The sequence below is a fragment of the Harpia harpyja genome, chromosome 7 (genome assembly GCF_026419915.1).
Source record: "Harpia harpyja isolate bHarHar1 chromosome 7, bHarHar1 primary haplotype, whole genome shotgun sequence".
In the NCBI taxonomy this organism is placed as follows: Eukaryota; Metazoa; Chordata; class Aves; order Accipitriformes; family Accipitridae; genus Harpia; species Harpia harpyja.
The window spans coordinates 27,242,584-27,489,308 of record NC_068946.1 but is presented as its reverse complement, the minus strand read 5'-3'; the positions used below and the strand labels follow the sequence as shown (position 1 = coordinate 27,489,308).

General features: G+C 43.4%; 6 protein-coding genes and 1 long non-coding RNA gene across 26 annotated transcripts; 2 read left to right on the top strand and 5 right to left on the bottom strand.

The window, feature by feature from the left end:
• Positions 1–4,661: 4,661 nt before the first annotated feature.
• On the bottom strand, positions 4,662–7,812 carry METTL21A (methyltransferase 21A, HSPA lysine). Of its 3 annotated transcripts, none has more exons than XM_052791181.1 (3): positions 7,429–7,772; positions 6,154–6,265; positions 4,662–5,120 (listed from the first exon to the last, which is right to left on the bottom strand). In XM_052791181.1, exons 1-3 carry the CDS (start codon positions 7,573–7,575, stop codon positions 4,744–4,746), a joined length of 636 nt encoding a protein of 211 aa, XP_052647141.1. In that variant the 5' UTR covers positions 7,576–7,772; the 3' UTR covers positions 4,662–4,743. The 3 variants fall into 3 exon arrangements, with proteins under 3 accessions (XP_052647141.1, XP_052647140.1, XP_052647142.1); XM_052791180.1 differs by having other exon boundaries at positions 4,662–5,141; positions 7,429–7,713; XM_052791182.1 differs by having other exon boundaries at positions 4,839–5,222; positions 6,162–6,265; positions 7,429–7,812.
• Positions 7,813–20,055: 12,243 nt separating this feature from the next.
• Positions 20,056–55,659, top strand: CCNYL1 (cyclin Y like 1). Its single transcript, XM_052793182.1, has 10 exons — positions 20,056–20,534; positions 34,109–34,183; positions 36,434–36,468; positions 38,957–39,057; positions 40,551–40,586; positions 41,302–41,353; positions 43,992–44,111; positions 46,172–46,338; positions 50,839–51,001; positions 53,880–55,659. The coding sequence occupies exons 1-10, from the start codon at positions 20,303–20,305 to the stop codon at positions 53,994–53,996; spliced, it is 1,098 nt and encodes a 365-aa protein (XP_052649142.1). The 5' UTR covers positions 20,056–20,302; the 3' UTR covers positions 53,997–55,659.
• On the bottom strand, positions 44,466–173,983 carry PLEKHM3 (pleckstrin homology domain containing M3). Of its 14 annotated transcripts, XR_008236065.1 has the most exons (11): positions 173,351–173,560; positions 172,778–172,931; positions 162,193–163,052; positions 149,270–150,205; positions 134,658–134,803; positions 128,871–129,064; positions 117,033–117,096; positions 99,303–99,460; positions 66,568–66,743; positions 47,743–47,983; positions 44,466–44,956 (listed from the first exon to the last, which is right to left on the bottom strand). XR_008236065.1 is itself a non-coding variant. In XM_052793178.1 (10 exons), exons 3-9 carry the CDS (start codon positions 162,794–162,796, stop codon positions 66,602–66,604), a joined length of 2,244 nt encoding a protein of 747 aa, XP_052649138.1. In that variant the 5' UTR covers positions 162,797–163,052; positions 172,778–172,931; positions 173,351–173,560; the 3' UTR covers positions 47,736–47,983; positions 66,568–66,601. The 14 variants fall into 14 exon arrangements, 11 of the variants coding, with proteins under 11 accessions (XP_052649138.1, XP_052649136.1, XP_052649132.1 ...); XM_052793178.1 differs by lacking the exon at positions 44,466–44,956 and having other exon boundaries at positions 47,736–47,983; XM_052793176.1 differs by lacking the exons at positions 44,466–44,956; positions 47,743–47,983 and adding an exon at positions 55,661–55,744.
• On the bottom strand, positions 59,451–63,782 carry FZD5 (frizzled class receptor 5). Its single transcript, XM_052793181.1, has one exon. The coding sequence runs from the start codon at positions 63,701–63,703 to the stop codon at positions 61,973–61,975; it is 1,731 nt and encodes a 576-aa protein (XP_052649141.1). The 5' UTR covers positions 63,704–63,782; the 3' UTR covers positions 59,451–61,972.
• Positions 173,984–174,389: 406 nt separating the features above from the next.
• LOC128144396 (uncharacterized) lies at positions 174,390–182,075 on the bottom strand. Its single transcript, XR_008236068.1, has 4 exons — positions 181,924–182,075; positions 179,490–179,616; positions 178,413–178,667; positions 174,390–174,887 (listed from the first exon to the last, which is right to left on the bottom strand). It is a non-coding gene; the product is annotated as an uncharacterized LOC128144396 (long non-coding RNA).
• A 12,044-nt stretch (positions 182,076–194,119) lies between these two features.
• Positions 194,120–235,767, bottom strand: CARF (calcium responsive transcription factor). Of its 4 annotated transcripts, XM_052791247.1 has the most exons (19): positions 235,669–235,767; positions 230,070–230,191; positions 228,260–228,481; positions 227,037–227,157; positions 224,636–224,765; positions 222,924–223,008; positions 219,044–219,233; positions 216,561–216,681; positions 215,484–215,627; positions 214,808–215,041; positions 214,247–214,409; positions 211,494–211,569; positions 206,924–207,054; positions 205,535–205,901; positions 202,502–203,196; positions 198,153–198,196; positions 196,613–196,776; positions 196,138–196,191; positions 194,120–195,040 (listed from the first exon to the last, which is right to left on the bottom strand). In XM_052791247.1, exons 2-15 carry the CDS (start codon positions 230,178–230,180, stop codon positions 203,078–203,080), a joined length of 2,214 nt encoding a protein of 737 aa, XP_052647207.1. In that variant the 5' UTR covers positions 230,181–230,191; positions 235,669–235,767; the 3' UTR covers positions 194,120–195,040; positions 196,138–196,191; positions 196,613–196,776; positions 198,153–198,196; positions 202,502–203,077. The 4 variants fall into 4 exon arrangements, with proteins under 4 accessions (XP_052647207.1, XP_052647205.1, XP_052647208.1 ...); XM_052791245.1 differs by lacking the exon at positions 235,669–235,767 and having other exon boundaries at positions 228,260–228,532; XM_052791248.1 differs by lacking the exons at positions 228,260–228,481; positions 230,070–230,191; positions 235,669–235,767 and adding an exon at positions 228,087–228,104.
• Positions 235,768–235,971: 204 nt separating this feature from the next.
• WDR12 (WD repeat domain 12) lies at positions 235,972–245,918 on the top strand. Of its 2 annotated transcripts, none has more exons than XM_052791251.1 (13): positions 235,972–236,099; positions 236,190–236,284; positions 237,586–237,677; positions 238,342–238,448; positions 239,337–239,452; positions 239,836–239,990; positions 240,764–240,809; positions 241,619–241,704; positions 241,903–242,043; positions 242,149–242,254; positions 243,080–243,212; positions 244,055–244,127; positions 245,455–245,918. In XM_052791251.1, the coding sequence occupies exons 1-13, from the start codon at positions 236,059–236,061 to the stop codon at positions 245,530–245,532; spliced, it is 1,269 nt and encodes a 422-aa protein (XP_052647211.1). In that variant the 5' UTR covers positions 235,972–236,058; the 3' UTR covers positions 245,533–245,918. The 2 variants fall into 2 exon arrangements, with proteins under 2 accessions (XP_052647211.1, XP_052647210.1); XM_052791250.1 differs by having other exon boundaries at positions 237,583–237,677.
• Positions 245,919–246,725: the final 807 nt, after the last annotated feature.

Below are 246,725 nucleotides of genomic sequence, written 5' to 3'. Positions count from 1 at the left end.
CGAGGGTTCTCCCTTTGTAATGTAAGCTGGAAAGAGTAAGTTCACCTCATCTGCATTTCTGATTCTTTACCCAAACCATGTCAGCACAGAACAGGGTATTTGAGCTTGGCTCCCACATACTTGTGGAAGTTAAAAGACTAAATGAAAATCCATTATTGGGGGAAAATAAATTCTTATTTACGTCTCCCTAAAAATCGAGAAACATCCCTGTTGTGTTTTGTTTTGGTTTTTTTTTACTTAATTTTTTGTGCTTTATCTGTGTTTTAAAAAAAATTGTACTGGGTTATAATGCATTTTATTAACACTATGTACATATTAGCTGCTTTGTGTTTCAGAATGGTAGTAATTGCTTTGTATATTAAAGTGATTCTTGTGAATTTGTGAATTATTGTCATAAAGAAGTGCTTTTTCTTACTGTAACCTTTGTGGTATAAACTGTCAACTCCCTTTTTACACAAACATTTATGTGCAGTCACATAAACATGCTTTAAAAAACTCTACAAAGTCTCTTTTTTGAGCAGGATGTTCCATTTACACTAATTTAGTGGCAAATGGTAGCTAGATAGGAATATGGGAAAAGGCATATTTTAAGCAGACTATTCTGTCCTCTCATGATCTGTGGCCTGCTATAAGTATTCATGAGATAATTTTCCCCAAAGGGAAGGCTTTTTTAATCTTAATTAAATTGAATTAGATGAGTGAGAGGTTCAAGTCCTGAAAAACAAAGTTTCTCTTCCAGTTCTGATATTATTAAACCTGCTTTCCAGTATCCATTCTGGTGGCAATTAGTTCCATTGTTTAATAATGTGTGAAAGACTTTTCCCTTTCACAGCTTAAATATGCTGTCTTTCTCACTTTTAAGCATTCCTGTAAACCATGTACTACTGATGTTAATAACAGAGCAGAACAGAAGGCAGCAAACACTGCAAGGATTGCAACCCCATTACGTAATCTGCAAGGCTGGATCCAAACACTGGGATGAAAGCCAGAATAACAAATTCAGCACTGAGGTAAACACACCTCCAGTGAAATCAAGGGGAAGCAGTAAGGTCAGCTCATTATCGCTGGGATTTTGTGGTTTTCACAACTGAGCGTTTTCATAATGCCATTCACGTACTTGCTCAGGAAAATCTACAACTCAGTAATGAAGGAGAATCCCAAACAGGGGTTAGCCCCTGAGGTAAAAACGCAGCTTGGCTTGAATTTCCCAGTGAAAAGAATCAGGTAACACAGATCCCTGTGCAGTCAGTAGGTCAGCTGGTGAACCTGATTCTTCTGACACTGCTGCACCTTGAAGCTCTTTGTCCATAAGATAGAGAGCTGATTTCATACTCTGTGTCTTACTATTAATCAAACATGACTTCAGTTGCAACGACATTTTAGAAGTTTGTTCCCTTGCAGAATGGCATGTTTCTGGGGTGGTTTCACAATCTCACAGCATGTTCACGTCTTACCTGGTCACTTCCCTGTGACTTGGATCCTCTCCCTAAGGTGAGTATTTTGTTTCTCAAGAGACTATTTATGCATTACCCCACTACTCAGGGACCCGTGCCCAAACACATCCTCCCTACAGATGAGTTCACATCATCTGTTACAAAACAGGACCAACGCAGTGGAAACCACCCGAAGGAGAATCACGCTGACTTCTCTAGTGCCGGCATGAACAGGGTGACAGAAGGTGCTTGGGCAGGGTGTTAGTGTAATTGCCAACCAGCCGCTGAAGCGTTACCATGCATCATCTCATACCAGAGCAGAAGCTCACCTGGGACCAGTCAGTCAGGACACTGGAGTTTGCAGGTGTCATCACAGAGGGCTGCTCTCTGTGTGCTCACTCACTGGGCAGTTACGTCCCTGCTACTTCTGCGCTGCACATCCAGTGTGGCTCAGTCCTGACAATCTCCCTGAAGCCAAGTGTGATGGGAATATAAAAAAGCTGCGAAGCCCACCCTGGGACAACGGAAGGCACTGCTCACTGCCTGGGTGCGGGTGGGCGTTAGCACAGGCCAGAGGGAATGGGCTGTAGGTTTCAGCTGAGTTACATTCTCGTGGTTGGTGCCTGCCCCTAAACACTGTAGCTTAAAAAGCAACCAGAACTAACGTGCCTGAGGTTGTGGCCTAACTGCAGCATTCCTGGGTCTGGTCTCCTGACTCTAAAGGAGCGCGCGCACCCCAGTAGCAGTCAGAGGAGAAGGTGTCCCCTTGAGGGGGTGCCACTTGCTGAGCTGGGGAGGGGCCACCAAGAGCTCAGCTCTGCAGGTCAGGGGCAAGGCACTCACCTGAGCAGCCAGTGTCATCTCACGCTTTTCTCCACAAGTACTTACTTACGGGCAGTAGCATGGCTTCAGCCTTCAAACATACTCCCTCGGGTTTGCGTACAGCTGTTGTGTGCAACAGCAACAGAGCAAAAGAAGCCAGGCCTGGTCTCTTCCGGCACGTGCCTGCTCTGGCACGAAGGCTATGGGCTGTAACAGGAGCAATGGGAAAACAGACACTGAAAGCTGCTAAACAATTAGAAAGAGATGCAGTTAAACTGATTTGTTGTAAAAGTATAAAACTTTTACTATGGTCAAAGCAAGGCCTGGAGCAAAGCCTCCTTCTTAAAAGTGTGTAGGTTGCTGCACTAGGCTTTATTCTGTCCTACACTTCATTGCATGCTTTTTAAGCGTGGTCCTACTATAGCAACAGCGCAAGCTGCTAAGGCTCCCAGTATTGCAAGCTGCAGCCTCTTGTGAGGGCCGAGCACAGCCAGGTAGCAGGCTTTTCCCACGGACCAAGTCACATGCACTCACAAGCCCAAGCACCAGTGTGCTGCTTTCTGCCAGCTCCAGCCCGGAGGGAGCCTAATACACAGTGAGCACAGACGAGCTTGGAGACAAGGAAAGACCAGTGGGGAGGACGAGGAGTGGTCAGAACTTACAGCCAAGCTCCAAAAACTGGAGCCAGAGAGAGTGGGGAGAGCTCGTAATTTTTTTCAACCATTGCTCACCCAGTTGATAGGACAGAAGCAGCCATGTCTAGCACATTAAAGCTCATATCATGTTCTGGTTTTAATTAAAGGTGCTGTCTTCCTTCCCTCGAAGGGACTTCAACTCTAGTTCCAGATGGCAAATCCCCAGCCAGCTGCGTAAGTGCTGTTTTAGTGACACCATGTGGCTTCTGAGAATACTGTTGTAAACAAGTGTTTCAGAGCAGCAACTCTCAAGCCCAGTCCAGCGCCAAGCAAGGAACTTAGCTGAAAACATGCGAGAGATGCACCAGAGATGAAGCACGAGACCTTCGGGCCTCATTCATGACAGCTGTAATGATAAATGTGTCCTTTCCACATTACAGTCTGCACATCACTTCTGGACCACAGTCCCTCTGCATCTTTTCCAGTTAGGATGTTTGATGGAAGCAGAAGTGATGAAGAACTCCTAACATCCATGGCCCTGCCGGTGTTTGCTGTTGCCAGTGCCAAAGACATGCACACACGTAAAGCCTGAACCTGACCTGGGGCTTTGTAAGTTAAGTTTAAAGAAAAAACAAGTTCCACATCCACCAAAACAAATGTCCTATCGCAATGCCTGCATTTAGAAGTGTAGCCATCTTCTGTTAGCCCATTGTTTTCACCAGTTTCAGTCTTCCACCACTAGAAAGAGAAGGAAGTCTGCTGCTGCTGGTGCGAGACGGATTCCAGGCTGCAGCATTTTTCACACAGGATCTTGTGGAATAAACACACAGAGGTGTTTTTACAAGCTCAAGGCATGAAATCAGTTACTTAGAACAGCATCTAACTACCACTGTGCAGAGAAAGCATGCCGAAATCTAGACACTGCCCCAAGGTCCAAGTAATACAAGAATAAGTACTCGCCTAGCTACAAAGCCTTTACAGCAGCACCCTCCTCTCCTAAATAACAGCTCTCGGAGACAGAGTAAGCCACAAAAAAGGCAGAAAGTACATTATTTAACGGTAGTTTGAGAGTCAAGGACTGGCACAGGTGCATGTGTATCTGCTCCAAGGAGCCTTGATCTGTACGAGGGGAAGTTATCTTGTTAGGGACAACCCAAGAACCATGACTGCTTCAGTACTGCAGGCATAGCCTCCATGCTTGCAAGTTAGGTAAAAACACCACTGATAGTTCTAAGTTGACTTACTCTGCCATACTAGTTCCCAACACAGGCACCGCCCTTGTTCTTTGTTTCCCCATGGCTCTTCAATTCAGCAGTGACAGCAATAGAACAACTTTATAGCAGCTGCTTTTGTTGGTTTTGCCCTTCAAGTGGCTTTTTACCACAACTTTTAAGATGCAGAAGGCCTGAAGAGTTAAAGCATTTAGCGCTGGAGTCTTAGCTTATATTTCATCCACTTTTACTTTTCTGGAGTTAAAGTGATAACGGGGGGGGGGGGGGAAACACTCTAAGTTTCCCACAGCAATTAATTGTGATTTGATTTTAAACAACAGATCTTTTGATGACATTTTTGATGCCTGGAGATTTCTGCATCTTAAATCAGTTTCAAAAATTATGTTTGATAAAAAGTCAGTGGAAGACCTTCTACAACTCTACTGAGAAATGAAGCAGAGGTTCAATATGCAGAACAGAAGTACAATCCTTGCTGCATAAGACCAAGTGATCAGACAAGACCATCAGAACAAGAAGCCAGTGAAATAACACAACTGCAATTATACGCTTAGGAACAAGTGTATTGAGTAGAAACAAGGTGAGGATTGAACAGCATCAGTAATTTACTAACAAAGCACAGAGTCAAAAGTCATCCTTGCGACTACCTCTCTGTGCTTTGTAGATATGAACATCCTTACTGGAATCATAGTGGACCTCATATACAGAGAAATGGCCCCTCAGCATCTTCAAGAATTTGTGATCCCGTTCATAGCGGATACGACAGGAAAGAAGAATCACAGTTTGCTCTGAGCACAGGTGCTCCAGTGTCTGAAGCAGTTCTGCAAAAGTTTCTTCCAGATACACGATGTCTGCACCCAGGATGAAGTCAAATGCTCCTGGAGGGAAGTTACCCAGGTCTTTTCCCCACGTCAGTTCCTTCACCACAGCTCTCGGACGTAGTTCAGAAGGTAAGTTAGCCTGTACATTTGACTCCAGGAACTCCAGTGCTGCCGCCCTGTCTGTGATGGTAACACGAGCACCTAAGTGATACAGGAGTATATGTCTCAGACATATAATCAATGTCCATAAATATAGCATTTGGAATACAATGCTCTAAGAGCCTCCTTATTTCCTGTTAAACTTTTAACAATTCCCCTGAGCTGCCTGATTAAAAACAAACAAAAGAACAAAACAAGCAAAAAGCCCACTATCTACATACAGCCTACCCTTCATCAGTCACTTAAGAATATAAAGTGTACTCCATATGAAGATTAAGTTGGGTAGGGAACAAAAAGTGTTTTCTGGAGCTTCTTCTTAGTGCGTGAAAGTAGAGAAGTTACTTTCTGCCTTTCCATAGGTGACAGAGTAAGTTACAGGGATTGTTACAATTCTGTATTTGCTCAGTATGAGAGAGGCAGCTAGAGAGCCTCTTTCACAGGTCAGACAAAAGTTATGCCTGTGTGATGTTGCACGGCATGATTGCATTTTGTCAAACTGCTTTGTTTTTATTATTTCAATAGGCACCTTCCACAGCCACTGGAGCTTTGAATTACAAAGTTAACCTGGGACAGTTAGTGCAAATTTAACATAGTACTCAGTCCCTGCCTCAGCCACAGACAGATCACAGGCAAATCACTTCATTTCTCCAGACCCTGCTTTCCCTGTCTGTAGGATAGACTAACCAGGCTTACGCAAGCTCAGAGAGTGGTTTCTGTCGGTAGCTTTTATGAGGACAAGTGGAAAACTAAGCACAGCACTTGCTCCCTGGGGGAGAATAGCTACAGAACTTGATGCTGCTGAGCTGAGTGCCATGGTAACAGGCGTCAGCCTTAACAGGGTCCCACCATAAAAGTAAACTGCAGTGGCACCATCGCTACAATAAATAACGCAGCAGGCTCTGAAGTCTAACAAGAAAGGAAGATGACTCAGACAGGAAACATCACAGTTCATGTATGTAGCTTTGGTGTTAACTTCTACCAGGCATGTAGATGTTAAAGTGCCAGTTTTACTACAGTTGTAAATTGCTTTAAACAAACAAAAAAAAGCCCTTACCTAATAACGTGGCCACTATTCCCAGCAATCCAGTTCCAGCTCCCAGCTCGATCACAGACCGATCCCTGAGATCAATGCCTCCCGTCTCCAGATAAGCACACAAGACAACAGCCTAAACCAAGAGACAAGGGCAATTAAGCACAGGGCTCACTTCAGTCATACCAAACACTGGATTTCTGATTTACACTGAGAGAGAAGGTTATGGGAAGGATCAGGCACTTCAGGTCTGTCGTAAGACTTTGTTCAGCTCTTCTCCACCTCTTGTGTGCACGTGTGGTCTTTTTATGAGTTTTACGTAAGACTCTTATAGGCAAAAGCAAAAAAGAACCACGGAGACTACAACTCAGACGTAGCAACACTGCTTCATGAATCCCCCAAACATAACAGGAGGCAGAAAGAGTTGCATTTGGAAAGGAAAAGCTGGGGCGTGTCAAACACCGGTGAAGGAACACAGTATTGCAGAAGTGCAAGATAAGGTTTCACAGTATCTTGCGTGGTACTTCAGAAGGTTTCTGCCCAACACTGGCATGCCATTAGGAAGGACATAGGGAGAGTAAAGTAATAACACTTCTATCTGTTTGTATCTAATGTGTGTTACATTTTACAGAAATCTCGACAAGGAGCGCTCTCCATAGCAAGTTCTGTCAAAGATGATGTCAGGGAAGACTAACAGCCCTGTGCACCAATTCATTTCAGGAGTTTGCTAACATTGCTACGCTTGTTCTTTAAAGCTAGAGGTGAAAGTGCAATCTGTGTGTGGATAGAGACCCGACCGACGGGAGGCCCTTGGATTCCCACAGCGGTGCTGCGACCGACTGCCCTGCAGCCTCGGGCCCGCCACAAACCCCTCTGTTTCAGACGGTTCTTATCCCCAAGATAAGTCTATCAGCAGTCCTGCTCGACGCTACAAGCAGCAGGGTCTGTACTGTGCGCCGAAGGCCGTTAAGCAAACATCACCGGCCACTGTTAAGAAATGGGTGAGAGTTCTGTCAGTTACCCAGACTACCTCCTGTATTTGGCACTGGCTGTGCAGGGTTTAAGGTGACCCGTTTCCCCTGCAGCCCTCCAGGATCTCTTATGAGAAAAAAAAAAAAAAGGTAAAGCAGAGTTTAACGTTTTCTTTTTGTAAAAAAAACCCAAACAACCCTTACAGGAAAAAAGCCTTCCCTTAACTCAATGTTAAACAATTTTCTAAGGTGGTTCTGAAAGCTGGGGCAAGCGCTACCGGCAGCCGCCACCAAGCACAGAAATACTTCGTTTGGTGCGAACACCTACCGCATCCCAGACCACCGCCGCCACCCCCAGCCGCCGCCAGTCCTGCCTGAGGCGGATGGTGTGGCTGGCGAAGCGGTAAGTGGCCGACGGGCTGTGCAGCTGCCGCGCTCCCCAGCCAGCTCCCTCCTCGTAGGGCACCAAGGCCATCCCGCCGCCGGCCGAGCGCCTTCCCGCCTCGCCGATCCCGCGGCCTCCGCGCCCGCCGGGCAGGAGCCAGCCCCGCCGGCCGGGCCCTCCCCGAGCGCCTCGCTCCCCCGCCGGCCCGCCCTGGCCGCCGCCGGGGCCGGGGCCGGGGCTGCTCCGCCCCGCGCCGCCGCCCGAGGCCTGGCCGAAGGCGGGGGAAGGCCCGGCCTGGCAGCCGCGGGGGAAGGCCCGGCCCCTCGCCGCGGGGGAAGGCCCGGCCCCTCGCCGCCCGGCCCGGCCGCTACTCACGCGTCGCAGCCCCTGGGGGCCGCCGCGGAGCGCCCGGCCCGGCCCCCAGCGCCGCGGCCCCCAGCGCCGCGGCCGGGGGCGGGGGCGGCCTCCCCGCTGGGGAGCGGCGGGGGGCCGGCGGCGCTCAGCGGCCTCCCCCGGCGAGCCGGCGAGGGCGATCAAATGAGGGGTGAAGAGGGCTGGGGCTGCGGCTGGGGCTGGGGGGTCTCCCGAGCGCTCCTGCCGCTCAGCCACGGCGGGAGAGCGGAGCGGGGCGGGGCGGGGGGGGGGGGGCGGCCAGGCAAGGCAGAACGCAAGCCATGGCTGTCCGCACGGCGATGCCGGCGGCCCAGGGCTGGTGCCGGCCACCGCGGGCTCGGCAGCGTGGTGTGTGGCACTGGGAAGCTGCTGGCTGGGTAAGGGCTGTGCCTGCGCCCGTCCCTGGGAGGTCCTCGGGGCACCCCGGAGGGGAGAAGCGTCACGCTGCTTCCCGCGGGAGGCTGGGGACGGGAACGGGGACGGGGACGGGGGGACCTTCTCGCATTTTCAGACCTACGTGCCACGCAAAAAGTTACGAGGTGCAAAACGCTCTGTGGGACATTGTCTGCTGTCCCCGCAGCCTCTCTGTGCTTCCGGCTCATGGCTTTTGTTGCGGGGGGGTTTGGAAGGCAGTGCAAAGGGAAGGCGTTTGTGCAACCCACCGGCCTCGTCCTCCACTGCTGCCGCAGTGAACACTGCCTCTGCAAATGCTCATCACCAGCCTGGAAGAGATCCCTCAATAACTGGGTAACCACCGCAGAAACACAACACTTCTTGAGCACCTCGGTCAGAGCATTGACCAAGGCAGTAAAGCCAAAGTTGCTCTCAGCTGGTGGTGTGGCGGTACCGCTCCTGCAGCATTGTTTGTGCATGGGCTTCTCTTTACCTTTGGCTCCATTTAATCTCTCATTTGGCAAAATAACACAGTGCTCCTCTCCTTTGTGTGTCTCCATCTCCAGTTACTTGAACTTGCTCCAAAGACTGCTAAAGGCCACGGGAGGGCCGGGGAAGCATCCTGGCAGCGCTTGCGCTCTGGCTGCCTGGAGGCGCTGCTGCAGGTGCTCCACAAAAAGGCGCAAGACCTCCAGCCATGCTCCTCAGCCCCAGAGACGGGCCAGGCCTTGCGTGCGAAGGGCCACACGTGGGGGAGCAGGGCAGGGGAGCAGCATGCCTTCCCTGCACCCATCTCCAGTGGCTGCATGGCTTGGCAGCTCCCGGAGTCACCACCAACGGGGCAAGGCTGGCCCTGAAAGTTGGGGAGTGTAACCAGCTCCAGAAAACATCCCCACTCTTTCCCACAGGGAGCAGCAAATCTGGCTGGTGGACGAAAGCAAATGTGGTTACATCTAAAACCTGTTGATTTCAACAGAGTGGCTCGAGATTCATGAACGCCTTTGTGGAGGAGCGTTACAGGCTGCACAGGGGTAGCAGGAACTAAAGCTTGGTTTTAGGGTTCTGCTGCTGTAGGGGAATGGAAACCAGAATTTCACTTGCCCCAAACCAGTTCATACTTGTCTTACAGCAACTCAGAGTTCTCCTCATAAACATGCCAGAGCGGGTGCGATGATTCAGCTTACTGTGGTTTTATGTCCTAAAGTGCTGATCTCTTGCCACTGCTCCTGCTTTTGAGAGTTTGAAACTGCTTGTGCTATTATCTCGAATATTTTTTCGATTATTTATATAGGCGGTGTGGGAAAAGCAATGGGAGTGATTACACTTGAAATGAGAACTCTGCTTGGATGAGTTTTTGAATCACTTAACGCTGTGCCTAAACTACACCATCAGGCAAATAGAGGGAAACTCCCAAATGGCACAAAGCTTTTGCCTCCACTTCCCGCACCACATGCCAGCCCTGGGATCGCCAACCAAGATGCGGCAGGGCTCCAGTGCTCCCAACTGCTGCCTTTCCCCCCACCCAGATCAATTTTCTTCCCCTGCAGTATTTCATGAGACCAAGGGTCTGGCTGAATAGCAACTAGAGTGAAAAAAGGCTGTATGTGAAACTTTGCACATTTGTTCCCAAAGATGATAATGCAGCGAGTGCTTTTATTCCAAGAATGTGTTTTTATAAGTCAGATATCCCTGAATATCTTTGGAGCCCAGCAGGTTCTCTACCAATCCTGCCTTACTTCCCAGAAGTATTTCCCCTTCTTCCCTGCTAATGTTACTTCGGCACTGACTTCCATGAGCCTTAGACAGGAGATCAGAAATTAATTTCCAGATCGTAACTGGATATTGAAGCTATTAGAGGGGAAGCAAGTCCCCTAGAAGTTCAGTAAGGGCCCTGATTCCCCATACTCATTCTAAGCCTATATTTACCTGCTTTCCCCTTTCCATATCCATTTTCTAAGAAGATACAGTACCTGGGTATTATAATGGCAGAGAAAGAGACTTAGTTTCTTCCACCCTTCCTGACAGTAAAAGGATAAGGAAAATGCAACAACAAAGAACTATGGCTGAAACAGTTGCCCAGAACTGAAATGCTTTTTCTCCCAGCAGGGCTAGACCTTAGCGCAACAATAAAGTTGCAAGAACATAGCCTGGTTCAGCTTTTAAACACTGCAGAAGGCTATAAGGACACCTAAGCTGCAGATAAACTTGCAAGGTAGGAAGCAGCTGATTTTAAGGTAAGCAAGAATGAGTTAAAAGTATAAAGAAACACCGATTCAAGTCCATTCTTATTTCATTCAACTACTTGATAGAGCAGGCATAATGTGTCCATTTATACATAAATCCTGCTACCTCAGATGCAGGTAAGCTCCTTGGGGTAATTAAGAAAAAGTGTTTAAGAGCAATGGTCCTTGTAATACTTAGAAGATCAAAGAATCAAGTAGATGAGACAGAAATGAGTACAAATTATTTTGAAGCTGTACTAATATACCTCCCTTTCTGAAATCTTCTCTTTCCTGCTTAATATTTAAAATCCTGTCTTAGAAATGAATGTGACAATTCTTGTGATAGTTCTTCAGACACTGCATGTACCACATAGCTGCGCATGGATTTTGGAGCCATCCATGATGTGGGGAAAATACTGCATCCCTCATGCAGTCTCTGGTTACCAAGGCAAAGGCAGGTATAAATAGAAACAATCTGATTTTTTTTTTTAAGCCCTATCTAGAAACCTGTGTTGTTGATAACCCTCTGACAGCAACGCCTTATTCCAAATGGTTCTGTTCTACATTTGTGTAGAAACTTCTGGTCGTACATGTTTAATCCTTTCTTCTCTAAATAAATAGCAGCTACTTCTGGTTGTCATTCCACTGAAATATGAAAACTGTCTTTGAAGTAAAGTTTGGACAAATATCTATTTTGCTAAGAGCTTTCATCAACCAAACGAACACAAAGTGTGGAGAAAAACCTGGAAAAGAAAGCCATCTTTCTCCCTAAGTATCACCATAAGTGGCCATTCAAATGACTAGCAGTGAAATTATTTAACAATTTTTACATTTTATCTTCGCGAGTAGCTTCCTGGTTCTCCACGCCAGTGAGATAGATGGGGTGGTGAATCTTTTGCTGTTAAATACAAAGGGAATAAACCAGAGATTCATTTGGCTGATGACAGCTTGCAGTTGCAGAATTAAGACAGCCTCAGCTTGAACTGATCTGGATCATCTTTGAAACCAATGGGGTGAATGAAAAATAAAAACGTAAGTTTCTGCAGAAACTGACAGGTTATCAGTAGACCTTATAACTTGCTGCTTCAGCAGGATCCTTGCAAAAAATGTTAAGTATTGAAGTAAATCTATGGTCTGATCTAGGGTGTAATTTCCTTTACACACAGAGTTACATTAAACAATGGAAGTAATGATTAACAATATGAAGATGTATAATTTCATAAGTGCTTGAGCTGAAAGGCAGGAAGTTTCTGGAGCCTCTGAAGAGGGAATAGTTCCCATCAGTAACATTACATTCACGCCTTCAACCTTGCATCTTGATAAACTGTCATACGTAACCGCCACATTTATTAAAATGTCTTTTTACAGAAAGATCACTTGGCTTTTAGGGGAATTATTTGACTGATCTCTCAAAGGCCTTGCAGGTCTGAAAGCTGACATTATTCTGAAGTTTTAATTAAGGAACAAAAAGCAAAATGAGTAAGCTCTTCTTTGCAAGCAACCACTGCAGTTCCAGCTGCACTTCATTTGCTGGAAACCTCCTCCACTTGTCACTGCACTTTCAGATGTTCCCAGACCTACAGCCTTACCCACGTCCCCAGCTGCTGGACTTCCAGCCCGTGAGATGCCACGTGTTGGGTCTCATGGTGGGAGAGTCCCTAAGCCACCCGAGCGCGACTGACAGGTGAGCAGGCATCGGTGCACACCGGGAAGGGCTGCTCCGGCAGTGCTCCTGTGAGCCCGGTGCTGTGATTTCCCTCCTCTGCCAGCGGCTTCTGTACTCGTTGCAGCCGGTTGATGGTTGTAGGTTAGGGTAACGTGTGTCTGGCACGTGGCATACTGGGGCAGGGAAAAATGCTGCAAAAACCTCCCTTTTATGGGACCTGAGTATGGATCTAGAGGCTTAACGCTAGGTTGCCAATTTCTGGTGTGCTCTATAGGTGCAGTGTTATATAATTGGAGAGGAAATTGCAGTGCAAGCAATGCACTTTATTAATTTAAAACTAGTTAACAACAACTAATTTAAAACAATTTAAAAACAACTATATGGACAGGCAGACAACAGCTACAGCATTCATATAGATGCTAGGGCATCTGCCTCAGTGCAAAGGTTACCTTTTAAAACCAAGCAGAATCCAAGTTTACGAAAAATGTGGGGGTTTTAGTGTTATTTGTAATGGCATTGGCAGTGTTTCTCTTCTCCACTCCTTATAAGACAACGGAGAAGAAGCAAGTCTAAACAGTTTCAGGTACCTTAAAGCTAATAGGAAGTGCTCCTCAGAGCCTCCCTCCAGGCTTTGGTGGCCCAGGGTTGGAATTAAACCTTTAGAAGTTTGCCCTAAACAAACTTACTGCAGGGCTTACGCATGCAGTTTGACTCTTCTGAATTAAGTGGCACATCCATGTTAATGCTTGTGTTAAAATACTGAAAAGCATTTTTCTTTTCCTCAAGGAAATTTGTATCCATGACCTGCAGTAACAGCTATTTCTAACACTTGATACATCAAAACAGTAGTTCTGCCAGCCCTGTGCCCAAGAGCACTCAAAGTACAGCTTTGCAGGCCTCCATCTTGCTTGGCTTCAGCACATCTCGAATTCTCTTCTCAGGCACTAAGTCTCCATTACCTCTACCTTAGCCTTTGATAACTGTGAAGCTAGTTTTATTCTACCTTAAGGCAAAATGAAGGTAGGATCAGAAAAGAGAAGCTAAGGTAAAGAAACGTTAACTCCCATATGTTTGTGCTGTTGGTATCCCTGCAGTGATCCGGATGCTCGCATGCTAGCCAGGAAGCTTCTGCATTGCCTGTAATGACATCTTAGATTGCTGCAGAGGCAAAACGACGGATTTAATCAATGACACCAGCACTGCAGTCTGTCCTTACGCTATGAAACACAGGCTCCCAGCCCTGGTTTGCATGTATTCACTGCTAGCCAAGGGTAGTACAGAAGATTTTAAAGTGTGAAAATTTAGGGCTATTAAAAATCCACCTTGTGCGTTCTGAACAACCTCACTGGTTGCTTTTACCCCAAAAACCATTGGAATTTTGTATTTCCCTAACTACTGTTTTGCTTCAGGCTTTTTCCCTTAAATGGCCATAGTCTTATATTACTTGTCAGCTTCAAAAGAAAAACCTGCATGCAATATTTTTGTCCTGTCAGCTGGTAGTGGATTTCAAAACAGGATGCTTATTTTTCCCCCTATTATGTGCAACAGTGAGACATAGAAGTCTGAGCTTTTGTTTTCAGTTGGTTATACAGGTTCAACCTGGTGATTCATTCTTCCTGCAGCTATGTTTCCAGGAAAAGACAAAGTCCTGGCACTTCTCCAAGTTATCCATAGACTGCTTGAGAGTAGGATCAGTAAGCACTCTTTCTCCCACAGCTGGGACACTTTCTAAGAAGGGAGAAATTGAACAAAACACATCCCAGAGCTGGTGTTATCACCCTGCAGACAAACAAGGAGGCACATGGCCTTGGAAAGGCATGTGCAGTACTAAGTCAAAGTGAAGGTATCAGCAGAATTTACAGGATTTAAGATTCTTGGCCCTGTGAAGCACAACCGAGTATTTGCAAGGAGCCATTCTCCATTTCTGGGACTGATGGTGACTGTGAAGCTGGATGGTTTACGGAAAATCCTACAATTTTAGGACACTCTCAGCTTCTTGTTGCAGTTGCTGTGGGCAAGAAGAAAATACCCTTGGGTTTGGGAATTTTTCAAGAGTCGTCATTCAGATAGGAGCTGGTAACTATGGTTTCAGATGTCTCCTCTCAGGGATACTGCTGCTCACAGATGAAGGGAAGCCTGGTTTAGCATCATGAAGCAAGGGACTAGATGGTTGTGTGGTTATGAACGCAAGTGCTAAGCTTTCAGAGAGGGAGTTAAATAAAAAAGTGCACAAATCTACCTACAAGTAACCATCGCAGGAAATGTAAAGACTTGTCTGAGAAGTGGAGTTCCTTTGAACACAAGCAGACAGCGGCTCACATGTATGGGGCAAACAGGCCAAGTAAAGAGACAGAATTACCTTCCCCTGTGAGCCCACAAGCCAAAACACAGCTGGTAGCACTAATATTAGTCCTGTCAAGCCTGGCAGTCTTCATTTATTATGCACCCTGCAAATAATTATACATACAGTTAAGCTTATAGTTCAGAAGCTGCATTCAGTAGTTGGCAGGGTACATTCCTCACTGGTATAGATCCTTTGACCTCATTAGACTCGCATGAGGAGTGAACCTGGTCCTTTGTATTTTCAGAATAAATCATAGGTCTTTTTCATCTCTGCATCTCAGGAATATAGGTTGCTCCTCCTTCAGCTGTCATCACAATCTGACTTAGGGTCTGTTTCAGGATCCCACCTGGCCTTCCTTGAAGGCTGTGTGGAGTTCTTCTGGTGGTTACAGCAACTTCCCCAGAGGGCTTGAATTAGGATTAGTTTCCCACATTTTGGAAAGTTGCTTTCCCTTTTGTGAAAATTAAAGCAAACACACTCTCTCCCCACCACGCATTATTAAAAGTTAAACATGAGCCATCACTTGGAGGAGGAACGAATGCCTGTATAACAAACCTGCTCTCTTTAGGGAATAGTGACATTAAGTGTCAAATTTATAAACTCCCATCCGCACTGGCATTAACACCCACTGGAATCCATTCGGCAGTCAGTACCCTTGAGCTTAGTACTTTGCAGGTTACATTTAGGTCACATTTTCTTTATGAACACAAATGCAAAAGAATTACTTTTTATCTTCATAAAAGCAAGATTCAGGTTGGAAAAAAAAAAAAGTAAGCCTACAATGTCAGAACAAGTCAAAAGCTGCCCTGCTCCTCTCTGTTCCCTGGGAGAAAGGTGCAGTATGCTTTTGAGGAACAGACCTAGGGACCCAACTGAAGTTACTCCTACCCTTGGTTTCCAGAGGGGTGCATCTCGCCCCCGGCAGCTGTAGGGCCTGTGTCCCTGCCCCGACCGCATCCGTCCATGCTCTGGGCACTGCAAATCCCCGGTCTGCCTGCTGCGGCTCAGCTGGGCGGCACCTTGCAAGAAAACCTGCTGTAACCCACTCGCCGGGAAACGTTTGTCTTCACATTAAGGCATGGCTGCCTTGGTGTGGAATAGGTGCCAGGTGGAAGAGGGGATGCTCTCCCCGAGCCAAGCCAGGCACGGCGCGTGTTCGCTGGCTGCAGCGCAGGGGCAGCTCCCGCTGCATCGCCCTGCTCTGTGCTCAGAGCCTGGCCAGCCCTCTGGGGGGGAAGTTTTTATGTCTTGACTTTCAGGACAGTGCTGAGAGCTGGTCCTTCTTCCCCACAGTGAGCAACTGAAACCCGTTAGATATGCAACTGAAAAAAGAAAAGAGAGAGAATTTAAGAACCCAGAACGCCTCCATTTGAGGATCACACCTGCCTAAAATCCAGGACTTTGTTCTGTACCCTCCTTGCCTGAGTTACCCTGGTTGAATGCAGCACCGAGGCAGCGTTAGAATGAAACTAAACGTAATCCCCAAGAGGTTAATTGAGCATGAATGCTCAGCGCTAATCCAAACTACAAATACTGCATGCATTTAAAGCTGAGAGATAAACTGTTTTCTTGTCCCATAAGAAAACCATTTTAAGAAGTGTTTGCCCGGTGCAGAGGATGACACAAGTTCTTTCTGATTTGTTTGAATTTTGTCTGCAAACATGCAAGTTTGAGCCCCATTCAGAATAGGCCATAGCTCGTGATCAGGCTTCTTCCCAAGTGTCTGCCTCTGGCTCGAAGCGAGCAAGCAAATACACCCAGGAATCCCATTTCCATCAATTTGCAAGTCTGTCTTTCATGGCGGTTTTCACGCAGTAGACCTTGAAGCTGGAGTGTCCTTCCCAAGCGAGGTTGCAGAAATGGCACGCTGCTATTGGTGGGATGGGCGCTTGCCAGCGTTACCCACACTCTGCAATAGGACTTAATAATCTCTATGGGCCAGCCCTGTAATCAGGAGAGCTCAATAAAACTGACCCACCCTCCTTGCACCGTCATCTACACTGGGAATTGCCCTACCCCAGCCACAGCCGTGGAGAACCAGGCCAGCCCTGAAACCAGGAGGGGAGTGAACACTGCAACTAATGGGAAACGCTTCAAGCAGGGTGGAAAACGGTTCAGTCCAATGGATTATGTAAAAGCACAGTATTTGGTGTCTGTGAGCGAGGGGGGGTCGCTGCCCACTGGGTGCCCCGCTCAGAGAGAAGGGGCAGTAACTGCAGGTCCCGCAGCACAGACCTCTCTTCTTGGAGCAGGAGGAAAAAGGGTTGAATCTCAACGGTCTGTAGTAAGCTATTTTCAGCTTATGCATTCATTATTGCCAAGATCCGTCATCCAAAATGCCTACTTATCATGCAAAATGTGGAACTAGGTATGTGCTGCCCATTGTACATCGAAGTAATTGATTTTTTTTTTATAATGGAAACTGTCTCATGATTCACTGGGGTAAATCAAGCAAAACAGCAGAAAAGATGAGACGGAAAATAGGAAGAGAAACAGGACCAGTAATAAATCATGATAGATGGTATTCAGTATATTGATATAGCAGTCAGTCAATAGAGTGCTAAGCTGCATAAATAAAAGATAATGTGTTTCATCTCTGTAGGGCGTTGCTCAGGCTATACCTATTAAAAGGATTGCCTGGTTCTGCAGAAAATACACACAGCAACAGGTTTTGTCATATTACCCTGATAAATCAGATCTGTATTAGGATTTTAAGAGTTACTTTGCCAAAATGGAAGGGGAAACGAATATTCCTCATTACTGCAGCTACATGGAAACATGCACAGATATGGAAAAATACTCTCTACTGGTGTACTGAGCTATGTGGAAGCGGAAGCTTAAATTCTCCTGGAATGACAGGGAGGTGGGACAGTTTGCTGTTTCTATGATTTCCAGGGATTAAAGTCAGCTTCCTCTTGCTTAAGACCTACCTGAATAAGGCTATACAGAGAAACAGACTACTGATTTCTTTCCCCCCTCTGCATGTTTGTATAAATTCTGATACTCTACACCAGCGCTAGTGGGGGGGAAGAGCAGCCCTCGTCTCTTCCCCTCTGGAGCATTACACGCTGAGAACGAGTACGAGACCCACGGGAAACTTCAGCCTCTGAGAGGCAGAGGAACCAAAACCTTCACACCCAAATAGCAGTGAGACACATCACATAGTCCAGCCACTCCAAGTTCCCAGCATATTTCATTTATCGGGACAAGTACGTGGCGTTTTGGCTGTTGCCCTCGATGGCTGGGTCTCAGCGCTCAGACACGTGGTGAGCCACTCTTGCTCACTTCTTTTTCACCCTTGAACAAGGATTTTCTACTGCCCAAAACCGCAGCTTTGGCAAAGGGCTCCCTGAGGCTGCTCCGAAGCCCAGACTTAGCAGAGGTCCCAGCTTGCTGCTGGGATCCCACGAGGCACTTGCTGCAGTTGTACCTCCCTCCACCGAAGCCGGGCAGCCCCATCGCACGCGCTGGCGCAGCTGCAAGGAACAGGATGGGCACGGTTTAAGAAATGGACACTCGGTGTCATGGCTGTCTGGCTGAGATGTGCAGATTTGCCCATGAGTCCTCCCACCGCTCCGGATGGAGCGGGCTCGCCTCCGTTGGCGTTGAGCCGCTGGACTTCCCAGCAGGAGTGCAGCTTGCTCAGCCGCTGCCACTTTTTAAAATAGAGTCAGCCAGCAAACAAGTATGGGTATTGCTTTTCTGGTGTGAGAGGGTAAATTACACCAGTTTTAGTATTAAATAGTGCAGATGCAAGCCAGCTCTTATTCTTGGTTGAGAATTAATTACTTCACTAAACCACACCAACCCTCCAGCTTTCTTCTCTTCCCCCACCATCCTCACCAAAAATCAGTGGATGCAGTGCCAGAGGGAAGAAAACACCAACTTCTGAATGGCTGTTTTGCGTGAAGCTCCTTCCCCCCCCCCGCTCCCCGACTCAGGCGAACCTCCTGTCCCACCCGATGGTTAACTCCCGGTCCTTCCTGGATGTGGGAGTAGGACCCACTGTCCTACAGCTTTCCAAGCTGAGTACAGAGGCTGCGGAGGGACGTTGGGCTGAAGCCGTTCAAAAAGCGCTGAAAGCAAATCTTCTCTGAGGCCCTCATGTAATCCACAGCGAGGTCAGGTTTCTCTGGAGTAACAAGGCTTTACAAACCGTCAGTAGCGTGTAGAGAGGCTTAGCTAACACAGCTTAGAGAACTTGCCGGCAAGTGAAAAAGTATGGTTCATCAGTCTGAGGGACTAATCCTCATGTAAGACTATAAATCATTTAGTTCCTCCCTTTATTGTGCCTGGAATTAAGTTGCACAGAGTCCAGAAATGCAGCATCTATGACTTCCTCTGTTCAAAGAAACTAGGCACAGTTTTGTCTGAATACTCTGCGTACGCGATCACACGGGAGAGCCAACGTTAGGATTTGTCCCACAGAACGGGGTGAAACCCTGAGCCTGCCTACCTCTGGAATAACTGCCAGCATGATAGCAGCATTTTGTAATACTTTATGTGTTCTTAAGTCTTCTGCGGAGCCATTCTTCTTATCAGGGGGCCAGAGTTAAATTTTTGTAGTGACGGTGAGGTGACCCATTGCAGAACAACGTGTGTTCGTGCTTATCAGGGCCTCTGACTGCTGTGGGTATCTTGCCCTCTAAGCCATCTTCCCCGCGGTGTATTTGAGCGTTCCAGTCCTCTGAGAAGCTCTCAGGTAGCGGAGACTCACCCAGCAAAAACGCAGCTGCTGGAGACTTACAGAACAGCGAAACGAAAGTCCGCGGGAATCCCAGCGGCCACGTGTAAGCGTTGCTTATGCTCGACTGCTTGAGGGACTTCACCGTAAAGTCATCGGAGCCGCCCGCAGGGCGCCCAGGCGGCCGCCGCAAGCCCCCCCAGCCCGGCCGGGCACCCGGCAACACGAGCCGCCCGCTTAGCAGGCACGGGGACAGGCGGGCAAAACACCCCAGACCCCCCCAGAAGCCCTGTTTCAAAGGTTTCACTTTGATTATGGGGGGAAAGAGCCGGCGAGACTCGGAAACAACCTTTTAAACTTACAAGTGCAGCACCCGAGGCTGCCTGCATCCCTTACCGAGCCTCTCTGGACCGCTGTACGCGGCCACCGCGGAGGCGGCACACAGGCGGGATGTTATTAATATTACTATTTATTAATACAGTTATGTGTTATTTGATTACGCTATAGTATTGCTTTTAACGATTTCATTATTACTTTCATACTGCTGCTGCCGCCGCGGCAGCACGTGCGCAGCCGGGCAGCGCCAGCCAGGCGCGGGGGGGGCGTGGCCAAGGGCGTGGCCCAGCCAGGGGGCGGGCCGCGGAGCGGGGCCGCGGGGCCGCGGCCGGCGCTGCGTGTGCGTGTGCGCGTGGGGAAGGAAGAAGGCAGGCGAGGAAGGGCGCGGCGGGGGCCGCGTGACGGGCCCCGCGCCCATTGGCGGAGCGGCGTCACGCGGCGCCCCGGCGGGAGGCGATTGGGTGGGAGCGAGGCGGGGCCGGGCCTCCCTCCCACCCCCACCCCGGTCTCCCCCCGCCCCTCCCCCGGCGCGGGGGAAGGTGGCCACTCGCGCGAGGTCCGTTGCTCGCCGCGCGCAGGAGGCGGCGGGGGGGCTCGCGCGGCCGTTGGGGCGGGAGGGGGCCGCGCCCGGCCGGAGGCGACGGCGACGGTGATGGTGATGCGGCGCTGAGGCCCGCCCCTCCCTCCGTCCCTCCCTCAGCCCGGCGTATCGGCTCCCCCTCCCCCGCCCCAGCCCGGGAGCCGCGTAGCCGGGGCCCGGCGGGGGAGCTCCGAGCTCCATGGGCAACACCGTCACCTGCTGCGTATCCCCGGACGCCAGCCCCAAGCTTAGCCGGGCCCGCGGCGGCGGGGCAGCGCCGGGGCCCGACCGCTGGGCGGACGCGTACCAGGCGGCGGCGGCGGCGGGCGGCGGCGGCTCGGGATCGGCGGAGGCCGAGTCGGGGGACTCGGATCCCGGCGGCGGCGGCGGCCCCCACCTCCAGCACATCAGCGACCGGGAGTTCCCGGATGGTGAGCGGGGGGCGAGCGGCGGGGTCCGGCGGGCGGGCGGGCGGCGGGGAGCGCCGGGCACCGCGTCTCCGCCCCACCGGCGGCTGTCCCCCTGGTGCCCCCGCCCCGCTCCGCCGCGGGTGGGTGCCCCGGGGGGGGGGGGGGCTGGCAGCCTGCGGCGCGGCGCTTCCCCGCCCGCGGCTCGTCCCCTTTGTCCCGGCGGCGGGAGAGAGCGTGCGGTCCGGCGAGCCCCTCGGGGCGGGGGGGCCCGGCCTGCCGCCACCCGGGCCGGCGCCGCGCCCCAAGCAAAGTTCCCCGCGGCTGTCACCGCTCTGACAGCTCCGGGCTTCCCTGCGGGCACGGCGCCCGGCTGCCGCCGGACGGGGGAAACGGGCCGCGGGTCCGGGACCTCTTGCCGAAGTACAAGCCGCGGGGCCGGCGCGGCCGCTTAACAGGTAAACCCGGCCGAGGGCGGAGGAGCGGCCGGCTCCCCTCCGGCCCGCGGAGTGCCCGGCCGGGGTCCCTGGCAGCCCCGCAGGCCGCTCCCGACCCGCTGCAGGGGGGGGGGGGGGTCGGGGAACCCGAAAGAATCGTGGCAGAGCCCCCGGGAGCTCCCATTTGAGGTGGAAGTGTGGCCGCTCGTTTCTCCTGAACTGCGGAGTCGTGACTCAGTCGTAACGTTCAGGCGGTTCGCAAAAGCTGCTGCGCTTCTAGTCTCTGTTGAACAGGAGGAAGGAAGAGGGTGTGTGGGGAACGAGGGAATTAAGAATTACAAAGATTGTGTGCCTACGATGACATCATTGTGGCTGGACGTGGGTAATTTATAATCTAGCGATGCAGGGTGCTCGCTTATAGCTGTGGACTTAACACTGAGGTTCCCTGTCATGTAGCTCTCGCTGTTCCCGATTTGCTTTCCTTGAGCTCATGGGAAAGTACGTGTTTGCTGTTCAGGTTCCTTCCAGTTACACCTGGAGCACTGGTGTCACACAGACTTGCTCTGCTATGCATCTCCTTCCTTTTCAGACATGCCTAGGAAGAGCTTGCAGGTTTGTGCTGCAGTGAGAGTTACCGAGACAACATGTAACAGGTTAGGGGTGCTCGTGTCTGTCTGCATGTTCACGTGATTACCGTAAGCGTACAGCACAGTGTAATAGCTTATGATATTCAAAACTTAGTTTAATTAACAAGCATCTTGCTATTCCTTTTCATAATTATAACCACACCCATATGAAATACATTCGGTTGAAAAAAAGATAGCCTGTCTGACATCTTTAATGTACGATGCATACAATAACAATTATCACTGGCCCTCCATACTCGTCTTGAACTTGAGAAAAAAAATTTGGCCATCAGGGAGAAGCTGGCTGCACAAGAGTGTGAGGAAGCCTTCAGAAATGGAATTATTAAACTTGCATGGTTCTGCACAGCACCATATGGTGCAGCTGTTACAGAAACGAGATGGAACAGTCAGCCCCTTGGATCTCCTTTGAGGCAGCTGTGCAATACAGCAGTAGGAGAAATTATATTTGCTATCTAGGAGAAATAAAACTTTACCTTCTCACAAAAATATTACAGAAATCTCTCAGCTCTCCCATATTTGTTAAGGGAGGAGGACCTAAACTCTCTAAAGATTCTAATAACCCAAGCAAAAATGCCTAAGCTCAATAAATTTGCTCCGGAATAAGGGTTGTATTTGTTTGAATCATTAGTATGTGATCATGTCAGCAGTGCTAAGTAACTAGGCTTAATTGTGAATTCATCCAGATGTCAGAACAGGCCTTGAAGTAGAGAAGTATTTAATTTTTTGAATTTGCAGACATGAATAAAAGTATATAGTCCAAGAATAAGATAGTAGCTGTCTTTCGCAAATTTTACTTTTGTGGCTATGGAAACTTTAGTTTTGAAGCAGGAGGTAATCCTAAAATTAGAACTGCAGAAGTAGTATATGTTTTAGATGATTTTAAAGATCACTTTTACAGTGCTATGTGGTTTGCTATTGCATGGCCTCAGAAGTAGATCTGTTACAAATTATAGATGCTATTTGTCTACAGTTTTCTGATTGATATAATTGTGCAGGGCTGCAAAAAGTATCAGAGTTTGATAACTTTATGAAAATACAGTTCTGGATGGTCAGTATTGGAAGTAAAACTTCTTGTGTTCATTTTTGAACATTACAAAGCACTACCTGAGTAGGATTGAAGCAGTTAACTTCAAAACGTAAAGCATTATTTGTCAAGTCTGAAATCAAGTGTCATGAAACAGGCATTATAATGAAATTTTAAGTGATACTGCTATCTGTTTAAGACCTTCTATGAAAATAATAAATCTGTAAATGCAGCACTTGCATATACCAGATAGCTATGCTTATCCCTCTTAACTCTCGGTTATAAAAGCTGCCAGCATACCCAAACCATGCAAGCAGCCTACATGTTTCTGTGCTGTTGTCTACTACAGAGCATTAGTTTGTTGGTACAGTGGTAAGTAGTCCAGCAGTTTCATTTGAGGGATAAATATTACTTCTATAATTTATTAATGTATAATATCATAGGTTAGCTAAGATGCCAGTTTTGTCAATAACGGAAGGCTGGGAACCTACTGACTGGCCTTTTCTTGAATGCTTTGGCAGGGGGAAGAGGGACAAAGCTGCAGGGGAAAAAAGTCAAGATCATCTTGGCTATTTTTGTTCCATGCTGCTCAGTTCTAGGAGTTTCTAAGAACACAGCTAAATATATCGGAAAGCTAGCATCCAAATGTGATGGAGATGCTTCATTCCTTAAATTTCTATCTTGAAGTTGTTTCTTGTTGTTAAGTCTGTCTTAGCACTTTTGCACTTGTTTTGCTAAAGTTTAATGTATTGGTTGTATCAGGAATGCAGAAGTTACCAACTGAGCTTTGGAGTTTTTGTTTTGTATTGTTTTCCCTTGCTTTTTCATAGCAAGTGGAATGTGGTCCTTGCAGGTCTATGCTCTTAAATGAGAATTATTCTGTAGCTTCTCCAGCACACTACTTAACAGGCACTGCTTTCCAGTCAGCACTGCTTAGATTGTCTGTATCAGATCAGAATGAAACAAGAAAAATCTCACTTTCTTAAAATGGGGAGGTTATGAAGTGGTATTTATGTAAGACAAAAAAGGAGTGGTAAGTGGGATGGATTTAAAACCCTGTGAAACTGAAAGTGTAGTGTTTCCACAAAAGTTAATTCAAATGGGAAGGGATTGTCAGATCCACTGCTAAGAGAATTTAAAGGATGACTTTGTATTTTATGGTTCTCAAGATCCTGAGCCATAATCTGTTCAGTGCATGCTTTTTCAGAATGAGAAATAAGCCTGCAGTTGTGGATTGATATGCTAAGCCAAGTTGTATTAAGTAAATGGGAATAAATGTAACTTTGAAAATTATAGTTTCTTCCAGATAGGTTTATGCCTACTGTTAAATATCAAAAGCTAAAATGAACCTGAAGCTGCTAGTTGACTCTTCAGCTGAGCATTAAGTGTTCCTTCTTTCAGCGTGCAACAGTCCGAAGCAGTTTGAATTGATCAAAAAGGCTTTCCTATCTAGTTTCAGAAATGGCATCTCTTTGATCTTAACGTGCCATTTGGGCTGTGCTGGTTACTGTTTTTTGGGGGAGGGGGGTTGTTTGTTTGCTTTCCCAAATGAGTGTCTGCTAATCTTTATTTTCGGCTTCTTTTTTCCTGTGATTTTTTTTTTCTGGTTATTTGGGGGAGCACTTCTTATGGCTGACACTTTATTGCCAGATCCCTAAGTTTAAACATAGATCTAATTTTTCATAAATTCTTTGATCCTTGGATAAAACTAGAACAAGGCCTCAATTGTCAGACTTTTCTCACTTGTACCACCACTGCTGTTTACTGAGTTCAGCAGTTTTGAGCAGAGGTTTGACTGATTCACATGAACCAAGGGGAAGATTGTTGACCTACTGAACTGGTGGGACAAAATGACCTGGTACATTCACCTGGAGAACTGGTGGGTGGGTAGGTGGTGAAGAATGACAAGGGAAAAGACAATCAGGGATGAGAGGGAACAGCAAATGGGATCAGGAGAGGTGCTGAGTGGGATGTGGTCATCACACAGAGGTTAGATGGGAAAACAAATGGAAGGGGACTTTGAAGAGGGGAGTTAATAGAGAATGAAGTAAGTGAGATTTACCTGAACAGGCTCAGACTAGTGCCTAGATTCAAATACCTGTGAGCCTACTTTTCTTTTTTCAACAGCCCTCTGGCCCTCTAGAGGCTGTGCCATGCTGAAAGGGGCAAGCTTCAAGTTGCCTGCATGCCGCAGTTATTAAACGGTGTTGAAGATGAACAGATACTTGAATATATTGATTGTCTGTGATCTGATTTCACCAACAGCTTGTCTATAAACCTCCTTGCAGAAGGTCTAAATACTGTTCATTTGTTCCTCTCTTATATAATGTGAGCTTACTTCAAGCATGGGGGGGGGGGGGGGGGGGTTCCTGTTTGTTTTTTTTTTTTAAATGGTGGTTAAAATGTTAGTAAGTTAAATTAAAAAAAAAAAAAAAAAGAACACTGATGGCAAGGAGTCAGCTTTTTGATGCCAGCAGTTTTCAGCACAGGAGAGGCTTGACAATCTCGTGTTGGTTTTTTGTGCCTCTCTATTTGAAGTTCTGTAGCTGCATAGGCTGACAAATACTGTTGTCTAGTTAGACAAATATGAAGTTGGGGGTGAAAACCAACGGATGCTCTGGTCTCTTTTCCGGTGTTGTGTCTCCTTTTTTCCTTGTATTCACCAAGCTTTTCACCTCACTTACACTCACTCTTCTTTCCCGAGAACTTGCAATATCTCTTTCCTGTAACTGACTAGGAATTAATTACAAAGGTATTTATAGCAGTTACAAATAGTACGTGATCTTGACAAATGTGAAAAAATTGACTCTCTGTAAGCCTGAAACACCTTGCATGTTGTTGGCTTAAGATGCCTAATGTCATGGCCTTTATGAAATGATCTGTAAAGTGCCTGTAGTGGAAATGACTGAATCGTTAAGTTGTTCAGAGACAACGATGAAATTGATCTACAAATTTGGGAATTGGAAATAGCAGAAATCATCGCCATAGTACAGTATCTATATTTCTGTTCTTATGCTTGGGTACTGCTGACAGCTCAGGAATCCTCTATCCTTTTCTCTCTTCACTAAATCTTGTAGACTTCTGCAGTGAGCAAGTTTGTGTAAGCCTTAGGTTTTTTAAGAATAGTTGATATGGAACATATATACATGAAGCTCATATGGAGGGAAGCTGATTTGTTTGTTTTGGTGAGTGTGTTTCTTCAGGCTTCCAGTATAACAGCTATTACAACTGAGAGATTTTCATAAAGTAGGAAATATTGGAAGGAAATATATGGCTAACCTGAGGGGTTTGATGAAACTTATGGAACTAAGGAAACTGAATTAATTTTCATCTTGAGCCTTTTTTTCTTTTTTTTTTTTTTTTTTTTACTTTTCCCATGTAACTTATCTCTAGGATCCTTTCCTCTTCTGGCTTTCTTTAGGAGAGTTGCTCATTTCCCTCCTACCTGTCAAGGTAGATGTTGTAGAGCAACAGAAGTTTTGTGGCTAGAAGTATCTGTTCTCTCAAGTGTGATCAGTGTGGTGAGGTCGTACTGAAAAGCTGACTAACAGGGGAATGAACTCTTGCACGAGCCAACAAAACACAAAAGCCTACTCCTCCCAAATTTGCATTACACATTAAATTAAGGTTTCTCGCAATGTTTCTTCCACATATAGGAAGAAGGAAGAAGTGACTGTGGGAGGCAGGAAGAAGATACTACCAGACATTAAGAACCCAGACTTTAGATCTGTAGATCCTTGCCAACAAGCTCATCTTGAGATTTCTAAATCTCTTTTTTCTTCATTACAGCTAAAGATTGAATGTGCACTTTTATTTCACTCACTAGAAAAATAATGTTTTCAGAAGAAAACTCTGAATGTTTCAACTTGAACGGACAAACGAGGATGCAGCCGGCTTAAAAAGCTTGGTGCTATTTATTTAAATGTGTAGTAAAGCCACATGAATAAAACTGAAGATCATACTTGCAGGTGATGCAATTATCAGGGTTACCTCAACAGTTTTCACAAAAATCCCACTGTCAACCAGGTAGCGTTCTGCAGCATTTGATGAGCTGTGTGTGTATAGCACAGCTTTGCTTCTGTTTGGAGGTCTGAAAGGGTCTTGAGTCATTGCAGTAATCAAACATAGTTGTTGGGTTTTTTTCCAGTGTGAAAAGTAACGCTGGCTTGTCATCAAACATTTCAATCAGACTTGGATAATAAACTGTTGAATGCCAGTTTCTTTCAAAGACAAAAAAAAGCTTTTCTGTAAAACTGTTGGATGTGTTTTGGTATGCAGATAGTTATTTCTCTTTTATAGAACAAACTGCAGGTAAGCTGAGAATCCACAAAGCCGCTGTAGAGTGACTGTGTTTGAGCCTGGGCCTAAAATGGCACAAAACTTGATGACACTGTTAATTTTTGTAAAAGCCCAAACTTCATCTGAAGTTTGTGTTAACGTGAGCAGTTGGAAGAGGAGAAGGAACATATGCCAGTCCATCAGGTGGCATGTGATACCTAGCACACAGTACAGTGCATCTTATTTTGGTTACCTGCAGACACTAGATGAGACTGGAATTTCTGGTACTTGCCTGTTTTTCTTTCTGAACCATGTCTTGTGATAATTAAGGCAGAGACATATGAGGAGTTGTTATGGGGAAGGCTTTCCTTACACTTGCAGTTATCAGCATGGATCTAGGATTGTAAAATTTGGTTGATCTTTAAATTTTTTTTTTGGCTTATCAGTTAAAAAATTAGAGCTGTGAAGTTCTACTTCAGCTTCTCATCGTAGTGAATTGTGTTATGTGCGAAGGTCTATGTGGGGAATAAAAAGTGGACAGAATGGAAGCAATTCTTTCTCCTCATCTTTTTAAATGGTCCTATGTTAAATGCAGTACAGAAACACATCTTTAACAAAACATTAGTTACTTTTAAGATCTAGCTTGTGAACTACTGTTTTCGTTCTAGTTCTGAGATAAAATCCTAGGGATATCTAGTTTTCCTTCCTTTTAACTGGTCCTGCCTTCAGTGTGGAATTTGGGGCACTCCTGACATCCTGCTGCTCTGCCTAGCTAAACCATGTAGAAGTGATTATAACCCTGGCAGGTATATCATGAAACACATGGAAACCTACAGGACTTTGTTCAGTCCCAGAAAGGCTTGGTACTGTGTACCGTGGTACAGATCTCTCTACCATGTTTCCCCAACAGGGGCTGTGAACCGAGTGCAATAGGATCATGTTGGGATTTTCTGTGGTATGGATCCAACTACACTTTAAGAAATGCAAGAACACTAATAGTGTATTGATTTTTTTTTTTTTTTTTAAACCACAGAAATGAATAGATAACTTAAACCCTGGCTATAGCCCACAGTATTTAATAGATGGTCTACACTTTTGCTTTCTAAATTCTTCTGATTTTAGTAGCAAATTTGAAATGCTTACTGTGTCAGTTTCTTGTTGAACCAGCCCAGCTCAGGAGTGTGGTGTAAAAGAGCAAATAATTCCTTCTTGATTAAGAGAGCTTGTTATACATTGAAGTAATTTCTTCAGCCTTCTAAAACATCACAATGCGCTTGGATGTGGGCTGAGTATTGGTAATGATACTGCTGTTCTCATAGTAGTGTCATAAAGAACAACTGACATTTTAAATAGCTTTAGAACATCCTTCTGTGTGTATTGTGTAAAGTCACAATCTTTAAAAATAATCATTTAACAATGAGGGTGGTCAAACACTGGCACAGGTCGCGTGGAGAGGTTGTGAAGTCCCTGTCTGTGGAGATATTCAAAACCTGACTGACACAGTCCTGGACAGACTGCTCTTGCTGACCCTGCTTGAGCAGGGAGTTGGATTTAGGTGATCTTAAGAGGTCTCTTCCAACCTCAATGATTCTGTCTTTCTGTGAACAAACGCCAACTGTGTGGGTTGGTTTTAGTTGTTTTCCTTTTTAAATAAAGAGTTGATTCCCTCTGGGGAGTTAGGAGTGTTTTTAAGGGACCTATGCATATGCAAGTGTTGGTTAAGATTGTTTTCACCAAGATTCTCCCTCAGAATAGAGTTCCTTTCTGAGAACTGGTTGTGTTTGAAAGCACTTCTGAAACACAGATCCAGTCCTTTATGTATTCAAATTTGCTTGTATTAGTTATGAAAACAGAGCAAGTTTTGTATCTTTTGAGTCCATCCCATTATGGAAGAGAGATGTATTCTATTGAAGATGAATAATCAGGAGATCAAAGTGCTTTCATTCTGTGCAAATCTGGGGAAGAAGGCACCCATGGAGCGTTTAAAGGATAGACTAACCTGTGTGTAACTGACGACATAACAGGAGAAGGCAAATGGAAAACAACCTGTGCACGCTGCATTCTATGGTGTGTTCCGTGTGGCTGGTGAGGAGTTAACAAAGCAGGTTGAATTTAGAAACCAGAATTTTAATTTTTAGGAAAGTTTTTGGAAATAGAAATAGAATAACATAATTTAAAGGACAAATAATTTTATATGAAGTTATTGTTAGGAATAACAGACTTGCTGAAATGTATTAGCAAATTTGTTAGTCTAATTTGTTTTAATTTTTAAATGTTTATTGAGAGTGCTAAGGAACTCGCATCTTTCACACTGTAAGGTAATGAAATATAAGGGAAGCTCAAACATTAATCAAAGCTAGTAACCCACTGAGCAAGGGAAGAAACTCAATTTACAGCAAAGAGATGATTTTATGATTTAATGCTTTAAATATGTGCTGTATCAAAATGTTACTCTGTCTAGTAAAGCAGAGGATGGGGCTGTTAAAGGAAATGCAATATTTTAGTGTTCTAACACTGTGAAATCATCAAAAGGCTGCTACTTAACAGTGACTGTCGGCTTTATTCATGAGATAATACATGTAGCACGATGCAGTGTGCAAAATGTGTTCTTAATAGGTAGAAATCACCCATGGAGGTGTATAAAACAGTAGGTAAGTAGCTAGCATTATAAATTCCTAAAACCCACACACTTTCTTATATGGCATAGGTGAGTAAAAGTAAAGTCTTCATGCGGATTTTGTGTTGAGGAAAGGACATAAGATCTTGAGCTAGGGGCAGAGGTTTGCTTTTAAAAGTAATATGATCTGCCCTGTGGGGGACTGTATGCTCTTATCAGCGCATGGAGCGCACAGCAGCAGGAGAGGAAGCTGAGATTGTCTGAAGGGCAAGCAAGCTGCAAGGGATTCTTTAAAATGAGAATGGTGAGAGAGGGAAGCAAGTTCAGGCTTCTCTGTGCTCCAATTGGAAACAAGGTTGATCTGACAAGCTTGGTAGTACCACATGAGTAAATGGCACTGAGATGCAGAGAAATAAGGGGGAAGGCTATTTTTAATTCGCAGTTCTCAGAGAGAGGTGGAGGGCCGTTGTAGTGTGGCTACATTGCTGTGCTGCTCCCACAGACTTAATTTCTAGTGGGAATCTTCCCTTCTTACCTCTTTATCGCTGGGTGTGAGGGTCCGATAGAAAATGTGTTTTGACTTCTGTTGAATTGAGAGCCTCTAGAACAAAAATGTTTTGGAGTTGTTTTCTTGCTTTTTATATCATCCTGTTGCTTCTCTCATTTCTGTCATTCCTGTTTCTGCATGTTTTAATTCCCATTATTTCTGTTCCTCCCGTGGTGTACCATGCTTCTTTTTCTGTTAACTTCCTGTGAAGCTTGAGCTTTCTGTCATACATCTTCTGATATAGCTCCTAATTAAGATTTACCCTTATTTTCAGGGCTAGATATCTTGGTTTTGGACTCATAAGTGCTACACACTTGAGTATGAGTCAAATTGTTTGCAGACAGGTTAATTTCTTCCTCTGGCTTTTCTTTTGCCATGTTTTCCATTACATTTTACCTCTTCTCATATCTTTATCTGCCTCTTGCCTTATGCTTCCTTCATAAGCTGTATTGCTGTTGCTTTTTGGTATTTCATGAGCAACACTGACAGTTTAGGAAGAGCAAATCATATGACTAATTGTTTGGAATAAAGCATGGTCCAAGGAGAACAGCACAGGACAGTTAAAATTCTCTGGCTGCTTGGGAGGGGAAAGCTACAGGGAGGCAGTCTGCTACATGCATCTTTGCAGTTTCTTGCAAGAGAAAAGCAGATGTACTGTTTCTGCTAATGCCACATTATTCTGGGATAAGAAGCCTAGCTACAGTTGGTCTCTATCACTTCTTGTGGGGTTTTGTACCAGGGGCTGCACAATGTGTCTTGGACTTCACTAGTACTGTAGCTCTGGTTGTATAATCTGTGTTGTGGATTTAATGTGCTGTGGGTGGTGATACACCTGACTTTGTCCAGCAGAAAGCATCTTTTGTCTGGCAGAGCCACTGTGGAACTGGAGTCAGTGAAGTCTATTTTCCTTTCACTGCTGTTTATCTCCTCAAATGTGTGGGTGTGCTTGGGTTCAGGGGGGCAAGTTTGTCTTGTGTGGCCATGTCAATATTGTGTCCCTTGGTACATCCTGCAGTGCTGCATATCTTAGACCCTTCTTGTCTGGGATTAAAGTTGGTTATACTTGCATGTGTTTAATTCTTGTAGTGCTTTTAGCCCTAGACCTGATTTCTAACATCTAAGAAGCATGGATATAGGGACTAGCAGAGCACAAGAGGGAGGAACAATATAAGAAGCGAGCTTTAACAAGTCATGTAGTTTCAAAGTAAATCAAAACCTCAGGGAAGTCAAGATGTTAGTGTATTTTTTTTTATGGCGTGAGGGAGGATGAACTTTATCCAGTACTCTCTCATCCCTGGGAAAAAAAAGCACCTGTCCTGTTTAACATTTATCAGTGACTCGGAGGCGGCAGTGGAGTGTGCCCAAATCACAGATGACACCCAGCTGGGCAACAGTCAATATGCTGGAGGCTGCTTGTTCAGATGGACCTAGATAGGCTGGAGGATTGGGCCAACAGGAACCCTGTGAAATTCAACAAGGAGAAACACAAAGCCCTGTGTTAGGAGTTACTGAATTCAGTAGCCCTTTTCCCTCTGTTTTCCTCTGCTTGTTCCTCCCCAATCTTCCTTGCTGCCTTCCCCTAAATGTCATGCAAATCTTGTACAGTCCTACACGCTCTTCCCTACCATTCCATAGTGAGTCCCTTAGCCCTGTAGGCATTAGTCCCCCTCGGTGGGAAAGGTGATGTGGGCTCTGTGGACCCTCATTGGAGGTTTTCAAGACTCAACTGGGTAAAGCCTTGAGTAGCCTAGTTCTGCCTCATAGCTGACCCTGTTTTCAGCAACAAGTTGAACTGGAGACCTCCTGAGGTCCTTTCTAACCCGACTTACCCAGTTATTCTAAAAGTTGCTGCTGAACTGTAAATAAATAAATTTTGAGTTGTTTGCTCTGTTTGCATCATAACTTGCTAATAATAATCTGTATTTTAAACCTGCATATTGCAGTCTTGTTCTGCCTGTTGATGATTTTTAAGTTATTTGGTAGACTAGCAAAATACTTCCATTTCTGAATCACTCCTTTCTCAAATCTAAAAAGTTGTTTGATATTTGCCATTATTAGTGAATTCCTTGGTCTGTGTCAAAGTTTGTTGTTTTGTGGTTGGTTTTTTTTTTAATAGACTGCTAGCATTAGAAACTAGAGTTGGTCTCTGTACTGTCTCTTAAAATTAATTTTGCTAAATCAGTGTTGGAAACTTGTCAACATTGTGGACAAATTTTAAACAATAGTTACACTATTTTGTTGAGATGTTACAAACAGTAGTTAAAATGTGCCAGTATGGCATACTATTGTGTGCTGGAATTTTTTTCAGAGAATCAAATGTGTATTAGTGGTACTTTGGGTATGAGCTGTAAGGCAAATTCCATTGTAGGGCTTCTAAACCAGGACTTCTTACATTTTAACCATATGATTAAATTCAGGTATCTGTTCACTGTGTGTGCCATGAATGAGCACAGTAAGGTGAAAATAGAAATACTGGTTTTGTAAGTTAGCTTCTAAAACTGCTCGAGATGGTCTGCTTTCATAGCTGACTCTGGCCTTTTTTGAGGGGCGGGGGGGAAATTCCTGACTGAACAATCGTTGTGTTCCTAAATAGACGTTGGCCACCTTACTTACACAGTAGAGATTCAAAATTACAGTGGTCTGCATCCTGGACCAGTGTCAGAGCAATACTGTTGGACTAAGATCAGTGATGTTGTAAGCCAAGTACTTGGAAAACATCCAGGTCTGGATACCAGTGTTGTGTACCAGTGGGAATCTGGAATGAGAAGTCTTGGGGACACACGTACTTTTGCAATTACATTCACTTGCTGACGCATGAGGGCTGTGGCTGTGCTGTGGGTTAGGTGCAGTAGCACAAAACATTCAGATTGTTAAGAATTCCAGCACCAAGACAGTTTGTGCATACTCTGGCTACTATTTAACCAGAGTTCTGATGTCTGAGGGCATAAAAAGCTCTTAAGTTTTTTTTTTTTTTCTTTTTTCTTCATTAAAAGTTGATGTTGATTCTTAGATGACTTTGTTTTTTAAGGGTGTGGTAACTGCATTGGTGTACTACCTCGAAACACTAACGTGCAAGTTTGCTAGCTCGCATGCTTTTATGGTTAGCATGGCATAAGTAGCACACAGGAAGATCAGAATGACAAATGTAAATGGGTGCGAATTTGCTCTTTCCAGGATGTACAGGATCGCAGTACTAGATTATTCTGTTTGTATGTTCGAGTCAGTGTGTCTGTAGCATGACTTCCTTGCAACAGCTGTTTCTTCTGTCAAAGCTAATGCAGCTCAAAATTTCATCATGATGTTTACAGTTTCGTCAACAAACTTTTTGGTGATTACTCCCATCTTAATCTAAGTAATAATCTTAACATATCCTCATCTAATGTCATCATTAGTTCATCGTGGCAAAGGATTAAAGCAATCATTTTGTTCTTCAGTAATTATATATTAGCTGTACAGGGTTTTACTTAAAATTCCAAAAGAACAGAATAGCGTAAAATCCATGTTTTGGTATTTATCAGCACTGTAAAAGTTACTTACTGGGTTCTTTTGTAAGACCACAGAAATTGTTTCCTGCCCTATTGGGTACTTAAACCATAGAGTGAAAGAGAGAAAGACCAGCAGTGTCTTTTTTTTTTTTTTTTTTTTTTTTTTAATTATGCTCTCAAAGTTGTAGCTTTTTGCCCTCTATGGAGCACAGGCTCCACATCCAGCTACCCTAACATGCAGGGGCGCATACTGACTTTTGAAGATGTATGTTGTTTTCCGAGATCTCCCTTTCCAGATTTTGTTTTGATGAAAACCATAAGCTACTTCAGAGCTTCATGGCAGTAGGAGTAAGTCCACAGGCTTTTTCTCAGAGGGGAAAATGTCAGATTTTTATTTATCTTGGCAAAAGTAAGGTTTTGCTTTAGAGAGGCAGCCCATTCTATGTATTTCTGATCTTGTCTCCATCACTGTGCTTGAGCATTTTAAGACTGGGTGGGAATTGTTGCAGTAATCATCACCTTCTGTTAAAGGTCTCTCCTTTTTTTTGTCATTTCTGTTTCAGATTTAGCCTTGGAATCTAATCCATCTGATCATCCCAGAGCAAGCACAATTTTCCTAAGCAAGTCTCAAACAGATGGTAAGCTAAGTTTTTGCCAATTTAAAAAAAGGCGGGAGAAAAACTGGAAAAATAACTGCCTATTTTAATTATACAGCTTGAGAACATTTAAATTACTTTAATTCTTTCAAAGCACAGGGATTAATAATTTGCGTATTTACACAGAAATCTGTTCATAGGCTCTTTTACTTAACACTTAAAATCACTTGTTCTTCTAAACATCAGGAGATTTCAGAGTCTGGATCCTAGTAGTCTGAAGGAGCAATGCTTTCTTTGCTAGCGTAATTCAAGCTTCAAGCAGTGGTGGTTTTTTTTATGACCAAGGACTGTTTTAAAAATTGCTTTAAATTAGAAAATAATAATAAAGAACTAAAGGACAGTTTTCTGTAAGGAATAATAAGACTAAGCCATCAGTCTATATCAGTTGCTTTTGAATATGTTGTATTAAACCGTTTGAATAGTTTCAGTAGTATAATTATTCTTGAATCCTGGTTTTAATTACATGGATTTATCTGCAGATCCCTTGTTCGCTTAATAAAGTCAGTTTTGAACAATTACTATAGCTTGTGCATTCCAAAATGCTGTTAAAAAGTGGAGGCGTTTCAATATTGCACAAATAAAAAAGAATTTTGAGAATAGTAAATTTTGAAGTTGCAACTAAAAAGGAGTTTAAGATATTCTTTTAAAAATTATTCTGTTCCTTTTATAGTTGGTTCTTGTTTGAAGAACTGTTTTTTCTAAGACTGTGTTGCACTTGAGATTGGATGTGTTGATGGAAAGCTGCAGTGTGTCTTCTACCTTGGCATAGCTTTGCCACAGAAAAGTAGGATTATTTTGACAGGTCTGTCAATTGCAGTCCTGCTATTCAGAGTCTTATGGCAAGCAGTAAAATTGTCAGTTTCATCAACTTTGCAATGCTCAGATAATCTGTGAGTAGTGGAAACAAGCACTAGCATGATTCTCCAGAAGAGATGATACCAAGGAAATGTAGCCCTCTTTCCTCAAGGCCTCTAAGGTCAGTCTTCAAACAGACAGAGGATCTGACCTGCATATTTCAAACACCTCTTAGAGAAGCGCTGCTTGAGTTGCAATTAGCAAGTTGACATAGTTCTTGAATATTGTAGTGCAGCTTCATTCACTGTGCAGCCTTTCAGCCTTGCTGCAAATAACATTCAAACTAAATGAACATCCTCATTGGGGATAGTATTGCTTTTAAACATGATGCGGTATTCTTCAAATGTAAGGTATTGAAATGTATACAGTTGTGTTCATGTAGAAAAATGGTCAGCTAGTGAGGTAATAAGTATTAAGCTATTCTCTGAAGTTTGTATTAGTTGGATGAATTGATTTTTATTATTTTTATGGACAATCAGGCAGAAGCATTTATTTTCTAGTTAACCTTCCATAGAACTAGTAGAATTAATATCTGTAAGTTCTCTCTCACTGAGATGTTACCAGGATTCTAAGTTTTGATTTATGCAAAAAGACAAAAAACAATTTCGATACTTTCTTCCAGTTGTTAATTTTTCTAAATATGTAAGAGAATGTGTCCTGTGAACAAGTGGTCTGAGGTCAAAACTTAGGAGAAGTCGCCTGCCCAGACTGGTCACATTTGTATAGCTTTTGGCATGTACGCAACTCTCAGCTCTCCTTTAACAGCACTGTTTTACTGCTACTGTTATAGCTGGAAGTTAAACCTTACAATCTTTTTTGAAAGGCTGACACAGTTTAAAATGATAAAATAACATGGTTGCAGTTGTATGATAAACAGGCATGGCTTGTGCCAGCATCTTCTGTATTGTGAAATACCTTTTTACCTTCTGCTGTCTAATAGTAGAAGAGAGAACAAGTGTATAATGCTGGGCTCCTCACTTCCTCCTTGTGTGTCTTTCAGGTTCAGTGTGTGATGTTTTTACTTCTGGTTACTAAGTGGTTGCTGTTGGATGTTGGACATTGTCTATTTGAACTATCTGAAGTCATGCAGTTTTTCATGATGCACAGCATCTTTTCAAAGCTGAGCCATTTTTCTGTTAGTGCAATGGGTAGAAGTAGTTCCTAAATGTACATGTGGATAGTTGGAAGTAACTAGTTTACTAGCTTGATAAAACTCAGTATTTTTTCCTCAAACTACTTTTCCAGACACCTGAAGTCAAATTTGAAACTTCTAATACTCATGTACTTCAGAAGACTAGGTTAATAGAATTTACTGAACGTAAATTGGGATTGTATTTTAGAAACCTTTCAGTTCACATTTTTTCTCCCTCTTTCTAGTGCGAGAGAAGAGGAAGAGTAACCACATCAATCATGTAAGTAAAACAAATTCTTAGTGTGCTATACAGATACTATTAGCGTATTGGGACAAAGACAAATTCAAGAAACAACTGTAGTAGTTCTAGGTATATAGTCCTACATGTGTTCCAAATCCTCCTTAGCAAGATAAAACTGATTTATCTTTGCCTGTCTTTAAAAAATAAACCAACAGGCACAGTATCACAGAGCATAGAATGGCTGATGTCAAAAGAATAAGAGTGGATTTTTGTGTTGTATCAGTCTTGAGCATTTCAGAACAGTATAGGAGAAAATATAAGTCAAACTGCCTACATTGTTTTTTTTAAACAGAAATAAAACTGGATTAATTTCTCAGCTGAGACGATGTGTTAAATGACTTGCTGTTGGAGCATCACTACAGGACTTACTGTAAGAAATGTATCCAGCATGAAAAGAGAATGATGAACAAACATTACCATCAGCATGATAAATAAATAATAATCCACTAGTTTTAAAAACTGAAAACATGCTCTAAGCTTTTTCTGCAAATATGAGTTGGTTTTGACACTTCACTTAGCAAAAAAAATATACAAAAAAGATGCAATGTCATTAATAAGTGGATAAAAAATTGACTAGTAAAGCTAAGAATGGAAGTTACTAACACAAAGCTTAAAAAATACCGTCTAGCAAAAGGGTCTACTGATAAGTTACTGGTAAGATAATATTTAAAGTCTGCTGTATTTAGTATGATTATGGGGGGTGGTTCTTTTTTTCTTGTCTTTTTTTTCTTTCTCAATTACAAAGTTCCAGCTTTAGTACGCCAGCAGTAAGGTGAAGTGTGATTGGATTGTTTTTGCTGGCAAACTTCAGCTGGAGTGGGAGATATTCCCAGGCAGCCATTGAGTTGTGGAGGGTGCCAACATTTTCATATGGAAGACTTTCAAGTTTTTAGACAAGGCATTTAAAAAGATTCTGGCAAAAACTAATGAATCTTGGGTTGCTTGATTAGAATTCGTCTCTCAATTACAACGTCCTAGCTCTAGTGCAAGGCATTCTCTAAAAATGCTCAGGGAAGCCTGACTTAGTGTTATATAGGAAGATTTCTTACAGTATAAAATCTACAGGATTAGGATAGATGATGAAACATATTGCTAGCTTTAAATAGTAAAAGTAAGGGTAATAGTAATACTTTATTTCCAGATTGCAGACGCTAAACAAGACATGAGCGAAGTGAGCAATGTCAGGAAGAGATTTCTTTTTTGTGAAATACAAGACAAAACCCCAAATGCAAAACTGTCTTTACAGGGAGCAGTACTGGATAACCAGAAAATGTAAAGGTATAGAATATAAAAGAAGGAAGAAGATGATTATGGAGTCACAGGGAAATGTAATAAAGTACATCATACAGAGGGAAGACTGAGACCCAAACTGGCAAGAATGGAATGGAGGAGAACTGAGAAAATTGGAGGACTTGCTGCTTTAGCTGCAGCTGTTTCTGCTGAAAACTACTTATCTAAAAACATCATGTTGTATATTACAAGGGATGATTTATAAACCTATCTATCTTACACAAAGGGTATCCTCAGGAACTTGATGGCTATAGGTTAGCTTACATAGGAGGAACAATCATAGAATCATAGAATCATTTCGGTTGGAAAAGACCTTCAAGATCATCGAGTCCTGTCCACTCGCTTTTTGAATATCTCCAGGGATGGTGACTCAACCACTTCCCTGGGCAGCCCATTCCAATGTTTGACAACCCTCTCAGTAAAAAAATTTTTCCTAATATCTAACCTAAATCTCCCTTGCCTCAACTTGAGGCCATTTCCTCTTGTCCTATCTCCAGGCACCTGACAGAAGAGACCAACACCCACCTCACTACAACCCCCTTTCAGGTAGTTGTAGAGAGCAATAAGGTCTCCCCTCAGCCTCCTCTTTTCTAGACTGAACAACCCCAGATCCCTCAGCCGCTCCTCATAAGACTTGTGCTCAAGGCCCCTCACCAACTTGGTTGCCCTTCTCTGGACACGCTCAAGCAGCTCAATGTCTTTCCTGTAGTGAGGGGTCCAAAACTGAACACAGTACTCAAGGTGCGGCCTCACCAGCGCCGAGTACAGGGGAACAATCACCTCCCTGTTCCTGCTGGCCACACTGTTCCTGATACAGGCTAGGATGCGATTGGCCTTCTTGGCCACCTGGGCACACTGCTGGCTCATATTCAGCCGGCTGTCAGCCAGCACCCCCGGGTCTTTCTCTGCCGGCCAGCTTTCCAGCCACTCTTCCCCAAGCCTGTAGCGCTGCATGGGGTTGCCGTGACCGAAGTGCAGGACCCGGCACTTGGCCTTGTTGAACCTCATACAACTGGCCTCAGCCCATCAATCCAGCCTGTCCAGATCATCTACAAAGACCTCCTCTGCAGTAACTACCTGAGGTGTAAAGCCAGTATTCAGTGTGGTAAACCAAAGTTTACAGAATCCCTCTTCTTGAATGTATTTCTGTTGTTTTTTTTTTTTTTCTCCCACTAAGGTGTCTCCTGGGCAGCTTACGAAAAAATACAGCTCATGCTCAACAATATTTATAGATGACAGCACCGTCAGTCAACCTAACCTTAGAAGCACAATAAAGTGGTAAGAACCATTTGTCATCGACAAAGGGCTAAGTAGTTTATTTGGGATTTTGTGGTGGTCTTGTCTGTTCTAAAGCTGGTCACACACTTGAATGAGAGGAGCACAGTGCTGCTTATTCAGGTTGGTCATGGAAGGGGTGTAGAGGTCTGGTTAATTAGGACTGCTGAAGTGACCTTTTTTTTTTTTAGTTACAGAGCTAATGTACTGTTGTATTTGAAAGTAGTTATCATTGTGCACTTGAGAATCTGAGGCAGTGCAGAAGTGTGTCAGCGTTTTGGGTTTAAAAGTGTGTGTTGGGGTGGTGAGCTCAAAGGCTTCACATTGAAAACCAAATCCAGAAACTCTCGATCTGGGAAAACTTGAAATGGATTTTGTATAGAGTTGCAGGGAGTTTGCAGGACTGTGTTTGCTACTTGCCGGTGGTATTAGTCTGCCCTCTAGTTGTGGATAACAGTACGTTGCTGGCATTGGGTTTAGTTCTAGCCTTTCTACTTTTTCTTCTTATATTTGTTATTTTAGGTAGGTGAGTTTGATAATTATTTAGCCTTCTTGGTTCTCCAGTGGAAATGGCTGTTTGACCTGTTGTTCTGGGTACCACAGAGACAGTTCTTTGCACATAGGTGATACCAGCTGAGAATTGAGAAGAGAGTTTTACTGTGCTTGAAGGGAAAGGATGGCAAAGTAGCTTCAGGCCCAGAAGGCTTTACTCTTTTAACAGTTTAGTAGAGTTTGAAAATGTCTAAGTTGATCTGTCTCTTTAAAATTTGGTTTCAAACAAAGGTATCTAGCATGTCACTCTTTTTCTAAAGAAGAAAGAACCTAAAAGATGGTGCTTGTGCCATTTTGAAGTGCTATACAGCTGGCAACAGATCAGAACTTGCCCGTGATGGATTCCTGGCATGGCAGTGTTCCTGTTGTTACTGCCAGCAAAGTATCTGAAATTTGGCCATAGTAGATGAGTGTCAATATGAAATCTGTTGCCTTACTTGACTCAGCAGAGACTGAGATCTGTTCTTGTCACTTTCTTGGATTATGCTTGGATTATCATCTTTATTATTCTCTTTTTTTTAGGCAGGTCCTAAATTAGACAGCCAGAGAGACAGAGTTAAAACATCAGTAGAATCTCTACAACAGTATATGTAACATCAAGTAGAACTTTTATTATATTTTAGTTGCGAATAGTCCACATTTTCAATAAATGTCACCTAATCAGTCAATAAAAGTGTGTGTTTAAAATGTGGCATAACGTTTATTTCATGGCACAAATATCTGTACAATGAATGTAAAAGTAGTTTGGCTAGCAAATTTGATTTGGCCAGTTTCTGTTCAGGCAGGTAAACATCAGAAATGAGACGCAGAGTACTCAAGAATGTGAGAGGAAGCCAACACGTAATGGATTCTGAACATTTTGCCCTGAAAAACAGCTTTTGCAGTGGAATAGTGTGCGCAGAATATGCTTTGTTAAGTATTTTTTTTTTCTTTCTCTTTTTTAGTGTAACATTAGCAATATTCTACCATATAAAGAACAGGTGAGTGAACTTTTCTTTTTTTTGCTGAAATGTAACAACTTTCTTTTTGAGCCAGCGATATGGTCTTGGTCACTTCAGTAACAAGTAGTATAACTTAAAGGAGTTGAAAAATCTGGCATTTTATGCTGTATCTGCTTTCTCTTTGTACACCCTCTTGAGCTGATACAGAAGGGTCAGTAATACACCCATCCAATGACACATGCTTCATCGAGAATGAAGCATAAAAAGGCAAAACGGAGGGAGTGAGGAAAATACACTTAACTCGCCACAAATCAGCCTTTGGACTTTGTTTAGCTTTTCCTGAATACAGAGGTACAGTTTAGTTTTGATGGGTGAAGGAACACCCTGTTCCATGTACAAATAACCCTTGCCATTATAGCTAGTTACAGCGTATGCTTCAAAATTACAGCTGCCTTTTTGAAATAGATGCTATTAATGAGACAGTTTCACATTTTAAGGGAGAACTGTACTAAGCATAATACGAGAACACTGATAGCAATTCATTGTTTACCTTCTTAACTACTCATCATTATACATAGTCAACATCTTATCATTAAATGCTTTGCAAAAATACAATATAACTTCTTACCATGTTCTAGCAAAAGCTGAACTACAAAATATGTCCCTTTACCCTCTTTAATGAATAATACTTTTTAGTGGAGCATAGCATTACCAATTAACTCTTGTTGCTAAAACAGATATTTTTACTTTGTAGAGATTCTGACAGATCATTGGATATTTTTGATGAAAAATCTCATCCTCTCACAGTAAGTGTAACTTTTTGATCCTCTGAATGTGTATCAATTTACTTTTTTTTTTTTTTAACATCTTGATTTGTGTAAGTCATAAAAATCTCTTAGCACCAGGTCACAAGCAAATTGATCTTAAATTGTATGTTTATATATAAAATACAGTGCAAACATTGTCCTCTGGACTTCTGGTATCAGCTAGATAATGAACAGAACCCAGCGCTTTTAAATGTTGCAAAGTTTGTTTACTTTCCTATGCTTTGAATATGAAGAGAAAGCAAGCATGTGCTGATTCTTGCATGTCCAAACTTTCTTGTCTGACTCCTTTCTTCCCCTCTTTAATGCTACTTTAATTAAAAGTCTTTCCTATTTGTTTAAGAAGACATGGGTAGTAGATATGTGCCTAACCTTTTAAATGACTGCAAACAGAAGAACATAATACATGAAGCATCACACAAAGTAGGAGACGTTGAGTTTGGTCTTTAAAAAATGTGAAAGGCAAAACTTTAAAGCAAATACGCTTAATGCAGCTTGCAGTAACAGCTAGGAGCATTCAGCATGTGATTTTAATGTGACTAGTCCTGGTACACCTTTTTAGACAATCTTTAAGATGCAAAACCTCATAGTACAGGCAAGCTCAGGAGTGGAGCGTGTGCTTTTTATGTCCAGTTTGAGCACTACTAGCTTAATGACTGTCCTACAGAATGACTTCCTTTGTTTTTCATTTGAAATTAGCTTAGCAAAGCTCTAGCGGCTTTAAAAATTCAGTTTGCTCTGCGACTTACCTGAGTGAATGCAGCTTAATCTATCTCACGGATTTGGCTTGTTAATAAACAGTTTATAATATACAATTAAATATTTTGTTAGAGTTTCATCCCTAAACATGACCCGTTGTGCAAGGAATTGTACACTTGAATAAAGACAACTCTTTACTCAACAAAAATAATGAACTTCAGGAGAAGAGCTATATAAAAGATTTCTTGTATGGACTGTGGCACTTCAAGAGAAAAGTCTGGTCCAAAACTGTTTTAACTGCCTGAATCTGTTGTTTCACGTTGAAAATTATTTAAGATGAACAGCACTTCATCAGACAATTTCTTTTCTTTATTTAGCAACCTGACATCTTCTGATCCTTTCATATAGCCTACCTCCTATTTAATGAGTATGAATAGAGGAAAATCATTGTGTCCTTTAGGGAACACTTAAAGGTCTCTTCTATGTTACTGCAGTATACAGGCAGAAATATAGTAATGGCTGTATGTTACATTTCTGAGGGGAAAGATGCAAATGGCTTGTTAGTTTCTATAGCAATGGGGTTTTGGCTGGGTACCTACAGTTCCTTTAAAAAGGTTTATTAGCTGGAAGAAGTCTCTGAACACCTTGTCCTCTAAAGATTCAGTGACAAGGAGTCCAAATCCAGGCTCTGTTGACCCTAATAGGAGAAGTAACAAACTTCAAGTTACCAGCATCACAGGGCTTAGTCAAAAATGCCAGTCTGAGTCCTTTCCTCCTCAGTTCTTCCAGTCAGCAAAAACGTACTTCCAGATGTGCTTTTGTACTGCTCATAGCACAGGAATCATGCAAGGAGGATCCTGCTCGTGTTATTCCTAATGTTGCATGCCCACCTTGAAGGGGTAACCTCCATTGGTTAGTGGTGTATTAGAAGGCTGTGTGGAGTGTACAAAGTTAACTTACCTCTTCATTTTACTTGACACTGTTACCTGGCTATTTTAAACTACAAAACCACAAGAAAATGCTTGCTTCTTTGCTTACCTTATGACCTGTTTAATGTCAAGCAGCTATGCTGTTCTCATCTGGTATCTTTACCATACTATAGGTCTAACTTGTACTGTAGCTGAAAGCAATTCAGTATCAGTCTTGCAGAACCAGTGTGTAGAGGTGGAGCTCTTGAAGTTTAATTCCTCCAGGAAGAGTCCTGCATATCAGAATGTCTGGGGGGACAGTGTCAGAATTCTCTTTCATTTTAGAATTGCTTTTACAGACTGTTTATTTCTAAATTTTTCTTCTCCCCTGTATTTAGAAACAGTTTAGCATCATGTCAAAGTTAAACATAGCTGTTCATTAGCTTTGTTGTCTTTCTGTAATCTCTCAAGAACGAGTCCTGTGAAGACAGCGTAAGTTACCTTCCAGTTCTACCTGTGACAGAATTATTGACATATGTTCTTCGACTCTTCCTCAGCTGGAAAGGGAATCTTGTGAAGTCTCTTAATTTTGCCTTTTGAAGAGCCAGTGCTTCCCTGGTGTGTATATATCTGTGATTTTCTTGCAGGGAGAACCTTTTTTTTTTTTTTTTTTTTTTTTTAATAAAAATCTCTTTTAGTCTGTAAAATGTTCCATGGACAATAGTTAGCACCTGTAATAATGATGGTAGTTCATGCTCTTTCCCGTTAGCCTTACAGATCAAAAAAGTGTTCAAAACAAAGATACCAGCCAAAGCTATTGTGTTTTGTTTGGAATAGTCGTAAAATTGCAAGGCTGCTTGCTTCTTTCAGTATATAATTTTTGTTCTGTCTCTGTAACAGGGAAGGGTTGTATACACTTCTACTTGGTGAGAAGAAACAACCATGTGTGGCTGTTCTTTAAAGTCAGTATTAAGTAAGACAGATTTTCAGTAATTCAGAGAACTTTCTTTCAGCGGGAAGAAGTTCCAGATGACTACTACAAGCATGACCCTGATCACAAGCACATCTACCGTTTTGTTCGGACACTTTTCAGTGCTGCACAGCTGACAGCTGAATGTGCAATAGTGACACTGGTAAGAGGTGCCTGATAACTGAAACTTAAGCTTTTGGAAGACTTTTTGTTCCTCCCCTCAATAAGTGAACTGGGCTGAACTGACATTTAAATAGTTACAGTGTCTCATGAAACCTTGTTAATAATGAAGACACTGTACAAGTGAGTTCATTAGAGAAGATTTCTAAGTAGTCACAGAAGTGGTTAACTAAAAAGGAACTTACCTTTTCTATATATGAATATGTAATGCTTAATTACTTGTCCAATCAAACATTGTTTGTTTTGTAATACATAACTTGCTGAAGAAACTTGAGAAAGGCAGAACAGTGGGACACTGTAAATGGTGGTGTATAGTAAGATCAGACAGACTTCATCTTTTATTTCAGTTATGTGGAGGGGAAATAGGGTGTTGAGAGTTCATATTGACCAGAACAGTGCAAGTAACACTGCTTAAGAGGTCGAGGATCAATACTGTAGGAACTCCAAGAGATGAACTTTCTCATTATTATGTCCTTCAATCATTGCCACCCTTCTATAAAACTTTTTTTTTTTAATTAAACCAAAGAGGCTACAACTTTTTTCGCCAGGTGACATGGAGGTACTTGGAACTTAAGAACAATAGTAAGAGAATAATCTCATTACAGTTTGTTGTTTGATTTCAGAAAGCAAGATGGATATAAAAAATTGATGATGATACTGATTATTTATACACACGCACGTATATGCATGCATGCATATACATATATGTTTCTGAAGGGAAAGAAAAAACCACAACATATATAATTGCTGCATTAGACAATCTCTTAAACTCTGTTTTGTTGCATCCTAGACTTCAGTCTTCATTGTGGCTTCTTTCTGAAAAAGAGTCTGAAAGGAGAAGAGAACTGTCACCAAAAGACAATGCGGCAATTAAGCAAACTCAGCTTGAAGGACTTTCTTTAATAAGGAAATAAGTAATTAAAAAGGCCATATAGTTAGAGCTATTGAAACTCTGAAAGTAGTTTGAGGTTTTTGCTTTTCCAAAGACATGCAAGCAATTTTGACAGAACAAGATGATAGCTAACCCCAGGCAATCTAGCTAGCTGATTTATAGTTTTTAAAGTCGACGTTACCACTAGGTGGCTCTGTTACTATAGGAACACCTTTAGTCCACTTGACAGCTACAAGCAGAAGATGGGAAGAAAGTGTGGGGAGACCCTAGTAATGAAGATTGATCCTGCCCTTAGACCTGTACAACAGCTTCCTGCACCCACTAGTTTATCTGAGGTTTCATTAGGACCTTGGACTTAGTTTAGGGAAAAGAACATTAAAACCAATCTATATTCAAATTTGAAAGTGCAAATTACGTAGTACGTGGATCATTATAGGAGTGTGAAATAGCAAAAAACTTTTAAGGAAGGGACCAATTCAACATCTGTGGGCTGATTTGAGATTACATGGGAGGAATGAGTAAAAGACGAAGACCAAGATCTGTGGACTTGGGTATCTTTCACTATCTAAGCAGTTGGTGATGTAGATAAAAGCAGAGGATGGTGTTGTTGTAGGTGAAGGATTGAAGTCTGTTCTTTACAGGGTGAGGTAGAAATAGCACAATAACACCTTTCATTGTGGAAAGGTAGCAATTAATGCATCTTCGTCCAAAGACTGGAGATCACAGTGCAGGTTTTAGCACTTCCTGTTAAGCTACAAGTGCTGAACCTTAACTGTGATGAAAGGCTAGTGTGATGTAGAGTGATTTACTATCCCAGGTAGGCCCTAATGAGAACCTGTCAGTCACTGTGTGACTCGGTGATGGAAAGAGGTCTAACAGTGTCCCCCTGAAACAGCAGTGCTCATTGCTCAAAACTGATTCTTCAGTATCTTTATTGTATACCTTGGTGGTCCATTCTTGTGTTATAATAAAAAATGGAACCTGTAAGTCCTGAAAGTTTGGATTCTAAAGTATAAGTGGTAATCACTTATTTTGACACACTTAACGATAATGGGATAAAATAATCATATTGGACTGGCATGCTTGCTACTCAGAACTCATCTCCAGGTCTTAATTACACACATAAAACTTTTTTTTCTTCCTTTTTATAGGTTTATTTGGAAAGGCTTTTAACCTATGCAGAGATTGACATATGCCCTAGTAACTGGAAGAGGATAGTCCTAGGAGCTATTCTGCTGGCTTCTAAAGTCTGGGATGATCAGGCTGTGTGGAATGTGGATTATTGCCAAATATTGAAGGACATTACTGTTGAGGACATGTAAGTTGCAAGGTTTGGCTAATCTGCAGTGGTGTTTTTTGGGGGTTGAGGGTTTTTTTTGGAATGGCAATTCTTGTGATCATACTGAAAAAATGCATGTCTGGTGCTATGGTATATGTACATGATGTATATCTGGTGTCTGGCCTCATTCCCTTTTTTTAACCTAGGAATCTTTGGATAACCCTAATTTGAGACAAATCTGTATTAATATTTCTAATGACTTGGGTGAGTAACTTCAAAGTTAGTTTTCTTCACCTTCTTTCCCCCAGTGATGAACCATGGGACTGGCTGCTTGTTTCCACTAAGTTTTTGCATTGGTGTAACTCTAAAGTGCCCAATTTATAGTCTTATCAAAAGTCTTTTGGGGAAGGAAAAAAAAAAGTGAACTAAATTTGTTCCTTCTGTTTTAGAATTTGAAAAATTGCAGCGTAAGCCATAACTTGTGACTTATGTGTCTGCTCTTGTATCCAGCTAAGGCCTAAGTATCTCAAGGTCTGAATTCCTAGCCATTGCTGCTGGCAGACAGGTGTCATTTGTGTTGGTATCTGTGGTTGCATGTGTTACACCCAGCTACTGCTACAGCTCATCCTCTTTGGGTGAGTTCTTAGACTTGCCTACAGTGCTGGGAACAAAATCCTCAATCTTACTACTGCTTGTTTATGTAAGGCTGTTCCTTGTATATATTCTTGTCTCAGATGTAGATTTCAGTTTTTCAGAAATTTTGAATCTGCTGTCTTTTCTTGGTGCACTCAGCTTTAAGCCCTACAATTTCTGCAGTTTCAGAGGATGTTCATCCTTGTGGCTCCAAGCTCATACTATGGGCTGGAGGCATGTTTATGTGGAATGGATTTGGCCCATTAGATTTTCTGTTAAATTTCTTCTCACAAAGTTCTATCTGAGAGCTTTGAGACGTCAGCTTTGTTTTAATTCTATTTGCCAGCTTGTTCCGCTATTTCCCTTATTATCACAGTGGTAGAAATGCTAGAAGGCTAACTTAATATCAGGCTTTCTGGCCTTAATAAACTTTATGACATGTTTATGTGTGTTTCGGTTTTATCACACTGCTTTGCTGTAATTCAGCATGTGTCGAGGCCTGTGTAGTAACAGTCAGTTCTAGTACAGGAGCAGACTGAGGTGGTAGAGGTTTGCACACAGCACTGGGAGGCTATCTGTGTGAGAGAGTCTGTTTTTGCCCCAAGCTCTCTTCCCTAGATTCAGCCTAAAGCTGATGTTTAAAATACAGTAATTATTTATCTGGGACTCTTTAGGAGGAGGAATATCCAATTTTCTTCCTTTTAGGTAGGGGGCAGCATTTCTAAAAATGGGTGAGTTACCTGCACCAAAACAGTTTTTGTTATTCAAGTTATTTCATATTCAAAACATAGTACCTTGTTTTATACATACCCCTTGCCTGGGAGTTCTTTGTCTCCAAATGCAGGGCTGTGCCAGCCCTGCTTTCAGGAAAGCCTAATTAGTGATTTTATACAATGTGCATCTTCACTCAACCTGGCTGAGTGCTCATCTGTCTGAGGAACATACTTGAAGCATTGCTGCAAATAACTCTGAGATGGCTGAAGTGGGGTCAGCGGTGCTAGGAGTGCTGGAGCACATACATCTTGCTCTTTTGATGTCTCTTCTTCTGGCCCTGTTTGGGACAAATCAAATTGATAGCACTGAAAATATCTGTAACGAGCAGGATGTTTATTCTCTATTGCTGATGTTGGGTCTCCTGAAATTGTCAGTACTTACATTTTCAAAGCAGTGATGGTGGTAAGGAAAATAGACTGAATTTAGGCTTATTTTTTCCTCCAGTTTGAAGATGGGATTTTTGTAATCCCATCTCATTTGAAATGACTTAGACCTTTGAATTTAGGTATGGGCAGAAACTGTACAACCCCTTTCTGACAGTGGCCCAGGGGTGTCCGTCCCAGGCCCCGCACTGCTGCAGCCTGGCAGACTTCACTGCTCCTGGGTTGGATAACATCATCATAATTGGGACCTTGGAAAACTGCTTAAAATACTCAGCAAAATTAAGTTTTAAGCTTATAAGTCTACTTTCAATTAATGGTTGGTACTATAGTTAATTGTCAGCTTCAGTAGTTCCAGTATTTTTTTAAACTAGTCACTTGATGGTGAGTGTTAGGTATTCTGAATACAAGCGTTACTGAGAGAAAACAATTGGCAACGGATTTCAGGCATGGTCGCATTCTAACGTTGGAGACGGCTGGTGATGCTGCCAAAAAATCCACCCAAAACCCCAGCAGCTCCCAAGCTAAAGATTGCTTGGCAGGACTCTGCCAGGTATTGCTCCCTGGGTGGGCCATTCCTGTGCAGTAAAGGCCTGTCTACAAGGACTGGTGGCAAGTTTTGTTTGTGAACTTTTCGTGAATTTTCCTCTTGGCTCTACATATCTAGAACGATCTCACTAACCTGATGGATACTCTTGTTGAGCCACTGCAAGCCAAGCATGGGAGTTATACCACTCTGGAACTGGCAAAAGGGTTTATACCTGGTTTAGTTCACCCAGCTTGCAAATCTGTGTGTGTGTGCACGTGTGCGTATGTGTACAAGCCAGGCACCTCTCCTGAAGGCAGCGTAGGTGCACCTCATCCCCACCAAACACACTCTCCTTACTGCTTAAAGACACTTGTTTGGCAGCCCCACCTCACAACTCTGTTAGCAGTGTAAGCTGCGCGGCTCTCACAGAAACTGCTAGTGGGTCAAAGTTTGTTAAAGGATATGTGATCCAGGCCTCGCAACTGGCAGATGAGTTCATCTGCCTTAGCCTTTTCCTGCTCAACATAGGTAAAGTGTTCATCTTATTTTTTCTATCACAACCCCTTTCTTATTTGACCAAAGCAAAGGTGGTTTTTTTTACTGAAAAGGGTTTTACTTTTGGGGTTTGGGGGGTGGGGTTTTTTTGTTGTTGTTTTACTTATTTCTAATGGGGGAAAAAAATCAAAGGAAATTAAATTGATATTTGGAAGTCATCCTTTGTCAAAACTTGCTTGCTTTGATGAGAGTGAATCCATAATCACTGAAAAACTAACTGTGCAGCTGCTACTCTTGCTAATATTGCTTGTAAGGGGACACATGCTGTTCATTCTTTTGGCTACATATATTTGTAAATAAGGCACAGAAAACACATGGGCATTATCCTTTCCCAGGTTTTAAACCACTGTTAAGAGACTTGTTAATCCAATGAAGAATTGTATTTTTACACAATTAAAATGTATTAGTGTAGTGAGTACAAAAGGGGCAGTGAAGAACATTTATTCACAGGGCAAATCAAGCTCTGATCAGCTGATCATCAAAACATTATCTGATTTACATTTCTATAGGCTTATGACCATATGAACAGGAAATTAATTTTGGCACTAGGTTGAATGATACTCAAGTCCACTATGCTAGAAACAAGCACAAAGCTGCTATTCATATTGAGACCCGCCATCCAATACAGGACACAATCTGAATGATTCCTTGATTTATTTCCCCCCCTCTGATAGGTAAAATATCCATTTTGAAAGCTCCCAGAAAGCCAGAACAGCCTTGGCACTGAATTTGTGCAACTTATCTTCTGGTGTATTCACAGTTGGCCTATGCAGCTGCTAAATTCTGTTGAGACAGGTCTGCTACCAGTAGGAACAATCCTTGAGTTAGTGTTGAAACAAATTGCTTGGTTTGGGTACCACCAGTTTCTTTTAGGTTAATTTGTAAAACATTGTTTTTCTTCTGTAGAACACCTCTGATTTAGCTGACCAGGGTACAGTAGCTGAAGCAGCCTTTTTCATGTCATGGCACTCTCCCCACTTCCCTCCAAATATTTTGCCCAGTGAAAATAGACGAGTGAGTAAAAACTGGACAGTGCCCTTTGACATAGTACTTTGTTACCCTGCCTAATGCTATTGAGGAGAAAATTCCTTCTCCCACCTAATGCTGCTTATTTATTTATTTATTGAAGATGAATCCATGTTGCTTCAAGAGGCTTTTTTCTGTGAGATAATAGCAGCAGCTCTTCATAGATCCATTTGTTGCCGTGGTGATCTGCCTACTCCTTTTGTTAGTCCGCCTCTACTTCAATAAACCCCCTTCCTGTTATCAGCCTGGTGAAAATGTCTGCAAGTTCTTCAGAGCTAATAAACAGCATACATCATTCCTTTCATCTGATCACTATAGTGTGGGGCCGTGCGAGAGTGAGAATGGCGCATGAATTGTACAGCTGCACTAATGGAACTCCAAAGAATGAACCTCCCCGGTCAGCCAAGCGAGTGCACGACAGGGCACTACCTTTCTCTCTGAGCCGGAGGTGCCAGGGCTCAAAAGCTGCACCTTGTTTTAAGCACTAGTGAATGACCTGTCTCTCAAAAGCAATAATGCAGAGCTCTCGATGACTATTTCAAAGTTGCTGGTTTTAAAAACAAGCTTGAGGTCTCTTCATTGTTTTCAGCCAGCTAAACCAATCTTTTTTTTCCTTTGTCTTCTGTCCCTTATACCTCCTAGGAATGAGATGGAAAGACACTTCTTGGAGCTACTGCAGTTTAATATCAATGTTCCTGCCAGTGTTTACGCCAAATACTACTTCGATCTTCGCTCCCTAGCAGATGACAATAACCTGAGCTTTCTGCTGGAGCCTCTCAGTAAAGAGCGAGCACAGAAACTGGAGGTAATGGTCTGAGATTGGCTGAGCAGGGCACTCTGTATGTGTAGTAAGAGCATCTGTTGCTAATCATGTTAAGTGGTGGTTAGAAAAACTAAAAAGCTTTTAGATTAGTGTATTACAGGCTAATTTAACCCCTTTATAACTACAGTTAGCACTTCTAAAACCATGCCTAGGCTAAGCTAGTATTCTGAGACAAGGAAGGGACAGAGATTACGGAAGTCTAGCAGATCACAAAATAAAATGGATGTTATTTTGGGAACCGTAGCTCAGCTAGGCTACTTAAGAGTGAAAGGATTAGTGTCATATGTAATGGATTGTCTGTCCTTCCCTGGTAGCAGTCTGTATTCCAAGCACCTAGAGACAGTCACACTCAGACCTTTCTAAATACTACCAGCTGAAGGTTTCCCACTGCATCCCACTGCACAGCTGCTTTTAGATTTAGAGGCAGCACTCTTACTGCTCTCATGGTTTAATAAACCATTTGTCTGGGGACAGCTGCAGAAATAATAATATGTTTCGTTTCACAGCTTTTAGAACCTCACCTTTTCAAAGAAATGTTGCTCTAAGATAAACTTTTGGAATAGCTGCTTATTAGGAGTCCTTCAGAATGTCCAGAGGAGTGTAAATACAGATTACTGGCCCCTTCTGCCCAATGGGAAAGGCTGTCCTTCTGTGAGTCCCTGCAGCCTTCTTTAGTAGGAAGGCTCATTTTAAAAAAACTCAACTTTTGCAGAGTCAGTCTTCCTAGTTGCTGGAGATATGCAAGACATTTTGAAAATATCTAAATTACCTGGGTTCCCAGGCAAAATTTCTCGTTGGATCAATGCAACCTTTCATCTGTCCAGGTTTAATTGATGACTCTGCATGTTGTTTTGTTGACCCTTCAACAAAGGCATTACTGCAGGCCCTGCATACACTGATACCACAGTCCCTTTCAAAGAGGGGTGTGCTACGGTATTCTTGGCTTATATTGTTCTATTGTCCACCCCCAATAATTCTGCCAAGTGCCAGGTCTAATTATTTCGTCCCAGAAGTGGCTGAACTTTGGCAATAAGTGTGATCCCTCCTGGTCCTTTGGAATGATAGGTATGATATGCCTATGAATTCCCCTATTTAAAGTTAAATAATGCAACTCTTCTGCTTTGTCTCACCCTTGTTAATTGCACTTTAAGCTAACACTGTCACTAATTGTAAATGTGGTTGTAGGGCAGTTCATATTCCACAGGAAATTGTTTACTGAACTGCTCAGTGCCCAGGTATGAGTGGATGATTTACAGATTGTGAGCCTGTTTTGTTTCTTCTTTGCTAGCATTTGGGGGCTTGGTATTTAAAACAAGAGTAATTTTCAGTACAGTATGTGATTTGCCATAATGCACTTACTTACAAATGCATGTATATAGGACCTTTTGGGTTTTAATTCTAAAATGTGGTAAATATTCAAACCATTTGCTAAAATTTTTAATTCTACCTTTCGGTTAGAAGCACATGAGCAGTTGATAGGAGCCTGTATGAAGCAGTGAATTAGTATTCCAGGGCTTGAAAACTGATTTACACCATATGGGTGACTGGGGCTAAATATGTCAACACAGGTTGCTTTATGATTGATGTGCTAGCATTAAAACAGGATGGAGAGTCTGTCGGTCTTGCACCAGGAGCTCATGCAGCCAATATCTCAAAGAATGCCACTCTTGAGCCAAATGCATGCCTCCAGAAGGTCAGCAGAAATAAATGTAAATAATTATTTTAAAATCCACTTAGAAGTTTATTCATGCTCAGAGTGTTTTTCACCTTTTGAACTTCCAGAACACTGGGCTGTGCTGAATGGGTGCTCCATTAAAGGAAAGGTGTAGGCTTGTAGCTGGTTGCAGGACTCTGAAAGTTCACCTGGTGATAGGTGGTAAATTATTAATTGAAGTAAATGTTCAGGACTGAAATTCAGTTCAGCCTTTTATTACAGGTATCCTTATTTATTTGCATTGATAATGCCTGAAGGCTCCAATCAGAAAGAGGCCTTGCAGGGGAGGACACACAGTGTTTCCTGGACAATCGTGTGTTATTAGGATTTAAATAATGAGGCTTGTTACTAGAATAGCTGCATCAGAATAAAAGCTGCTTGACTAGCTAGATAAGCAGAGCAGAGGCAAGCCAATAAATGGGTGAAAAACCAGTTAAATACTAAGTTGTCCACATGTGCTGATACTCAATAGCTGTATTAAGTGCCATGGCTATTGCCATGCCATCGAGCAGTGGGCTGCCCTCCCTCCCCTCCCTCTGCAGGAACCTGATCATGTGCGTGATCCCAGGAAGAGCACGTTGGGGGCAAGGGTGTAGAGATGGTAAAGGCAAAATGGAGGTCCTAGTAGAACTTCATTTCCTAGGCTCACTTGCACTGAGTGGCCAAGGGCAAGGTGCCCGAGGGAGTGCAGAAACCTTTTCAGTTTGAACCTTTTCTCTCATAGAAATGGCTGTGTGTGGTTTTATACCATTAAAATAAGATTTTTGTGCTGCTGCATGCAGCAGACCTAGCTACTAGGTGCAATTTTGAACATTACTTCCACGAACTCTTAAGTCTGAAATGGATCCAAGTTTTTCATTAGATAGCGAGATTGGTAAAAGAATGAAAATACTTGTATATGGAAACCACTTACCTTCCTTATGTCTGCCTTTCTGACAGAGGGTTCTTGTTAGCACAGGGACAGACCCCTTTAGTATCTTCCCTCCAAAGTAGTTCTTACCTACTTTCATTCTAGGAAAAAAAAGCTGGTAGCATCACTGCTACAGAGTGCCTGCTTTGTTGGTACTACACTTGTAAAAGCTTCCATGAAATGTTCAGACTTTTCTAATGTGTACTTTCCATTTTGTATCTGAACATGGTATCCAGGCTATCTCCCGGCTGTGTGAAGACAAATACAAAGACTTGTCAAAAGCTGCTATGAGACGATCTTTCAGTGCTGATAACTTAGTTGGTATCCGCCGTTCTAATGCCATCCTCTCCTGAGGAGAGAGAAAGGTGCAGCACCATGAACCAGCGTCCATATGAATTGGAGGAATACCACCACTCCATGCACACAAGCCAGCGGTGATGGTGTCTTCCAGCAAGAGAAGGAGAGGAGGGTAAACTAGCCAAGGGAGCCCAGAGCTTGAGGAGCATACTTGGTGCAAAAGACAAGACCTTTGTCAAATCAACTCTTTCCTCCTTCTGATGTATCCAGAGGTGCAAAACCAAACTTCTCTCCTTCTCTCCCCCACAGATGTTTGCTTACTATGTAGGCCTATAGCTGTGAACTCTTGAGGTTTTTAATAATAAGTAGTTCTAAATTTTAGAATTTAAACACTAACCACATGACTATAGTTACAACGTTCTTCCCTTCTCTCCCCTGTCATCCAGAGTCTCGCTGCATTTGTATTTCAGGTCAATGCAGTGTTAACAAAAACAAAACAAAACATGGGACTCTCTTAAAGTATAAAAGCCACTCTGGAGCTGAAGACAGTAGCATAGACACATGTTGACAGCTTTTCCCTGGTTTGGCTACTAAAAGCTGCTATTGTTGGTGATCTGTTCATAACCAAGAAGCTGCCCAGCAGGAAGGAATTCCAACTCTGCACCCACAACTTCACTCCAGTAGAGATTGTCAAAAGACTTTGAATGTTTTGACTGGGGCAGAGATATGGTTTTATGTATTGTTAAAATGTATAGGGTCCATGCTGCATTTCTTGTGAATTATGGTGCTTCTCTCATTTTTCTAATACTTGTATCGCTCTGGAAGAGACGCAATCTGTATATTTTTCTGAGGCAATGAATGAGAAAGTTGGTCTGGAAACATCATCACCATCCCAAACAGTGTAGCAATCCAGTGGTGAATGGCATGTGTGCAGCACTGCTTCTCTGAGTTCTACTGCAGATCTCTTGTGCTATATACAGTGGAGTTCCTAAAGCTGATATTGTGCATCCATCTGGCTCTCCTTGGGTTTTTGTTGCCTGGGAGGGATTTACATTCATAATGAGACAGTGATGAGTTTGAGAATCCTGGACTACCTAACAAGGTAGATTTGAAAAATATTGTGTTCAATTGAGAATTATCAAAAAGCTTTCTATAAACCCCCCTTTCCTCCCTGCCCCCCCCCCCCCCCCCGCAAAGTGAATTTTATCTTGTGCAACTGCTTTAGAGGCTTGGGTTTTGTTCTTTCTGAGATTTTGGAACAGAGCTTACTTTCAGGCTCTGAAACTGAACTCTAAACAGGATAAGTATTATTAGACTCTTCCTGTTACAAGTCTTTGTAGTATCTTCCCTTCTTGGATCCAAATAGATTCTAGGCGGTTTGTCCTAGGAGCAGATCTCCCTCCGAATGGCACAGGTTTTGTGCACCTCCTCTTCCAGCCAAGGCCCAGACACTTACACTGAATAGCAAGTCCATATACCTTTGAGAGTGTGGGGCTGTCTGAGTGTAATCATCAGTTTGGCTGCACTCAACTGTTAAAATGATGTGTATAGCCTTTTGCGGTATGCAAATATGCCAGCCCCTGGCTCCCAAATCCTTGGAACTTGGCACTTCAGGTATTGATCACAGTTCAATTTTGAAAATAACGCTACATCTTCAGGTGGTTTTCCTTTCTCATGTTTGTATTAAAAGAAAAGCTAATAAACTCTATTTTAATTAAAGTGAAAGGTGAATTGTGTGTTCTGTACAGCTGTCTGATTTCATTCCCCCTCATGAGTATTTGGAGCTGTGCAGCTTCTCTCAAGTCTGAAAAAAGAAATAAGAAAACCCAGTGGTGTGTGTTAAGGCCCCTCCATTCCCCGTACCAGCCCCTTGCCTTCATTTTATCACAGCGACTTGTGAATGTCTGGGGAGCCGGCAGCAGAGGTCATTTGGCAACTGTGAGCTGCTTGGTCGGCAGCGTGGGGCAGGGCCCTGGCAGCCTGCTACAGCTGAAGGCGTGGTAGAGGAGTCTTGTGTAGCTGCCTGGCTATTCCCACATGTCGTTTGGATTTAGAATTTGACTCAGGCTGCTCAAATAACGACTCACTGACAGTTTCTTTGCACTTAAATGGCCTTTAAGTAGGGCCAGTCTCTCTCTGGAGGCGATTTGCTGGTTTTTAAGTCCTCCCTTGAGAAGTACTAAATTGGAAGCTACAAGTGACCAACTCCTGGATTGACTTGTGACCTAATTGCTAACAAGCTTTTTTTTTTTTTTTTTTTCCTTAGCACCGCCAGGTGCCTTCAACTTTGTGGGATCTGTCTGGATGCACTTTTCTGCGGGCTGGTGCACAGCTTCTGCAAATGCAGCCATTCAGCTGTGAGGTGCTCAGCAGAAACTTGGGGAATTTACCTTTTTTGCCGAATGAGATGGAGGCTTTTCCTGCTGATCTGGATGGCAGGTGAATGACAACTCGAGCTGACAGCTGCTTCTGCAATATATCCTGCAGGAGACTGCTGCTCCGAACTTAATTTTGCCTCGCACCTTAACTGGCTTTAGTTTTACTGTAGCATAGCCCAGAGCACATTGTCAATAGGATTTTGATCTGTTCAGCAGATACTGAACAGAACTCAGCTTCTTAAGAGAGGAAAAACAGCAATTCCGTTTAACTTTCTGGTTAAAATGGTCCTGGTAAAAGAGTTAGATTCTGGAAAACACAACTAGTGGATTTCTTAGGTAAACAATAAAAAGTAAACCATACAGCTGCCTTTTGAAGGGATAAGCAATGATAGCGTTTCAGAAGGAATTGCATTTAGGTGGTTCTGCTGGAAGAGGAACTGGGGGGGGGGGAATACCCTGCAACTTTGCCACGTGTTGGCAGCACATTTCTCAAAAAGGCAAAAGAACTACAAACATAGTTAGAATACAGGAATTGGAGAGATTGTTACCCACCTCTGCTCCCAGGGAAGAGCAACCAGCTACAGGATCAATGATGTACCTTGTTTCTCTTAACCCAACAGCTGAATAATATTTAATCTATGTTGAGGTGACCTCTGCCTGCATTCAGTTCCAGGGCAGCAATCCCCAGCTGGCAGTAAATACTGTTTGCAGAGACAATAGCTATGTTGTGGCCCAGCAAGAATAATGTGAGCACCAGCAAGAATAACACAAGCATTGTGTGTTAGCGGTCAGCAGGGGCAGCAAGTCATGGACGTGTTTGTGGGCTACGTGATGCCCTTGGGCTTCAGCAGCCCTTTCCCTTTGTGTACGGGACTGTGTATTTTGTTTCTAAGGGAATTTTATGAGAGCTACTTCATTGTGGGTTTGGCAGTTAAGAGGACAGGCACTTCAGCGACGGAATAAATGTCAAGACCATCGCTTCTGGATAAGAGCATAGGCGTCAAGCATAACCTGAGCAAGTAGAAGAGGACAGAAGAGCAATTGAGGCAAGAGCTTACACAGCGGGTTGGCAGGCATGCGTGGGGCAGGGTGAGCTGGTGTGTTCAGAGCTCAGCATGGAGCAGGCTGCTGCCCCCGTCCTGCACGGGTATTTCCCACAGCACAATAGTGCAGTAGCATTACGTAGGCCTGATTTTCCGTAATGTTATCTGGGAAAACTATACTTGCACCAAATAAGTTATTTGACAATATACAGTGAATTACAGGGTGCTGCCAAAGTGACTATAGTGCCCTTACACCACCACCGCCCTGCTACACACACACCTCCGCCCCCAGTTGACCAGCTAGAGAAAGAGCATTTAACTGGCTGAACATGGGCTTGTTTGTCACAGGATTAGAAGTTTCAGGCTGCCTTTGCAGACAAGGCATGTTTTAGGTGAAACAACCACTTTGGCTTCTGCTCTGTGATATTTGAGAAGCCACATGGTCCCCATGCTGTCCGACACGGTCATTCTCCATGCCACCCAGCCTGAAATTGTGCTGTATTTGCACTGTTGAACTCCAGGGAAGCCAGTGACTGCCTCGAGGATGGCCTAAGTTGACCAGATGGGACACGGAGAGCATAGGAGCAACACACCAGCACAAGCATTAGGCTGGGCTGTGCACGACCACACGTGTGCTCACAGAAAGAGTCCTGCAGGTGATCCGCAAACAGCTGCCTGCAGTAATGGCCCTTCCCTTGCTCCAAAACGGCGGCTCGAGGTAGGCAGCGGATGGCAGCTCTGCCAAACTCCTATTTACTGAGGACACGGTGGCTTCCTGGGGGGTGAGGATGACAACAAGGCTGCCAGCAAGGTGCTGGAGTTACTTCTGGAGGCAGGCGGTCAGTGTCTGCAGCTCCTCAGTAAGAACCTCGTGCTGAGATGGCGCATGTCCCCTCCACAGCCCAAAACAGTTGCCCTGCACGTGATAGGATCAGCCCCTGACAGTGTGTTTTGCCTGTACTTGAGCATGGGGAGGGCAGATCAGCCGGCACTGAGGAATCAGGTGAGTCAGTCTGTGCGGCTGTCAGGTTTATCGTTGGGTACTGGAATGCTGCTTCCAGGTAAGAGATCCTATCTAGTGGGACCTAGTGTGTGCCTACACACCTAACTAGATAGCAGAGTCCTGCACCATTAGTCACCACGAAGCCAGCCTTAACCCCTTGCTGTCCTTCCTACAGTGCTCCTCCCAACACGAGAGAGCGCACAGCAGATGGCAACACGGACGCTCAGATCCGGCGTGCAGCATCCCCCTTGGCTAAGAGCTGTCATCTGCTTGGCCTGAAAAGTATCAAAGGGCACCTACTCAGGGCCTGATCTCAGCACAGGGCGAGGGACTGATACTGTGCAAACTGCAGAACACCAATAAAAGTTGATAGTTAACCCTCTTCTACCAGCGAGGTGTGACTTTGGCCTGTCAAGGAAACACGCTAGCAAGCGAGGTCATGGGCACCAGCCAGCAGCAACGGCAGCCCCTGAGGATTAAACCCAGTTCAGTGCAGAGCCAGGCTGGGACACGCAGCACCGTGGTGGGCCGTGGCATGCCAGCGGTGAGGGCCCGGGTACGTGACACCCCCCATGCCGAGGGCAGCGCCCTGTGGGGTTCGTGCACACAGACCATGCTATTTCTGCACCACACAAGTGTAGTTGCCTCACCAGTCCCCCACGATCCCTCGTGATAAGAGCCCCGAACAGCCCACCAGCACGTGCCTCCCTGTCCCCCCCCCCCAGTTAAGTTTTTATGGTAATTAATATTCTAGCAGAAGCAAAGAAAACACCACACACTTTTTTGTCCTCATAAATAACTAATCTCAATACTTCTCTTTGAATAAAATTTGTTCAGCTTTTCACAAAATATAGTACAGTTATTTAAACAACGTTGAAGAGCATCAGTAACGGAAGAGGCAAAAAACCAACATGTAAATTGGCTACAGCATACAGGGCACACGGCAACGGCTCCTTTCCCCCTCCTGCCACTTGTTGCTGAGAAGCCTGGCTCAAACACAAGTTGATTGTATTAACCTACCGTTAGATCAAAGCTGAAAATGCTCTTGCATTTTTCAATAGGCAACAGTTCGTAGCTAATCTTGGATTTCTTTTTTTCTTTTTTCTTTAAAAAAAAAGCTTTACACAGTCAGTTGCACTTTGGAAAAAACAAAAACAACAAAACACCACCTTTGACATGGTTTTGTTCATTGTATTGCATGATGTGTGTTTAGCTGTATCTACAAAAGGCACTATAGAAAGAGAGGAGTCCAGCAAGGCATGGATTGGAGCAGGCTGGAATCATTTAATGCCCTGGATTACAACACGAGACTACCCACAGTGTCTCTGCGCCTGACCTGCCTCGCTGGTGAGAACACACCTGTCCCAAACCCATATCAAAGGTCACTACAGCTTCTGTATGTATGAACCAGGCTATAATACAACTATTTACAGTTTGTAACACAACATGGTACAATTCTGTCCGCGGTGAAGTACTGCAGCATGCTGGAGGGAGCGAGCCCTCTGTCACGAGAGTGCTGATATGAGCGGCTGAGCAGTCCCTGCCGAGCCCTCCATCCCTGCACCGCTGGCCCCTCTGGCCAGAATGCCCCAGAGACACTCATGCAGTACCTTGGCAGTACCTTTATCAGTAGATGTGCCACTCAAGCATCCCCTCACTTCTCAGGCTTTGGGTTTAAAATGAGGTGGAAACCTTCTTGACTGAAGTGGTCCAAGGGCGTTCAGAACAACCTCGGATCCTTGCAGTCCCACAGGAGCAAAGCCAGCAGTTGTTCTCCGGCGCTCAAGCAGCCAGGTCACGGTGCCACGCTTGAAGGAGGGCAAAAAGGACTCGAGTAGTGGCTGGGCAGTTACATACATGATCACCACTTAGGGTAGCGGGGAAAAAAAACAAAATCGGGTGCTTTCACAAGCAGGCTGAAGCCAGAGGCAGCCATCTCTCGCCAGCTGTGCCCCATCCCGTGCCGCAGCCAAAGCCCCTCACCCTCGCTGCATTCAGTGAAGTTGACAACCAGGCCCCCCCCACCATCACTCTACTTATCGAAACCCAGCTGTCACCACCACTTAATGCCAGGCACCAGTTCTGTCAGTGCTCTGCTGCTGTCTGACCTAGGGAAGTGAAAAACGCTTAGGAAGCTGGAGGAAAGAGAGTACAAATGCTCTACTGAGCTTTCCTAAATTAACTGCTCACTCTCGAACCCGGCACTGTCTCCAACAGAGGCACAGCTTTGAAAAAAGCAGCAGGAAGTGTTGAAGATGGCTGGCTAGAAAACCCAGCTGCTCCCCAGGAGAGACAGACTGCCGCCTGGCTTGGAAACCTCCCCGCCATGCACACACTACCTGCTGCAGAATCACAACCACCCTTTTAGGGTTGGTTGTGCCACGCTCAGCTGCTGCACCGCGTGCCACAGCTGGCAGGCAGGGCGCTGGGGCTGCCTACCTCACCCCAGGTAACCTGCACGGCACCAGGCAGACACGAGAAACTCACCCCGCTGCAGAGGCGAGAGGCACGGAGCAGCATCGACCCCTTCCCAGAGCACATGGCAGCTCAGGAGGAGGCTGCTCTCAGTGCCAGGGCCAGCGGTGCCCTGGGCTCCTTGCGAACCCCGTGCTGGGATAGCAGCCTCGTCACCCGTGCAGCCTCTTGGCTCTCCAGGGCGAGTTGCTCCATGGAGTGGAGCTGGATGCCCACCGCAGAGCAGCAGGTCGAACCCAGGAGTCAGTGCTGCAGAGCTGAGCCCCACCGGCACCAGTCCCTGCCCAGCCCTGAGCCCCCTGCCCAGGGAGAGCCTGCAGGCGCTTGCCCCAGGGAGAAGGGACCTCTGGGACCGCCTGGTCCCCACCTGCGCTGCAGACAGTTGGGACCCTCTCCCTGCCCGCCTCAAGGGCTGGGTGGCAGTTCCTCCCTGCAGCCCCTTCCTCCTGCACCGCCACCGCCTGCAAAGCCCCCAGCCCGTGCAGCTCCCTCCCTCCCGCCCAGTGTGCCGCTGCCCGAGCGGGGCCAGCGGCAACATCGCACCGGGGCCCCCAGCCCCCTCCTCCGCAACACGGAGCTGTGCCCGGGGACCTGGGTGCAGCACAACAGGGAGGCAGTCCCCCCTGCCAGCTCTCCCCGGCCCCCTCGCATCCCCCCGGGTTCTGGTGAGCGGCTCGGTGCTGGTGCCAGCGCATCACCCGGGGTTGGGGGCCACCACCTGCCCTGCCTGCTGCAGCTCTCCCCTTCACCCCAGCACCAGCGAGACCTGCCCAGAGGCTCACTGTGAGACACAAATCAGTGCTCGAGGGCCACCTGCCACCTGACCGGCCCGCAGGCAGCAGCACCCCAGGACCCCAAACAGGGCGTGGGACCCCAAATGGGGCATACATGACGGTGCCAGGCTCCAGGCCTCCCTGTCCCTCTGCCCCCATGTCGCTGGCAACACCTCCCCCTGCCCTGCCTGGGGCCGTGGCTGCTCCGTGCCCTGCGGGCGCACTCGCTCGGTCCCGGGCAGCACTGCCACGGTGGGGCTGAGGATGCCGGGGTGGCCCAGCTGCCACCCCCTCTTCTGTGGCCCAGGGTCTTTGCAACCCTCTCTTCCCTGTGGCTGGGGTCACTGAGGCTCTCTCCGGTCACACGTGGGACAGCGGGACCTGCTTGTGGTAGGAGGCCATGCTGGGCAGCACCGTCCTGCCTGCCAGCGCCGGGCTGGCCTCACCGTACACGGAGGCACCCGCGGGCTTCCTGGCCTGGCAGCAGCGGGCCGTGAAGCGCCTCCAGGACTCAAGTGTCTTTCCGGACCAGATCCAGACGCCGGACGTGATGCCCACCACAAGGCACATGAAGTACTTAAGCATGAAGACAGCGTAGTCGGGCTTGGGGCGGTGGGGGTCCCCCGGGCAGGAGCAGTTCTGCGCCCGCTCCCATGCCTCCCGGTTGTGCTGCTCATAGATGTAGCAGGCGATGACGATGGTGGCAGGTACAGTGTAGAGCACGGTGAAGATGCCGATGCGGATCATCAGCTTCTCCAGCTTGTCAGTCTTGGTGCCGCCCTGCTTGATCACGCTGCGGATGCGAAAGAGAGAGACGAAGCCGGCCAGCAGGAAGAGGCTGCCGGTGAAAAGATAAACCACCAGCGGTGCCAGCACAAAGCCCCGCAGGTTCTCCAGGCTCTGGTTGCCCACGTAGCAAACCCCGGCCACCGGGTCACCGTCCACGGAGCTGAGTGCCAGTACAGCGATAGATTTGGCACTGGGGATGAGCCAGGCAGCCAGGTGGAAGTACTGCGCGTAGCTAGCGATGGCCTCGTTGCCCCACTTCATGCCGGCTGCCAGGAACCAGGTGAGGGACAGGATGACCCACCAGATGGAGCTGGCCATGCCAAAGAAGTAGAGGAGAAGGAAAACCACTGTGCAGAGGGCTGGGCCCGTGGTCTCATAGTGGATGTGGTGGTGCTCCGGGTTGCAAGCCACGTTGGCGTGCCCTGCCACCAGCCGCACGATGTAGCCCACGGAGACGAAGAGGTAGCAAGCAGAGAGGAAGATGATGGGTCGCTCAGGGTACTTGAAGCGCTCCATGTCGATGAGGAAGGTGGCCACGGTGGTGGAGGTGGAAAGGAAGCAGAGGATGGACCAGAGGCCGATCCAGAAGGTGGCAAAGGTCTTCTCATCCTGGGTGAAGTAGGGCTGGTAGCAGGGGATGGCGCAGTTGGGTACCTGCCCAGTCCTGATACGGTTGTACAGTGGATGGGACTCCTTGGAGATGGGGATCAGGGGTGCTTTGCACTTGCAAGTCCGGCCGCAGTCCATCCCCGAGGGGCGCTGCCCATCGAGCGGCGTCAGGTTTTTGGCCGCGTCCTTGGCCGGGTGCGTGGGCTTCCCAAAGAAAGGCGGCACGGTGGTGGCTTCCGTGCGGTTGTATCCCATGCAGAGCACCTCGGTGTCCCCCAGCACTGGCAGGCTGTCGCAGCTCATCCTCTCGGGCCAGGCGAAGCCGTACTGCTGCATGATGGGCGAGCAGCCGGCCTTGGCCCGCTCGCAGACGGAGCGGCAGGGGGGCAGCGGCTTGGTGTAGTCGGGCAGGCAGATGGGGGTGTACATGCTGCAGAGGAAGAAGCGCAGGTCCGGGGAGCACTGGATCTCCACCAGCGGCCAGAACTGGTGCACCTCCAGCCCGGCCTCGTCCTGCGTGTCGTGGTTGAACTGGTTGGGCATGTAGGTGAGGTTGTAGCCGATGCCCTTGCACATCGGCACCGTGATCTCCTGGCACACCAGCGCCTTGGAGGCGGCGCGCCCCGCCGCCGGCAGCCCCAGCAGCAGCGGCAGCCCCAGCACCAGCGGCACCGGCAGCCCCCGGCCGCCCATCGCCGCCGCGCGTCCTACCGCCGCCGCATGCCCCGGCCACCTGCCGCCGCCGCCGCCGCCGCCGCCGCCGCGCCGGGAGCGGGGCCCCGCCGGGACCGCCAGTGCCGCCGCCGCCGCCGCCGCCACCTGCGCTCTGGGGCGGGCGGGCGCCCCCGCGCCGCGCCGCGCCCGCGCCCCGCCCCCCCACCCCTAGCCCCGCCCCGGGAACGCCCACGCCCCCCGGCGCCCCGCCCACGCCGGGGCTCCCCAGGGCCGCCCCCGCCCGGGGCGCCGAGTCCCGCGGCGGCGAAGCGAGGCGCCCCGCCGGGAGACCGCGCTGCCCCCGGCGCCCCGCCGCGCCGAGCCCCGGCCCCCCCCGCCTGGCCCCGGCTGTTGGACGCGTCCTGGCGGACCCCCGCCCGCCGGCGCTCGGAGACCCGCGGCGGCCCCGGCCCGGCCGGCGGCAGCCGGCGAAGTGAGAAGGTGACGGTGCTGCCCAACCACCGACTGCTCCGCATCCGCCCCCGGCTCCTGGTCTGCTCCAGGGATCCCGACTCCTTCCCCTCTTGCCCGCCGCGCCCCTCCCGGGACCCGGGAGCCGCCGCCCGCCCCAGCGCCGCGCCGGCCCGGCCCGCCTTCCCCTCGTCGGCGTGAAGAGCAAAGCGGGACGGGGGCAGCGGCTGGAGGAGGAGGAGGAGGAGGCAGGCGGCGGCTGCCGCGCTGCTGCCGCTTCGCCCCCTCCTCTTCGGGCCCTTCAGCCCCTCTCCGCGGGAAGGGGCCGGGGCCTCACCCCGCCGTAAGGGGATGGGGGCAAAGGGGTGAAACCTCGGGGGGAAGGCGCGCAGGGGTCCTGCCCCGCGTTTGCCTTGCTCCGGCAATCGTACGTCAGCCCGGGTACAAGGGTCACGGCAGCATCTCCCGCTGCCTCCTCCCGCCGCGGCCCGCTTCCCGGCTGCCTGGCAGGGCAGCGCTCCCGCCTCCCGGAAAGCTGAGCCTCCGCGGGGAAGGGAAACCGGACCTGCCCGCGCCCGCCCGGCTGGCAGGGTGCAGGCAGCTGCGCTAACCACATTCCCGGCCTGGGCTGCCGGCCGGCTCCCCGCTCCACCTCGGAGCCGCAGGAGATGTTTCACGAGCCCCCACCTTCCTCCCGAGCGGGCAGCAGGCGTTGGAGCGTGGCGCGAAAGAACGAAGCCGGCGCTTTCGAGAGACCCCGGCCGGGGCAGAGATCCCTTCCCAGCGCTCTGGGAAACGCAGGCTCCTGCTGGAGCTACCGCGGCGATCGCGCTCAGCGGCCTAACGTAAGGAACTTGAATCCGTGCACTAGCAAACACCTAAATTATCAGCCCGGCTTCCAGCGGCTTCCACGGCTCCTGAAGCCCACAGCACATCCAGAGCACACAGGGGAACAGACCTGCTTCAGAAGCCAGATTTGGGGGTCACAGGCTGCACCCGCCACGGCAGCGCCCTTATTCTGGCCAAGGAGGAAGGCTGCTCCCAAGCCATTGCACAGGAGCTCCTCACTCCTCCTCAGCGGATGTGGATGGAAGGGCAATTTGGACCAAAGTACTCACATCCAGCACTGGATCTGCTAGTCGAGATGTACCCACAGCACATCACAAACAGGGACAGCTCACATTCAGGCCTGGTGCTGGGGAACGCCAGCACCCAAAATCTCACGCACCCAAAATGCCTCTGACTGCATCCAGAGCCCAGAAAGCAAAGACTCGAAGCATGACTTAGCTCCTGCCTTCCTCCCAGGAAGGAATAAAATCTGGCTTGCCTATCGCTCTGTGGCCAGTGGCTCTTGTGGCTCTGGGCGGAGTGCTGACTCCTGCTACCACACACCAAAGTCGCCAGGGATTTTAAGGCCAGAGACCTCATTACCACGTCCGAAATCCTCTGTGTCTACCAGTCCACCCAGCCTAGGCATGTGTATCATTTGGCACTGACAACCTTGATGTTTAGCAACTTTTTTAAAGAAAAGGAAAAAAAAAGCTCAAGTCTCTATACCTCTCTGCTTTATGCTCTAAGTTCTGCCTGTAATAAAGCTATACGGAAGAGAATTGCAAGTCACATGTTCCTTTGGAACACAGTGGCATATCCCTGTAGCAGGAGTCATAACTTTTAATTCTCCCCAACAATGAGTTTCTGTGAACTAGCAGCCCAGCAGAAAGCAATCACAGACAGTTTCATTATGGCTTTCAGTTGATTATCCAAATTATAGCTGTGAGCAGAGAGCAGCCTTTTTATTATCATCATCGCTGTACAATTAGAAAATGCTGATGAAGCTCCACAAGAGCAGAAATTCTCTTTTTTGCTGGTATTTTTCATTTTTATAAGCGTTCCCTTGGGCAGGATCTTGGTTTGATTCGACACACAATGGGTAACAGGTACATAGGTGGGAAGGGAGAAGATAAGAAGGGGAAAATGGGGCAGCTCTTCATTTCAGTTAATCTATCAACTCTTGTATCCTGGTTCAGGTTTCACCACTCCTCCAGATGTATCTAATTCTTAGAGCCTGGCTGTAAATAATGCTGTATTTGCTACACTGGGGACATATAAAATCCAATTAAGAGCCAGGTAGACATCTGTTGACTTGCTCTGTGCTTCTGTTTCCTTCTTGTTTTTTTATGAATACGTAGCAGAGCAACCAGAACAGGATTAAATACGGTGTAAGTTGATAGGCTTGTTATTCATCTCTACAGTACAGTATGAGAGTACAGTGCTTTATGTGCATCCAGCACTATTAGTGACAGGAGCCGTGCCTGCACAAAACCTACTGTGCCAAACCCTGGAGACAAAAGAGAAAGCATTTCCCACCCCTAAGAACTTGCTGCTGTTGTTGTTGTTAAAAAACTCTAAAAATTATTAGGAAATCGCTTTACCTGTGTGCAGAGGTGCTCATGAAGCTCCACCATGCTAGACAGGTCTGCTTGGGAGTCCAGCTAGTCCCTGCTTGTGGCTCCAGCCCAGAGAATATGGGCATGGGCTGACAATACATGTGTCCTCAAGGACATACCTTCCACCCGTTGAGGCATTTTCAGCTGGGATGCAGCGGTTCCTGGAAGAAGCAGAAAGTAAAAAGGTGGTAAATATTTCTGTATTTGGTTCTTTCAGTGCTGTATTGTCAGCCTATGCTATTTACCTGGACAAACTGCCTTTGTGAAGGATACTGTGACTTTTCAAAGACTTTAGAAAAGGACTAAGTGAGCTTCCTTTGTAAAGACTAGCTATTGCCCTTGTCCTTGTTAGAGAACAGACTTTTGCAAAGAGCTTTTCAGGCCAGGCTCTGGGCAGGGACAAAGCCAGGGAGCACTGATCTCGCTCTTGGCTTTGCCTGTACTAAAGCAGGGCAGGAACCTCCTGCCCCTCTTGTTGTAGGACCAGCACGCTGTCCCTGGCCCTCGACCCTTCTTGCTCGGAGCAGTAAATCCCGGTTTTGTCTGCACTGCTGACAAGTCTCCGGCTCCCAGGATGGGAGTGGTGGGGGCCCAGCGCAGGTGACTATGGGCTCCTGGTGCTGGTGGGCAGCCTGCCAGTCATCCCAGCTGGAGGCTGTGTTAGCTCAGGCGCTGCTCGAATTAGCCGTGACCCCTGATAACGAACTGCTTGAGCGAGAGGGTGCTGGAGACCACAGGGTGGTTTGCAGCAGCACGAGACTGGCAAGGCTGTGCCTTACTGCCTGCTGCGGGTGCAGGGACAGACAGCTGTCACGTTTGGCATCACAGTGCAGCCCCCAGCCAGCTCCAGCACAGCAGACCCATCGTGCACAAAAGGAGATCGATGTTTCCCCTACGCACAGGACACGGTTGCAGGCTGCACCAAAAGACAGACATGCTTCTGCTTCCACCCGTGGCAAGCGTTCACGTTCCCACCTGAGAGTCGCAAGGCTGCGGGCTGCCAGCACTGCAAACCCCAGCACCAAGACGGACCTTGCATAACTGGACCTGGAAGGGGGCTTCCAAATAAGAGACCAAGGTCCTTGCTGCCCCACAGGCAGGAGGGACCTGGCAGGAAGGGAGCCCTTTGCGAGCAGGCAGAGCAGAATGAGAATCACTGCCAGCATTTGCAGAGGGATACTGGCACCCATATCCTACCAAAGTGCAACAGCAGCAGGGGCAAACATTTTCTCATATGCCCGAATGATTTAAAAGCTGTGGGCTGGGGACGGGAATTCAGATTTAAATCACTTGAATGCTTTTCACCATGGATGCCTTGTTGAAATTCCCTTGAAAACTGTAACCTACATCAGTACGGGGTTTTTTTATATATACCTGTACAATTACACACCTTAACATACTGCAGGAAAACAAAGCCATGCCCAACTGTAGTCACATTCAAAAAGCTACAAGGAACTAGACAACTTCTGAGTGAATTAATGCAAAACTGGATTTCTAACAGTAACACAGACTTTAGGAACATCTGACACAAGTGCTGCAGTTTGTAAAATGCTACCAGAAGTTCAGATAAGTAAGACTAAAGTAAAATCAGGAAGAGTGGCTGCATTTGAAACTCATCTTGCCGGACTCATCAGTTATTACTTAACGATACTTGTACATATAAGTGCACATAAAATGTACATAATTAGTTTCCATTGGTCTCCTCAGGGACTGGGACCCCTTTCTGAGAGGCACAGTTGGAACACCGAAGGGGTGTTCCTGTCCCAAGGTGACCACCACAGCATGCAGAAGGCAGAGGCAGCATCAGGACCATGGCCCAAAGGCACAGGAGGGTCGGCAGGGATGAGGAAGGGTCCCTGCCATGCCATGGCCTGGCCAGCAGCACAACAGCCATGGCTGATCTTCAGGTCTCCTTGCTGTGATTCACGCAATGCCAAGATAAGGAGGAGGCAGTGAACTTCACATTTGATTTTTTGGGGGGGGGGCATATTGCAGGCCTGAAACTCTTCAGATACGTTGTTTTTGAAACACATCACGTTGTGCTTTTTTCTTTTTTTTTTTTACATGGGCCCTTGAAAAGAAAACAGTCCCCATAGTGAAGTTGACATGATAAATTAGTATGGCCCTGGCAAAGCCCTCACTCTTCATTGGGCAAATACTTATTTATGGACTTTCAAATTGTGGCTTATGTAACAACAGGGTGAGTGACTTTCAAAAAACCTACCCCATGTATTGACCTGATAGAGCCTAATGGGTCCTTCAGAGCAATTAGGATTTATTGTGTTAGTGTCTATTGTGTATAGAGGCCATTTTAAAAACATGTGTTATTTACCCAGAAGGCAGTAATGACTGTTTAAATACACAGTTAGATTGTTTCTGAAATGCTTGCTGCTCTATACATTGTAAAGAAGTTACTCCAAGTATTTTTCAGAGTTAAATACTTTGCTCCATTGGGATTTCCAAGCAGGGTGATTGTACTGCACATACATTTGTATGCTTATGGCTGTAAGTGAATTGAGGTCTCAGGAAAGCTGCCAAACGAGCAACCTCGAAGCATGAAATCTGAGATTTTTTTCTTGACCAAGGGGCCAGTGCTCACCACTCTAGTGGTCTGAGCAGCTCAGGCCATTTCCCAGCTGAGAGAGCAGGGCATTTCCCATGGACCACCTGAGTTTTGCCCTGCCTGATCTGAATGTCCAGCAAGGTGTTAAGGTGACCTTAACAGCCATGAAGCTGTGGTTTCCACCATGGCACATCTAACCCTCTATGTGCATGTGAGGTGGGATCATCACCACTTCCCTGTAACCTACTGGGGGCCGGCATGCAAAAATACAACTGTTGGCTTCTGAACACTGCTGCAGATTTGAGAAGCCTAACCCTTGCCCAGGCTCCTCAGCAGGTGTGAAGGAGCACGGCTTCACTGCCCGGCGAAGATCAGCGCTGGCTTACACCCGCTTTGACTCCAACCACATGAGTAAAACAAACCCCCAACTCATACATGGGAGGTACCAAATGCCTCTATGAAATAATAATGACTAATTACTGCTTGCTTTATCTCCAGACCAATGCTGTTTTGATCAACGCCATCTCTAAATAGGTATTTCCTTTTTCTGCCCTCTCCTTTGCTGTCAGAGACCTTCAGGGTGAAACTGCCCAAAGCAGTTCAGCTTTGGCACAATGCTTTCCCTTCCCTGCCTCAGGTCACAACCTTTGGAAACTTGTTTCTATTTGCTTGTTTTACAATGAAATGAAAGTAACATCTGTTACAGTTGCAGTACTTTATTTCCAGGGTCAAAAGTATTAAGCAGTTTTCTAATCCAGCAAAGAGAGAGAAAGGTTAGAGGAACCTCTGGCTGAAAATGTTGTAGCAAAACTTCAGCGTTAGGATGCAAGTTTGTAATGGCCAACGTGCAAAATCCGCTGGGGAAAACACTCAAGCAGCCTGGACTGAAGCTGGCTGAAACTTGCAATTTCTGTTTTGTGGAAAATTCCAACATTAAAAAACAATGTAAAACACACCAGCTTGTGCCAAAAAGGGCAAGCTGCCCGTACTTCTGAGAAATCCTGCAGCATCAGGAAAAGCTAGGAGGTTTCCTGTTGCAACGTGGAGAAGTCCTAGAAGCCCCCTGCCAGAAGAGGCCTTGGGAGCCGAGGACGGGGGAGGTGCTGGAGCGGGGGACATGGAAATCCTGGGGTGCCAGGAGCTTACTGGGAAACTGGGCAGAAATCAGCCAGGAATCAGCCTGGTGAGCACTTGTCCGTTAGGTCTTGCCTGGCTTTCAGAGAATGTTGGTCAGTCAAAATAGAAATGTTTCCAAGAAACTTTCTGTCTATGCTGAACTGGCACTTTACAAAGAAACTGCTATCGGTATGAACATCTGCGGTTACGGGTGGTCTCTCCTGGCCTTAAAATTCTATGAATCGGTGGAAAACACATGATAACAACTGTCGCTGTTAAGAGTGACTTCAGTCTGTGTTCAGAATAGTTCAAGTTCAGTCTGGCCTTTCCTGAACATACTAAGTTTCATACAATCAAAATAGGTTTCAAACACATAAGCCGCTTTGACTGCATTCCTTCACTAACCTCCAAGGCGCTGTGATCAAGATTTTCCAGATGCAGTGATTCTGGACCCTCTTGAGGCAACCTTAAGGGATCTTCAGAAATTGTTACAGACCTGCCCTCTGGAAATTGGACTCCTTTACGACATGCCACGTTGTCAACTCAAGATCAGCGGCAATCAAAAGTCACACGACATTTGAAAGCTTTATCCTGTGTGTGTACTCACTCATCTATAGTACCCTAGAAGGAGAAAGTTCATACACAATACACACGTGCTGTGTTTTCAGGTTTTCATGAACCAGTAAGTATCAAGGCCAGAGACCTTCTGAAACAGTGTCCTCTCCCTGACCTTTTAGGCATTCTTGCTAAGACCAGGCACTTCAGATTCTCTGTATCTGCTTTTGACATCCTTGAAGTGCTTGACACGGGGCTGGAGGAATATTTGGAGCTAAGGCTTAGTGAGTCATGTCATTCACACCAAATGAACCAAATTATGTTGAAATACAGATTTAAATCCCTGCATAATCAACATTCATTGGACACAAGTAAAAAGAGACAGAAACAGATGGAAAGGCAATTAGCACTAGCTGGAACTATACATGTTTTGATTACTTCCTTCTGCAAGTCATTCATGGGATAATGTAATACACAGGTCAAAGTGATTTTGGAAAGGATGTTGCTAGCAACCTTCACATTCAGGCATTAGTTAGATGTGAAGAATTAACACATGCAAGTGATCCACAGAGCTCAATCTTAAATAGCAACAGCTTTAGCAGTGACTGGTGTTAGAGAATTGGAGCACATCAAGAGATTTGCTGGGCAAAAGAAGGAATCCATTCCCTAAATCCTGTACCTCACTGACATGTGCAGCACGATCAAGCACACAGTGATGTTATCCTCCTTGGGATATGTCCTGGTGATGAAGAAAGTGCTCCAAAATATTTTCAATCCTTTCACAAGTGCTAGCACAGCGTTGCCAAAAATCTTTGATGACCAGGTTGTGTAGTCCTCTTACAGGCTCTTTTTACCAGATAGATACAATCAAACTGATTTTATGTAAGCAACAAGCTCATAAAAAAAGTAGCACAACCACTGCAAAGATGGGGTTCACACAGGTTAGCACCTTCCTTATGGCGTGAAAATGGTGGAGTAGCTTGGTTCAGCTTTTTGCTCAGAGGAGTCTGTCCAGCTGCAGCAGAATTCACTCTCTGTATCTATTTCCCTTATGCTGGTGAAATTAACTGTTCTACTACTTGGGACAAGGGAGTAGCTGAGCCCTTCTCCATGCCTTGCACAGGCTGGCACTGCCAGACCCCCAGCCGTTACACTGTCACAAGGCCGACAGGACCCCACCGCGTGCACTTGAAGAAATTACTGTGCAAGCTTCCACCACTTCATTATTTGCCCCTCACTGTGCTGGGTGCTGAATGTACCTGCAGTACAAACAGCTCTCAGGCTGAGCAGCCAAGGAACACAAAAAATGGGAGAAAGGACAGGTAATTCTCCCTGCTTTTGCAAACAGAAAAGTTCTGTGATTTGCCCTTTATGGCCACACAGAGCTGGGAAATCAACCCTTCAGTCCTGAGCTGGAAAAAGACTATTCTGGCTCCTGCTGCAGATGCTGTGCTCTGTTTCCATTCCACTAGAGCACATTAGGCTAACAACCTCCGATGCTACGCTGCAGGGATGTGAGGCTGTGCATCTGTTCAGTCAGGGCCAGACTGATTGTCCTGCAGACAAAAACCCTTTCTGGTAGAGGGGCAGTCTGAAGGGGAATGAGGCCGATTCCTTACCTGGGTTGGCCAGGCTGCATCCCGACAGGACTAAACATGTCTCTTTGGGGGAAGAAGGGAGAGGGCAAGGTGAGAAGACAGTGTAATCCTTTCAGCTGACTCTGCCAGGGATGTTGCTAATTAGCAGAGAGAGGACGTGTTGTGGCTGGTGAGAGACAGACACGTTCTGTGTTGCGAGACAGTGCCTTCAACCAGCTCTATCTGTGAGACATGTACACTGTGAGCTCCCCGATTGTGTTTGCATTGCGGGAGCCATCCCAGCAACGCCAGCCAAGTCCTTGATGTCTGCTGTGCTGCCCTCAGCCTTGTGTGAAACCCATGATGGGATTTTAGATGGACCAAAAGTCTTGTTTGTGAATCTTATTTTCACTGTTCTAATACAATCAAACTTATTTTGTATAGACATACAGCACGGCTGTGGCTTCCAGGTCATGGAAAAAGATTGGTACTGGAGCAGCAACTGCATTTCCTAAGCTTGCTCAGGTACCTTAGAGAAAGGAGAGTGCTGTACCTGTAGCTAACAGAGGAAATGAGGAGGTATTTTCAGTCTCTACAAGAAAAGAGACAGCGGTCCAGAACTGTAAGTGTGTGTGGGGGTGTGCATGGATCACTTTCAAGCACTGCAGTTTGGAAACGTTTCCAGCAGAGACTACTAAATTTGGTCAGTTGGTGTCTGGTCTAATTTATACTGAGCTGAATCCACAAGAGCCCAATTTAAGTTTGTGGGATTGTGTGTAGTTGTGCTTGAGATCAGCACCTGTTCCAGCACCCCTGTATCCAAGGATAGCCAAAACGCACATCCGTTAGCTGAGAAGAGTCAACAAACTAACCACCAGGCCCTGCAGCTTTCTTCCATAGATTTTATTTAGGTTCCCTGACAACATAAAAGGAATGATTCATAATTTTGTGTCTCTGTGTACTTTCCATTTGGGCTAAGATGCCCTGAATTTCTCCTCAGTACTTAAGCACATTTATGTGAGGTCAAACCTGCCTTATGGATCTTTTAACTTGGCATATTCCTGAGACACAGCTAACTCTGTTGGGCACATAAGCTCCTGACTAAACCTAGTACGAGCAGTTCAAGAGATGAGCTGAGACTGATAACAGCAACAAACTGATCTCTACAGAAGCAGAGATTAAGCATATTCAGCTGCATGCTAATGCAGCTACCCAAGACAAGCCTAAGCCGTGCTGGGCCAAAATGTGCTTTAAGAAATTCTGTATGTACCAATGAGGGCCTTAGCGTGACTGAGGACTGGCACAGAAACAAGGGGAAAGGGGTGGATGCGAGTGATGTTTGCACTGTGCAGACTTTTGTGGAGAAGGGAGGGCAAGGTTTGGTCTTCAGCCTGAGCAGATTCCTCATCACTACTAAGCTGACAGAGTTGCTATCAGGCCTTTCCTTAGACTGTAAAAACCTGTACAGGTGATTATTTTATGAGCAAAGAGGGAAACAATGGAAGCAGAAGAGAACAACAGCAGTGACCTCCAAGGCTCTGCTGGGGGAAGAGGGACAGGCCAGGCAAACACAGCCCAACTGCAAGGTGTGTCGTGCCAGGCTGCAAAAAGGGACAGGGCTGCTTTAAAGGTCCTTGACACGGGCACAGTGCCGACCCCAAAACCATACCCCTGTGCCCTGCTCTGGCTGCAAAGTACCTCCTGTAATTTGCTACAAGTTTTAGAGAATTAAATCCAATTTACCTGCCACAAAGAAGAGCTAGATGAGGCCTCCCCAGAGCGTGGTGGGTAAAGGAGGGCTGCCAATTCCCATCCCGGAGCTGCTCCCCTCCCGGTCAGATCCAGAGGGAAGGGGGAAGGGGCAGCGGTGGCAGTAAGTGCAGGAACAATTCACTGGAGAGCCACGGAGCTCTTTGCAGTTTGCCCACTAATTACTATTAAGCCCTGGTTCCTTGTTGTGTTCCAAGGGGCCGACTTCAATGTGGCACTGCTTCTTGGGCCTTTCATGCGGCTGGGCTAACCCCTGAATAGCAGACTTCACCCCCCCCCAGTCCCCCGCCCTTGCTACCTCTCTCTCTCCCTTTTTCTTTCCCCCTTTTGCTTTTCTGATAGTATTTTCTGTCCATGTTGTGTAAGGCCCTAAATGAATCTTGACTGCCCCTACAGCCGACTGGAGACACACAAAAGCGGCCCATTCCAGTGGCCACAGAGCCATTGTGTGCCCTAACAATGCACTAATTGGCGGTGACAATTGTGCGGCTGGGGAGGAAGAGGGGGCCGTGGGGGGGACATGGGTCTTTTCCAATCAGTGAGGCCGGTCAATAAAAAGAAGAGGAGTGTGAGGAGCAAGAAACACGCTCTGCTCCGCGTCTCTCCTGCGTGCACGTCCCTGCCAGTCCCAAGCAGTTTGCTCCAAGGTTCCCCGCAAATTCCTGCAGAGAAGAGTAAAGCGACTAATTTTAATGGGTGGCTATGCAGAGCAAGAGATGTGCAAACTAAAAGGGTCATCTCAATCTCCCAGGCTGTCTCACCATCCCAGAGGCTGAAGAGCTCATGTGACAGGGACACCACTGAGATAGTCATGGGAAAAGATCACACACAAAGCCAAGGGGATGCTGGTGCTGCAGCACTCTGCTCTGGATACACAGGCGAGACAGAGTGCTCACCTCTTACTGAACTGAGCTTAAAGTACCCTTTTTTTGCACACAGACAGTGGGGTGCAATGACAGGGTGTCCGGCAGTGCTCTGCTGGGGTAGGTGGTGGTTCCTATGGAGTAGGAGCCTGCAGTGTTGTTGGGAGTAAGGGAATGCACCTGGGCCACATCTCCAGCACTAGCTGAGCTGATAACCAGAGGAATGAAAGGGACATCAGGTGCCATGGGACTGAGGCTGTTTATTGCCACTGTGACACCTCCCAGGGCTCAAAAGGAGCGACCAACACAGTCTCACACTGAGATTCAGCTGGAGTGAGCCCATGGACTCTGAGAGCTGCCCCAGTGTGAAGTTAGCCCTGGAGTTTGGAGGCTGGTGTATCTGACTAGCGAGGGACAGATTTCAGCTCTACTCGTTAGCTTTTAAGATAAAATCTGGGACAGGAAACGGTGTGGGCAATGCTTCTGAGAAAGACGTATGGAAGGCTCATCCAGTTGCCTAGGCTCAAAATTAATTCAGATAGTTGAGAGATGTGGGTTCAGATGCTGAAGCGCTCAATACCTGCCCACCTGTTTTCCAAACAGCCCATATAAGCCCCCTCAGAGAACAGTGAAGAACAGCAGGCGTGGAGCACTCTGGTTCCTGACAGGGAAGGCAAGGCAAGCCAGGCTGGCAGCAACACTCAGGTTTATGAAGGGCTCTGAAATGTCCCTTCTCAACAGAGATGCTTCTCTTCTTTGAAGCTGGCTGATTTTTGAGAAGCATTGTCCAGAGCAGGGTCAGGAAGCAGGTAACTCCCATCCCTTGCAGGATAGCTGTGGGACTGCTATGGCAGGAAACACTTCTGCTAAATGCTTTGATGGAAAAGAATTACCTCCTGCATCTGGAAAGAAGCAGGAAAACACCTTCCTATGCAGTAGCATCTAACCAGGGAACAACTACAGAGGAACCACCTCTAGTGGAAGAGTAATACTTTCTGCAGCAAGAATAACAGGTCCCATGTATTGGCATGGCTTGGAAAAGAAATCTTGCCATAACCTCATGAAAAGCAGAGACAATGAGCAGGGAGGACAAACTGGAGCCGCAGACCCATGGACAGGCAGGCACTGTGCCTGGATCTAAACTCCCTGGTGCTCTGACTGATTGGGACTGGCATTTCAGTTTGGTCCACTACATATAAACATTGAGCTCGGCTGCAAAGTCTGGTACTGCAGCCAAAATGTTGAGGGGAAGCCTACTGTGAGCCCAATGTGAGAAGCAGAGCTACAACAGCCTAGAGCCGAAAGTGTGTTGAGTCCAGGGTATGCTGTGTAGAAACTGCAGGACACTGGACTCTTGCCCTTTTTATCTCATGTCCACCGCAAGCACAGTGTTTTTCTTAATGTCATCTCTCAGCTTTTATAGGTCCTTGTCAGCATTTCTATGAAACACCAGAGAACAATTCAGTTCAGATACATCCCTGCTCCCAGGGAGGAACCCTCATCTCTCTCCACTGATTGCAAGGTAGACTTGTCAGCTGCGTTAGGCTCCTAAAATTTGGTGGTGGCAATATCCTCCCTGAGAGAAAATCACTAGTTACCTGCTCTAAACATAGTAAACGTGCAGCTTCTGCTCGTCCTCCCCTAGCAGGCCTCCACACAGCTCCTGCCGACAGCTATGGAAACATTCCCATGGATTACCACCGGTGCTGGAGAAGGGCCTTATATAGTGAGACTTCTCTGCCTCCCCTTTGCCCTAAGCCCTTCAGAGAAGTACTTTATTGTTTTATGACACTGCAGTAACACTTGACATAAATCTCTAAGCACAGCTAACAATGTCAATACTGTGTACATACCTACAGTAGAGACCCATATTTTATTATGCTTTCACCCTCTTTTACTTGTTATCACCCAGGGTTAACTCTGTGCTAGGTGCACATGCATTTTACGAGGAATCTGCCAATTTTATACACTGCTACAGCTCATGTGTCTAAGCGTCAAGAGCCCAGCTCTGGTTCTTTCACAAACTGCAGCCTTCATTGGAGTCAGCAGAGCTTGTATCTGCTTAAAGGATTGATCACGCTGTCTGTTAAATCAGAGACAAGTGTTATTCAGAAGTGCAGAGTTCAAGCCAGAACAGGACATTTTGCAATATGTACACAATAAACAACATCCACCAGTGTCACAAGCAATTGTGTGCCGACATCTGATGACGGAATGGTGCTGCGGTCTGTTTTTCCACTCTAACCTTGCTCCCGTGGCAGTCTGTATCCCCTGCTCTCAGAAATCAGGGGGATTCAGTGGAGAGACACTCATCATGTTTCATGACTTAGTCACTGCAACTTCCGGTACCTGCCCACAGTGTCAGTCACAAATGAGATTAATTTATAATCTTTAGTGATATGAAAGCACTTTGGACTGAACTGCTCCATGCACACTGATTACATCTGTTGCTTTCTTACACAGATTCAGTAACTTGCGCTTTCTTATTTTTAAACAATACTTAACTTTACTAACAATTCCTTCTTATTCACCTGTAAATACATCATATTGTACCTACATGATAAACACCTGGGAACTTTCAAGTCAATGAAAGTTCAGCCCTTAATACAAGCTCTTATCTGACTTCTCTAGCTTTCCAGATGAGCCTCACAATTTTTTAATATCTGAGGCTAATGCCTTGAACTCAACTATAGAAAATCAAAAGTCACTTACTATAAACAGCAGACTGACTTTTTAGCATGTTTACAGCCTCAATGCCAAGTTTTATATTTGTCTACGCTTAAAATGGTTGGAATTTACTCCTGCTTGCCTTGGATACTTTGGTTTTACTTGTGACACCTGATTATCTGAGATGCTTTTCACCACCTTCTCATAATGGTAATAATCAGGCCTCTAGATAGGACCACTATTTTGGAGAGTATTTAGTTAAACAAGAACTACTTTAAAAAGACAGTCCAGAGCTATGTCCGCACGCTCCCAGAATATTTTCATCTGCCCTCAGCATACCTTTCACTGAAAAGGTATGGAAGGTCCCTCTCCATCCGTAAGGAAAGAAGGAGGAAGCTAGCTCCATTTGGGTTAATCTATTACTGTACTGTAATTGGGATTGTATCATACACGTTATGGAAAAATTGAAAGAAAAAAAAAATTGTTTCCTTGAGCCTGGAGCACAGTGCTGGACAAGGAGCTTGTACCATTTCATTTATTTTAGACAGTGTCCTCAGGAGTTCATAAACTCGTGGACACTGTCACTTATTCCCAGAAGAAGAGCTGCATTCCAGTTCCGCCACCTTTTAGAAAACCAGTCAACTTCCCATATGAAACCAAATACTGTTAATTTTGCTTTAAGAGCTAGAAGGGTAACTTTTTAGAAATGAACTGTCCTGACCTTTAAGAGAAAAGCTGGAGCTTGTCTTGGCATGCTCAGGTGATAATGAACCATAATACTACTCATGGGTCTTGGCCGTAGGAGATGATCAACTCTCCTGGCTCAACCTATTGTAAAGCGTTTAACATGCAACAAGAACATGAAAGCACAAAATCCAAAAGACTGGCTGTTGGACCTAAGGGGTTTTAAGATTTGCCCATGATCTAACATTCCCAAACACATAAACTCATATGGTTATAAAACACTGACTTGTCCCACCAGCATGAGAAGTATCAACCATGAAGAGAACAAGGTGGGTGGATACTCTGGGGGTACCAGTCTGTCCCCCTTGCCCAGCATCAGAAACAAATGCCACTTTGCTACTGTTTCCCAAGGGACCTGGAGGGGATGCTGCAATTCACAGTCTGACTGGTATTTTCTGTGGCCTGCTACGTTAAAGGCTAGCTGATAAATTAACACAAATGGTTAATAGAACAACCCAAAAAGCATGGCTTTTGGGGGTGTGTGTGCAGGAGTTAAGAACAGCATTGCCAATGTAAGGTTTTCTTGGCAGAGGTACACTTCACTGGAGGGCACAGCTTTCACGTAATGACAATGTACAACAGGGAGAAAAATCCCACCACCTTAGCTCCTGACCGAAACCAAAAGAAATGTTGCTTGAAACTTCAGCCCCAAGTTGCCCATGACAGCTATTGGAGTATGTCCTTTCAGCAGCTCATTCCAGTGACGGTTCATACACTGTAACAGAGCACAACAGGAAGGCTGGGAAGGGGCAAGGAGGAAAGAAGCTGTGTAAATACAGCCACGGGAGGACAGAAAAAAACTGAACCAAAATGCTCCTCCCAGGACTCCCTAGACCCCACAGTCTCTGCTCTGTGTCGATGCTTTTTCCCACCACCTCTTACAGGGTGAAGTGAGGAGGGGAGGTGGCAGTGGAAGGGGAAGGAGACGTCGTAACAGAATTTGCTCACCTTGTAAAGCAAATAAGGAGGAAGAGATGGTCTTGCACATGGTTTTCTCATGCAGCTTGTGTGGTCCCGGTCAAACATTAACTCCTTGCTTGTAGCTGATTTCATCACAGGGATGAAGTCCAAAGGCTCCTATAGAAGAGAGGATTGACATTCCTGGTGGACTTCTGGTCTTTCTGAGGAGGGGCAGGAGAACGGTGAGGGAGGGGATATATCCTTCTCTTTGAAGGCCACAAGAGCATGGGGCTAGGTGTGGATTTCTCTGGGGGCCCTAAGGCAGGGGTTTTAGGCCCATGAGCGCCACCACGGCTCAGCACTGCAATCCTTACAGTCACCAAATCCACGGCTCCAGGGAGCTGCAGAAGCTCCTCAGCTGGTGCACTGGAAGAAGTTGCCCAGAAGAGCAGGAGTCATGCCTGCTCCTACATCCATCAGCTGGAAAGCCCTTACAACGTGGGCAAAATCCTGCCCTTCCAGCCCTTCAGTGGACCCTTCAGTCCAGCTGGGAGATGCCTCCCTTACTTAGGACTCAAGGCCCTGAGCTTGGACCCTTCTGGCAGAGGTCCATGTGACAGCTGCCTCCCTGTGCCTCCTGCGTGCCTCCCAGGAGCTCCCTATCCAAAGGTGCCTGACAACAACAGCTCCCAGTAAGCTCCCCTGGGAGCTGTTGGGGGTCAGCACCACTAAAAATCCAGGTATTTGTGGCTTTCGAAAAACACTTAAGAGATTCAACTGGGAATCCAAACCCACAAAGCCTGATGCAGTCATTGACAGCATTTCCAGAGATGACCTGGCTCAGACTCAGGAACAGTAAATAACATAATTTGCTCAGATTTGGAAGACTTTAACCAGCAGATTAGCATTTTTAAGGAAACTAGCACTCTTTCAAAGCTTGTCCTACCCATGGTGCAGTACCCACCAGAAGGTAAATTAAAAAGGACGAGTAACTTTTTTTTAGTGTTTATTGAGACTTGCCTTTATACACAAGGGACTGGTGCTCTGATGCCGTCACAAGTGAACCCAAATAAACCCTGCTCAAGTGTCAACAAGCAATTCAACTCACTGAATTTAAATTATAACATTATTACACATCAATAATAAATTAAGACTATTGCCTAGTAGTTGCAGATAATTTAAAAAAAATCCTTGTCAAAAGTAAAAAAAAAAACCAATGCAAATACAAGAACAATGAAACACACACAATGATGTTGCCAATAAGTTAACAGAGTAGCACACACACATAATGGTTTTCCAAAAACTCAGGGTGTGCTGCCAGCCATGCTAAAATCCATTGCAAGTGCTGCAGGTGAGCTGATGCTCCGGTGGGAAGGAAAGCCCAGGCCGCCAGGGACAGCATCAGCCACTGTGCTCCGCTACTCACACCTGGCTTCCCCCAGCTTCTAACTGCCTCGACTGAACTAAAGTTGGTTTGGAAGCTGCCTTTATCACTTAAAACCCTTCAAACACACATTTTGCTCATGAATTCTTACTTTTTCTTAGCTCAAGTATAGAAGGAACTGGTATAAGCTAACCTGGTATCACAGGTATCAATGCCATTAAAAATCAGTCTGAAAGCACACTTTAGTTTAAGCAAGATCGACTTTGTAGACAAGTGCATAAGCAAAACTGAAGCAAATCCTTTTTCCACTAAAACAATGCTGTATATTCAAGGATTTATGTTGGTTTAACACATGGATTAGACACGAATAAATAAATAATTGAGCCACTGACACTTGTGCACATAGACGAGGCCTTATACACTTTGGTCCTAGACAGCTGATAGCTTTCCAGGCCTGGATTTCTCTGACGCTGCCCGCAAGTGGCATCTTTGTGATTTGGATTAATGGCCACTCTAAGGAATTTGGACGAAATTGGCATTTTAAGATATCACCCAAACCAGTCTGTGCACACCAGGGTTTTCAAGTAAAGAAGGACTTTGCACATTATCATCCAGGCTGTCTCCTCGCTACACTGCTAAAATGCAGTGACAGCACTGCCATTGTCAAACGGGATTCCTGCTACTGGTATCAAACGTGGACTTAAAAGATCACAGTCAGTATGGACACGTGCCCAGGGCTGATACATGCTGGAAGAGTTAGGCACATACTTTAGCAAATAATACTAAACTTTAAGCAGGTTAACCCTCTCTCTAAGGTAATGCTGACCAAGCCCTCACTGGGTTAGCCTTCAGGGAACCAGCTGTGCATGTGGGTAGGGAGCGCCGTATGGGAGTCCCCTGCCACGTGGTGTGGGCTGGCCAGTAGTTCTAGGAGGAGCAAAATTGCATGTGACCCGATACTGTTTTAATGTCCAGTGCTTCCCATTATTATATATGCACAGCTCCTGAAGGTCTTGCATAAGCGCAACCGCACTTCTGACTGAAGAGAAGCCCAGCTAGTCTCCAAAATATAGGTAATAAAAGCCAGCGCCATCTCCATGCTATCCTTTCTCATATTTCCCTCTCAAAGCACAGACAGTAAGCAAATTTTATGGTCACCACTCCTAGCAAGATGGAAACCGCCATGAGCAAGGGTTTCGAGCTCCAGTGCCAAACACACTGCATCATGGCAGAGCATTCCTGACAAAATTCTTCACTTTTGAAAATTTAAGGCACCAAACTGAGCAAAAGTGAGGGGTTTCCATGCAGCTTGGTGTCTTCAGAGCTGGTATATGCAGCCTGTAGAGCTCACTTCATGAGGGCAGAACAAGCAAACTGATTTATTCAGCTGCCCCTGCAAAAGAGCATGCACAGCCACGGGCGAGTTTCAATTTAAGCCTACAAGTTAATCAAACAGCAGATTCAATCAGAAGTCCAAAACAGGAAGATAGACACTAATATACAGTACCGTAAGGCACTCCTACTGGGAAGGGAAAATTGGAAGGCAAATTACGATGGAGAGAATGATCAGACTTGACTAGCTCAAAAGCAACACAATGAGCTATGAAGCTCAAAGTCTGGCTGTAGGCTCAGCACTGTGAGCAAAGACAGGGACAGAGACAGTGAGAGAAAGAGGGGGGACTGGCTTGCAGCTGAGCAGCAGAAAAAAAGAGAGAAGATTATGATGATTATTCGATTACATTTCTTTTATATAGATCAACAGTTGGCTGCAATCCAGGCCGTGACCTTGGAAAGCCCAGGAAACCCAGTGGCTTCCGTTGCTACAGGGAAAAAGCAAAATACAACTGTGCGGCTTCCCCATTTCACTGTAAACAGACACCCTCTGCTTTTTTTTTTTTAAGTCTTTCAGGACATTATCATTAATCCATTATAACACAAACAGTATCTTGATATTAAGAGAAGCCTGGACAAGAGGAGCTCTAGAGGTACCCTGATGATTCACTCCTAACAGGGCCATCAGAGCCTGGGGAGTGTTGTGAAAAACTCAAGTTCCTCACCAAAAAGTACCTTCTCTCACTTATCTAGGAAACCCTCACAACTGCCAATTCCCATCATCCCAGCAATGAGCTCATATTGGTATGTGCCAGCCAGGATATTGTGTCACATCACAAAACCATCATTTTTCATCACCTAAGACAGACAAAAAAAAAGCCATAGAAAGAGTTCTACCTAAGAAATACAAATTTCTCTTTTTATAGGTTGACAATATTAAAAAAAAAAGCTGTGGTTCGCATCCCCTAGGTAGGTCCTTCTTCCCATTAAAGGAAAGCTAGAGGGTCAGGGTAAAGAGGAAAAGAGACTTGAATAAAGATCTCTACAGTGTACTAGATTAAAATAATCTCAGGCTAACTAAACTGAGATGAGAAGTTTCTAAGTAGTTGTAGAGGGTCAGGCTATAGTCCATTGCAGTGAAGCACCCTACTTCTACGCTGATTACAAGTTCTGTACAAGCAAAAGTAGTAACTGGATGTACAGATCAATTCCTCCTCTAACAGCTATGAAAGCCCCTTCTCTGTGAAGGAGACAAACAGCACATTTTATTCTTGATTCATAATGAAATGCTATTATTCAAATTTATTTCATGCGTGGGCAGGACGAGACTAGAAGTACTAATACATAATTTCACCTGCATGTGGTGGGGGAGAGAGTTGTACAATCTGGAAAGACCCCGGGTACTTTTTCCAGCTCATGCCCACCCAGAGGACTGCAAAGCAGAGCCGTGTGCAGGCTATGGGCTGCAGAATGGGAAGAGTAGCAGTGGGGACCAGCATGCAGCACTATTAGTAGAGCAGAGACAACCACACGAGGGTACAGCATTGTCTGAAACCCAAACCACCCACAGAACCCCGGGCTGTCTCCTGCCTAGCAGATGGCTCTTGCAAGAAAACCGTCCTTTTAGAGTTGGGTCTTTTGAGAGTTAGCAATGTGAACAGTAGTTTCAGTTTATTCTTTTGCCTTGCAGTCCTGAAAAATGAATAGGGCTTGTTCCTACTGCGCTAGCACCTTCTGAGGGCAGGATCAAGCCTTTCATTATGCTTACGAAAGGCAGTGACAGAAGACTTTATCCTACCCGTTCATATGGAATTACTTTTTTTGGATAGGAGCTAGGCATCCCTGAGAGGAAAGCATCTTCCACATTACAGTCTGCTCCTATAGGTACAGTGAAAAGCTATACTACTTTTTCAAAGCAGAAATTAACATGTATCCATTTTAGGAACTGGCTTGTTTACAACAACATTGGATTTTAAAGAAATGAATCTGATCTGTATTGTACGCTATCCTTTTACATAAAGCTTTGGGTGCTGCCAGCATATCTTAACACCACCCTTTTGCTCTTTACCCTTAGTAATGGCAGTGGTTCCAGACCCATGACTGATTCCAGTGGTTTTGCTGAGATCATACTCTCTTTTTCTGTAAATTTCCATTAGCAAAGAAACTGTTCTGTAGTATCTGTACAAACCCAGAGTAACTCCCAACACTGTCTATGTTGTTATTCCAGAGTTCAACTACAATATCTAACCACCCACACGACTGGTACTTTGGAGATTAGGACATCTGTCAAACTAATAGTTTGCAATGTCTGAACCTTGATTCCTTGACTCCATAGGGTTTTTGACAGTGCACACAAGCAGCCTTCTCTAAACCAAGCTGGACATGAACCAGTGCTTTAAGGTATCTTAAATACCAGAGCATGATGATATGAAAAACACCGCCTTTTCTTCTTTAATGATCCACCATTATGTCTAGAGCTAATTCAAAATCGTACCTGCCAGATTCTGACAGTTTCAGAGCTACTGGCTTTGCCACAGCACTAGTTGTAGTGACACATGCTGAAAAACATAGGAGCATACTGTTTATTCAGCCAGTACCACTGCAGTTCCTGTTTGCATGACTAATTCCACAATACTTCCCCAGTGTTTGCATTTGTGAACACACAGGGAATACTTCACGTGGGAATGGACTTACAAGGAATGTTTTATCTTTAAGGATGATAGCTGAAAGCAACTCATTTCACATGAGGAACAGTGAGCTGAGACCGAGACATTGCTGTGTAGGGGAAGTATTAATTTTAGTGACAAAGGTGCATGATTCACCAGGTTTATTAAATAAGGGAATCCCTATACTACTTTGCCAAGAACATGGAAAAAACCCTCACTTCCTTCCAAAGAATTCCACTGAGAGAAGGACTTCTGGAAAAGAAAGGCACTGGTTGTCTAATGTATACAGATATAAACATGCTTGTATATATATAGTAGTTGCACTCAAATTTGAGAAAGCTCAGATTCAGCTACTGTCTTTGACTGGAGGCTGGAAAAGGCAACCACTTATACTCCAGTACAAGGCAATTCGTTGTAGCATTCTACCTTTTAAGGTAAGCATGATGTACCCTGTTTTTTTATTTAAAATACTTCAGCAATTAGCAAGGTGCTTCAATGATCAAGACTGCTTTCTGCCTTGAATACAACAGCCTGCAGACTATATAGGAAGCAAAGATCAGTATTCTGCATTTTCACAAACCTGTGTGAGAGGAAAGGAAAAATACACATGCACGTGACTGGCTTTTTTCTCTTGAAACCATATTTGCTTTCTGCATATAGATGTGTGTGTGTATATATATGTGAATGCTTTCATATGTATGTAATACACATATTACTGCAGGGTCTGGAGAAAGAGTTAAGAACGTGGACTGGAGGGAGGATGATCTCTAAGTGCCCACTGGAGGTGAAGCCGCAATGAATTCAACATACTGCCAGTGATGACACACATCTCCCCAGTTAAATCCATCATGTATTCCCCTTTCACAATGTATGTATGTAATTCACCATGTTTAATACTTCCCTGTGTTCCAGGTGTGTGGAGCAGAACCATACCTAGAGGAACTTTGCTCTCTACCACCCAAGTCACTACAGAAGTATGAAATCCCTTAGAGCTCGCAGAGAATGCAGGACGCAAGTTGCACATGAACACAGCAAACTAGTGTTTCACAATTTTGGAGGTATTTTCTAACTAACGTGGGCAAGACCACTTTCCTGACTATCAGTCTAACAGGTTCAGGTTAGAGACACATTTGAAGTAAACTTCATGAAATAAAAACAAAACCAATGTGGACACTTAAAATGTCTTAAAACGTGAGACTAGCAGGAGGTCAGAACCAACATCACGTTACTGGAGATGAGGACATGGCCTCACATAGATCAAGAATAACCAGTGTAAAACTCAATGGACTTCAGTGACAGAGCTTAACCAATATATTCAGCCTGAACAAAAACAGTAGCAAGTCCCCTGCTTATCTGCATATGGAATAGTTCACTGGGGTGGTTATAAATATATAAACATAGCTCAAATAATCATTCTGCATCTTATGTTTGCAAGCACCCCAGATAAGGTTTGATGGGAGATACTTTTCTTTCCTCAGGGAGGAGTGACATGTAAATGCAATGATCCTTTAAAAATAGCTCCCTGGAGACATGAGAAAATGGAACCACATGTCCACATCAGAAGGAGCAGGTGGGTTTAAAATCATTACTGCCCTATTGGGTTCTGTGAAACACCTCAACAGAACCTCTGCCAAGGCTTATAATAAATAAATAATACACATAAATAAGTAGATGATTCATCAATTCTAAATGAACAACATAAAAATTAATATGGTCATGACAGCAAATACTTTCTGCCTTGAGGAAAAGTCTTCTCCAGAGGTGGAAAAGAAAAAGTTGGGTGCTTAATTAGCTAGACCTAAAGCATTTCAAGTAAACCACATTTCGTATGAGAGCTAGTGGCTGGACTTCAATGCAAAATGCAGTTTAGCCATTGGTATTTTAAAGCCAACAAGGCTTTATGGCCACTTTGGCAGCTGCTATTCACAGATGAAGAAGGTCAGATATTATTTTGCAAAAAGATTTCTGCCTGGCTAAGCTGAGAAGTTGCTTGAGCTGGCAGCTGGGAAAGGGATTCTCTTCAGGCTGGCCACTGCCTTAAAGAACTCATGTGTTCTGATATGACAACTCAAACATGTTGCAAGACTCTTCGAAGTTCTCATCCATATTCAGCCGCCTCCAGAAGGATTTCTGCTTCTTCTGCAATTCTTTACGCACACACCTGGGGCATGGTACAGCCTTCACTTTGCACTCAGAGTGGAAGACAGCACCACAGCTTTCACACCTGCAAACACAAATTAGTGTCAAAATTGAATGACAATATAGGACCAGAGCATGCAATGGACTTCACATGGATTGTGGGCAGTAGACATTCCTTCAAACAGTTCTGGTAGCTCAGAGTGCTATGTTTCAAAAGAGTGGAGTTGTGAAAGACACTGGCTTGCCCATACCTCTGCTGGTGTAAAGCTACTCAGGACCACTAAAATAAGTTGACTTGCATCCATTTGCAATTGCTGAGAATCTGATTCAGGTCTATCACAGAATAGACATCAATTTTGTTTTATGAAAGACAAGTTTGCTGCTTTGGTTTGTAAATGAAGAGTAACAATATTCATTTCCATTAAGATATATTTCAGCATTTGCAACAGCCAAGATACGACATTTTCCTCATTGAAGTTCCAGTGGTCAGCTGTTCTGGAAAGAGTAAAGTACTCCAACAGCAGGAGAAGTCGTCATTCCACAAAGTAAAAAATGAAACAGAGGTAGGTGATATTTTCTGCTCTGTGTCCTGTGAAGATCGGACTAGATCAACACAATTATAGCTTCTGGCATTCAAAGCTGTGCTATTCTGTTCTCAAATGTGTATTATGACTTCAAACAAATCAACTGCTCAGACAATATGACTGGATTACTTTTGGGGGACTCTGAGGCAATGGAGGTAATGCCACAGCAGATCAAACCCCAGTTCCAGATGGCTGTGGAACAATGAAACATCTGGTGATCATGGAGTGGGCTACAACTAAACAGTTGGATATTCTCAGCCTTTCAACGCAAATAACTATCTGTAGTGATGAGTGAAGTCACTACAGCTTTGTAACCAAATGAAAAAAATAAAAGGATGACAGTGTCAGAGGTACAAAGTCTTAGATTCCAATTGGATAATCAAATAATGAAAGCAACAAAACATCAAACTTTAGAGCAATTTTGAAATACAAATGAGGGGCGCTGGTCACCCTGGTAATTCTGTGGGAAGTCTTGAAATGCCTTGCACTTTTCCTTTTTCGCAGCTATTGTAGTCAAATGACTATGAGAATCCAAGTGTCCATTCTTATATCTTTAGTGGGTTTTTTTGTTTGTTTGCTTTGAGCTTTTTTTGTTGTGGGTTTTTTTTTTTCCTTAGAAATAAGGAAATCTTGTCTTCAAGACTGTGAAGAAAAATTGAAAACATGAAGAAACAAACCCCAAACACTAGAAGCCATAAGGCAAATTGTAATATTTGGCATACAGTCTGGCAATACTGAGAGAAGTCCATAAACTAATACAACCTGTTAGCTATATTAGCTGCATCTGCATCTCACCTTTAACTTCTAAAAAACTGTTCCTGATCTGGCTGCACTTTACGTTTTATGCATGGGTCCAAACATGGTCTAAACTTTAGTAACTGCAGAGCTTTGAGAAAGCTATGCAGAGGTTTAGTGAGGCACATTTCTAGCTAGCATCAACTGATAAAACCCAAATAACAAATAAGAAAAGGAAGGCTAAAGAGGCTAAGTATAATGCTCTCTTGCAGTAAAACTTGACTGTCATATTTTAAGTCCAGCTAGTGAGTCTAAATCTGGTTTTGAATCAAGAAACTGGCTCACACAAAGGTATTAATCATTTCTGTGCTCAGAGAGTGTGTGTTATGGCCCTGATCCAGTGAAGCACATAAACACATGCTTAGGGCTCATATCCCAGTGATTTCCTTGGGATTACTGATCTGCCTACCATTAAGCATGTGCTTACGTGCTTTGCTGGACTGGGATCTCCATGAACAGACATACTAATGGATGAGGGAGAGACAGAGAGGACAGCAGTGTCTTTAAAACTTTACATCATTCTGAACTGACACTAATGGTGATTTTATCAAGCTAATTCTCCCTTGTTAGTCAGCAATTTACAGTGCCCTGGAAGTTGCTAGAGGGTAATGATTGATGAGGAATGTAATTTTGTGCTTTCGCACTGCCACTCCCTACGCTCACTCAATATTTCTCCACAGTATGCATGGAGGTGACAAAACTTACCAGAAATTGCTGCTGAAATGGATGGAGCAGGATGAGAGGAGCCAGCACACCTGCTCTCCCCAGTCAAAGGCCATCAGCAGAGAAAACAAAGATTGATGGTGTTTAAATTAATGTGAATTCATTTTTCAGAAATAAGCTCAGTGGAAAATACTTCTCTCACGTCCCTCAGAACCAAAAGAGAGGAGAAATGCCTGCACTGTTATTTATTAGAGCTGGTGCAATAGCTGAAGCTCTGACCAAGACCCCACAGTGTCAGGCACTAACCAGAAGCAGCGCAAACAGCCAGCCCCAGGTCTCACAGTCCACTGCAGCCATTGTGACCATTGTTGGTCCATTCTGGTGCCCCCACCCATGACTGCTGCTCTCAAGACCAATTTTCTGCTTTCTCAGGTGAAGGTTAATGTACTCCCAGCCCCAGTCGCAGAGTGCAGATGACAACACAACAGCAACCTGGAAGAATGGTGTTCTGATTTGGAGAACAAAGCTGCCTCTTGCTTTCCGTAGGGACAGGTAGAGAGGATACCTAGGTCAGCCTTCACTGCATGCTTGTATCCCCCTCACTGCTAAAGAAACCCAGTCACCAGGGTGGTGCGGGGGGGGGCAATGCTGATCTTGCTCTACCTTTGTGTAAATGGTAAGTTACTGCCTTTAAAGTAATGGAGCTATACTACCCCAAGCCATCTATAGCTTTGCTTTTCATTGTATCAAATACAGTCAGTCTTAACTGACCCTGGAAATGTCAACTGGTTGACCATTCCTGATCTCAGTCCCAAGAAATTTTCCAGTGATACCAAAAACCCCACCAAAATTACATTCCTTCTCTGAATATTACAAACAGATTACTTCTTATTTAATCCTGACATCTAATTTTACCTCCACATGTGAGTTTCACAGTTTTTCTTTACTGTTGTTTTCAAGCCTCAGTATTGCAAAATGTTTTTACTTCTCTGGAGAAAAAATACATTTTGTAGTCTATAAAAGGCTCATGTAATAGTTCACTACACTTAGTTATCTTTCCCTTAACCCTTGTTGTTGTCATAGGTAATTCAGGTACAATTCTGAATCCTGACTTCTTTGGCTAGAGGCCAAGAAGTCCCTGCATCTTTTGTGAGACTTCTATATACCACTGATAATAAGCTGATGAGCCCATAGCCATTCAGGCCTTTCATGTTTCCTTCTTTAATGAATGATATTATGATACTGCACATTAACAGCATCTTGCTATTTTTCAAACATTATTTGAAGAACTGGTGAACATTGCATGTTGTTTTCATACAGACTTTCAGTCTTCTAAGAAGGCATCTGGAATAGCTTCCTCTCTGTTACAGTGTTTTCTCTCTTTTTTTCTCTTTCCTGACCAACTCAATTTCTGTTGAGACTATAGGGGGTGTTTTATGTGTTAAGGCTGTTTTACTTGTTTGAACACCAGAGTAACAAAAATGCAGAGAATTATTCAATCCTTTAAATAATTTCTATTGCACTGAAAAGAGAGAAAGGGCAAGGCTCTCCACAGCCAGACAGGCATTATAATGCTCTTATTATCATCATTACTAGTTACAAAAGAAAAGCCTTTCTATATTAAAAGCATAAAATCATTCGCTGTATGCTGAGGAAATGTCAGTGTTAGTATTTCCCATTAAGTCTGGGCATTTGAAACATATCAATATGTGGTAAACTGTAAATTCTGGCAAATTCTTTTCATGCTTCCCACATGTATTTCACAGGCTTATGGCTCAAGTAATTCTAGATTCTGCACAACCAATTGATTATACTCGTATTTCTCCTCTGTACTGCACCACCATTTAGGTGTCCATGGGTAAGATCAGGTGCCCAAAGAGGGGGGGTGCAACACAAAGAGGCCTCAAAGACCTTCCACCTTAAGCAGACAAAATAAACCAGAGATTATCAACTGGTGGCCCAGGATGTCATCTGACAGACAGTTTTATTTGTCTCCTAGGAACCTTACAGGTTGACAGACTGACCAGTGTGACCGTGTTGGGATGAAGCTGCTGGGACTAGTAAGGTTTATTAGGACAGCTTCAGTACCATGCATATGGGCTATACCTGTCTGGCTTCCAAACACTAAGCAGGGAATCAAAGCAGCTCATGGTTATGCTGTTCGTCCCTGAAAAGAACAAACAGTGGATGACAGACACACCGCCACTCCCACCTCACAAATGGGAAACGAGGTGAACTGACTTGCTCAAGGTCAGCCAGGAGCTCCTACAAGAGCTGAGAAGGGCAAAGAGCTCCCTGTTTCGCTGCAGTGCCATATTCACCCACCACCCATTGTCTTGTAACTTTATACATTAACTTTCATTTTGTCATTTTAAAAAACCCCACTTCCTCTGTGCCAGACCTTGCATGCAGTTGCTCAAGTGCATAATCCCTTGAAAGGAATTTCAGTAAGGATATGATTTAGGGCTGAACCCTTCGTTGACTAGAACTCTTCAGGTTTTTTTCCTTCCCTCCATGCAGAGTAAAAAGAAGATAAAATGGCATTGATCATTATGTTTTCTTTAGATGATGCTATATATTCACCAAGCATCCGAAATACTAAGCCACCTGTAACTTGGCTATTAAAAAACCCCAAAGAGCAAACCACAGTAGCTGAAGTAAGCCTTGCCTAGGGATTCCAGCATGATCACCATCCCACGCTATGCACGTGTGCTTGTCTGCAAGTATTTCTGAATTGCTCAGCTGTGAATATCACAGACGCACCCTTCAAAACTCTGAGACTTTAGCAGAACACAAAGAAAAGGAAAACAGACTAGCCTGTGTTCACTTAGAACACAAAAAAAGCCCCAAAGGCAATCAATGCCTGACACACACGTGCAGCAATATTATTACAGTTGCCTAGGAACCAACGCAAGGAGCCTGCCTAGGGAGGGACGCTCGTGCAGTAAATGAATGGAAGAAAGTTGGCACTAACATGACATTGATTTGTCCCTATAAGGAGCTTGTTAAGGTAATGCCTTGTATGACATGCTTACGGTCTTTACTAGACACGGGGGGGGGGGGGGGTTAAATACCATACTTAAAAATTGGCTTTTGAAAAATTTGCCTCTGAAGGGGAAAAAAAAAAAAAAGGCCAAACAAAACCAGAGCAGAGCCCTCTACCCAGCCCCTCAAATTGTTACATGTCTGAAAATCACTCTGAATTTTTAGTTCAGTGTTCAGGGAGTCAGCAGTGATTCAAAGCATAATCATAGTTTTCCTTTCCATATAACTGCTCATCAGATGGGGGTTACCCTTGATATGCCAGCACAGCTTGAAGACACTTCTCATTTATAATGGCACGGCTTGGTCCTGGGCTGGCCCCAGAGGGTACAAAACTAGCAGAAATAACTGTAACTGCCAACCATTGCCCCAGCTCGTGTGCTGGGAGAACTGATGCAGAGGGGTGAGCTGGTTACAGGTGGCAGCTAGCAAGGGGTGTACAGCGACCGCCAGCCTGCACTGATGGGACTCACCAAGTAGAGCGGCCTGTCGTCTGCACCTCTGGAACAGCTGCAGGGACCAGCCCAAACACAGGCTGACGTGGCATCTGTGACCAACACCACCACTGCTGCTCTAGTAATGCCACCCCAGGATGGCTGAATGACATGCTACCCGGTGTCCCTGAATGAAAACTGCCAGACCAGGGTCTGCTCCCTTTTACCTAGCATGGTTTAGACTGAACTGCTGGAGAAGTGCCCCAGGCAGGGGAGGATGAATGAATAAGCCCCTGTCCTGGCTCCGCCACCCAGGGCTTGCCACAGGGTGCCTCCCCGTCTGTGCCATCTCTTGCCCCTTGTCCTGTCATGCCAGCACCCACTGCCAAGGTCAACTGCATCCAACAGATGTGCAAAGTGGTCAGAGATATTAAAGCCTCACAAATGAGGGGGAAAGCGGGCAGCTCACTGGAGGGGAGAGAAAACCACCAGTGCTCTACCAGTGAGGCGGGGAGCTTCAGTGTCAACTCCTCCATTGCTAGACCCAGAGAAATCACAGAGCAGGCCTTCGTTTTGGGTGCTCACAGAACAATTTGTTACTGGCCGCGGCTGAACAAGAACAGCTTGATTTAACCACCAGCTATCCTGCTGCGACAGCTGCATACACAGGCTGAGTTACCGCACCAGAGCACAGCAGCAGGGCCAAGCAGGAGCAGAATGATCCTGCAGCTCCCAGACCCCTCTTCGCAGAGCTCTATTGCTCCTGATTAAGGAGGGAAGCGTGTCCTCAGCTCCCTGCCAGCTGTGGCTGCAGGGATTTATTCTACACTTACCTATGTATATTTCCATACTTGCATCCAGCAGGAGAACTAAGGACTAACTGTTGGCCTCAGTACTGCACTTCACAAGTTGTCTAAGTTCAGAGATCCCAAGCCAAGTAATGTGGCCTGTACATAGCAGTTCACAAGAAATCTGTAAAGGGGCACTAAAATCAGTATTAAAACATTTAATCTGAAACTCCTGTGATTACACTTTAGTCAGTGGAGCTAAGTTACCTTGGAAAGGGGAAAAGCCCTACACACAGTAGACCCACTACCTGCAAACCACTGGAGAGGCTGAGATGCCACTGAGAATCAAGTGTTTACATTGCTCAGACATATATCCTCTGCCTCTTCTAGCTGCCACACCATGAACTGGACTTCACCCCTCTACCTCTCCTATTATTAATGAACTGTATTCACAAAGGGGTGGCTGAAGACCTAAAAGCAAAGAGTCAGGCAATACTATTAACTGTAATATCATAAACTGCCCTCAACCATTATAATTTCACTGCATGATTCTACTATTTTGCATTTTTCTGTAAGTCTCAAGTCTGGAAATCCTCTGATTAAGCCAGGATTTATGCTTTTAATAAAAAAAGAAAGGCAAAGGCACCTGGACTTCATAGCTCTGCCATAATGTTGAAGACATGCCCACCTGGACCCAAGATGGAAAAAAGGAACTTAACATTAAAAAAAATAAAGTAAGTATATAAACAACAAGATCCTTAAGGTAATCTTAGAATTTCTGAGCTCTTACAAGTTTGCAGTGTTGGCTTTCATGGGCTAAAAAGCAATTGAAAAGCTGTCGTCTGGTCTACAAGGAACCATATTTGGGGGATGGAGCAGTCTATCTTAAAAGGGGATTTTGCATGAGGAAGGAGGAGGAAGAATTAAAAGGTCCTGACTGGCAAGTTGGAAATATCTAGAGTGAGGAAGAACGCACAGCAGGGAACCTGCAAAATAAAACTGGAAACGAGATGGCTGCCATGTTCAGCCAGCAAGGAAGAGTACAAGGCAGCACTGCAGAGACCTTCCTACTTGAAATAAGTATCTGCCATTACACTGAACATTCTAGTTAATACCACTCTGACATGAGGCAGGTAAAACCAACCTCTAAAGCTAATTCAGTTCCAAAAATACAGAGCTTGAAGAAAAAGCCAGTATATTTTATCTCTTTCTTTTTATGTATTCTAGACAACATTACTGCGCTACCCTGCACAGACAAAAATCAGAAGGTCTGGGCCAGAAGATTTTGACCAGTTTTGACAGATTCAGGTGAAACTAAATTATCAAGAGAACTTAACATCTACTTAGATGCCTAAGTTTCTTTAAAGAAAGTGCTGAGCAGATCACTTCAGGGTGCTTTGAACAGACTATCAACATCCGATAAGCTAAGCTCTTTCAAAAATTAGGTACTAAGCTACTAGCACAGCTCAGGTGAACTGGGCTTGCGGAAAGGCTGTCTAGCATAAAACAAACTAATCAAAGAAAGAGGGAAGGTGATGTACTTCGAGTGATGCCTTTGACCTGTGCCAAGGTATTTCCTGTAAATGCTCTATACTATGTATTTCAGTCTCTCCACCTAATATCTAACATCCTCCCAAATGCTCAAAGCTGGTTTTGTCCGGTGACACAGCATCCATAACACAGTGAGCTGTAATCTTGCAAAGACTTTGGCATGCACATAAAGCTAAGCACAGCCTCAGAGGCTTTAGTAAGACTTCTCACTATGTATAAAGTTAAGTACATTTCATTGGTCTTATCAGGATGGTGGCCAAAGATTATAGAGGCATCCAAGCTGGTTGATATAGTCAAGCCTGTTCTGTGGCACATCTATTTTAAACTTGGGTCTTCTGGTTTGTATCTTAAAAGGTCTACATGTCTTAACTGATCTGCAGAACAAATTAACTTTGCAAAGTGAAAACAGTTTAGCCTTTATAAATGAATACGAACACAAAAGAACAGCTCTCCATGGTTCACATACATCTATAGTCACCACATAAAAGGCAAGGAATTGACTAAATGGTTCTTAACCAAGCAAGTAGCTTTACCAGCAAAACACAACAAATTGCCTGTGAAAGTAGTCACTAGGATGCTGACACACAGGCAAGACCAAAACTTCAGTAGCATACAATAGCAATAATCTTAACCATAACTGTAATTACTTAATTACCTAATTGGACAGAAAACCCTTTTTAATGAATAATTGTATTCTTGTTCCAATGGTATTTTTCTCAGTATCCCTTAAGATTTAAAACTTATTAAAAATTGTTCTAGGTTATAAAACAAATACAGCCACATTTTATAGACAACAGTACCACTACGTGGGCATTTTCTTTTCACTTCTGCTTTTTTTTTTTTAGTTTTAGGAGAAAGAAACACAAACTTTTCACCACGTTAATGAAGAACAAGTAATATCAGAACAACCTGAGGGGCAGTGCCTGGCTGCTAACAAATGGACAAAGATAGCTCTAACAAGCCAGTTTATAACCAGGGCTATTGAAACTCACTTCACAACACTTGTAAAAATAAAATTAGTGATATAATAGGATAATTTTATATGTTTATTTGCTAAATTTAAGCTCAGGGCAAATTTAGTCCAAGAAATAAAACAGGAGGTAGATGCTTAGGTTGTTTAAGTTGCCAAAGCTCCAGCAAAAGCAGAGCTGTGAGAGTTTACATTAACTGGCAATTTGCTCCATGAAATGTGCAATTAACTCAGGAGGCTTTAAATACAGTTCTCATGATTTAAAGGCCATCAAAAAGATGCCGAAATTGTGAAACGTAGAAAGAACTCTAATGAACTGTTATATAAATATGGGTAAGACAGAAAAGAAGAAAATGGGGGACAGAGGAATCAAACTGACTGGAAGAGGCATCCAAAAGGATGGGACAATTTTTAAGAAATCACGGCTTTCATTAAGCTCTGTGCAGAATGGCCACCTCCCAAGAAAAGCCACAGAAAGGAAATATCATTAGAAAGCTTATGACTTTGTGAGCCCACCCTTACATTCAAGGCAGCAAACTGTTGCGCTGTATTGTTGAGCAGGATGTAAAGAGCCTGCCAAGCACAGCCCACAGACCTGCTAATTAAGTGAACTGATTGTGTTTGTTTTGGAACCGTTTGCCAACAAAGGAATGTGTCATGCTGATTAGTGAGAGAAGGGTATGTAATATATGTGTATTCAAACCCTGAGGAGTGCATAACCCAGGTATTCACTCTGTTTGCTCAAGGACTGACAAAAATGACTCTCAAGCAAATAACCTGACCAAAGAGAAACTCTGGCCCTCAAGAGGGGCCCTCCTTTTCCCTCAGCTGTATCTATCTAAAGAAGACCCATCCTTCATAAATTCCTACTGAAGACTGCTCCAGAAACTGCTAAGAATATTTTGGAGAAAAATACTCTTTCCACCTCAAAGCTGACCTAAGACACCATGAAGATGGAAAGGTAACAGCCAGCTGAGAACCACCTTGGAATTGTAATGGCCTCTCTGACAGCTGTCACTCTTCTCTCCGAAGAGCGAGAAAAGTCAGGGAGGTAGCCAGGAAAACAAATGCCAGCTCAACACAGACACACCACACACCCTCAAAAAGACTTCACTTTTTAAACATTCAACAGAGAGGTGAAGTTTGCAAAAGCTGTCATGCACCCTAACAGCCCAGTTTGCTGGTAGAATTAGTAGCATGCTGAAAAGCGAACGAGCAACATTCAAAAGCAAGAAGGAAGAACATGGTCTTCAGACCTCAGCTGCTCTTCCCTCTTTAACTCAGCAGCTACATCCAGGGTACTTGGCAGTCTAGTACTGAGTACAAGATGTGAATACTATGCTGTAAGCAGCAATTCCAGAAAACCAGTATGGAGAAAGGGAATCGTAGTCAATTCTCACTGCACACTGTGGACTCAGAATAGCACAACCAAATCACAAATCTGAGCTAACTGTTTACTCAGAGCTCTGTATGACACTTAACTAACAAGGAAAGCTGAACACGTCATCAGAAACTTCAGGTATAACTGCAAGTCTTCACACATTTTATGACTTGCCATTCCCTCTGCCACAGGTTACTCTGTACATCTACCTATTTCTAACTTGCCTCCTCACCTTACACTTGTCATTGTAGTGGTCGGCACACCTACCTCAGAAATATCTCTCATCTGTAAGAGACGGAAACAAACACAAAATGCCTCTACCTGGCCTTCTTCCTCACTGCTTTGCAGCTGATGGAGCTGCACAGTAAAACACATAATCTCCTCTGTTGGCATGACTTGCCTCCAGCCTGAAGGTGGAAAAGAGCAAAAATATAGAATAGAAATAATCTGGTTAGTTTCAGAGGTGCATGTGCACACACAAGTAGTAATCAGATGGGAAAACTAACTAGGAAGGGAAATGGAAAATGCTGGAGATAAAATCAAGTTTTAATGATAAGGAGTACAAAAGGAGTCAGCAGAATGACCTCTGACAAAATAAGAAAGAGAAATATTGGAGAACCTTTCATGCTGATTGTTTTTTAATTAAAATCATTAACAAAGACTGCTGTCTTTGGCATGACATCAATCACGACTTCACATTTGTGAAACATGAACAAAAGTCCTTTCTGGCTTCTAATTCACATAAAAACAGGAGCTAGAGCCGCTTCTTTTGGCTTTCACTGAACTGCTGACAAATACTATTTGATTCCAGAAGGTTTTAAACTCTGTAATTGCAAGGTTTGTCTGATCTCAGCTGAAGGGCGGGGCAACAACATACACCCAACAATGTTTTTGTGACCAAAAACGCCCAGACAAATCAAATGCACAGACATTTCATGTAAACCTGTCTTCCCAAATGCTCTTACACGTTCTCATCAATCTTTTGGGAATATCTTCAATTGCCTTTTATACAGTCTCAATAGACATCTTATGTTTTACATCATCTTAGTCTCTCTCTTTTTAACTCAGCCTATCTCACCATGCACCCTAGATACACCATCTCTTAAAAACCGTTTATAGAGCTCAGCTGCACACCTTGTTTAGCTTATGCCCACTGCTTTGTCAATGCATTTTTTAGAATTAGAGTCTGGAAAAAGAATGTGCAAACAGTCTTTGAAACGCAGGTCAGGCTGAAAATCCCCAAAGAGTAGTCCCTGGTTACTTGCAATTTAACATCTTTGTGCACGCAGGGGAATCAGATTCTTAATGAAGCCCTTTTAACAGTCTGGTCCTGATTGTTTCCAAAGGTGGCTCTTCAATTTTTTTTTTCCCCTTCAACGGAACACTTTGGAGAGCAAATTAAAATGACTGTATTTGAAACAGCCAGAAAAGTACTTATCTATGGAGGAATGCTGTGCTGTCAGATACACTGTCTTTCTGTTGAGTTAAAAAAAAAAAAAAAAAGTCTCCTTTATTCAAAATCCAAGACATTTTTCAAAAAGAGTAGTAACACTGCTGCGTTGCCAAGTCTGCTCTGGTTTCCTGCATTTTGCTTCTAGGTTTTCCATGCAACTCCTGTCCCTGACCTGGCATCCAGTACTCCATATAATGTGAAATAAAGGTGCTTTTATTTAATTTAGGACTGGTATACACTTATATTTATTTTGTAGCCACCTGAGAATAGCAATCTCATCGAAGAAAAAAAAAAAATCTTGCATACATATGCACAGAGGAGTATGCACACAGAAAGCAGAGACTTAGCCATAACATTTCATAGGGAAAACACTTCAAAATAGATGGTTATTGTACTATAATGGACAATCCCAGTACATCACGGGCCCAGTGACATCAGATACTAGAAAGGTGTCCGTGATCATTCCAGCGAATCCATTCGGCTTTTCAGGACACCTTGCAAACTGAGAAGAGCTTTGGATAAATCACACTGTGTGATGCTACTAGGGACTCTTCCCTTTTTGAACAGCTGTTCTGAGACTTACAGGGCTTTGGGAAGTAGCTCTTCCCATCTATTTCCAAGTCTGCTCATGGTGGCCTCCCTGGACCAGTAATCTAGTGTAGTGCCCAGAAATCCCCTGCATTAGTGGGATCCAGTCCCTAGTTATTTAAATAAGAGGTCAGGAGGCTGAGAATCCACAAGGATATGATACGCAAGTCACATGTATGACTGACATTACAGTACCTGCTTGTAGAAATGTCCTCAAAGGGGTAAAGGATTTCTCCATTGTTGCAAATCTCACAGATGAAACCCTTTTGACTACAAAGGCTGCAGCTGTACACATGAGAGGTGGCAAACTTGATTACCTTTCCCAAGAAAGGAGCCAGTTTTCCTTCAATAACCTGAAATGAGGAGAAGACAATATTGAATGAACCCCCAAAAAATGACTAGAACTCCCTGAAGGACTGAGACAGTACTTATTAATACAGAAACACAGCTAAGTGCTGCTGGTTAAAACAACAGGAAATTTACTTTCCAACAATTATAGCTCCATGAAATCACAAATTATAATAGTAGCCAATGAACTGGCAATGATCTAAACGTAAAAATAAAGTTACTATCTCTCTGTAAGTCTCTATACAGCAATAACATACAAGATTAGTAGTCGTTTTAAGTACAACAATGCATTCATATACTGAGGCACAAAAAAGTAAATAGGAAAAGAGTTTAAGTCTTCCATATTATCATCTAACTGACAGCTAAGGACGCCTTACATTTATGATTTTCATTTCTCGTTATTTTTTATGCACAAATCTCAGTTTGTCTTTGCTCCTTTTTCTCCAAAGCACAATTTTTTTGCATATTTTTTGTGAACAGAACCCTGGCTTTCCTCCTTTAGTCAGGTTGTATTTCCCATTGAAAACCATTAAAATACAATATTCCCCTCATTGCCAGAATGAATAAATTCTCAGATAAAGCCTTGAATGGGAACTGGTTTTTTTCCCTTCAGTGTCCAGCTCTCAAATCGAGAAGTCCCTCACTGCCAGATAATCCTGCTAGACCATTAGAAGTGATTAGCACTCCCTGTGTTGGTGTGAAAAAACAGCCATGCAGTATAGATTAAACTGCTAGCCACAACACTCATCTAAATTTGTGACTCGGTGACAATGCCTCAATAAGGGGTGCTATTCAGGCAAAATACTTTCCATTCAGATCAAACTTCCAGAGACTCTAAGGAATTCTGCCAGTGTAGGGAATAATGAAGACGGAATAAGGCCCTAAGTGTATATTCTTCTCTCCCAGGCTTCCTGTGGTCTGAATGGCAGCCTGCCAGATTAGTGATAGAAATGTGTCACAGGATTTGATAGTGACCTCCTATAAAAAGGAAAAAGAATGCAATAATTGCTGATTGAAGACTTGCACAGGGCTGTGCCCTGAAACCTAAGAGTGAGGAGATTTACGCTTAAATGTGTGCCAGATTCAGTTCAGGCACCCCTTCCCTAAATATGATAACACACCATTTGTAATTTGAATTTAGTGTAAAGGAATCTAGAGAAAGCAAAAGTCAAGGCAGAGAACAACAACAGAGATTTTGAAAGCACTCCTCACCTATGTAAAGTAGAAAGGAAATACATTTGTGTTCCAGGGCAACTTCCTGTCTGCTAGCCAAGATAGCCACTACTAAAGAGTACATGTGGAAAAGAAGGTGCATAGGTAGCATTGATGTTGATGGCATTGAATGGCACAGGCTGAAACGCGCCCCCTCTTTGCTTTCAGCTCTAGCCTGCTAACAACATCTGCAACAACAGGAAGCGGCAATGTTATTGCTAGTACTGCAGATAGGACATCTGCTCATGTTAGAGGAAAAATGACGTTCCTATTGCATCCTGGTATAGGAAGATCCCCTTCAACCAGAATATAAACAACGCAGAGAAGCTGCTGCATGAAATAGGAAAATTAAGTTCAAAGTAGTGATATTACTAACCTTCTAACAGATGGTCAGAAGTTAGTTTAGCTCCCCTAGGCTGGGTTTTGTTTTTCATTTTGAAGGAAGGCATTTTTTGCTTGCAGACTCCAGAGTTACAGAGGGTCTGAAAGCCTAACAAGTTGGGAGTAGGGGAAAGACACGAAAGCTGGTAGTATTCAATAAACAGGAGGAAAGAAACAGTGAAGTCACCCAGCCAGTGACATGGCTACAATCACCCTCCAAGAAGCCATTTAGCACTAATAGATGAAATATGCATACAAAGATAATAAACCACAATGCATACATATTTTCCGAAGCATTTTCATGCTGTGGCAACCACCTCTGACAGGCCACAAGAGCTCAGCTTAAAATGCCAGGCTGAAGACAGAGCTGCAAACAAACTCTCTAAGCCTGTACTAATGTGACTGTCAGCAAGGACTTAAAAGTTACATCTCTGAATTAAAAATTACATTTTATATAATGTAATAAACAAATTAACATAATATATTACCTTCCTAAGCACCAGGGGTGAATTTAAGTCTGTACAAGGCACAAAAGATTTCGTATGCTGAAGAGCTTGCAACCTAAGCAAGATAGATTGAGAGTGGACAGCTGCCCCTGAGGGGCTGGTGTTATCTGTCCCTATTTATTTATTTATTTGCATGGCTCGTCGTAGCACTGTAGTGGGTTGGCTTGTAACTCTGGCCACTGCAGACATACAATGAAGATGATATCTTCAAAGAGCCATGCATGCCAATTTTACAATGTGAATTACAGGCCATTTTACTGTATTATAGGAGGAATACAAAATGCAGCATCAAACTGTGTTATCACTATTTTTAGCATCTGTAAATTTTGTGTCATTTTGTTTCATCAGAGACCTCAAGGCTGTGCACAGGATATGACTTTTCTTTGCAGCCTTCTCTCATTCATGTTTGTAGCTAATAAGAATAAAATCCTCATCTCCATTTACCCTAGCAAGCAAAAAGGAAGTTTTGTACTTGCTGTCCCCAAGAGGAGTTTCATGGTAACACTTCCCCAGAGAGTGTTTCATGGCTTGGGAAAAGGAGTGTAGGACATGTAATCAAAGGTGTCAAAACTTCTCCTGTGACTAAGCACACTCTTGTGCCTCCCAGAGGCCCAGGGCCTGTGAGTTTAGACATCCCAGAACCACAATGGCAGAGTCCCAGGATGTTCTCCCAGTTGATGCTGGAATCTGATCTTGAGTTTCAAGGAAACACAAGCGATTATAGAAGTGTGCTAAACAAATGTAATGAGTTATCCAGATATCAGGGAAATTGGGGGCGGGAACCTCCAGAGGCCATCTTGGCAGAGCCAGTAACATCTACGTCATTCTTTACAGCTGTATCTGCTACTAAAGCCTTTCAGTGACAGAAACTCCACAGCCCCCATGCAGTCTAATCTAGCACACGTCTGTTCTCACTGTTGGAGTCACTCCTAAGCTTTGACACAAACCTTTCCTAAGGACATTTCAGTTTACAAAATAAGCTTACAAAATAAGTTTACGAAATAGAGAAACTGTGAAATCACACACTACAAGCTGCAGAACAGCCCATCACACTTCATAAGAAATGTGGAAATTTAGCACAAAACTAAGTTAAGAGTATGCCAAAGGAACAGAAACCAAAAATTTCACCATTGACTTATCCCTGTAACATAACACAGCCTCAACATGCACCTGCAAAGGCTTAAAAATATATTCCTGCCTCTTAAAAGAAAAAAAGCCTCAAGCTTAAAACAAATTACAATTTTGCTGAGTTCAGATTCTCTTCTACCTACAGCAGACATGAAAAGCAAGGTCTGTCTTCTAGTCCAAATTCTTTGTAGTGCAAGCAATTGTTTTGTTGTCCAAAATTAAGGGTGAAAGGTGATTGATGATGGTATCCTGGTCATCAGTTGATGGAGGGTGCAATGCAGCCTTCTCTTCCTAAACTGGTCAAGGAACCCATCCCAAAAGGATTCTGGACATGGGGCCATGCTCTTACAGTTAGCTTACCACTGCTGCACCTGGAGTATATTGGGGTATGCTGCTTGGGGACAACAGGAGGAAAATACTTGTGTTCAGAGGCCCAAAGCAAGTTGTGTCTCTGAATAGCCCCAGTGTTCAAATCAGAATCACTGTCCACCTCTGTGGGTCTGGAAGAACACTTCTCTAAGCTACCACAGGACAGAAAGCTGTGGCTTTGCATACTTGCAGCTCCTGACTGCATGTCTCGCATTAGGAATTGTATAAAAATACACACCCACATGTACACACATAGAAGACAGGCCCTGCCCTCAAAGCACTTACAATTTAAACCAACAAAACAAACACTGCTTTTTACACTAACTGCCACATATCTCCCACCCTAAATGGGACAAACTGTGTTTTGGAAGAGCCTCCCACACAGGCTCCCTGCCCACGCTGCAGAGAGCATCCCTCTGGCCAGAGCACGGCTGCAGGTGTCAGGGCTGCTGGGGAGGGGAGAGGAGAAGCCAGAAGAGCCAGCAGGAGCAGCAACCTGCCTTACTGCCCAGTCTCCTGCACCTGGCTCGGGAAAGCTGAGGTGGTATCGGCAAGCAAGAGGGAAAGGCAGAGACTTGTCTGCAGCAGTGGGAGAAACTAGAGGGGTACACAGTATCTGAACACAGGCCAAAGGGGTGTTGGGACAATTATTTTAGATGATTTATAGAACATGGGCTTTTCATAAAAGTCAAAGTTATGAATAAAGGTAAATCAAATCTTCTCTGTATATCTTTGTGCTACTGTTCAGTTGGGTAGCAGTATAAATTCAAAGAAACAATTATGCTCTGCATGAGTGAGGTGGGGGGGAAAATGGGGACTGCCAAACCTTAGCAGACAAGCCAATGTTGGCAACAGCTGCGAGAGCCTTGGGCGGCGGGAAGGCACGACGCACATGCACTGGGTTATGTTTTTCCTGATTCAGCAGGAAGACAGAGAAGATGAAAGGCAGCAGGGTCTATGGTACAAGCTGAAATCCCTTTGGATACATCACATTAATATGATCATGAGGGCAATGTGTGAACAGTCAAAGTTTAAATACTTGTCAGGAGGGCTGCTGGCCCCCAGAGGTTTCCTGATCCTTCTATCCAAAGACTGGAAGTTACTCATAGTTCCCTTGCTCTGTCAAGGGGATGTTTTCAGAAACACGCAGGCAGCCAGCTGTTTCCAGAGAGTAAGAACTGGAAAGGCCATAGACCACAGCATCCTCCACAAGCAGAGAAATCCTCCTCAGCAGCCCCGCTATGTGCACAACAGGACCGTTGCCCACAGACAACTTCCAGGAGCAGCACGTGTTGCCCAGGGGACTCTCACTGGTATCCCTGTGCCCTACCTTCATGACACATTTCTGAGCCCATGAGGCTGCCTACACAGAAGGAGAGGCAGTCCTCTCACCTCCAACACATGCTGAGCTACAGCTCTATCCTGACCCCACCACTCATCCAAGCTCTCCTGGCCGAGCACAATGCTGGTAGAAGTCCACCTCTGAAGGCTCCCACTCCCCAGCCCTAGCCCTAGCCTTGCCCCTAAACCTCCTCCTCTCACACAGCACAGTACATGGGGTCCAAAACCCCAGCCCATTACACACAGCAGAGAGAATTCAAGTCACTTTGTCTTCCCTTTTCAGTCAACAAAAACTCCTTGTATGAGAACATACTTACCAGCATGAAGGAGGGTTGCACAAACTAGTCACACGGGAGAGCAATGTAGTGAGCACAGTGTTGCAATATATATGTTTTCATATTAAAAACCAAACTAGAAAAGTGGCCAAGGTAACAGTGGCAGAACTTGTCGTCTCTGTTGAGAGTTCTAACGCAGAGATGGTAACCTAAATTCACAGCTTTTAACAACTTTCTGTTTGGGAAAGAGAACAAGACAGAAAAAGTGCACAAAAAAACCCTAATACAAAATTAGGCAGAGTTTGTTCCAGTCCCTGACAGTTGTTCAAATTAGAAAAGACATAATAGAAGCCTCTGACTGGGTGTCACTGAAAAGCAATCAAATATTGATTAGACAAGGTAAGCATGGAAGTCCCCTCCAAACTCAGACTGTGTCATTCCCAAAGAGGTAATATTACAAGGGCTTTAGGGGGAACTAGAGGGGGGATGTGTGGAAACAGAAGGAAAAATGAGTCAGCTGTAATCCACTATTGCTTCAAGTAACGCCTCCGTAGCCTTCAGCCCACCTATTAGACCAGTTCCACAGAAATACCCAACCTTTGCATCATGGCCACATAAATCAACACTGAAATCTATCAGACATGATGAACGTTCTGGACAGGAGAGAAAAAATAGTACAGTTTTCAGAAATTTCTCAGGTCAGTGAGTGTTTGTTTTGAGGGCAGGGCTCTTGTCAGCAATGCTAGCTAAGAAGTAAAAGATAAGGAGTAAGACCTCCATTCCTGCAGGAGTCTATGTTGTGAATTTGAGTGAGGGTCACTTAAAGAGAAGGAAGTGTGGGTCCTTCTAGGAGAAGGAAGAGAAATCTACCCACATCTGTATATTCTGCCAGCTCTGACACAAGGGACAGCCAACAACCACAGGCATCATCTAACAGCGTGTCCAGGAACACCACCACTTCCCTGTGGCTGAGTTATCAGGGAATAAACACTGAGAATTGTCCCCAACTCTCCTGAATCCTCAGACCTGGACCTGTAATTTCTTCATGTACCAGAAGCATAGGAGGAAACCCTGGTTATTATCCTCATAGAGGAGCATCTGTTGCTACTGCTCTGCTTAAGAGCCCCACCACCAGTGTTTAGTATTCCAGGTGAAGTGGTGAACACACTGTAAAACTCAGGTTCTGTATCACTGCCACTGTGAGACAAGCTAAATTTGCCAAATGGCTTTGTGACCCCACCCTTGTAGATCAGCTTGTTAATCATTATCGTCATAGAGGTGATAAAGTTGTTTTATAAGCCAACACTGAAGCAGTAACATTAACTACTTATGTAGGGGCTGGTGTATTTCCCTGCAGATAACATTTATAAGAAGGCACTCTCTTTAAAGACACAGGTTTGCCTCATAACCTTCTCCTGGAGCACCAAGCAATCTGTTCCACTTATTCCTCCAGTCTGATTTACATGTCAGACATAAGTGACGCCTGGAGGGGGATGGGTTAAGTGATATGAAATCCCTAAAACACCTTGAACTACAGGTTCAAATCTCAACTGGATTGTCCTGGCCTCTCCTCCTGACAGAACAAAATTTATGATTATTTCTCAAGGCCAGACGCACACTTGGCTCTGAGAGACAGACAGAATTTGCCAGGAGGCACTGACGCAATGCAGAAGAGACATGAAAAGGCCAAGAGGCACTGAGAAAATAGAAGGGGTGGTAGACATGAAGCTCATTCACCATCCTCAATTATATATACTGATGGGATAGAAAGTACTTTAATTATTGGGATTAGTGTCACAAGCATGTCTGGCAGAAGCAAGCCATCTGAAGGAGCAGTCAACAATTGTGCACAGCTTTCAACCATCCTCTAAAGACAAGGTTTCTGCCTCTTCGTGGTTGTTTTCCTTCTACCTCTCCAGAAACAGCTAGTCTGAATCAAGCCTTTTGCTAACAAGCTCAGAGGTAAGCTCCAGCTTCACCTAGACTTCAGAGTACCACAGAGAATGTACTTCCTGGACTGAATGAAAGGGAAAATAAAATCTCCTGAACAGATCGGCTTGGATTCACCACTGTGGTCACTACCCTCCAAATTCCACTGGTGGAAGCTTTGTGGAGGACAACTAAACACTTAGTAATCTTTCTTCACCTCCAGGACAGATGAGGAATATGCCTTTCAAAGAACTACCAATGATATAAGAAAATAGGGCTAGAAAAAACACCTCTAGAAACCTCCAGTTTATTCCTTACCCTGCGGCACAACCAACTGACAGATGACTGTCTGACTTGCTTCAAAACTTCTCACCACTGAGATCCCACAACTCTCCAGCGCTCAAAATTGCTGGGAAGTTGTTCTTAATGCCTGCCTCAGATCCCTTTTGCTGCCATCAACTATCTTTGTTTCACGCTCTACCTCCTATCCTTACATTGCGCAATCTGTTTCAGAAATCATTTTCTGATGCATTCTTTTCCCTGTCACTGGTGATCTCTGTCACAAGCTGGGAAGAGCAAAAGCAGACAAGGGTGCAGGAAAGCTACAATGGTTGCCTTTACCTATTTGCTAACTGGAGATCAAGCAGGTATTTTCCACATTTGTTAAGCGTGGAGATTGGGCATTAAAGCGCAAAGGGTAAATGGAATCTCTGCCCCGCGATAGATTTCAGCAGGGTCGGGATTTCTGCGATGAAAACATGGGCTTGGAGACAAGCATGCCACAATATGCTTAGCTAAGGATAATGCAAGCTGCAGAGAAAAGAAAGGGAAAACATATTCCCTGGCTGGGAAGTTCCTAGTCATTTATATCTAGAGAACACACAATGCTTGTGGACTGCTAATTTCCTTGAGGACTTTTTCCCTTCCGTTCACCAGATTCTTAACACCGCAAATTCTTGTTACGATTTCAATGCACAATTAATCTTTAGTTCAGAGGAAAGGGAAATGGAAGGAGGAAGGATAATCATGAGGTAAAAGCCCCAGGGAGGCAGATATCAGATCTCAGCTCTGCCCCATCTTTTATGCAATATACTGGTCTGGTCAGCTTTCCTTGCTCCATTTTGACTCCCAGTCACCTCTTTCAGATTGCCTGCCTTATTTAAATTGCAAGTGACTTAAGAGAAGAATGATTTCTTAATATTTGTGTGCACGCACACTAGAATCAGTCACTATGCATTGCTGTAAAACAAATTAAAAAAGAACACAGCAGTAACTTCTGGAGAGTCCCGTCTTTTGTTGCTACAGCCATGCTATAGGCCACAATCCCAGCTCCCAACAGTAAGGGTCATACCATCCCATCCTCTTTCTCTTCTTCCCTTTACGGCCTTTGCAGGTCCCTGGCTGTCCCAAAGGCCTGTTCAGCCTGTGGTACAGGTGGCAGCAGGGTGGACAGGATGGGGTGAGGCCAGGGACTCCGTTCATCCACTGCTGACAGCAGCGCACGGTGCTGGCTCTGACACACATGACACCATTTTGCCATCGCTGGCCTTGACACAGACAAAGCAACATCGCACAGCCACGCATTGTGCCGTGCTAACTCATCATCCACACAGGGCAGAGAACATCCCGAAAGGAAACCTGGCAATAAACACTGCAAAGAACAAAAAAAACCACAAAACCAACCACCAAATAAATCAAACTGAAGCAGAAATGAGTGAGAATTTGAATAAACAGAAATCACAAGCTCCCTTTGACTTCTTTGCAGCAGGCAGTCCACATTGACAGCAGAGCCATTTGCTGTTCATGGTCCTTCCAAACCAGACCACTCAACATGCTGCACTTTAATTTGGTATTAAAGTGATATTCCACAAATTAGCCACTAACTATAACAGGCACTGGGAAGAGAAGGAAAAACAAAACAAGGTCAAGAGCAAATGCTGCTAATCTGTGACAAGCACATACAGGCAGGGGGCATGGTGAAGACGGAGTTTTACATTGATTGGGGGAGAGGAACAAACCAGTGACAGTCCAAGTGAATTTACAGCAGGAGGCAGACTAGATGACAAGGTCCCTTCAAGCCCTCCCCCACTCCTCTCATGGAAAGGAAGAAAAGCCTGAAATTTCAGCAGGTCTCTAGGTGCAAGCTGACACAAATGAGAAAGAGATGGAATTGTCTCAGTATAAACAACATGCCTGGAAATCACTTGTGCCAGCTCCCCAGCCAGCCCTGCAACAAGACTCTAGCCCCACAACTTCTGCCTTCACACTCGCTGTTTCCATTGTCTTTCTTCCCTTCTCCTTCCCCCACGGTTTCCAGGCAGCTACATGTCAATTTTGTCACACCCCAAGTTCTCCTAATCTTGTTGCAGGGATGAATTATAGGTTGTTTTAAGAAACAGGTATTCAAGCAAAGGTTAAAGGCTGTTTTAATCAAACAAGGTTGAAAGAGTACCAGGAATTTGTCTGGTAGAGAACAGAAAGCACTTTCCTTCGCTTAAAAACATATGTGACTCTAAATACACACACAAGCAAATATGCATTCAGGCAGAGAGTATATATGTGCTTTTTTTTTTTTTTTCCCTTAAGATTAAGCAGGCAATTCCATGCCAAGATATTAACTCACTCTACATGCCCACTGAGCAAGACGTTATTTCATGAGTGATATCACAAAATTAGAAACTTTCCTGCCTTGCACAGGACTGGATCAGGGAATTTTGAGGAAGAGTCCTCTGAAGGATTTTAGAACAAGAAAGCAACATACCAAGAAAATGGCTAGGGTTACTCTGAAATAAACTCTGTGAGTACAAAGTATATTTTAAAAAAATTTCTAAAAAAATTTTTCTTCTCTCATCCAAGCAGGTAGCCCTGAGACAGTATTTTGCTTCCTCAGGAAATTTGGTTTCTTGGGATGTTATTCCTTGAGATATATCCAGCTGCCTCTCCTGAAGAGACATTTTATGTGAAGTACAGCAATGAGGTTAGAGCCCAATCTTTCACACTGCTAACCCTGATCTGCAGTACTGGGCCTTTCATTCTCCACAGCAAAAAAAGTACAGAAGAAACCTGGTTAGTACAAAGCACTAGGAAAGGGGTAGCTTATATTGCTACTGCGTCTTCTAGGGGCTGAAAAAATTAAAATATCTCTGGAGATCTCAACTCAGAAGCTCTTGTGAGCCACTGGCACCACTGCTGGGTTGTTTTAAACAGTTTCACTCTAAAAAGCCGCACTTACGCCAAGTGGCCTAGATTACGTATTCACATGGAAAAGCATCACATGTATTTAATAAGCCCTGTTGAAAACTCTGGTTTCAAGCAGCGCAAAAACCAGTTCTGCTATTAAAAATATCTATTAACAATCTTGTTATATCTCCACACTTTGCCTCCAAGACTTCAACACACCCAACTCAGATGAAGTTGTCTTCCTGGCTGCCACTTGCCAAAATGCTCCTGGCCAGCTCTTCCCCCATGAGCCTGGCTGGCTTTGCCATGCTCTCTACCTGACCACGAGCCATTCTGAATGACAGCAACTCCCTTCCCCAGCAGAGCTGTGGTAAAAAGGAAACAACAGTAAGATCACTGCCATTACTACTAATTGTAAGCAGAGCTGTCAGCACTTTGGGGAATTATACACACACCTGGAATATCGGCTAACCTGAAGCTTCCTGTTCTGCTGCAAGGCAGCTCAGTGCTAGCAAACTCCAGGGAGAGACAGAAATGAGTGATAAGGAGCCACAGCCAGCCACAGGAAAGTATACAAACTGTTTAAATGCCATTTTGCTATCAGATCTATTAATATTTATGAAAATGTATATTGTGTGTTTTTCCCATCCTAGGACTATTTTCATATTCTTCTGCTAATACAATTACCATAGTCATAGAGGCACAGGTCATAAAGGAAGGACATGAGGATGGCTATTAGCATTATGTCATTATGGTCCGAGATGCATGTTTACATAGTTCAAGTACAGAATTATCTAATTGCCTCAAAATCTTACTGTATTTAAATTGCACAACATATTTAAAATAGGTCAGACGGACTACCCCTCCAAAGTACTGGTTTCCCTCTTTTGAACTTAATTGTGCTTAGGTTGTCTATTTTAAACATACACATAGTAAAGTGGGACCCATTTTACCTTAACCCCATTAGAAATGACTTGTCCTGTGTGTCACAGAAGGCCTGCAGCACAGCGGGGAAGAAAGTCCACACAACCATCTATTTCTGTCTACCTCCTACCAAATATTTAAGAGCAGGGGCTGTACCTGACACGCCAGTTAAAACCCACCACTGTTTTAAACCAGCTCTGCTCTGAGCAACATCTTCGAACCTGTGGTCAGCTGAATACTACTGGTAGTAACACACTGCAGGACTTGCATCTCTGTCACACACGCTGTGTCAACCCTTGCTTGGGAGGCTGGCAATGTAAATCAACGTTTTCACTACGGTGCTGAACTCTGAGTTGTGGCAGCTACGGCACAGATGTGCTTGGCATTTTGCTGCCTTTATTGAGCACCATGAACTCCTAACAGAGAACTGCAACAGACAAATCTTCAGCCATCTCAGCATAGCCAGGCCTGCCAAAAACCTAATTCTCCTTCTCATTTGCCACCTCCTGCCCCTCAAGCAAAAAAAGGGCTTGCCTAAACTTAAAAGGATCTGCTGGTACAGCTACATGGGTAAACATCTTTGGTTAATAAAAGTTTAAGCTGATACAGCTTATATTGAATCACTGAATGAAATAAATGACAGCAAAAGACTTTCTCATTGATATAACTGAGTTTGCACTAATGCTTTTACAGGTGTCGTGGTTTAACCCCAGCTGGTAACTAAGCACCACACAGCCTCTCATTCATTGACCCCGCACCCAGTGAATCAGGAAAAAAAAAAGGTAAAACTTGTGGGTTCAGATAAGAACAGTTTAGTAGAACAGAAAGGAAGAAACTAATAATGATAATAACAACAATAATAAAATGACAATAATAATAAAAGGATTGGCATATACAAAACAAGTGATGCACAGTGCAATTGCTCACCACTTGCCAACCGATGCCCAGTTAGTTCCTGAGCCCCACCCCCCAGGCCAACTCCCCCCAGCTTATATACTGGGCATGACGTCACATGGTATGGCATATTCCTTTGGCCACTTTGGGTCAGCTGCCCTGGCTGTGTCCCCTCCCAACTTCTTGTGCCCCTCCAGCCTTCTTGCTGGCTGGGCATGAGAAGCTGAAAAATCTTTGACTTAGTCTAAACATTACTTGGCAACAACTGAAAACATCAGTGTGTTATCAACATTCTTATACTGAACCCCAAATATAACACCGTACCAACTACTAGAAAGAAAATTAACTCTATCCCAGCTGAAACCAGGACAAGAGGTATGGCTCTATCCGTTAAGAGCTGGGGTGGGCTGGGGGGTGTTTGTCATGCACCTATCCCAGTAGCACGCCTAAACTAGAGCAAGCCCAAAGTATGTTGGCCAAAACCCAGTTCTGTCAATCAATATAGCCACATGCACACTACTGGTTTTCACCAGCACAGGCATGTGGGTTCGATGCCACATCCCATCCTTCTTATGCATCAACAGAAAGGAACTGCTGGGCAAGGACACCACCACTGATGGGCTTGGAAGTCATCAGGCTGTATGGTATAAATCTAAGCTGAGCATTTCTCAGTAATTGTATGAGGACTGAGTGATCAGAAAAGAAGTTTTACTTCTGAAAAAACCAGCAAGTAAAGAGCAAAGGAAAGTCCACATCTCCTTTCAGTCTTTGCTATTGTTGGGACTCATGAAACAACTTGTCTAAATCAACCTAAAGTTTTGCGCATGCAAAAATCCTAAAAAGAGCATCTCCAATCTCCTCCATCTCAGTCTAGGAAAATACAGGGAACACCCAAATTTGCCATTGGAAAAGGAAGTGTGATGAAAGTGCAACATGGGTTAAAAGCCTGGAAAAGTGAACTAGACCTAACAATTTCTTTGCTCTTCTAAGGCTTCCTAATCCTGATCTAGCAATATACTAGGCTCAAATTAGGTGGAACTTACGTTTCATTGAAGTTCATTTTTATTCCCTACATTTTTGTTAGGGAACCTTATATGTGCAAAATCTTGAACAGAAACATTAAGATTTTCATAATGGGAATGCTTCTGTTAGACCAACTGTTCACCTAGTCCAAAACCCTATCAGACGCTATAATCAGTACCATATACATCAGAGGAAGATGAAATCATTGATCCGTCTGTCAATAGGCAAGACATCTTCCTAATCCCCTCAGTAAATAATATGTCTATTCTGAAACCTTATAATCTCTTTATCTTACGTATTGTAACTGTGGACATTCTCATTATGGATACTTAATCCTCTCAAAGATGATAAACTTCTGGCCTCAGTAATATTACCGTGGCATTAAGTTCCTCATGCTTGCTGTGTGTTCTGCAAAGAAGCATTTCCATTAAGGATTTTTATGCATGTCTCATATTCACTGTATGACCTGTGCTATATTATTGTGAGAATAGGGCTCTCCTGTTCATCCTTTCTCTCCGCTGTTCTTCACATTGTTTGTAGGTTCATCTACAGGTAGTCAGGAAAGTTGATCTGAAGTAAATGGATGTTTTAATTAAATTTTAAGGGATTAGTTTATCTACAATGTTAAAATGGATAAATTATACTACGTTAAATCCCTGTATGGACATACACATTCAGAATGAAAATGGCCTTAATACAATTTAGCTCACTTTGCTTCCAAACTAAATGGAGATAAACCAAATAAAAGACACTTATATTTGAATAACAGTATTTACACAGTGATTCAACGTAATTCAACTCATCATTTTAAATTCCCATATTTTGTCACTTCAAATTTTTTTTCATGAGTGCTCCCGTGTAAACAAGTCTTCAATCATCATCTTTTTAGATCTCCTACCTTGCTCACAATTTCCTTCCTTGACATCCAGTCATTTTGCTGTTACGTGGATCCTTTTTATTTTACCATATCTTTTGGGCGTAGTATAACCAGGATGAAATAATTGCCGTGACTAAGAGTGTTTTCACAGCAAAGACCATCACTGCGATAATATTTGTATACTTGTATATCTTGCTATTTAACATAAAAAACAGGCAAGTCATTAGTTAACTCTCTGTGTGGATTAAGCACCTGAATTTTGAACTGTCACAATAGCCACTTTAAGTCTTTTGCTTTAAAAGCTCACGTTAATATGCAATATAATGTAAGTAGCAAGAATCACTTTTCCCAAGAAATACAAGAGTCTTGTCTGGGTCAGCTTCTGTCCAAATCAACGTATAACGGTGTAAAAACTGTTAGTCTCACCAAAAGCAGCCCCCTAGTCACACAAAATGAATGGATACTTTTTAACTCCAGCTTGCATGAACTATGTCCACATGTTCACAAAACCAGTGATACGTCCATTAGTAATGTCAGCAGAGAACAGCGTTCACACCACCACTAGGTTTAGGGTGAAGCTACCCTGGACTGTGACTGCACCATCAGGGACTACACTGCACATAAATAAGAGTAATCAATTTTTCCACTGTACTATGTCTGCTAAAACTATCAATTTCAGGAGTGAATACTTGCTTCCTAACAACCGGAGGTCTCCCTCTTTAAAGCTTTAATAGCCCTGGATAAACTGGCTAACAGATGCAGTGGTGTTATGGGTGACGCAGGGCAGATTACTCTCTGGGCAGACGACAGCGAGGAGGGTTGGAAAGGAAAGAAAGTGTAGCCAATGGGGCAGAATAAGCAAGCTGTCATGCTTTGTGTTTCTGCTTGTTAAATCTGAATGCACCTAATTAGTTATCTCGTCTGCTAACACCTCCAACAACAATGACAAGAGGATTCTAAGAAAACCCCATGGGAATGCCCATAGATAGACTTGCTGTAAACTTTAATGTAGTCCCTGGGGCTCTGGTCTGCAGTGAAACCTTGCTGGGGTGCATGTGTGCGTTTGTGTTTATTTTAAATAAACATGCACATACAAATAAAGACCATCACTTGCTGCCTCTCTGGTTAAAGGTCAGGCCTACTCACATATGTACTATAAACATTTGTTAATGAGTAAAGTACTAGCAAAACCACTACCTCACCAGGATTTGGTGAGTTTCCAAAATTAAGGACATTTTTTTTCAATTTTTTCCACCTTACTTTTAACCTCACAGTTAAGGTCCTCCCCAGCAGAGCCCTGTCCAAAAGGATCCAAGTGACAATAATCCCCAGACCATCAGATAGCTCAAGTTATGTACTCTGCCACATCCATAAGGTCTAAGCATGGAGCTCTGGTAAGCTTGGAAAGAGATTTTAAATTGGATTTCATTTTAGAATAGTATTATATGCTGCTTCATCTACTGGCAAACAGGCATTTCAACTTTTTTGCACCTAAGAACAGACCCTCATACCACATATTTGAAACTCAGCTGCTTGGTAGGAAACCACCCATGTTTTCTAGGATCTTTAAAGAGAACTTGGCTAGGAAACAAATCGGAATTGAGCTGGGACTAACCAGGGTAAAGGTTGCTTATATCTGCAGATTACCCCTCTCTGCTTTTCTAATTCACTCACCATGCCTTATCTTTCCATTAATCTTTAATAAACCTTTTAGTTAATTCCCCAAACACACGCAATCTACATGACAGCAGGATACAGTGCAAAAGCAGCCCATGGATATGAGGAAATAGGCAGCAGAGGAATCAAAAGGAGGAGAAACTTTTAGGATTAAAACCCACCCAAACTGCAGGTCAGTAGAAAATTATGAGCAATCGGGAGAAAGCAGTGGTAAGGGGCAAACCAGGGAGGAAGCAGGGGCTGTAAGGGTATTAGTGTTTCTCTGGCTGTTGGATTCATTTTCTCAATGGGGCCCTCCTCCCCTTTCCACTCCAGTTCCACTTTGACAAAAACAAGCAATCCAACTTCAAACTTGAAGCCTCTGAAATGTGGAAAATCCTCTCCAGGCTGAAAACAAGGGTATAGCTAGATTAAAAGGTAAATGCAATTTAACCCACCCCAGCAGAAATGGTAATCAAATTATATTGCCTCTAAATATGATAAGTTTGGGGCTGGGGCCCTCAGGGGAAGAGAAGGTGTCTTGCAAATACAAACACAAAGAGACATGCTAAAGGGAACTGCTAAATCAATGGATGAATTGTGACTTCTACCCTCCCTCCCTCCCTCCCACAGGGTGCTTGATAAGCTGCTGATTGCTTCTAAAACATCTACTACCAATGTTAGGAACTGATTAAGCAGCTTACAAAGCACTGGGGGCTAATAGACAGGCCCACCAGGGAGACTGCAGCTCTGGAGTTAAGTAGCTTGCTTTTTCATGGCTTGATTATTAAAGAGGAGATAGCAAAACATGCTGAAAAGATATGGAAACAGTTTTAGACCTCAGATGACTGGCCTTTTTATTTTATATATGGAATCATTTCCACCCTGGGACTTCACCGGCCAACAAAACACATATTTTCTGTAGTTCTGTAGTCTCCAGCTCTGAAGGGCATCTGAACTTCTTCAACTTAAATGTGTCAACTGAACATCCAGAACTGACTATGCTACCCGTTACCCTGCAGAAAACTCACCACTAGACAAGGGAAACACCAGTGGAAGAAGCTTAAAATAATGTGTATTACATATCACTGGCAACGGCATTCGAGTATGAACACAGATGTGCCCAGGTCACCTAGCTCATCTTACCTCATTGCTTCCTCCATTGTGCACGTGAGCACTGCAGCACATTCACCTTAGATTCCCTATCCTCTCTTTTCAGCTTTTTGCCAAATTCTTCTTGTTTAATCTGGCACATAATAAAATTCTGCTGTTCAGGCAGATGTACTGTAAGGTGTTTACTTAGTTCAATCGATACCAATGCAAAGATGTTTTGCTGGCACATTAGCTCTTCTGCAGTCACGCCTGTCATAGTAACACTGTATGGCTTAACTTTGTGTAGCAGGTTTGCTAAGGTTTTTGTGTTGGGTTTTTTTTTATTTTTTCCCTTCTTGTGGTAATGCCTAGCAGACTTTGTAAATAAGCATGTTGCACCAGGGACTGTACAAACTCATAAATTCTTGAATAACTATTCTTTCAAGCAAAGAAATAAATACTACTTGTCACCCTGTAGGCTGAGCCTTAGATGAGCCTTCATTGATGAAATGAAAAATTTCTCACAGCAAAGTTCTCTTTGCAGACTACAGTTTTCTTTAGCAGCCTCTTTCTAGCCCCATTTCAACACTGACACTCTAGGCTTTCTCTCTCTCTCATCCCTAACCAATTCCCCTGTTAACTCATTTTTATATTAGACTATATACCACAGAGATGGCTTGGAAGTAAAGCTATTTATGCTATGATCAGCTAGAAGGGGGAATGTACAACTAGCACTGAAAATGAGAACAGGCTTGGTGTGTAACAGGTAGAATTAGTCGAAGAAACTTACCTGCTGAAGGTCTGCGAGAGAATAAAGATGGATTTGCTGGAGAAGATACTCCCTGGGAAAGATCCTGGAATAGAGAAAAATGGATGTGTCATGCCTTGGTGACTGGGAAACTCAAAAGATTTCCTCTCCCCACCAAAAGACTGCAGAACAATGATGCTAGAGAGAGCGCTTGTCAGAAACTGGAATTATGTCACCCTGTAAGCACCAACTACTTTTATAGCATTCCTCATGGGCACAATTCCACAATAAGTGCTGTGCCAGTGTCATTCTCCAGCTGTCAGGTAAGGACGTACTGTGACATTTACAGCCATTGAAAGCTCATCCTGAGCACAGAAGGTGTTTTTTTTAAACAATTAACCCAGTAATAAAATAACTCAAACTACACATTAGAAGTATTTCTTACAGTTTTTAGCACAAGATTCCTGGTCTGCTAGAAAACTGTAACAGTTAGTTTCAGATGCGATTTATGGTTTTGTAACTGAAATAACTATATTGGGAAAAATTTGACGCAGATACTGTTCTTCCACCATAAAGTTGATTGATATTAATTCCCTTTTGCATACAGAAATATATGTATTGGTATAGACTTTATAATTACTTGAGAAAGGCATATTTTCCTTACATAAACCAAGGTTTCAGGCAAGACCATTGATTATCCACTGACAGACCTGTTCAGTAAAGCTAAATTACAGAAACTTGAACAGAGAAGAGATGTCCTAATTAGAGTGACTTGCAGTAAAATGAAAAACTGGGTTAAAGGAACATTACACAGAAAAATGAACCTTGTAAAGGTAAGTGGATGTTAACAGGAAAAGTTTATGAAAACCTATGTATCTGCCATAGAGATGTCAGGAAGAGAAAAAGTGCATCTAATTAAAATCTCTGTCTTCGCATGCACACAACAAGCTGACCGGCTTTATTTTCCATCCACGCAGAACAAATACAACACCATGCTAAGGTATCATTGGGAGTGAAGAATCACATCACTCTTGCAAAAAAAGCAACCAAGTATCTCAAGAGGTGCAACTATTTTACGCTAAATGTTGCTTAGAGAAGAAATTGTGAACTCAGTTCCTACATTACAATCATGTAGTTTTAAGGCAATACAGAAACGAAATTCTTGATGTTATTACATGCATGAACAAAGGTCTGGCAAAGATTGGTTTCTAATGGTAGAACTAAATGGCAGTGAACAGAAAGACCACTGGACATGTTCAAAAAACCAAAGATACCGAAAGGCTGATATGAACTTACATGATTATTATATAAGACTAACAAGAAAGTACACAGGAACTCAAAGAAGAGATTTCAGAAGCTGCGACAACATAATTAGCTAAAACACAGATCAGCAGGGATATCAGTACCAACTGCAATCTTTGACAGAACACTGAATCTAAGAAATAATGGAAGCGCCTCGGTTCACCCTACTCCATTAGTTGTCTTAAATGACTGTCTTAAACCGATGCTTTCAAAGCTGTCTTGGAGGGACTAGGACTTTTCACTGCTGTTAAAGTGAGTGGTACAAAGTCTCATACTCCCTTTGTACTTTTGAAAAAAATCTAAGCTTTATTGGGGTGGGAGGGGAAGTCCTGCAAGCAAGGCACTGACAACTGGGCACTGCCGGTCTTACAGCACTCTTCTGAAGCAAGACTGTGCCCTTGCTCCTTCTGACTCACCAAGCATGTCTGCTCTACCCACCTAATTCTCAGCTGCAGTCTCACTGGGATACTGCATTTTCCCCTTTCAGTTCTGTAGGCTACACCATCGCTCCTACTAGAGGTGAACGTGTTTCAGTGGCTCTGCTGCATCACACCTTCATAATACATTTGGCACAATGTCAAAGACCACTAGAAAACAGTCAAAATCCAGATATTAGACAACGTATGACATTGGGCTTCCTCATTTGCACATGGATTTATTAAAACTGATTGCTAAGGAGTCAAATCTGAACAGCATTTTGAAGCCATTAGTATTTTTCAGCTCTGATAGCATTTCTTTCATTAAAATTTCCCCATCATTCTCCCGTGATCACACGGGCAGGCGCTAAACAGTGTGGTAGCTTTGCCAGGAACTATATTATTTGTGGATGCCCTTACAGTACTGCTAAGGAAAATAATTAGCTAATGAAAGATTTCCTTTTTCAGGAAATAGCCTGAATAGCCCATAAGGCAGAAACTGTCAATGACTAATATCGATGACCAACATCACTGTTCCCCTGCCTTCAAGGACTCCATTTTATTTCCTGCAAGTTCTAACTCCTTATAAAAAGTGTGCAGATAAAAAGCAAACTCATGATTGAGGGACTTCCTTTGTCAGGGGGCGTCTCAGCCAGCACAGACCCTGGTGACAGTCATCCTCTCCCTGTACCTGTCCCCTCCCTGAGATATGTTAGTTTTCAGCAGCAGCTCTGCAGAGCCAGCATCCATCACCCCTCTTCCCTTCCAAATCTATCTCCAGGAAAAAAAGAGGGTACTGTCCTCCCAGTCTTATGCAAGACATATACACACACACACACACACACATATACCTGGCACTCAAGGGAGAGGAGTGCTTATTTCCATTGCTATGGAAACTGAGGCATTAGAAAACCCTCAGTAAGTAAGGCTGGTCCAGCTTCAGATTTGCAGTCCTCCTACTGACTCGAAAAATCACAATTTGGTTGTGGTGGGCCACAGAAAAACAGCTGAGCAGCCAGATCTCATATGTACAACAGCATTTACAAAATTTCTTATTAAGCAACCGGACCAGTTCCTGCATGGTTCCCAATACACCTGCCCACGTCGCCAAAGATGGAGAGCACACAGCTTCATGGGTTGAAACCACTGAAATGGCCTAAAAGTAGGCAGCTCAGTCCCTGATCATTTAAAATATAAATTATGCGCCCTCACAACACCTGTGGTGAGCTGAGCGGCTGTTTCAAAAACACATCTTGCTGTGCTGCACATCTGCAATTAAGATCTCCTCCAGAAAACTTCTCTAGTCCCATTTGGAAAGAAAAACCGATGCTCAACAGCTGCCTGAACATAACTTGTGAAGCCACCTCCCAGAAATGTGTCTGTTTATTGCCAGTTTTGTCAGCCTCTAGTGGGTGGGGAACAAGAGCATAAGAAGCACCAGAATATAAAATTCAAACACATTTTCAAAAAACCTCATCATAAAATGCAAGCAAATCAGTTGGGGCAGAAAATCCACACAGACCAAGTAGTCCAATGAGCAAGAAAATGAATGACAGCTGGTTTCCAACAGCTTGCTTGTCTGCACAGGTTCTCTGAGCCTAATGAGGTGACAGTTTATATAAAGTCTTTTTCAGTAGGGGGCACACAGGACTAATTCAGAGCCTCTTGCTTCTCAACCCAAACACTTCCTCCAGAACATAATGTCTTTGCCATCTCTGTCATTCTGTCAGCTGCAACTGAAATTGGCCAAAGGAAGCCAAAGTCAGTAGAGTACAGCAGGCAAGATGGGACTCACACAAACGCCGCCCTGCCATTGCATTAGCATCCAGACAAAGTGCTACATGTCATCCAAATCAACCTAAAATCACATTCATGTCTAAAAATCTGACACAGACCACAGAGCAGGCTAAGATAAATACACTTAGAAATATTTCACTAGAAAATATGTATTTACTTTCTGCATGAGATGGAGCTTTGAGCATGCTTGGGTTAATATAAGGCCTTGATCCAAAAAGACCAAAACACGTGCTTGCATTTTATTTTTCCCTTGATATAAAGGTCCTTTACAAACACCAAATGGGAAATCTCTGATAAGTTATTCAAAAGCAAAATAAAAGATGTCAGTTTTGTAAATCTTTTGATCCATTTGCTATAACAAACTGGATTTTTTTTTTTAAGTTGGTCAATTAAGAGCATTCAGTCAAATGTTAACACAGAAAAAAACTGGAGTGAGCTAGACAGAGGTCAAATGCAAGATGTTAAGACTCATCACAATAAAAACTCAAACCTCTGCTGCTTCAGAATGTGACCTGTGACCCTTGAGAGGCAAACGGTATGGAGCACACGTCCCACTAAAAGCACCTCCTAAGCTTTCACAGTTTGGAAACTCCCGGACTAGTTTCACCATCGATGCAAAACAGAACAGTTGTGAGTCACAGGATTGCTGTGCTGTAAACCCTGGCTACCAGTCAGGGTTAAGCCTGCAGTGAACAAACCAAGTTCAATGCTAACCAGCGCTCTAGCTTTGCCAGTTCCTGTGAACAATGAAATCCAAAGTCCTATTGGTTAAAGGTCTCTAAATTGCTTTATTGTTATGTGCTAGAAATAAAAGCAATCAATGCAAGCAGGAAAGAAACCCCTCATCGGAGACTTTTGGTCCAACTAAAAGAGAGAACTGAGCATTCTCAGTTTGTGATTATTACTCTCTTTTGTTTGATACTTTGTAATCTGAAGCATAACCTTCAGGCAAGATAGAACCAAAAATTTCATCCATTCCCTTTCAGATGATCTTATCAGGTAAGTATTTGCACAAACAAAGGTTATCTTTTAGTGTTGTCCTGCAAACAGAACCACTGATAAGACTTTGCTTTTTGCGTTTGGACAAAGCGTGTAGTCATGGTGCTTTGTTAGCACTAAGTAATTGCTCTGCATTTAAAGCCTGTTTATCATCAGCTTAGGTAATTTTTCTCCAGTGGGTTAAATACCCTGACAGCTCTGCTAAAGCTACAACCGATTAATCTGCCCAAGCCTGACACTACAACCGAAGTACAAACGTGATAAGCAGAGCGAACTCTTCTTTTTACAGCGCAATCAAAAGAAATCAAGTTAGCTGGCAGGTGGGCACAACCAAGTCTCTTTTGTACCAAAAAGCCTGTTGAAACCTAGGGTGGGAGGGGGAGGGGAAGCTGGCACCACGCTTTCATGTGCCAGCCAGGAGCGTCTTGTTTGACCAGGTTGAGAATTGTATGACTGAGCTCTGACTCACGGGAGACGCAGATGCACCAGTCTAGCACGCAGCCCCATGCAGACGTCCTCTCCACCCCTCTGCAGGAAGCTGCTACACCCACAGCTGGCACAACACCGCAGGTACCAAGTCCATTTCCTCAGCCAGCACACTTCATACCCTGGCACCGCAACTGACACCACCACCGATTTACTTTTAAGCTACGGCACCACGCTGCAAGCTAAAGCAGCTGACAGGCTAGCACATGCCGATTCCGCTGTTCCCGGATTTTTTTTGCCCCCTAGACGAGGGGCAAGAGGACCTCTGAAGGCTCTGCAGCGTGCACCACCAAGAGCTGCGGCTGCGTGCGTAGCACACAGACAGGAACTGCGTGTGCTCTCATCTCACTGACGGGAGCTCAGAGTTACTATTTGATTTTAGAAGTACAGAGGGGTATCAGTGAATTGCCAGTTATCCCAAATATATGTGGCAGGGTAAATAACATCTCTTCCTCGGTTTTCTCTTGCAATTCATTTGACATGGAATCTGTTAATTTAAGGTAGAGAACAGCATCAGAGGTGAGGGGAAAAGGCAGGATTTTTTCCAGTGTTGCTAATTCTTACAGTTCTATTCAGGCTTTTGATTTTGTACTTTCTTGAAAATCCCAGCTCCTGGAAGTATGTTGGGAGAGGAGAACCCCAACTTTCCAGCCAAAAAAGTTACTCAGAGAAGTGGGTCCCTGGAAAACCCAGTGATTTGAAAGTCAGGAGGTAATAATAAATTAATGAATTTAAAGCAAAACAAAACACTCATTTATTTAATTATTGTGGTATTATACCAGATTAATGATTTTTTTCTAATTCTATGGGTTTGGCTAAAAAAGCGTTTGTGAACCATTTCACATTTGGGAGGTATGAACACTCTTCTGGTTATGTTCTGGGAACAGCCATTCCTAAATATCTCAGCCCACACTGCCCACAAGCATCCCTATGTTAAAACAGTTACTCTTATCATCCATCAGCGATCCGGAACCAGTATATAAACTTCCAACTAAAAACTGTCTCTCCTCTGTGGTTACTTGAGCAAGGTTATGGTAACATTGTGAAAGACAGGAATTACTACAGATCAAACTCAGTAATCAAGTGCCTCTGTTACTAAAAGCAGGATGCAGAGAATTAGAAGCACACAGTTTCATTTTGAAATCAAAATAGCTTAGATCCCCCAATTAACTTGAAATGAAGAATAAGAAAATGCTCTCTTGCTTTTGTCAGGCACTTCTGAACCCTTGCAGTTTGCTGCTGGAAGTTCTGATATAAAAACACAGGGATAAAAATGACACAAGTCACATTTGATGTGGTGTCTACATCTAAAAGGAACTTCTTTTAGTGGGCATGGATGATGGTTGGACTCGATGATCTTGAAGGTCTTTTCCAACCTGAATGATTCTATGATTCTTTTTAAATCATTACTTTTTTTTAAAGCAATCTAGTCTCAAAAGGTGAATGGAAACTACCATTTTGAAATATGTCTAATACTGCTGATCAATTTGATAAGGAGTTGCAGGTCTGCCCCTAGACCTGAAAATGCTAACATGAACTTAAAGACCCACCTGTCCTCTGGAAAACTTATCATATATACCCTGGCATGCTCCTCAGGTGGACATTTAACATGGTAGAGCATTGGCTTGTGCTTTTAACCTTCCCTTGGCTTGAACAGACAGCAGTACTGCCTCCACCCTGGCTGCTCTGGCACACATCTTGTTGCTCCAGCTGTTTGTTACCCCTAGTTGAAATGAAAGCTCGAAGTCTACCTTAACTCCATCCCCTACAGTTTTAGCCAAATGCTTTTTAAGATGTTAACCTGCAAGGACCCTGCATGCACAGTTACTTCTTCAAAAAGACATCAGTTGAAGCAAAGAGGTGGTCTGTTTGCAAGAGCTCCATCAACAGGCACACTTTATTTCAGCTACTGCAATGACTACATGCATGCAGGATCTATATAAAACAACAAATGGCTCATGCATACTTCTCTGCATTTATTTTCTCACCTTTCCTCACTTTGGGGTGTTGTTTGGTCTCAACACTGGATCCTCTAAGGATATCCGGATATCCTCTTTGAATGAATTTCTCTCTTGCCCTCTTTCCAATCACCCATGCAACAAATTTTCTTCTGCTGGTCTTACCGTTAAATCAGAGCCCTGAGTGCTATGAAACCACATCCTTCTGTTCCTTTCCTGCTCAAACTTTCTTTTTGCAGTCTACTGCTTTCACAAGTTGTGTCTTTGTTCTCCTGCTTTGGGATTTTCCACTCTCCAAATGGCCTGCTCATTGCAAAGAAAATGGAGAAAACAGTCTCCTTTGACAGTCTGGACATGACTTAATGACCTTCTGTTGTCCTTGGTCTGAAAGATGACATAGCCCCAGCTTAACATACGTGAGGTATTTGGTGGTATAGCGATTGCATAAGATCACTCAGGATTCCTGTGATGTGTTTAGACAGGTTCCCCAATTGCCACACAAATATTTTTAAAGTAATCTACTCCTGTGTCAGAAGCGATATGTCTAAGGCCTCACTGTAGGAAGTGACAGGACTCTATTGTTCAGCATAACTGAATTTGGGCTTGTTTCGCATCGTGCTGACAGACCGGCAGGCTCAGCCAGGACCACATGTCTGCGGCACTGGAGGTATACCTTTAACCTCCTGCTGCAACAGCAAGCTCTAATTTGGTCCTCCTGTAAGACGCTAAGTAATGCATCCAGCACTGGAGCTTTGCTAGGGTAAAACTGATGTATTGTTGTTCGGGAGCCGATGGACAAACGGTATCAGACAGAGATGAGTAAAAAGAGGGAAATTTTTCCATATAGTTTCTCACCACCATTCAGAAGATTTACTTACAGAGTGAGGGCACTGCAACGAGCACTAATGTACAGGGGAATGTGCTGCAGAACATTTACCTTGTGCCACTGCCGTCTGTCTAAAATATCTGGGCTAGCAACACCTGAACTGCAAGTTTAGGTGTATAGCTGAGAGAGCAGGCAGCCCAGAGAGAGCTCCCAGGTTGACCTGGGTTAGCCTACCCTACAGTAGACATAGAGGTGCCTGAAGACTTCCCAAAAAATCATTCTGACAGTTGCTTGACCTGAAGAGCCTTCAACCATGACAAGAACAGAGGAAAAGAGGCTGTGGCATATGGACACACTCTTAGCGTATCTTATGTCTAGAGATAAAAGGAAGAAAGCAAAACCGGAATAAAACTTGCATCATTCAGCACAGCTTCACAGAATAACCTCATTATTTAATGGACTCTTGAGATCTTCACTGTTTCCTAACTATCAGTTTTATTGACTCCATCTTGTTTGCCTGTGCCATTCATTCATCATCCCACAATCTGCAGGTGGTGGTGGGATCTGTACAGCTCCACTTGTACTAATTCTATGTTGGCTCTAGGTTTTGGGCTTTTATGTTTCTGCCTGAACAGCATCCACACAAAGCAAGGCAACCAAAACAAGCGAGAACTTGTTGAGTAAAGACATTTGAGACAAATTATGTCTGTTGCAATACTGAGGTGACAGCCACAGCAAACGAGGCATAACAACGTCCCTTGTAAAACAGGGAGCTCAGCAACAGGTTTAGAGTCTCAGCTGGCTAACCTCAGAGGAATGCTGCTGATATGCACCGGTGGAGGGCCTTATTTCTCCTCCCAGCCAAGTCTGAGTTCCTTTATTCTTTTCCCTTGCAAATATAAAAAAAGCTTAGAATCCAGTGCACCAATAGGTGAGAACAAATCATTATAACTGATGAAGACCACTTTTATTGTGACCCTTCTAGCTACTTTTAGGATTTCTTTTGCTTCCTTTCCTTTCTTCCTTTTTTTTTTTTCCTTTCTTTCTACTTAGTCACTTGCTTCTTCAACGTTCACAGTATGGTTCAGCCCTGAGTTCTCTGCTAGATGCCAAGTTTCAAAGTTCCTAAAGTACCTATCTATGCACACCAAGCATTATAAATAACATTTCCACATTTAAGCCAACTGGATCCTGAGCTAACCTGGTTTATAGACATCTGGAATTCTTCAGAAAAAGTTACTTGTAAGCACTGTAAACAGTTTTGTCTTCCCAGAGGACACCAAGAGTTTCCAACTTCATTGCCATCTTCATTTTGCGATCCGGGTTCAAGAGCAAGGTATAGATTTAAAGAAGATGATAATGCAAATAGTATTAATAAAAGAAACCTCAGAGTGATCTGCTTTTCCCTAATAAGGCAGGCTCTATCAGTGTCCCAAAGGCAGCAAGGTGCCAATACAATTAATCAGTCTGTTTTTAGTTCTCCCTAGACAGCAATATTAACAGTTTGTTTCAGTCTGTTTATATGGGTCTGACAGGTCTTCAAGATGCTGTGTTCACTTTCTTGTGATTAATAGTCATTCACATACTAAGGTGAAGACCAAGCAGAAAAAAAAAAGTGTTTTTAGAGCAGGACAGATAACTGGATTTTCTCCCCAGCCCTTCATTTCTAACTAGGAAACAGTACTAAATTTAGGAATGCTGTCTCACCGTATTGTTTAAATGCCTCCTTTTCTTGCAAGTTGCCTGTGTGATCAACTAAAGGGAAATTTAAATCACATATTTTCTTTGTTTACTTTTCAGCTGTGCTCTATAAAGCCATCATATTGATAGTGAAGGTCTGCACACTGTGATACTACATGCAGAAAGCAAAGCCATTGGGACCAGTTTTGAGCAAGGAATAACTCCTTCTGGGAAAAGAACTTTTCTTCCTTTCCATTTCTGCAAACCTCTTAGGGGGGAGATCTGGTGGACCAACTGAGCACCAAACCCACCCCAACAGAGACTTCACAGAGCAAGAAGGAGCTGAACTCTAAGGTGCATTTTGTACATTCCTTCAGTGGCTTTTACAGCACTTTTAACAAGTCCTACCAAACTGGAGATGCTTCTCTAGCAAAAAAGCAAACCCTTCTTGGGCTGGGGTCCTCCTCTCCACCACAGAAAGCTTTAATTGGAGACAGCGTGAAGGAACATAAGATAAGAAAAGGGAGCATTTAGAGTATTTCCCTGTTTCCCCTTCTGCCATTCTGGGTGTTTCACTTTGATACAGGGAGTTTTTTTCTCTCTCCTCCTCGCCCCAAGAAAAGACCATGCACACATTTCTCTGTTAATTTTTGTCCATTCTCTCCTCTCTGCATTTCCTCAGCACTTGTCATCTCTCCTTTTTGGAGGAAGGGTTTTGGGCTCCCTCTTTGTCCTGGTTTCTTCATTAACTCTTAAATTCCTGAGATCTCTTCCCTCTTTGAATCTCCTCCTTCTCCTGGCTTTCCCTCATCCCTTTGTCTGTAGTCCATTGATTTCTCTGCTTAGGCCTCCTTTGATCTCTCTTCTTTCACTCTCTTACCCAAGTCCATTCAGTCTCATGCCTCCTCCTGTCTATTTTAATCAGGGCATTCTTTTCTTCAGCATTTATCAGAAAGCATAATTTCTTCTCTGCCACTTTTTCTGAATGGCAGCCTTCACAAATCTTATTCTCCTTTAAGTTTTATTGCAGTTGAAGAGGATGGCATAGGAAAGTTATAGCTGAATAACAAAACAGCTCTGCAAGATAATACCATCCTCTAGAATATAAGAAAAATCATCCTAATTTTTAAAATGCTGTAAGCTACCCTATCAAATAATAGGAACTGAGCAGTAAGACACAAACACATATTAACACACAGGGGTCTGACACAAGAACTCAGCAGTACCTTCCAGAAACCTGTTGCTATACCCTTCTCTTAGTTGTTCTAGGTAGTTCATCAAAGCAATGACATAGGTTATGTACCGAATAGCATGCCGCCTCACTCCTTACCTGGGATAAAGACGCTAGTGCAGCTTCCTCTTCCTCCCAGAGAATTCAGGTCCCCCATCCCTAAAACACCACGCTCAAAATACAGTCACTGATGTCATCTGCTTTCTTGCCCTTTAGCAGCTCATAATTCTGAAGCAGTGGCTTTCCTATTTGCAGTCTTGTCTTACTTACAAACTTGGGGGGATACAAATGCTTACAGATGCAAGTCAGCTGCCTGTGCCTGGTGCCACTCACCTCACAGTATGGCATGGGCAGAGACATCTCCCCATCTCTTTCAGAGATCCACGACAAAAGTAACTTGACTTTTTTAAGGTTACAACTGTGGCTTGATGGTTTTAAGATGACTGTTAATTTTTAGCTCCTTAGAAAAATGGAGCAGCAGCTGAATGGACTAAGATACAGCACTTCTAAAATGAATTTCACTTTTTATGAAACTAGTTTCCACCACAGAAAACTCAATATGAAACTCCTTCTGCTGTGCTGTGACCATGTGTTTTCCAATGAACAGAACACTGAGCACAGCCACGTCATGAATGGAAAAGATAGTGGCTGAGCAAGAGCACAACTACTCTGGTGTCACATAAATCACATGCTGGGTCATGTGCCAGGGGACTACATCTGGCCTCTGCCTTTGTGTGAGATCATATCACAGAAGAGGGCAGAAGCGCTGGATGGGTGGTTGACTCTGGCCTCCCTCATGTTTTGCCATACTGTGAGGTGTTTCAAAGGTCCCAATGGTTGCTACCACACTGTGATGCCACGGCAGGGAGCATGAGGTATCACACCTGACTGAAAATACTCACGCACAGCCAGGGAGCCCATGGAGGAGTAAAAGATGCTCACCACAACATGTGACCCCTGCGCTAATAGTTGTCAAGAACAACTTCAGATACTCAGACCCTATAAAACCATTTTCTTTGGCAGTAGATAACCTAGCTGCCCAGGGAAGTCAGATGCAAGCACAAACGTCTTTCTAAATGGGTAACACCTTCAGAACTAGATTGCAAGACAAAAAAAAAAAAAGGGAGAAAAGCAACATGACAAGGACACTACATCCTTGTACTGTATGTTGTCTGTGGTTCTTACCTTCTACGCAGATCTTCAGCCACTGCTGCTCTGCAGCTGAACAAATAGGCTCGGAGAGATTTTAGCTGCTGTCTCAGGCGACCAACAGTTGCCAGAGGTTCAACATGCTTGTACAACATGGGATTTTCCTGCTGGATATCAATCAATGGCTCCTCATAAACATATTCCAGGAACTCTTTGGCTTGCTTTGATACCTGAAGAATAAAGCAACCAGTTTAGCTAGGCTTTCCTCCCAACTTTTTTTAACTAGATCTTCCCCTCCATGATCTGTCAGCTATTCTCTGCATCTGAAAACTTACTCTGTTACCAATTACAGATGAAGACAGAGCTGAGAGAGATCCAATTGTCTCTGCTTATAGCCAAGTCAAACTTCATCAAGCCCATCAAAGTTGAGTGTATGAGATAATTCCTTATTTACCCAAAGTACAGCAGTATTTGCAGCCACACATGTTTTCACTGCAGGGTAACATAGCTTACTAGATGTTTTTCAAGTCTAAAAACTGAATACCAAGTTTCTTCCCTGTTAATATTTTTCTGTTTGTTCTCTGCTTTCTTTTTGGCAAGAAGCAAGTGCTTAGGTAAGTGCCAAAGCACAACATTAGAAAAGGAAACATACACACTGCAAATCCAATCACATTGTACTATCACAGGGTATAGAACTCCAGTGTAAAGTACTACTCCCATTTCCTTCATGCTCAGCCAGTATGGTTAAAATTATGTAAAAAGAAAATAATCAGAAGCATATCTATCAAGTTGCAGGGTTTTTTTAAATACAAAGTTGAATTTTACTGGTATTACTCGCAATGTTTCATCTGCACGAAATTTTTCTTATGCCTTTTTCATGATAGTGCTCTATCTCCACCTGCAAAGAGCTACTGTAATCTTGATAAATTAATGGGACTTATGTTCCCACTAGAAAAGATACTACTGTTTCTGAGGCAAGAAGGCCAAATTCCCTCTCATTCCTTACTCCTGCATTTTATCACAGCTGGAAAAGAGAAGATGGGATTACCTGAAATGAGCTGCAAATCCCTTGAAACTGTGCTGTAGAAATACTATTCATTCCACAATTCAATTAGTCCTCCTGGACCTTTAAATCACTGTTTACACTGAGTCAAGGGAGGGATGAATTAGGCTAACAAAAGGAGAAAGGGCACACCATAGCCTCTTGAGATTTAAGATGTTATTTCCCTTCTGGTGCTGTAAGGTAGGAAGTAGGAAAAAGCAATATACATCCTTATAAATAGCACCACTTCCAAAACCAGCACAAGTTACTAGCTATAGGAGTCACTGGCTACTTACAGGGAAAGCTAGCCCCAAATGTAACCCTTTCACAACGCATAATAAAGATATAAGAAATAACACCAAAGCCAGCCTTCCCACCAATAGCTACACAGATAACACAATGTGTAATTTTAAATACAGCAGACCATAACTCCACAGGTTCCCCAGGTCCTGAAGCTGTACTAAATATCTCACCTATTTGTATTAGACATCCCACTAATTTCTTTTCTTTCTTTTTTTTTTTAAATAATGCACGTACAAGGAATTGTGCTGTCTGAATGGAAGCACAGGTAACATGCTGTGTTGGCAACTTGGATTTTGTAGAACAAAACTCTACAAACCCCAAATACGTCAAGTTTTCTAACACTAGCAATGCTGATGTTTTATTAGACATGCTAACTGCAGTGCACAAAAGAGACTGCAGTTAAACAACCTGCTTTTACAATCATTAAACTATTTGGCTGTAATATCTCAGCAATCCCCTGACAACTGCTGTATCTATAGTAAATATTATTCCTCTTCCACCAATGGACAAATTAAGGCACATATTCAGTGATTCCCTAGGAGGCACATGAATGCTTGATACAGCTACTAGCACCTCTCATCAGGAGGACCTGGTGCCCAGTGTTCTTTGTAGTCTTACTTCCTTGCCTCAAACCCCTGCTGAAGTGATGGGCTCCTCATCCACCTGCCCTACTGTCTCGGGAACCAGAGGGCGATTACTGTCTAAGTACTACACCCATGCCTGTGCACACTTCTACCCTGTATGGGGCAGCCCTCCTGAGGCTGCAACATTAAGAGCACAGAAACAAAAAAATGCCAGAATTGAGGTCACCTGAGTGACTCTGCAATACATGTGCACTATGATGACAAAGTATTATTGTGTGACTCTGGTGCTGCATGGTCTGAATGAAGCCTTTGAGGAGAGAGGAGCAAAGCAAACCTTTCTCTCTTCTTGCCAATACAAAGTACCTGCAGAGTGTTGATTGCAGGAGAAGTAGCCTTGTCCAGCATCACTGGCTGACAGGTAGGTGTCGGTTCACTCTGCATGCCTGACACAGGCACACAAGTCATGTAAAACATTAACCTACCTTGCCAACCATAGCAAAGTTACAAGAAGCTGAAATGCAGTCTTATAATGGGAAGGGTCAGGCAGTCATTATAATTCAGCTTGCTACCAGCAAATATTCTAGTACATGACTAGCATACTCACAGTCCCCTAATTTTACCGGGCAGACTAGACAATCCTATTAAATAAGCCAGAAGGAGTAAGAAGATGCAAAGTGCAACAGGGTTTTAGCTTTAAATGTCATGCAAGGATGGATGCTAACATTTCCAGACCTTTCTCTTCTAGAGGCTGCAAACTTACAGTTCAGAATTCAATTTACCAGAAGTCAGCCTCCCTTGAAGCCTTCTGGCACAGGGAGTTCATTTCCTGCTGTGTTTGTCTGGCATTTTGCACAGGCTGGAAGCCACCTGAACCGAACAGCAATACCTACTGGGTTTTGCATGCAAACGGTGAAAACAGTTGGCCTAAGTAAAAGGAAGAAAGGATGTTCACAAGATTGCCTCTTTTCTTTTCCCTTCTCACAAACATATGAAAAACACAAATACGAAAACAGTAGGGAGACAGGAAAAAACAGTGAACCTGGGGACTGAACTGCTGCTTTGGTTATGACAGAAGAAACATGCCTAACTGCCAAGTCCTTTCAAAGAGCTTTTATTGCAGTCAAGGGGATTTTTCTTTTCCTACCTATGAGCTTTCAGGTGTTAAATGCATTGTTGTTTTTCAAGATCCTGGGTATGGGAAGACACAGCTCCACAGATTTCTACCACTTCTGTTTTTTCATGACCTGTCTTGCCAGAAGCAGACAAGAACCTCTCCATTTGCAAAACTTACTTAATTGATGCAAGTTTCCTTTACAGCTGCTGCTCAGATGTCTAGGAGTACATGAAACATAGAAGAGAAACACGCCCAATTACATTGTATTACCATAAAAGCTCATGTCCTAGAGTACCTCTTGGTGCTTGCTTTGCCAGAGACAGACAGGACAGACCCCAGAAACCCCTGCAGAGGCAGGGAAAAGGTGGTAGTGAGGAGTGCAGGTTTTCAAACCCTCATTCACTTTGCTTCCATTTGGTGGACTGACAGGCACATTTCAGACTGTGTGAAACACAGAAGCTTTTGAAGACTGAAACCCTCTTTCAGTTCTGACCATCAAATGTGGTATGTGCTTATTTCCTGCAGGACCTCTCTGGGGTATGCGATGAGTCCAGCCAGTAGCAAGTCACCCCCACAGAAGCTGCACTTTCAGGCATTGCTGCGCTACCTGTGAGGAGCTGGGCTGTGCATTTAGAAGTTCTGTTGTTTAGCTTCATTTTAGGATGTTGCTGCACAGCTTTGTGTGGGCACACTGGCCAATTATGGGAGGTGAAAAGCTGACAAATTGAGTTACCTTCCTTTTAAAATGAGCCCAAAGAAAATTAGTACTACCAAAATCACCTCAAGGAAGTGGGACAAGATATCTGTCTTTGCCAAATCAACACATTTAATCAATATGCCACTAAGGAATCATGCAGTTTCATTATAACTATGAAGTGCAGCAGCCAGCACTAAGTTGCTTTCTAGACCATACAGAAGAAATAAACATCAGACTTTATCTCTGAATGGAGAAAGGAGAGGCAGATGTAAAAGTGCAGGCAATTATGTATGCTGCCTCAGAAAAGTACTGCTTAGTTCCCATGGAGGCATAGCAGGGACAGAAATAAAAGCACATGTATGCAGAATTGAACAGAAAGGGGAATATCCCAAAGATTTCACAAAAGTAACAAGAACTACTTGTTATTTTATGCTATACATGGATGGGATGGAGTTGAGGAGATCCAAACAGTGATCACAGCTCAATTGTCACACTGCCACTGTGGCGCATGATGTCCTCTTCACCTTCCCTCCCTGCCTTAGTTTCTGCTCTAACAGTTGGGGATGCTGTAATGTTTTCCTACCTAAGGGATGCTGTTCCTTTCTTAAATCCACCTCTCTGAGCATTTTGGCACAGAGACTGGTAAAGTATCTGCACAGAATTTGCTTGTGCTCCCAACCCACCTCACAGCTGTTCTGCCTGTCTACAAAAAGTGTAAATTGATAACTTCTCATTATTATAGTGAGATTACAGTAGATTAAGTTTTCAACAAATGCTTAAGCTTGAAAGTCCCATTTCCTTTTGTGCCTCAGCTGCCTATACCAAGACCACAGGAAACAGAGCATAGTTTTTACCCGGCAGGTTTAGAAAACAAAACAGTTTATTTGCTTGGCAGTATTACTGACAGCTTGATAGGAGGTCTTTGCCTTACCATCCACTTGCCCCATATCACGGCTACCTATACTACCGTGGGCTAGCAAGTTTAGTCCTTGGTAAAGTATCCAAAGAAAGAACTCTTAAATATTTAGTCCTAGCTTCTAGGAAAGGGAGGTGTTTTTGTCTCCACACGTAGGAGCTTTGTAATTCTGAAGAATCTTGCATTTCATCGTGCAAGACTATCATTTTCCTGATGGCAGGCTCTGGCTACCTTTTAATAATCTCCCCTTCTGACAAATTTTCTTCTTCAAGAGAGCTACTTTTCCTCTAATAGGGCAGTTACTGGTTATTTTTTTCCTTTTCAAATAGCCCATAATAATAATATTTGCAGACACAAAACATCAAACAGCCTCTCCTAACAGTGGCTGCTAGGTCTGAGGCTCTAGCATGGTCTGGATTCCTTATGAGTTAGTTACTGTTTCAGCATATGCTCCCTGAGATGGCAAAACAACACTGCTACCGTGTTTGCTGGCATAATGCTTTGAGGCTTGTAATCAGTTGCTCTTATCTAGCAACCAGCCACCAAGGCAGCAGCAAATAGCAGATTACAGAAGTTTTAGAAAAGCTGCTTGTGTGGCAAGTGAACAACTGTAGAATTTTCTCTTTATGTTACTTTCCGCTGTCTGGTCCAAACAAGTTCTATAGCAACATCCTTCTAGTGTCCTCGAAATATTCGTGCCAAGAGATAGGACATAGTGGGCCTTGCAAACACCATGTTTGGGTATGCCAGTTTACTCTGGGCATTTCCACTATTTAGCATCCACCACCAAGCAGTGCCAGTCCGTAGTCCCTAGTGCTTACGGAACAGGTAGTCCTCAAGGGCCCAATAACTGCAAAGATTAGGGCTAAAAGAGAGGTTTCACTGTTGTCCCTCCCTGTCTCTTGAACAACCAGATAAGCAATGATGGAAAAGATGCCACCAAGAAAGAGGAGCATGGCTGCTCCTGTGGAGGAACCCCTTAGGCCTGGCTAAGGAAATTGTGATGAAAACATGTCTTGTTGAGAGAGCATGGCTCATTCTGACAAGACGGACAAAGACAGTATTAGCAGTCAATAACTGTAACCTTCAACCTGTTGCAATGTCTGTGTTTCTGTCTAAAGAGCACTTCAGTTCCCTTGCTAGCAAGCCAACCGGCAGGGAGATTACCTTGTATTTGGAAGTGTCCCAGTTATGAACCAGCCGTGCAGGGATGAGGAAGCTGTCATCCACATGGCAGGTGCTGCAGTAATACCATCCACTGTAGCTGCACACCTTGGCTTTCCCATTGGACAAGCCTATGGAGCGCTGACAGCCTGGAGAAGAGAGAGGGGAAAAAGTCTGGGCTTGTACACCATGCCAGAGGTACACACTCAGGATGCTGTAAGAAAAGTAATTATTCCCCCATCTGAGACCCTTTTTAAATTTTATTTATTTATTTTACCAATAAGCCATTTGTCATTCCTTAAAAAATAGGGGAATAAATATCAGTATTCTTGGACTAGCGTCGAACAAGCATACACTAACTTGGGCATCTACGACAAAGAGTTCAGAGAGCAGTCAAAGGATACTTAGCACTTCTCAGGAAACAAAGGCAGAAGACCAACTTTGAGACACCGGGCACTTAAAAACCATGGCCATCTGAAAACCATGACCTGAAGCTTAGACAGAAAACAGCAGACCACAGAAGCACTGTGTACTTGCTCCATACAGCTCCCATTTTCCCCACAACAGAATGGGCCAGCATTGGCTGCCTGGAGGAACGCAAGCCAGCTCCTGCTGACAGCCAGAAGGGATGCTGACTTGGCAGGTAAGATTCAGCCACAGAACTAGCACAGCCAAGGCAAACCACAGTCAGACCATGAAAAATAACTGTGAGCAGCAGTCACATTGAGAACAAGTAGTCCTTGACTAGCAGTAGTGACACAGCTCAGTTTCCTGCAGGTGCTGTTTTTTTTTTTTTTCTTACAATTGGATTACCATGTGTCTTACAAGGTCTGAGGTCTGCCTGATACTTTTTTGGCAGCTGGATCCCTTGCCTCTTCCCATGCCCTCTTGTGTGGAGTCCCTGGGGCAAAACAATGTATTCAAAAGCTGCTGCTTTAGTTGGAAAGAACTAAGGCAGAGCTCTCCTTTGCCTGACCACCTGTTTTCACAAAACACATAGAAACTCAATGTATTTGACACCTCTGTCTTTCTCTCAACTGTAACTAAAACAAGCCAACAGATTCAAATAATATTAGAGTGGAGGGCTGAAGACAGACAGCACAGTCACATTAAACAACCTGCTCAGGAAGCAAGGCTAAAAGTGTTTGGATAAGATGTAATGGGATGTCTGTGGTTGTTACTAACATCTCTTTGACACAGCACACATGATGGTATTTCTGCTTTTCCTTCAAATACTAGTATCCCCGTATGACATTTACAGCTACCAATACAATTAGCACCAGAGCCCCACTCTGGCATGTGCCATATGCTCAGACAGTCTCTGCTGGAGCTGGTTAGTAATGCTGATTAGCAGAAACCTTGTACATCACTTTCACAGCAAAAGTATTCATTAAACAGAGTTTTTCAGGCAGAAGTGAACTGACTGACTGCTTTTGTCAGTATAACTGATTTTTTTTAGTGTAATTATGTAACTTCTCCCACTGAAGTAATCTTTTTTCCCCAGTAGAAGTTATCCTGATTTGAGGAGAGATTGCAGCTCAACTACTCGAGGTATAAATCGAACTCCTCATTCTCCCCATTAGCTGATGCTACCATGTCCCCTCTGCTCTAATCAAAATAATTAGAATGACCTGACCAACACAATCAGTTGACTTCCTCCTCTTCCACACTCCAGAGCCATTTGGCCATTGATTCTCTGCAATACACACTATCAAGTGAATCAGTGTGGGACATGTCCTCTCTCCATAGCTCTCTCTCCCCCCCCCCCCTTTTTTTTTTTTAAGTGAGGATGTGCAGTTTCTTGAAAAAGGCAAATATATAAACAGGTCAGTTGATGAAAGAGATACTTATGTTAATATCTCCTCCTTTACCATTCATAAGATCAGAGCATAAGTATAAACATATATCTCAAGTGGTATAACTCAACATACATAATGCAAAAATGTGATCTCATCTTAGCTAATCAAACAGAAAACCCAAACATGACTGTAAACTATTATCATTGTAGAAATAATTTCTGCATGGCAAATATTAGCAGAACTTTCTGCAAAGCAGTATTTTCAGGGCAGAAAGAATGCAGGTATGCCTTTTATAAGGGTAAAGTCAATTCAAGTAATTCAGCAGTGTGTTACAAAAAAAGATGACGTATGACTGTGGCTTGGGATCAGAACTTAGGAGCCAAAAACTTCATATTTCCCTCAGTGCAAAGCACACATTTTCCCATCTTTCCTTTCCTGTTCTTTTCTTTTTTTCCAAAAGCAGCTTCTTGACTAGTCAGTTGAAAGAGTTTCCACGCAGTCCTCCTCCACTATGCTGTTATGGATGAAGTCAGCAGACACACCTAGTAGTAAGCTCAGTATCAGTGCTCCGTAGTACATATAGAACTATTCTTTCAATTTTTAAAATGAATTCATACATAAAAGTAAAGGTTTTGAACAGCTGACGAGACATGAAATACCATTCCTGTTCATCTGACATGACATTTGTCTGACTAGTAGTCCTAGAAGATACTTGCAGAAGGTACTCACACTGTTGCTATGGAGCCCATGTTTTTAAAAGCCCAACAGAGGTAAATCTTGCCCCTCTGTAAAGGAAACAGAGAAGTGTGCCCACTCCTCCCCTCATGGAGCAAGATGAAGGAATCTATGAAAGAGAGCATTACCAAACTAAATGGGAACAAGCCCTCAAATAGGATGTTTGTGTTGGCAATGCTCAGTACAGCACATTCTTCTGTGCCAGCCTTGCTAAAAGAAGTGAAGTCTGATTTTTTCTCCTCACTAGTTGTCTCTGAATTTCCTGTCGCTGAAAAGCACTGAAGCATCTGCCTCAACTGGCTCCAACTTCAGCTTTCATTACATACAGCCATCACTTCACACTGTGTGAAACAGAGACTGCTAAATGATATGTAGTATTTTCTAGTTCAATGTGTTTGGACCAGCTGATGAAGTACTAGTGGTAAAGCTGTGTCTGAATGAGACTGAAGTCTCCTAACTCAATGCCATTGAAACCTTCATAAACATTCCGCACTAGCCAACACTTACTCGTCTGGAGGATGAGGATGGGACAGGACACACTGATTTCACCTAACTGCCACTGTGCACTCCCTGCCACTCCACAGGCTGCTAGTTTGTCTTAATGCTTAAACTGCTATCCATTAGACTGAAGACAAGAATAAGCTAAACTCCAATTTGAATTGCCATCACCCTAAACTAAAACATTTGCAGTTTAGAAGTCACCATTTGAAGGCCTGATTTCTTGCAACCTCCTAGAGCCAGACACTCATTCCAGTCCGCGGAGAGTTTCCTCAGGAGAGGAACGACAAAGCACAAAAGTGCTGGGGGGGGCTTCCCTCCTCCTCCCTATGTCCAGACCATAAGAACTGAAGGTCTCTGGGGTGAGGAGTGTCTCAGCAAGCAATCTTGGATGCCTTTCCCTTCAGGAAGGGTAGTTTTATAAGGCGGAAAAAGTAGAAGAACTTCCCACCCAAGCAGCATGCATGCATTGCTTTCTCCCTTATTCCAGCCCTTCTCTGAGCCCACGTTTGTTTCCTTGTTCCTCAGAAACACATTTTTACAGAGTATTTATCATTCCTCTTCATATTCTCAAGTAAATCATATTCTGCAAAGCTACATAACAGTTGTAAGGTCAGGGTATTTTAGATGAGAATATGGCACTGGCACCTACCTTACATTTTCCCTTACCTTACAAGCTTTGCTGTTTGAAAATCACCATCTATCTTTCCCATTCCTATCTGTTGTGATTCATAATGATGGCTATTTCTACAGTCCTTTCAAATCAAGTTATCAAAGCACTGATTCTCTTTGATGTTATGCAGTTCAAAGTGATGTAGTGTGACAAACATATTTCTGTGGCATAGACCACTTATGCTACTTTGTTTTTCTAAGATGGGAAAAAATAAAGCAAGAGTGAGAGAGAAAGAAGAGGAGGATAGAATAGCTTGTGGCTTAATGCCCTTGGAAATCCTGCACCTGGACATTCAGGTACATAAACCTGCCATCATGTTTACCAGAAGCAAAGCTAGTACTGATTCCTGGCTTTAAACTCTTGAGCACCCCTCCATATCTGAGCAAGATAGTCAGATGTAACTGACCACCTCAGAGATTGGTAACACAACTCAACAAACAGTTTAGGGTGGAAGAAGGACCATTTCATGTTTGCAGAGAAAATACTGACTTGCCTATAGCTAGAGAAAGCACCTTCCACAGGATGGGGGAAAAAGCAGCATAACTCTCACCAAGCCTCTATCACCTATTTCTAATGCTCACACAGAATATTATCCATATAACATCTGTACAAAGGTCTGGAAAACCCTAAGCCTAGAGCAAAGAGAATACTGTGATATTTACTATTACTCCAAATCACCCCTACCTAAAGGATGTTACAGAGTAAGCTACAGAGGGAAGAAGTATAGCTGTAGGTATACTGTTAGCAAAGTGAGGGAAGGAGTAATCCCAAACCTTTCATCACAGAAAATATAACAAAACAGCCTTGGAATCAGCAAAGAAAATAGGGGTTAGAAAAAAATAGCAGCAAGAAAGTGCTGCTGGGCACAGATGAACCTCTCTCAACAACATGTCTGTGAGCAGAGCAGGAGTATCAATATCAAGAGGCTCATCTCCAAGTGCTAAGACTTTGGGAAGAAACAAGTACAGGAAGATCAGGTTTAAAAAGTTGTAACAAGTCTCTCTCTTTGACTTAAGGTAGTGGTGAGGATAGTATGGAGGAGGAATCCAAGACACTTGAATACAATTCCTCTCCTGCATAGTGTGGAAAACACCATTTCTGCCACTTTCAGGGTGTTGCATACTCTTATGGTCAAGGAAGACACACACAACTACTCTTTTTATCCAGATACCTTTTTCTTTAATCTTTTAGCAAGATTTAGCAAGAAAAGCTCCACACTGAAACAGAGAAAGTGGAAGACCAATCTAGAATTAAATACACAACTGTTTTCCTTATGCAATAAAGTTCCCTGCTTAGTATCAGGAAAAAGCAACTCCCCCATGATTGTGTACCATAATTAAATCTGTGACAGATTAGCTTAGAAGCTAATTCATTTAGAAACAACATACAATATGAAGAAAAGAAAATGACCCACAGACTTCAAAAGGCTTTCAGCTTGATAAAGCCATAAAGCAGACTAAGCAGGAGCACAGAAAAAAAAAATTCAGTGTTAGATCAGGCATACAACATTGCTCTAGCTGCTCAGCACAAACAGAAAGAGAAGGTGAGAATTACTTCAGCTGCTGGCCTCATGTTTCTGTGCATCTATTCCACAATTCACTCCACCATGGGGAAAACTCAAGCTCACAAGGAAGACACACTAACAATCCAGCTCAGTTCTCCCTCATGCCTACACAGGTTTAAATTTGCATTATACTTTGTCCTTTTCCCAGCACTACTTTTTTCCAAAGCAATTCTCTTCCTAAAGAAACAATCAAAAACTCATAAACCTCCAAGCAAAGTCTGACACTTTACTCACCTTGCCTATTTTTTTGTGAGCTGCTTATGGACTTAAAAAAAAAAATTAAAAAAAAAACCCAAAACCAAAACCAACAAAACTGTAACAGATTAAAGGCAGAAAATTTTCCCCGTTGAAGCCACGTGGGTTTGACCCTATCCAGTTACAAGTAACTAAGCAACATATAAATCCCACATTATTTATGTCAGCAACATACAAATCCCACTTTAATTATAGTCTAGATCAGCTTCTCCAGAAGTAAGGAAGGGTTCACTAGCCCCCAACTCCCAGACTCTTTTTTTTTTTTTTTTAAATAGACTCCAAAGGATGGACCAACCATTCTGAGCCAATGGAAACCTTGACTATTAGCTGGAGCTCAGGACTAAGCCCTAAATTAACAGCCTTCCCATCTTCATTAGTGCCATTTGAAGATACAATGCATAGCCCTGTCTTTCCTATTTCACACAATCCAGCTCAGCTAACTTAGCCTACCCAGTCTAGGCTTGCTGACTACAGGCTCTAGCCTGGGCTGGGAAAAGAGGGCACTCCAGAAAGTGACCCATCCCATCCTACTAGTGACCCATCCCATCCTACTCACAGGCACGCTGCCGCAGAGCATCTCTCCCAGGCAGATGAGAGGAATCATCCCCTAGGTACCCAGGCTTTCTTCCAATCAGTGAAGACTGGATTAGCATAGACATCCAATATTTAGACTGCCAGGAGTAGGTGAAGTAAACAACACCCTTTACATCAGTCATGCTGAACACACAGAGCTGTGACCCTCTCCAAGAAGATGAACAATCAAGAAAAAAAAAAATCACTGGTGGAAACAAGCCAGGTGATAGCATATAAACACACACACAACATACTTATCCTTTGTAGAAGATAGCATACAAGCATGCTGCAGGTTACACAGCTAAATTCTGCCTTCCCAATAAAACTAATAGTAGTTAAGCCTGCAAATGGAACACTGAAAAAACATAAATGTCAAAGTGTAAGCTTGCACTTTGTATATATAAGTCAAGAACAACATTTCATCAATAATCAGGACCAAAAAATACTAGCTGTGTGTCAAATGGCTGCAACAAAACTATACTTTTGGAAACTAGCTTTTTCTTTGCTTGGATTTCCCCACTTGAATTTCACCAGAACATAGGTTCTTTTACCTTTAGTGTCAAATGCTGAGAAGGGCTGAGATGCCATTCTTCCCAGAGAACTTGCTCTGAGGGAATTACAAACAGCTATGAAGACATGCTTCACCTACAGTTATAGTTTGTGAATCCTTCAACGCATGGCCAGTTTGCATTCTCCTAGAGCATCCTTTCAACTCCTTTCTCCCCATTCCCAGGACAACAGCTCTGAGGAAGAATATACCATACACCTCAAGCTAATTTGTTATTCTTTCCCCCATGCCCTTATAGGATTATTCTCTGCAGTATCTGGCACTTTGCTGAGACTGTGAAGCACTGCCTGACAGAAGGGAATGGGAGCTCCCATGGAATGACTTATTGGCAGGATTCAGTAATTCACCAACTCTTTAGTCAGGGATGGGAACTGAACACACTCTCTGGGCCAGCTCTTGAAGTCTGCCAGCTAGGAGTAAGTAGATAATTTGAGCATAATTAATAATGGTATTCCCATTCCTACAGTTGATTACACTCATGCTTGGTTTTATATACTGAGAAGGTAAACAAGAGAACAGAGCAAAGAGCAGGCCAGCCATTTGTGTGATCAGAGCAAACACTGGTGCCAGCATCCCAAGCGGTGGCCAGGTCATTTAGCAAAAAGAGTCTCTACTTCACTCAGTTTTCATTTCTGCTCTGCAGTTAGTTTGAAGACCACTTACCCTTGCACTGCTCACTCATTTGCTTACACTGAAGGCTACCTGGTTTGCTATGTTTCATTTCTTTGATACAGCAGCTATTAACACACCTAGAAATAATCAGCTCTATTTCTGTTTGAATACACAGCTGATTTTGTACCTCCTTTTAACATGAGGAACAACCGTGCAGTAAGTGTGGTTATATATTTTTTGCCAATGCTATTTGGCTGAATTTCTTCTTGGTCACACATCACTACCACAGCACTACCTTGGGCATATGCACTATTCAGGTTTACGCAGCACAGGTACATATTAGAGTCTATTGACATTGCAGAAGGCCAGACTCTGAACCTGAAACCTTCCCACCAGTTGGCCTGTGGTTTGTTCTGTAACTTCTTTTACATTCCTCTGATCTGATACACATGTATTAGTTTTGCCAATAATACAGTGCTTTGGCACGTGACAGAAGGAGGGGACCCCTGCCAACACACACACAAATGCCCTAGTTCTGCAGTAGTGGACCTAAAGCAGCCATTTTCCTTCTATATTTGTCCCTCAAGGCTGCACACCTGCGTGGACGCTCTGGCACCAAGCAAACACACAGTGCACGTCGCAGGTTTTTGCCAGAGCAGCATTAAAAGGGACTCCCTATGATGCCAGCTCCTGTGAAACCTCTAAGATTCCCACATCTTTGCAACCTCTTCTCCTCTGTCAAATTTTGTTACAACAGTCAGGTAAATTCAAATCTTACGGGGCAGGGCTAAAACTGTGAGCAAACAGCATTATAACATAAGCTTTGTTTTCTTAGGAAACTAAATTAACAGTCATGTCCCAAACCAGCTCAGGGATCTGGTATAAACTGCAACTGCAGCAATGGTGGTGTGCGGATATACCCTGCCTGTGCCTTTCTGTGAAGGCAAGGCCTTTATTAGCAAAAGCTGGCTTGACTGATTTAAAAGATGCTAGCCCAACAAATAAAGCTGTCTCTTGTAATGCAATTCATGAGGAACCTCTGGGTTCTCCAGAGAAGAACTGGGTGTGTATTTGTGTGTGTGTTTGCGTGTGTTGGGAGTTTTCGGGTCTGAAAACACTTTCTTTTGTCCAGATGTAGCTTCTTCCATCGCAACAAAGGTGAGACTTGGACATTTAGACTCCCCATTTCTGGCACTCTCTTCTTTAAACTTCATGCCAGAAGATTCAAGACTGGCTTCACACAATAAATGGACCAAAAAAATCCCTGAGCAACCAAGAGTTCTTTGGGGGCAGTGGAACCAATACTTAGCACCCACAAGCCAGGAAGAAACAAGGCATAGCCAAGGACAAACACAGAGCCTAAGCTGAGAGTAGAGACATGCTCGCACACAGCAGAATTGAGCTCATAACAGCAAAAGAAATAAGCACAAATATTTTATTTGTGATGGAAAAAAAAGAAAAAAAAAAGAACATACTGAAAATCTGCAGAGTTGTTCAGAGAGGCAGATTAGAGCAATGGAGTCACCTATCCCCATACAGGCAGCACAGGCACCCTTTAAGCCTGCCAGGAGGAATATGTAGATTCATCAGCCAAGACATTTGTACCAGCTGTTCCACCTGCAGGGCTGAGGCAAAGAAGTCAGTAAAACACCAGCTGAGGGTTGCAAAGTGCACATCAGGGTGCAGGACAGGCACTGAACTGGCCAAGTACTCGTCTAAACTGCCCTTCTGGGCAGCAGCAGGCCAACTCCAAACCAAGTCCTATGAAGAGGAAAATCTCACTCTGAGAAGGTACCAGCCAAATCCCAGGAAGATGAAGGACCTAACTTCTACCAGCTTAGACAAAGCTAGTAGTTTTCACTGCCATTTCCTCTAGTCAAGCCATCTTAAAACTGGATTGAAGAGCTCACTCACCTTACTGCTGAAGATTAAATGGCTTCTGTGATCATAACTGATCACTGATAATAGGTTTAATCAACTCAAGCAAGTAAAAGAGATACCATGCGGTATCTTCTAATCTTTCCTCAAGCCAGAGCTGTCACATGGCAAAGCACTGTGGACCAGCAGCCTTATGTTTTGAAACACATAGGTCCACTGCAAATTAAGTACTCCTTGCTACACAAATTCAAGTCACCCTTGTCTGGAAACCTTCCCCCCACTCCTCCCAACAAGTCAGTGGCCTTGTTTAGACATGGTGTATTTTCCAAATACTAATTTAGACATGGACAATGCTTTTTCTGCTCAGCTGGTTTTGGCTAGCAAAGAATAAGAGTTTAGAAATACCACTGTTAGCAGTGGAAGTTTTACTTTTGAATCAATAGAAATAGGGCCTGAAAGTCACATACAAGACTGGAAGACTGGTCTAAAGTGAAGATATTTCAACAATAAAACCTTTACAGCGTAAAACACATTCTCAGGGGATTTTACAGAGTCTCAAATACAGGGAAGGCAAAAAGCTGCTGAAGTCTTGGAACAAAGAGATCAATCGAAATGAAACCAAGCACAAAATATATACAGCACCTAGAAAGCACAATCCTAAAAGCCCTGGACAGGCAAGAACAATTGTTATTTGGGACTAAAAATGTGACAAGAGCACTGACAACCTTCCAAAGGACCTTCTGGTATTTTACTATTGTGCTACATTTGCTAAGATTTGTCCCCTAGTATTTTTATTTCAGTGACATGCTACAAATAGGTGCTGGGTGTGATGACAGTTCACAAAGTATTTGCTAAATTCAAGGAAGCAGCACCCATGCTTTTCAACTATCTGGATTTGAGAAGTTTCAACCATATGGCTTTTTGAGAAGTTGAACAAAGTCAACATCACACCTGGCTATTTTTTTTTCCTTTTTTTTTTTTAAATCACAAGCTATTAGGAAAATACTTACTTGGGGGGGGTGGGGTGGGGCGACTTTACTTTTACTGCACTAGGGCCTGGTTTCAGACCAGTGGGGTGAGCTAGAGCAGAGGCTGCACGAGCTGGGCATATTGCACTACACTGTCCCCCATCTACACACATGATCGCAGCACTAGAGGCAGAATGACTCCTTGAAAGCCAACAGCTTTCCACCTGCTGCTCAATTCGACATGGCTGCAAGCTCAGGAAATAGCCCATTTTCGAACCTTGGCTTCTCTGCACCTAGCGTTCAGCTTAGCCAGCTGAGTCAGAGGAGCCCTAATAGCAGTATTTATCCTTTTGGCAAGTAAGGAGACATGGAGAAAGCAGGGAGGAAAAGACAGAAGACACCCCAGAAGAGGAGCAAGTAAAGCCACACAGACAAATAAAAGGGTGTAGAGTACATTTTGCAGAAGGCAGAAACTCCCACACTCATTAGGACTTGCGGTCTAAGCAACAAGACCTGGCAGGCACAACTGACTTCTCTGAAAAAATGTTTGTTTTAATAAAGGGCAGGGAGAGAAAAAAAAAGGTCAAAAGGAAGAGAGACATCAAAAGAACAGGAGCTATGCAAAAACAGGAGGTAAGGGCAGAGGCCGTTTGTCTTCCCCATCTATGGAAACCTGAAGGCACATGCCAAGGGAATAGCAATAGTGAAGGGCAGCTGAGGACATTTGCTCCTTACAGACCTCCAGGTGGGTTCCTCCAGGAGAAATGCCTGCCTTTCCCCAGGAGCCCATAGATGGCCCAACAGGGAGACAAGACAGCCACTGAAGAACTCACAACCAGCTACCACTGTCCACAACATGCTGCACTTGCCAAACACATGCTTTGGTGGAAGCCACCTCATCCCAAATTTGTAACATAAACCATTTGGGGATTTCTCTTGAATCCAGGTGAAATAAAGACATAAAAAATAATAATGCACACACAGTCCAACAGATCATCCTAACATGATGCATGTCTCTCATTTTCTACATATTAAAGAACAAATCATAAAACCTGATATTTACCAGCTTGGACTTGTAACCAACTTTCGCTTCATATCCATCTGAAGACAAGGGGTAGGTCCCTCCAAAGTCTCATCTGAGCAGACTGACACTCACAAATGCCACTCTTGCTCAGAGCCCCAAACACTTCCCACAGGAACACTGATGTACCCCAGCAACAGGGCAAGATCAAGCCTGCAGTTATATGAATATGCAAAGGACCGAGGAGGCTGCCATTCCAGTGCCAGCAGTTTCTAGTTAACCCCACATTCGAAAATGTATTGCTGTTCCAAACCAAAAATATAAATAATGGCAGCAAAGGTAAAAGTGTTTATTAAAAACCATGCCTCTCCACTGTTAATTAGTGGCCTATTTGTTCATTTTGGTAAATTGTGAGAAATAATGCCCTGCCCTCTGCAGTTAAGACTGCAGTTAGAAATGTGGGGAAAAGCTTTTGTATCTGCTAATCAAGCAAAAGAAAACTTTTCAAGCTGCCCTTCTGACCCCAGTGTATCAACAGTTTGTTGCTCCTGCCCCATGACTACATCTGACACCACCGCCCTGGCTTGTATCACGAGTTGAAAAGTGCTAGTCAGACTCCAAGATAAACTTGTCAATAGCGAGGCACAGACATTCGCATTCTTCCCTACCTGCTTGTAAGTATCAGCTGTTTGTCTGGGAGCAGTCCCTTGAAAAGCTTTTACTGAGGGAGAAAAGGAAAGGGGGATGCAGAGGGCATTTCAAACAGAAAAAAATCGGGGAGGGGAACCCCACAAAGACTGCAAAGAGAAAATTAAAAAAAAAACCCTGTCCCCATCAGGTCCTCCCAACAACCTTCTTTATCAGAGGTTCATTGTCAATCAATTAGCCAAGGCAGCAGGGGTCTGTAGGAAGGGGGGTAGCTCGAGAGACAATGGTCTGCCCTGTTGTATTACTATTTAATCACTTTTCCTAAATAAATAAAGCAGCCCTGAGGTGCTGTCATGTCAAGGGAATTTATAACAAAAAAACCCTTCATTTATCATTGGTCATTACTTTTCCTTCCCTCCCACCCCTGCAGGACTAGAGAGGGTTATTACTGTAGCCTTAAGTTCCATCTTTGTGTTGCTTGCCTTTGATTCCCACTCGGACCTTGCCACTTTCTGGCACTAATTTGTCAGGCCGAACAAAGGAGGGATTTGTACCTCCTGTAAGGTCTCAATTAGGAAAGGCTTCTGCTGTATTATGTGCCATTGGGACAGGACACAAAGACGGTAATTACAGGAATTTGCACTAAATGGCTGAAGAATTCACAGCAAAACTTTTCTTCCTCCCCCCTCCTCATCCTTTTGCAAGCTTACCCCTCCCAGCAGCCCTGGGGAAAACCTCTGAATGCCTGCAAGCTGTAATTACCAACAGCAGGCCCCTTAGGTTAAACAGCAGCCCATGCCGGGGAACACCGCAAACAGCCTGCTTGGAGCAAGGTACAAGGAGAGAGTCTCAGCTTGCTGGTGTGCCTCCAAAGTCTCCTCAGCACAAACTTTTCTGAGCCAGACAAGTTTCCCCAGCTTCTCCCAGTTATAATTACAATTATTCATTTCTTTGCCCTGTGGTAACAGCTACAAGTGCCAGCCATGGAAAAGACTCCATGCAACCCTGACACAGTCAGAGCACCTTATTTCTGTGGGCAATACACGAGTGAGTGCAGATGAATCGTCCCATGTTTTGGAGAGGAAATCCACCCTCTCCCACAGAAAAGTCTGCTCCTGTACTGCCTAATGCAAGACTAAAACCTATTTCACGTTGGAGACATGCATTTTGTTGCCATCCCAGGGCCTGATCCTACTTTTGAGGAGGTCATTGGAAATGCTCACTTGAAACTCTCCCGGACCTCAGTCAGACGATGAAGCAAAATCACAAAATTTTCCTCTACTGAGCTTTGAATTAAAAGAAATGAGGACAAAGTAATAAAGTTCTAATGTCATCTGGGACATTATCTAAAAAATGAGGCTGTTAATTGTGCTGTCTTCTTGAGTTTCACAAGGCTGCCTGCTGGCTAACACACTGGGCTGGATCCATCCCAGGGATACTTATTTGACCCATTCCCAAAGTCTCCCTGCAGTTTTCAATCTCACAACTACCCTTAAAGGTAAGACATGACCATTGTCGAATAGTGTTCAGGTAATCAGAGTTATCATAGGACCCAGGCACCTTCAGTTTCAGTAGTCTGGCACATAATTACTCCCAGAAAAAAATCGACATGAAGTCACACAGAGTTTGTGGCCAAGAACAGAACTGAATTCAGGCAGAAGCCCAAATATCGTGACCAAATCATTAGCTGCAGTGAGTCCAACCTTCACGATGCTCTGGCTGCCAGGTGGGTGCCTGTGGAGAAGTGAGCAGGAACAGCACCCATGGGTGACTACCAGAGAGGGACAAACCCTGCTGCACCTGCAGCCAGTTCTGAGGGTAACCCAGTACTTCTGGGGCTCAGGTCTCCCCTGGAAGGGATTCAGGCCAGCCAGCAGGTCCTGGGCCCATACCGACCCATGTGTGGTTCCAGAGCAACAGGAGACCTCCACATCAGACCCCCACCCCAGAGCAGAGCGGGGAAGAGGCAGGACCCTCACAGATCCCATAACAAAAGAGGAAAACCCTCCAGAAAAGCTGTTTCTGATACAGCTGACAATTTCTAAGTGAGCATAACTAAAGCAGCCAGAGAGTATAGTTTAGGCGCAAGGTACCCAAATTTGCTCCACAAAGGTGCCTGTGCTAAAGTACAAGGACAATGAATTGCATTCACATGGGTCCTCTCTATGTTTCACTTCATTCCTGAACTGAATAAAATCACGATCTTGCCTAGGACTAGAGTCAGCAGTCAAATGAACTAAAATTTAAAATTAGATGCGGAGGCTTAAGGACATGTTTTCACCCGTGCCTCAAGGGAAGAACTGAGCAGATGAGCTCATGCCTAAACCTCAGTGCTAGAACACACATCACCAAATGACGGTGTTTCGGGGAAGCATATATGCTTTGAGGAGTCTCCCCAGAAGGCCCAGAGCCGAAACCGAGTTCCAAAAACGACTTGGAGGTGACACAGTAATAAAAGGAAACAAAAGTGCTCAAAGTTGGAAAGTTGCATCATATCCAGAATTCAAATCCCTTTGATTCTTGACCACCTTTCCAGTGTCCTGAATCAAGAAAACAGCTCAGCCACCCTGTAAGGCAGGCCTGGCTCACATATGTACAGGTTCTAATGTTTCAGCACTGCTCATCAAATGCAGGTGAATCCCGGAATATCCCATAGGCTTCTCTCCACATTTTACAGAGAGCAAAGAAAGGCTAACACACTGAAGCGTCTACAGCCATAGTGAGAGGCAGGGAACGACTGTGTGTTGCTAAAACACACACATGCTCTTCCAAGTTATTTTCTCTTCCTGCAGAAGGGGCAGATGCTGCAGCCTGGTTGCTTACCTGCACACTTGAAGCTCTGAACTGTGAGCCCTCTCTCTAGAGACAGCGTGGTCAGGATGCTCAGGAAACTGGTGGTCACAGACTGGCGCTTGCTCTTTCTAACATTGTTTCCAAAGGGCCGATCTCCAGGTTTGCTCCTAAGCGTGACCTGTGGGTTCTGAGTTAAACTTCTAGTAGCATTGGCTGCTGCTCTCAGTGCCTCCATCCACTCTTGGGCCCTCTGACGGGTCTCTGCACGCAAGCGGAGGACATCTTGAGGAAAAATGACCTGAAAGCAAGAGTCACAGCCATCCTGAGTATCTGTCTGGACCAACAGGCACACATCAACATTGTAGCTCAGCAGCGGATCTTCATCAAGCCTACCCGGTTGGAATGCCATGAGATAAGACCTGTTCAAGACAAAAGTAAATGCCTTCCAGTTATTCTGGACAGTTAACCTGTAAAGAGTCCCTGATTTGAGAATATTTTGGTACTCTTTAGTGTTTTCAGTCAAATTCATGGATAGGAAGAGCTCCATAGGCTTCTCTAACAATCCATTGGTTTGAGAAAGGTCACTGTTATTTTCAGGCTTTGGCACATTCTCCAGTTTCTCCTGCTGTCTCGTGAAAGCAGGCACAGAAGCACGCACCACTTCCCAGAGTTTCTGTCCCCAGTCCAAAGCCTCCCATGAGGACTCTGCCTTCAGCTGTAGCTGCGAGTTGTCTGACAGGACAGCATCCACCACCTTGGTTTCGATGCAACCAGTAACAGTGACCCTTTGAAAATGCATGAGTGGATACACGGTGGGAAGAGTCTGGTTGCCACTGCTGTCCAAGCAATACAGGTACAGTTTGTATGGGGAGAGCTCAGCGTAACAGGTTTGCCAGTAGCTGTCATTGTCTCTTCTAATTTCTAAGTATCCTTTCTTCAGAATATTTGGGAACATTGACTTGTGTTCTGGAGGAAACAAAATGAGAACGTTACCATTAATTCTTTTTAAATAATCGTTTCAAATTGCTACGTCATTCCAGCTTATACATCTCTCCTACCCATACATGATATATGTGGAGGATAGGGTCACAGAAATAGCCTTCACCCAATAGGTTATAATTATCAAACACAAGCACTGACTCTACCTTTGAGCCAACAAGAATACTGCACTTTTTTACCCAGAGGTACCAAACACTTTACAAAAAGGGGACAGGGAAACAGAGGGACAGGAAACAAAGCAATTTTCCTGAGATTATCCAGGAGAATAGTGACAGAGCAACAAAACACTTGCAAGTCTCCCAGAACCTTGTCCAGAAGAGTACAGTATTATCAAGTAATCTATTGCCAACTAAAATAGATTTTGACTGTGCTGGTTTTAGCTGGGATTGAGTTAATTTTCTTCATAGTAGCTAGTATGGGGCTATGGTTTGGATTTGTGCTGGAAACAGTGTTGATAATGCCGAGATGTTTTCGTTATTGCTGAGCAGTGCTTACACAGAGCCAAGGCTTCTCACACCACCCCACCAGTGAGTAGGCTGGGGGTGCACAAGAAGTTGGGAGGGGACACAGCTGGGACAGCTGACCCCAACTGATCAAAGGGATATTCCATACCATATGATGTCATGCTCAGCATGTAAAGCTGGGGGAAGAAGGAAGGGGGGGGGACGTTCAGTGTGATGGCGTTTGTCTTCCCAAGAAACTGTTATGCGTGATGGAGCCCTGCTTTCCTGGAGATGGCTGAACACCTGCCTGCTGATGGGAAGTAGTGAATGAATTCCTTGTTTCGCTTTGTTTGCGTGCACGGCTTTTGCTTTACCTAGTAAACTGCCTTTATCTCAGCCCACGAGTTTTCTCACTTTTACCCTTCTGATTCTCTCCCCCATCCCACTGTGAGGGAGGTGAGTGAGCAGCTGTGGGGTGCTTAATTGCCAGCTGGGGTTAAACCACGACAGACAGAGAAGCACATGCAAATTAAAACACCTTCCCCTCCTACCCCCTCTTTCCCAGGCTCAACTTCATGCTTTCACACACAACCCCTCTACCTCCCCCCGTCCCAAGCAGCACAGGGGGAAGGGGAATGGGAGGTCGTAGTCAGTTCCACTCTGCTGCTCCTTCCTCCTCACACTTTTCCCCTGCTGCAACATGGGTCCTCTCCATGGGCTGCAGTCCTTCAGGATAAACCTGCTCCTGCATGAGCTCTCCATGGCCACAGTTCCTTCAGGAAACCTCCACCTTCTCCAGCATGGGGTGCCGCATGTGGCTGCAGGGAGACACCTGCTCCACCACAGTCTCCCCAGGGGCTGCAGGGGAATCCCTGCCCCAGCACCTGCAGCACCTTCTCCTCTGACCCTGGACTGCTCCTCATGCTTTTTTCCCCTCACTCCTCACACCCTGGTGCAGCGCTTTGCCCTTTCTGAAAGGCACTCTGCCAGAGAGGCCCCACCTGTGGCTGATGGGCACACCTGTGCCCTGCGGTGGGGCCACCGGAACCGGCTGGAACTGGCTGGAACAGCCCCACTGCCAGCACCCGGGCACTGCACCTGGCACCCGGACTTACCCAGGACACGGGGAATGGAGAACTGTGCCCAACGACAGCAGTTTCTTACCACATTTCATCACGACCCGGGACCAGAACATTTTGCACAGCTCTGTTCATGAGAGAGGAGCTTTGCTCATTTACGAGAATCAGGCTCAGGACCAGCAGACATGACCAAAAATGAAAAGTAAAGGCTGCCCAGACCCAAAGATGTGTATCTAAGCGCCTCAGCACTTCAGGTGCTTCGGAACCAACCCTTTCACAAACCTCAGCCCAAGGCGAAGTCAAGGTGAATTTTCTTTGTCCCCAGAAAACCAGCCATACATGAGTCACTCCGGGCACCAAAGTGATACGAATGTAAAAGGAATTATCTAAAGCATTTCTGAGTTTTTAAAAAAGGTTTCCATGTAAAATTTGTTCCAATCTGATTTGCACCACTTCAGCCACCACTAATACACGCCGATGTTGTATTTTCACCTTGGGCTGGACATGTGGCTCTATGCAATTTCTGTTGGTCCCTGTATAAATTCAGTGGCATTCACTGTTACGCTCTAACACCAACTTTAACACTTGGCACCCCCAAAACAACCCATCCCTGAGGAACAAATTCTTGCTCCCATTTGACTTCTGCCTCACCTTTCCAGTAAGGGTACCTGTGATGGGTCTTGACTTACAAACAGTGGCAGAATTAACAGACACCAGTGAAGAAGTTTCTGCCTCCAGTTGTCCATCTCCCTTGGAGACTGCTACTCCTGATGCAGGAGCAAGGTAGCCACCTGGGAACAGCTCCTCATCCACTGCCTGGCACAATTAGATCAAAACATAATCAGTGCCAGTTGACCTTAACATGCAGCGTTACAAACCGCAGCAACACAGGAGCTGTTTCACTCGTGGTTTCTGCCCTCGGGCTGACAACCTTTGGAAGAGGGGTAGGGTAGATGGCTAGCGATATTTTCAGCGTCTCAGCTTAACCAGTTACCACTCATGATAAGAGGCCACGTTCTAACAAGTTTTAGACGTGATCACCTCCAAGCATACCTAGGATGTCTTCAACACAGAGCTAAGAGAACAGAAGCGTCTGGGCTTGATGAAGCTTGGAAACAAAGAGCCAAAGATGAGCCTGTATAGAAGTTACTGCATCCCCATCCGTACTGGGCTTCCCAGCTAACATGGCCAGGATTGCTGGCCAAGCTGCCCTCACCACCACGGGCTAAGGGGTGAGTCTGTCTATCCTCCCAGGGGTACAAGGAGAGTCAGGGACTATGAGTATTTGAGGGACTTAGTTACTGTCCAAGGGGCTTCTGATACCAACTGGTGAGAAAGCAGAACTTGGGCTGTAACCTACAGTCTAAGGAGATGCTCCTGTCCTGGCTGAAAGCATTGCTGCGGTTGGCTGCGAGAGGTTCACGTATGGGCAGGAGGAGGATTCAGGACAGCAACAGTGTAAAAGCTTTGGCTAGCCCTTTAGTGAAGGCCAGCTTTAAGGATTTGTAAGGATTAAGTGGGCAAGTTTCAGTTAAACTTAATGAACATATTTGCGAATTAATTGTTTGATATACTTCATGTGAGCATGCAAACCTCATGGGAGTTAAAAAATGGGGGAAGGATGCTACCTCCCATCCACACTAACAAAAAGGACGCACTTAGGTTTCACCTTGCCAGCTCAGCCTCAGTTTCCCCATGTCACTCACATACTCAGAATGGAGTCTGCATTTAACACCATGTTCAAAGCACTCTACCTACAAAGATTTCCTGCATATATTACTAAAATCATAACAGCAATTAAAAAACTGCTGCTTCGGCACTAGGTCTGAAAAGGTGGAAAAGAAATCAATATAACTATACCTTGCAGACAAATCAGGTATTCAAGAGTATTTCACCTAAATATGAAAACTGAAAGCCTAATCTGAAACTCAAAATGGTAGAGAAAAAGCACACTTTCATAGCCCAAATGGATCGATACACGTGCATGCACACACACTAAAAGAGAACCAGTTTTGTTCACCGTACATCTCTGGCCCTGACATTCATTAGTATTTCTGCGCTAACTCAAAAGCCATTAATTTCTCTGAAACCCACACTAATCCCTTTGTAGTGCAGATAATGGGCAGCCATTCTAGAGTCATCTTCCCTTTCTATTAATCCAATCAGGGAGTCAGCGCTTCTGCAGCTCCAACTGCAATCTCTCTCGCTTCCATCAAGTACAGATGACAGTTCAAGCTTCTCCATAATAAGACAACTCATAACCTTCCCCCAGCCACCCCTCCTTCATCTGCACACAGGTTTGCTTGTCCTTTGTTGAGTTAGAGAAAGCCTATCTCTCCCTGCCTTTCACAGAGGCACCCCCCTCTCCCTCCTTCGCCCCACTCCTTCCCTTCAAGCTCCCGTGAATCGGCTCTACTGGCTCTCGCTCTAACTGGGACAGAACCAGCAGCCAACTTGATTAAAATTCAAATGTCTCGTATTGTTTAGGTCAGGGCAATAGATGCTGGCAGAGACAGGCTGAATCCATATGCTACGCATACATGCACACCTTACAACCCTCTGCTCCTTTATCTCCTCGACATGCAGTGAGCCAGATAATACCTTTCCACTCAGAGAGCAAATGCTACCATCTCTCTCTCCATCCACCTTCCAAACAGAAACTGCATCTCTTTTCCTCCCTACAGAGACAGAGAGAGTAAATTGAGGAAGAGTAAAAAAAGGAAAATAATCACAGTAAATGGCCCACGCCTGAGCCATTTGGAGTTATAATTTCAAGGCAAGAGGAGGAAGAAGGCAGAGGGAAACAAAGACAGACTCAGCAGCTGGGGACAGGGCAGTATCTTCCTCAGTGCCTCTTCTCTCCTTTGGGAACTGCCCACTTGTCCCAGCTAGGTACCCTGCACCAAGCACACACCTACCCCTCTCCACACTTGGGGGCAGTTGGTGCAACCAGCACCACAGGAGAGGGAGCCCAAATGTTGTCTCAGCATGTCCAGAAGATATATGCTCCTGAAAAACTGACTGTACTTGTGTCCCTGTTGGTATGGCAGGAAAACTTGCCCTGTTTTCCACCACTGAGGTATTTCTGATGACAGTAATACCAAGTAATTTGGGAAAGTGCAGAAGCAGAGATGCCTAGTTTCTGAGAGGTTTGTCTCTTGAGGTGGCTCTCCTCTCTGGATTCTCTAATGCTTAGTGAGAGATGAGCATAAGTTACAGAGTTTTTGTCAATAGTCCTCCTCTCTGATTTCCATAAAACTTAGCAGACACCTTTGGGACCTAAAATGCTCTCAAATTGGGTCACCTGCTTGGTGGGGTTTGCCAGATCAGGGACAAACTGTGCCTCAGCCAGTGTGACTTAGATCCACAATGTCCACTCCCCTCCTACTTGAAAGTACAGTCTTTTCTTCCCACCTAGTTTACCATCTGGGTCTGCAGGTGTATCTCTTTCAGGCAAGTCTATCTGATTCCACTTGGTCCTGAAATAATGGCACTGATATTTAGCTACAAATTTCCAGCAGATGGCTGTCCTGGAGCCAAATCTGGCTGCTTCTCCCAATGCCACCTCTTTTGAAGGGACTGCTACAGCAATGGGACTTGTAACAAGGCAGCAGTTTGCATTAATTCATATAAAGAAACAGCATCTCTCCCCAGAAGGGCATTCACTCTTTTTCATTTTCCTTAGGCTTATGGAAAGCAAAACCTGCTTTGAGAATGTTGAAATGGCAAACTCTTAATTTTAGATTTATGCACTGCTAGTGAGGTTGGCTTAGCTGTTCACCAAAAATAAGCTCCTCACTGAATGAGCTGCCTAAACAGATGGATAAAGAACCTGAACAAATTATTCTTTATGTCTTTCCCTTCAGGTGTGGCATTGTATGAGAAACTTAAGAGAAATTCTGCTGAAGTCTATAGGATCCCGGCTGCCCAGCCACTCCATCCAATCCTTTTTGCTCCTCTGCAGCAAGTCAAACACTTGCATAGTGTTTGCTGAGCAGACCACCAGCACCCTGTGCATACTGACACAATGTCTGTGCCAAGGGGCAGTAGAGAAGGAGGTTGGATTCAAAGTAGAAGACCAACCCCGAACAGGACTCAACTCTGGCAAAGACAGAAGTATAATGAGTTGAAAGCCATGGTTACCTACTACCAGCTAGGAGATGCATAAAACAGCAGCACTTGCAAAAGAAGTGAGAATATCAAATGAAGATGGATTTGCTGGGTTTTTTTATAAATTCACTCAGTTCAGCTTTAAAAAGAAGGAAGAAAGGATATAAAGTGAGTGTCAAAGCTACGAAAACAGGGCCAGTTCATATTAGGAGAGTTAGCTGACACCACTAAGGGAATGATAGCAACTAACCTGAAAATTCAGTTATGAAAGTCATCACAACATCACTGGAAGCAATCAGCACTGCCCCAGGAGATGAAAACTGTTCATTAGCTTTATGGAGTGTTGTAACTCCACAGCAAAAATCTCCATAAAGAATAACCCTCCCAACCAGAACAGCTTCATGACCAAACTCATCAGTGCTGTTTACTGTAATCCTCCTGCACTGTGAATTTATCCACTGTATGTGAGCCCCTCCCATTGCCTCCCACCGCACTCCCCTCTCCATCAGTCTGCACCCTCTCACAGCTTCCCAAGCAAGGGAGTGGAGTAGGTCACATTTCCCTCCACTCAAGGCAGCTGCCCAGCCTAGCCCCCTCTGCTGCCACTGCTTTCTGCCAGCCCCCCATGGCCCTTCCAGCTCGGAGGGTGCCCAAGCCCAAGGAGCAATCAGGAGTGAGCCTGCAGGGAACAAGTGCTGCACTCTCCGAATTATGCAGGGGGGTTAGTGGGGAAGTATCATCCAGCAAGGCAGGTGATCCAAATTATACTCCCATTTGATACTGGGCAAAGTGCCTCACCTCTCTGTCCCCACTCACCTTCCCTACCCTTACTGTGTGGTGTATTTAAGCTGTAATCTCCTGGGAGAAGGGGCTATCTCTTGCTAGATGCACCACAACAGTCCCTGGCACTTATGGACCCTGCAGTGGATCACATTCTATTTTAAACAGCATTTTTGCCTCCTCAAATCTTGAAAGGCCCCAAATCTCTGCAGTACAGCTACCTTTTTCTTGACTACCTTTTAATGCTGAAAATAAATTGGCCACAGGGGGGGCATCAGTTCTCCAACTGGCTTGATACCTCTGGGATTATTTCCAAGTGGTTTGAGGCTTCCTGCTCTCCAGAGGGGAAGGTGCAGAAGTGTTTCTGCACATCCGCCTCTCAGATGGCAGGACCATTATCTTCTGCAGAACACCACAGACTTATAATGTTCTGCCATCCCAGTGGCAATTAATGGCCTATTGGTCTGCCCTGGCTGCATAGCTTCTACATACCACAGACAAAAAGACAGTGCTACAGGGGTGTTTTGCAAAATCACAAATGGCAATTATGCTTCAGAAACCTCCCTGGGTCAGAAGCTAGGCTTTACCTGGCCAACACCGGAGGGGAAGTGTGAAGGCTGCATGTCATACCTCCAATATTTCGCACCTCTCAGGACCTCTGGCCATCCCCACCTCTGCAGCAGCTCACATACCTGCCACACCTCCTCCTGCCAGCTAGCTGCCTTTGCAGCTCCTCCCTGAGCAGGACAGCAACAGCAGCAACTGATGGCACTGCTGCCTGCTGCTCTGTGACCCACTACCACAAACCTGCTGAGCACACTAAGTACCACTAAATGCTGCATGAGCCAACATCAGAGAGCCAGCACCAGCCACCACTACTGCTGCCAAAGGTGAGGATACCTGGCAAACAAAGAAAACACCCCGACATAAAGTCAGTGTGGTCACTAGAATAAGAGAAAGCAGCACTGTAAAATGACTCCTCAGAACTCAAGGATCACCCCCCCGTCCCCAACCTGTGAACCAGTGGTGTGTTGCTCATGAATACAGATTCAGATGTCTTACCTCTACAAAAACACACTAGAAAAGTATGTAATATGTACAAGAGCTATATGAAGAGGGGCCCAAGCCTCTCTTGAAACATCCCCTGCACAAAATCTGAGTACAAAATCATATCTTCAAAGTGTCCCAAACGATGGCTAGGCTCCCAACCAGATTAAAAAAGCAATGTGAAGGGGCAGGGAAGGTTATTTTTTTAAACCAGTCAGTCAAAAGAAGGAGGGGAAATCCTGGCCTCAATCAGACACACTAGATTTTAGGCCTGTTGGCCAGTTTTAAGGCAGTCACCTTTCTCTGATACGTCTATTTTGCCATGCCACAATGCTGCAAACACCCCGCAGGCTCTGCTTCCTGACAAAATATACTGCCAAAATCAATGGGGCTGGCTGAATACCTCCATAGCTGCTTGTTGGAGAGGGGCACAAGGCACCAGCCTTCTGCAGTAAGGACAGTTTGTCAGTGTGCAGGTGCTCAGCACAATGACAGCTCTGGAGTTCCCCAAGCTCACAGGCATGGCAGGCAAGAAAACCAGCTACCCTGGAAAAGTACTATAGCACCCACACTCCCGGGAGTGGCTGTGTTTGAATAAAAACATCCCATGACTATCAAAGGTAACTGCTCACACATTGTGTTTTAATGATCTAAGCAAGCTTTCACTGGATACTACAGAAGCAGCATTCTCCCTGTGTTTGCCAGGCCACATGTCCAGAAATAAAAAAGCCTGCCTTGAATTTGCTTACAACTTCCGTCTTTGCTAGCTCCACTTACCTCTTGACACTGCTTTGTAGCACAGAGTTCATTTCTAGTACACTAGCTGTTTTGCCAGCAGGCCTAAGGAGATACTGCCCCAAAAGGCACAGCTTCTTTTCAGAACCTTTTCTTTCACAGCACATGGAAAGGATCCAGTTTCATTTTATTTGTATTATAAAAAAGCAAGCAGCAGGAACAGATAAGCTCATAGTAATAAATATACTATGAAGATAAGGGAAAAAAAAATGTGAAGAGTTAATCTATGCAGCAACTCGGCCAGCCTCGGAGGACTGGGAGACCTCTGCAGGCTCCAGAGGGAAGTCTTTTACCACAACGAGGACTGACAGGAGTGGCTGAAGTTGCTCTCAGAATATCATATGCATTCCTTTAATCCGTATTAAAGCCCTGGAAAGGGATGTCTCCACAGGCTGCGGCCACTATGACCCCTTCAACCAATGCAGCAGCTTTTAGCCAACCTTAAAATACATTTTTCAGTCCTTTGTGGAGAATAACTACCAGTCCCAGATACACGTATCAGCAACACCTGCTTTCTTGATTTTGCTTTTCTCTTTTCAGCTCAGCTCACAGTAGCACCAACCTCTATGGCAGGCTCTCTTGTAAACACAGAAGGAAGAAATACCATCGCTACCTTCTAAAACCTGCAGAGCAGCTGAACAGAACAGGTTAAGAGAAACAGGTTAAAAGAGTGCATTTTTAGAGCACAGAAATTCTCCTTCCTTAAAGAAGGTACCCCTGCTTTCAAACATCCCATGCAGAAAGGCTCTTGGAGGGCACACAGCAAACACTGACAAATGCCTTGCACCTTTGCAAAAAGCAATAGGAAAAGTATGGGCTGAGCACCTTAGAGGTACTGACTGCTACTATAGGGGGGCTATAGGTGAGTACTGGGAGAGGTTCTTCAGCCACTCTTACTAATCCATTTCCTTCCCTTGCTGAGTTTCTTCTGTAAAAACCCATTTTGAAGAGACCTATGCTTCTGGCAGCACTGAGCACAGCAATGGGACTTTTTCCTGGTACCATAGAGAAACTGTGGAACAGATGGGCTACAAGATACCGAGCACCATTGCAGAGAGTCTAAAAGCAAGAGTTTTCTTCATGGAAATCTGTCAATTTCTGTTTTTCTGAAGAGTGCCGATATTGCTATGCTTCACAAAACTACTTTACAGATGTGAGGTCTTTACAGTTATAATTCACAACTACAAACTGTTTAACATGAAATCATAACCATAAAGAGTACATCACACTAACACAGTTTGTTCACTTTTTCTGTATGGAGAAAAACTTCATTGGATTAACTGCATTTAAACAGCGTAAGTGCCTGCTGCGGGGCTGGGAAGAGTACAACTGCACTCCACTGCTACTACCAAAGCAGCACGCCTTGGGTACACACTGTGATGGGGTGACTGTATCCTGGACACAACCGAACTTAAGGAATCCCACAGTTATATCCACCTGTACAAAGAGCGCGTTTCTTGTCTTTTCTCTTCCTCTCATGGTTATATCACAGAAGGTTTTTTATCAAGCTGTTCTAGACACTGTTTTGAAGTCCTACTATAGACTTGACTCTGGATACAGCAAGGCCCTTTTAGGGCTTCCAGAGGGTTGGTGCATCTCCCTGGGGTCTGTCATCTCCAAGCAAAGTGGACTGGAACAGCTGAAGTGGGAGCCACAGACGAAGGAGGACAACATTGCAGACAGCCCGGCTTCTGAAATCACAGAGACTCTCACCCAGGAGCAGGGGAGAGACTGAAGTATGCGGTCCCTGACTTCAGAAGCAATGGCGTCCCACCACTGCAGTTCCTAATAAAATTTCTTTGTCTGCCAGAAGAGGAAAAAAACCCTATGTCGTCGTTTCCATTTTTCATTTTGCTACCTTTTATGAACAGTGGCATCACACTGTCTTGCATCTGTGTGTAAGGGAGAGGGGAATGTAATTTGCTTCACCCCAGACAGAGATGCAATGCATTAGGGTGCACCCCAACGTACTTTGCAGTTGCCTGAGCCCTGGGCAGACAGAAGGGAGATCAGTTTGGCCTCAGACTCTGCTGCTCAGCTGGATTGGTGACTTGCTTCTTGCAAACTGGGGATCCAGTGGCAGTTTGAAACAACTCTCTCTGAGTAAGTACATGAACAGGTCTTTAAATACAGAATGGCTTAGGTATTTCTTATAGGAGAACCCCTTCTTTTTCTGAGGGCTGCATGAGGAAATTGGGCCAAAAAGATTAAGCTTAAAACACTATCAGGAACAGGTATTGGCCTTTAATAGCTAGATTTTAATGGTGTTTCTGTGGGCGTAAAAAGGTGTTACATGTTAAGTTAAACCCATGAGATGCCCAGGATACAGCTGACAGAAACTGAGAGCTCTGTCTCCAGGCTTCTGGGTGCATTCCTGTTCTGCATCCCTTCCACGGGAAGGACACAGAACAGAGACCCCACTCTATGGGAAGCAACGTATCTCCCTAAACAAAAGTAACAGCAGGTATACTTGCCTTTGTCAACCAAGAGCACCATTCTTTAGGATATAGCAACTATGTCACAATGTAACACAATAACCTACAGGTTTGTGTATGTATATATACATACATATATATACCTACATATATATATTTATATATGCACACATCCACAAACACAAACATTAAGGCATCTGCTTTTCATGCTCCAAAATAGCTGACTTATCTGGAAAACCTAATCCAAAAGCCTTGTTTTAACCCTAAACAAGCTACCTATTCATAACTGGAGTCATTCCACCATACACAAACATGCAGGCTTTCACAACCCTTTGATTATTAGAGTCATAGAATGGTTTGGGTTGGAAGGGACCTTAAAGATCATCTGTTTCCATTTTTTAATTCCTTTGTTAATTCCTGCTTTTATTTAGATTATAAAATCTTTGTGGCACTAGCTGCTTTTCTTTTTCATAAGTGCCCAGTCCACTTCTGGCATCTACAAAATAAATCATGGAGATGGAGACACTGGGTCAGTGTTTCTGAAGCCCTGAGCACAACCTGTTCCAGTGCAGTGCTTCAGAAAGGAAAAGGAAAAAGTATCACTTGCTGAAACATCGCTTCATACAGCTCACTGGAGACGCCTGCCTCAATCTGATAACAAGACTTCCTGTACCCCATCCAAGGCTGGCAGAGATGCCTTAATATTGACAAGCACAAATTGCATGCTTGAGTTTTTGTTAATTGTTTATGAATAGCCAGCATTTCTTAAAGAAACAGAGCAGAGATCTCAAGCCTCACAGTAAAGCTTTGTATGCCCTCTTTTTAACGGCCGCTCTAACTTTTATGAAAACTAGCTTTGTTTGGATTTGCCATTCTCCCAATAGCTTTAGCATTCAAATTTTTTTTTAGTTTGGGAAAATCAGGTAAGAAAATGAAATGACCAGAAATACAAAAAAAGTAAATTATTTTTTCCCTGAGTCAAACTGAACAAAATAGAAGCAAAAAGTAAAACAAGCTTAGTTTTTCAAACCATGAAAGGAACAGAAGTCGAGATTGGTTTAAAAACTGATCCTTAGGCAGGCAAACAGACAGAGCTATATCAAGGACAACAGAGCCATGCTGACTTCTATCCTCTTAAGAGCTATCTCACAGTTGTTGGGGGGGGGGGGTGTTTTTTAAACATGCAGCTCCTCTTTCAAGATAAATATTAAAAACAAACAGGAAAATCCTCATACCAACAGAAACAATGAAGCACCAGCACAAACCTGTGTTTCCCTGGATGTCCTCTCCCTTGGTTAATGCCAGGTAAGAGAGCAGAGCACAGTTATTGTCCTGACCAGGTACAGGTGGCTGCTGCAGGGAGGTGCCCGTGAAGACCACTCCCCAGTTTACTTGGCTGATATCAGAGCGTGACCTGTTGTGTCCTGGCTTGAATGTGGAGGCTTCCTCATTCTGCACCAGGATGTCATTCACCGAGCGAGGCCTGTCTCTCCTCCGCTGGCAGATACTGAATATGTTAAAAGCTGCAGTCTCCCCTTCCCCTGCCCAAGCAAGGTTGTCAGCAGCTGTTCCTCTCTGCACCATGCAGTGGTCTTTGGCAGGGAATGCTGTCTGAGCTTTGGTTTCCAAGAGGCCATTTTTGCAGTGATCCCAGATGAGGCTACTTTTGGCTAAGGAGGCAACGTTCCTCAGATTCCTGCTCTCTGTTATCTGATCAAATACCTCGTGCCCAACCAGTTCAGGGACCTCCTGTACACCATATACCTCAGAGGGCTGCACAATCTTTTCAAGCTTAGTATCAAAACTATTGAAAAAGTCTTCAGTTACTTCCAAGGCAGGGCTAATGTCATCAACTTCAAGAGCCTCCATATCCCGTGCTGCTGGTGGGCCCAAGGCGTTGCAATGTGTTGAGAAGATACCACATCAATATCCAGAAAGAGCTGTTTCACATCTGTCCTTGGCACACCATTAATTTAGAGGCGGTGGGGCAAATACATTCACCAGCCACAATCCTTAGTGGTGGAAAGGAACCAAATCAACCCCTCTTCAGATGGGAGACTTAACATTCACTGACCAAGTAGGCTACAGTCCGTCTATGAAATAAGCTCACAGTGATGGAGAGTATCTGTAGAGAAAGCAAAGCAAAATATCACATCAGTAAGGGCCTTTTTTCAGATAAATATGTTTAATCACATCACTCCTTTCACGGTCACAGTCCCCTTGATTTTACTTCTCCTTCATTTGGCACCAAGATTATTGTGTACGAAGAACCCCTTTGGGGTTTCTGTTGTTCACTGCGTGTGAACTCTGTGTATTATCACTTCTTGAACTGGAACCTGCAGAGAGCAGGATAGGGTGCCAGATAAAGGGGAAGCAAAGTGATGCCATTTATTAACCAAGCTTTGGAAAGCTGCACTGAGAGGCGGTACTGACTAACATCACAAATGCAGCCACCTATGGAATGCTTAGTAAAGGTTCCCATGGGGCTGTAAGAAAAAGTTGAGAAACGAAGGGTTAGTAAAATCAGCCAACCAGCCTCAAATAATTTGCCTTTTCCTCCCAGACTGCTTGCGCTCCCAATTTTAGGAGACCAGCATGAGTTTTACAGCAGCTACTTTGCCTACTTGCCTGCATAAAAGGAACTGTGATATTTGCCTAATAAATCAATGCTATTAGGCTGCTGCAGAGTGCTGCAAAGAGTGCGTCTCTAGCATATCACTGGGAACCTAAGTGAAACCATGTGGCAACCTAAGGCCCAGAAAGACAATGCATCCTACCAGCAAAACAAAATATACCATATCCTGCACCGTCACAAATCTGCAGATCTTTACTTCCAAGCTGTTGACTCACTGGGCAAAATGTAAGAATAGCGAGGGGCTTTAAAGCTAGAACTATTGAAGAGCTCCATTGATCCACCTGAGCTCACACCTGTGACGAGGAAGGAAGGGGGGGTTCTATTCCCTGTGGTGCAGTAAAGGGGTGTCTCATTGCTGACTTCTGTCGCACCAAACCTGCTGCCTTCTCACCTCTCCCTGTTGAAGCTCCATCCACAGTGCTGCCATGCTCGAGGGAAGTGCACAGTAGGTATGTTTAAATTGGGGAAAGCAGTCAAATGCATGCAAGTTCTTGGGACCTGGAAACTGAGCATTTGCGCTAGCTGGAGAACAGCTCTCACAGCTGCTAGGAGAAATCACAGTACCTAGAGCCCATACATGCAGAACAGCCCAAAGTCAGAGGTCTACATCCCAGTTTTGGCCGCATCAGCTCAAGTTCTAGAAGCAGCAAAGCTGCATTAGCTCAGAGTTCTGCCTAGGTTAATACACTTAACAGAACTAATTAGCCTGGGCAGGGCTGATAATTAGCAGCCCGTTAGCTTGTGAATGCTGCTGAAGTGCTACCAGGACCCATGAAGATTTACACTTAGCAGGAAAAAACATCTATTAAACAGCATCAAACACAGATAATACTTCTACTTAAGGTTCTTTTTTTTTAATACAGAACAGTCTATCTGCCTAACTTCTATTAGCAAAGTCATTTTAAATAGGCACCCCTTCCTATAGCAAGCCAGAGGGAGGAAGGAGGCCAGCAGCCCCCCAAGATGGGGGCACAGAATCCTGTAGCACAAACCAACCCCCTCTGCAATCACCCCTGGCATCCTCCCATCCCCACTTCAGTTGTGGCCAGCCATGACACAGTTGTGTTTGAAAGCAGCAGCTCACCCTCCCTCCTAACAGGTCAGCAGTTCAGACCATGATCTCTGCAAACACGCTCCAAGGAAATAACTTTCAAAAGCAATAAATAATCACATACATAACTCTGGAAACTTCAAGCCTTTACACTGGGATCTTTCTCTCCTTATCTCTTTGCAAGGATTCATTTCACTAGCCTCATAGTAAACCAGGACAAGGATCAGCTTCAACAAGTAAATGTAGAGTAAGACACTGAAGGTAGACCCAGAACCGCAACCAGAGGGCTGAACAGAACAGATCTGGAGTGGTTTCAAATCATAACAGTATGGGAACAGACTCTTTGCAAAGCTGTGCAATAGTGCCAGTTGACGGCAGTGGGAAATAAAGTCATCCCGGGCACATCTGCGTTGTCAGGTTAATGCCGCACAGAGTTCGCTCTTGAAGCTCATTCCTGCCAGCAATCCCAGAACAGCGTTCTGCTGCCTGGTACCTTAGAGCTTGGGAGCTCCATGAACAGGCTAAGGGACATGATGTTGTGCAACCTGTCCACTTATTCTGCATCCTCCTATGGCATGTCTTCAAAGCAAGAATGATATTTTGAAGTTGCAAAACTGTAACAGGCATTCACTTGACCAACAGTGAAAGCTACAGGCTGGCCCATTCAAAGATACTGCTTCACAGGGGCTGGCAGAGAATACAGCCTTGCTCTCACTCAAGGGACTGAAGCAGCAATCACTCCAGAAGGGCTTGTAAGATGCCACTGAAGCATTTCAGTGGTAGCAGATGCAATGTTGCTCTGTTCTTTATTTCAAATCATTAGGAAAGGTGGAAAGCAAGGGGAAAAAAATGACACTTACATTTAACAGGTTCATTTTTAAATGCTGGAGGCTTCATGTGGCTGCATGTTTCTCTGGATCCTGTGAGACTGTAGCTATCCAGCGTCATGCAGCCAAGTGTGGTGATGCCGCACTACAAACTGACCTCACATCCAGTAAGATGCTGAATCACAAGGTCATGAGAAGATGACAGGCCCCTATATCACACAGTTCACAAATTGCAGCACTCGTACCTTCCAAACTAGTCTGTTTGCCCTGCTCAATAAAGATGCGAAAGGTGACCTCAATGGTGGCAGGCTCATCCCTTCCTACACCGCCAAGAACCTCCTTAGATCAAAGAAAGAGTTGTGCCAGTAATTCCCACTAGTGCTGGGATTCTGCAATCACATATCCTCCATAAACACAGTTTGGCACTTTCTGACAGTGGCACGCAACAAAAATTTAATTCAGACTTCTGCATGGATTTGGTGCCAAATGAAAGCAAACTTTGATATGGCAGTAAACAGCTCCATCAGAATCTCCTCCAAGAGGGAAAGCAGTGGAAATTGCTTCCTTCACATGAAGGGGAAAAAAAGGCAAACAATAGGATAGGATGAACTCCTTTTAAATTACTATAAAATGTATTGCGTTATGTATTGTTTCTTGGAAACCCCTGAAATTTTCCAAAGACATTCAGCCTAAGGCAGTGAATAGGAGAGGAAGAGAGAAGCATCAGCCCACACTATTAAAGACTGCCAAAGCTACTGTAAGCAGGGATTTGTTAAGGGAAGCAGAAAACTAACAGCTCATCTAGGCCCCAGAGAACTAGTCATATTGAAGAAAAGGCAAAGGAACATGGTACACTGTAGTTAGCAAAAACTGCTGGACACAGGGATTGCAGCAGCTGAAAAACATGCTTTTCTGTACATCCGTCTAACACAGATACAGCTTTCATCCATGAACGTGCAGCAGTCCGATAATTAATATGCACTTACAACATGAGTAAAGTCTTACTATCATGAGTTTATCGTGGCCACATTACTCATATGGCTGAGGTAAACAGCAAGGATTGCTGGTCGTGCCATGTGAGACACTGACGTTCAGTTTAGTCAAGATTACTTCCCTTAAAGAAGCCACAAGGACTTAACCTAGGTGACAGCACAGTCTGACAGCAGAGAAAAATCATGGATGACAAACGCCAAGGAACATACACTGGAAGAGATCATTTAACTTCCTGATGTGCTTTTCTGGATCCCCACAGGCCATGGAAAATACCTAGGCATCACAAGGCAAAAATGAAAAAGCATGAAAAAGGCAAGGGTAGAAAGCAATCTTGCAAGTGATATACACTACCACAACAGGCACTTGCTTTATACCCTCAGCTTACACATTATGTTCAGGACTGTTCATTCTAGCTCAGGCAGGAAAGAAAGCTAGAACCAGCATGTGTTTAGGAACCAGTGACTGAAGAGAACCATTTAGCTCACCAATCCATACAAAAAATATATATAAAAGAAGCACCTTTCAGTTTGGTTTCTTAAGGAAACGGGGTTTGTGCCACCATCCTGCCTATCTGCCAGTTATTCTCCCTCTCTCTCTTTTGAGCTATAAAGGTAACTTCAACTAGATGTGACAAAGCAGTAGTGTGATGCAGTTTTTGTTGTTCAACACTGGACAGGAAACAGGCCCAAACTCACCCTCCTGCTAATGGAGAAGCTGGCAAAACTCGGTCCCTTATCCCTTCTAGGAGGCCAATGCCACCACACGGGTCTCTCCAAATTAACGACAGCACAAGGGGTTAGTGTGAGATGGATCTGAAAACACTGGGAAGCAGAGGGGGAAAGCAGGAAGGAGGAATAGGAGGCATCACACAACCTGATAAGCAGTCTTGCCGGTTTTGGTGCTCACAGGACCTCCTCTTCAGCACACAGGTAATCGAGATGTATAAAACAGTAAGTGATACACACCAGATAAATAGGGACTTCCCCTTTTCTCTTGTATTTGGAGAGAGAATTAGAAAGGAACAATCAATGATGTTCACAAGCAATGTGTTCAGGAGGACATGCATAAATGAGAGGAGCTCTCAGCCAGCAAAAGATAGCAAACAGCAGGTAATAATGTTCAGTGTCCCCCAAGTCTCATTGACTCCTAGGCTCAAATTCCTGGCAAAGATTTGGGTGCTTCTGAGAATTTTATCTCAAGAGCACAAGAGGAGTTTTACAAGTTACCCGTACGCAAATAGAGAGCAGGGGTGCCTCAGCCACTGGAGAGCTTGTCCTATCCCTTTCTCAGCACCCTGGAACCTGCTGTGGGAACCAGCTCTGCTTATCTTTGCGCTGCATTGTAACTGTGGGCTGAAACTCCAATGCCAACAAGGAAGACAGAAAGAGACGTTCTTTCAATTGGGTAACAATCTGGTAGCAGAGCAAATTCAAGCGGCCTCAGGGACCTTTATTTCTATTATGTTGCAGGCCTGGACCACTACAGCCCAGTTTATGGGCTGTGACAAGCCTGGTCTGAACAACAGGTCATCTGAAGAAAAGATGGATGGTACGGCCTCTTTGAATACAATCTACTAGGGCTGGAGCAGCTGGTACCTAATGAGTTTTTCTGCCTGTCAGTCTGAGCAACCTCAGCGTGTGACCTGAAAGTCTTCCAGTGACACCTTGAACAATCACAGCCTACAGGTTTTGCTGCTACAAGGATTTCTGACTAGCTCTGTGGGTCACAAGAGCCAGGCATTGCCCAGAATCTAAATGGGACACACTTAGGTCAATGACAGACCCTGAAAACCAGGCTCTGCTGTGCAAAATCCCTGAAAAAATCTATGAAGCTGAAGACTTAGGTGCTACCTCTCAGTTAAGAAGTTGAGCTGTATTTGTCAGGTGGGCACACCTGAATGGGTAGAAGACAGAATGAGGATGCACAGATGGCTGACTGTCACACACAGTGTCTTTACCATTGTCTATGCACTTCTATACACTGCTGGCACAGAATGCTTGCAGAAAAAGTTGAAGAAGTAACAGTGACCGCACATTGCAAGGTATTGCGGAGTGCCCTCTTTCCAGCATCCCCCTGCTGTAACTAGATGGCAGAGGTTGCTTTATTTATTTACAGTCTAGCAAGGCCGACCCAGCAAACGTTCTCCATCTTGTTGTGACCAGAAGCTCTTTCAAAGCATGATGGCATCTAAGTCTCTCCCCCAGCCAGAAGCCCTCTCTCCCTTAGCTGTACAGGAAGCATAGTATCACAGCTGCTGCTGCGGTTGAAGCCTCAGCACACAACGTCCACAGTCAGATCCATTGTACTGTGTGCCATCCACATGTAACCAAAGAGCCGTCCTGGTTCAAAACACTTACACTGCTAGCAGTTACGAATCCCATGCATACAGTGGCCAGTTCTCTGAGCAGCAATTGAAAGCTGCACTCCTGCTTGCCTCTCATACTCAATTTGGAGCAGCGACTGACAAGTAGGAATTTCATAACGGATGATTGCAGGGAGCGAGCATCAGCTGGGACACTGTCCCTGTGCAAACGATCATATTTTCTTGTATCCTGGCTGTATTTTGTTCCCTCAGCACAAGGCAAGCCTTCTCCCCACGTGATTCCAAAACTCCAGGTGACCTACTGCTGTGTACACCGAGTGAGCAACAGAGCACACAAGCTTGTTAGATACATCATTTAAATGTCTGGATGAATTTACAGTGCCTCACAAAGAAGATAAAACTACAAGAAAATTTTCATATGGAACAGGGATCACAGTTTCAAAGAGACTGCCATATCATAGTCAATGGTTGATTCAACATGGCCTGGATAACTGTCTTTAGATCACATTTTTAAAGCCCCCCTTCAAAATACTCTTTCCCCAACACATGACTGATAAATTAATTGCTTAAAATTTTCAGATTATCCCAATTTTCAAGTGTCTCACACAAATACCTTCTGACTGATATTCCTGCACAAGACCACTGACAATATTGAGGAAAAGCTCAGGAAAACTGGAGAAAGAGGCTTTCTGGTCAGGAATGCTTGGCTATAGGACCAGGTGCTAGAGAGGATAACTAGGAATGTAACCATAACCATTTCCATGTTGCAAAACCACCTGTTTGCTACAGCCCTTAAGGATGAAATCAACTGCCAACATTTATCAGTGAAGAAGAGCTCCCACATCCTGTCTGCTACACCCAGGCAGAGGCAAAGAGCAGGAACAGCTGCAATTAAGTTGCTGCCTAATTGCAGATAAGCTGAAAGACAGCAGTGATCTCTTCCACACTACAGAAAACAAAACCAAAAAATCAAACTAGAAAAGATGAAATTAAGAAAGAGGTGAAACCAGGCAGAAAGAAGAACACCATATTCTGTGAGGGGAAGCAGACCTTTAGTGAGGATACATGAGTCTCGCTCTGTGAAGCACAGATTTTCCCCAGCTGCTGATCTGATCCAGTGCTTTTAACAAGGAAGCTCCCCAGGCATCCTCCCTGCTTGGGGAACTAACACATCACAGCTACAGAACAGCTCATCCAGCAATGAGCACACAGTAATGAATAATAAACATGCTTACAGTATACATTAATTTTAACTGCACTCTGGAAACAGTAATTAAAACGCAAGAAACTCTAAGCTGAAAAGCGCACAACAGCCTGCTGCCCCAGAACAAAGTGGGTCCAGAGGGTGAGGAGGACCCAGCAGTGGAGGAAGATGGACCACAGAACGCTTTTCTTTCCCAGAGACTGACAGCTGTACCACTCTCCAGAGATCTTATCACTGACTCCTTTGCCTTGCAGCCATCTGACACACATCCCTCCTGGCTGGGGAGCATCACCGAGTAATGAGCAGCTATATCACTTCCCATGGATGAGTAACCATTTGAAATCTCAGTAGCTGGACTGGGACTCTGGAAAGGATGAAGGACCCCTTAGCAAGGAAGGGAACAGAAAGCAAAGCAGACTAACCGGAGGGGAGTTAGCTGATGATGACACACAGCCCAGGCTGCAGGCCAGCCAAACCCATCAGCATGTGGGCACCTTCATAGGTTACATCAGACTAAAATCCAGACTATGCCCTTGTGCACGCTGCCTGTTGGCTGGCTGACCTCGCAGGGAAGGATGTCAGGCGTAGGGGAACAGAGGCTCTCCTGAATCCTAGCACCGCCCCGGAAGATCACCTGGATGCAAACACCTCAAACCCACACTTCAGGCACAAAATCCACGTGGACAAACGGAATGAAGCAGTGCAGTGATTTGGCCTGAGGCACAGATGTGTGGTCTTAAACATACCTGTAGTCTCAAATAACAACCCAAGGGAGGGTCAATGATTTCTATTTTCATTTGCTTTGTGTGTACAGGTTTGTCTAAAGTTGTATAACTTGCATTTTACATATTGCCCTTGACTGCAAGAACTGCCTGTTCTGCCAGGCAGACTGACACCACAAAACAGCCTGTTACCTCCCGAGTTCAGCACAAAGAGTACAGAGACTGTCAGGGAACTGGGTATCCGAGAGGGACAATACAAACCTCCTCCAGTACAAGAGGAAACATGATTGAACTGGACATTCAAGAAACAGCAGAAAACATGACTCAGTCTAATATTTCTAGCTGTATCTGCCACGATGTACCAGCTTGTCTCCTGCTAGGATGTGGGGGAACTCTGTATATGCCAGGTGAGATAAAACTTTTTTTTTTTAAATAAACATTTCTGGTTAATGCAAACTGAAATTTTACAAGTATCTCCCCACTCCACACTTTCTAGAACTATGCTGAAGGGAAAAGATAGCCAGCCCTTAAAAGCTCGACTTTTTTTTTTTAAAGAGATCAGAAATTAAGACATTTTCAGTTTGTCCCTGTGAGTTCTGAAGAGAAATAAAAAGCATATTTTGTTCTTGGGGTTGTTGCTCCTCCAGAACTCATTTACAGAGACTGCTGGAAATCAGGCTGCTGAACTTTCAGCTGTTGTATTCAGCAATGTCCTGGTGCACCCCAAGGTGGCTGCATTTAAGCAATGAAGGACATACAGAAGGGGGACTGCCAGCTGAAGGCATTTATCTTCTTATAACTAGGACTCAGAAGATACTTTGGGACCTTTCTAGATGAAGCACTAGCTGGTATAAATAGCAATATAATAACTGAATCCTTTACCATCCATGCCAGACTACACAATTAATTTTTACTTAGCTCTGCAGGGTAGTTTCTTTGAGGCATACCAAGCAGGAAGCAATTCAGGCTTCAGCACAGCCCAGTATGACCCCACAGCTGGGAATAACAGCTGCCATTGCCCCAGCGGCCAGAAGGAGGGTAAGAAACACAGCATCTCCCACAAGAATATGGGAGACATTTCTTCCCTGAGATCATGGCACGGCCATAAGGAAATACACTTGACAGCCAAATCTGTCCAGCACACAGCTTTCTGAGTAGCCCTGACCTGTGACTGTAGCCAGCTCCTCCCTCTAACCATGGTACCCAAAAAACTCAGCTGGGACAGTACAAGCCTTTCTCCAGTAAGACCTGGATTTCCCATAACTATTAGTGGTTGAATGCTGACATTGATGGAAATACAGTGTTTAATAACAAATTCATTTTGAACCTCAAACTAAGACCTCCTCTTGTCTTTCAAACAGCCAGGACCACAGTGGTTTGGCACATTAATTATCAGAGGAAGAGGGGCAGGGGAAGGAAAGGAAGCAATGATCCAAATAATGCTGAAGTTCAGCAAACTACCACAGCAATCCGAACACTCAGGTCCTAGCAGCCCTGCCACAACAGCTAACCCCACAGGTTGGCTGTAACCACATGTACCACTACGGAGTCGTGTGACTACTCAGCACAAATGCTTGCTGTTTTCCAAGCTGAACGATAACTTTATTACAGCAGATCTTAGTAGAAGCCCAGTAGAAACCTCAAAACATCTAATGAAATTGAAATGTTAACACATAACGTGATTTCACTCTGATAAGGTTCTGCAGGAATGATGCATCTAGCTACTGTAGACTGATAAGATCCTTCATTCTACTATGTAGTGCCCTGTTTCACATTTTAGATTTCTGATTTTTTAAATCCTAAATTTAATTTACTGATTTTGGATAAATAAGCTTTGAAAGCGGCAAGATGAAAACTACTTTTGCTTAAAGTGTATGGGCATTGGTCCTACTGAGATTCAGATGCTTTCTTATTCTTACATACTGCGACTATTTGTAGTCACTTAGTGGGATTATGCAGTGCCTAGAATCAGATTTGCCTGTACGTTTTTGCAGGATCAGGGCCATAAGTGCATAGTTGCAGAACAGAAAACAGGTCAGGAACAAGTCATGATTCCTTACACAAACGTAATCTCGAGTTTCTTCCCTTACCTTACCTTACCATGCCAGCGATCCTAGCATTTCTGCTGATGCCCCAGCTAGTACACATTCCCACGTAACATATACTCTCCTGTCGGGCCTATTGGATTCCAGAAGGTATAATTCCACCAGCTGTGTTTGGGTGCTTGCTCCGCACCAGAAGCAATTTTACTGCAATGTAAGAAGACCACGGCATTATGTCATACTCTGGACTATTAAAATAGAGAGCAATGCCTGCACGCCGTGCCTACACAGACTGGAGAGCTCGATTCTACCGACGGGGAGCAGCCCAAATTCCTGCCGAGATCGGGAGCGGCTACGGGTGGGGGAAAACTAAAGCACAGGGCCTTTCTATGCACACGGGAACGAGTCTTTCCAGATGGGCACATGACAGACGTCTTCGTGCTATAAATGCAAACACAGCCGCGCCCGGGGCCTCGCACACAGCCCACATACGCGCTCGGCGGGCGGGCAGCACGGCGAAGGCAGCGGGAAGCCCGGCCCGGCCCGGCTGCCCGCCCCGGGGGGGCTGGAGAACCTCGCAGACCCTTCAAGCCCCGCACCGACCGCAGACCAAATGGAGTATTTACCTGCCGCCCGGGGGCCGCGCTCTGCCTGTGCTCCGAGGAGGGGCTCCCCGCGCTCGGCCCGGCCCGGAGCCGCCGGCGCGCAGGCACGGCGCGGCACGGCCCCTCCTCGCCGCCGCGCTGCTGCCGGGCGGCGGGGCCGCGTCCTGCCGCAAAGCCGTCCCGGCCGCCGCGGGAAACGGCTCCGCGGCACCAAGGTTCCCGCCGCCGCCGCCGCCCGCCCAGCCGGGAGCCCCGGCGCTCGGGGAGGCCCGGGCAGAGGTGTCCCGGGCAGAGGTGCCGGCAGCCGCGGGTAGCCCTCCGGCCTTGCGCCAGCGCTAGGAACGGCGGGAGGGCGGCTCGGCGGTCACTGCGTGTCCCAGTAACCCGCCAGCTTCTTATTTCCCCTTATAGAAAAACCCTGAGGTTTTCCTATATAAACGCAAGGGGTAAAATTGCCCCTTTCCACGTTTAAAGCGGCTGAGATTCTCAGGGAGCTGATACTTGACTTCAGGAGACGTGGAAAATGCAAAATCCTAAACGGATTTTTAACAATCCCCAGTGCAAGCACACTTACCGAGGCGTAAAGGCTGCAGGGAGCAGCACGGCGTGTGAATTCCTATCGCCACAGGGCACCAAAAAGATCTCTGGCACAACCTGTTACCCAAAGAAAACAAAAAGTTACAAGACAATTACACATCCCTTATTTCATTGCGATTCGTTTCATTGGGGTAGCATGGCACCCCACCCAACAATACGTGTCCTGTAAAAACAACTTCATGGCGAGAAATACCCACGTGTGGATTAGGGATGCACCTGAATTTTGACGTCCGGTGTACGCAGACCACTTCTGAGTAGCACCGTGTACACATTTAAAATCACGGGCACTGCGCTGTTTCGCTGACTGTGTCCCAGGGGAGTCAGCAGTGCTGGGCTGAGCAGCAGAGACAAGGTTAGTGCTGAGATGTAACTGCATGAAAATATGGTGCTGAACTGAGTCCGTAAAGAGGATTCACAATCCACAACAAAAGGCAGGTGTTAGGTTAGCTTCCATCAGTCTTCTCATCCTCACACACCAACCATTTAGTATATACTGCAAAATGTGACTGGCACAATTAACAAAGTTGTGGTTGTGTGGTTTATCTCATTTCAGTGACAGCAAGGATGAATGAGAGCCTTTGGCACAAAAAAATACCAGTTTATCTGACTGAAAATTAATTAATCTTGGCCTTTACAAATAATATATTACTAGAGCACCATACATTTCAAGCCCTGCTCCTAAAGATGAACGGCTTCTTCACTGGGTAACAGTCAAAGATTGATCTTTTTATTCTAATTCAACTGTATGCACCGCGATCCCTCAAAGGACAAGGCAGTATCATCACTTGCCATGTTATTTATCGCCATGCAGCCTTTTCTCAAACAGTACTGAGACATTTATCTCTTGGGCTCCTCAGAAGGAAAGAGGCTCTCCAGGACTCCTGGGTCTGATGATGCTTCAGAACTTTGCCTCTCTGCCAACTATGAACTCTGAGTTCCCCAGGGCATGCTGGTCCATCACCTGTGAGAACATGAATGTCAGGGGAGGAGAGCACGTAGGCAGTGTGTGCTGTGCTCAAAGAGAAGTGTAAAAATCTACCCCTCCCTTGGTTCTGATTTCACTGCTGTGTTGAAGAGAAATTGCCTGTGTTGAACATTACACTCATACTTAGGTAGTTTTCTGGGAAGTGGCCCATGTATCATTTTCCACCTGTAGTGGAAAAGTGATTTCAGGCTGCAGAAGGACATAGATATCATTTCTTTTTAGGGGAGGACAGCAGAGAGGCCTTGTTCAAGAACAATCACCCTTCTGCTCAAAAACAGATTGCCAGAGACACTTGGCAGCCATAAATCTGGAAGGACAATAACCATGCACCATGAACCCAAACCAATCCCAGTTGTCTTAGCAGCCAAGTCAAGTCCCAGGCATTCAGTGCAGTCAGGCACTTTTCCTGCCCCCCTCTCTTTCCTACAGCCCAAGCATGTCCCATGGGGCTCCTTGGGACCCCATTTGCCAAACACGTCCAGGCATTGCGATGGTTTGTGTTGTGCAATCCCCAGCACTTCGCTGTGCGGGAGATGGGAAAGGCACCTCCTGCCAGATGCTTCCCTGGGGCTGGCCAGCACCAAGGGCCCCCCCCCCAAACTCACGGCATTGCCTTGTGCACTGTGGGGGTCTGTAGAAAACACCGTGTTCCCCCCAGAAACAGGGGGAACACATAGTGAAAGAGGCTGATACTGGTCTCTTAGTTTTGTCCTTCTCAGCCCCCTAAAGGGTACTTTTCCTAGCTCTAGTTGTTCCTAACTCTGTTCTTACCTGCTGGAAACCCTTTGCGCAAAGGTACTGGGATGGGAACACTTTCCATTTCCTAGGCAAAATGCAATTAACATGCACCTTTCTTACACTGGCTGCTAGGGAACAGTTTGGGTTCGAGTTTTTAATTTTCCATTCTGTCAGAGAAGCACTTTATAAACAATTGTCACCATTTTATTGACAGGAGGAAGAGATTCAATCCCCTTTCTAAATTACATTTTTATATCTGCAATCCATCACATATCCCTCTACCACAGCATAAAACAACTGAATCTGAAAACAGGTGACTGCATTTTCTTCCTCTAGTCTAGTAGAGATTTCTCTTCTTGCAGTCTGTGTACCAGTGGAAAAAAATAAATTACCAATGTTATCCTTCAAAGCTGCAAGATAACATGCTCTAATTCTGAAGAAATATGAACCTTGGAAAAATTTTTGTTGTTAATTACTCTATATATTTAAGAATGCAAGTTCCAGATTTTGCAATTTTCATTGTTTAAGCATATCACTGTCCTCCAACATGAAATCACAAGCTGTTTCAAGCGGGATATCCTGGTTAAAGACATGGTGGTGGCTATCCAACAGATCCTTCCACACAGCTTGACTTCCAGCTTTGTCCCCCTTGCTCGTCAACCATCAACATAAGGCCCAAAACTGAACAGAGGGCATAGAGCCATCTGGTGGTTAACCGTACAAGTAAACAAATTGTGTCCTGAATGTCCACATGATGAAGACATAAAGGAAGTCATCTTCCTTCTACTTGGAATGTCTCAAATGTCCACTTTTTCTTAGCTTTTAGATTATGGTTCCGGAAGTCTAGAGAGTTAACACTGAAAGAGGGAGAAAATGGCTCTATCTGTTAACACAAGAAACTTGACTTTGCTGCTTTTCTTGTGGGAGAGTTTGCAGGTCCAAGTGTTCTTCTTTAGATCTGAACATCTCCCATGAGTACAGCAGAACCATCTTCCAAAGACCAGATCATTGTACCATGTATTCCTGAGTTTGGCTCCTGCTGATAAGAAACCAGACATCTTTCTCAAACTGGGAAACTCTCAATAACCCTTTGGGCACATCCTTTGCTGGCATAACGTGGAAGAAGCAATATGCGTTTATTGTGGCCACTGACAGACTTGCCAGTTCCCACCAGCTGAGCGTTAGACCCACTGTCTTTCCCCGTTGCCTCTGAAGAAGGGGCCTTTTTTCACACGTTTTAATTACTGACTCCCTACATAGAAGCTATTACCTCACAGAAAGGCCGTTAACTGGCACATTCAGCACAAGCTGAAGCCTTTCTGATAATTGTTCCTTGAGTTCATGTTTGTGAAAATAAATATCATCAGATGATTAAATTAAACACGGCAGCCAGCCCAGCTATACACTATTTTCACTTATCCTGCAGAAGGGGAGATCAAAGCAAAAGGCTCAGGTAGAGTTATTCAACTCCTCCAAGTTTGGTTGACAGCTACCTATTGAACACACTAATTAGCTTCCTGCTTGGGGTGTGCAGCAGAAAATTAACCCTCCCGAAATTGGGCAGTATAGCCATTTTAATGCTCTGTAATCCACTGGATGCAGAGGGATGACTGTCACCTCATTGCCTCTGTATGGTAAAGTAGGAGCACATGATTCTGATTCCGTAGCCTCTTGGGCCTCCGTCCCCCTTGGTGTCTCGCGTGGGTGCGAGAGGAGACCTGTGCCTGGGGAACACGCGAAAAGGCTGGAGGCCCTCCTCTTCTTCAGTCCTGCGGGGCTTCTGCCTCCCAGCTCTTCCCTTTCGGTGAGCAGACGCGCCGGTGTCCGCGCTCCTGCCGTGAGGGGCACCAGGGCTCTCGCAAGCCCCTCGGCTCGGGCGCTGCTTAAATGGGGAGATTTGTTTCCGAGGTGGAGTTTCGCCCAGCACTTCCCTGCTTTGCTTTGTTGGGCCGTGAAGGGCAAGAGAGGCGAGCGAAGCGGTGGGCAGCGTAGCCCCCTTCCCGCTGCGAGCCCGCCGTCCTCCCCGTGAGCGCGCACACCCTCACAACCAGAAAGCTCTGCTATTCTTCTGCTAATGGGATTGGCACCGCTTAAAGCAGTCTGCGAGGGTATTGTCTGCAACCGCTGCAAGAGAAACATTATTCAAAGGCCATTCAGGCCCCAAAAGAAGCGGCAGAGCAGAGTAATTATCGAAGACTCTCCATTAACGAGGGCATCTTTGCTCTTTGTCTGTGCTGGTTTAATAAGGGCCACTAATGGGGCCGGGGGAGGGGCACGCTAATGCTTCTAAACAAACCTCCTTCCCTTCCCCACCCCCGCACTCTGAGGAGAGCTGCCTTTATGGGCACTGACAGCCGAGCTGGGAGTTACCATATTGCAGAGTGACCTTCGGGAAAACTTGGTGTGAACCCAGCCGCTTTCAGCTCCATCCCCACCGAGCCGCTGGGAGCATCGTTTGGATTGCTGTTCTCTTTTTAGCCTTTCCATATTTCCCGGTGCTTGCCAGGCCCCTTTATACACCCCCCACCCGACCTCTCTCATGTCATCTTGTGACCCTTCACGGCTGGACACGACGGCACTGAATGGCAGTAATGAGGGATGACAGTGCAGATTAAGTTCTCGCAGCAAAACCTGGGGCTGCTGTCCGTTATCCAGCAGCTGTGACTGGGAGGTGCTGCTGGGAAGGCAGGACTGGAGCAGCCTCCCCTCCCCACACTGCTGGAGAAGGCAGGCTGCAATCTAGCATGGGCCAATGTCTCCTACCTTCTGGCTGTGGGCACTTTTCTGGTGATGGAGAGATGGACTGAGGCAAAGCCAGCATGAACCTCCATCCCAAGATCCTTCAGAGCCACTTTCAGGAGCATGCAGCTAAAATTCTTCTGAGGGCTCCTAGACTGTCCCCATCTTCAAACACCAGTTGTAAGGGGCCAACTTCTGAGGCAGTTTGCAATGTTTTAGGGTCAGATGCACGCTGGTCACTTAAACAGTGAAATGTGGACAAGAGGTCTCAGGAGGTCTCTGCAAAAGACGGCATTCGAACAGTGAGCTGTAATGATACATGCATATATGAATAATGAATGATATGGCCTTTTTCAACTACAGTGTGCAAGGTTTTGTGGATACAAGGTTGAGCACTGCTAGACTCGTTTTTAGCCAATGAGGAATCTAAAGAACAATAAAAGGAAATTATTGCCCCCAAGTTTGCACAGGTCTTTTACTGAATCCAAGTCCTGGACGCTGTGCTATTCTACCTCACCTTCAAATGATGCACCCCTAATGGACAGTTGTACCGTACAACCAGCCCATGGACTGCAGAGACAAAGCAGTGCCTGTGTACCTGTATGTGTGCATGTCAGCAGTCTCAGGAACTGCACTGGTGAGCCACCCAACGTCAGGGCTGCCCTTTTGTTATGAGAAATGGTTTTATTCAGCTGAGGTATGGAATGACGAACTTCTCTATACAGGCACCCAGACAGTCCTCTCCACTTAGGCAAATATCCTGGTGCTAAAGGTTTATCACAAGCAGAGGAAGAAAGATATGCGGAAACTCCTCACTGCTTAAAACCACAGGACTCTCATTTGAAGAAACAGACTCCACACAGGATTTCACCCTTGTTTCCTGCGAGATTGGTAGTTTTGAAATTTTCATTATTTTGGCCTTTTCCTTTCAACATTTCACCAGTAACTGCATCTCTTGTAACAAAAGAAACTTTTCATAGGTGCTCCTCTGACTCATCTCTATAAGATCAAAACATCTCGGAACAACCTTGCAAGTCAAGGAGAGAGCAATCACCCTTTACACACAGAGAGTTAAGTCACAGGGAAATTAAGTAACAATACCTGAGGTCATTCTTGCCATGGCAGAGCTAGGAAGTGGATACAGTTCTTTCTCCAGAGTCTTACTGCAGTATTCTGAGATCAGTGGTATTCCTTCTCTCTCTTTTGAAATATTTGGAGGATCACACTCCTGAAACAGAAAATAAGTCCTATTTTCAGCATTTCATTCTTCATGTTAATCACAGTTTCTATTCATATTCTCTTTTTCTTTTTAGAAGAATAATCATTAAACATTTACAGAGGAACTGCCTTTGCCTATGGATTTTGCAATGTAAATGAGGGAGTTAATACACTGATACATAAAGCAATGGGTGACTAGGAGCACACGACCTGGCCTCTGACTGGTGCGGGTTTTGCTTTATAAGTGTCTTTAAATGTCATCCTTCTTTGCCACTAGCAGATAATACAGTCAGCTTTGTAGCAAACGAAGACGATATTTGAACAAAAACAAAATAGTGACTCAGAAGGGAGAACTGAGATCTTGTTGATATCCAAAGCAAGGGGAAATGAATGGAGGGGTGGTGGGGGAAAAGTTGGTTTATGGCTTAGAAGATATGGGTACCACAGAAAAAGCAATTCCAGCATGGGAAAGGAGGGATGGCCAAGGCAGACAAAGAGATATGTCATGAGAAAAGAGAGTTTTGAGATCCCACATGAAGGAAAACTCAGTGAGCAACTTGTGCATGGCAGGCTGAAATGAGATGGTCCTGTGGTAGAAGGGAGGAGAGCTCACAGCAGTGATGGAGATAGGATGGGCAATGAGAGGCTGGTGGGTCTGTTTCTTGGAGCTTCAGCCAGAATAGTACAGTTGAAGGTGAGACATCTAGTATGAAAGAGGCGGGAACACAGCGAGTAAGGTCTTGGAACAAAAGCTTCAGTCTGAGACCCATCACCTCGTTGGCAAGTCTTTGTCCAATTTATTCTCCTTCAGGTATAGGTCTTGCAGGCAGCTGGGAATGACTACATTGGACCTCTCAAGCCAGTTCTATTTAGATTTGCTCTTTAACACCTATAGTTTAGTACAGGGATATTTTCTCCCCAGTTTTCCCATCTTTTTTTGTATTAATTCTGCTAGCAGTCGAGGCTAACAGACAATGAGTGTAAGTGGATTTCTTCCAGGCTGCTCTACTTCACTCTACTGCTGTTACCCTGTCACACTTTAATTAAACTATCTAACTGAGATCTGATCTGAATCCCACTAAACCAATGCACAGGTCTGCATTGGCTGTGCAGTTTTGGATTGTGCCCTGAATTGTGTTTGAGCTCATTAATGTAGATTTGAGCCATTTTTTCAATTGCACCTGTGCCTTGAAACCCAGGGGAAAATGAACAGGAGTAAGGAGAATTAAAAGATGCCTTTCCAGAAAATAATTTGTGTATGTTTGCAAACTACTGCAAGCAGAAGACATATTGAAATATGGGACAGGAAGCAGCTATTAATCTCTGCAAGCACATCCTGGTTTAGTTCACTGTAACTTCCCTGCTTTGTCTTTGCATCCTTTCAGTTCTTCTTTCTCTACAAAACAGGTCTTGCTTTGCCAGCTTAGCAAAAACCTTTCCCTCTAATGTCCTCAGCTGGCATCTGCTGCACCTGCCCTCTGCTTTTCATTCCTGCTGGCCATTCTCCTGGCCAACAAGAGTGGTACAGGGGAGAAGTACTCACTCACTTAGCAGCCAGGCAAACCAAGGCCCCACAAGAACAAGGGGGACAGCAGCAACTGTGTGACATTTTTGCCTGTCCATGCAGCCCCATTTGGAAAGGTTTAAAGCAGGAAGGCCAGATTAAGGTGGCGACTTTCTGCCTTTAGTCCTTGGGCATGCCATGGGCTTCCTGTGTGAATTGAGGTAAGCTGCTTCTGTCTCCGCATCTCCATCTCCCTGTTCGGAAAGGGGAATGCTGCTGTGAGGATACATTTGAGAACACTTAAACTACACTGATAGGGACTGAGAAATTAAGTTGTTCATGAATTCATCTAGTGACCAGTCTGATGTGGTTTCTGTATCCAAACAATCCAAGGACTGGGATCACCAGGGCACTGTGTTCAGCCTCTCCATGTTATGGGGGTATAGGCAGCCTTAAGGATGCAGCTGAATGTTCAGTACTGTCATTTCCTGACATGTCTTTGCTCTGCTTTCCCTGCCTGCCTTTGCTCCAGGCCTATCTTTCTCCTTTTTCTGGTCCCACCCTGGTTTCTTGGCCTTTCGTGACCTCTTTTGATGCGGTCTATGGTTTCTCCAGCTTCCCAGTCACAGGCATTGACCTGATTCTGGTCTCAGGACACTGCTCACTCTCCCTGTGAAGCCTTTAATACAGCAGACAAGAGGAATATCTATACTATGAGAGGCAGCTCAGTGCAGAGATCCCCTAGCCAGCACCAATCCTGCCAGCTTTGGGACTGGGAGTAATACTGACATCTCAGTGCTGTGCAGCACTTACCTCCCTGTGGCACCATGCTAACAGCCATCCTGCACCCACAGCCTAGGCCAGTCCCTCTGCATAGCAGCACAGCTGTGTGGAGCCTCCAACCAATTCAGGGATCTCTCACAAGGCACTCCTTGCACGCAATACAGATACAGCCTATGTGAGCTCCTTGCTGGGCACCAAATACTGTAAGAAGAAAATACTGAAGCTGGAGTGAGATCAGGGAACAGATGTTATACAGCAATGACTTCCAGTCCCAACTTTCCTGGAAAGGTTTGGATAGAGAGACCTGAAACTGATCCCATCTAGAAGTCATCTGAGATGCCAGAGCTTTCACAAATGTAATCTGCTGACTCTGCTTTAAAAAATGTCTCCAAGAACTGGCTATTGCTAGTTGTTGCTGCTAAAAACTGGCTCTTGTTTTCTCCTCAGAACAGAAGTTACAGCCAGACACCTTCAGTGTCTGCCTCTGCACTCCTCTACAGTCACTCCTCATCTTAATGCTAATTTAATTAGCAAGTAGCAGAGGTGGGGAAAGAAGCAAGATTACATTGCTGCTGCATTCCTGAGATCTCTGGCTAATGTTGTAGCAATTCAGGTGCAGCTGCAGTTAGATACAAATTCGAGCAGCCTCAAGGCTCTTCTTCTCTGCGGTATGAGAAGCAAGGACATAAACATGACCCACAGGTACACTTTCCCCATAGCTTGCAACTCCTATACAAATACTGTCCTTAGAGCTAAAATCCTCTTTACTCCACATATCCATCATTGTACTCGTGTTCAGAGTACATCCAAGAACATGATCAACCATTTTGTAAATCCTGAATAGTATGTGCTGTAATAGTCTCAGCTATTTTCTTTTCAACTTCTATTGTCAGGGCACAAATAAAAAGAAGAAGAAGAAAAAAAAAGCTGACAGAATTTACAGGGAATCCAGCTAAATAAAAATGATGCCATTGGTGTTCATGGAGATGAACTGCTTACGTGATAAAGGAACATGACTGCCTTGGCCAGAGGATTCTCTACAGTGTCACCTATAAGAGAGCAAGTAACAGCATCTCTTGGTACTTACTGCATCCTTTAAGAGTAAAGCCCAAGCAATCTAGCTTTATGCAATTGTGTTACAAGACACTGGAGAAAAACTTCAGCTCTCTGCACCCAGGTATATCCTAGCATCTTCTATTCCACAAACTAGACTGAACTATTAATCATAGCAATCAGCACTTAATGTTGGGAAAACTGTAGTACTTAAGCTCAGGTATCTATGAAGTCATTGTGCTGTAACACCTTCTCATCTTCAGCCCTTTGCAAGAGCCCCCTTGTATGGCTTCCTGAACAGCATCTATTCCAGCAGGAGAGCATGTTTCTGGCTGTAATATTCCACTGAAATCCCTCTACTGTGGCTTGCATTTGAGTGATTATTCTGTGTCGTATCTAATATCCACCTGTCTGTATGGTTCTTCCTATCTGAAATACTGTACTTTCCCCACCATGGCTATTACAGTGAAGAGCAGGCTAAACGCTCCCAGTTATGCTGATGCTGGCCTGACAGCACCCAAAAGCCCCTCAGAAGGACACTGCTCCCTCCTTGCTGATGTGGAAGTAAAGAGAAAAAATCACAGCACTGAACAATTCTCACCCCTGAACTGGAAAGGGTCAAAGAAGTCTCACACTTCCATCCAGTGGTATTGCACTTGTTTATCTTGCATTAAACACTTCACATTTAGAATAAACTAAGTTAGAAGAAGAACAGTTCAGCTGTATGTGCAGGAGATGGCTATTAAGAATATGTGTTTATGCAAGCCACCAGCACCCCTTGCCGGAGTGTGCGTCTGTGCATCACTGCCCTCTCCCGGGCAGATCTGCCCCTGCACAAACACGGAGCCCTGATTGCCAAAACTCAGCAGAGCAGTTAATTTTGCTTTTTCTCAGGCATTGAAAGAATATGATTGTCCACTTACTGTTGCCCTGACACTTTCAGTAACCTCACTGAGCGTCATAGTGACAGCTGAGCTACTTCTAAAGGAATAAGGAGTTGTTGAAATATAATTAAACAGGATACAGGTAGTGCTCACTAGGATTACAAGTCCACATGTCAAGAACTCTGAGTGATTAAATGGCTGTAATGTAAATTAAATTTGCTCTGGTTATGCAAAGTTATCTTAACTAAGATATTTAAGCCAGCCCATTTCACGTATGGCTGTGTTTCAGCCTCCAAAGACCCCAGCCTCTGGGGGCTAATCTGCTCTCAGCTGCCCTTTTAGTGACAGATCCCTAGTGCAGAAAAACAGGGAGGTGGCAAAAGAGTCAGCCAACATGTTTCAGGATGTTACCTTGTGCTTTCAAGTCTCCTCCTGGGTGCTTTGGAAAATTCCCCCTGAAATACTTCTTTGTGCATATATATATATACAGTGTGTTTGCATACACCTGTTTGCATGTGCATGCACTCTCTTCTCTGATCGTCCAACCCCTGCACACAGCAATACTGTCGTGCTGCTTATCCTCTTTCTACACTTCCTTCCCACAGTAGGGCTCTTCCAGGGTACAAATCCTGCCAGCTTCCTTTCCCAATCTTCTCTTCTGGCCAATGCTCTCTGTGGACAACCGGTGAGCTGTTCCTCACCTCTGGCCAGTGAGAAACAGCCTTCTTTACAGCCTACTGCTGGCTGTTCATCTTTTGAGGTGCTTCTGGGATGCCTTCGGTCCACCAGGCTGGCCCAGCCTTCATTGTCTCAGAGAAGACCTTAACAAGTCCAAGATGTATTTGCCTTTCACTGCCTCAAACCCACTGAACAGTTATTTGCTGAATGCTATCTCAGGGGAACGTGCATGAGATGCCTCCTGTCAGCTTCTCCCTATGCTGAGACAGTGGGCACTCACAGCTCAGCCCCTCAGTGGCCTCTCTCCAGCTCCATGACTGCTGCTAGCTGAGCCAGAGCTGGGGAGAGGGCACAACACAGAGAGGCTTAAGCAGCATGTCTCTTAGCTTTGTCCACCCAGCAGCCTCTCCCAACTGAAGTCTTGCTACGGTGGGTGAGAAGGTATTGTGGCAGGTCTGCATTTGTGCCTCAAGGAACTGGCTGAGCCCGGAAATGCAGCACATTTGGACTTCTCAAGAACACTCATGTGCTGCTTTCCTGCTATGTACCAGACTGACGCCTGACTGAATTTGCCATGGCAGGTATAGCCTGAAAGCTGCGCTACCATGAGTGCTCCCTGTGTTACAGTCCCCCATGTATTAATAGGGATATGAGAGGGCTTATTTCCTCAGAGGAAGCTGTGAAGATAAATCCAGCCATGACAGAGAGGTGCTCAGATATAGAATAAATTGCAGCTACAGCATTTCATTATTTGAGTGTCTCTGAAAGCCTAAGCAGATAAATTCAGCCCTTCTAGTTTTGCCAGTGATGGAAAAAGGTGCATTATAGTCATCAATGCCACTTTACTTCCCATCTGTGTTTCCTCAAGAATTGTCCAAGATACTAGGTTTCACCCTGACTGCTCAAGCCATGAGCTCCCTCTAGTAGCAAAAAGGATTAATGCAGTTGGTACCTTTGCCATCCTAAAGGAACAGAGAGCAAATGTTGTAAGAAAATATCAGTAAGATGAGGGAATTATGCCCCTTTTCTTCATTTAGAAAAAAATAAAAATCCTTGAAGTTAGTTGTGTGCACATAATTAAGAAATGGCACCTTAAGAATTATGAGGCAAACACGGCCACAGGAGAGGAAAAGGTAGGATCTTATCTTACATCCTTATTCATGAAACATAGGTACAAATTACAGAAGTCCACCCTGGTCATCAGCTTTCAGAGGAGAACAGTGTAAGCTGTAAGAGTCCAGACAGGAATTGCAGATTTCAGTTTGCGACACTTCCCAATGACTCCTCTGCACTACTGTCTGCTGTCCTGTCTCTGCTATCAAAGCCTTGTCCTTGACATACATCACATGTCCATCAGTGAAAGACAATTCCTTCATGCTACCAATACTCCAGAAAGACCAAGCACCTATTAAACTCACCACAAAGTTTCAGTTTTGAAGAGGCTGTTAGTGCAAGAATAGTCTGTCTCTATTAAACCCAAACTGGTCCAATCTTGCTGGGAGGGCCACAGACTTCATTCCATGCTGCAAGTTGCAGTATAAGTAGCACTGAAAGTACTGGAACCTCTGCTTCTCCCTTTGTATAGTCTGAGATGCTTTATCTTCATGCACTCATGTTTTGGTCAGAGAGTCCCAATGACCCACATACCAGGCAAATCTGCTGTGCATGTTCTTAGGAAAAGAACAGAATGGTGCTAAGCAGGGAGAGTGAAAGAGGAGCAAGTGCCCTCCTGCCTCCCCTCCCTACTGCCAGGGCAGGGGGAAAAGACACAAAGGGTGAAGTGCAGGAAAACCAGCTGATGTGGAAAACCAGGTCAGGCCAGGCCAAGATAAGCACAGGTCTAGCAGTGCAGGTGCTCCAGAAGAAATGATGCCTAATAATGTTGGTATTGCTTAGTGCTCGTCTACATGTAGAACTTTGGCACTGCCTCTCCTTCATTCAGTGTCACTTTTTCTGATGTCTTACATGCACAACCTCATGTTTTGTCTATGACTGCACGGGCCACCACATTGCAATCCCTCTCTCTCTTCATCTGCTTGCAGAACAAAGCAATGCTTGCATATCAGCTCAAAACGTCTTTCTGATGTTGGCTGGAGAAAGCAGCAGAGTCACTAATGATTCACAAACCATTCAGACCCTTTCCTAGGGTCTGACTTCTTTACATTCACTGAAGTAAGACTGTCATTGACCACAGCTGTTACTGATTTTATTAACATTTCTCAAATTTACATATTTAATTAGAACAAATCCTGTAATTCTTCTATAATGCATGTCAGATTGAAAATAGCTTGGATTCTATACTCTCTACTCAACGGTAAAAAAAATCAAATTGGTGAGTATGTGACTAATTTTTAATGTAGATTTCAATGACTGACTGCTCAGCACAGAAGCAGCAACACAAGGTAACAGCCATGCTAAACGTTTAAAGGTCTCTCAACACACAAGCAAGTTAGCTAACAGTTCAGGAAATATGTATTTTAAAATGACTGTCTTTGTAAAACAGCTGTACATACTATAAACAGTTTCTAAGGTTCTTCTCTCATCAAGCTGTCACATGAAAACAAGCTATTTGCTTTTTATAGGATGACTGAAAATGGCTTTGTGCCAACAGTAGTTTATAGCAAGTTAGTATCAACAAATGACTGAGTCTGATAAAAAAAACTATATACATAATTACATGTGTATGTGTATCTGTGTTGTGTGAAGCTATACATACACACACAAATTTCAGGGTTTTTGCAGCCTCCAGAAGTACACCTACTTCCTAAATTTGCTATCTCTTGATGTGTACAGAGCAACCTGCTGCACAAAGAACTGGCAACATTTAGAAGAACTGCTACTACTGCTGTCTGAGCAGAGAACACTTGTCCAACACCCACCTCCTTTCATAACCTGTTGGCCTAAGTGGCCATTGCCCTGCTAAAGCCAAGAACTAGAGAATGGGCAGTCTGGGATAAAACATATTCCTTCCAAACAGCCTGAACAAGGACTGGGAAAGTACCTTCTCACTCCAAATGCTACAGAAATAGCTGGATGACTTAAAGGAGTTCAACCAGCTGCCATCACCAAGTTCTTATCTCTGCTTTCTCTTGCAGCACTGCTTACTAATTCTTCTAGAGGTCTTTTGATCTAATATGGGCACAACCAGAAGGAAAACAGGGCTCATGTCCATCTTCTATTTCATTCCTTGATCTCTCATCTGCCGGATATAGGGATGAGGGTTGCATCCCCTGCCAACACTCAATAGCTCTGTAGCTATTGTTTTCCAAACAGCAGCGCCTTCAGCCTGTCTCTTTTGCTTGACCCTGTAGATGACAAAAAATTTTCAGCAGGGCACAGACCTTCCAAGCGAAGAGTGGGGTCTTAAAGACCCTATAATTATTAAGTCAGTCATCTACTGCCACTCAAACCAAACAAAAATCTAAAAAAGCCAGCAGAAATGGTTTTGGTTGTCTCACTCTGTGCTAATTCTCTAATCCTGTCTGACACTGTTTGTCCTTGTATAAGTGCTAATGTCATAAATGCAGATTAGAACTTCAAGATGTGAATTAGCAATAAGAACCCACCACCCCAAAATTAAAAAATTGCTGCTTTCCTCATACAATATATTAAAACACCAAGTCAAGTAAATATAGATAAAGATAGAAAATTAAAAAAAAAAAATTAAAACCCCCAAAAGAATGGTACTTTTCATCATAGTAGCTTAAGTCAATGTTAACAATCCTTTCTGGCACAAATCAGACCGCTGGCCCATTTAGTCAAATAACCTGTCACTGAAAGTTGCCAGTACCGGATTATTTCAGGATAAAGTGCAAGGGCTGTTACCCTCCCCAGATCCCCAAAGAATATCCTATTATTCTTTATCCCCATCAGTTCATGGTTAGCTTGTACTCTCTATGTTAAAGGTTTAGATCGTAAAAACAGTAATGTAACTATGGATATTCTAAATTATCATTCTAAGTAATGTTTGACCTCAATACTACTTTGTGGACATGTCCTTTGCAGATTAACAGTGTATTTGGAAACAGTGTATTTGTATGACTTCTTTTTCTCCACTTTAAATGATTGTTTTAATTTTTTTATTGGAAGTCCCTTTTTCAAAAGGAACAGAGGAACCGTCAATTTATCTTCTTTGTAGTACACACACTGATGTGTGTACCTTTATCATCCTGAGAACAAATGCAGCAAGAAAAACTTCCTCACATTTCCTATTAGCATGCTTTAAAGCAATTCAGGAAGTTGTCTTTAGGAGTGAAACTTTCAAGAAGGATATATCAGTTAGTGCTAGTTTTTGTTCTCAGGCATTATTACTTCTGGGCACCAACCTAAAACTAGATTCTGTCATAACAGGGGTAAATAAATTGCTAGATCGTTACCAGTTTGGCTTAGATTTGAAGCAATAACCTGGCCTATATCTAGACATGGTAGGCATCTATTGAGAACTTAATAAATAGAATATTTTTCTGTTAAAGAACAAGTATTGTAGAATGAAAATTATCAAATTTACCTATTACAGCAGAAGCTAAATTCACAACAGAAGAAAACAGGTCAGATCAGTTTGGTGCTTTTGCTGCTTTAAGCACCTACATTAAAAATGCCTAGCATTTGTGAATAATTAGGTTCCCAATTTCTTGAAGAATCTCATGTCAGTTCATAGATTCCTGACACTTAAAGTTCATCACCTCATTTTTCTTTCAAGGTACTAAGTAAGAGACTTCAGCATCTCTCTGGGTACATTTAAATAGACATCTCTCAGGGTAAGTTTTTTCTCCTCAGACAGCAGCATGTTAGAAGTGTGTTAATTGCTCAAGCACAAAACTGGGTCAAATAAAATGGAAAACCCTAAAGCCTACATCAAGATATCTTGCACAATACAGCACACTCCTTGCAATTTATACTCTGCAATAAATGACTTGTGCATTAATGGGAGGATAAAGATGTGGAATAATCAGAAGCTACAGTGACTCTGTCCATCTTGCTAGTGCACTCTATACACATACAGATCATTTTCTATCATCTTTTGACGACACAGATTGACTGAACAGTCATTTACACTGGAGGGGGTCTCCACAGGTCACGTGGCCCAATCTCAGCTAAGGTCATGGACAGATTCCCATCTAAGCATGGGAAAATTCCAGCCCTGTATTCCTCATGCGTTAAGACTTCTCCACAAGTAGCTTACACATATACATAGTCCAGGAAAATCTCCACTAATCATCTCTTCCAAGCTATCTTCCTTTTCATAGGATCACTTTTTACAGGATCATTATGCTTCTGGAATATCACTAAGGTACCAGAGAGACATTTCTCTAGCATAAACCTGTTGCAAGTATAAGTAGGTCTCAAAATCTCTCAAGAGATTTAATGTAATGGAAGAGCATGTCCTTATGATTTGATCACTTACCTTTAAGTTCAATGCTACAAAAATAACCCTTGAGACTAATCAAGACCTTGCCAGAAATGTCTACTCCATATTTCACGTTTCAGCGAAAACTTTAATCAGCTTACCCCAGCGATGTTCAGAACACAGTGCTATGGTTCTGATTACCATATTTCAATAGTATCAACCTCCCAAATACCTGGAAGCATAAATTTTACAAAGATTACAGCATTTATTACAGCTGTACTCAATCAACATACTTTAAATATCATAGCAATTACATCACACAACTTATCACCTGAACTGAAAGGGGGACAAGAGTTTCATCTAGTTTTACTCCTAGTTGTATTCAATGGCTATACAAACATGAAAGCATCTCAGAATCTTAAAAAGATTCTCAGTATTTCACCTGAAAGGTGTATTCCACAGAAGAAAACACAGGTGAAAATGGTTGAGGACACAGACACATTTCCTTATCATCATGAAAAGTAAATTACCACTGGAAAAAAACCAGTATGTACGCTTAAGTTCACAGCGGCAGTCCTGGAGGGATGACAGATGTAAGAAAGTAGCAATAGTCAAGCAAATATTATTTCCCCTCTGTCTCCCTTCTAATGCAAAACAGGGGGAACTACAAATTTGAACACAGATTGATTTTTTCAACTTCTACTTTTAAAAATGGAGTTTCAATTTTTGACTGCATCAGTGCTTTTAAACTGCTTTCTCAAGCAACCCTTTTAAATGGATGTGGTAAAATAACAGTATACATTAACTCAGTATGTGGCTTAACTAGAGACTCCTTTCCTTGCTTGGGGTTAATAGGAACAAACTTGCCTGGGTGCTGCTGAGAGGGTTTTGGAGATTTGCGACAGTGTATGCTCAGGTCCACAATGGCAGCTTGATTCATGCTCCAGGATTTAAGAACATGTTCTACGGGCTTTTCAAAAGCAGGAGTTACTTTTGGTGCACATTTTCTTTGTGATACAGACTTCATTAGGTCTTTCTTCAATATTTTCCACTGCTTCTCTTTTAGAAATTTCTGACACAGCTTGTTATCACCGAGAAGACAGCCAAAACATTTGGTTGGGAGATTTCACTTCTCATGTAGCCAAAGGTTAACCATTCATTCTAAAACAGCAAGAAGGAATTCGAGCAAGTGCTGGTCAAGTAGCTAATAATGCTAGTTCACTTTTTACTCTGTGGGCAAACATGATAAATGCTTGCTGACCTGTGCAAAAGAAGTTCTGCTTCAGCTATCAGCTCTTGGTGAATGCTATGATTCAACAAGGACATCAAAAAATCGTTCCCCTCCGATTCCTCAACATGTCAGTACTCACCGTCTTAAGCCAGTGTTGCCTTCTCAGCAGCCTTAAATAACTCCATCTCTGGAAAACTAGTTTTTATCTAGACAGGCATCTGTACTAACCTTTCTGTAAATCATCTAAGTAATGGCAAACAAATCTTTTCTGACTAAATTAGTAAACAAGGCTACAATACTTCACATCCCAGAGACAGCATGACCACTGGAATGTATGGACAAAACTCCCCTGAAGAAATTATGCAAACCGGAAATCTGAAAAAGTGCCCAAACAGCAGTATTAACAATCTGTAACATTATTAGCACTACCTGATCCTGGATCCTAGAAAATCCTCCAAATAAAATTACCTTTCGTCACCAGACAATGCTATAGAGAAAAAAACCCCAAATATCTCATGATAGTTACCCATGGAACAAATTAAAATATGCCAGCTGTTGCCTCTGTTTCTGGGTTTAAACAAAACATTTGTTGTGGACCCTCTTCTTTGTATCATCCTGCTGGTATGTCAGTGGCAAGACACTAAATAATGAACACAAAGTATTTTAGGCACCTCATAACAAAGCAGGAAGCATTGCTGCCTCACAGCATACTATATTTGGGTATGATGCCATCCAAACCTTTCTGGAAACCTTGTTGATCTTTATAAAATTATGACCAAAAGGTAATATTTTTGTGAGTGCAGAGGTGGCTCCAGTGCCTCCTCTCTTCAGAAATTCTGGCCACTCAAAATTAAATATGGTTCCAGTTTCACTAGCTGAAGCTATTTCTGCTGCAGTCAGGAACCTATAGCTCATTTGAAAATAGTTGCTTCATTGCTAATAACTGCTCTCAAAGAAATGGGAATTCATCAATTCCAAAAGCAAAACACAGATAGAAGAGTGAATATAGAACATGTGAAGTTTCTCTCAAATGTCTTCTGATAATTACCAATAATATTCAAACACTTTAACTATTTGTTAGAAAATATATGAAATATCATATATCTTGCCATGAAGAACTTGTGTATTATGCTCTATGTGTTAACTATTAATTTAACTTATTCTACATAAGAGATTGGATAACACAGATCCTACACAGGGTATGCAAAGGAGCTGAACACTAAGTAAAAGCATGACAAAGCCAAGAGAAACCAAACCCACCACAGACTGGTACTTTACAAAGTGCTTTATTTCCCAGTTCTTTCTGCAATGGCTTATAATCACTATTTTTGTTTGCAGCATCAGAATAAGTGTCAGCATACCACCAAAAGTATTAGCCTGTAGTTAATGTCTGAAAGATCTTACCTTACTAATGATAATTATGCTGGCTGACTTTATGGTATCTTTTGTTACCACCTGTCCACAGTGAAACTTTTCCATTTTGCTGTTATTAGCTAATCTCACTAGTGATCTATCAGATAATTTTGCAAAGTTCACAAGTCTGAAATAAAAGGAATGGAATCACTTTTTTCATAGATTGAACTGGCTAAATAAAACCACATTTCACTATGAAAACATTGATCTTTTTACTATTGCAACCAATAAACCCTAGGCCACAGCTCCTGAAGATGCTAAATTTGGTTCCAGGGTAGTTTGCCTGCCTTTTTTGGTTTTGTTTTGTTTTGTTTTTTTAAAAAAGATGCCAAATTCACTTTGCCTGATTCAAGTTCACAAATTTATGGAGTATATCAGTGCAAAAGATTTTTTGGTAGCTAGGGAACGTGGATAATCATGTATTCTTCCAGAGCAGCTGGTGGCTAAGCAAGCATGGCTGTCCCCAAGAGTTGCAAAATGGGGAATTCCTTTCCCTTTCACAGAACTTCAAGAGAAAAGAGAATTGTTACATGCATTTTTTCCTATGGCCTTGACATAGCCAGGAAAGCTTATTGAATAGATTATACAATAAGCAAACAGTAAGACAATAATCAAAAGTGAGTGATGTAACTGGAAGAAATTACTTGATGAAGTTATGACAGTGCAGTTGTTTCTGAAGATCATCTAATTTATTATCAAATTATTCTTTATCTACCACAAATAGCTTTGTGTCCTCCATACAGACAACTAACTATTCACCATGTTCCTTTTAACAGAGAATCTTCCTCTCATAGAGAGATGTGAAGAGAGGGGAAGAAATTAAAGATTAATTTAGCTAATGCTAGGAAGATATCCATCAATTTTGTATTCCAAACAGTGCCCCTATTAGAAACCATTAAGTGTGTCATGTCACCTAGTAGACACCCTTGGTGGTCTAGACACCCTTGGTTGCCAGTGCCAGATATTTTTGGTAGGTGGTATAAGAACCCACATACAAAACTTATCTTCTAAAGAAAGTTCCCTTCTCATTCAGGAAAATAATCTCTGAAAAGCACAGGGATGTAAATCTCATACCCAAACTCTGCTTATTTCTTTTCCCGAGATTAACACTGCTTTCACCAAAGATGCCACTCACGCCAAACTTTGCCCCCTTCTGAAGCACAGCTAGATATAATGCCATGAAGATGCTGCATCCTTAACATCTCTAAGAACGCCACTACCAAGGTAGATAAAGTAGAATCTACTGCTGGAGCATCTTTTCCTCCAAATGATTCTCCCATGCTCAAACCTGTAAAAATATGGCTGGTATCCTTCTCCAGCAGAAATGTAATGGATTAGACCTGTTCCTGAGTAGGCCCTGCAGCTGAGATTTACTCTAGTGAAAAGGTGAATAAGCAGAACTTGAAAGGCCTAACCAGACCACATCCAAAAATGCAACTCCTGATTCAGACAAGGTGCACTCCTTTCTACACACAGAATGACTTCTTAAAAATTAAAATTTGATCCATTTTGTGTCCTACTTAAAAAATTAAAGGCAATAATGGCTTGCAGTGATCAAAGAGAAATCAGTAAGTACTTTCCACTGTGACTTGAGTCCAGATATAAAATCCAAGTACTTGATTTGATGTGAGGAAAATTACTTTAATTTATTGCCAATTAAAATAGATTAAAATACTGAGAAACAAATACAAATTAAAACAGCACCTTCCCCTCATGCTCCCCTCATTCCCCAGGCTCAACTTCACACTTTCAGCCCCCAACTCCTCTACCTCCCTCCCACTCAAAGCAGTGCAGGGCAAAGGGGAATGGGGGGTTGCAGTCAGTCTGTAACAGCTCCTTTCTATCACTCCACCCTCCTCACACTTTTCCCCTGCTCCACCATGGGTGCTCTCCACAGGCTGCAGTCCTTCAGCATCAGCCTGCTCCTTTGTGGGCTCTCCACAGCCTGTAGTCCTTCAGCATAAGCCTGCTCCTGCATGGCTCCTCTCTGTGGACTGCAGTTCCTTCAGGAAATCTCCACCTGCTCCGGCATGAGGTCCTCCGTGGGCTGCAGGGAAATACCTGCTGCAGCACCTGAAGCAATTCCTCCCTCTCCTTCTTCTCCAACCTTGATGTTCAGAAGACTGTTTCTCTCACTTTCTTCTTCACTCCTCTCTGCTGGGCAGCATTTTGCCCTTTCTTAAATACACTTTCACAGAGGTGCCACCAGCTTCACTGATGACCTCAGCTGTGTCCTGCAGTGCGGCCACTGCAGGACACATCTTTAAATTAACTTTAAAATTACCATTTAAAGTGAACCACTTCAGCCAGAAGAAACTGCAATCTTGAGCTGTAACTTTGAGAGCTTTCTATCTCCTGCAAGCAGCTTTTTACAAACTTCACTTCCTCTTCTGTTCTCCATTCTGGTCTCTTGCTGATTATCTGGAGTACTCTCAGAGGTAAGTGATCCTGAGAAAACATCCAACACATAGTGAACTAAGAGCTAAAAGCAGAAGTCAAGGAGGAAACACCTGCACACTTCAGCAAACTGAGGAGTGTCATCTGTAAGAAACATAAATAATTAATTTCTACTTCTCTCTCCCATTTAATTTTAGCTTTAAAAGAAACATCTGTGAGAAAAAGTTAAATTTATGTCTATAAGAACAGTGACCTGACAAAGCACAACTGAATTTTTAGCATGGTCCTTCAGGAATTAAACACTGTACCCTTAGATCTAGGATAGAAGATATTCTTTAGGCTGAATTTGTGGCTAAATTAGCAAAACCACTGTTAAGCTGGGGGGGCGGAAATTGAGATTTGTTTTCTTCCCACTGCTGACCAGTGTTTCTCTCAAGATGTTTAAGAAAAGGTACTGTGTGAGGAGGATAGTATGTGAAGAGCAAGAATGCCTACTTTTACTATTATGTTCTTCAGTTGCTTATTCCTTCTACCAGCTTCCATTCCTAACACAGCTTAAATTACAGCATGCTTGAGGGTGACTGTTCTAGGTGCGCCCAATTCACTCAGACTATGTACACTGACCATCAAGTTTTCATACAGGAAGACCTTTGTCTTCCCTTAAGCTGGAGAGCAGAATTCCATGAGATAAATATGAGCAGCTCTGCATCAGGTAGAAACACAAACGCAGCTCTTCTTGGGAGCTGGAAGAAACTGAAGGTTTTTCTTCTGTTCAACAAGTGCTGCAGAAGACATGGGCACAGCCTCAGAATTTCTCCCTAGGTCAGTTAGAACTCAGATTAAGACCAAATTCACAGCTGAAGGCTCTGTCAGTTCTTGAGACTTGACCATTTGACACCATTGGTTTCACTAAACCAATGCAAATTCCAAGCACAAAGAAAATTTGTCATATCTAGATTTGATGTGACACAGATGTTTATAAACAAACTATGGTTTACAGATATTGTTATTGACATGCCGTCAAGTGACCAGGTCAGATTATGCAAATGAAAAGGAAGTGCCCTCATCTGATGGGAGAGGTGGTAAGTAAGGATTCTGGTGTCATCCCTGTTTCCCACCCCACTCCTTCCCCTGTGCAAGTTTGGTTCTATAAGTGCTGTTCTTTTTTTGTGGAAGACCCTGAACACAGTGATTTGCAGCACAGATGGAAGATCACCTACAGAGGAACAAAAGTGCCAAACCTTTGAGGCTCTGAACATGGTGGTTTTGAAGGACAGTTTGGAATGCTTCCTGTTCTGGATAAAAAGAAAAAAAATAATTGGAAAAGGCTTTGGATATTTTAGGTTATCACAGGGTTAGAAGATACACTAGTATTTCCTCATAAGAAATTTCTGCAGAAATCAACATTATCTACTATAAGTTAAAGCTTACTCTGTAAAAAGCATATATCTGAAAGGACTTCAAACAAAAGCTCTCCACTGTTTTCTTTATAAAACAAGCTTTCATTTGCTTTAAGAAAATGTACATAGACAATACAAAGATCAGGAGGCACCACTGGCCTACAGTTTCAGTATGACATGCAATGCATGGATAAGTATCCATTAACATTTTGGTATATACTCATAAAAACATTGAGATCTATCTAAACACTAGGCATCTTGTCAAGCAGATTAGAGAGACACAGTAATTCTAATACTTCGGAAAAGGAAGATTTACTTTTATTCTCTATTGAAAAATCCTCTTCCTTCCACCAAAGAATGTGGGCTTTATAGAAGTCATGTCATCAACCTTTAATCTCCTCCATTCTGTTCCTGCAGGTCCTCCCATAAGATCTTACACACTTTCTTCGTGATCTTCTCCCTTGCAGGCTCGTACAATCTCTTGAGTGGGCAAGCAGAAAGAACAGCTATGTCAGAACACAAAGACAAATCACCACTGTTTCCCAAGGGGTGCATTCAGGACTAGCACAGAGAACGTTAGTCTGGAATGAGGACACTGGGACTGAACTCCTCCCTCTCCCACTGATCTGCCAACACACACATCTCTGTTTCTGGCTGTCCTGCTGCCATTTGACTGCCATACCTAATTACATTTTAAACAGTATCTAGAGACAAAGACCATTCTACAAAGAACAGAAGCAAGTCTCTCATCTTTCCTGGAGCCACTGAACTATCAACATTTAACCAAAGGATAGAGCTAAAATTTTAACAGTATTTTAGTTGTAGCTTATGCTGTATTAACACTGCCCCACTGTAGAAATCCAAGTACATTAGAAAAATGACCTAACAGCAGATCCAACAGTATGTAGGTTTTCGCTCTCTAGTTCCTTCATACTGAGGACCCAGAAATTAACTCTTATGAAATCATTGTACTAGAAACAGATATTCATCCTCCTATGAGCCTTATCAATCTCTATTAGAAAAAAGATCAGGAAGAGCAAGAAATTTAATTTGCTTAGAACAGCATGCTCTTGTTTAAACAGGCAGACTGTCATTAGCAGAAGCCCAGTACATGCCAAATGACCAACTGAGCTGCACTGCAGAGAGCTAAGGATGGTAATAAAAACATGCATTCCAATTATCCACATTAAAAGATCTGATTATATGTGCCCTAAAATATCTGCATCATTTAACCACAGTTAATTGTAATTAAAACTGTATTAAAGAACTACATGCAAACAACTATATTCATGTCTCCATTTTCTTTTTTCCTTTTTTTCCCCCCCCCCAAGATACATATAATCCCTTATGCATATATGACTTAAAACTATCAAGCATCCAAAGTTAACTTTTTCCATAGAGGTTATCATATGCAAGCCTTTTGTGAGTTTTCTTCTATCTAGTGCGGGCTAACAGATTACTGTTGACACAATTACTCTCACAGCATTCAATGCTCCTAACTTTCCATCCAGGGAAGACTCCTTAGGACAAGGACACTCAGTATTTGTCCTCAGAAATCATTCCATGCTTTTCAAATCACCTCTGTACTAGAACAGGATGGGACCCTAGATGACAAACACTACTAATACTTTCTATGATACAGCAGTACTATTTATGATCACTCCTTTGAACACTCTCCAGAAAACACATCAAATCACTTCAGAAAATAAACATGTCATTTGTGACATGCATTAGGAATGGAATGAGATACTAAGATGTAACAGCTTACATTGAAAGAAAACCCCAAACCAACCCACATACACGTCTTCCATGTGACTAGATTTTTGCCTTCCCCTTCTTCTCCCCCCAAATCATACCTTAGTTGACGCTTGTTGGATAGACCTGCTGGATAGCTTCTGATCTAAAAAAAAATCAACACAGCCTGTTTTACACAATGTTTTTTCATTCATTAATAAGGTGCACTGCTACTGGGAGAAGATAATCATTACTGATGGGATAGGTGCTGAAGTTTATTCCTATGAAAGGTTTGTTCAGAAGGGAAGGGCAGATCAAGGAGAATTTTCTCATCAGAGATCCACAAAGATCAGTAACTTTTCACAGCACCACCCTCAACTATATCATACTTTCTATCCCTAATGGAACAGATTCTTCCTGCCTAACCTTCTGAAAACGTATCTGTTTAAATAGGCATAAGGGAGCAAATTGTAAGTTTGCCGACAGACAAGTCAACAGCCAGCTACTATCCACTGCCAAAACCAGGAACTCAAGCAGTATGAAAGGCAATAGGCCAGTTTCTCAATATAAAGTCCTAACAGGTGGCAGAAATTATCTTCTCCTTGTTTTCTCACATCTTTTTGGTTGCTGTGAATATAACAAATGTCTTGTGAAATGTGGCTGCCTGATATTCATCCAGGTGAGGATAAGCCCCAAAGCAAGCAAGGAAAAAACTGAATGAAATTAAAAGGAACATAGGGACTTAGGATCCTGGGGAGACAGGAAGAAAAACTGACAGGAACAAATCTCACCAGTGTTTACTTGTGCAGTGAACTCACCAGCTACTTCAACAGTGTAACAGTGTAACATTGAGAACTGGTGGGCCTGAGAGCATGGGACTTGGGTGGAACTCCTAATGAGCGTGAAGGAAGAGAGACTTGGGTGGATACGGAGCGTGCTTGAGGTAGGCAGAGCTGCATCCAGAGGGATGAGGAGAGCAGCAAGTTAATTCAGTTGGGAAGAAAAGGTGTATTTTCCTTGGTAACATGTAAAGGAAAAGAGTCTATGCTCCTGGGTTGAAGGTCCAAGAGGAGTTGCTTCTTCATATTAGAAAATAAGAACGGGTGTCTCAGACTACAGGAGGTCATTTAGCTGCCTCTGGTACTCACCAAAACTCAAGCAGCTCTGTTGGGTTTGAGGGCAGGACAGGTTTCCCTTTTCTTCCATACCTTTAAATTCCTACCATGAACTCACCCTATCCACTACTAGCATAGATTCAGGAGCTGCACTGAGCCTTTGCAATGGGCTCGTAATCCTTTTCCAAGGCCCTGGAGCCCCTCCAGCACAGCCCCCTGAGCCCTCCCTGCAGGTCCCTTGCTTTTCACACATCTTCAGGACCTTCTTCCACCTGGTCTCGCTGGACCTGTGCTACTTGTTCTCCTTCATCCCCAGAAACCACTGCCCTCATGTAGCTCTTCTACCTCTCCCCATGAGCCCCCATAACCACAACATAGACCAATACTTTAAAAGTAGTTTACATTTGAATAGGAATATTATACATTAAGTTACTATATAAATATATATATACACATACATATACAGACATTTGCCTCTGAATTTTGTACAAACTGCAACAATCTTCATACCATACAACCAAGTCTTGATTTTTGAACAGCGCGAAAAGGACTCATTAACACTGCTGGTTTCCATCCAAGAGACTGCCAGCCTTGAACAAGCGCTATGGATGTGTGCTCTTTTATGTCCTCTCTACATTTTAGCAAAAAATTATTTTTGCATGCACATATGTACGCACAGCCCTTCTTGTCAAGCCAACCAATGACTGTTACAGGTAACCAACAATAAGGTTAAATTGGAGAATAATTTGTTCATTTACAGTACTGTGGAATCTCAGGATTTCTAGGTTTGCAAAATAAATGCTTGAACACAACAACCACAAGAAAACAAAGTAAACATCAGAAAAACATCTACAATTCCAACACAAAGTAATAACCAACTACTTTGTACCAAGCTATATAGCCTTCTCTGAAAAATCACCCTTGAGTATTCTATGCAAACAAATTTAAGTGCATTGAAAGTGGTATTGTCTACTTGTGATTTTTTCATATACATAATAGAGTCTTTTCTGTGGACATTAGTGAACTAAGGTGTTAAGCTGAATATAGAGAGTGGATATGGGTGATGAGTTTGTGTTCCTCCATTAGCAACATGCACAAAACAAATGTAAACATACTCTTTAAAGAGGAAAGGTTACACTAAATTAAAAACAACACAGTAGTAAACTGGAATATGTATTTGGAAGACAAAAGAACTGAAATTCTGTGAAAATGAAGGAAATTGAAAACAAAACCGCAAGTATTGGCTGAAGAAGCATTTCAAATAAAATTTTTTGATTAACAGAATTGCAACTCGCATCCCCAGCTTTTAAAAACAACTAATTCTTTACTGTTTCTTTAAATTTCTCCCAACTTTTTCTTCTATTGTTTTCAGGGTAGATTATAAAATTCATTTCACAGCCTGCAATTCAAGATGGACTGAAAGAGTATTTCCTCCAGCTGTGAGCACTAAACTAAAAATAGAAGTACGGTCAGAAGTATTCTTCAGCACAGGATGAGACTGTAGCTCATGGTGGGAAGAACAGTGACTGTTAAAGAACAGATCTGTTAATGAGGGAACTAAGCAAGAACTGATGGAAATGTAACTTCTCTTTCCTTAAGCTTTTACTGCAACCACAAATGTATCATCTGCTTTGAAGAGAACTAAAACTGAAATAACCTCTTGCTGCTAATCTTTAGCTGTAATTTACGCTTTTGAGAATAAGCATTTTCAAAAATGAGGAACAATTCTCAAAAAATAAGTAATATTGAGAAAGGCGATATACTTTGGAATGCATTAGTTTAAGAAAAACCAAAGGTGATGGAATCACTGAATACAGCAGCGTGGAAGGAGGTACCCATTCTGGTATATAGTTACTGAGTTGGAAAAGAAAAGGTGACTGCTGCCTGCGCGCTCCGGAACTACAACTGCAGCAGAGAACATCCATTTTGGACATATTTTCACAATTAACAACAACAACAACAAAAAAACCAAAAGGGTGAACCTTGCAGGATTTTACCTACCCAGAAATGAGTAAGGCATACCACAAAACAAGTCAGTGTAGAAACTAAGTATGAGACTCCAAAGAACTGGAGATTCTCCATGCACTTGCATGATAAAATACTGACTCTTATTTAATAAGAGCATGATCCTGTTGGAAAATTCTAATTTAAGCTAACCCATAAACATTAGCTTTAAATGAACAGCATTAACAGTGCTAGTTAACCTCATAGAAGTTAATATATTTTAAGGTAAGACTAAGATACAGCACCTACCTAACAGATGCTGCACATAAAGGTATTAGGAACCCAAGTTCAATGTGAGACTTTTGAAAGTTTTAAACACTCAAAAGAAAATTTAAAATTAATTTTAAATGGCCACTATTTAGATGATGTTTGTGAATGCCTTGAATGTATGTTAACAAATTTAACAATTTAAAAATGTTAATCTTTATGTTCATGTAGTATTCCTAACACTTTCTCCTCTGCATAAATGAGCCAATCTTTTTCTGTTGTTTTTTTAAGTCTGAAAAAGAGAAAGTCCTCAGATTGCATTCTTGTACAGCATGCAGAAAAATATACCTAATTTTATGATGAAGTTCTCAACCACTTAGTAGGAACTAATAACAGAACTACTGATATTGATGTATACAAAATACTCTGAATGTTGCTCTAAGAATTCAACATCTGAAGCAAACAATGTTATTGTTTAACTTGATATCTATGTTGGCATCAATTTCATTTAATTTACTGCTTTAAACAGATTCCCAGTTATCTGTAGGTGTATTTTTTTCTTAAAGAAACATGTCTGTCAGATTATGCAACTCAGTGCTTGTCACTTATTATGGCTTTGGCTTAAATATTGCTAAAAGATATTTACCATATTCCGTTTTTTAAAGATTCCTAGTAATTATTTGAAGTAATACAGACCACTTCCGTCCTAGGAGCTGCCACCATTGAAAAAGAGGAGTTTGTTTTCTGAATATTATATGGACAGCACACTTGCACATACTGCTTGGATTTGTATTACTTGCTTTGTTTTCTTGGGCCTCTCTTTGTTAGTGATGCATCCATAAGCCCTACATCATGAGCAGCAGCAGGTTATATCATATTTATCTGAGCTGATAGCGTAAGTGCATAAAGCAAAAGGTAGAAAAACTGAAAAGGCAGCATCAATCATTTTCCGTGAGACAAGCCTCCTGCATTTAGTTGTTATGACCAACTGCTAATACAGTACCACTGCAAAGGGTGTATGCAGCAATGAACCTCATTATAAAGCCAGAACATAAGTTTAAAGATGTCAAAGTTGAAAACATTCACCATTACAATTCACACACTTTTCCTCATCATACAATCTTACGTTCACCTGCCAACCTCACCTTTCTCCTCTCCTTGATCTTCACACCATTAACATTATGATCAGGTCAAAGTTGCACTTTCTTAAGCATCCACATCCTTCATCACTTTGAAATTTAGCATCTTGGACCTTCGTTTTGTCACAAAACCATTGCTGTATTGATACACTTTGCTGTTGGATTCTGTGGTCTTGGAGCTGGCAGATTCTATGGTCTCTGTAGTGCCGTAACAGTTGAGGGTTTCAAGAAGAAAAGCAAACCCAGCACGTGATCCACATTTTAAAGCTAAGGAATTAAACTGTGGAAGACCTTCAGAAATGTTGACCAAAATGGGCCATTTGGATAGCATCCAAATTACTCAAAACTTGAAACAGAAGAGAAAGGTGGTGTTCCACAGGGCAACTGAATGACCTGGAATTGGCAGCGAGCCACATCAGTCATAAATCAAAACAGCTGGCCATCAGAACTAGTGTAAAATATGCCTAATCTGAATGTCATAATACAACTTAAAAAGAATGGCATTACTTTGAGAGCACCCGCCTTCCCTTCCAAGATGTTTAGAGTTCTCCGATTTGAAAAATCCTTCTAGGCTTCACAGATTTAAATAGGTGAGGAACTATGGCAGTCTCGGATTTTATCTGGCTCCGTAGACAATGCTTTTTCTCTTGGCTCTTGTTTAACTTGGCTCACACAGGTAACACTCTCTGTATTTTCTTCAGCTTAAAAAGAAAACAAAAATCAAACATTGAAGTTCACACTACACTGATAACGCTTCAGCCCCAATAACTGTATGCATTTAAAAGAAAAAATATTTCAGGAACTCAAGCTAATAGGTAAAGCATTTGTGAAGTTAACTGCTGTTTAGTTTGACAGCCAGTTATGTCATCTACTGTGCTATAAGGCATTGCAAGTCGATATGAATTCACAGCAGTAAGGGGCCCCTCAAGTAAGAGTATTTAAAACATCTTCTAAAAAAAAAAAATGTTTGGAGATACAAAATTACTCTCACAGAAGATGTCTTCCTCTTTCCCATGGAAAAATAAAGCTACCGTCTTTTTTTTTTTTTTTCTTTTCCAGGGAAAAGGAGGAACGGAGGTGCTGCTGCTGCAAAAATTAAAGCATGTTGATTTAGAGAATGACTTACACTTCAGGCACTTTTACTTCTCAATGACTGCATATATATTTTCAGCAGGAAATAGCTTATTCTTAAGTTAGCACTTGGATAAGAGAAAATGCAGAACGTACAGGATAATTTTAACCAAGCGCATATGTGCATAAGTATATGCACACACAGAGGAGAAAAAAACATCTTGAAATACACACGGACTGAACTGCTATGTTCAAGTATATGGCGCTTCCTCCAAATAAGCTCTGTAACATTATTCCCTCTTCAGTCTAGACTGTTTTTTGTCCTCCTCCAGACAAAGAACTTGCCTCTGAAAAAAAAAAAACCATCTGTGCATTTTATAGGCAACTCCTCCACATAACTTAGGCATGGCACCAATATTCTCACAATTTCCAAATTCAGGCTGATGATGATAGACTGAGACCTTGACCAGAAAAAAAACCAAAAAGGAAATCCCAAAGGAACAGTGAGTTTAGTCCTTGCAGTTACAGAATTTTATATTTGACTACATTTCTTTTTGTGTAAACTAATAGTACTTCTTTAAAAATTCACTTACAACACTCATCACTTACAAAAATTTTTGAGAGGCATCAACATCTAGATTGAACAAATGGGTTAAACAACTGAATGGACGAGGTAAATTTGATAACTTCTCTGAAATTCTTTTACCCTGAATGAAAACAGAATTTCTCAGAAGATTAGTCAAATTCAATTATAAAAGGGAAAACAACCAGTTACACAAACATTTGAGTACAGCAGGCAGAAAATCCCTTAAATTTGACCATACTGCCACAGTAAAATATCCCAATATTACTTTAACACTTATTAATTTCAGTATATTTCCTCATGTACCCTTTATTTCCTTTTTACTTCTTCATGTAGTCTTATATTTCCATTTTCAGAATATTACAGAATTTAGTACAAATTAAATTTTGCTGACCTGCAAAAGTCATCAGGACATATGGAGATAATTATCGCTATGGCATTACAAAGGTGTAGGCTATGATCTAGCACATCTTTACCTACATGTTCCTGCAAAACTACTCCAGAGTCATCTTTTTAGAAGTCATAGATGACAAGAAAAGATAATATAGAAATAATAAAGCATTGCACAGCTAACATTTCAGACTCTCTGAAAAGTCAAAAGATTATGTTGCAATGATCTATATATGCTCCATATCTAATAAGTGTTCTTCACCAAGAATTAGAAATCATTCTTTGAGAATGCAAGCTTTCATTCTTAGTCAGGTTCCATGGCTGAGAATTCAAAGACTGTATCTATATTTGATAACAATGGTTTTAAGGAGCCTTCTATTTTGATAGAAAGTTATTTATTTATAATGTTTACTGTGTATTTTTTTAAAAGTATTTTCAAATAGAAGTTTGAAATTCCAAGCGATTATGTACAACTCCAACTGATCACTGCTAAAGCATATTGATGACTACAGGATCCTAGTAAAAGTTTATTAAAAAATTCAAAACTCTGCTGGGATGGTGCAAAGAAAGAAGTCACCAAAAACCCCACATTTCTTTCCAAAGAGCTCTAACTAGATTCAGTGTTGGTTATTTTCTATTCTTATTTTTCCTTTAAAAAAATTATTTTGAAGATCATAATTTTAGCTAAATATTGGGATTTTTGGCAAAAATATTGTTTTCATCAAATAAGTTGGTAATTGGTCAAAGAAAGTGATAAGCAGTTTAACTAAGAAGTCATCTTTTTACAGCAAAAACTAAAGGGGTTTGTTTGGTTTGGTTTGGTTTTTTTTACACTCAGCATGTTTTCACAGTATAAACTAATTAGAATCAGCTGAAAGAAGTCTACACTGGAGTTCCCCATTATCAACACATTTCTCTCCTTTCTTAAAGACACACAAAAACCAAATCCACCATATTTTCTTTATTTACATATTATTGGGAAGACTGCAACTTACTAAGTGCTGGATGGCTGTCCACAATCTGTACTGGAATAGTGTGTACATCTCCCAGGAGAATCTGATGAACTCCTCCTTCTAGGCTTCTGGAGTCATCTACCCCTCCAACTGCTACCAACTGGCCCATGGTGACCAAACTCTGATCACAGCCAGGCAGAGTCCCAAAAGCAGAGGCAGCAGTACTATGCTGTGTTAGGCCAGCACCTGCTTGCAGACTGTGTCCCTGACTGAGTACTAGAGAATGGCTGGTTATTGCACTCCCTATGGAATCCAGGAGACTTGCAGGGCTGGGAGGGGAATGGTTATTTACAGCTATCAGGGCTGTTGATCCATTTGTGGAGGTAAAAGTTGACTGCAGCTGTAATCCCTGTGAAAGAGAAGGCAGAAGAACTAACATACTAGTATTTACAGCAGGAGGAATTTGCATTTAATGGCATGTATTTTGGAATGCTCGAACGGGATAGCTTCTGACTTCCTATACATCATGTCTTTTGAACAGTCAATCCCCGCAACCCTAGGCTAAAGTTGTATTAGAAAACAATTAGGACAATGGTATCCAGCAGCATCTAGAAGACTACTTATGACCATAAAGCTCTAATTTTGGATTGATATTCAGTTTCAAATCATTCCCTGATACTGGCCATTTCCACAAGAGGTGGGCACTAAAAGCTAAGTACACTGCTTTGAAAAAAAAAGGGAGTGAGGTGGAGCCAGGCTGTCTTGAGAAAGAGAGGGAAACAGCAAGTGAAACAGCACCTTACTGCAGACTGTATTTCTAGGGAAGAGATCATGCATTTCATTGGGGTTCAGGAAGTATGAAGGTAGCTTTTCAAATAAGTAGTTAGGGAAGAAGGCTAAAAGAACCAGCTTTGAAGGAAGGTGAACTTTAGAAGAAGCTCTTTTAGCATGACATTCTTATCCCCACTCTTCAGCCTTTCAACCTGGAAATTTACAGATCTGAGCTGGAAGCAGTTTTAGGATTTTAACATATTTTCTTAAGAGGCTGGAGGAGGATTTAAAAGGAATAAATAAGACTGAATTATCTCCCCTCAGTTTTGCAGCATCTTCATTATGAAGACTGGACCATGTGGAAAATGAATTGATGCTTGGTTTGAGGCAGAAACCCACTACCTTCATCCTCTTAGTTTTGCCTTCACAAAAGACCCTAACTTCAAAGTGTCAGAAGATGGTAGTGGGATCCCCTGCACCACAGCTATATGCTGTGTGACATGCAAGAGAGGGCAACAAGAGAGCTGACAGCTATTTCAAAGTCCGCATTACCTAGCCAGTGTTTGGGGTCATTAGCTGTGAGGGAACTTGCGGTTCTCAGCTCGCCTTCAGCATTTCCAGCACACAATGTTTGACGTTCTGTAAACAACTTGACTGTACCTGAAGTTGTGCAAATATCTTGGGCTGAATTGAAGAGAGTGAAGACAACAGCTGAGCTGTTTCTGGTAGCAAGGACTCCCCGCTCTGGTTGGATTCTGCTTTGGTGACAACTGACTCCCCTGCTGAGGTCCCTACAGTGCCACAGAGAGGAAGCAGTTATGACAAATTTCTTCTTCCTGTTTAAAAGCCTCCCCCGCAAACTGAACAAACCCCTTCAATCTCCATATAGACATATAAAAGACATGTATATACATATATGCTGTTCTCTTTGCAGAAGAACTTGGATGCTAAAGAAAAAAGGCTGGGTATGAGAAAAAGACAACACTGTAGGAAGATTGTATGTGCCTGTTCAGAGTGAAAAAAGAAGTACCAATAAATCCATTGTGGAGAGCAAAGTAATTGCACCCCACACTGTACTTTGAATTTCTAGTTATAACATAAAAGCTGAAACATTTCTATCAAAGCAGCAATCAAATAATTTGACAATACATACACCTCAGTAAGGGCTCAGTAACAGACAGGCATCAAAAGAAAGGGCTGTCTTACAAAACAAAAATCTACGCAGGAAATCCTCTAAGCCTCACCACTCCCTTCCAAACATCTTCATGGAATTAGGATAACTTCTATGCAATATCTCAGCAAAAGTCCATTTATCTGGAGGCCTTTCAGCCTACAGATTACATCATATCCTCAAAATTCTTATTAATGCAAGAATGATGGACTTCATTTCCTGACGACTTGTAAAAATTGAGATTCACTTGTAGCAATTTCTGCAAGAAAAATTCCCATGGGATCATTCCATTTCCTGTTTGAGCCACCCAGAACATTTTGGTTAAGATTTATCCAGACACAAGCAGACATTGCTTAGCCTCTTGTTTTGCAGTTTCACTGCTATAACTGTAAAAGAAGACCTTGCCCTGTGCATGTAGATTAGCCTGGTGAATGGAAAAAAATTGAGAATGGCCAATTGCAAACAGTTTTCTAACAGGAAATCATACAAAAGTTTCCAGCAATCTAAGTGAGTGGAGATATATTTTTCAACACATATACCGATATGCAAACTCTAACTTTATTGTAACTGACCATAAAATACATTCTATAAATCTTCTTGAACACAACTACTTCAAATATTTAGGCTCTTTTTAACACTATACAGAGATTCCATATGCCTATGTGAATATTCACATGTAGGAAGAGATGGTAGTTCTTTCCTTAGGCTGTATTCTACACCAACATGCCTAGGAATAAAGCTAATAGTTCAACTCCTAATGTAACCACTCCTTAGACTGCATGGGCATTCAGTATGAATGCCAGAAGTTAAAAAGCCCCAAATATATATATATACACAGGTACTTTATCTCACTTGTCATTATACTTCATAAAAGATGTAAAAGGGAGCACATTTAAGTTTGATAGTTACAGTGATTCTTACACCGAGGAGAGAACAGAGAAAGCTGTATCACATAGATATATGGAGTTCTGCGCAACAAGAAAACAAACAGCTGGGTTTAGTTCTGTTATTGTTTGGTTTCTTAAATGTAAATTTGTCCCCATTCAGCACAAGTTGAAATGAAAAAAAACGTATACACACAAAAGTTTGAAAAGTCAGTGTTTTTCCTTGCTACCACTTCACATAAATTAATGAGAGCCGATTTTTTCAGTCAGGCTTCTTTTTTTGCTTAGACTTGTATTATAATTATAAACATGTGTTTGCAATGTGTACAAACACATACCCACATATATAAGGGAAGACAAGATATGCTGGAATTAGAGTATCTGCTTATGTTCACTGAATTGGTGCACATATGCAGAAAACTAAACAAATCCAATTCTCTAGCTTCCTTTAAAATTCAGTATATCACTGGATAGATATTTACACATTTGATAGGCTACACTGCCTTAGAAAATTATCTGTGAAAGACAAAGAAAACAAGAATTGGTCTTCCTGAACCTTCTCCAGCATTCAGACAGTTCATACCAAAAGTCATTGTCCTGGTTTCAGCTGGGATAGAGTTAACTGTCTTCCTAGTAGCTGGTACCGTGCTATGTTTTGAGTTCAGTATGTGAAGAATGTTGATAACACTGATGTTTTCAGTTGTTGCTCAGTAGTGTTTAGACTAATGTCAAGGATTTTTCAGCTTTTCATGCCCAGCCAGCGAGAAAGCTGGAGGGGCACAAGAAGTTGGCACAGGACACAGCCAGGGCACCTGACCCAAACTGGCCAACGGTGTATTCCATACCATGGGACGTCCCATCTAGTATAGGAACGGGGAAGGGGGGGCGGGGGAATCGCCGCTCGGGGGACTGGCTGGGTGTTGGTCGGCGGGTGGTGAGCAATTGCACTGCGCATCATTTGTACATTCCAATCCTTTCATTATTGCTGTTGTCATTTTATTAGTGTTATCATTATCATTATTAGTTTCTTCTTTTCTGTTCTATTAAACCGTTCTTATCTCAACCCACGGGTTTTGCTTCTTTTCCCGATTTTCTCCCCCATCCCACTGGGTGGGGGGGAGTGAGTGAGCGGCTGCATGGTGTTTAGTTGCTGGCCGGGGTTAAACCACGACAGTCATCCCTGCTGAGCTCTATCACAGCAGTTGAAGGCACAACTATTCTGTGTCTCTCCATAAAAGCGCAGTAATAGAAATAGTAACATAGACATGCAAGTTTAAGCACAGTAAATCTGCTCATATTGCAAATTCCTTTTTTTCCTAAAAAGCAAGACTTCCTTAAAAAAGAGGGACACTAATTCAAACTGAGCCTAAAAATTTACCTGTTGTCCTCTGACAGTTGTCAAGACTGAAATTCTTGCCCTAAGAGCACCAAGCATACATGATGCTTTTCTGTTCAAATTGATCCATTGCAGCAACAGCTAAAATAAGAGTTTAAAAAACCCCAAACAAAACAAAGCCCAACATTGGCCTTTTTAACTGTAAATGCACTGGTGTGCATGGAACAGCTCCACGTAAATTAGGTTCAGCAAGTCATTTAGGAGAAATCACACAGTGAGCCAAACCTCTGGGGGTCTATATTTCCTGCTACAACAAAGATAAGAAATAGGTCATGAAGTGACAGGGGCCAAAGGGGAAAGAAACCCAAACACATCAGGACTTCTTCAGGCAAGAACCACAGTGGAGGATAACTGTTGACATGACTAAATCTTTAAACATGACAACTGTGGCAGTGCCCCTTTGGCCCCTGTAGACTTCTCTATCAGCTGTCTGGAACAAAAAGTATCCACCACCATGTTCCAGTTAAATGGGAAAACAAGCTGGCGGTACCACTGAGATTAAAAACATCTAAGAAGTCTGCAGCATTATCTTAATGTATGCAAACAGTTAGGCTCTTCCACCTTCCTGCAATCATATCCCTGCTAAAAGCCAACAACTTTTCTGATGAGTTTCATAACAAACCTATTAAACAAGGCATGGGGAAAGGATCCACAAACATGCAGAAAAGTTCTTTTGGTGTCACAGTAGACAAAATATCCTTGAAACCTGGGGAAAATGGCACAATCATCTCTCATTTTAAATTTATTATCAGTTACCATGTTCTAGCAGAGCATCTCAGCCTATGTGTAATCCTAACTATGTGGGTAGCAAGTAGACCTAGTTACAAACACCTGTATTTTGGTTTAGTACATGTTTTGAAGTCGAAGTAATAGTAGTAGGAACCCACTTTCAACAAAGGAAAAGTAGTGTAACCAGTGTCTTCAAAAAAACCAAACATTTGACCATGAACACATAAAATCAAGTTTCTGTAGAAATCTACACTATCTACACTCTGGTTTTGCAGCGGAGTAGGAGGAAGTTTAACACTTTGCTAGGTGGCTCAGCAGTCGCTGGGAAGAGATGCTACTTTAGCTTCACATATTAATAAAGAGGTTACACCACACAAAGAACTGAAAAAACATATCTCACAGCTCTGCTGCCACTAAACACCTGTGTTTCTATTTCTATTCTAAGCATTAAGGAAAAATGGAAAAGAGTGCTCTCAATTCTGGCAACAGAAATACAGCGTTCCTTGTTCAGGGCCTGAACCTAGCAGTGGAACTCATCAAGCCAATGACTTTGTGAGAAGTAGGAAACCCAATATGCATTCAAGTCCTTTTTAGCAAGATGTTTAAGCATGTGTGAAGCACAAACCATCAAGGAACTTAAGTACCCAGTTGGCTCCTGGGTGTTGTGTGCCCTGACAGGTATAGCTGTTCAGCGGGAATTTAATTCTCTCTACACAGGTGTTATTATGCACCTTCATCTAAGACAAGATGTTCTTTCCACATAACCATCCCATTAAAATCTTCAGTCGCTTGAGGATGCTAAATAAAAGCCAAATTTATAATTTTCATACTTCTGCCAACCCCATCATGACTACACGTATTTTTCCACACATGCAGTCAAATAGTTAAAAAAAAAGTATGCCAAATTAGACACACCAAAATAATCCTTCTTAAGTTCAGCTGAGTGACAGAACATGACAGCAACCTCTCTGGAAGGAAACTGAACTTCTGTGACATAGCTAATAAAACAAATCACATTTGGAGACAGCTAAGTTATTAATGCAGTCCTACCATCTGAAGGTGGTGAGGCAAATGTAACAGTCACTGTCTCTGTGAGAACATTCCCACTGTCTGTGGTCCACTGCAGCTGAAAGGAAAAAGATCTCAGTTCTCAGAAAGGGTGCAAGTTTATCTATTACAGGAACATAGGCTCAATACAGGACCCATAGGAAAACAGTGTCTAAAACAACACTTTCTTACAACCATGCATTTTGGGAGGTCTTGGTTTACAAAAAAAAAAAAAAAAATTACTGTAAAAGATTTTTTAACATGCACTATATCAGGAAGGCTAAAGTCTGCTCATGACAATTCAAAGACTTTAAAATAGAAAACAGTCAAACCATTTGGCTAACTAACAAGTATCACTCACTCACCTGGGCCAAGAGCAGTGTAGGGAGAGGGAAAAGACTCATGACAGCATGATTTAACAGTACAGTTTGTCAAAGCTGATTTTAAATCAGCAATTCTTCAGCAGTCAGCCTTGTAACTGGGAAAACTAGGATCACTGTGTATCCCTTATTACTCAATAGGTGGAAGAAAATTAAGGAACAACACGTAAGAGTTACCGAGCATTCCAAAGTACCTACTTCAAGCTTACTTCACTTACTATAAAGTGCATTTATTAATATTTACACATTCAAAATGTTGTGCAAGGCCTAATTTAGACTGTGCCTGAGACATACTTCATCCCCATTTTTCAGATACAGGAAAGTAGTAGTAACCTCTCCAAAACACAGACAATGACAAAGCCATGAATAAAATTTTCTGATGCATGCCAGTTTTTCTACACCACATGGCTTTCAGTTAATGCAGTCATCATGAAGTGCTAGTATTGTAGTTTTTCAATCAACTAATAGCAATCAAATGCAGATGAGATGCCTTCTTTGCCTCAGTCTTTAATAGTGAGTCCAGTCATCCTCAGGGTACTCCACCCCTTGAGCTGGAAGGTAAGGATGGAGAGCATAACATACCCCCCTTAATCCAGCAGGAATTAGTTAGGGACCTGCTACGCCATCTGGACACTCACAAATCTATGGGACCTGATGGGATCCATCCAAGAGTACTGAGGGAACTGGCAGAGGTCCTTGCCAAGCCACTCTCTATCATCTATCAGTGTTCCTGGTCAACAGGGGAGGTCCCAGAGGACTGGAGGCTTGCCAATGTGACTCCCATTTATAAGAAGGGTCGGAGGGAGGATCCGGGGAACTACAGGCCTGTCAGCCTGACCTCGGTACCGGGAAAGATTATGGAACGGTTTGTTTTGAAAGCACTCACATGGCAAGTCCAGGATAAGAGGGGGATCAGGCCCAGTCAGCATGGGTTTACGAAAGGCAGGTCCTGCTTGACCAACCTGATCTCCTTCTATGACCAGGTGACCCGCCTAGTGGATGAGGGAAAGGCTGTCGATGTTATTTTCCTAGACTTCAGCAAGGCCTTTGACACTGTCTCTCATGGCATACTCCTTGAGAAGCTGGCGTCTTGTGGCCTGGATAAGTGCACTATTCACTGGGTGAAAAACTGGCTGGATGGCCGAGCCCAGAGGGTCGTGGTGAATGGGGTGAAATCCAGTTGGCGGCGGGTCACGAGTGGTGTTCCCCAGGGCTCGGTGTTGGGCCCTGTTCTGTTTAATATCTTTATTGATGATTTGGATGAGGGGATTGAGTGCACCCTCAGCAAGTTTGCAGACGACACCAAGTTGGGAGGCAGGGTCGATCTGCTTGAGGGTAGGGAGGCTCTACAAAGAGATCTGGACAGGCTGGATCGATGGGCTGAGGCCAATTGTATGAAGTTTAACAAAGCCAAGTGCCGGGTCCTGCACTTCGGTCACGGCAACCCCATGCAGTGCTACAGGCTTGGGGAAGAGTGGCTGGAAAGCTGGCCGGCAGAGAAAGACCTGGGGGTGCTGGTTGAAAGCCGGCTGAATATGAGCCAGCAGTGTGCCCAGGTGGCCAAGAAGGCCAATCGCATCCTAGCCTGTATCAGGAACAGTGTGGCCAGCAGGAACAGGGAGGTGGTTGTTCCCCTGTACTCGGCACTGGTGAGGCCGCACCTCGAGTACTGTGTTCAGTTTTGGGCCCCTCACTACAGGAAAGACATTGAGCTGCTTGAGCGTGTCCAGAGAAGGGCAACCAAGTTGGTGAGGGGCCTTGAGCACAAGTCTTATGAGGAGTGGCTGAGGGATCTGGGGTTGTTCAGTCTAGAAAAGAGGAGGCTGAGGGGAGACCTTATCGCTCTCTACAACTACCTGAAAGGGGGTTGTAGTGAGGTGGGTGTTGGTCTCTTCTGTCAGGTGCCTGGAGATAGGACAAGAGGAAATGGCCTCAAGTTGAGGCAAGGGAGATTTAGGTTAGATATTAGGAAAAATTTTTTTACTGAGAGGGTTGTCAAACATTGGAATGGGCTGCCCAGGGAAGTGGTTGATTCACCATCCCTGGAGGTATTCAAAAAGCGAGTGGACAGGGTACTCCAGGGCATGGTTTAGGGGGCATGGTTAATGGTTGGACTCGATGATCTTGAAGGTCTTTTCCAACCGCAATGATTCTATGATTCTATGATTCTATGAGATAAATACCAAATAAGGTCAGAAGGTTTTAGTCACATTTAATCCAATCTTGCTCAGCCAGAGATTCCACTGAAAATATTGCTGCTGGAAATATAAAGTCATAGAGCATTTTGGATGAAATACAGCTAAGTGGTAAAAATTTAAAATAAGATTTCCAGTATTTAACTCCAAAAATCAAAAAGAAACACAAAGGCCAACGTACCATTGCTGGGATACTTTCTGAATTATACACCATCTCGCCATTCCTCAGGGATTTCTGCACTTCATGAATGTGGTTCTTGATGTCATTCACAGTGGGGAAGAAGGACAGGTTATGTCTTTCTGGCACTTCATCAGGCTTGAATAATTCTCTTTCCACATACTTTCTGTCACATGTTAAAGGACATTAAAATGTGTGTATTTAAAATATATTGTGCTATCTCTCTCTGTTATAGACGCTGCTACCTTCTCCCTCCCCTTGTTGCAATGACAAGACAAGAGCAAGCTAGATGATCTTCTGACCCAGTTCTTTGTGCATCTGCTACAGAGTTTTGAATTAAAAATCCCCATTTATTCAACTAACGTTAGGAGGACAGCAGCTCTTAGTGGCTACCTATAATAAAATGGAAAGAGGAGACAAAAGCTGGGAAAAACAGATTATCATGACATATGGGAAATATATTCAGTAATGCATCAGCACTGCCATTTAGTTGCAAACCAAACTAATCAAATGCAAAAGTAGATACAGCACTACAGACTGAGAGCATGTCAGACAGTTGTGTACCTTAGTTGCTTCCTCACTGCATAGACCTGCTCTATTCCCTGAGACACCAGTTCTCGGATCTTGTCTGCCACTTGAGGATGAAGTCGGGAAGGCAGAGTACAGTTCTCATCTCTAATAACTTCCTCCTCCTCCTCAGGAGAAGACACAGACAAATGGGAGGGTGAAGAAGGGAGGCAGGAAGTTTCCATTTCATGATATTGGTGGGCTTGCTGAGTGGGTAACTGTACATACCACCTGGCAAGAAGGAAAGAGTTTCTACACACAATTCTCAAGCAAAGGCAAAACATGGGGGAACAGACTGACAATCACAAACAACTTAGTTAGACTGACTTAAGTTTTTACAGCCCCTGAGCTGGAAGATACTGCCTTTCAGAGCTCAGGGCCCTCTCACACCTTTCAATGCAAAATAAACCAGCTCAAACCCCCAAATAAAACTATTTCTATCTATTTCCTGCATGAAAACATCTGCTGAAGTTCCACAGCTTGGTGCTTAACACGTTTACCAAATTAATACTCCAGAGCCATATAAGTCTTACTGACATTGTGGGATTTTTTTACTATTGATATTAAGCAAGAGCCTTAATAAAGTGACTAAGTAAAAAATAAATCAAACCAAGAAAATTATTGCTCTTTTTTGCTTCATTTGTCAAGATAAAGAAAAAAGTGGAAGTTTCACCTGAGGACACCGCCAGCATCTATCAAGTTCTTCTTCAGCATGTTGAATGCTTTCTCCTGCTCCATTCTTATGATTTTCTTGTCAATTTTAGGGTCAGTAGGAACCCTGTATTCCGGAAACTTTTGAACCTTTTTAATATAGATCCTGCCAAGAGGGCGGGGGGGGGGGGGGGAGGGGAGGGATAAAAAAAAAATTCTCCTTCAGTATACTTTGCCCTCAGGAAGCAAAGGCAAAACCCCCACCTACTTCATATCAGATATTAGTATAGAAAAAGTTCAAGCAGAGTGCTGCAGGGGGTGAAAAGCCTCTAAGAGAACTGTAGAATTGTTAAGGACACATCAACAGAGATGGATGCAGACAGACACATTTCTGTTCTGATCTGGAAGCCACTCAGCCAGAGTCATTTTGCACCTCAGCAAAAACCCTCTGTCCCTCAGTATAGTAAAAACACAACACCATTTCTGAACAGGCTGTAGTTCACCCAGCTTGAAGCCAGAAGTGAGCACATACATACCTAGCTGCAACTGTCCAGGTAAACACACTCTTGGCTCAATAAAAACTGAACAAGCACCCAGGAGAATGCTCAAGGACAAGGAAAAAACCCATTAGTGTTGGACAAGGAGAAGGTCCCCAGTGAACAGGAAAAACTGTAACTCCTTCAGCAAATAGAACATCTACTAAATTAGGATGATTGGCTGATATGAGTGCAATTAAAAGCCTGAAGGAAAAACAACAAATAAGATGACAAAGTTTTAGGACCAAAAATGGTCACTACAGGACACCACAATAACTAACTAATGCTCAGGTAGAGAATGATTCCCACTTGTACTCCACATCCTGATGTACTGCTACTTTGCATCCAGGCAACCTATGAAATCTCAGCCTTACTCAGTTTAACAGGACAGCATTTCCTCCTTCTCTCTAAATGAGTATCAACCTCAAGTTAACAAGGAGATGAAGCTAAGAGCTACAGTGCATATCAGCTACCACCCCCAAAGAGTGCTCTGTCAAGACTCACAGAAAGAATGCTTTCTTAGGATGCTGAGTAGCTCTTCCAGCTTTATAGACAATTCTTACCTTGCTGGACAAGTGGCTTTGTACAGATGGCCAGAGATGCTTTCCTGCTCACCAGCTTTTTTGGGCTGGAACCCTTTCCTCCTTGGTCCATATTGGCACTCCATTACAATGGCTCTGCTTCCTGGGAACGGAAAGTAATGCACTCTATTTATTCAAGCAACCACTGAAGGTATTACAGTAAAACAGTAACTACAGAAAAGATGAGAGTTCCAAAAGAGTTATTTCTGTTTACCATCAAACTCTTCAGAAGGCAGAACACAAGTGTAGCAAGCATTCAAATACAGTGCAAATGCTTCTCTCACAGCATGTAAGGAGTACAGGGCATTTTCAAAGCACTTCCCAAACTTATTATACCTCACAACACACCTGCAACATATATGAAGGAAAAATGCTGGATTCTGCCCTGGTGAACACCAATGCTTTACAAGATAAGCAGCCTTGCAAGTGACCAAAGGAGCACAATGCTGGTAATAAACATAAGAGAAGCAGAATCCCCAAAATAACTGAGAAAATCCACATCTGAAATCAAAGGTCAGCAGCTATTTCCAGCCTCCTCTCTCAAATCAATACTTCAGACCATGCTGTCCCATAAATTCTTACTTGCAAGTCTGGCCTCTCTTATCTGCTAAATAACACTGTTTCAGTGTGGCATACCCACACAAAACCAGACAGGCTTAAAGAAATACTGCTTAGCTCTTAACTTGAAGTAAGTGACGACTTCTAGTCAGACCTCTAACAAAAGGGGTAACAGGCATAGCACTAAAGTGGTCAAGAAATTCTTCCCAATTTCTTCCACGTCACGTTTAGTTATTTTTTATTTATAATTCATATACTCCAGTATGCAGGCAAGGAGCTGCCTATACGACAAGTGATATAACCAAAACCTTTTTAAGAACCACAACAGCAACATAATGTGTTTCCATAAGATACCCAATGATTTATTGCCTTAGAGTGTGACATTAAAAAAAAAAACTTAAAAAAAATCAATGCAAATAAAGAAATAGGAAATTTAAAAGAGAACTATGTATAACAAACAGATATCTTGTCTCTTTTTCAAGAACAAAATTCAAGTTCTAGGATTGAAAAGACTTCAACAGCTTTAAACTAGTCCTTGCTAATATGAATCTCAAAAGCAATTTGATGGGGCCCTTGTTTTATGAAAGTATCAACTATCCAAAATTCTTATTAAAAATAAAAAACAAAATTTTGATGATTAGTGCATGTTTTACACTACAGGAAGCTAGCCAGCTTCTCTATATTTCCCCACAGCTGAAGCACAGCAGGGAAGGTATTACAGATTGGTTACACTTACGCAGAAGGGATACATTCCTCAAGAATACCACTTTTGTCCTGCACTGTTCAGAATTCAGTTATCTGGGATTTAAACTGCAGTTCAGTAAATCATATTTACAGCGTCTGCTCTACAGGTGTAAAGGATTTTAATGAATGCTCTTCATAGAGGAGTTATAAACTAAACCTAAATGTATTGGAAAGGCAACATGTTAAAAATATACCCAATGCCTGTTTGGAGGTCTGAGCAAAGCAAAAAATATTACAATTTCATAATGTGAGTCTCTATTAGTCTACAACATTTTAAAGAAAAAAAAAAATCTATGTGTGTTTTTGCTCTAAATATCATACTGTGGGGCAACTAATTTATCAGGCAAATCTTAGAGGGAACTAAAGATGTCTCATATACATTTTGAGGAAAAAATAAAAGTGTAAATTGTTTTGGCTTTGTTCTTAGTTTTCTTATACCTCACAGTTTATGGCTGAAGCTTTAAAACTGGTGCTAACATTTCACTTTTTCAGTTACTTTCAGGAAAAAAAAAAGAAAAAAAAAAAGAAAAAACCAAGCACATAACCTACATTCCAGTCATTCATGATCTCTATGTAACAATTAAAACCTGTTCATTTCATATCTGAATGAACTCTTTAGTAATCTCACATATGCACTGCATGAGCTAAATTACCAACCTGTGAAGTCTGCACACGCATTTTAAAAACCAAAAATCTGCCTGTTGACATATGCTGCAGTTTATTTTGTTTTTTAAATTTAATTAGTTTTTTTAAAGGGTGCCACTTAAATAGTTTATTGGCTCCTACGGAACAAAGTCTTCAAAGGATCTCCAAGTTAGGCAAGAATATTCAAACAAGCTCTTACCCTTACGAGAACTTTCACATCCTGATGGAGCAGATGGGATCTCCACCTAAAGATCTCATCACAAGAAACCCCATCAAATGGTACTTAATAATTTATTTCTAAAGAACAAAAGGAAATAATCACAACAAAACATAAGCCCGTGGTTTCAGGGAAACAAGCTCCTTCAGACTGTGTCATGGAGGTGCCCAAGCTGCTCTTTTTTTATGTTTGTGCCTTGACTTTACCAATACTAAGGAACACCATAAAGATCCTTCTTTATGGCCAGTTAGCAACTGATGTTGAAATTTTGAAAGTAGTTATTAAAATAAAAGTTAGTTACCTGCATTGACAAAGGGGATCCCATCATATGGGACATACTGAGATTTCCACATCAACCGTGTGGCAGGTTTGGCTGGGCTTGGAGACTGGCGCGTCCCCCACACACTTTGTGTTTGCTGCTTGTGTAGCGTTAGAACGCTCTCTAATTCTGTCTCGCTCACACAATAGCCGCGGTACGAGTCCCCAATTTTCTGCATGGAAAGGAGGTGAAATAGTAGGATTATTCACCCAGCTGACTGCTGAACATTACACAAGAAAACAAAAGCAGTCAGGGACTCTGGCAGGTGAGGACACAGGCCCAGATTTTTGGTGTTTCATGGGTTTTTTCCCCATACTAGTATCCTCACAAATAGATTTACCATAAAATCTAACACCAGAACAGTCCCCACTGAGGTCAGGAGTTTGTCAGCCCTCCAAGACCCTAAGTAAACCAAGAACCCCTGAAAAGATTACAGTTACTGCCAACTCTGATTTCCATAGGACAACTTCACTCCTGTTGTTTCTGCCAGCACACCAGTTGCAGTCACCTCCTACACAAATTCGTCTTAGGCAAACATTTTCACTTGACTCCCACAGAGAATTTCTGAGGCACTAAAAACTGTCTATGCATCTACTTCAACACACGCATGCTGCACTGAGTCTGTGGTTAGCAAGACCTAAAGTCAACAAAGAACAAATGAACACCTTGTGAATGAACTGGGCCAGCACGGTGCTGGTGCTAGCGCAAGCCCAAAAGCAGAGCGTTATGTATGCATGAGTCGTTCTGAGACACCAGTTGCTTACACCTCAGCAGCTCACTGCACTGCAAGCCCACTGCTCCAGCAGTTAAGAAAATCTGCATAGGCGGCGCTCAAACAGCTGTAGTAGGGAAGAGAAGTTGGCAATTGTTTAGCCAGAAATTATAAATAACATTTCTGTCCAAAACTTGATCTGAAAAATCCAGGAGAAGCAAGGCAGCCTGAGAAGTACCAGAAGTACCTTCTTTACAGAAACCTGGGATGCCCCCTTTTGCAAGAGGGATTACAGTACCACTCCACACAGTGAATATTGTGTGACCAGCATTTTTCTTTCCATGTCTTATACCTGTCACTATAAATAGGTCATTGGCCTTACTCTAGGGAGATGAGAAGACTGATAAAACTGTTGTGCCAGAAAAGTAGCAGTAACAGTTACGGCACTGTCTCCTATTCTGGCTTTACTTCTGCGCAAGATTGATCATTTTCCCAAAATTGGTGGGAGGGGAGGAGGAGAAGAAAATCATACAGCACATAGAATCCCTGCTCTCTAGGAGCTTCCCAAGTAGGAAAAAATGGACAAGTGAAACCATCTGCTCCACACAAACAAATGAACTTAGCTTTGTACAGTTGATTAATTAATGCAGTTTTTAATTACACTGTATTTCAGTATGCTGATACATGCTGGAAGTGCATCCTGATCAGACCACTGAAAACTAAGTAGGTTGTAGAAAATAACCATTTATTTTTTAAATCCACTTTTTATTAACAATTTAATTACCTCAAAGTAATTGAATACTCTCCAACCCTTTAACTCCAGCCAAGCTACAAGCCAAAAAAAGGGGCATTCCTTTTCTCCCTGCTGGCCTTATCTCAGCAAGGGTACATAAAAGCTTACACTGAAGTACACACATCAAGACTGCAGTTTTCCTTGAGTGAACTAACAGCAGCAGGATACCAGAGGCATTACACTGTCTACGCACAGCAAGTGTAAGCTGAACATTTCAAGGCAGTCAGGGAATCAACACCAAACACAGAGCTTAGTGCTAATTTTGGACAGCTGCAGCTTATATTGCTCTGCGTTTGCCTGCAGTACTAATTGCCAAAGGAGTCATTGCCCTTCGGAGTTCAGTTCTGGCCAGCTCCCTAGGATACACAATTGGCAGCATGTACCCCGGCCATACCATGGCTTCATCTGCTGGCATCTTCTGTGAAATTCACAGACTTCAACACTGTTTACATTTGTTTCTATTCTGGCAAGTAACTGAAAGAGTGGAATTGTGAGTTGATATAATTATCTGCACCTCTACTAGATCTCAAATTCCAGTTGGACCTTTCAATCCTGTTACTAGTAACAAAACATTCTGCAAGACAGTCACACCTGAAGGATAAATGACACCTCAAAATCCCATTGTCTCCAGTCTGTGCCCATGAAAAGGCACATGCATCCTAGCAGTCTCCAATGGATTTACACTGTGTAACCGACAAACTCAGCAAAGCAACTCTGCTGATAACATACAAGGAGGAAGAGAATTTGAGTTATTCCTCCTTGGATGGGCTGACTCTGCAGGCAGAACAGCAACAAAATAACTTTTTTTTTTTTTAAAGGAACAGGGAGGATTAATGCATAGGGGCACTAGTTCTGCTGAACAGCAGAGGCAGATGTTCTACATCCTCAGAAAACATTCAAACAGACAACATTTTGATTTCCTTTTCTTTAAAAATAAGAACTCTTCTATAAATGCTGCTGCTGTGAATTTTAAACACAGCAGGTGAAATTGCTCATAATAGACTCAGATAGATGAAGCAGATCATAATACAAGTCCTCCTATAAAATGAAACCAAAAATAAATGATTCAGGTAAGCTACCTGGATGTTAGGACAGGAAAATATGTGCCACAGTGCTAAAAACACAGTAATAAGGGTTATAGATCTTATTGGACTTTAACAACTCACTGGCCAACTGAATTAAGTGACTCATTCTGTGAAAATGGTATCTCCACCATGGAAGAATTCATGTTATTGATTTTCTGACCTCTTAACATTTAAGTGGATATAATAGTGGACAGTACTGTTTGTATGAAATAAAAGGCATATAAAAAGAGGAATAGATTAATATATTAAGTTGATTTAAAAGTTATTTCTAAGTCGATACAGAAAGAAATTCAATTTCTAAGTCCCTGCAACTGCAATTTCCAGTTATCAGTGGCCAAGCCAATAGGAAAAACCTCAAATGGTAGGGATATCTGAAGAGGTGAACCAGCTAGAGAGGGTATGAGTTTTCCTTTAAAAAAGTATTAAGAGAAAGCAAAATAAACATCTATCAGAAGAGTCTGGTAGCAGGAGGAAGGGATAGGTGATCTCTCAAGAATCTTCCCATCTCCCCTCCCTTCCTTTTAAGTGATTTATGATGCATTCTAGCTGTTGATATCATCCCAGTCATCAGGACAGTTCTGCAGACATCTAACAATATGCAAATAAAGAGAGAGTTCTGTTTAGGTCAAAAGCCATCACAGGGAATAAAGTCAGAGCACTTTTTAACAAAAGAGAAAACAAGCACAGGTAGCCATGCTGGTACAAAAAAAAAAAAAAAAAAATTCTGTGAGAGTATCTAAAATAGAAATCCTTAGTAAAACATTGACATTAAGGTACTCTAAGTCCCAGACTTGACGCTGGCAAGTTACAGGGATTTTGATTTCTATGTGACAATATGAACTAATATGAACAGCTGCAGAATTAGACCATACAAAAGCAATTTTCTTCTTTAATTAATGGATCACTAAGGGCAACAAAAACCAGTTTGCTCAGCAGAAGACAACAGAGCTTGCACTGTAGTTCAAGAGCGAAATGTAACATGGCGCACAATGGCTTTCCCAGCGCTGTATGGCATTGAGATTTCAGAAGCACATTTTGTGCTTCAGGAGCTGTTGGTGGTCAGTTATGCTAGCATTCCCAAAAAAGGAAGGGATTCCATAGCATTTTATGTGTTTAAATGTGCTAGTAGTACCAGTTTGTACCAGTACTATTTCATAATACCAGGAAGCTTGAACACAATTTCTACAACTATGAATTATTCCTTTCATGGAATAGGATCAATATCTTAGATCTAGATGATAAAACATCAAGTCAGAATTCTTTGCAGCCCACCTCACAGTTCCTGAGACGGCGTGCCCATGCAGGCGTATTTGGTGGCAATGGCTGGAGAGGGACAGGAAAGGGATCTTCCACTACCCTGAAAAATAAAAAAAAATATAGCAGAAGTCTATACAGACATCCAAGAAAGCAACAATTTAGTCTAAACTACAGGTAACATATCAGATCAGTGCATTATGTATAACCCTACAGCATATGATCAAACTATAGATATTGTATCAACTTGCTTTAAAAATCTGGGGTTCATTTTCCCCATATTCTATTTCATTGTTGAAATAATTCACAGTAAACATAAGTATTTAAAAACCCCACTGTTTTCTACATTCAAGAAGTCCTCTGAGCATTCAGTATTCTCAGTATTGTTGCTTGACAGCAATAGACAAAACATGGTGAAATAGCCAGGTTGATTATCTTGATAATTTTCTTATGCAGACTGATGGTAGAATGCTGAAGATTAAAACCAATATCAAACACTTGTTAAATGCTGCACATTTTAGTATATTTTAAATTACTGAAAACCAGCTCCAATAGCTATTTTATGTAAGTATCTAGTTTCTCCATTCCCTAAACCCTGGGGCAGAAACAGTGCTTACTCAATGTTTATTATTCCAAAACTCAAGTGCATCACCTCCTGTCCATACAAATATGTCTCCTTTCCAGGATTATTTTTCTAACAGGTACAGACTGTGTCCACAAAATCCATTCACAAACTGTTTCTCTTCATTTTAAATGTTTCTTGAATATATATAATTTGTGCTGTAGTGAGATTAATCTCTTCCACATCTTGATTTCAAAAGAGCATAAACCAATGCAAAGCCAGCCTGCAGTCCACAGAGCAAACGTCATCTTTAGATTTTTGGGGGAGTTTTTTTGTTGTTGTTTTGTTTGATTGGTTTAGTGGGCATGGTTGATGGTTGGACTCGATGATCTTAAAGGTCTATTCCAACCTAAATGATTCTATGATTCTATGATTTGGTTTCGGGGGTTTTTTAAGCAAAAAAGAATTTCAGAATATTCAGGAATTAAAATAGTACGCATCACTTAGCATGGGGACAGAATCAAGTGGACATCAAGAGAAGAAAAACATAACAACTATTTTAACTTTAGAAATTTTGACAACCAATCTGCCTGTCTACATGTTCCACCAAAACACACCGTTAGCAGCTACTTTCTCATATTTTATCAAAGGAAGCTGAAGAAGTTATCCAGAGAACAAAGATTAGGCTCTTCCTGTTAATGCTGACTATTGAAATCTCTATCTCTACAATTAACTCTTCTTGCGGGAGGATAGTTTATATAGGTTTTAATATACTCATACAAGAAACTCTGCTCACTCAAACTTCAACTTTCCCTGCAGTTCCTTCACTAGATCACTTTCAACTCTTGGATGGCAGTATTAGTGTCTAGTTGGAGTGATTTCAGTAATTTGCACTGTGTTACTTTAAATGCCCACCTATTGTTCTGGACAGAATATATCCAACTATTTCTGGAATACAGGTACTTCAATTGCTTTTTCCACTGCTCTAGCACATACAAAACCTGCCTGCAAACGCAGTTAGCTAGACATCATTCAGTAATACTAAGGGTTCATAACCTCCATTCTATACTAATTTTGTGATAACCACTGCAAAAACAAACTGCAGGAAAAAAAGGCAGTACTAACAGTGGATCAAAGTGATTGTTCATCCTTTTAACTCCTGACCTACCTGGTGGTTGTTTTTTTTGATACGGTGAGAGATGCCTGTGGATGTAGAATGTAACTGCTTGCACTGTCTGCTATAGCAGCCACCGCCACAGTCTGCAAGTTCCCATCACCACACTTCTCTTCCGAAACATCTTTGCAAAAATAAAACAGCCTTCTGGTTAATAACTGAACTCAGAACGGGGAAATGACAAGCTATGATTAAACTTTGTGTGTTGGAAAAGCAACCATTTTGACATATGAAATAAGATTTCTAGATGATAAAGTAGTTTAATAGTTGTGAATCAATACTTAAACTCTAGGCATACATATGAAGATACACTTGATAAGGTTGGTTGTACTCAAGGACTTTGGTAATCATGCTACTGCTAATGAACCCTTCCACAACAAAGCAAATAATAAGAACTTGTAAATTACTCTGCTTTACATTTTCACAAATCCATATAGGATTGCACAACTATTTTGTTCAGCTGCAAATCACACACTGGTTGCTTCTGAACTAAGAAAAAAGGAGATTATGATATTGCTTTGTACTTAGAAAAGAACACCTAAACAAGAAAAAAAAGGCCTCTTGTAATTGAATCTGACATGCTGTTAGAACAAATGTTTTAGCCTTTCTTGATAACAGGGAGCAATCCATAAGCCAAAACAATACTGTTAGATTGAAGCCTGTGTGTATAGTTAACAAAAACATAACGGAAAACTGTGAAAGCAGACATTTGATACTTTGGTCTCAACATAAAGAAAAGGGAGCTCTCTTTAGATGCCTCTTTCCCCCATCCTGAGAAAGTGATAAGCTATTGACTCAGTACAGAAATCACTCCACTAGAAAACTTGTTCCAGAAGATTCAAAAGTATGCATTTCAGAGTACCACCACTCTGGCTCAAAGCTCAAAGCACTGGTTCCTTCTACACAGATGTGCCCTTAAGACACTACGGCCTACTCTGAAGCCTGTGCCATTTCATGCATTACCACCATGTGCAGGCAAGTGAAACTCGAGGTTTGACAGTCCATTCTCCTTCCCCTTTAATCTCCATAGTAAACCACCACCAAGTCTTCCTAACTGTCTTTTAAAGATCAGATAAGTACAAAGTCTTTTATACAGTAAGTCTCTGGGAAAAAAACAAACAAACAAAAAACCCTGTAGCACTGTTTTAGAACATGTGTTCAAATACTGTGAAACTGAGCTATTTCCAAACAGGGAACCCCACGTAGGATGAAAAATGGGAATACAAAAATACTATTCAGCATTGCAACTTATTGCCTACAAAAAGTAGCAGCAATTCTTTAGTAACTCAAGGCTTACAGTCAGCTTAAAGTCACGTAAGGCTACACTGTAACCAGAGAGTGGTTTTACACCTACAAGAGCAGGTGGAGAGGGAGGGAAGGATGAGCATTAGTGTACGAGCAAGCCTTTCAATGCAAGGTCATGAAACCATATTCCAACTCTAAGTGAAAAGGGCTGGATCATGACTTGAATCCCAACTCTTTTCTATCCACCCAGCATTAGGATTCTAGTCTTACCTTAGAGCTCTCATTCCACAGGAGCACTTACCTAGTGCTGAGATTTTGAGAATTTGCTCAGATTTTGAGAATTTGCTCAGATTTTGAGAATTTTATACAGAAAATGCAAAATTGTAAAAAACCTTGGAGAGTTTAACAAAATGTGACAACCTAGTTCTCAGTCTTATTCTGTGAATGCAAACTAGTATACAGCATTTTGCCACCCAGCAAGGCTTGCAGATAAATAATCAATGCCTTCAGATTTCGCTATGTCCCTTTTCTAGCAAAAAGCTTAAAATTTGCACTTCTAGTTGTGCATCTCACCACATACTTAAAATGTGACAATTAACACACTGAGGGAAAAAATTCAGCAATGAAGTGAAAGTTACATCTCATTTTCTTCACTGGGAACTAAATTTCTACCTAGGTACTTCATTCCTGGCTTCACAAAAGACGGACGCATCATCACCAGTGATCTCTGGAACAGACCAGAACATTAATTCTTCTATCTGTGTTACATGAATTAACTACTTCACTCAAAATGAAGTAAACAGACAGTGAAAATTTGAAGCTGCTAATATAGCTGTCTGTCTTGGCACAAATGTCCTTATTAATGGTAAATAAGGCAAGAAGCAGCTTTCTGCTCCATATCTCAATCTATCCATTGCATATCTAAAGTGAACATAATAGCTCTTATTTCACAAGGCTTTTGCCCAACAGAAAATGTGGTGTGTGGGGTGCCAGATTCAGAATCAGAAAGCAGATTCAGTAAGTACGTACTTTTGTCTTGTAACTGACTAAGGAAAGGAAACACATACAAACAAGGTGCTACAAAAGAGATCATGCAGGATATCCTTAGCCACAGGAACACACACCCTCAAGTCCCACAGATTAAACTCACCCTGTGTGCTGGTCACATCCAGAAGTTGACCTTGAGGAATGATCACTTGGGCCATTCCTGGCTGGGCAGAAGGAATGACATGCAGCACCTGTCCATTTTCTGACTGGCTGGCAACAATCATCTGTAAGGCAATCACACCAAAGCTTGAATGGCACTAGTTCACAACTGAGTTTGCTTATTACCAGAACAGGAAATATTTTGGTTGGAATTAGGGCCTGTAAATTAACTTGATTTCACATAATAAGGAAACTGCCTATTTACTGTCAATTTCTTAAAATTACTTTCCCTCTTTTAAAATAGCCCTTTAATTGATAAAAGGAAATAATAAAAAAAAACTTAGAGGATTCTACAATGAATTACGCATTTATTTGAAACTTACAACACTATTATTAAAGCTATCAAAAGCCTGAAAGCTATTCATCACTGGATTCAGTGTAACTCCATTCATGGACTAGCAGAATTAATCACAACATATAAAATTGTTGACCTTTACTCCTAAGAAACTGACCTCTATGGACAGCATTTTATGCAAAAGGAGGTAGAAGAAAAGCTCCAGGACTTAAAAAAAATAGAAATTAAATCTCCTAGAATTCTGGAAAACTTAAACAACTCCTTATGGTATATTTTCCCATAATTACCAAGGACTTGTTCCCAACAATGTTACAAAACCTAGTGTAACATAAAATACCATCTTGTTTCTGATTTATTACACTTTAAATGGGTGAAGTGTCTTTAGTGACAGTACAACACATGCCAACCAAACCCTCTGGGTGAGAGAGTTACCTTTTTACAAAATGAGTGTTAAGAATTACAAAGCGATGTTTTAAGCAAATTAATTGGGGCGGGGCGGTGGGAGAGACATAGTGGGTTAGCTTATTGCCAATGTTCCAATCCCCCCCAAAAAACCACAGAGACACTTATCCAGGGAATATAGAGAAAGCAGCAGTGGTAGAACTATGAGATCTCATCACACAGTAACATCCAGGCTTGATAATGACAAAAGTTGTTGTTTAATAAAATTAGTAATGGCTGCAGACAGGATTTGCCTACCTGAGGAAGGGCAGCTGGAGCATGAACTGAACCACTGAAAAGTTTCACCTTGTTGCTAGAGATAAAGTCTGAATCAGCTGTTGTTACAACAAACAAGCACCATATAAAAGAGTTCTTCAAAGAGCTCCCTCCTCTGTGAATACACCATCTCCCCTGTTTTCAGACACACTCACCATGGATGCACTGGGCCCTCCTAGGGGCTGCAGCTCATAGAGAGGGTGCCCGGGTTGGTCTACCAGGTGGAACTCCTCTGCAGAGCGAGGCTGCGGCTGGGGTGGCCGCACGGGCACAGATGACGATTGAGAACTGCCCGAGAGGCGTACTGTGATGGGCAAGGCTGCAGGAGAGTCACTCTGTCCAAACAATGGATCCCTGGAATCCATGCAGGTTAGATGCTTTCACAGAGGAAAAACAGTAAAATGTACTTTAATCTTGAGTAGCAATTTCTATTAAAAAAAAAAAAAAAGAAAAGAACATTTAAAACCAGTGTGCTGTATTGTATACGCAGAGGAAGCTCCTATCCTTCTGATCAAGAGGCTACTAGCTAACACTAGCAGTTCTATTTCTGTTTTCCATTTCCATAATGAAAATGTATTCATGTTTCTGCTTCCTAGAATAAACTCTCTCTACTACGGGGAAAGAAAATCCCTTGTGCCCAAAATCTGTTTCCCAAAACCACGCCATCACTTCAAAATATCTCAAGTCTACCCAGAAACTGAGAGAACTTATACCAAAAAACTCCCAAATGTACAACATCCACCAACTTGATTTGACTTCAAAAGAAAACCTAGATACTATTCTACTTGGCCTTTAGATACATGCATTTAGCTACAAAGACAAAAATCTCTATATGCTTTCTTAATTCTTTATCACAGAAGAAACACAAGCAACACAAAACCACCAATTCAAGTCCAAGAATTATACAGTGCAAGACCAAGAATCAGATTTTGCAAGTCAAAAAAATAGGTACTCAGAGCTTATTCTCATCAAGCTTGCAGAATCAAGTTCTTAAAGCACATCCCATTTTCATTAAATGTAAGCGTTTAAGCACGAATATCTGTCACGTTGAAACTCTGACAACACAAATATTAAACATGTAAAAATAATGGAAAATAGGCAGCCCTTGTGCAAAATATCATGTCAGGCTGTCATTCGGCCAATGCAAGGAGTGTCATTTGTTGTATCTCTTGCAGCAATCGTGCAAGCAACTCTGACGTTTCTGCTACAAAAATTTGTAAACTACAAATCCAAAGAGTTGGCAAAAATATTTCTAAATTTAACATTAAGTCAGACCTGGGCCAAGTAACCTTCTCAAAAGTTCTGCAGGTATAAATCTTCTGTGATGAAACTGTCTACTGTAAACTACACCAGAAAAGCAGCAACAAATAAATGCCACTAGTTGTGTTAAAGACATTTTGTAGAGACCATAAGCACACTAATAAATCACTACCTGAATTATATTTTATGCTAGCTGAAGTAATCTGCAGAAGAACATTTATGCACAGAAATCCCTCTGGCTAGGACTATCTGGCAATATTTGATAATAAATACATTAAAGACTCCCCTTCCCCAATACCTACACAGGTGTCCTGTGTCCCTGGATTCTTACTTGCCACATTTGGTCAGTAAGCAATTTGACCTGATTTTCAAGTGTTCTGAACCCCTCCTACTCCAAGGCATGTCATCAAGTATTCTTTTATCAAAGGATTTTGTTAACACGATAAAACATATATTTCTTCAGCACTCTAACAGGATCTATTAATATAATTACTAAAAGTTGTCATTACATGTAACATTCAGATATTCATCGGTTCAAAACTGAATGGCACAAGAATCCAAGGGAAGGAAATGCTGTACTTTTTAAAAAGACACGATGTATTATTATAAAGGCAAGAAAAAACACATTGATGGACTATCATACTGTAAATTCATCAGAGAGGATGTAAAGAAAGCAGCTACAAAGACAGGCTACTCATACCTCACCTGAAAAACCTGATCATTTGTTTCTGACTCTCCTGGACTATCACAGTTCCCTACAAACAAATCATTAGATCCTTCCATAGCAATGTCATGGTCAGCTCCATTTTTTTCCATTACAAGATGACCTGAAAAAGTCACAAAAGTTTATTTCAGCCTTCTGTACTTTAGCCTCAACCAAGACATTTTTTTGGTCTTACAAATTTAGTCTTCTAAGTTCTAACGCCATTGCAAGCTAACATCAAAGCCCTCAAGAAATTCTTGCCTCTTTATCACTTCGTTACCCACTGCAGAAAAATTTCAGTGTGTTGCTCCAGTATAGTTCAGCCTCTTGTGTAAGACAATTTGCTTGACTTGTCATTGCACACACACAGATACAAAACACACACTCTCATGATTTTCAACTAAATATGTCCACAAGCACTCAACTAACAACCATACACATCTAGAGAACACTTGATATTTAAAGATATGCCAGCACTGTTTTACAAAAATATTAGTCACCTACTTCCATAATCAACAGACAGGATTTGTGTTACCCAACTCTGTCATGCAGCCATCTTTAAGTAAATTACATTTGTTTTAAAGGGTTATAAAACAACATATAAATGAAATAAAATTACTGTTGTTAGTCTACAGCAGTAAGCTTTGGCAGGAAAAACGCCAGATATCTGAAACTAAATTTGGCATGAATCATGTGATAAGAGGCAAAAAGACAGAGTTCCCGGCACTTCGGAGATTCACCTCCTATCCCAAAGAAAAGTAATTCAAGGAGCTCAGCTGCCCATTACAAACCTTCAAGCAAACAGATAATACTGGACAGTGAATTGCCACATCCACAGGATAAGGCTTTCACCCAGACAGTACGCCCTTTAAAGTGGTGACCAATCCCAAATATTCATAAGCAATGAGACAAAATGACAAATGAACTTGGCGTCTATGTTACTAGAGTACATAGATACTAGACTACACACCTAAGATGCCAAACTGAACAGAAGAAAACTTAATTCCTGCAGTTTGGGGTGAGGGAGGCGGAAGGGTGTTCAAGATTTTTTCCTTCATTATTTGTTTTAAAGCCAGGCAGTGTTATATTAGTACACAACTTCTACCAGCTTTATCTTCTTCACCACACCACATATTAAATTCCTTGAGATGGACCTTCTTGGCTGTGGTATTTCAACTGTTTACAGCTTTAGTAAGGAGAATGTAAAAGGCTAAAGAGTCACTTGAAAAGAACTGTACAACCCTGGAAGCACAAATTTATTTTGCTTTGCAAAGATATAAAGGACCACAGGCAAAGCAAATCCACATCTCCTTGGCTTTTGAAGCTGAATAAAGCATCCTGCTGATACAAACAACATTGTGAAGTTAAGCTGCTCATATGCTCAATATACTAAATACTTTCATCTGAAGCAGATTTATTTTTCCATTCAGTTTTCAAGTGATGACACTCCAAACCAAGTTCCAAATGAAGTTACCTCACGTTTACCAAATATTTCGTAGCTTTGGATCTGAGAACAATTATGAGATGTTTCAGTTAAAATGTCTGAAGCATGTTAGCAGCAAATGAAAAAAAGACAGAAAACTAGATTTCATCATCACTCCACCATTTCCCCTCAGTTAAAAGATGTAAAGAAGATATGTCAGTTTTGCCAAAGCAACAAATTTAATTCTTTGAGATAAACTGAAGAAGTTTTTTCCAGGGATACCGATGGCACGTACCCTGAGTGTGCTGGAACTCAAGTACAGAACACAAGGATGGCTGTATCGGGATGGACCAATGGCCTGAGTAGCCCAATATCCTGTATCTAACACTGGTTAATAATAAAGCTCAGGGGGAAAAGCGACAGCAGTAGGGTAAATATACAGCGATATTTATCCAGCTTCCTCTTACAAGCAGCCCAGAAACATCTGAAGTTTTATCTTTGTGTTTAAAAAACGCCCTTGGTACATTTTTGCCCTGTAACTTTGTCTAATCACTGTTCTAACCCATGCAAACCATTGGCATGCAGATCACCCCGGACAATGAACTTCATGGTTTAACCATCCAGGTTTCATTAACCTAAGCAACCCCAAACAAAAAAGATTTTTTTTTCTCTTAAAGAAATATACTTTTAATAAATTTTAAATATAAAATTATATATACTAATATATAATATGTAGAAAATATAAATATAAAAGTTAATAAATTTTATAATTGTATAAATATTGCTAACAAATTCCCCAAACAAGAGTTAAATCCTGCATACATATACATATGTATGGATATTCTGTCATGAATGAGTAAATAAAATACAAGTATCTCTTCTTTTCATAAACACTTTACATAAATGGCACAAAAATTTCCAGTGTAACACCACTGTATCCCACTGTCCTGGTTTTGGCTGGGATAGAGTTAATTTTCTTCTTAGTAGCTGGTACAGTATGTTTTGGATTTAGTGTGAGAATAATGTTGATAACACACTGATGTTTTAGTTGTTGCTAAGTAGCGCTTATACTAAGTTAAGGATTTTTCAGTTCTCCATGCTCTGCCAGCAAGCAGGTATACAAGAAGCTGGGAGGGAGCATGGCCAGGACAGCTGACCCCAACTAGCCAAAGGGATATTCCATATCACAGAATGTCATGCTCAGCATAGAAACTGGGGGGAGTTGGCCGGGAGGGGCAGATCGCTGCTCAGGCATCAGTCAGCAGGTGGTGAGCAATTGCATTGTGCATCACTTGTATTTTCTTGGGGTTCTCTTTTTTGGTTTGGTTTGGGTTTTTTTTTGTTTTGGATTTTTTTTGTTATATTCCTTTTAATTACAATCATTATATTTTATTATGATTACTGTTAGTATACATGTTGTTTTACTTTAGTTGTTAAATCATTCTTATCTCAACCCACGAATTTTACTTTTTTTTTTTCTGATTCTCCTCCCCATCCCACTGGGAAGGGGGAGGAGCGAGCGGCTGCGTGGTGCCTAGTTGCTGGCTGGGGTTAAACCACGACACCCACATTTAACAACGAGTTAAAGGAGAAATGTGGGAGTTTAATGTTCATGTAAAACGGGATCAACAGCTGTATCCTCAGTGCACACATCAAACAGGCAGCTCTCCATGCCTCAGCTTTAGCCTTTTATGCAGCTTCAGCCAAAGCACTCTACAGGCTGCTCTCCATGAAGTCCACCACTTCAAGGCCATTTCCAACTCAAGGGTTAGCGCATTTTAACACCATAGGACTGCTTCCTTCGCCCTGCCTCCATGTGGGAAGCACTTTGCTCACAATAAAGGGAAATCTACACCATTGCTATCCTTGGTTCAACTCTACAAAGAGAGCAAGCAGCCACAGAAACTGCTAGCGCAGGCAAACACAATAACCATCATGAGCATTTTATGCAGGATCTTACGGACAGGATCTTCAAGAGAGCCAACACTATGCACTGCAATCTAGCCTACACAGTACCATCAGTGGTTCAATTCCAAAGACAAACACACTGATAGTTCAAGATCATTTAGCAAAACACAAAAGGCAGTCAGATCTCAATTTATTTAGCCATCAAGAACTCCCATGATAATACAGCTATCAAAGCCAGGGGCACCTCTTGCATACGCTAGGTTCTCACTGACTGTCATCCACAGACACAACTTGTATAACATCAGGAACAGGATTTGAATGCCCACTCTGAGGTGAACCTTTCTCCTAACAGTTGCAATCTCCTCTCTAATCCAGAAGACCACATACTATTTCTTAATATATAAACTTTTAAAGACACTAACAGAAATCTCAAGCTAGCTTTACTTTAAAATCCTATTAGTGGCCAGTCACACCTCTGCCCTGCCTTAAGGCAGAGTATTAGATTTCTCCATTTTCTTGCCTCCGATTCTTTATTCTATGGTAATACCTATACCTACCAACTACAAGCAGTGGTCCCTAAAAATACACCAGTTCTAGACTGACATAATTTTAAGGCTTTGTATGAATACTTGCTTCTGCCTTGCCTCAGTTACAAGGCCTCCTTGTGAAGGCAACATGCAGCCAGATTCCAAAGGGAAACACTGCCTTTCAAACTGCCAGGGCTAGTTATTTTAAACAGAGTCAATAGCGCAAGATTTTAGTCGTAAGAAGAAACCTAAACTGTAAAAAACAGGTAAGTCCGTTGTGATAACAAGCACATTCTACCTAGGAGTACTCTGTCGAGGCAGGAGGGAGGGAACTCTTACATTTTTCAAGCTTCAAGTTTTCAATGCATACCCATTAAATAAAAAACAATAACAAAAAAAGGAGATCAAAGCTTGACTGTGCAAGTTCATGTTTTTAGCATTTCTGACAACAATATTCCCCATTCTGGTTTTAATTTTTACTTCATGACAGCAAACACATACAGTCGAATGCCTCGCTAACAATCTTTTTTGGGTCTTCCATGAAATGTTTCAGAGGTTTTATAAAAAGATTTAAGATAATTGCACAGCTTTCAACAATTAAACACTCTCTCTGAAAAAGCTACCTCTGACGACATTTCTCTACCACCATTATGAAGGGCACGAATTACAGAAAAACATAACAGGGAGGAAATTAGAGCATAGTGATAGCCTCACACAAATGAGTTACAATTAGCTGTATATTAACTTGTACCAGGTTTGAGATTTAGCTTATCTCTGTCATGGAAGAGCAGGCAGATACTGTTAAGAATACACAGAAGATCTGGGGACTCGTACTTAAAAGGTTTCTCAAGGAAGTCACTTTTGTGTAGCTAGCACAAGTATGTGGAAAATGCACCTGCGTCAATTACATTGACAAACAATGCTAGATCTTTTAAGTACACTTAAGAAAGAGATGAGATTTCAGAGTCTTACAAAACATCAAGACTCAACACCTGCCCACTCCAACAAGTTGCCTCAACCTGAGTCAGGACACAGGACAAGCTCCGCTGTTCCGAGAGGCCACAAGTAACTGTCAAAAAGGCGGGAAAGAATATACATAAACCAAGCACACAGCTGGTACGCACACAAGCAGCTTTCTCCCGAAAAAGCAAATTCACTTACAGCTTCTTTTAGGGTCCACTGCATGTTGGGTTTATTACTTTTAGTAGGAAGTTTATTGTCGCTGTGTCACTTTACGTGCGAAGAATCGCAACCCAAGTTACACCAAGACCACCCTATCAGCAGCCAGCTGTCCCGCTCGCCGGCTCGCCCGCTCCAGCAACGCCGCAGCCCCACACGGGGAGCTACTCACCGCCGCGGGGGCAAAGCCGGTACCGCGGGCTGCCCCGCCCCGGCGCGGCCCGGCCCGGCCCGGCCGGGGGTGCGGCACGGCGGCCCCCAGGGGAGGGGGAGGCACGGGACACCCCTCCAGCGGCCCAAGGGCCTGCGACTACCCCACGGAAAGCGCTCCCCACACCCCAGCCCTGAGGGGAACGGGGGACACCTCACCGCCTGCCCCTCACCCTGCGACCCCCGGCCCGCCCCCCCGTCACACCCCTCCGCACCACAGCCCCGGGGCGGGACACACAAGCGCGGGCCCCGCCCGCCGCCCCGAGGGAAGAGCGCGGCCCGGCCCACGGCGGCACGGCCGCCGCAGCTCCCGCGGGGAGCGGCGGAGGATGGTCCCGAAGGAGTCTACTCAACCTCGCCTCCGCTCCCGCAGGCGCCGCCATGCAGACCGCCCCTCGGCGCACGCGCGCCGCCGCGCCCGCCCTCCAGCCGGGCGGCGGGGCAAGGAGGGAGGGGGCGCGCGCGGAGGGCGCCGGGAAGGTGGCGGCGCGGAGCCCCTCGGGAGCCGTAGCTCGCGGGCCGGGCCGGGGCGCGCGCGGCATGCCGGGCGCTGTGGTCTCCGCGGCGACCGGCCGCCAGGCGCAGGGGGCTCGGCGGCGGGAGCGGGCGGCGCGGGCCGGGCCGGGCCGGGGAAAGGGGCTGCGGCGGGGGCCGGAGCGCGGCCGGCCGGCCGACGGGCGGGCGGGGAGGCGGTGCCCCGCGGGCGGGCGCGGCTAATCGCGGCACGTGGTCAGCGGCGGCAGCATGGCGCAGCTCACGGCGCGGTTCCGCACCGACAACCGCAGGTGAGGGTGCGCCCGCCCGGGGCGGGTGGTGGGTTTGATTGAGGTGGGGGGGGGCAACGCAGAGGCGGTAACGGCGCCGTGTGCTCGCAGGTACGCCGTGGAGGATGTGCCCTTCTCGGTGCCCGCGGCCTCCGAGACCACCGACCTCAGCCACCTCATCAACAAGCTGCTGGCGGCCGGCCACGGTAGGTGCCGGGGCGGGGGCGGGCGGCCGCTGGTCCCGAGCGGGAGCTCGGCGCAGTCCCGGGCGGGCGCCGGCCTCGCGGGCTTGCCTTTCCCTCAGAGGCGCTCTGCCCGGGGCCGGCGAGCTCCCTCCGCTCCATCCCCGAGTTCCCGAGAGCACGCCCCGGCGAGGGCGGAGGCTGGGGCTCCGCCAGAAGCCGCCCCGCTGCCTTGCGCGCCGGGCCCGTCCTTCGGGGGAACCGGGCCCCTCGCAGCGCGCGGTGCCGCAAGCGGGAGGGCTGGGGGCCGGCCCGGCCGAAGAAACGCGCTGTCGGAGTCAGCAGCAGCACCCTGGTCCCCGCAGGCCCCTCGGCGAGGTCAGGCTTCAGCCTGAGCCGGTCCTGCCCTTCTGCTTTGGTCTGGCTCGCTCTTTGCACTTGATCTGAAACTCGGCGGGCGTCGGTGCTGGGGAGCAGTCCCGGGAGAAACGCTCCAAAGGCTGGATTAGCATGTGCCCTGCACCACGGACCCAGCTGCCCCAGCAGGCGGGAATGGAAGTGTTCCCCAAAACCTGGCAAAAGAACTAATGAAACCAAAGGTTTGGGGTTCCTGAAAGCCTTTGAGAAGAGCTCAACCATTCTGTCAGTTCTGGGTGAAATGGGCCTAACGGACTTGAAAGATTTTCAGGGGAAAGACACCTGTGCAACGTTGTTGAAAAATCCCCTTTTCTGTAAGAAACTAGACTAATTGTATCTTAACCTGCTGAGACTTCTGCAAGTTGCTTTTAACCCGTAAAATTGCAAACAACCTTGAATAGAAAACCAGTGCACAATGCAACGCTTGTGTCAAAACGCGGGGCCTTTGTCAACTATGCCATTACAGAGGGAGAAATAGGAACTAAAAAGTCTTAGGATTTTCTTGTTGCTGCCTCAAATACAGGGCTGTAGCTAATGATGATAAAGATGTGGGCTAGCAGTGGCAAGCTCCATGCAGAACAGTGACGAGCACCACTGGGGTTTAATTAGATGTAGCTACAGAGAAAACGGTTTAGAAAATAATGTGTTAACAATAAGAGGCAAACTTAACTCTTTGAACCCCAGCAGCAAATTTTCCTTTCTCTTAACTCACGTAATCCTGTGGAATTCATGGGCTCCCCAGTTACAACTGGGAGAAGAAACCAACTGTTTTGTTGGAGGTTTTGTTGTTTGGTTTTTTGAACCTCTTGTTGGCTTCATTCTCCTGAACCACAGAATGATGCTGTTCTTGATGGTATCAAATAAATAGTGACACCTGAACACGGATTCTTCCCAATTTGTTTCAGCAGATCACAAGTATGTGGAATTTGACTTCCTTATCAATGGCCAGTTCTTGCGTGTGCCACTGGTCACGCACATGGAAATGGAAAATATCTCCACAGTAAGTCATACTCAATTTCTCCCCATCTTGGACAGCAGAACAGACTTAGCCAGTTTACTTCAATCTGATTTAGGTATTACACTGTCATCCTGACTAGGTAGATTTCCTTGCTCAGTTTTATTTCTTTTCTGACTTTCCCAGGAGGATTCCCTGTATTTTTAAATCCATTCTGCACTGTGAAGTGATTAGAGAGCATGGGACTGAGCAGTGCAAGGAACATCGTTATTCCATCTGTTGTCTGTGTAGAGATCAGAGGGGACATTCTTGTCTTACTCAGTTAATCATTAATATATTTTTGTCTCCTACTCTTTTAGTTACATTGGGGGATAATGGAGGAGGTTAGTATTACCTCCAGAAAATGCTGTGAAGTATTTTAGACACCAGTGTTGTATGGGTAAATACAGAAGAACCTGAGAAGAGTGGAATTGCTTGCTTTTGCTTCCAGCTTGCTATTAATAGTAATTTGATAAAAATATGGAAAGCAGTGTAATTCAGACCTTTTTTCTAAAGACTTTAATTTCACTCATGTGGCAAAGGACTTGGGTACCAAGATCTTTGCCCAATAAACTTGTATATTTGCACCCCACTACAGTTAAATATTACTGTTATTGATTTAAAAAATTTAAAAAATCACACTAAAAAAGTATTTTGTCTGTGACCTCAGGAAGAAGTGGTGGAAATAGAGTATGTGGAGAAATATATGGCCCCTCAGCCAGAGGAATGCATCTTCCACGATGACTGGATCAGTTCTGTTCAAGCCACTGAAGAATGGTACCGCACTAAGCCGATTCTCAGTTTTCTCTTGGTTATTCCTGTTGTGTGCAGAGGACTCCATGGTGTCAGATGGAGTGGTATTCTGTCTCTTTAATAATCTGTTGGGTTCCCCCCCACACACCTTTGCTCTGGTTTTGGTGGTGGTTTGTTTGTTTTTTTTAAGCTTCCAAGTCAGTCAGCTACTTGCTTTTGTAAGCAGTTCAGTTTTAACACCTCTATTCTATGCTGACAGTGACTTTAACACAAGTAGAAAACAGCTAGAGTTACTGAGCATGAGATACTGTTAATAAAAATGGATAATAAAAATGCTGTTTACTATCCTTTCTCTTAAAGGACAGCAAGATTTCCTTATCTCTCTTTAGCTTAAACCCTTGACTTCAAATGTGGCATTCATTAACAACAAATATAATAGTGTACCTTTATGCAGAGCTTTTCTTTAAAAAAAACCCAACCACCCATAATTGTCCTTTTTTGCTGTATTTTTACATACACTTTCCAATCAACTAGGCAATGTTCCTATATTAAGTGCCTTGAGATACTCTAGTAACGTACCATGAACAACAAATTATCTTTTCTTTTAAATGACATAAACAATCTTAAGTCTCACATACCAGAATATGCAGTACTCCCATTGCTTTTCTTTTTGGCCTGTACTAGCATTGCAGTTGTAGGTTTTAATGGAACTTTGCTCTGTAACAAAAAGATTTTTTTACTTTTGCAACCTTTTTTTTTTCTTTTAAACCACATGAAGTAGCTATATTTTGAATACATTTCAGCTAACCAGTTACTATGCTAATATTTTTCCAAGTTTCTTGCTGAGGCTTTTTTTCATAAAAACCTTGTTGGTTTTAAAGACAGTAATGTTTCAAATTCTATACCCTCTAGGATATTAACTGGCTGCTATGATCAGACTGCTCAAATCTGGTCTTTGGAGGGGAAATCCATCATGACAATAGCTGGGCATACAGAAGTAGTGAAGGATGTGGCATGGGTGAAGCAAGGTCAGTATATACATTAGGGCAGTAGTAACAGTTTGATATATTGGGGGGAAAAATGGCAGTAATCCTCTATCTTTTATTTAAACACTACAATTATTTCGATGCCTGTCAGTGGTGTTAGAAATGAAGTCATGGGTGTGAGTAAAATAGTCCTTTAACAGTAATGAGTATAGTTAAACATGTACGTTGTCTATCCACCTTGCAGGCTTCATTAGCAAATATTGATATGTATACTTACATTAATTGTACTTGCAGGGTAACATGATGTAAACTGAGATACATATGAGTTTCTATCTATCTGCTATTTCTTCTTTGACTAGAATAAGTATATATAAAGACTTTGGAAAGCTGTGTTTGGTGCAGGCATGACTTTTTTTCTTCCTCAGATAGTTTATCGTGCCTGTTACTCAGTGCTTCTATGGACCAAACTGTCCTGCTATGGGAGTGGAATGTGGAGAAGAACAAAGTGAAAGCCCTTCACTGTTGCAGGGGACACGCTGGCAGTGTAGACTCCATAGCTGTTGATTGCACGAGAACTAAAGTGAGTGACTCCTGGAAAGAAACTTTTGTCTTTTGCGATGTTAGCAGCCTGTATCTCAAACATCATCTTTTTGCCCCTGCATAGGTACTAGTCACCATGCTATTATGACTGACACACTGATAAGTTTCCATTCTTGTTATAAATGGTGGTTATTGAGGATTAGGCGTGCTTTATCAATGCTAGGCTATCTTTTCAAAGTGATGCACTTAACCTCTAGTATCACAAAAAGCTGAAGGTGACTTTAGATAGCACAAGCCATTATACTGCTGCTTTTGACATCTCTGAGTGAAGTTGAATGTTTAAGTAAATGTTACCTTTAATGCATATGAATTTTGTGTTCTAATGAACTGTTTTCAAATTTGACCTAAATTTTCACAGTATTTCTGGTGTGAAAAAAACTTCCAGAGTGATACTGAGAAAACGCAGGCGGTAGAAGATGTTCTTTCCCTTTATCCAGGAATTCAACAGTTAAGAGCATTCACACCAAAGGTGGAGTCATTGCTCCCAGCTTGACTCAATATCAGACAGGTTAAAATAAAACCTTTTGGTGCTGAAGGAAATAAAGAGATATTTTGTAGGTATCTTTCCTGCAAAGGAAGGAAAAAGAATAATTTGATCTATACCAAACTTTTTTTTTTTTTTTTTTGAGCAGCCCAGCACATTTCTTCATGTGTTATAACTAGTTGGTTGATTTGTCAAGCAGGAAATGTATTTAGTATGGCTTACAAGGTCTGTCTGGATGAACTTTTAACAAAATGTTTCTGTTCATACAGTTCTGCAGTGGATCCTGGGATAAGATGTTAAAGATCTGGTCTGCAGGTAGGATAAGCCTAAGTTGGGATTCTTGGCTTTCTTAAAAAAACCCTGTACTTAGAATAACCTGAAAGATGGGTATCTGAATACTTCTTTCTTTAAGAAAATTTGAGTCTGTAATATTAAAAGCAAGCTAGAATTTTTTTTTTTTTGTAAGCTTTGTAAGGCTATACATTACTATATTAAGTTACTGTTTTGGTTGGTAACACAGTTTCAGATACGGTTATCAACTGCGTGCTGATGTTTATTTTATTCAGAAAACAGTACTTCATCTCTTTCATTTACTTTTTAATGGATTTATATAAATGTGCAGGTTTGAGTATAGACTTCTTACAAATCAAAAGTTTGTGGGTTATTTTCCTGTTCTATTATTGACACCATAATATGGAGGATAATAAGATGACCAGGTCTTTTCTAGAAATGTAGACTAATCCCATTTGATCTGAATGCTTTCTTTCACTGTTCCAAGTCACATTCTTTCAGTTTGGGAGTATATATGTAGGTATTGTATTTAAAAGAAAGATTGTATTTATCGCACACCTGGATTACTGTTGAAATTTTCCATGAGTAAGGATAGTCTTAAAAACCTCATTGGGACTTCATTTTAAAACTGCATGACCTGGAAAATATCACTTAATTTGTATTCATTTTCCTCTTGCTCAAAATGGAGATAATACTGATCTTATCAGAGGTGTAAGGTTAAAATACTCATGCATCATAGACAGATTAGGTACTGTAAATACTGGGGTTTGCTTCATTCTATGAAAATGCAATTCAAAAACCTCTAGATCAAGTCTGACTGTCTGCTGTCACAGTACCTACAGATGAAGAGGATGAAATGGAAGAAGCAGCTAACAGACCACGGAAGAAGCAGAAAACTGAACAGTTGGGACTAACAAGGGTAAGATGAGCTCCAGGTTTGTCCAGGATTTTATTTTAGAAGTGTGGCCACACAAAATAATTTCTCTTTGTTAAAAGTGACTATATGAAAACTTACAGTGATGTGTCTCAGGCTGATCAGACATGTATTTTTATTTGTTGAAAGAACAGATTTTTTTGACAATATTCAGTCTAATCTCCTCTCACCTTTAAATTCTAGACTCCTCTGGCAACCCTCTCTGGCCACACAGAAGCTGTGTCCTCTGTGCTGTGGTCAGACACTGAAGAAATTTGCAGTGCGTCATGGGACCACACCATTAAACTCTGGGATGCTGAGACTGGAGATCTCAAATCAACTTTGGTGAGATCATTATACTTTGTAGGTTCAGCTGAAGTCCAGCTCAATGAAAAAAGTTGTGCAAAATAGTAGCTCCTCTCTTAAAGTTACTATTTTCTTTTCTGACAGACAGGAAACAAAGTGTTTAATTCTGTCTCTTACTCACCACTGTGTCGACGCCTCGCATCCGGGAGCACTGACAGACATATTAGACTATGGGATCCTCGCAGCAAAGGTGAGCTAAAACATGCGTGTTCTCAAAGTAGTTTTTTCAAAATTGGAACTTCTCCCTGTTGGGAGATGTCTCACAAACTGTTTTCTGGTCCCTCTGCTTGAAACAAGCCCTTTAGGGGCTTTTATTAAATACAAAGATTACGTCTATTTTCTGTAATCTGGTGCAAGACAGACTTTTTTTGATTTCTCACCTAATAATTCAGAAAACTAACTCCGCTTAGGTTTTCTATGTTTTGGGTTTGGTTTTTTTGTTTGGTTTTTTTTTTTCCCAAACTTACTAATGACTGTTCAACTGTGCAATCACAGGCCTGAAATTTTTTTTTTTTTGCAAGGTTCACACCTAAGTTGGCTGGACTATCATTAAAGTGAAATGTCATCACTTTATGATGTAGGGGTGCCATGTCTGACAGGACTGCGGATAACTTATGACTGAGCCTACCAGATTTATTTCATAGACATGTTTACTTGTTTAGCTTCTATAAATCTAATCCAGAATTTAACAGTATTCTTTTCTTATATGTTAATAATAGAAGCGGTTTTTTGTTTGCTTTTTTCAAAAGTCTTTGAAAAGAGAGTTTAGTGACAAGAAAATACATTCTGAGTTTTGTTTGGGGTCCTTCCCCTCAAACTTGTGTGGCTTCTATATTTGTTTGCTTTCTTTAAAGTTTACTTTGATTTTTGATGTTAGAATTACTGGTGGAAGAAACACTTACCTTGAAGACAAATAAGTTGCTGACTGCTTTTCTCACTGAGTTTTGTATGGATCTTAAAAGTGCTGGTTTCAGTTGGCATCTACTGATGTCTTTTTTCCTCTTTTTCTGTTCAGATGGCTCCTTGGTTCTCCTGTCTCTGACATCTCACACAGGCTGGGTGACATCTGTGAAGTGGTCACCTACCCATGAGCATCAGCTGATCTCTGGTTCTCTGGACAACATTGTGAAGCTCTGGGACACAAGGAGGTAAAATAAACATGCGTTCTTTGCTGTTCAAAGGCATGTAACCTTACAGGGTCAGTTAACCTAATGAAATAGCAAAAGCAGTCTGAGGCATTAATTGAAAATTCCTGTGGAATTTCTGAAAATCCTCTAGGTTTTAGGAGTCAAGCATTTAACAAAAGGGAGAAAAATACTTGTAGTCTACCAGAGGACCTGTGGCTTAACATCTGAGAGCTGTATCATGTTCCAACACAGGACTTACCTGGCATTAACAGCAACATTGATTGACATGGAGAAGGCAGCAACCATAACATTGCTACTGGGATTAGGAACAGCAGAAGGTCTGCTAACCATTCCTCTATTTTACAGAACAAGATACCTTATTTTACTAAGGAATGAGCCTAACAGTGTGAAGTTTCACTTGATACTCTTTTCAGACCTTCCATTACAAGTTTCCAAGCAATTAAACGGTTTGCACTCAGAGGGCATAAATGGCTTTTCTGGAAAACACACACAGTTGAGCAGCATCCACACATGGAATAAGGAAGCTATATAATAAAATATTCCTTACAAGCAGATTGATTAAATTTCAGAGTCAACGTAGTTTGCAAGCAGGTGAAGAATGTTGCTGCTTTTCTCTTTGCGGATGTAGGAGAGGTTAACACTGATGTCATCAGCTCTAGAGAAAGCAGAGAAAACATCACAGATGGTAGAGAGTACAGATAACTCTCTGAAAGTGTTCATAACTGCTAGACCACATCTGTTTAGCATTGTGATAGTATTTCTTCCAGGGACCAATTTTGTTTTCTGTGATGATTACTCATGTAACTTCAAACATGTGACTGTAAATACCTGTGTTTTACCAGTTGCAAAGCTCCTCTGTATGACTTGGCTGCTCACGAAGACAAGGTTTTGTGTGTGGACTGGACAGAAGCAGGGGTAAGAATCTGAAGAGCAAGTTACTCAATTTATATGCATGGTTGTTAGGAAGAGGGCTAAAAGCAGTCATGGACTATTTTTTCCTTTATGCTTAAAGATAGAACAGAACAGGAAGTTTTAGTTGTGCTGTGGTTGATAACTGGCTGTTGTTGTCATACACACTGCAGCACTTCCCCATGCTGCTGTGCAAAGGAGTAGGATGGGAGTTTGTCATGGTTTAACCCTAGCCAGCAACTAAGCACCACACAGCTGCTGACTCTCTCCCCACCCCTCCCCGCCCAGTGGGACAGGGGACAGAATCAGAAGGAAAAAGGTAAAACTCGTGGGTTGAGATAAGAACAGTTTCACAGAACAGAAAGGAAGAAACTAATAATGATGATAATAATAAAATGACAATAATAATAAAAGGATTGGAATATACAAAACAAGTGATGCACAGTGCAATTGCTCACCACTCGCCGACTGATGCCCAGTTAGTTCCCAAGCAGCAATTCCCCTGCAGGCCAACTCTCCCGAGTTTATATACTAGGCTTGACGTCATATGGTATGGCATATTCTTTTGGCCAGTTTGGGTCAGGTGCCCTGGCTGTGTCCCCTCCCAACTTCTTGTGCCCCTCCAGCCTTCTTGCTGGCTGGGCATGAGAAGCTGAAAAATCCTTGACTTAGTCTGAACACTACTTAGCAACAACTGAAAACATCAGTGTGTTATCAGCATTCTTCTCATACTAAATCCAAAACATAACACTATACCAGCTATTAGAAAGAAAATTAACTCTATCCCAGCCAAAACCAGGACAGAGTGTAAGCTCTGTAGCATTGAGTGGGTGTTACACTGATATTCCAAACAAGGAGAGACATGAGAACAGCACCACACCTCACTGAGGAAATACATGTTCCAAGGTACCGTTTGCTGCCATGGAGATTAAAGCAGTAGCATGAACTGACAGCTGGGGCATGGTAGTACAGGTGGAAGGGGGGAAACTATATAATCCTCTATAGCAAGCTGTTCTGCTACTGTAGTGGTACACACATGTAAAATGGGAAGAATTGTTAATGTCAAGATTCTCAGTGTGGCTCCTGTTCTCAGTAAAAGGCAAGAAAAGCTTTAGCAATTTTTCTGCAAGAACTTAGCTTCTAACTTTAGGAGGAAGGTAAGGGACAACGTTGTTTGTGCACTTTGATTCTGGGTTTTAGTCATGCATTAACAGTTCATTTTTTGTTACTACTTTTTATGTATTCAAAGGGGAGAAAAAATTGGAGTCCTCAACTTTTTTGTAGGTTTTGCTTAGTTCTGGTATTAATCAAAGTTTTCTTTTCCTCTCATCAGTTGCTGTTGAGTGGAGGTGCAGACAACAAACTGTATTGCTACAGATACCCAGCTACAGCCTCTGATGTTGGAGCATGAAGGTCAACAGCCAGAAGAATTTTTTTTTTTTTTTAATTTTGCAGCAGTGGGTCTCTGTTAGCATCCCTACAGAACCAACATCTGAAGAGAGTTTTTTGTTGCTCAGAGAGCTGTTCCTGGTTTTTGTGTTGGTAACCCATATCCATATTTGTCAAAGAAAAATGGCAACAAGCAGTTACAAATGTGATTACTGTGAAACAAAGCAAAGGGTGTTTCCTCCTTTTTGATGGCTTTGAATTAACATCTTTTAAATTACTATTTGTATAGCCCTTTAATAAGGAGTAACTGTTCTTAATACATACAGAAAAATTACTCACTGGACTAAATTATTTTTTGAGTTTCCCTGCTTTCCCTTGAAAAAAAAATAAAGCTTTTATGCTACGGTTCATTGGTTTAGTGCCTCACTGCAGATAAAAACCAGACTTCAGCTCTCCTTTCAGTATGCCTCTTGGCAGTTCTTACAATTAGGTCCTTAATTGATGAAGCCAGGCTTCTTTCTAGGATGAAGACGTAGTATGTTTGCAGTGCAAGTGGTATGATAAAAAGGAACATGACAGATCTACTGACAGATGAAATACTCAATTTTTTTTGTTGTTCATAAGTTAGGGCTGTAAATTACTTTATATAATGTGCCTGCATTGTGCCACAGTACATGTTATGTTGCAGTACAACTGATGTGATATCTTACTCCTAAAAAGCAGCAGATGTATAGAAACAAGTGGAGGATCACAGAGAAGGCAGAAGAAAAATTAATTTGTTCCTAGAAAGAATGGATACAAAAAGTTGCCATAGCTTTTAGGTTGATAGAGGATAAGTACTATTCAAACATGCTCATTTTCTCTGCTGGTGGTCTTGCTTTTAAGTCAGCATTTAAATGAAAAAGCTATTACTGCAGTTTGTGCTGGTTTAACATCACATACATGGCATCTAACATAGTTTAACAATGTGGAAACCAAACTTGAATATCCCCACTAATGTCTTAGCTTTCAATAAATCTAAGACCTGTACAGCACAACCAAGTCAAATGCTTAAGTTGCAAGGTTAAGAATTTTTCTTTGAAGGGTAAAAACTCTTCATAAAGAGTATCCATATTCTAAACCTGGATGTCCAGGTTTACAATATGGACAAGTTCTGAGTAAGCCGTTTAGGAAATACCTAAGCAGCAAAACCATAGAGAAAACAGCAAGGGTACA

What these genes read in the sequence shown, in the direction of transcription:
- METTL21A (XM_052791180.1), bottom strand. Translation starts at nt 7,575, where the DNA reads ATGGCCTTGGTGCCCTACGAGGAGGGAGCTGGCTGGGGAGCGCGGCAG. An exon ending in CGGCGGTGGTCTGGGATGCG is followed by an intron (nt 6,266 to 7,428) that starts GTAGGTGTTCGC and finishes CTCTTGGTTTAG; the next exon opens with GCTGTTGTCTTGTGTGCTTA. An exon ending in AATAGTGGCCACGTTATTAG is followed by an intron (nt 5,142 to 6,153) that starts GTAAGGGCTTTT and finishes TGTATCACTTAG; the next exon opens with GTGCTCGTGTTACCATCACA.
- CCNYL1 (XM_052793182.1), top strand. Translation starts at nt 20,303, where the DNA reads ATGGGCAACACCGTCACCTGCTGCGTATCCCCGGACGCCAGCCCCAAG. An exon ending in CGACCGGGAGTTCCCGGATG is followed by an intron (nt 20,535 to 34,108) that starts GTGAGCGGGGGG and finishes TTTCTGTTTCAG; the next exon opens with ATTTAGCCTTGGAATCTAAT. An exon ending in CTTAGAAGCACAATAAAGTG is followed by an intron (nt 39,058 to 40,550) that starts GTAAGAACCATT and finishes TCTCTTTTTTAG; the next exon opens with TGTAACATTAGCAATATTCT.
- FZD5 (XM_052793181.1), bottom strand. Translation starts at nt 63,703, where the DNA reads ATGGGCGGCCGGGGGCTGCCGGTGCCGCTGGTGCTGGGGCTGCCGCTG.
- PLEKHM3 (XM_052793172.1), bottom strand. Translation starts at nt 162,796, where the DNA reads ATGGAGGCTCTTGAAGTTGATGACATTAGCCCTGCCTTGGAAGTAACT. An exon ending in GGGACACTTCCAAATACAAG is followed by an intron (nt 129,065 to 134,657) that starts GTAATCTCCCTG and finishes TTTATTCTTCAG; the next exon opens with GTATCAAAGCAAGCCAAAGA. An exon ending in GCTGAAGATCTGCGTAGAAG is followed by an intron (nt 117,097 to 128,870) that starts GTAAGAACCACA and finishes TCTCTATTCCAG; the next exon opens with GATCTTTCCCAGGGAGTATC.
- CARF (XM_052791247.1), bottom strand. Translation starts at nt 230,180, where the DNA reads ATGGAAAAAAATGGAGCTGACCATGACATTGCTATGGAAGGATCTAAT. An exon ending in CAAATGATCAGGTTTTTCAG is followed by an intron (nt 228,482 to 230,069) that starts GTGAGGTATGAG and finishes CCTCTGTGAAAG; the next exon opens with CATCTAACCTGCATGGATTC. An exon ending in AGATATTTGCACAACTTCAG is followed by an intron (nt 205,902 to 206,923) that starts GTACAGTCAAGT and finishes TCTCTTTCACAG; the next exon opens with GGATTACAGCTGCAGTCAAC.
- WDR12 (XM_052791250.1), top strand. Translation starts at nt 236,059, where the DNA reads ATGGCGCAGCTCACGGCGCGGTTCCGCACCGACAACCGCAG. An exon ending in TGTGGCATGGGTGAAGCAAG is followed by an intron (nt 239,453 to 239,835) that starts GTCAGTATATAC and finishes TTTCTTCCTCAG; the next exon opens with ATAGTTTATCGTGCCTGTTA. An exon ending in TTGATTGCACGAGAACTAAA is followed by an intron (nt 239,991 to 240,763) that starts GTGAGTGACTCC and finishes CTGTTCATACAG; the next exon opens with TTCTGCAGTGGATCCTGGGA.